Genomic DNA, 243,793 nt, shown 5'->3' on the forward strand with positions numbered 1-243,793 from the left:
GAATAGAGAGATAACCTTTCTGAGACTCAGTTCAGAGCTATAGTTATAAGACAGCTTACAGATATAACAGCAGGACTTAATCAAGATGGGGAAGGAATGAAGGCTAGTCCTGCTGAAATGAATGAAAACACATACAAAACAAGTGGTGAGGGAAGGAAAACCAGGGATCAAATCAACAAATTGGAACATAGGGAAGGAACAAACAGTTAACCAGTGCAGAAAGAGGAAACAAAAAGTGAGGAAAATGAGAGGCTCAGAAACCTATGGGACAGCTATAAGCGGGCCAACACCTGAATCACAGGGTTGCCAGCAGGTGAAGAAGAAGAACTGGAAATTGAAAAATTAGGTGAAAAAATAATGAAGCAGAACTTCCCTAACCTGGGGAAGGAAATAGACTTACAGGTCCAGGAAGCACAAAGAGTTCCAAATAAACTGGACCCAGGGAGAACCACACCAACACACATTATAATCAAAATGTCAAAAGTTAAAGATAAAGAGAGAGTCTTAAAAGCAGCAAGAGAGAAGAAGAGAATTAGGTACAAAGGGGTTCCAATTAGACTATCAGCTGATTTCTCAAAGGACACTCTGCAGGCAATAAGGGACTGGCAAGAAATATTGAAACTAATGGAAAGTAAAAACCTACAACCACGATTACTCTATCCAGCGAAGCTATCATTCAGAATAGAAGGGCAGACAAAGTGCTTCCAGGACAAAGTAAAACTGAAGGAGTTCATCAGGTCCAAACCACTGTTATATGAAATGTTAAAGGAACTTGTTTAGGAGAAAGAGGATCAAAACTATGAACATTAAAATGAAAACTGTATCACAAAACCAACAACAGAAGCTAGGGAATTGAAACAAAGTCAAACTAAGTAGGCAACAAGAGTGGAAAAAGAATTATAGGTATGAAGAACACTATGGGGGTAGGTCAGGAGAGAGGGGGAAGGGGGGGAAAGGGAAGGAGATGGTACAGGAATTAAGAAGCATACTAGGAGGGAGTGGAGTAGATAGGAAGATGTTGAGAAGAACTATATGCACAACCAATGGGCATGGACTAAGGTGGGGGGGACAACTGGAGGGAGGGGCGTCACTGGGTGGAGGGGAGCAGAGGGAAAAGAAATTGGGACAACTGTAACAGCATAATCAATAACACATATTAAAAAAGAAAAAGACTGAGCATTCTACTGCTCAATCCAGGGATGTATAAACAACTACCAGAAACTATCCAGGTGGAAATAGATTTCCTCATCCAGGGCACAGCTCAGATTATGTTGGCAGGAGAAAAAAAGAGGCTGCCCAGACAGCTCTGCTTCTGTCCAAACCAGGGGTCAATTTGCCCCTCAAAACATTTATTATAAGCTAGGCCCTGTTTTCTTGGGGTTCAGAGTCTCACAATTTAGATACTTCTGATTTTCATTGTAGCTGGGTCTGGCTTCAAATTCTATATCTGATGTTTTATAGTTCACCTGTAAAAGAAAGAGGATGAACCAGGCTATCATTTCCTGAACTTTTCTGGAGAGCATCAGAAAAAAGAAGTGTGTGGGCACATTAGTTAGGAAATGCTGGATGGAAAGTTAAAACTGATTTCTTTAGTACTGGTTTCTCGGGGACTTTATTTTGCTTATGTGCATTGTAGCCCTCCAAGAGAGAGATATACTATGCAGCTTTCTCCAAACTGTTCCATTTATTTAACAATTATTTATTGAGTGCCTATGTACCATCTGCCAGGCACTGTTCTAGCTGCTAAAGACACAACAGTGAATGAATGACCCAACCACAGAACCTTCCCCACCCCCACTACCCCAGAGTACCATACAATGCCAGTGTTTCATGACTCTACTGTGGGAAAGACCAGGCTGAATATTTTATAAGTCCTTTCCATTTCTAACATTCTGTGAACAATGACAAGAAGCCACTGTGGTCACTCCAAGCTTGGACAGAATGTCTTCACCTACAATTTCAGCCTTGCCAGTTTTTGAGCCTTGATTTAGGAGGTACCTATTTCTACAAAATTAAGCCCATTACCCCTTTAGTTTTTGGCCTCCACCCATATTTCTAGTCTCATTTCCTACCACTCCCCAGTGTGTTCCAGCCACATTACAGTACTTTGTTTTCTAATGACCCGTGCTTGTACCTCTGGGCCTTGACATATGATGTAAACTCTGTAGAATGTCTTCCTTCATCTTGTCCACCTAGAAAATCTCTTCATTTTTAAAAATTGAAGTAAAACTCACATAACATATAATTAACCATTTAAAAGTGTACAACTCAGTGACATTTAACATATTCACAATGTTGTATAACTATTACCTCTATATATTTCAAAACATTTTCATCACATCCAGAAGAAGCCTGATATATATTAAGCAATCCCTCTCTCTTTTCTCCTACTCTGAGCCTCTGGCAACCACTCATCTGCTTTCTGTCTCTATTCTGGTTATTTCACATAAATGGAATAATAAAATATGTGATATTTAAAAAAACATTTTATTTATTTATTTTTAGAGAGAGGGGAAGGGAGGGAGAAAGAGAGGGAGAGAAACATTGATGTGGTAAAGATACATTGATCAGTCGCCTCTCCCACGCCCCCAACCAGAAACCTGGCCTGAAACCCAGGCATGTGCCCTGACTGGGAATTGAACCGGCAACCTTTCGGTTCACAGGCCATCACTAAATCCACAGAGCTACACCGGCCAGGGAAAAATATGTGACATTTTTGAGACTAACTTCTTGCACTTAGCATAATTTTGAGTCACCCATGTTGTAGCCTGTATCTGTACTTAATTCTTTTTTATGGCTAAATATTTCATTGCTTGTATATACACATTTTGTCAGGCATTCATTAGTTTATAGACATTTATTTTGTTTTATAAATAATAGTGCTGTGTTTATTTGTACACAGGTTTTTATGTGGACATATACTTTCAATTCCCCAGTCATGAAATTTCTGGGTTATATGGAAATTTTGTTTAACTTTTTGAGGCACTGCCAAATCGTTTCCCACCAGCAGGGTATAAAGGAGCCAATTTCTCTCTATTCATTTTTTAAGATTCATTTCAAGCTTCATCTCAATTGTAAAACTCATTATAGCATCTATTGATTCCTTGCACTGATCACTCTGTATTTTTATCTTTGTCTCCCACACCAGAGATCTCCTTAAGTATAAGACAACTTCCTCCCCGTTATGTTCCCAGGACTAAGCATGAAATCTGGACTTCAATCAAAAGTTGTTAAAGAAATGACTGAATGAATTAGCAGATGACATCTGAAATTAATTTCAATGTTTCACCAGTTTTTTGTATGAGGTAATGCCTGGGTATCCTTTCTTGGGACCTGCTACCTCTCCCATATCCTTGCTTTTTTTCCAGTATGGAAACCCAGGTATTTTTCCCCCCATATTCCTAATTAATTCCCTAGTTTCCTCTTGAGAGGAAGTCTGCCTGAATTCCAGTTCCTTTGTCTGATTCCTGAAATCGTCCCACATTTATCTAGCCACCACCACCTGGAGAGTTAGCACTATCCCCATGCTTTCAGTCACTGTATAGGATCAGAGTTTGGTTTGGGATAAGGACATCCCATTGACATTGAAGTGTGAAGGGCCAGGAGAAATGGAAATGGGGTTAAATTGCACATCACTGCAGCCGGAGACCAAACTGGGATTGTCTGTAGACAGATAAGAACCTGTGAGGCGAGTCTGGTTAAAATCAGTGAGGTCAGCCGGTAACTATTCAGGCTCTCCCTAAAAAATTGAAGATCGTATAATTTTCTCCTCCTTAAATTCTTTCTTAGATCAACTCCACCCATATGTTATTCATATACATCCTCCCCTGCACAAAGAAAGAGGCAGGAATTTTTAATAATGATAGATTAAATGTCTGTAACTGACACATTATGATCTAAATACTAAATGTTAATCAAAGCTGTTAAGTAAACCATTAAAAATATATTTTTTTAACACAAACATCTCATCAGCAGTGACATGGACATGACTGATCTAGCCTCAAAGATGCTCAAAGGGGAGACTCACCTGCAGAGGTCATCTCCGAAATGTTCCAGAACAATTTTACACCATGCACGCCACAACGTGAAAGGATTTGGTCAGGTGGAAGTCAACAGTTCTCCTCTGAAGCATTGCTTGAAAATGACGTTATCCTGGAATTCTGAGAGAGGATTAATAATTGAGCTTTAACCTTCAGATAACACTTGGTTTCTACAGAAAGAGGATACAAGGAGGGAAACTGTGATTAACTCAAAGTACTGGAAACACTGAACTTTAGAAAAGGCAGGAGGGGTGATATTTAACTAAAATCACAGGTGTGTCCATTCATCATTGGGTGGATCATGATGATGTATTAGTACCGCTTCACCTACAGACAAAAGGGTGATCTCAGCTGCTGGGAGTAGCTCTGTTCTTTGGGTGTACCCCCAATGAAGCCCAGGTTGAAATAACCTCTTTGTATTATTAGGTACTAATTATTCCTAAGAGGAGTATTCCATTCTCCTTTGCTATGTGAGCTTTATAGTCTGATAGTCCCTGCTTACTGACATATAGATTTAATAATCTCTGACTGGTTAGGAGGCAGGATGCTGTGTTCAACTGAGAAAAAGAGTAATTCCTAATGCACAGAGTGAAGCCGGTGGCCAAGAGCCAGGATCCGACATCCAAGTACAATTATAATGGATATGTAGAGAGAACACCAATAAATAAATTTAATAGCTGTAAGAACAGAACACTTTTGTTAATACAGGTCTTCCAAGAATCAGATTTCAAATTGGGATTAAATGTGCAAGGATTTTATTAGGACAAAATACCCGTATGAGAGAAGATGAGGAAAAAGCCGGTTAAGGCTGGGAGAACCATTAGTCCACCTGTACATCTAACCCCACGTGAAGGAGAGAGGGAAAGACAGCAGGTAGATGTGTTCTTGACCGCTGTGCAATCAACAGAAGGCTCACCAAAGCCATTGGGTAGTCCAGCAGCCAAAGTCAGTGGAGAGGCATTCTGTTCCAGAACAGCCTGCCTTAGCATCTCTGCTTCCCTCAGTCACCACTGGGAGCAGCTCTTGAGGGCACTGCCTCAGCACACATATGTCAATAGATTTCAGAGCACAGCAGCTGAAGTTCTTGGTCAGTTACACTCCCCACAGTTGGAGTTCTATAAAGCATCATCTCACAGCTTCTACAAATCAAAATGCTACTAATACTGAGAAAAGTGTGGTATGTGGTAAGGATATAAGTAAATGTATTTGGCAGCTGATGAAACAAACAAAACAAAAACCAGAACCGTGCTTTAGGAGAAATAAAAAAATGAGCAGAGAAATGGTAGGATCAATTTCTTATCCCAACTATGAGCATAGTCCACTAACATGCTAACTTGACCCACAAAAAAAAAAAAAAAAAAAGAAAGAAACCTTGACACTAGCCATTTATTTTGCTATAGAAAAGTCAGAATTTATTAACTAATACTGACAATATTTATAGTTTGGACTCATCCTTAACAAGTAAAGAAGATTGGATTTTGGCAGAAGTAGGGTTTTAGACTATTTTCCCCAAAGAACGATTCATCTGTTGAATATATTGCTCTGGATAGAGTTTAAATAAATTTATGCCAGAGTCTTTGATATCTGCCCATTTGTTTTTTAAAATATCAGACTAATAAAATACAGACCAAAGCATCTCTCCACGACAGATCAGTAGAATCAAATAAAACACAGAGAAAAAGTCCCAAGTGTAAATGCAAGTTTACTACACGATAAAGGTAGCATTTCTAATTTGTAGGAAAAAGATTATTTGAGAAATAAGGTTGGGACAACTGGTAGCCATCTGGAAAAAAAGTAAATTTTGGATTCCTACCTCAAATGTTAAACCAGAATAAATTCAGGAAGGATCAAACATTTAAATGTTAAAAATAAAGTAGAAGTACTGATGGAAGTACTTTTAAATCCTCTTTAAGTAGGAAAGAACTTTCAAAATGTGAAACAATACCCAGATGCCAAGAAAGAATAGAAAAATAAATTGAACAAAGAAAAAGTAGTTTTTCCTTGGGGGGGGTGGATAAACTATAAAATATTTTTGAAATTCATATTAAAAAGGTCTGATTTCCCTCAAATATAAAAAGATCCTATAAGTTAACCCAATAGAAAAATGGGTAAAGGAGATGAAGAGATGTCTCATGAAAAAACAGAATACAAAAATGGGACTACTGGTCAAGATAGAGGTGTAGGTAAACAAGCCTCCCCTCCTCCCAAAACTATAGCAAAAAATACAACTGGAGTACAAAACAAATATCACCCAGAATTGTCAGAAAATCGAGCTATGTGGAAGTCTGATAACCAAGAATTTAAAGAAGCCACATTCATCCAGACGGCTAGGAGGGGAGGAGATGTGAAGATGCATGGAGAGACTTGGAAAGGCATGGAGAGGCACTAAGAGGTGAAGCGGCGTGGAGATGTGCAGAGATGGGGAGCAGCAAAGAGTGACATGGAGAGAGAAATGGCAGCCCCACATTCACGTGTAGTGGATAAAAGTCTGGAGGGACACCTTGGGAGTGAAGGATCCCAGCCCCAGACCAGACCACCCAGACCAGGGTTCCAGTGCCAGGAAGATAAGTCCCCATAAATTCTAGCTGTTTTTAACCAGTGGGGATTGGGGAGGCAGAAGAAATTTCAGGAATCTCAATAGAGTCCTCTTACAGGGGCTGCAATGAATGTAGGACTCATGCAGACTCACCCCCTCTAGGATTCAGCACCAGGGCAGCAGATGGAAGGGCAACAGTGGCATATGGGGAGAAAGTGACGTGACTGGCAACAGGGTGAGTGCGGGGAGATAGTTTCCTCCCTGGAAAAACCCCAGAGGCCAGGCAGCAGCATTGTCTCCACTCAACATCAGAATAGAGACACAGTTGCCCAGTCCTGGTGATTACCTAAGGTTCCACCCCATATAAGTTAACAGGTGTCCTTTTCTATGGTGGACCACACTACTAAGACAAGGAGTCAAAGCAGCTCTACCTAATACACAGAAGCAAACACTGGGAGGCTGCCAAAGTGAGGAAACAAAGAAATATGGCCCAAATGAAAGAACAGGTCAAAATTCCAGAAAAAGAATAGAATGAAGTGGAGATAAGCAACCTGTCAGATGCAGAGTTCAAAATACTAGTTATCAGGATGCTCAAGGAACTCATTGGGTACTTCCACAGTATAAAAAAGACCCAGGAAGAAATGAAGGTTGCATTAAGTGAAATATAGAAAAATCTACAGAGAACCGACAGTGGAGGGGATGAAGCCAAGAATCAAATCAACAATTTGGAACACAAGGAAAGAAAAAGCGTTCAATCAGAACAGCAAGAAGGAAAAAGTATCTTAAAAAATGAGGATAGTCTTAGGAACCTCTGGTACATCTTTAAACATCTTTAAGCATACCAACATCTGAATCATAGAAGTGCCAGAAGGAGAAGAGGAAGAACAAGAAATTGAAAGCTTATGTGAAAAAATAATGAAGGAAAACTTCCCAAATTTGGCGAAGGAAATAGACTTAGAAGTCCAGGAAGAACAGAGTCCCAAAGAAGATGGACCCAAAGAGGACCACACCAGGACACAGCCTAATAAAATGCCAAAGTTTAAAAATAAAGAGAGAATCTTAAAAGCAGCAAGAGAAAAGCAAAGAGTTACCTACAAAGAAGTTCCCATAAGATATCAACTGATTTCTCAAAAGAAACTTTGCAACCAAGAAAAAGCTGGCAACAAGTATTCAAAATGATGAAAAGCAAGGACCTACAACCTAGATTACTTTGTCCATTAAAGCTATAATTTAGAATGGAAGGCAGATAAAGTGCTTCCCAGACAAGGTAAAATTAAAGGAGTTCATCATCACTAAGCCATTATTATATGAAATACTAAAGGGAATTATATAAGAAAAACAAGAAGATCAAAATGATGAACAATTAAAATGGCAATAAAGTCACATCAATAATTGAACCCAAATAACAAACTAAGCAAACAAGCAGAACAGGAACAGAGTCAGAGATAGGGAGATCATTTTGAGCATTATCAGTTGGAAGGGGGAAGGGGGAGAATGTGGGAAAAAGTACAGGGATTAAGAAACATAATTGGTAGGGACAAAATAGACAGGGTGATATTAAGATAGTATAGGTAATGAAGTAGCTAAAGAATGTATATGCATGCCCCATGGACGTGAACTAAGGGGGAAGATTGCTAGAGGGAATGGGGGTACCAAGTGGTGGGAGGCAAAGGGGGAAAACTGGGACAACTGTAACAGTGTAATCAACAAAATATATTTTAAAAAAGAAAAAATATATAAATGGTTCCTAAATATATAAACATGCCCAACTTCACTCATAAGAAAAATTCAGGTTCTTCTGAGAAGCAGTCACCAAGATGGGCTTAGATATGCAAGAGATGATTTAAGGGCAAAGTCCTATGAAGAAACAAGGAGCAGGAAGATGGAGAAAGAGAAGAGAGGCTTAAGACCATGATGCTGATCTGACCCCTGGGAAAGAGCAAAGGAAGTAAGGAGGGTTGGGCAAGGGAGTCTTAGGCTAGCTACAGCACAGTTCTAAGAGAGTTTGCCCAGATTGTTGGAGAGTTGAATGGAAGTCACCTACAGAGGAATCCCACCTCTTGCAGGAATGGGCCTTCCTTAGCGTCCTTAGTGCAGTCAGTCACTGGCTGAGCAGCCAGTGGGAAGCCTGGCCTCAGTGCATTCACAGTGGTGGACTCAGAACACAGCAGTAACTATGTGTTCTGCAGCAAGAAGGCTGAGTGGTGCCACTTCAAGGCTATCACACATGCTTTGTTAGCAAAAGTAGGAGGAAAGAGGCATTCTCCTACATTGTTGATGAGAATGTAGCTTGGTATAACCTCTATGGAAGGCATTTGGGAGCACCTCCCAAAATCTCATCTGTATAAACCATTTGAACCAGCAATCCCACTTCTACAAATTTTTTCCTACAGACATGTGCACATTCAAGAGTATTCACTTTGGCCTTGTTCGTAACAGCAAAAGATTGGTAACAACCTAAATGTATATTCACTAAGGAACTAGTCAAATAATAAAATATTATGAAGCTATGAACAAAGAAGAAGCTCTTCATGGGCTAATATGAAACAATCTTTAAGATGCATTATTAAGTGACAAAGGTAAAGTGAAGAACAGTACAAATGATAAGCTAAAATTTAGGTTAAAACATTAAAGGGTTGAGGATAGATGTACAAATCTGTGTATATATGCAGAGAAGATCTGTGGAAGAGAACATAAGAAACAGGTGACATATCTTGTCTGAGGAGAGACTCTGGGCTATTGGGACAGAAATAGGAGGGACACTTTTCATTGTTTATCATTTTTACCTTTTGAGGTTTGAATCACATGAATTCAAAAAATACAAATTTAAAAGGGATGTAAGATTCTTTCTGATTTGATACATACTATTGCTATCCTAAATGAATGAGAAGTGGATTCTGTGTACCTAGGGGATATTTACTCAGCATAAATTACCTTGAGTCACCCTCCCAGCTACTGACACACCTCTTTTCACAAAATATAAATATTTCAAATTTAAAATATATAAAAACTTAAATAAAACATGTTTTATCCCTCAACCTTGACAAATATGCCTTCATAATGGTCTGCAATGTTCAAATTTAGGATTCTTGATTTCTCAGGATTTCACCCAAGGAGGTTATAATGGGGGAGGGCTGGCCTGTGGTCTTTTTTTTTTTTTCTGTTGCCTCCCACTCTGTCCTGAATCATGAGTGGCCTTCCACACCCATGTGGACCAACCTGCATGTTCAAACTCCATTTATGCCTCTGAAAACAGCCACCCCTTGGTCATGCCTCAGGGTGATGTGTGGCCCAAAGAAAGATGGAAAGAGATCCACGCAGGCTATCGAAGTAGTGTTGAAGCCATTTGGGAAATTCAGGGTATGAGATGCCTGATGGGCAGTCAAGAACAGGGGTGGTGGATTTTTAATGTATCAAGTTGGCTTGGCTGAATCCTATTGTCCAGAATTCCCTTTCCCATGTTTTTTGTCGGGGGCTTGGTGGGCAGGGAGGAAGCAGCAGCCTTTTTGTAAGTCACACGCATGGTTGCTAATCTGCTAACTCACGTGCTGTCCATGAGGTAGCAGCAACTGCTCCACCTCTCCCTGGGTCCTCCTTCAGGTCCTCTGACTTCTGGGCCAAGTGTGTGTTTATGTTTAGCTCTGTGACAAGGAACACCCACACCCGTAAGGTCAGAGTTAACAAGAACTGACATAGGTTTCTGTCTATCTTCATGGGACTTGACCTGATTTGGGCTTGCTCTTGATCTCACTTTATGTCCGTCTTCCCTTCCCCATTATCTTCCCTGTGGAGTCTAAGCTTTCAATATCAGACATCATGACAGTGGCTTAATCACTCCTACAATTGTATAAGGCCAAATTCTTCTGAAAAATTTCTCTCCCTCCCTCTCCTTATATGTATATGCATATACACAATATATATGTGTGTGTGTGCGTGTGTGTGTGTGTGTGTAATTATATACATCCCCTAGTGATTCTGCTTCTCAGATTGAACACTAATTCAAAGGTGTGGGCTCTCGATGAACACATCTTGGCTTTTGGGAAGGCCATGGCTGGAGCAGGGCTATCCTTTAGCCCAGCACCCAGGTCAGAGCCCAGGAATAAGGAGCACTAAACCCAGGGTAAGAGGACAGAGGAACCTGAAGAAAATAGCCATTTTAGGTGGTCAGGAATGGCATTTCCAAGGCGGCTCTTGAGCTGCATCATGAATGATACAAAGAACCTTCCAGACACAGGCTAGAATGAGAGTGATGAGTCAAGAAAGCATGGGTGTGTCCTGAAACAGCATGAAAGTCAGTGTGGCTGAGCTGAGGGTGCCCAGGGAAGTGGGTTCAGAGGCAAGACCAGATTGTGGGCAGTATCCAGGTGGTAATGGCCCCATGGGATCAGGTAAGGAGTTAAGATTTATCCCAGGTGTGAAGGAAAGCTACGGTGGGTTTTGAATACAGGAATGACACTATATAAGGAAAAATTTAAAAACACTACTGTGGCTGCTCTGTGGATATCAGACAGAGGAGAAGTGTGTATACATCTCTCCGTGTGCCCCCACGCCCACTCTCCATGCTTCCCCTCCCATTCTCTCAGCTGGGCTTGCTCCCCTCTGATATTAGCTGGTCAACCCGTGGGAGCGAGACACCCTGTAGGAGGGAGTATTTATGTACTAAAAGTCACTGCTCTCTAGGTGGCCTTCTCTTCACAACTGACAGGTGTGCTGATAGGAATGACTCCTTTTCCTCCCACTTCCCTGTGGCAAGATCTCCATTGCTTTTAACCCAGTTTAATGAATTGTCCCTGAAGATCCCCCCTCACCCTATAAAAGGTCCCCAAACTCTCCGCTAGTTATCCTAACTTAACGGCACCTTCTGTTTCATCTTTGGGACACCCTACTATACAGAATTAGAGTACAACCCACTCTATTCTATTCAGAATCCTCTCCATCTTTCAATGACTAAGGCTTCATGTCTGATTTCTTCTTTCCTCAGAATAAGTTCCATCCTAGGAGGTGCTTCAGCTCTACCTTCAAATTCACATCCCCCAGTGCAGTCCTGACAGGCATTCAGAAAACAGTCTGGATGTGCCTGCACCTCAGCAGTGGCCCAAATAAGGCTGGTAAGTCTATGTGAAGTCCTGCTGATGATGTGAAGTCGGTCATGAGAAAGCACCTTCCACTAGGGGCCTCCTCAGAGACAACGTGTCCCGAGACATGGGGAACTCTTGCGGTGACACACCATTCTGTATGAGATCCTCTTGTTACTGCATCAAACACAAAGAACCTCACTCCTGATTGATAGGGCTTATGCAATTTATTTTTACTTTTCTGCTAATGTACAGAATCTGAAAATTTAACTCATATTTTTTTGAAAAATTAACGAACACTGAACATATTCACACTACATTCATTTACATGGATAATAATTTTTATTATAAATTATTAAAGATATACTAAGTATGACTTTTTTCATTTCAGTTTATATTCAATATTATTTAGTATTAAGTTCAGGTGTACAGCATAGTGGTTAGCCAATCATATACTTTATAAATTGTTCCCCCTCATATTTCCGGTACCCACTTGTCACCATACATTTTTTAAATCTAAAAGTGCATTTTGGGATTAAGATAAATGAAACACTTTACATTATTTTAACTTTCTAATTTCTATATGATGGTTAGGCTTCTGTGTTTAATACCATCATTGTATATGATCACGAGTTGAGAAAGTTCATTGCAAAACTAAATTTTCTTTGTACTAGGTTTGTAAATGACCTATTTCAGGTTCATTATTATTTCCATTTGCAAAATGCCTCAATTTCTTTATTTTTTAAAATATGTTTTATTGATTATACTGTTACAGTTGTCCCAATTTCCCTCCCCTCGCTCCCCTCCACCTGGTGGCTCCCCTCCCTCTAGTTGTCCTCCACTTTTAGTCCATGTCCATTGGTTGTGCATATAGTTCTTCTCAACCTCTTTCTGTCTACTCCATTCCCTCCTACTATGCTTCTTAATTCCTGTACCATCTCCCTCCATCTCCACCTTCTCCCTCCCTGTTGACCTCCCTCAAGTATGTTCCCCATACCTATAGTTCTTTTTCCACTCTCGTTGCCTATTTAGTTTGCCTTTGTTTCTATTCCCTAGCTTCTGTTGTTGGTTGTTGTGATGCAGTTTTCATTTTAATGTTCATAGTTTTGATCCTCCTTTTTCTAAACCAGTCCCTTTACCATCTCATGTAATAGCGGTTTGGATCTAATGAACTCTTTCAGTTTTATTTTGTCCCAGAAGCACTTTCTCTGCTCTTCTATTCTGAATGACAATTTCACTGGATAGAGTATTTGTGTCTGTAGGTTTTAGATTTCCATTACTTTGAATATTTCTTGCCAGTCCCTTCTTGCCTGCAGGGTCTCCCTTGAGAAGTCAGCTGATAGTCTAATTGGAACCCCTTTGTACATGATTCTTTTCTTCTCTCTTGCTGCTTTTAAGATTCTCTCTTTATCTTTAATTTTTGACAATTTGATTATGATGTGTCTTGGAGTGTTTCTCCCTGGGTCCAGTTTTTCTGGAACTCTCTGTGCTTCCTGGACCTGTAAGTTTATTTCCTTCCCCAAGTTTGGGAAGTTCTGCTTCATTACTTTTTTACATAATTTTTCCATTTCTAGTTCTTCTTCTTCGCCCTCTGGCAATCCTATAAGCCGTATGTTCGATCTCTTATAGCTGTCCCAGAGGTTTCTGATCCTCTCCTCACTTTCCTTGTTTTCTGTTTCCTCTTTCTGCACTGGTTGACTGTTTGTTCCTTCTCTATGTTCTGGTTTGTTGATTTGATCTCTGGATTTTATTTCCTCACCACTTGTCCCATATGTATTTTAATTCTTTTCAGTATGAGTGGCTTTCAATCCTTTCTCACCTTGTTCCAAATCTTTTGTTAATTCTGTAAGCCACCTAATGACTATAGCCCTGAATTGAGCCTCTGAAAGGTTTCTTATTTGTTCATCTGTCAGATTCTTCATCTGCTGCCTGGTGAGCTGCGTCACCAGGATTTCTATAGTTGTCTGCCTCATTTTGACAGATTTGTGTTTTGCTTTGCTTCTTGGGAAGGCTATAGGGGGTGGAGCCCATGTACTCGTCACAACCTGGCGACCTGCGGCAATCTGCTATCTTTTTCACCGCACTGTGGTGCTTTGTGTGGGGGTGGGGGTCCAAGATGGATTCCTGCCGTTATTCTCCACTGGGAGACCAGGTCTGTTCTCCTGCCCTCTGGGCCTCGCCATCTGAGGCAATGTGAGGGCTGTCTTTCCCAGTGTTGGGGTCGCAAGCTGCCAGGGCTCGACTGCAGCCGGGATTGCTCTCCCTGCTGCTGTCCCTGGTGCTACCGCAAACAGCACCGCCCACTTTCGCTCTTCCTACCTGTCCAACGAGCACCGCTGGTTTATAACTTCATATGTTGTGCTTCTGTGTAATTTTATTTTCTGGAATTTCTTGTTATCTTTTGTTTTGAGGTAGCTTGTATTCCTTTTTAGTTGCAGAGGGAGATCGAGTGTGTCAGTCTAAGCCTCCATCTTGACCGGAAGTCTCAAAATGCCTCAATTTCTTTCATGAGAAGTGACCTGTTGGTAGTATTAGAGTCTTTAAAAATTTTTATTTGTATTTATTTTTATTATGAAAACACTGTTATAAAATATTTTAAATATTATAAATCAAGATAATATAATAAGCCTCAATATAACAATTACCTATATTAATAATTTAGCCCCTATAGCATAATGTTACACATATTTGATAATCTATTTAAAATAAATCCCAGACATTATATTTGCCTTTAACTACTCTAATATGTATCTTTTAAAAAATGACATTTACTTACATAACCAAAACACTATCACATCACAAAAGTAACATCTAACACTCAACCCATATTCAAATTTTTATGATTGGCCGTAAAATATGTGCTTATTGTCAGTTTGTTTAAATCAGGATCCAACACTCTACACACTGCATTTGGTTCAGTTTTGTATTATATTAAAAGCTCTTACAGGAAAATTTATTGTCACTCCTCTCTCTTCTTCAAATATATGAAGATATTTGACCTTTTATAATAATGATTTCATAGACTATGGAGGCAATAAATATGTATGTAGCTAAAGCCTTTTTAAGGTCAATAAGTGCTTGAACTTAGTTTAGCCCTTCTGGAGAAAGCATTCTCATAACCAACGAGGTTCTCGATGGCCTCACAAGTGTTGCCTTACCATCTATTTTTGGAAACACATCTGTCTGCTGCCACTACAGCACATTACTCCCTTCACAAATATGCAGGATTTTCTCGTTCAGAAGGGAACTGTCATTTTTAGAGCCGTATTTCTTCCACTTGTCTGGCAAAGTCTTTAGGGAATGCTTTCTAGAATTACAAAGCAATACCTGCAGGGCTCCCTGGAAAGTCGAGCCACAGAGCAGGGAAATAAACCATTTCACAGCCAGCACCTCACCTCATGTGGAAACCTGAACTCCTCCTAGCTCCATGAAGGGACTCTACCTGGAGAAAGATTTTGCAGGTTGTTGTTTTCCTTCCATCTTAAAGCTCTTTGGGAAAAAAGGACAATTGGTGGGGTTGAAACCTGTAGAAATGTTTAACAAGGCCCTAGGAGGTTAGGAAACAATTCAAAGGAGCTATCCTGAATCTCCTAGCGAAGCAAGAGGGTATTTTCACTTCCACAAGAGATAAATATTACTTAATTTCTAACAGCTGCCTTTAACTGACTCCCAACAAGATTAATTTGCAGTTTTCCCTGGAATTTTTACTACCACAGTCATTTGACTAAGAAAACTTTTAAAAAACAAATATATCAGTGCTTATTCAGACAAGAGTGCTGTCCTGATTGAAAATTCCAATGAGGACAGGGTGAGAGGTATGGCTGGGAACAGGGGACACTTGCATCTTAGGTAGTGTGAAGCAAAGACACTGGAATCTGGTGGATTTGAAGTTATAGGAACAGCCAACTGGAGCTTTTCTTCAACAGGGTTCTGCGAGAGGATTAAGTACTAATGCCTCAAGGCATCCACTGAGTGTACTGAATTAACCTCTTGGAGGCAGATCTAGAGCAGGCTAGTTATGTACCAACCCTAGAGAAATGAGAAAAGAATCACTGCAATCATTTTCTGTGTTCTGTCATTCAGAGAAGGAACATGGGTTGATGAAACCTTCCAAAGTATCACATTAGAAGGGGTGGGCAGAGTGCCAGGCAGAGGCCCTGAGTCACTGTCTGGAGCTGAGGCCAGATAAGATGCTTCAGCTCTCCAAGCCTGCAGCCCCACTCAAAGGGGGTTTTTAGTGAAAAACCTATGACCTGGCCAGGGGTGAACATTCTGAGAGCTGTTAGTGAAGGGGTGGAGCTGGTTTGGACACAGCCCTTCGAAGCCAGGTCACACATTCCAGTAATGACATCCCAGCGTGTTGGGGACTCTTCTCTTGAAATTGCCTTCACTCTCATGAGACAAGCAAGTCTAGTTTATTTTCACTCCTACCTCAATTTTGAACAAACCACTATTTTTCAGCCAACTCCCCCATTTTACCTCTGGACTTAACTATAAATGACTTTAAACTGTTTATGAAAATCAAGCCCATCTTCCTGGCTTTGTTACTGACCAGCTGTGTGGTCTTAGTCACATCACCTAATGTCACAGGTGCCAACTGATCTAAGGCAAAGCGATTGGATTAAATGATCTCTAAGGTACCTTCCAGTTTGAAAATCCCAGGACTAAGTGATGAATGAAGACCTACCATCGCTGAGAATGCTCACAAGAACGTCACAGCTCAGAAAGGAAAAAATTTAGAAACATCACAATAATCAGTGCATTTACTTCTATGCTGACTATTTTGAAAAGAACAGAGACCCAACTACTCAATTTATTCATTTAACCAAAGTCCCACTGAGAAGATGCTAGGTGTTAGGATCTGTGCCATGGGCTGGTGATATTCAGATAATCAAGGCAAGTTTCCTACCATTTTCAACAAGCGCAATAATAAAAATAATTACCTTTTACTGAGTTCCTTCAACGTGCCCCTCACTTTACAGACTAGTCCCTTAAGGAGCTCACAGTTCAGGAAGAGGACAATCAAACCAATGTACTATGATGCATTGTGATTATGATAATTAATGTTTACTGAATTTTTACTATGTGAAGGTATATGCCAGTCACTTTTTATGAATTATTTCATTTACGTTTGAAAATCACCTTTTGAAGTAGTTTTACTATTACTGACATTTTGTAGATGAGGAATCTGAGACATTGAGAAGTTGTATATTTTGCCCAAAGTCACATGGCTAGTAGGTATGTAAGGTTAAAATTTGTTGTCCCTGAGGAGTGGGATAGGAGGGAGAAAGTATGAACTGGTAATTTTATACATCTTTCTACACTATCTGATATTGGATTCATAAAAGGGTGTCATAGCATATACAGGCCACATGCCAAGAAACGAATAAGAGTTCCTACAGAAGGAAGGGGGTTAGGGCAGTGGGGTACCCAAAGTGGCCTGGGTAAAGCAAAGATGAGCAGAGCACCAAAGGCAGGCATCCCAACTCCAGACTTTTCCTTGGGCCCTTCATCTTCTTCTTCCATCTCCCTGAGTTAACGTGCTGGGAACTTCTACTTTTGGAACAGAACATTTTGTTTATGACCCATAGGTGACAAGGCAGCTTAAGGATCTCCATCCACCACTGCCATGTTTTCCAGACCACTTCTTTATGTGTCATGGACTATGCTTCTTCCACACTCCCATATACCCGCGCCCCTGTGGCCTCCTCCTCCAACAACCAACACTTGAACAGCCCAGACTTGTTCCGCCCCACACCTGTCCCAGGAGCTTCTCCTTCCTACTTGGCTGCTTCTTGTGGATGATCAGATGTGGTGAACATAGGGGCATAGGAACAGGAATATGACCGAATGATTTCACGCGTAAGGGTGATGCAGAGAGATAACCTATTTTTCTACCAAATGAAAGAAAATATACTTCTGGTGGAACTGCAGCAGCAGAGTAAGAATGGTGGGAATGAGGATGGAAACTACCAACCCCACCACACACAGCACCTGAAAACTTCAAGCTCTATCTACAACCTCCCTCCCTCCGCAGTATCTTTGACCTCCTAAACCCCCACACCATGACTTCCAGTCCTTCTCTTCCTCCTCCACTCTGCTGGCCACCCTCTCTTCCCTGCACACTCATCTCTTCTGTATTTTCTTCAGTCTGTTAACATTTTTAGTTCCTCAGTCTCTATCACTAACACACTCTCTCTCTCTCTCTCTCTCTCTCTCTCTAACTGAATCTGAAGTTACTTATAAGACAAGATATTGCTCGCTGTTCTGTACGGTTACCTGCTACTGGGAAGTAGAATGAGAAGGCCATACACAAAGGTGTTGAAGGTGGTTATTTTTCATTATGTGTACGAAGGTCATCTAGAGAGAGAGAAGAAGAAAATTAAACACTCAGAGAAAGAAGAAAGACCACAGGGCTAAAAGGAAACAAGGCAGTAATTTCTCTCTCATCTTTCCAGACTCTGGCTACTATCCTTCATGAGACTTACGGTACTTGCCTTTAGAAGAGGTGTGTTTTTCCTACTTACTTCACTTTTTTTGTAGCCAGTTTGAGTCTGTCTCTGTTTCTTGCAACTCAATCATTCCTGATAAAGATATTCTCATGAGCTGGTTGGCAAGTTACCCTTAAGCCATTAGGATCCAGCTCAGAAGTCCTCTCTACTGTGAGGCCTCCGTCAGGATGGAAATTGTGGCTTCCTCTGAAATTGGTTCACACAACCATGAGAATGTGCCCCACTTTAGATGACATCTAGCTGTTTCTTCCCTTGCCCAGAAACCCCTTCGGGAAAGAGGCAACATTTGTTCCCCAGCAATTCCCACAGTACCTCATGTGCCAGCTGCTTGATGAACATTTGATAAATGAATGGATTCATTGGGAGAAGGATCGGGGGTAGCTTTTCCACTTTCTATCAGTGATCTTCGTAAAATTAAAATGGAAGTTCTCTGGTTTCCCTTACACTTACCCACACAACTTCCCACCTGCAGTCTTCATAGCTGGGTTCATTCCTCAGGAAAGGCCTGTTCTCTTTTGGGCTTCTTCTCACCTTATTTTGGTTTGGTTTTGGCTAGTTCCAAATAATTCCATGAGCTTATATTCAAGAACCAAGGCTATACAACAGCCAAGGATAGTCCTTCTGCCCTCACATGTAAGCTGCAGCCAGTATGACTAGGAGGCCTTCCCATGCTACTCCTAAATGCCAGTCCAGGCATGGTCTATTCCAGAGTTCAGCCCAGGTCAGACCTCCTGAATCTGAGAAAAGACTCTGAAATCCCTGCTTCAGCAGAATGCAAAGAAGGGTCTCAACCAGGTTTGAGACCACCTGGCAGGGTGAGGGTCGGTTACGGGTCTGTGTATTGAGAGAGATATTAGACCCTATTCTGATCAGCCACTGGTCCTGCTCAGAAGACACAGCAAGAGGGCTCTACTGACCTGCAGGGTAGACAAAGACTTCCATCCAGGGATGTCCCTGCACCCTTCTCTTCTTCATCATTGTCTTTGCTCATCCTCCATTTCAGGTGCTCCTGAAATCTAGCTTGGATAATCCACTCCCAGATCATTTTCAGTGTCTGGTTTCTCCTGGGGCCAATCCTCCTAGTACACATTGCTCAATCAGCTTCCTAAAGCACAGCATTTCATTGTTTTCTGGCCTACATAATCCTGTTTTCATTGGATGCCCTATATAGACTGCTCTTCTACAAATATTCATATTAAAATTCTATCCTTTTTCAATAACAACAGTAATAGCAGTGACAATAACAACTACCATTTATTGATTGTCTCCAAGCCAGGCATTCTACATATATTATCTCATGTAATCCTCACAACAACCCTGCAAAACAGGTATTATTGTACCTACTCTACATATAAGGGACCTGAGGCTTGAATGTCCAAGGTAAACATAGCAAGAAAGTAACAGGCAGAAAACAAACCAGTCAGGCTGACACCAAAGTCTGCTTTTCCTATTATGCCAGTTTGAGCCCAATATTCTCTGCAAATACTGCTCCCCCTTTCCACCTGCATCCTAGATCACCGACATAAAAAGAAGTATTTTCTATTTGCCATAATATTTTGTGACTCTTTTGTGGAAGCTGCCTATTGTATTAAACTACATAATATGAAGAGCCTATTATTTATATTGCTTATCTTTTATGCCAGCAAAATATAGGTGTCTGGGTAAATCCATTCTCATCCTTTAAGAAAATCACTCACATGCATGTTCCAATTTGTATGTGTATTCAAATCCCAAGGCCACCTCATTCCAGGTGTGTGACCTTGAACAAGTAACCTAAATTTTCTCTCTCTTTATGTTTTTACTAATAAGTATAATAAAGGATAATAATAATAATGTGCTTGGTAAGGAATCAGTGTTAATAAATGTTTGATACTGTTAATTATTATAACTTATAAATGTTATTGTGGTAGATGGTTTGGAGCCCTTCTGTAAAGGAAAAAACTCACTGTGTTTTGTGTCTAGTGACTACTCACTGACTATTTCTGTATACCACATGTGAGCGGGTTTTCCCCCAGCAAGTAGTTCTCCAATTTGGGGGGACACCACGTATGTGTTGTACAACTTAACTCAATTCTGACACCCTCCACCTGGATGTCCTATAATTGGAGTCTGCATCAGATCCCATAGGTGAGGGGTTCAGTCCCACAAGGCTGCCCCACTTCAGACACCGATCACAAGTCTAGGTTGTCACCATGTGTTCCTATGACCCCCTCCTCTGTTCAATAATTTGCTAGAGCAGCTCACAGAACTCAGAAAAAGTTTACTTACTAGGTGACTAGTTGACTTCCAAAAGGATATGCACAGGGCAAGGTATGTAGAAGGGGTGTGGAGCGTCCATGCTCCTTCCAGGCACGCCACTCCCCCAGCACCTCCACGTATTCACTAACCTGGGAACTCTCTAAATCCAACCCTTAAAAAAAAATTTTTTTTTTTTTCATGAAGGTTTCACTGTGTAGGCATGACTGATTAAATCATTGGCTACTGGTGTTTGAATCAACCTCCAGCTTCTCTCCCCTCCCCTGAGGTAAGGGTGGTAGGTGGTGGGGCTGAAAATTCTAAGCCTCTGACCACATGGTTGGTTTCCTTGGCAACCAGCTCCCATCCTCTGGTTATCTAGGAGCTTTTTAACAATCACCTCATTTTACCATTAATGCTCTGGAGCTATTTCAGAAATGAAGGTAAAAAAACAAATATTGTAACAAAAGGTGCTCCTATGCTCTATTCACTTAGGTAATTATATGTTTCATGAGCTATGAGCTAGGAACCATAGGTGGACACTAAAATATATATTTCTTATTATATATATATAACAACATTACGTGCTCCTTGGGGGAGAATCACTTTTTCCTGCCCCATCGAGGCTAGGCTTGACCATGTGACTTACTTTGTCCAGTGAAACTTGAGAAGCAATATGTGCTATTTCTGAGACAAAGCTTGAAGAGCCATTGTGGGATCTGTCACCTTCTCTTTTACTTCTACCAAGAATCTGTTTCATCAGCCTGGGACTCGGAATAAAAATTATAGGGGCAGGACTATGACGGACAACCAGGCTGTTACAAACAAGTCATGTAAGGCATAAAGCCTTGTTTTTATAAGCCACTGAAATTCAATGGTTGTTGGTCACCATACTGAAACTTAGCTTAGGTTGACAGATACAGTTGTTCAAATAGATTTATAGAAAGTTTCCTATTTATTTGCCTGCTCCATCAATACTCATTGATCCTCTGTAGACTTAAGTCATTAAGCAGATTTTACAACAGCCTTGCACCACCTTTCCATTGAAATAGCTTTGGAACTTCGTCTTACAGAAATTGGATGGTTCCAGAGACCCTGGCATGTTTATCAGGTGTCTGCCAGTTTTTCAGAATCCATGGCATTTCCAGTTTCTAAAGTAAAGCCCTAGTTAAAAGCTCTTCCTAACAAAGAGCATATTTGTAAAGTGCTTAAGACTGGGCTGTCTAGCGACTAGTGTGCACAGCAGCTGTAGCTGGTTAAGCTGGTCTTTGGAGATTGTAAGATGGTTGAGAATGTCTGGGCCAGACTGTGCTGTCAGGGAGCCCCCTCCCCTAGCCTTTCCATAGCTCAAGTGAGCCTTTATTTCTACACAGCAGGCCCATGACCTCAACAAGTTGCCTTGCTGTACCCTGAGCTTCTCTCTCCTCTGAGTCTGGAGTGGGGCACTATCTCTCTAGCTCCCAGAGCCTCCCTTGTCGTCACTTGAGAAAAGCACTTGCATCCTTTTTTTCTAAAGCTGTTTTTGCTGCTTACTTCATTAAATAAAGAGTGGTGGGGGGGAGTATGGGTGAATTCAGAAAGTTCCAAATTCTTCTAAAGAAGCCCATCCAGTTAAGATCCCTAGTGTACAGTCCATGACTCCTTCTTAGATGGATAACCTTGGATTTCCCCTTCCCAAATGTCTGAGGTAAGGGTTCCCACAGCCTCCCATACAACCCTTTGGGAACTGCTTTCTAGGGAGGAGCTCTAGAAAGGCCCCCACCCCATCCTTTCCTAGCCCACTGGCCTGAAAAGCAAGTTGTGGCAGGACCACATAGTCCCTTTATGGCGTTGATTTGCGTAATCTGTACTTCTTAGGGACTCCAGCTGGGCTGATGGCATTGGGATATCGAGGGCTTTCCTTCTCGGGGATTGTTTTAAGGATGCTCTTCATTTCATAGTGTGAAATACCCCAGACATTTAAAGAATATGGTATGGTCATATCTACTGAATAATGTTGCGTAACCTATGCTCACTGAAGAAGTCCAGTACCAATAAATAACAGGGATAGTGATGATAATGATATCAACAATAATAATAATGCCTGATGCTTACTTTACTCTTGCCACTTGTCAGATCCTGGTCTAAGTGTGCCTGGCACATCAAGGTAAGTATCGTCATCAGCACCAGTTTAAAGATCAGGAAATGGAAGTCGAGATAGGATAATTGACTTGAACAATATTATGAAGCTGGCAAGTGGCAGAGATGGAGTTTTGAGACTGGGATTGCCTGACTCGAAGGTAGATGCACTGTGCTGCCATTCATTCTTCATTATGTTTATCATCTACATATCTAAATCTAAATATTCCCCCTTCTGAAGGGTCTTATGGATGCAGGGTGATGTCAGCAATATTTTGTGCAACTTATTGACATCACCCATGCTGACAAACATAATAGTTACTGTTCCTCGAGCATCTCCTTGTCTTCTCAGTCACACTGGCATTTTTCCCAGGTTAGTTCTATTGCCACTGTAGAATCTAGGATCAGGAATGCAGCACAGCCTTGATAGAGCCTGGAAGCAGAACCTGGAAGGTTTTCAGAAACCCTAACAGTTCTCTCTTCCTGAAGTGTCATGCACAACTGCTTAATGATTCTTCAGAACAGTCCTGGCCCTCCCTGTGACTAAGAGAAATACAGCTACTCCAGAGCCCTTTGGTTGTCTTCCTGGAGATGCCTGCCCCCATTCACAATGCTGTGATGAGAATTTCACAGGAATTAACTCATTTTATACTCAAAACAACCCTATAAAGTAGGTACTTTTACTATCATCAATCACCATTATCCTATTTTACAAATAAGGAAATTGTGGCCCAGGAGTTAATAGAGATTTTCTAGCTCAAAAGGGAAGGTTCAAGATTCAAACCAGACAGTTTGACTCCAATGGTCAGACCCTCAGGTTGTAACCCTTTGAATCCCAAGCCCAGATTTCCAGTGGGAAGAACATGATAGACTCAATATGTGGCAGGAATAGACCTTTGGTGTCCTATAAACTATACCAGGCAGCTGGGATTATGAGTAAAAACATGCAACTGAAGTCGGGGAGCCAGAGCTGGGTCTGGGGGAGAGGGAACAGCAGTTCTGAGCTTTGTATAATAGGCATTTACTCATAAAGCTGTTACTACAGCCTGTGTGGTAAGAGTTCAGATTCCACATTCACTCGTAAACTGATTGAAGATCAGGGAAGTTAAACTACTTGTTCCGGGCTATGAATAACTGAGACAAGATTCAAATACAGCCTATCTAATTCCTAAGCTTTACTTTATCATAATCCACTTTCAGAAGAGGATGGCCAAGACAGTTAAGAGAATGCATTATGTGGCAGACTGCATTTTCCAAAAAGAGCTACAACAAATATCTCCTACCCCATATGATCTTCCCAAAATATTAACTTTGACATTTCCCCCATTGAGATAAGAGGAACATAGTCATCCCTTGGATTTGGAAGGGCTTGTGTGGCTATGGCAGAAGTGACCCTCCAGGACTTGTAAGGTAAGGTTGTAAAAGATGATATTGCTTGCTCTGGTACTCCTGCAATGCTCCCTCTTGGAACCTAGCCACTGTGCTGTGAGGAAGCCCAAGTCTACCTGTGCAGAAAGACCATGTGGAGAAACCTTGAACCTACCTAGGGAAAGAGAAATGCCTGACCTGCTCAAGCTGTTCCAGCCTCCAACAGTTCCAGCTCCAGGTACCATCTGACTGCAACCTCATGATAGAACCAGAGCTGGAAATGCCCAGATAAGGCCTTCTCAAATTGGTTTAAGCTGCTAAGTTTTGGGAAAATGTGTTATACAACAGAACCAGAGAAGCATATACTGAGGTACAGATCTCTTCAGAAGGACATGAGAGCCATCTTTAAGTATCTGAAAGGCAGTCATGTCTAAGAGGAGTTTGACTTAGATACAGCACTATTATTAACATTTGGGGATACAGTACTCTGGAGAGGCAAATTTGATTTTTTTTTTAAAAGATTTTATTTATTTATTATTAGAGAGAAGGGAAGGAAGGGAGAGAGGGAGAGAGAGAGAGAGAGAGAGAGAGAGAGAGAGAGAGAGAGAAACATCAATGAGTGAGATGTACATTGATCAATTGCCTCCCACATGCCCCCAACTGCGGACCTAGCCTGCAACCCAGGCACATGCCCTGACTGGGAATTGAACCGGCGACCTTTGGGTTCGCAGGCCAGCACTCACACCAGCCAGGGTGAGACAAATTTGATTCTTAATGGAGGTCCTCTGTAACTGTATAACTTATATTTTTAAAAAAATTTTGAGAGAGAGAGAGAGAGAGAGAGAGGTATTGTTCCACGTATTTATGCCTTCATTGGTTGCTTCTTGCATGTGCCCTGACTGGAGATTGAACCTGCAACCTTAGTGTATTAGGATGACGCTCTAACCAACTGAACTACCCAGCCAGGGCTCTAACTATAGAACTTCAAAACAGAGTCATGCAACAATGAGCACTCTACTACCAGACACATACAAGCAGAGGAATGACCACTTTTGGTGATGTGGTAGAAGGGTCCAGAAGACTCCAAAGGCACGTCACAACTCTAAAAAGATGTAATTCCTAATGAGTTAAGGCTAAAACTATTTTGAAGAAGAAACATCTAGTAAACCCTTCTTAGATGAGGTAAGGACTAACCCGGGCTTTTTAAGTTGGAAGGGGTTAGTAAGTGTGAAAAGCAAGAAGAGGGACCACTCAACTAAGAACCAATGGAAACTATTTAGCCAGCAACATCAAATTAACTCTGCTCCTCTCACCTGAAGACCTATTCTTTCTCACCCATTTATGGTGTGTTATGGGCCATCATCCTTTCAGACCCTTTCTCAGTCACCTGAAACCCTTGAGGCTCCCTCAGTGTTCAATCCCATTGGTTGTTAAGTTATTCTACTCTTATTTCCACAGGAAGTCCTATATCTGTTTCTTGTATTCCATTTGCACTGTCATTGGCTTTGTTCAAGCCATCCTCATCTCTCATCTGGAAAACAAGAGGTTCCTTTGCATAATCTTTTATGAACTCATTCCTCAGAATGCTCTGGACATGTCAGTCCTTGTCTCTAAAACCAAAACCTTGAGTATCCACTGCCTTTAGAATAAAGTTGAAATTTCTTAGGTATTCAGGCTTTCATGATAGGGTAGAAAACAAGGGGCAGGAGAAGTGAAAAAAAAGATGTGTCAGTGGACAGAGACATTAATTCCTGCCTTAGTTTCTTAGGACTGCTGTAACAAATTACCAGAAACCATATGAGTTAGTATAACAGAAATTTATTTTCTCACAGTTTTGGAGGCTAGAAGTCCAAAATCAAGGTGCTGGAAGGGCTATGCTCCCCTGAAGGCTCCAGGGAAGAATCCTTCCTGGCCTCTTCTTGGCTTGTCAGAGCTCCTGGAAATCCTTGGTTTGTAGCTGCATCACTCTAATCTCTGCCTCCATCTTCACATGACCTTCCCTGTGTGGGTTCAAATCTCCCTCTCCTTACTCTTATAAAGACACCAGTCCCTGGACTTAAGTCCCATCCTAACCTGGTATTATCCTATTTTACCTTGGTTACACCTTCAAAGACCCTTCTTCCAAATAAGGTCACATTTCCATGTACTGGGGGTTAAGACTTTATGCTATCTCTTGGAGACACAGTTCAACCCTCTATAACTTACATTGATGGAAACTACAGAACAGTGGCTTAACATAGGGATGGAATGAATCTTGCTTGTGAAAAAGTTATGGATGAAAGGGAGAATTTCAGGAGCAGGGAAGGTAATATTAATAGGATAAACCAGATCACCAGGAAGGCTTTTTGAACAATGGGATAGCATGCATGACAAAACAATAAAATGTTACGCTCATGAAAAATCAATCTGGAAGCTGGGAAATTTGGTTAAGATGTCGCAGTAGCCCAAAGATGAGGAGACAGGCGCAGAATTAGATTGTTAGCCCCAAGAGGCTGTTAATTTTGCTTTGTTGCTCAGCAACACATCCCACATCATAAGTGCTCCGTACACGTTTGCTGACTAGATGAATGGGTGGACAAAGTAGGCTTCTGTAGCAGGAAAGGAGAGGAAGGAATGATACCACTGAACTTGCAGAAGTGGACTGAATTAGGTGGCCCTGGAACAAGACAGGGCTGGAGAAGTAGCATCAGTTGAACACTACGTAAAGAAAGTCAAGCCCATAACCAGCAGCTGTTCCAGACAGAACTGAACCACTCTCATACCACCTACACAGTCTGGCGTTATATCTGACTCCGAGCCATTCCTGCCACAGAGGGTGCATCTGGAGCACAGGAGGCATAACTCCATTCATGTTCGAGTGTGTCCTCCATAGTATGTTACACACAGTAGGCTCCCAGTATGATTTTCAATGAACTTATGAATACTTAAATTTCACATTTACACAAAATCGAAAGATTTTTCCAGATCTGAACTCTGCATTTTACACTTCTGTATGCTACAAAGTGCCTGCCTAGCACAGAGCGCCCAAAAGCCCTTGTTGAACTACACAGAATAAATAGGATTCACCCAGTTCCGCCCTGGCAGCGAGGTCTGCATTTGGCAGGACGACAGAATCCACCGCTATTAAGTTCTTATGTAAGAATTAATACCCAACCCACCCCCACCCCAAGCCAATTTGACATCCCTCCCACAACTAGAGAAGAGGAAGGGAAGGGAGAGGAAGCGAGAGCACTATTTGCACACACGAACTCTTTCGGTGGTACATGCACAGATTGATTTCTAACCTCAGTTCCCCACAACGATCCTAAAATACCGCTGCAGGCGCCGTGCCGGGCGGGCGGAGGGGCCGGCGACCCGGCGTTTCGGTTCAGACTCATTTATTTCCGTGGGTGAGGCCTGCCCAACCGGCACGCCCCAGGGCTGCGGGTCTGCGGGTGACAGCGGCCCAGAAGGTGACTCGAGTCCCCGGCGGTCCCCGTGGGTCCCCGCGGCCGCCGGTGCCGCCTTGGTCCGAGCCCCGCCCGGGGACAGCACGCGTCCCGCCCCGAATTCCGGCGGCCCCGAGCCGCGTTCCCGCCTGGGCCCCGCCGCGCGCCGGAGGACGTCGCACGCGGCCGAGTCGGACTTCCCGGAGCCCCGGGGTTTCGGTGGGCAGGCGGTGCCCCGAGGATGGCGGTGTGGCCGGGCCCCGGACGGCCGCGAGGAACCCCGGAGCTGCGCGCTCTGCTGGGCCCGCGCCGCTAGAGCGGCGCCTGGGCCCGCGCGCGGCCTCCTCCCCGCCCGCCGCGCCCCGCCCCGCGCCCGCCCCTCCCCGGGCCGCGGCCGTGCCCCGCGTCGCACTCCCCCGGGATGGCCCGCGCGCCTCGGCGCTGCCTCACGGAGCTCACGGTGGAGCGGCGGCGGCCGCGCTCGAGGGGCGCGCGGCGGCGGCGGCGGCGGCGCGGCGCGTGAGGGGCCGCCTCGGGCCGAGCGGGTGCCGCCAACATGTCGGATACCAAGGTAAAAGTTGCTGTCCGAGTCCGGCCCATGAACCGACGAGGTGAGGAGCTCTCCGCTTATTTCTATCCGGGGTCTGGCCGAGGGCGTGGGCAACTTTGGAAACTGCGGGGGCCGCGGGGTTGCGGGGCTGGGCGATGAGGGCGCAGCTGGGGCCGGAGAGCCGGACGGAGGCGGCGCCCGCACTGGCCGTGCAGACCCGGGCGCCGGGTGTCCGGCTCGGCCGCCTCGCGGGAGAGCCCGCGCCTGCGGGATGCTCGGCTTTGCAACGTTTGTGTTCCCTTTGCTTTCAGAACTGGAACTGAACACCAAGTGCGTGGTGGAGATGGAAGGAAATCAAACGGTCCTGCACCCTCCTCCTTCCAACACCAAACAGGGAGAAAGGTAACGCGGGGGCATGGAGGGCGGGAGGAGGATCCGACCCTGTAGTCTCCAAGTTTGAGCCAAGAAATGGGAGTGCTCTTTCCTATTGTTAGAAGGAACGGCTTCAAGTTTGTCCCACACTCCTGTCTGAAGCTGTTGCAAGTCCAAGTTCCTCTCCTCCCTGTTGCCCCCCCTCCCATCTAGAGCGGCATCAGGCAGAGCACCCTGACCTGCTGTGTCTCCAGCAGTCTCCGAGGCACCCAGACACAGAGGGGCCAGATGGGTGGGACCCTAGAGAAGATTAGCCCAATAGCCACATTTTACAGATAAGAAGACTGAGGCCTGAGTGGGCATATGACCACCCACAGCTTTGTTGTTTGCGGAATCCACCGTCCCCAGGTTCTTTCCACGGTTGTACTGTTTGCTTCATTTGGCAGACTTGTTTAGGGACTTGGTGTGTAAAATGAGAGAGGACTCCACAATAAAGCAAAAACAGTCTTGTAAGATGCAGGCTCAGGCTTGGACCATTTAAAATCTTTTTAAATTTTTTTGGTAGTGGTGGTTCTGGGTTGAGATAATTCCTGAATGTATAATAATACGCGAATTTTGATTTTCAAGGAAACAAAAGTAGTGACGGAGCTGTGTAGACACTGAGGGGATGTTTGAAAGGGGGCTGCATTTACTAGATGGCAACATATTTGCATTTGAAAAGTTGTAACTGTTGGATCCTTATTAATTCAGCTCTATTCCACCCAGCAGTATGGGAAAATGCCCTAAAATAATTTGAATATCTGGCATTTTTCTGGTAAGCCCCTGAGAAGAAAATGACTGGAATTCATTCAGTGTAGCAATGCACTGACTTATAAAAAATAGGAAAGAAAAAAAATAGATTTGACAAAATTAATTCTTCTGGGACATGACTATGAGGTTGCGTTTCTAGAAGTCACCTGTTGACTGATGCGCTACAATTTAGTGATTTTTGCTCTTCAAAGATTTTCACTGGAGACTCTGAAGCAGGGTTTGTTACTTTATTGCTAAAGGCAGCAACTGCCTCCATTCTATAATCATGTGGTGTTCAGGCACAGTTTTTCTAAATTTGGGAGAAGAAATTATCGGGATGTAAGGTTGTTGTTTTGTTTTTGTTTTTTGTACTGAGGCTAGCAATTTTGCAAACATTCTGCTACCTAGAGCAGATTGTTATGGTGGTAGTAAATACCTAAGTTATAGTTAAACTGTTGTGTTAAGTACTTTTCAGTAATGAATGTATCTGTGTCTTTAGGTAATATATTTACATACATTTTAAATAGTAGGTTTTTAGATACACGTATAGCAGTATAGTTGTATATTTCATGGTTAGTAAGTAAACTCATTGAGTACATTGAAATAGTTACAGGTTAAATTAGATTGCCAATGTATTTTTTTCCCTAGAACTAGATATTTTCATATTGTTTCAGAAAAAGTTCTAGTGGGTCAGATTCTTCAAAACAGTCCGAGAAATAGGTAGAATGTTCTAACTCCTGTTATGTAGCTGCTGCTTCTCTTTTTCTTGCTGGTTTGGCACCTGTTTCTTGTCAGTCTTAACCATAAGGAATGCTACTGTTTGCTACTATTTAATGATATGAAGCTTTGTTATGTGTGGGGAGAAACGTTTAATTTTGTGGAATTTGGATAGAAATTATAACTGTAGACAGTTGATTAGAAATGCTAAATAGTCAGTTGGTCATTTTTAGGCCTGCCACTGCCATTATTAATCAGGATTTTCTAAGTAAAAATTCATAGGATGCTTTTGGGATTTATCCATCTGCTTGCTTATTGGAATAGCCCCTTCTCTGAAGCTACAAGAATAGCATTGAAATATGGGTGTTCTCTTGTTATGTCCTTCTGGCATATCTGATTCTTTGAGTGGTGGATGGGCCCTTTCTGTGGGTTTCTGCCTGGGTACCAGTCATTTAGGTTACAGACCAACTGAGATGGGCAATGTAACAGTGTTGCTTGTAGGTTAGAATTACTCTATTGCAAGGATGGAGACACCAAATGCGTTTTGATTTTCATTAGGGATCTTGGTTTCATGTTTCTCCACCAGGTTTTCCCTTAAAGCAACAGTGCATTTAAAAATAGAAACAATTCCTCCCTTGGGCTCTGGATTGATTAATTGATACAGTGCTTGGTGCTGTGTTTACAATTTATGTCTGCCATTTGTTTTGGGATAGAGCTTAAGGAAAAGAAAGAACATTATTTTTCTTACCTAGAAGTCCAAGGTTTGAAGTGTAAGATGTCCTGAATTTATATTGGAAATTCTATATCAAATGAAGAAGTATTGTTTTCCTTAATAATTATAATAAATTATTTATATATTAACTGTGAACAGAAATTTTAAGTTACTGGGTGAAAGTTTTCAGTCCCATCAGTAAAACAAGTGAGAGTGCATTGATCTCCAGGAGAAGAAACAGACAGGCTTAGCTTTCATAATTTTCCCCCTTTATGAAATCCAAGTCATGACTATGTGGTGAGGACTAAAAGATCACAGGGCCTCTGAGGTTAAGGTTGTTTGTTTTGGTCCTGATATTTTAAGATTATAATATACTGCAGAGGTCCAGGTTATTGCTGTTCTGAAACATTAAGACATATATAAATTTGTTTCTTAAAATATGGTTGTATTACTATGCAGGAGACATTTCAAAGTTCAGATCATGTGGGAAACATACTTTGCATAGGAGATCCAAAGATAACTACAGGCCTAGTAGCTATGGGCCTGTATCAGAGGATCTCACCTTTGAGAGATATGGGAAGAAGGGGAAAAATCATTAAAATACAATGTGGTAAATTCTTTAGGCTGTACTTTTGCCACTGCATGTACTGTATTATTTGGAAATTATCTATTTCCTCTTCTGTCTCTTCTTCGAGGCTGTGAGCTCCCTGAAGGCAGGTATCTTATTCTACTTACATTTGTGTCCCATGCTTATGAGCAGCACCTGGTGCAAAGCAGGTGCTCAGCAAATGTTTGACCACTCAGATTCCCATTGGGATGGAGCACTGAGGAAGGGCTGTGGAAATGACACAGAGTTCCGGCATCCTGCAAAGACAGGTGGCATTTATGCTGGTCATATGGGTGCTAATCATGTAGATTCACTTTTGCAAGAACAAGAGGAAGTCTTTGTCAAAGAACGTGAAAGCATACCTGCCATAAATTACTTCTGGGTGATTGTGTGCATGTGTGTACATGCATGCATGTGTGTGCACGTGTACACACACACATTTTGGAATAGGATGCAGTATCAAGGTAGTTCAGGAGTGGGGAATAGAATAAGAACCCTTAATTTTCCAAAATAGGTAAGAGTTAAAAAAAAAAAGTATGAAGAGATATATGGTGAAAGTCTTCGTCCACCCCTGCTGTCACTCCTACTCTTCCCATCCCCTCACCTCTAAAAAAAAAGATAATCATAATTATTCCTTTCTTATACATATTTCACACACACACTTATATATTTCAACAAATATTTTTTCTATCTTTAAATACCAGTATATTAAGACTCATTTATTCTTTTTTTTATCCATATGGATGGTAGTGGTGGTTTTAAAATATATATATAGGTGGCTTATGAATCTGATCTTTATAAGTTTTTAGAAGTGAAGTTTTACCATAAAGAGAGTATAAATGAAAGTTGCTTTCCACTGAAGTTTTTGTTCTTGATTATTTTATGCAAGTGAATTGTAGGGTAAGCATCCAAAGCAGTGTATATATAACCTGGCTAAATTAAAAGGAAAAATTGGAGTAAATTTGGGGTCTTATTAAAAGAACATCAAAATTTAACTTCTTGCCCATATTTTGCACACTGCAAGGTGTGCCCCATACCTTGTAAAGTGTATGAGGGAGGGTCAGTAGAAGAAAGCCATGTCTTGATCAATTGCATGTATGTTTTTTAGTTTATGCATTGTATATTGCAAGTTTTTATTTGCACACTGGCTTCCTCTGCCACTCAAAAGTACTTCCAGGATACGTCCTTCTGCTCAACTGTGTCTATGGACCAGAAAGTCATGCAAAATTTAAAAGATCACCCAAGAAGCATAATATTTGATATTATAAAATTATTTGGATGACTTTTAATTCTGTTCTGTTTTCTGTGTTACTCTTTTCTCTGACTCAGATATTACAGAATGATAGTACCTATCTTTTTTTTTAGCAAAGAGTATTTGGATTTCACTAACATAGGAGTGAACATTGTTCATGCATGATATTGGTGAGATTTTAAAGAGCATTATAATGGAGTATTTTCATTAGCTGTCAACATTTTCATTTCTTTGTTTTAGAATAAAAGTAGATTGAGCCTTGGCTGGGTGGTTCTGTTGGTTGGAGTCTCTCATGTACACCAAAAGCCTGTGGGTTCGATCCCTGGTCAGGGCACATATGGTAGGCAACCGATTGATGTTTCTTTGTCACATTGTTATCTGTCTCTAAAATCAATAAAAATACATCCTCAGGTGAGGATTAAAAAATAATTAAAATAAAGAAAGATTGAAATCTCTTACCTTAAAAACAAGACTAAAAGTGATTTTAATTCAGTGTAGATTAATGATTTAAAAGTTATTTTGTTCATAGTCCACAGTTAAAAACACATTTTACATTATGAACTGTGTGTCTATTGGTATGAAGGTTCATAAAAAAACTTAGGAGTGCAATGTCTGTTATTTTTCCATCCCATTCTGTTCTAATTTATTTTAGAAATGATGGTTGTGATTTAATTAATTTCACAATCCACTGACAGGTCTCAAATTTATAATTTGAAAAATGCAAGTTTCATGGATAAAAGGTTGGATTCTATATAAGTAGATTTACAGTTGTGAGTATGCAAAACACAGAGTTTATTCTTGTGTCATTATTTATTAATTATAGTATTATTTTCCATATGAACAACTGTAAACCTACTTTTACCCCACCTTGTATATTTAAATCAGTGTACATAGTTTAAAGTGTAAAATAGTTCTATAATTTATAAAGGCTATGATAAAAAAATAAATTCTCCTCTTCTTTTTCCGGAAGGGACCATGAATAGCAGTTTTAGCTCATCCTTTTGGAATTTCCCTCCGTATTTCTGAGTAATATGCTGGTAGTGCTAGGTGTTTTTTTAAATCCTCACTCAAGGATATGTTTTATTGATTTTTTAGAGAGAAAGGAAGAGAGGGGCGGGGAAGAAATAGGGATGTGAGAAAGAAACATTAATTGGTTGTCCTGTATATACCCCAACCAGGGATTGAACCCTAGACTTAAGTATGTGCCCTGATCGAAAATTGAACCCACAGTCTTTTGGTAGAAGGGATGATGCTCCAACTAATTGAGCCATGAGTCAGGGCTCGTAGTGCTTGTTTTTGATTTGCTCTCTTTGTTCTTTCTATGGCCTATCCCCAGCCCACTTCAAATTCTTCCCATTCCCCATTTTTCCAGTATAGTTATATCGTAATTTTTGTCATATCAATATTTAGTGTTTACATTATTTATATGACGAAATAGAACATTGTTTATAGTTGAACTATACAGTATACTCTTCTGTACTCTCTTTTCCTGTCATACAGAACTTTTATTTTCCCTGGAGTTAACAATTATTTCTATTTTTTCCTTTTCTTTAATTTGCTGCTTTTTCTATGTACTTACTTTTAATTAAACATTTACATTATCCGTCCCTTCCCTAAGTCTCATTTCAAGACATTCAAACATATCAAGTACTCTATTGATTCCATTTTCTTACCAGAGGCATTTCTTCTTTACCCTTCTAATATGCTCCTTTATGAACTGGTGGCCTTATCTGGCTGGTTTAACCGCCATCCTGAGCTTTCTGTCATGTCATACTGAGGATTCATTTTACCTGTCTTCTCTTTGAAATGTCTTGTTTTTCTGTTTCCCTTTTCTATCTTGGTTTATTGCCTCAATTTTGTAGAGCACATCCTTTAGTACTTTCCTGAGAAAGGGTGCTTGGGAGGTAAAGTATTTTTGAAACCATGAAAATATCTTTGTTCTAACCACCCACTTCATTGATAGATAGTTTGGATGGGTATCAAATTAAAGATGTTGGTTGGCCTAATATCTTTTACCCTTCAGTGTTTGTATTGAAAAGTCCAAAGCTATTTGGATTGCTAATCCTTAGTATGTAATCTAGATTTTCCCTCTTTGGAATCTTGTGGAATATTCTCTCCTCCCCCATTTTTTTGGTGATAGAGTGGGTCTTATTAACCTGGAAACTCACATGCTTAACTCTAAAAAAAATTCTGAAATTAATTCATTAACAGATTCTCCTCTTTATTAATTCTGTTTGTTTTTCTTCCCCACTGGAACACTTATTTGGACGTGGAATTAGTTTTCTGTACTGGTCATCTAATTACTTATTTTTCCTTCTACTTTTCATCTCCTGTTTTCTGTTTACCCTTCTGGGAGTTTTCCTCCACTTTATATTTCAGTCCTTATGTTTAATTTTTCTTTTCTGCAACCATATTTTTAATTTTCAGAAGCTCATTTTTTGGTCCCTGTTCTTATGTTTTTTTAATAGCATCCTATTCTAGTTTCTTGGTTATGGCATTTTTGACCTCTTTCTGAGGACATTAATGATGCATTCCTCTATATAGTCTGCTTTCTCCACCCCACCCCCCACCCTGTCCTATAATGCATTGTTTTGCTTATGTTGGTCTGAATCTTTAATGTTAAGGACCTATCTCAGGGGTAGACTCTGGGGTTTCTCCGAGGTAAAGACTATATATGATTTATTTTTGTCTTCTCAATGCCTAGGTTCAAGAATGCCCAACACAGAGAAAGCATTTTGTAAATGCTCTTTGCTATTTCAGAAAAAAATTATTACTGTTAGAAACTTCTATCAAATCCCCTTTTTATTTAACTTCCCACAATAAAAATAATTGTTCTCTTAAGAGCATATATAAGTGCTAGAATTGAAGATGGTAGCTATCCCAGACAACTCTCAAATTACCCACATTCATGAAGGTAATTAGTTGTAGTCAGGACAGAAAGTCAGAAAATTTTGAAAAAATGCTGTTTCTGTACCACTATTGCACACATTGTAGTTCAGAAAATTTTAAAAGTCACCTTCAATTTAAAAATGTGTAAACATGTTTGGCTGGGAAAACTTTTCAAAATGATACCAAACTGGCCAGTTTATTATCTTTTCCCACTTAATTTGGTTTCTTCTGGCAAAATCTAGTTAGAGGTAAGTGTATAACTTGGATTGTTTCCAATTTTTAGTAAAATTGCACATGCCACACACTCATGTTTTTAAGAAGTTTACAGGAACAAGTTTCTCCCAAATAGCAGACTTTTTGAGGACATCAAGGTTTCTCAGAATTATTCAACCAGTTCCCTTTTCTTAAATCTTCCTGAGAGCTAGAGCAGAGATGGTGTTAATGCATTTATTCAATAGAATTTACATGTTTTTTTAATTTAATCTTTATTGTATTTTTTCTATTATCATTTAGTTCCTTTATAACCCCCTCCCTCCAGCAATCACCACACTGTTGTCCATGAGTCCTTTTTCCTTTTTGCTCAATTCCTCCCCCCAATACCTCCCCCACCACTAGCTGTCATCTGCTCTCCATTTATGAGTCTGTCTCTGTCTTGCTTGTTAGATTAGTTTTTTCATTAGATTCCATATATGAGTGAAATCATATGGAATTTGTCTTTCTCTGACTGGCTTATTTCACTCAGGTCCATCCATGCTGTCACAAAGGGTAGCACTTTCTTTTTTACAGCTGAGTTCTATTTCATTTGTAAATGTCTCATAGTTGTTTTATCCACTCATCTACTGATGGACACTTGGGCTGCTTCCATATCATGGCGATTGTAAATAATGCTGCAATGAACATAAGGTGCTTATATTCTTTTGAATTAGTGTTTTGTGTTCCTTCGGATATATTCCCAGAAATGGGATCACTGGGACAAAAGGCAGATCCATTTTTCACTTTTTGAAGTATCTCCATACTGCTTTCCACAGTGGCTGCATCAGTCTGCATTTCCACCAACAGTGCAAAAAGGGTTCCTCTTTCTCCTCATCCTTAACAGCACTTGTTATTTGTTGATTTATTGGTGATTGCCATTCTGACAGATGTGAGATGGTATCTCATTGTGGTTTTAATTTGCATTTCTCTGATGATTAATGACCTCGAGCATCTTTTCATATGTCTATTGGCCATCTGTATATTCAATAGGATTTAGATGAGTTTGGAGAACATTACCTAGGAAGGAAACAGATAGCAGAGACACCAAGACATACAGAAATACTCAGGAAGATGATTTGGTATGTTGACAATGGAAGAAATTAAATTTACTAACAACAGAGCTTTCAAGAAAGCAAGGAATGTTAAAATTTATATGAAAACGTATTAAAACAATCAAGAGTTGATTTAGGTGGGATCTTTTCAAAGAAGATCACTCTATGAAGTATTTCTGGGAATTTAGACTTGCAAATGTAGGAAGAAAATGTGAGAAACACATAGTTGTTGGATTTGTTTCACATTGTATCACCCAAACTTTGTGAAAACTAAATAAACATGTGAAAAATAAGTCAAATTTTAACATCTCTAAAATTTTATTTGACAAAATGCATAATTCTTATATTTGATTGTAGGATCCAAGTTTAAAAAAGAAGAAAGGAGAGACTCTTTTCAGTATTAGAAGGGCACCCACTCCAAGTCTCATCACTTGCTTAAATCCAGTCTTTTATTTCATGTTACTATGAGGTGAAAAATTCAGTGAATCATTAATAAAGTGGTAGAACTATTTTACCAAATGCTCTTGGAATGTACTTTTCACATCAAAACACAACTGTATTTTTAAAAAATTACTTCCTTTGATACTCTTAATACATTTTTGCATATGTAACTATAAGAAGCATGGCAGAAATAAAAGGAGGGGAAGGGGGATCATCGTTCAGCCAAATTTAACAAATCAGTTATTCTTATTTTCTTCTACCTTCATATTGTCTTTTTTACGTAATATAAATATTTGCAATACAATTTCATTTTGCTTTTCCCCATTTATATTTTGTCACCCAACATAGTTTTCACAACTACACAGGGGTGAACAAAATTAGGTTTACAGTTGTTTGTATGGAAAATAATACAATACTTAATAAACAATAATACAAGAAAAAACTTTTTTGTATTCACAACTATAAACCTATTTTTGCCTACTCCTCTAATAATAGAAAAAAGCTTAAAAAGAAATCCTCACCTGAGGATATATTTATTGATTTTAGAGAGAGAGGAAGGGAAGGGGAGAAAGAGAGATCTGTTGCCTCCTGTACATGCCCTGCCGGGGGATCGAACCCACAACCTAGGTATGTGCTCAGACAGCAAATTGAACTTGCAACCTTTTGGTGCATGGGATGATGCTCCAACCAACTGGGCCACCTGGCTAGGGCCTACCCCTGTAATTTTAATAATTGAATAGTGTGTTGAGTTTTATAATTTTTAACCATTTCTGTATTTTTGGACCTTAAGGTTGTTTTTCTTAATGATAATAAATAACACAGAGCATCCTTATGAAACTTTTAAATAATCATTTGCTAATTGAAAGGCATTTCTTCTTAAACAAGCTTGCTAATATAAAAATATATCTTTGAAATTTATGACAACATGTATTATTCTTTCATTATGATGGAGTTAAAAGTTGATAATTTCCAGATATAGGTATGAGATAGGTTATGGAAAAATCGTTCTGTATTGGCAGTAATAACAACAGTGGTTTTCTCACTTGAGTGTTCATAGAATCATCTAAAGAGCCCCACCACAGAAGATTCTATCTAGCAGGTCTGGTGTGTCACTTAAGAATTTGCATTTCTAACAAGTTCCCAGGTGTTGCTCTTAGATCAGGACCAAGCTTTGAGCACCACTGCTCTAGATCAGCACTGTCCAGGAGAATTTTCTCTGATGATGGAAATGTTCTATGTATTTACTATCCTATATGGTAACCACTGACCATATGTGAGTATCGAACACTTAAAATGTGGCTAGTGCAAAGAGCTGAATTTTACATTTTATTAATTTTCATTGATTTAAATAGCTACAAGTGGCAGCCGGCTACTGTATTGGACAGCATAGTCTTAGAAATGGTTCTGAACTATGGTTGCACATTAAAATTACGTGGGGTGCTTTAAAATAGATGCCTCAGTGCCAGCCCAGAGATCCTGGCTTAATTGGGCTGTAGTACAGCTTGGACACTGGGATTTTTTTTTTTAAGTATATTTTATTGATTATGTTGTTACAGTAGTTCCAATTTTTTTCCCCTTTGCTCCCCTCTGCCCAGTACCACCCTTCCCTCCAGCAATCCCAAACCCCTTAGTTCATGTCCATGGGTCGTGTATATAAGTTCTTTGGCTTCACCCTTTCCTATATTATTCTTAACATCCCTCTTTCTATATTGTAGCAACAGATTATGCTTCTTAGTCCCTGCACCATTTCCCCATTTCTCCCCCTCCACGCTCCCAGCTGGTAACCCTCCAAATGATTCCCATACCTATGATTCTGTTCCTATTCTGCTTTGCTTACTTGGATTTGTTTTTATTTCTTAGATTCAGTTGTTGATAGTTGTGAGTTTGTTGTGATTTTAGTGTTCATAGTTATGATCTTCTTTTTCTTAAGTAAGTCCCTTTGACATTTCATATAATAATGGCTTGGTGATAATGAACTCTTTTAGCTTCACCTTGTCTGGGAAGCACTTCATCTGCCCTTCCATTCCAAATGATAGCTTTACTGAATAGAGTAATCCTGGTTGTAGGTTGCTTTTCATCACATTGAATACTGCCTGCCAGTCCCTTCCTGCCTGCATAGTGTCCTCTGAGAAATCATCTGATGGTCCTATAGGCACCTCCCTGTAGGCAAATCTCCACCTCTCTCTTGCTGCCCCCAGAACTGTCTTTATCTTTAACCTTTGCCATCTCAGTCATGATGTGTCCTGAAGTGGTTCCTCCTGGGTTCAGCTCACCCGAGACCCTCCGTGCTTCCTGGACCTGTATGTCCATCTCCTTCACAAAATTTGGGAAGTTTTCCTCATTTTTTTCAATTCTTGCTTCCTCATTCTGCATTGGTTGTTTTTTTCTTCCTTATGTTCCAAATCATTGATTTGAATGCCATTTTCCTTCCCTTCACCATTGGTTTTGTGTGGATTTTCCTTTGTTTCACTTAGCATAGCCTTCACTTCTTCTCTTATGCGTTTGCCGTACTCAAGCATAGCTGTCAAGCCTGTGAGATTCTTTATCACCAGTGTTTTTAATTCTGTGTCTGTTAGGTTGTCTATTTCCTTATCTGTTAGGTTGGCTATCTCCTCGTCGCTTAGTTCTCCCACTGGAACCTTGATCCATTCCCCCTTTTGGGCCATACTTCTCTGCCTCCTCATTCGGACAGGTTCCTATGTTTGTTTGCCTCCGTGTCCCAGGTAGGGCTGTCGTTCCTGTTACATTGTAAGGGGCATAGCCTTAGGTATCCGTCAGTAACAGGCAACCTGTTTCACCAAGTTGTGGCGCTGTATGCAGGGGAGGGGTCCAAGAGGGAACAATGCCGCTTGCCCAGCACTCGCCCCTTTTCCAGGCACCTCTCCCACTTCCGCACCGGACTGGCGCCCCACTAGCTGCTGCCCTGGCTGTTGTTCCCAGAGTGGGTGGGTCTGCGGATGTTCTCAGACTGTGGGGGCCCTTTAAACAAGCAGACTCTGCTGAGACGGGCTGTTTCTGTCTCCACCCCAACCCCCACTGGTCTGCATAGTCAGAGGCAATGAGGCTTGATTTTCCTCAGTGCTGGGACTGTGAGCTATGAGGTCCAGTGAGGAGCTGGGAACACTCCCCAGGTGTCCCTCCCGACTTTTTAAAATGTGTGACAGTGCTTTCTGCCAACGTGCCTCTGCCACCACTACCACACCATGTCCTCTCCGCCCCTCCTACCTGTCTGGATGAGTATTTCTTCTTTATATCTTTGTTTGTTGGACTTACATGCAGTTTGAAACTTCTGGTTGTTTCTAGTTTTTTTTTTTTTTTTTTTTTAAGGATTACTTTATTTTATTTATTTGTTTTTAGAGAGAGGGGAAAGGAGAAAGAGAGGGAGAGAAACATCAATGTGCAGCTGTCTCTCAGTTTCCTCCAACTGGGGACCTGGCGTGTAACCTAGTCATGTGCCCTGACTGGGAATCGAACCAGCGACACTTGATTCGCAGGCTGACGTTCAATCCACTGAACCACAGCAGCCAGGCTCTTGTTGTTTCTAGTTTTGAGGTAGTTGTATTCCTTCTTAGTTGTGGAGGGAGACATAGCATGTCTGTCTACACCTCCATCTTGGCCGGAAGTCAACACTGGGATTTTCAAACACTTCCCAAGTGTTCCTGTTACTGTAGTTGCTTAACAAATAACCCCAAAACTTAGGGGTCTAAAATGACTACTTTCTTATGCCCATGGATTCTGTGGGTCAGGAATTTGAACAGAGCAAAGTGGGTATGATATGTCTTTTCTCTACAATGTCTGGGCCTCATCTGTTAAGACTAGAAGTCTGGGGATGTAGTCATCTGAAGGCTTGACTAGGTGAATGTCCAGGTGACTACTTTACATGGTCAGCACCTGATTCTCATGTGTAGCCAAGGTTGAAAACCATTGGTTTAGTGTAATAAGCCAGGGTTTAAAGCCTACCTTCACAAGTTGTCCTTTGGTTTGTTTTACCTTTTTGATTGTGATCATGTATGCAAATACTCAAAACCATTAACTTTCTCTCAAAATTAATGTCTGAAAGCCTCATAAAATCAGCCTAAATATTTACCTTATTAAGGCAATTTATGGAACTTTAACAGGGTCTTCCTGTGCCAAGGATGTGTATTATTGTGCAAGTAAAACCTCAGAAAGCTAAGTAAATTCTCTCCCATTTTTAGAAAAAACCTCCTACTCCTAGCCAGGTATATTTAATCATAATGCCTCTCCTTATTTATTTGTACAATACTCAAATTTCAGCAGAGGGGAAAGGAATGACCTAAGTTGTCTAGGTGCAGGTTACTTGCCTTTCCCTTCACCTATACTGACTTCTTGGGAAGTACAGGCTCTTCAACTTTCCAGTAGCCTGTGGACCACAATTTCCTGCTTCAGGCCCTTTAACTGTGTGGTGATACCAACCTCAATTCCTATTCCCCATATGTATAGAGGATCAGCGTAGCATGATAAACAGGTGGAAGAATGGGTGCCTCCTGATTCTGCCCCTAACTTGGTCTGTATCCTTGAGCTAGCCATATCCTTTTCCATCTGAGTTTCTTCATCAGTAAAATTGAGGGCTAGACTAGATAATCTTTTTTTTTAAGCTCTAAAGTTCAGACTTATCCCAACTCTACTTAAATGTACAGTTGAGTCAAATAGAATAAGTGGGTAAATTTATAGAGGCTGAAATGCGTTGCATTGTAATTTACTTCTTGTCAGAGTATTAGGAGAGCTGGGGGAGGACAGGGTCACTGTTCTTGGCAGGCTCAGTTTGCCTGCAGTAGCTGATGAGAGAATTGAAGGTGTCAGGTGAAATAAGACAGCCACCAGCTCCAGATTACTGAAGTCATTATCAGCTGGTTGAGGAGCCTGGGTCCTTCACAGACATTCTGCATGCTGTCCTCCTTCACTGGGACAGCAGCTCTTGCATGTTGCTGCAGGTCGTTGTGAATAATCTGATCTGGACTTTTTAATTAGTTTTCATCTTGTACAGTTGTGTTCTTTCAGGACCTAGTGATTTTTAAGCTGTTCTTGCAGGCATACAGCTGTTTTATGCAATAAGTGTGTATGTATGAGGGTGGAAAAATGACATTTCCAGAGCTGTTAGCTTAAAGCTTACTTGGGCAGCTTGTTTTGTTTCTGATGATTCTGTTACAACTCTACCAAACTGTGGTTAATCCACAATATTTTCTTTCTTCTGTGTGTGTGTGTGTGTGTGCGCGCGCACACATGTGCGCATGCTTGTGTCCCTCTGGTTTGTGCCTCTTACCCTTTATTTGAAAGCAGATTGGAGTTGTTGACTATGTGGGGTCCTTCAGAGTCTGGTCTGTAGGTGTGATGAGCTTTGCTGCTGTCAGAAGAGGCATGAGGCTGTCCTTGAGGAAAGAAGTTTGGAGCCTTGAGTTTGTGTTTTTTTGTTTTGTTTTATTTTTCTTCTTTCGGTTAAGACAAGAACAGGAAGGAAGCCTTTGAGTTAAGGGAAGCTTTCCTCTTTGCTCTTGGCTCTTTGTGTTGTCTGAGGAGACACTTCCTGGATTGTTCACCCACCATGAATGACCACAAATATCCACGCTATCTCCAGTGGGGAGCCTCAGAGGACACTCAGAAAGGGCAGATGATGGTGAATTGCACAGGCGTCTGTTGTGAGCACAGGGTAGATTTATCCCAGATTTTGGAAAGGCTGTATATGATAAACTCACATATAGTTTGTTGGTCAGATTAACAGGCCTTTAAATAAACTTAATGCTCTGTGGTTTAATAAAACAAACCCTCAGAATTGATGCTTAGTGTGTGCACATATCTCTTATCCCACCTAAGCAGAGAATGCGTTAAAGGTTTACAGCTGAATTTGGAGTTGTAACTGCCTTTCTTAAAATTGGATAACAGACTGTTATGGCGTTTTGTTTTGTTCTGCCCTTTTGTTTTCTACCCTTAACTACTTCTATTTATATAGTTAATTAAAGCTTAGTATTCACCATACAAATTGTAACAGGGAATGGTTACATTATTACATTGAGAAAGATCCTTAAAATTACTTGTTTTTTGGGGGATAATGTTTTAAGTAGGGAGGAGTTTGGTAGAGAAAGCTTATCAAGATAATGGTGTTAAATTTGAGCAGCCATATTGAGTTTTAAACATCTGCTTTTTTGATCTAGAGTTACAGTACAAATAGGTAACATTAGCATGGTAATGCCACTTTAAGTTTTTTTTGAAGCCTTGAAGTATTGCTGGCTTTGATGGTTTGAACTGTATTCCTCTCTTGAGCGTGGTAGCTTAGTCTTCATTTTTATGATGAATTATGTGTTGGAAATAATTTTCCAAAGTTGCTGGTATACTGTACTCTTCAGAGACTTTTTAAAAAGTTCTCTAGGCAAGGTATTAACTAGTTTGTTCCAAAAATGCCCATATATTGGTTCCTAGAGTTGAGAACCAAACTTTAAAAACCAGAAGAAATAAAAAATTGGATAAACAGAATGTCTAACTTCTTTTAAATGTGCTGAGAAGTACACTACAACAAAAAATACTACTATATCTTGATACTGCATTTAATAAAATAAAGGACTCAACAGAATAGAATGAAGGACATAATTAGAATTTAAACACTGGATACATTTAGTTTTGTAAAAATAAAACTCACCACACTGTTAATTTTCTTCTTTCTTGGGAACTTCTGGGAACACTTCTATAGGTGACCTCTGGACTGTGACATACTGTTGGTGTCCCTGTTGCCCGTGATGTCTAATGGGAGGGACCGCAACAATTACTAAAGTTTCTGAGCTTCTTGGACTACTTTGGTCCTTAAGGCCAAAGCATATACTATAAATTGTTAAAGAATTTTTTCTTTTAAAAATTGAATAGAGCCCTGGCTGGTGGCTCAGTCGGTTGGGAGTCATCCTGCAAACTGAAAGATCGCCTATTTGCTTCCCTGGTCAGGGTTGCAGGCCAGGTCCCCAGTTGGGGCTGTGCGTGTTTCTCTCACACATTAAGGTTTCTCTTCCTCTCTCTCTCCCTTACCCTCTCTCTAAAAATAAATAAACAAAATCTTTAAAAAAATGGAGTTCTCCTTATTTGTGTGTATAATTGAATTTGTTAAATGGCAGAGTGCATCTTTGCTTTTGTAGCTTGATATATTTGAAGTAACCTCACCAATCTATTTGAAAGTTAACTAAACAAAGTGTAAACGTTTATAATTATTGTAAATTACTTTGTTGCTGAGCCAGAGCTTTTACTCTAAGTGAAGGAAAATCTTTTACTTGCCTTTTGCATTATTTCTGTGGCCATCAGTTGGGTGTGAATAACTAGTGTTGTAAAACACTATCAAGTATTGTGACAGAATGGTGTAGTAGCCAAGAGGCACTGAGTGGACTTCGGAGGCAAACTTCTCTTATTTGAAATTGACCGTGTAACTTATTAGCTGTGGAATGTTGGGCCTTTTTTTTTTTTTTTAATTTAAATGCCTAAAAAGAGTGATTAAAGAAGGAAGTTTCAAATCCTTACTCTTTAAGTGCTAAGAATTTTTTCGATTACTTTTGGTTTAGATGTGGACACTTTTAAGACTACCTTTACAATGTCAAATCAAGTACTTCACCGTCTCAGCTGACAGGCATGGGAGTATGGCTTTGCTGAGAGCGATGCAATAAGTTTTGTTGAGAAGGAAATTCCTTCTATGATAGGTGTTCACGAATTCCTGGTCATTTGGCAGTAATTTTTTAGGTGAGGAATTTTTGTCAAGAAATTATACATGAATACCTATAAGAAGTCAATGTTCCTGATAAAACTTTGCCATGTTTTTAAAAGTGTGTATGCAAAGCATGGGGACTGGTGATAGGAGGGTGCAGCAGAGCAATAGGGCAATATCTGAGGGGGAGAATCTCAGTGCAAATACCTGGTGTGGAGTTTCACCCATTGTCAAACTATTGTACCTAACAGGAGGACCTTTTTATGGGTTGTAAGGATGGGGCTGTAGCTCCAGTTCTGGAACTTCATTTAACTTTGTGTTCTAGTTACTGGGCACTGGTCTCCTTGGTTACCTTAGACAGTACATTCTCAATAAATGTTTGTAGTACGTTCTCAATAAATGTACTTCATTCTATTTCTAATAATATGGTTATGAGGCTTTAGTTAGTATAGGGGATTCGTAGGAGGACAGTACTACCTAGTCAAAAACTGACTTCTGAGAAAATGACTGTCTGAAGTTACTGAAACATTTTTTTCAGTAATATTGAGCTTCTCTTCTTTTTTTCTTCCTGAGGCAACTGACTTTATTATCTCAGTTCCCAGGTTGGTGACTCTTGTTCTGTTTATCATACTGGAAACATGAACTCAGGGCCTCTCCATTAAAAATTCAAAATAGAGAAATCTTTTTACTTGTATATTTGGTTCTCTGGCACCCTTAAGTGAATAGGTTTTATCCCTGAACTCTCTTTAATTTACATATTTATTTTTGGTAAACTTTTGTTTTTGGCATTCTTTTTCTGTCACACTAAGATCTGGAAAATTAGGCTATTTCATAGAAACTTAAATGCATGCCTATTTGTGGTATTATTTTTAAATAAAGGAGAGATATATGTCCTCTCAGAAATTTTGATCAGTTTATCCGTCTTTGTATGTGTGTACAGAAATACACTAAAACTAAAGAGGAAGATAGAACATTTTCATATGCTAAATACTTTGTAAATTTACATGAATGAGCATGAAATGTATACTGTGCACTTCTCCTTTTTTCTGACTGCACATGAAACATCTCCGCCAACATTCACAGCCTGTGGCCTTGTAAGTGGGGAAAGCAAAGGTGTGCGTTTCTCTTATAGCCTCTCCCTGCTCTCAGCTGTGCTCTCAACTGTGCTCTCAGAGTTTGCTGTGTCGCCCCTTGTTCCAACCTTGGAAGCAAAGAAAAGGATGGGACAGTGGGCAAGGGGAGGAACTACTGGAAGGGAATAGGCCTGGGTCCTGAGCACCAGTGTCCTGACTGCCTTGACTTTGCAGCCTCTCCCCAAAGCAGCCTTAGAGTCAGCAGTAAGCCTAGATGGGGGTGGGGTGGGGGTGGGGTAGGTGAATGTTTTACAGTATCCAAGGTATATATTGGATATCTTCAAAAGATAAAGCTTTTTCTTCCGGCTGAGATGGAGGCGTAGATAGACACACTGCATCTCCCTTCACAACTAAGAAAGAATACAACTACCTCAAAACTAGAAACAACCAGAAGTTTCAGAAAATCAAAGTGCATGGAAGTCCAGCAAACAAGGATATAAAGAAGAAATACTAATCCAGACAGGTAGGAGGGGCGGAGCCCGGGCAGAGAGAACACAGCGTGGTGGTGGCAGCAGTGGCAACAGCAGCAGGCCGGTGGAAAGTGCAGCTACACGTTTTAAAAAGTCGGGAGGGACACCTGGGGAGCATTCCCAGCTCCTCACCAGAGCAGCTCACTGTCCCAGCTCCGGGGAAAATCAAGCCTCATTGCTCCTGACTGTGTAGACCAGTGGCGGTTGAGACAGGCAGAAACTGCTGGTCTCAGCAGAGTCTGCTTGTTTAAAGGGCCCCCACAGACCTTGAACATCCGCATACCCACCCACTCTGGGAACGATGGCCTGAGCAGCAGCTAGAGGGACGCCAGTCTGGTGCGGAAGTGGGAGAAGTGCCTGGAAAAGGGGCGTGTGCTAGGCAGGCGGCATTGTTCCTTCTCGGACCCCTCCCCGACATACAGAGTCACAATGTGGTGAAACAGGTCGCCCTGTACTGATGAATCCCTAAGGCTCCTCCCCTTACAAGGTAGCAGGAGCGACAGCTCTCTCTGGGACTCAAAAGCAAACAAACACAGGAGACTTCTGGTCAAGACTGACATGCTCCATCTCCCTCCACAACTAACAAGGAATACAACTACCGCAAAACCAGAAATAACCAGAAGTTCCAGAAAATAAATGGAAGTCCAACATATGAAGTTATAAAGAAATGGTGCTCATCCGGATGGGTAGGAGGAGTGAAGCCGGAGAGGAGAGGTCAAGCTGTGCTGTCCGTGGCAGCAGCAGTGACGGCGGCAGGACAGCGGTAAGCACAGACACCTGTATTTAAGGGGAGGCGAGAAGCACCTGGGGAGCACCCCCAGCTGCAGACCAGACCTGTCAGCTTACAGTTCAAAAGCCGGGGAAGGCAGACCCCCATTGCCTTGGACTGTGAGGCCCAGTGGGGGTGGGGACGGAGGAGGAGGCTCCCAGTCTCTCAGTGGAGATTGAACGGCAGGAATTCATCTTGGACCCCTACCCCTGCAGAAAACGCCCGGTTGTGACGAGTGCACAGAGCTCCCCCCCTATAGCATAAGAGGAGTGACAGTCCCACCCAGGAAGCAAAGGTAAACACAGAACGGTCAGGATGGCACAGATTATGATAGAGATCCCAGTGATGCAGCTGACCAGACAGCAAATTTCTGGTCTAACGAAGCAGCAGATAGAAAACCTTTCTGAGGCACAGTTCAGAGCTTTGCTTACAAAAGCGCTTACAGACCTAACAGCACATCTTAAGACAGGGAAGGAATGAAGGCTAGTCCTGCTGAAATGAACAAAAACACATACGAAACTAGTGGTGAGAGCAAGAAAACCAGGGATCAAGTCAACAAATAGGAACACAGGGAAGGAACAGTCAACCAGTGCAGAAAGAAGAAATGAGAAGTGAGAAAAATGAGGAGAGGCTCAGAAACTTATTGGGCAGCTAAAAGCGGGTCAACATCCGAATCACAGGGTTGCCAGAAGGTGAAGAAGAAGAACTAGAAATGGAAAAATTATGTGAAAAATAATGAAGCAGAACTTCCCAAACCTGGGGAAAGAAATGGACTTACAGGTCCGGGAAGCACAGAGAGTTCCAAAACAAATAGACCCAGGGAGAACCACATCAAGACATGTTATAATCAAAATGGCAAAAATTAAGGCTAAAGAGAGAATCCTAAAAGCAGCAAGAGAGAAGAAGAGAATTATGTACAAAGGTGTCCTAATAAGACTGTCAGCTGATTTCTCAAAAGAAACTGCAGGCAAGAAGGGACTGGCAAGAAATAAAGGAATGAAAAGCAGAAACCTCCAAGCACGAATACTCTATCCAGCAAAGCTGTCATTCAGAATAGAAGGGCAGAGAAAGTGCTTCCAGGACAGAGTAAAACTGAAGGAGTTCATCAGATCCAAACTACTGTTATATGAGATGTTAAAGGAACTTATTTAGGAGAAAGGATCAAAACCATGAACATTAAAATGAAAGCTGTATCACAACAACCAACAACAGAAGCTAGGGAATTGAAACAAAGGCAAACTAAGTAGGCAACGAGAGTGTGAAAAGATTTATAGGTATGGGGAACATTATGGGGGGAGGTCAGCAGGGAGGGGGAAGGGGGCAAATGGAGGGTGATGGTGCAGGAATTAGGAAGCATAGTAGGAGGGAGTGGACTAGATAGGAAGATGTTGAGAAGAACTATATGCACAACCAATGGGCATGGACTAAGGGGGGGTCGTTTGGAGGGAGGAGGGCCACTGGGTGGAGGGGAACAAAAGGAAAAGAAATTGGGACAACTGTAACAGCATAATCAATAAAGCAGGTTTAAAAAAAAAGAAAAAAAGAAGATAAAGCCTTTTACTTGATTAGTCAGCCTTCATGATTAGACAGATATTACTCAGCATGTATCAGATCCCATCAGTGTCATTCCAGGTATGACACTTGAGTGCAGAGGAACATTTTTATTTTAGAATTCTGAGAGAGGGGATCTAAGGACGACTTGAAAGTAACTAGATTTCAGATAAGTTATATGCTCACGGCTATTTGCCTGCTTCAATTACTAGGTAGTTTTTTTTAAAAATCAATTTTAATGCAGTCTTTTTTAAAATCCTCACCTGAGGACATTTTTTTCATTGCTTTTGAGAAAGCAAGAGAGAGAAAGAGAGAGAAACTTCGATTGGTTGTCTCCGTATGTGCCCCAACTTGGGATCACACCACAACCTTGCCAGTGCCCTGACAGGGGATTGAACCCGCAACACTTTGGATTATGAGACGATACTCCAACCAACTGACCACACTGACCAGGGCTTTAATGTAGTCTTTGACATAAATATCTGAATCCTGGATAGCCCTGGCTATGGGTATTAGTGACAAGGAACTTCTCCCTAAGCCTCTTATTTTAGTGAGTTCTTTCTAGGGATTTCAGTGATAGGCTCTGATTGTGGTGTGGAGCAGAAATAGATATAGCCATTTAAAGGTCGAGAATCCTTTTACCTTATTCTGGTGCCCTTCTCCTAGTTGTGTGACCAACCTGTTGCCCTGAATAAAGACAAACAAACATGCTGAGGAGGCCATCTTGTTCACGTGTGTGTGCCTAAGATGGGGGGCTGTGAAAATGAAGCAAATTGATTCTTGATCTGCTTTAGAGTTGCACAAGTAGGAGTAATGTGGTATTTGGGGAGGACTGAAAACTCTTGCTAGAATTTGAACATTTGGAAACTTAAACCAAAGCTACCTCTTCCAAAAGCACCACCTCCTTTATTTCACCAAGCCTTTGGGTAGAATGAGGCGGTATTAGAGTGCGTTTGTTTCTTGTAGTGTTTGCAGTGCAAAGTGCTTGCAAGCCTGAGCCTTGTAGTCCTGTGCATGAAAGTTCCCCCCTCAATGCTGTTCCAGAGGTGTTCCCTGTCATTAGGATGTCCCAGGCTGCTCTTTGGCAGGTGGGGTGGAGTTGAGAGAGGCGGTAGTTTAGGAACTGATGTGCCTTCTGGGGCCTAAAAACTGGGGGAAAATAATAATACTCCTATTTCCAGTTTTCTGAAAAGCTGTTTCTTGTGAAAGCTCTTCAGTTTATTGTGGCTTCTTGTCTGCATAATGTATTTCTTTATTAAAGACTTCTCATATCGTAGCAGGGTATTACATCAGAGCATGCAGCCACATAGCAGTAATCATGATTGTGAATGTCTCTGTGTGACCGTTGCTAGTGGGGGCTGAAGCCCTAGCCAGTGTCTGGTGCTGCCTGCTCTGGGTGCTGTTTGTGGAGGCCAGTGCTCAAGTGGAAACTGCCTGACATTTCACACGCTCTGACTTGGGTGACAGATAGATGCTAACAGAGCTCTGTGCTGCTTTGCACCAGCTCAGTGAATGTTGTTTGGAGTATGTCATCTTCAGAATGTAAAGCACTTGTTTCTCATTTTGGCTGGACTGCAGCCTTGATATTGGACTGAACTTCTGGGAAGGAGCTTGACATTTTATTTAATCAACTATCCAGTCTTCTTTGCTTCCATTGGCAATTGAGGAGCTCTTTGGATAGTGAAGAGGAGAGAGCACATATAGAGATTATGTGGTACCCTTCATCTGAGTACATCTCTCACTTGCTACCTCCACACCAAAGGTCAGCTGATCCCCTTGGGAGAGCAGGCATAGCTGGGCAGCTGTGCTGTGAAGAGGCTATTTGGAGGATTCTGGCCACAGGCCTCGGGTACTGTGGGTATGTGAAGGGATGTTTCAGGCTTCTGGTCATCCACTAGTTTCTAGAGTGTTTTTACAGGTTAGAGGCACAGCTGACTGTGGACATTATGTTAATGTGAGCCTGCTTGTTTGTTTAGCTTATTTACAAGCTGAATGATACTCATAAAATGCCTTCGCATTTATTCACTGACAGTTCACTATAGCTCTTTGAGTTCAGTCATAAAGTAATGAGTAAATACTTCCAAATATTTGAGTGGACAGCAATGACCAACTCCATGTCCTGAAAAATTTGTGCAAATGGTTTACCTTTTCTAGAGTATAAATTTGAGAGCAGAGCCCTTTATTTATCTTCTATTTCTTCCCTACTTCTTTCCTTCAGCAGCTGGCACATGTCTGTACCTAGTAGGTGCCCTCAGGTGTTTCTGATTGGATACAGTGAAAGATATGGATATGCTGTGCCTTGGTATGTGAGTCTGTGGGTGGAGTGTTATTATGTGATCCTCCGGCTGTATCCTTCACATAACTGTGGTTCTACTGCCTTTAATTTCTGCATTAGATTATTACATAATGACATGCTGTGCATTGTCATATGGCTTTTTTGCATAAGGCAGTACAAATGTAGTTCTGGCCCCTTACAACTTCGACTACCACTGCCTAAGGCTGATAAGCAAAGGCCATCTCTGTTAGCATTCTTAGAGGTTGATCCAGCTGAGGGGTCACCAGACTTTGACAAAGTTTACACTTTTAATGTTTGCTATACAATCTATATAGCAGCCTCAGCTGCAAGTTCTATACAGGTCACTAGTGGAAGAGAACCCTGTCATAGGCAAAGTCATGACCTTAGGTATGTTTCACTTTCAGTAGTGCCACAGCTATTGTCTGCCTCAGAGGTAATGTGTGTTCCCAGACTTGGGTGTACCCTACACCAACCAGACATTGATGTGAGTCAATTTATGAGTAGTTTTTCTTTCATTTGCCATGGATGGAGAGGAGTGGAGAGACAGAGTTCAGGAAAAGAGGAGACACTGGAGTGTGGTGCTTGCTAATCTGGGACAGCTCTGTGAGTGGCAGGGGCTATTGGCCTGCTTACTCTTCTTTCTCTTGCTGGGTTAGAGCACCTCTCATTTTCTGGTTTCTAAATGGCAGCTGAGTTGATGCTGCAACTTCTGCTTGCCCTTGTGGCACAGTGTTAATTTTTTTAAAACTGAAACACAGAGGTCACAAGATACTCTTGAGTTTGTCAATTCCCCAGGAGTACTAAGGGTGGCATGAAACTCATAGTATGCTGTCCAGGAAAGCACATTGAGAGTCACATGAGAATGGCATTCTATAAGGATAGGTTTGAGTCTGTTTTTACTTATGTTTTTAAGTAAACTATTGCATACTTTATTGTCTTTATTAAGACTATAATTCTTTATTAAATAAGCCAGTACAAATTTTATTTAATAAGCACCTTATTGACAAGTTACTTTTGATACAGTTCCCAACAATTACCAAACTTTAAGGAGTCATAGTACCATGGCTGAGGCTCGTTGGTTCAGAAATCGTACAGGAAGGTAGAAGACTCAGGGCTAAGAGCAGGAGAAAACCCATGCTGCAGATCTTACCAGCAGGGAGGGAAAGATGGGCAGCAGCTGATAGCAGTCTGTTAGTCTTTCATGACTCTGGAAATAACCTGGCAACTTGGCTCCTGGAACCTACAGCACTTCCGGAAAGGCTTTGGATAATTTTCTCTGCCTTGGACGAGTTTAGTTAGCCAGTTTTGGGCAGTTGAGTGTAAGAGGGCTCTTGGTATCTTTCCTTCTTCGCAGCATTTTAAAAATAATAAAATAACAAAATCATTCTACTTTTGTTATTGTTTTAACCCAAGTGTCTATGTGACTGACTTTTTAGGAACTTGCAGCTAACTTTTGCAGGGCTTGAGATTTCTTTATGTAGATGAAGTGAGAGGCATACGTCCTTCCTTCTCCTTTTGAAATCTCGAATAATTTTTTAACAGTTTTTCTTAATTATAAAATTGATGCCTATTTATTGTTAAACAACTTAGAAAATGTAGGATATGAGAAGTAAAATAGAGACACGCTGCATCTCTCTCAACAACTAAGAAGGAATACAACTACCTCAAAACTAGAAACAACCAGAAGTTCCAGAAAATCAAACTGCATGGAAGTCCAGCAAACAAAGATATAAAGAAGAAATACTCATCCAGACAGGTAGGAGGGGCGGAGCCGGGGCAGAGAGGATGAGGTGTGGTGGCGGCAGCAGTGGTGGCAGCATCAGCGGTGGCAGCGGCAGGTTGGCACAAAACGCAGCCACGCATTTTAAAAAGTCGGGAGGGACACCTGGGGAGCGTTCCCAACTCCTCACTGGACCTCGCAGCTCACTGTCCCAGCACCGGGGAAAATCAAGCCTTATTGCTTCTGACTGTGCAGACCAGTGGGGGTTGGGGTGGAGGCAGAAACTGGCAGTCTCAGCAGAGTCTGCTTGTTTAAAGGGCCCCCACGGTCCTAGAACGTCTGCAGACCCACCCAATCTGGGAACGATGGCCAGGGCAGCAGCTAGAGGGGTGCCAGTCTAGTGCGGAAGTGGGAGAGGTATCTGGAAAAGGGGCGAGTGCTGGGCAGGTGGCATTGTTCTCTCCCGGACCCCTCCCCCACATACAGCGCCACAACGTGGTGAAAAACAGGTTGCCCTGTACTGACGAATCCCTAAGGCTCTGCCCCTTACAACATAACAGGAGTGACAGTTCTACCTGGGACACGGAGGCAAACAAACATAGAAGCCTGTCCGAATGAGGAGGCAGAGAAGTATGGCCCAAAAGGGGGAATGGATCAAGGTTCCAGTGGGAGAACTAAGCGACGAGGAGATAGCCAACCTAACAGATGAGGAGATAGACTACCTAACAGATGCGGAATTCAAAACACTGGGGATAAAGATGCTCATAGGCTTGACAGATATGCTTGAATACGGCAAACGCATAAGAGAAGAAGTGAAGGCTATGCTAAGTAAAACGAAGGAAAATCCATGCAAAACCAAGGGTGAAGGAAAGGAAACTGGGGTTCCAATCAATGATTTGGAACATAAAGAAGAAAAAAACAGTCAACCATTGCAGAATGAGGAAGCAAGAATTGAAGAAAATGAGGAAAACTTCCCAAATTTTGTGAAGGAGATGGACATACAGGTCCGGGAAGCATGGAGGGTCCCTGGTGAGCTGGACCAAGAGGGGACCACACCAGGACGCATCATGATTGAGATGCCAAAGGTGAAAAATAAGGACAGAGTCCTGGGGGAGCAAGACAGAGGTGGAGAGTTGCCTACAGGGGGTTGCCTATAAGACTATCAGCTGATTTCTCAGAGGACACTTTGCAGGCAGGAAAAAACTGGGAAGCAGTATTCAATGTGATGAAAGGCAATCTGCAACCAGGATTATTCTATCCAGCAAAGCTATCATTTGGAATGAAAGGGCAGATGAAGTGCTTCCCAGACAAGGTAAAGCTAAAGAGTTCATCATCACTAAGCCATTATTATATGAAATGTCAACGGGACTTACTTAAGAAAAAGAAGATCATAACTATGAACACTAAAATGACAACAAACTCACAACTATCACCAACTGAATCTAAAAAATAAAAACGAAATCCAACTAAGCAAACCAGAATAGAAACAGAATCATAGGTATGGGGATCATTTGGAGGATTATCAGCTGGGAGAGGGGAGGGGGAGAAATGGGGAAATGGTGCAGGGACTAAGAAGCATAATCGGTTGCTACAAAATAGACAAGGAGGTGTTAAGAATAATATAGGAAAGGGTGAAGCCAAAGAACTTATATGCATGACCCATGGACATGAACTAAGAGGTCTGGGATTGCTGGAGGGAAGCGGGGTACTGGGCAGAGGAGAGCAAAGTGGAAAAGAATTGGAACTACTGTAACAACATAATCAATAAAATATACTTTAAAAATAAGGTAAAATAAAATTTGCTTATCATCATTTAACATTTTGATGCATTTCCCTTTTTATGTGCATGATATTTATACTGCTGAGATGAACTTTTAAAAAAATTTATTGATTTTTTTTTTAGAAAGAGGAAGGGAGATTAGATAGATAGATAGATAGATAGATAGATAGATAGATAGATAGAGATGTCAACATGTTGTTCCACCCATCTATGCAGTCATTGTTGATTCTTGTACCTGCCCTGACTGGAGTTGAACCCGCAACCTTGGCACATCAGGATGGTGCTCTAACCAACTAAGCTCCAACCAACTAAGGGCAAGAACTTATTTCTTAAAGTTGTGAAAAAACAGCAGTTGCATTCTGCCTCTAGGCTGTAACACTATCTAAAAAATTAGAATACTAAGGTCAGTAAAACATTTGTCCAAGTCAGAGTTCTCTCTCATTGACTTCTTTTGTTTTGTATTGCTTTACTTTCAATCTTTTCCTTCATCAAAGTTTTCTTCTCCACAGTTTCCCTTGAGAAAGTATGCTCAGTACTAAAAAGGAATAGAATGTTTACTAGTCATGATAGAGCCCACTGGCATATTTAGAATTTTCCTTCCCTATTGTTGAGGCAGCATGAGGAGCACGAGTTCTGGAATCTACATTCCCTGGGTGTGAATGTTTGAACCTGCATGTACTCATTGGGTGGTGATAAGCCAGCTGCTTAATTTCACTGTACCTTAATTTCCAGCTTTGTAAAATTAATAGAGCACTTAGACTAATTTCTTGCACATGGTAAATAAAGTGTTAGCTGTTTTTATTAGTACATTATTATTACTATTAATGCTGTAGTAAGTACTGTAGACAGAGGGATGATGCTGAGGTAGTATGATACACAATGATAAGAACAATACTGATACTGTCTGAAAATTATCAGGAAGGTGCAGTCAGGTGAATCTGTACCTGATCTGTGTTGCAACAAGCATTGTGTCATATTTGGATTGGACCCAGCAGACACTTGTTATTCATACCCTCCTTTTTTGTCAATGCTCAAATTGTCACATCTTGATCAGTGAGAATTTTAGTTGTGATCTTTCACCTACTCTTCAGAACTTCTGAAAGTGTGCTTGCTCACTGGCAAAGGTGCTCCAGAATAACGAATACTTACTGTTTCAGTATGTAGCTTTGTTTTGTGGTGGGTGGGTGGATGGGGGAAGGACATTAGAGACAAATTCTAATGAGTGCACCAGGTCATTACTCATGAGTGCTAAAGTTTCTATGTTAGGTCACTTCAGAAATGGGATTATATACATACAATTTTTGTGAGTTGACGTTCATAATTTTCATTTTAGCCTTACCTTTTTCCTACCACCTACCTATTTGAAAGTTTTAATCCTAAAATTATACTTCTTTTTTTCTTTTCTTTTTTATCAGTTTTTCAATTACAGTTGTCCTATTTTTTCCCGCATTGCTCCCCACCACCAGCCCACCCCTTCTCCCACAGTCATTCCCCACCACATTGTTCATGTACATGTGTCATTTATACATTTTCCTTGACTAGACCCTTCCCCTACTTATCCCCCTTCTCTCCCTCCCTCCGCTCCCCTGATAACTTATTCTGTTCCTTGTTCAATTTTGTTCATTTGTTTGTGTTGTTCATTAGTCTCCTGTATTAGGTGATATCATATGGTATTTTTCTTTCATTGCCTGGCTTATTTCACTAAACATAATTCTCTCTAGTTCCATCCATGTTGTCGCAAATGGTAGAAATTCCTTCTTTTTTTCTGCTGCATAGTATTCCATTGTGTAAGTGCACCAGTTTTTTAATTCATTCATCTACAGATGGGCACTTAGGCTATTTCCAGCACTTAGCTATTGTAAACAGTGCTGCTATGAATATAGGGGTGCATAAGTTCTTTTGAATTGGGGTTTCAAGATTCTTCAGGTATAATCCTAGCAGTAGAATCGCTGGTTCAAAAGGCAGTTCCATTTTTAGTTTTTTGAGGTAATTTCATATTGTTTCCCATAGTGGCTACACCATTATGCATTCCCATCAACAGTGCACTAGGGTTCCCTTTTCTCCACATTCTTGCCAGCACTTTTGTTCGTTGATTTGTTGATGATGGCCATTCTGACAGGTGTAAAGTGGTATCTCATTGTGGCTTTAATTTGCATCTCTCTGATGGCTAATGATGTTGAGCATTTTTTCATGTGTCTGAGGACCCTCTGTGTATCCACCTTGGAGAAGTGTTTGTTCAGGTCCTTTGCCCATTTTTTAATTGGGTTGTCTGTCTTCTTGGTGTTGAGATGTGCAAGTTCTTTATGTATTTTGGAGATCGATCCCTTGTCTGAGGTATCATTGGCAAATATGTTTTCTCATATGGTTGGTTTCCTTTTAATCTTGCTAATGTTTTCTTTTGCTGAGCAAAAACTCTTTGTTTTGATGTAGTCCTATTTGTTTATTCTTTCCTTTATTTCCCTTGCCTTAGGAGATGTATAGGTGAAAATATTGCTACATGCGATATCTGAAATTTTCCTGCCTATGTTTTCCTCTAGGACTTTTATGGTGTCACGTCTTACATTTAAGTCTTTGATCCATCTTGAGTTCATTCTAGTGTGTGGTGTAAGTTGGTGGTCTAGTTTCATTTTTTTGCATGTCCCTGTCCAGTTGTCCCAGCACCATTTGTTGAAGAGGCTCTTCTCACTCCATTTTATGCTCCTTCCCCCTTTGTCAAATATTAGTTGACCATATAGACCTGAGTTTATTTCTGTGCTCTCTATTCTGTTCCATTGATTTATATGTCTGTTCTTATGCCAGTACCAGACTGTTTTGATTACAGTGGCTTTGTAGTGTAGCTTGATGTCAGGTATTGTGATTCCTCCTGCTGTGTTCTTCTTTCTCAAGATTGCTTTGGCTATTTGGGGTCTTTTTGGTCCCATATAAATTTTTGAAGTATTTGTTCTAGGTTTGTGAAATATGTCATTGGTATTTTAATAGGGATTGCATTGAATCTGTAAATTGCTTTGGATAGTATGGACATTTTGATGATGTTGATTCTTCCCATTCATGAACATGGTATGTGCTTCCCTTTATTTGTATCTTCCTTAATTTCTTTCTTCAGTGTTATGTAGTTTTCAGAGTACAGGTCTTTTATCTCTTTGGTTAAGTTTATTCCTAGGTACTTTATTTTTTTTGTTGCTATAGTAAATGGGATTTTTTTTTAGTTTCTATCTCTGCTATTTTATTGTTGGTGTACAGAAATGCCTTATGTTTCTGTATATTTATTTTGTACCCTGCTATTTTGCCAAATTCGCTTATTATGTCGAGTAGTGTTTTAGTGGAGTCTATAGGGTTTTTTATGTATACTATCATGTCATCTGCAAATAATGACAGTTTTACTTCCTCTTTCCCAATTTGGATGCCCTTTATTTCTTTTTCTTGTCTGATTGCTGTGGCCAGAACTACCAACACTATGTTGAATAGGAGTGGAGAGAGTGGACATCCTTGTCTTGTTCCTGACCTCAGGGGAAATACTTTCAGTTTTTGCCCATTGAGTATGATGTTGGCTTCAGGTTTCTCGTATATAGCCTTAATTATGTTGAGGTATGCTCTCTATTCCCAATTTGCTGAGTGTTTTCATCATAAATGGGTGTTGTGCTTTATCAAATGCTTTTTCTGCATCTATTGATATGATCATGTGATTTTTGTCTTTCATTTTGTTTATGTGTTGTATTACATTTATTGATTTGTGAATATTAAACCATCCTTGCATCCCTAGGATGAATCCCACTTGATCGTGGTGTATGATCTTTTTAATGTGTTGCTGGATCCTGTTTGCCAATATTTTGTTGCGGAATTTAGCATCTATGTTCATTAGTTATATTGGCCTGTAGTTTTCTTTCTTTGTTGTGTCTTGACCTGGTTTTGGAATTAGGGTAATACTGGCTTCATAGAAAGAGTTTGGGAGTTTTCCCTCTTCTTGGATTTTTTGGAATAGTTTGAGAATGGTAGGAGTTATTTCTTCCCTAAATGTTTTGAAAAATTCGCCCGTGAAGTCATCTGGTCCAGGGCTTTTGTGTGCCAGGATGTTTTTTATTACTGTTTCAATTTCACTCTTTGTTATTGGTCTATTCAGGCTTTCTACTTCTTGACTCAGTTTTGAAATATTATATGTTTCTAGAAATTTGTCCATTTCATCTAGGTTGTCAAGTTTCTTGCCATACAGTTGTTTGTATTAATTTCTTACAACCCTTTGTATTTCTGTGATATCAGTCGTGATTTCTCCTCTTTCATTTCTGATTTTGTTTATTTGGATCTTCTCTTTTTTTCTTGATGAGCCTGACTAAAGGCTTTTCAATTTTATTTATTTTTTCAAAGAACCAGCTCCTACTTTTGTTGATCTTTTGAATTGTTTGTTTAGTCTCTATGTCATTTAATTGTGATCTGATCTTGATGATTTCCTTCCTTCTGCTCGCCCTGGGCTTTGTTGTTTTGTTCTAGTTTTTGTAGCTGTAGCGTTAGATTTTTTATTTGAGATTCTTCTGTGCTTTTCAGGTAGGCCTTTATTGCTATGAACTTTCCTCTCAGGACTGCTTTTGCTGTGTCCTATAGGTTTTGGGTTGTTATGTGTTCATTATCATTAGTTTCCAGAAACTTCTTGATTTCTTCCTCGATGTCATTGTTAACCCATTCATTATTTAATAGCATGTTATTCATTCTCCCTGAGTTTGGATGTCTTTGATTTTTTTCCTTGAGGTTGATTTCTAGTTTCAAGGCACTGTGGTCTGAGAAGATGCTTGATATAATTTCAATTTTCTTGAATTTGTTGAAGCTTGTTTTGTGTTCTATCATGTGGTCTATCTTTGAAAATGTCCCATGTGCATTTGAAAAGAATGTATATTTTCCTCATTTGGGGTGAAAAGTTCTGTATATATCAGTTAAGTCCATTTGATCTAGTGTGTTATTCAATGCCTCAATATCCTTTATGTTTCTTTGCTTCGAAGATCTGTCTGTTGTTGATAATGGGGTGTTAAAGTCCCCTACTATGAGTGTGTTGCTGTTGATATCCTTCTTGTAGTCTTATAGTATTTTCCTTATATATTTGGGTGCTCCTATGTAGGGTGCATATATGTTTACCAGGGTTATATCTTCTTGATGGATTGTTCCCTTAAGTATTATGAAATATCTTTCTTTGTCTCTTTTTTATGGCCTTTGCTGTGAAATTCGTTTTGTCTGATATAAATATTGCTACCCCAGCTATTTTTTCATGTTCGTTTGCTTGGAATAGTTTTTTCCATCCCTTCACTTTCAGTCTGTGTAAATCTTTTGTTTTGAGGTGTGTTTCTTGTAGACAGCATGTATGTGGGTCATGTTTTCGTATCCATTCCGCAACCCTATGTCTTTCGATTGGAGCATTTAACCCATTTACATTTAAGGTTATTATTGACAGGTATTTATTTATTTCCATTTGTACCTGTGTTCCTCTCCCTCTCTTTTTTTCTTCTTTTTCTTAAAGCATTCCATTTAGCATCTCTTGCAATGCTGGTTTGGTGGAGTTGTATTCTTTTAGTCTTCCTTTGTCTGGGAAACTCCTTATTCCACCTTCCATTTTGAAAGAGCCTTGCCGGGTAGAGTATTCTTGGTTGTAGGCCTTTGTTTTTCATTGCTTGAAATATTTTTTGCCATTCCCTTCTGGCTTGTAATGTTTCTGTTGAGAAATTGGTTGACAGCCTTCTCGGAGCTCCCTTGTATGTTATTAGCCATTTCTCTCTTGCTCCTTTTAGGATTCTCGCTTTGTCTTTGAACGTTGCCATTTTAATTATGATGTGCATTGGCGTAGGCGTTTTTGGGTTCATCTCCATTGGGACCCTCTGTGCTTTCTGGACTTGCATGAGTTTTTTTCTGATCAAGTTAGGAAAATTTTCTGTCACTACTCTTTCAATCAGGTTTTCTATCCCTTGCTCCTCTTCTTCTCCTTCTTGTATCCCTATGATTCTAATGTTGTTTAGTCTCATGTTGTCCTCCATTTCTCTTAAACTCTCTTCTTTCTTTTCTAATCTTTTTTCATTTTGTTGTATTGTGTGGGAATTTTTTTGTACATTGTCCTCTAACTCACTGATCTGATCCTCTTTTTAGTCTGCTTTTGATCGATTCTACTGTGTTCTTCAGTTCAGAAATTGTATTCTTCATTTCTTCCTGGTTCTTATTGATAGTTTCTATGTCCTTTTTTATGCTGGTGTAGTTCTCTGTCAGTTCCTTGTAGCTTCCCTGCGATTTTTGTAGTTTCCCTGGAGTTGCTTGTAATTCCCCTGGAGTTCATTGTAGTTTTCTTTCAGGTTGTCAAGTTCATTGAACTTCCTTATAATCATTTCTTTGAATTCTCTGTCTGATAGTTGTCTTATGTCTATTCCATCTATCTCTCATTCTGGGGATTCCTCTTTTCCTTTCATTGGGAGGTTGTTTCTGTGTCTCCCCATGTTGGATTCTTCTTGTTTGTTTTTGTTTATTAGATTGTCTGCTTTGATTTCTCGCCTTTGTGGTATCAGATTCTGTATAGGAGACCTGGGAGATTCAGTGGTGCAGTCTCTTTGATCTCCTAAGCCTGATGCTCTTGGGATGCCCTTTATACCATTTATTTAAGCTGCCTGGTTGTATTTCAGTTACTCTTTGGTGGATCCTTCTCTCTGGCTAGTTGATTGAGAGTCGCTCTGCCCACCTAGTCTTGAGTTCTTTTGTGGAGATGCTATTAAAACATAAACACACAACCCAGGCAAGAAACCCACACCCTCCAAAATATCCCCCACCCACAGTCCCACTATTAGCAGCAAATGAGCCAGTATTAATATAAATGTAGAGCGGTTAAGATTATTATACTATAGGAGAAACAGATAAGAGTTGTTTTAAATGAAAGAAAGATGATTTTTGAGAGGGAGGATGATAGAATAATAATAGTAGCAAGTAAGGTCAAGGCTATGCAAGAAAGTAATATTTACATTGTATGTTGAAAAAGGGAGGGAAGAATGCAGAATGAAGTGAGAAAGTGGAAGTGTATAGTATTAGGTTTATATAGCAGTTAAATGCTATATGTTTAGTGAGAGAGGGAAGCTAAACAAAACAGACAAACAAAAATTGAAGAATAGGAGGGAAAGAAGGTAGGAAACAGATTAAAGAAAGAGTTTTTACCCAGTACAACCTTTGGGCACCGTCTTCTTTTTCTGGACCCGCCCCTGGTCAAAATTCCATGGGTTTCAAGTCTTTTCTGGCTGGCTGGCTGTGAGGAGATCCATCTTGATTCTGGGGTTGCTATTCTCTCACTCGTGGGCCTGCCACCACTCTGCTGTGAGCTGCACTTAGTTGAGTCTCCTCCCCCCTAGTCCTGCGGCGCCCTCAGCCCTCCTCAGGCTTGTCTAGCATTGCTGTTCTGCTGGTGGGCCAGCGCGTGCATGCCAATAGTCCCTGCCCGGCCTCAAGTCCTGTCTCTGTTACTCCAAGAAAGTCTCTGTGTTGCCTCCAAACTGCAGGTCCCTGCCTGTACGCCTGTGCATGCCACCTGCCCGCCTGGGGTACTTACCAAGTCTGCAGTTCTGCTACAGCTTTCCCATATGGGCCCCTCTCCCTGGCTCAGTTCTGCCCCTTGTTTGGTGGAGCCCTGGCATGAGTGCCCAGAGCGCAGAGTTGTCAGCCCAGGGTTGGAGTCCCCACCTAGACTCAGTTCATACAGTTTCTCACAGTCCAGACTGTCCACTGTCTTCCCATGACTCCGAATGTTTCAACCAAACCTTCTCGCTGATTCCCTCCAGGACTTTGCTGGTCGGTGTACCCTTGGCAGGGGGAAGCCTCCAAGTAGATCCCTGCAAATGAGCTGGTCAGCAGCTGCCCCTTTCGGGTGCGGTGCGGCTGAGACCCCGGTTCGGGAGGCCCAGCGACTCAGCCTGGAGAGCACGGCCGAACTTTCCGCCCTCCTTCACACTGCTCCCACACTCCCTTCCCTGTTTGCACTGTCTGAAATCTGCACTCACTCCTCTCTGTGTTTGCACTCCAAGTCCTGCGATGGGAGCAAGCAGACAACACTGCTACCTACTCCATGACCACCTTTCCTAAATTACAGTAGTCTCTTGCTATGTCGCGGTTCACTTATCACGGCCTCACTGTATCGCGGGATTTTAAAAAATATTATATTTAATTATTTATCGCTGATTTTTCATTATATCACAGGATTTTGTGATACTGTATACATATGTTGTTAAAGTTACATAGGTTTATGAGTGTAGAATAAATGTAAGGTTCCTACTTTGCAGAGCAGGGGGTTCTGGAACATAATACCCGCAATAAGTGAGGGAATACTGCATACTTCTTTTTGATTTGATGAGCCTGTGGTTATTCCTTAATCTAAAATTATGACTAAAGTTAATGTGTTATCTATTACCACAAAGATAAATCTAAAGTAAAACAACAAAGTCGATATCAACCCTCATTATAGAGCTACTGGATAAGTAATAAGATTTGACATCACTGATGTCTTTAGTGGCTATGCTCTGAAAACATATCACTAATGAAGCACAGTTGCATTACTTTGTTTTGAGTCACTTGGAATACTTTTTTCCCTTCTTGCTTCTAAAAAGAGAATGGAACTTCTGACTCAGTAAAAGTTATCTGAAATTTTGTAAGGACCAGAAAACCAGTTCCTGTGTCTAAACTCTTGAGTTTCTCTCAATACTTATTGAAAATATTGGCCAATAAAATGGTCTCTAGGAGATTTAAATCAAATAGAACAAAAGCCTTTTCTTCCCCACCTGTGATTTTTTAATATTTGAACACTGTACTCAGATGGTCAAGTTTTGGATGGTTTGTATGGCTTTTATGGCTTTATTTGGGATTAAAATCCAGCCAACCTTGTAGCCCCACAGATGGCAATAACCCAAGTCCATGAAATATTTGACAGGCTAGTATCATTTTTGTCCAGTTTTACATATTATGAACAAAAACCCCGTCTGGGTGTCTCTTCAGGAGGGCAGCATCAGTGTATAATTTGATAGCATTCCACTTATATTTTCCTTCTTAGTATAGTACTGAAATTTCCTACTGTTTTTATATGAATTTGATTCTCTAGTGCTTTACCCATTGATTGGGTTCAGTGCTTTTTAATTTTCTTTGCTTTTTCTACAGTTGAAGTCAATAGGGAATGAGGTACAGGTTTCTGATGTCAACTTTTCAGAACCAAAAACAAAGTTTATTAACACATTGCGTATGGGTGGCAAGAATTCTCGTCATTCCTAAAAGGCATTTAAATTCCCTGGTATGCAATGCGTTAATATCCTCTAGCTCTAAAAAAGTAGGAAAAAATGGCATTATTGAATATCATTTGCATTATGTCTCCCATTCGTCAGATGTGTTTTGTGAGAATTAGTGAGGTGGCTACAATATGAACAGTTGAGAATAGAAGGAATAGAGTTAGCGGAGTAAATTTACCGTAAACTAAACAGTTGGTTCCTGGGTAATATTCTTTAAAATCGACTTTATGGAGGTATAATTTACATACAAAAAAAAAATGAACCCATTTAAAGCATATACCTTCTTGAGTTTTTATGATTGTATACACCTATGTATCCGCCACCATTACAATATAGAACATTTCTGTCACCCAAGTAGTCCTCCTGGGCTCTTTTGCAGTCATTGGTAATATATATTTTTCATGTTTTAAAACCTTTCACTCCCCATGTTATTCCACATGACATTCTTACTCCCTTCTCTACCCCATTTCTATTGGTCACAATGTTGAAAGGGAAGCAAAAGCCTTTGATGTCTAGACTCAGTGATTATGTATTGATAATTGTACTATATGGCCCCCCTGGCTGGTTTGGCTCAGTGGATTGAGCGTCGGCCTGCGAGCTAAGTGTCGCTGGTTCGATCTTCCAGTCAGGGCACATCAGAGAAGGAAAACTCTGACTCCAAAAAACCTCCGCTGCCTTGCGGCATACCTCTTCAGGGGAAAGGCTAGGGGAGTAAACCCCGACAGAAAATCCGGAGCCGGAGTCCCTAAGGCGGTTTGACGTTGTAGTCATCACCGGCAACTCCTGCGGCGCACCTGAAGCCAAGCTGTATTGACTCCGTCTTTCCCTTGGACCCTTCAGCTGCGAAGAGAGGGGGTGTCTGCTGCATGGGCAACAGCAGACCCTCCATATCACCCCGCCCAGGCTCTGTAGCTTCAGCTTCACTGGAGAGGACACTCCAGCGTCATCGCAAGATGTCGATTCAACACGGGAGGAGACAGATACCGTGTCACTCCCGAGTCAGACTGCACAGCCATTCTCGGCGATGCAGATAGACTCTTAAGAAGCTACACCATCGTCTCTCGAGACGGACGGCTGCCGACGACGACTATATGGCATAAATGATTGTCCTTGTGAACTATATATCTTGAATATGCATTTATGAGTGTGATCAGGCTGGTCAGCATGTCAGTGACTGTTTTAGAGTCATAATCTTCAACACTGTTACATGAATGTATAGTCTTCTATCAGCTATAGTTGAGGAGAGGTTACAGGGCACTCCCCCACTTCCTCTCCACAGGGACTATAGGAGAATATCATCTGGAGAGATGTGAGATTTTTAAGTTGATCCAAAGGGGCCATGGTTTTAAATGTTTGAGAACACTTATGTCATTCCTCTGGAGAGGAACGGTATTCCCAGAAGAGTGAGGATAAGTGCCTGACCATTGTGACTCAGCGGGTTGGGCGTTGCACCTTAAAGCCAAAGGTCGCTGGGTTGATTCCTGGTCAGGGTATGTGCCTGGGTTGCGGGTTCAGTCCTTGGTTAGGGCGTGTGTGAGAGGCAACCAATTGATGTTACTTTCTCTTTTTTTCTTTCTTCCTCCCCTCCTTTGTCTCTAAAAATAAATAAATTTAAAAAAAAGAATAAAGATAAGTAAAGAATTGTGATGGAATTGTGGTGTCCATCATACTGTAGTGCATGAGAAACCGCAAAGCAAAAGCAAACGGAGCTAGGAAGAAACTTCTGTGCACCTCTCCACTAAGAAGCGAATTCAGAGTATTACACACCATCAATTCCTTCATTACACTTTTCAGTGTCCATCTGCTCTTCAGTGCCTGTCTTCTCACTGGACTCCTTTGAAGCTTCAAAGTAAAAGAAACTAAGCCCTTTCAAGAAGCTTATCATACAATTATTTTTAAAATTTCTCAAGTTCATGACAACATGGTCAAAATTATCTAAGTAATTTTAAGGAGGTTTGAAGTTAAGATAAGTGTCAGAGAAAGATACTTAAGAGGAGGATACATTTTTTAAAAAAATTGATTTTAGAGAGAGGTGGCAGTGGGGAGAGATTGATTGATTTGCTGTTCCATGTATTTATGCATTCATTGGTTGCTTCTTGCATTGGTTGATCCCTGACTGGAGATCAAACCAGCAGCCTTGGCAAATCAGGACCATGCTCTAATAACAGCTACCCAGCCAGGGCCGAAGAGGATGCATTTTGAATTATCTAAAAGGAACTAAAAGTTTGTGGAGAGGAAGCTAAAAGAGAGGAAGCGCTTCATACTGGAGACACTAAGGCAGTGAGGACTTGGGTGGCAAGAAGGTGAACTTGGCTGGAGAGAGGTGTGAGAGGCTAATAAGGAGCTAGGATTATAAAGGTGGGAGGCAGCAATGATGTGGAGCTAATAAAGCAAGTTATTAAGATATTAGCAAAACCAAGTTCCAGCAAACAAGCCAGGGACCTGAAACCACCATGCAATTGGCCCAACAAGCACCAACTATATTTTAAGCCTTTTATATCAGGGTCCCCAACGCCCAGGCCATGGACCAGTAGAGGTCTGTGGCTTGTTAAGAACCAGGCTGCACAGCAGGAGGTGAGCCGTGGAAGAATAATCAAAGCTTCATCTGTATTTACAGCCACTCCCCATCGCTCACATTACTGCCTGAGGTCTGCTTCCTGTCACGTTAGCGGCAGCATTAGATTCACATAGGAACACAAACCCGACTGTGAACTGCACATGCAAGGAACCTAGGTTGTGCGCTCCTATGAGAATCTAATGCCTGATCATCTGAGGTGGAGCCGAGGCGGTGATGCTGGCTCTGGGGAGCGGCTGCAAATACAGATTATCGTTAGCAGAGAGGTTTGACTGCACAGAGACCATAATAAATCAACTGCTTGCAGACTCATATCAAAACCCTATCAGTGAGTGGCAAGTGACAATTAAGCTGCATCTGGTGGGGGGGATTTAAGCTTGAATCCAACACTTACCTTAGTCCGAGCACGGCCCGCGCATTATTTTACCTACCACTCCTGTCCATGCCTCTTCCCTGCACTGCATGCGCTCTTGTCTCAGTCACAGTGTTGGTAAGCCCACGTGCTAAGTCTCGCCAAAAAGTGAAAAACAAACATCACGGGAGAGCTTCTTTGAAAAGGGGGAAAGACCCAATGATGAGATAGCAGAAGATTCTAAGACTGCCAACAGCAAAAAAAACCCAACAACTTCATTTAAAAGAAAATACCAAGAGTCCTACTTCAATTATGGGTTTATCGCAACAGGTGTTTCACATTCTCCAAGCCCGCTTCGTTAATATATGGTGACCAGTTAAGCCATGAAACCTTCAAAACTGCTTTGCCGCGTGGGGACCAAGAACCTGCATTAAAGACAAGCCTTTGGAGTTTTTCAAAAGGAAAATCGTGAACATGAAGTACAGAAGCAATTATTGAAAGCCACCACTTCATCAAACGTGTGTGCAGTGAGAGCAGCATTCTTAGTGGCTAACTGCTTTGCTAGACTTTGATGGCATCCTCATGTGAGAACATGCTGGTTGGTGGGAACTGCAAGCCTTTAACTGCATGACCAAATCTACTGTTAGATGTCCCTGATTTTCATACTGATTTTTGGGATAATGTGGAGGTTTAATAAATATAATTGAAAATGCTCTGTCTTTTCTGAAGAGGAAAAATGCTTTATTTTTCCTGAAGAGGAATACTCCCCACTTCAGGCAGGTTAGATCTCTACTTGTTGGGGAGAAAGCTACTGATACCAAAGGTGTTGAGATCATCTTGTTTTAGGATTATTTACAGTGACTGCCTGTTTCTAGCCAGTTTTTTTTTCCCCTAAGAATAGCACATTCTTTCCTCTTCTGCTGTCCAACTCTTAATTCGGATGTGTTTCATACAGAGAAACATCTGGTATTCCAAGAATTTTATTTTTAGTGGCAGCTGACTATTTTATAAAGTTCCTTTTACATTGCAGCTTCCAGACATGGTGTAGCTCAATTAAAAATGCAAATATACATAAAATGTGTGGTTTTAGATGGGTATGGCTGAGTTTTCCATGCAGGCTCTATAAACATAAATAAGACTGTCTCTAGAATCTCCCACAGAGCTTCAGGCATCCTGTTAGTTTTGTTTCTTACTGTATACCTAGCAGGAAGCCTCACAGTAAACATGGAATGAGTGTTCAAATGTATGTAACTCTTTATTTTTTTATTCTATTTTTTAGCATATTTTATTGATTATGTTGTTACAGTAGTCCCAATTGCCCCCGCCCCTTGTTCCCCTCTGCCCAGTACCCCCCCTTCCTTCAGCAAGCCCACCCCCTTTAGTTTATGTCTTTGGCTTCACCCTTTCCTATATTATTCTTAACTTCCCCCTGTCTATTTTGTACCAACCAATTATGCTTCTTAGTTCCTGCACCATTTCCCCATTTCTCTCCCTCTCCCCTCCCAGTTGATAACCCTCCAGATGATCCTCATACCTTTGATTCTGTTCCTATTCTGGTTTGCTTAGTTGGATTTTGTTTGCACTTGTTAGATTTAGTTGTTGATGGTTGTGAGTTTGTTGTCATTTTAGTGTTCATAGTTTTGATCTTCTTTTTTCTTAAGTAAGTCCCTTTAACATTTCATACAATAATGGCGTGGTGATAAATCTTTTAGCTTTACCTTGTCTGGGAAGCACATCATCTGCCCTTCCATTTTAAAGGATAGCTTTGCTGGATAGAGTAATCTTGGTTGTAAGTCCTTGCTTTTCATCCCATTGAATACTTCTTGCCAGTCCCTTCTTGCCTGCAAAGTTTCATTTGAGAAATCAGCTGATAGTCTTATAGGCACCCCTTTCTAGGTAACTCTCTGCTTTCCTCTTGCTACTTATAGGATTCTCTCTTTATCTTTAACCTTTGGCATTTTAATTATGATGAGTCTTGGTGTGGTCCTCTTTGGGTCTAGCTTGTTTAGGACTCTTTGTGCTTCCTGAGCTTGTATGTCTATTTCCTTTGCCAAATTTGGGAAGTTTTCCTTCATTGTCTTTTCACATAAGCTTTCACTTTCTTGCTCTTCCTCTTCTCCTTCTGGCACCCCTATGATTCGGATTTTGGCACATTTAAAGTTGTCCCAGAGGTTCCTAAGCCTCTCCCCATTTTTTTCAATTCTTGTTTCCTCATTCTGTAATGGTTGACTGTTTTTTTCTTCCTTATGTTCCAAATCATTGATTTGAACCCCAGTTTTCTTCCCTTCACCATTGGTTTTGTGTGGATTTTCTTTCATTTCACTTAGCATAGCCTTCACTTCTTCCCTTATGCATTTGTTGTACTCAAGCATATCTGTCAAGCCTGTGAGCATCTTTATCACCAGTGTTTTGAGTTCTGCATCTGTTAAGTTGGCTATTTCCTCGTCACTTAGTTCTCCCACTGGAACCTTGATTCGTTCCCCCTTTTGGGCCATACTTCTCAGTCTCCTCATCTTGACAGGCTCCTGTGTTTGTTTGCTTCTGTGTCATAGGTAGAGCTGTCGCCCCTGTTATGTTGTAAGATGCGGAGCCTTAGGTATTCTTCAGTATGGGTGACTCATTTCACCACATTGTGAAGCTGTGTGTGTGTGTGTGGGGGGGTGTCAGAGAGGGAAGAAAGCCACTTGCTTAGCACTTGCCCCATTCCCAGGCACTTTTCCCACTTCTGTATGGGACTGGCGTGCCTCTAGCTGTTGCCCTCGCTGGTGTTCCCAGAATGGGTGGGTCTGAGGATGTTCTAGGACCGTGGGGACCCTTTAAACAAGCAGACTCTGCTGAGAGACTGGTAGTTTCTTCTTTTGCCCCAACTCCCACTGGTTTGCACAGTCAGAAGCAATGAAGCTTTATTTTCCCTGGCACTGGGACTTAAGCTGGGTGGTCTATCCAGGAACTGGGAATGCTCCCCAGGTGTCTGTCCCTCCCCACTTTTTAGACCGTATGACTGCGCTTTCCTACAGCCTGCTGCTGCTGCGGCTGTCAGTGCCGCTACCACAATGCATCCTCTCTGCCCTGGCTCCATCCCTCCTACCTGTCTGGATGAGTATTTCTTCTTTATATCTTTGTTGGACTTTATGCAGCTTGATTTTCTGGAACTTCTGGTTGTTTCTAGTTTTGAGGTAGTTGTATTCCTTCTTAGTTGTGGAGGGAGACTCACTATGTCTGTCCAGGTCTCTGTCTTGGCCGGAAGTCCCCTGTAACTCTTTAAATGGTGACCTGTATGTAGCTTACCAACATAATAGTTTTTATTTAGGAATAAATGACACAAAAATGTTAGAATTGTCCAAATAATTTTTAACTGGGTTTTTATACATTTAAGAAAATAGTGAGTGAAAATCAAGTTAGTATTTGTATGACTAACACAATAACTGTGGAGTAGATGGAGTAAATGAAATTAAAGTATAAGTCATATATCAGGAATTAACTGAAAAGATCACAGTATATATTCAAGATGAAGATGAAGGAATTGAACAGGATTTTCCAATTTGAAGCATAAAGATAGTTGGTGGGGAAAAGTAAACTGCTGCTAGAACACCCAATTGTCATAGACTTTTCCTATCAAAATTCAAATAACAGCTGCACTACAGTTTAGAGAATAGTCTTACTATTTATAGCTTGAGAACCAATGTTATGAGCCACAAACTATGCATTGGGATATTTGTAGACATGTTACTTACCATCATTTCAGATACCAAGAAGTCCACTGTATCTAGTTTTCACCAGATACAGAGTTAGATGTGTGTTATACAGAACATCCTATGCACACACTTATTTTTAAAGAAAAATTGCAAAAAAAAAAATAACAAACGAAAAAACCCCCACCATTTATGTCAGAAGAATGAAGGGTCAGAGATAATATTTTCCAGAGAAGAGTTTATGCAAGCCACTTCATTATCTTTTGAGAAATTTAGATTGATCATCTGTAGTTAGTAGATAAAATGAATGTCACTGAAGACAAATTAGAATTGATTGGAATGGAGGGGTAAAGCTTCAGTCCTACTGGTTGAAATAGGATTCCAGGAACTTTATAAGGGCTGGCTCCGAGGGCATAAACAGTGCAGGCAGGCAGTTTAGTGCAGTTTGCGTGAGAGGTCCCTATGTGGAAATGGCTACTAGGCTCCGTTTTTTTAAACTTGAGTCAGCCACTTGGAGCCCTTTTTAGTAGGTATCTTCTTTCTCAGGACCTACATCATTCACAGCCAATAGTATTGTTTTCTTTTAAGAAAATTTTTAAAGAAATTTAAAATTAAGAAAAAATTTTGAAGTCCCTTAGTAGAGGTTTTTCTAGGTGGGTGATTAAAGGATATTTTTACTATTTAAGTATTTTTTTAATGCTTCCTTAGGAACTTCTTAGGTATGATTAAGTGTCTTTGAGGATTATTAGATGAATTCCTTATATTGAGAGATTGTTATTGCTTTGTAATTTTGTAAGATGCTCAACTGTTGAATAAATAATGCTTTTGTTAAAATTCGAAGGGGCGTTCATCCAGAAAATAGGGTATAAGAAAGGATTGTGTTTGTGTACATATGTTCTACTACTACCTTTTGTTCCTTTTTACCTTGGTTTAAAAAGGTAAATATGACCAATGAGTTCCATAATTACAGCACTTTATTTTGTAATCCATTAATAAACCATTTTATAACATCAGGCATATTTGAGTTATTATGTTTTTATTCTTCTGTTTCTCTAAGCAAAAATGAAGTTTGCACTCATTTGTTCAGATCCCCTCTGGATTGTTAGACTTGAAAGGGATTGCTCTCAGCTCTTCTTTTCCTTATTTGTCAGGAAGTAGAGATGTGTAATTCTGTATTTACATTGATCAACAGAAAAGATTAGTTATCCCACACTATGAGAATCTGCCAGATGTAATTTACATTTGAACAAGGATTTACAAAAGAACAAGGATTAAGGTAAACAATTAGAGCAGTATGCTATAGACTATAGCCTAGGAAACTATTTGGGTCAATAATTTTTGTCTTCAACAGACGCTTGCTTTGTGAATGCCCAGTAAATTGGTTGTAATTAGTAATTGTCTTAGAGCAAGTCTTTTTTTGGAAGAAGGGAGCTGCATCTTGTAGGAGTATAACATGTTAGTTAATCAGTTAATTTTATTAATATAAAAATCATTATAATTATTACTTCTAAAGTCCACCAGTAACATATTTGTCATCTCTTAACTGTGTGTAGTTTTGGCCTCACCTTAATTTGTCTTTCTTTGGGCATAATAGCTTGAGTTGGCACTTTTTATTTTTTAAAAACTTGTATGTAGTATTATGACTACCATGTAGGACAGGGTATTTTAAACTGGGTCAGTGAACCTCTGAAATTAAATTAAAAAATGGTGCATTTATGGATGTATATGCAATTTCCAAGGGTGAGAAATCATATCTTTAATCAGAATTTCAAAAGGTTTCACAGCTCTAGAAAATGAAGAACACTGGTGTCAGGTATATTTCATTGTTGTGTTTAGAAGCATGTTTTTCTTCTTCTATCCTGTTTTCCCCTCCTTATGAGAGCTGCACTAACAGCAAGATACATTTAGAGACCCCTTTTATAGCCAAGGTCTCCAGATTGTCACAGTTGTTTATACTAAAGTGGTGAAATATATCAGCAGCTGCCTGTTATTTCTCTAATTGCTCAGTTGCCAGAATTAAAATGTTGTGGGTGGCTTTAATTCATAGCAGGAAGGCCTTTGTGGTTACTCTAATAAATGTTAAGCAGAGCCTTCCCCAAAGCCATTGGTCACATGCTTTGCCTCACTAGTAATTAACTTATCAATGAGCTATGGTACACTCTAGTGACTTTTCCCTGAAAGATTTATACTTATGGCAAACCAGGGCACAATAAATTTTTTTTTATGCAAAGTACTTTTTTGACCCGAGGAGGCTAATGTAAATTTCTAATGAGCTATGATGTATAGTGGTGGGTGAGTTTTCAACATCTCCTTTGAGATGGCATACACTGCATCTCATCTGGTTTTATTTTTCCTGAGGTCATGTTGTGTATTGTTCATTTGACTTATGTGTTCTTATTGAACATAATATTGTAAAGCAAGAGGCTATTTATCTTTAGTTGGAAAGAATCTCTCTATTAGAGTGTGGATTTTGCTTTCAAAGAGCTTGTATTCTCCCTCTATTGCACAGCCCTGCTATATTGTAAAAGATGTCTTGTTATAGAATGTGTGTTAGGTTTTGGAACAAAAATATTTACTTCAATGCTTATGCAGCATAATTTATTTTACTTTTGAAAATCTATAGTGTGGAAAGACAGTTGATTTCTGTCATTGTTTTTGGAAGTTGGGAGACATTATACTCTTTTTAAGCAGAAGTACGTGAATCTATAGCGACTGCTTCCAAAGTGTCACTGCTTTTGAAACCATATGAAACCATTTGGCTATTTGATGAAAATTAATTGTAGCCCAGGACACTTAAACAATGAAGTCAAGCCTGCTCAGGTGCTTCAGTCTGGTCATTCTAGCACCTTTGGTTTGTGACAGTGGGAGAGATCAGGTGACTCAGTCATGTGATTCATTTCCATCAAAATGGCTAGATTAAGATAGAGGCATTAAAGTGTGTTCTCAATATAACATGATATTCCCTATGCTGAATTTTTATTGGACAGCAGTTTTAATTTTTTTTCAAACTTTGAAAACATTTCAATTTTAAGCATAGCAAACTTCCACATTTTAAACCTTTGCTGCCTTTGCTTTATCATTATCTCTTTATGAATATATATGTGTACAGATAATGTACTTTTGAAATTGAGGGTAGGTTGTATACATCATAGTCCTTTAACCCTTAATAGTTAATGGTATGTTTTCTATGAATTTAACCAAATTTAGGATATTTAACAGTCAGTTTTGAAATTTTTAAGGAGGAAACCGAAAGTAAAACAAAGTAGCTAGTCTTAATTAGTTTTTGTTAAAATAAATTTATATTTTCTCTTTATCTCTCCAAAATAGAACTATTTTAATTTCCTTTACAGTAGCCCCTCTCTATATCATGGTTCACTTATCATGGCCTCACTGTATTGCGGGATTTTAAAAAATATTATATTTAATTATTTATCGTGGATTTTTTGCTATATCGTGGAATTTTGCAGTACTGTATATGTATGTTGTTAAAGTTACATAGGTTTAAGAGTGTAGAATATGTTTAAGAACATAAGTAGTGTTTATAAAAGTGTGGGAAAGGTTAATAAAGGAATGGGAAAGGTTAATAAGGGACTGGCAATGGTTTATAAGTGTGTGGGAAGAGTTTATAAAGCCTTAAAATATATATAAATACTAAAGTAAATGTAAGGTTCCTACTTCGCGGATTTTCACCTATCTTGGGGGTGGTCTAGAATGTAATACCTGCGATAAGTGAGGGAATACAGTATTTAAAAAAAATTGAAACATTGCATATATAATAAAGGAGGATATTATTTATGTATTTGGTTTTAACAGTTAAAAGTAAGTACTTTATATCACTATCCAGTTTGTACTTTTGAAGCCCCTTGTATGACTTTCTCAATTCAATTCCTTTCCCTTGGCTCTGAAAGGAAATGACTATTCTGAATTTTGTTTACTTCTTTCACTTAATTTTCTTTATAATTTAAATACATTTAATTTTATGTTTTCCTGGTTTTGATCTTTTTGTAAATCGAATAATACTCTTTACCCCCCCCCCCACTTTACTTGCTCAATTTTGGGGGGATAGCTTTATTGATCAACAATTTACACATAATAATAAGTACCCATTTAAGTGTACAGTTTGGTGAGCTTTGATAAATCTTCACAGTTGTGCAACCACTTCCACAATCAACTATTTTTGTGATTCATCCGTGTTGATGTATGTAGCTGCACTTTATTCACTTCTGCTGCTGTGTGATATTCCATTGTATGAATGTACTATAGTTTATCCTTTCATTGTTGATGGACATTTGGTTGGTTTCCAGGTTTGGGCTTCTATAAACAATGCTCCTGTGCACATTGCAGTTACTAGGACATGTGCATGTTGAACTTACTATATGTGTATATATATACATATGTGTGTGTACCTGGAAAAAGTACAGCCATTGTTAATATAATGAGAATGGTTTGTGTGGCATCGATGTAACCTGCAGCCAAGGAGACTGAACTAGAATGCACATGCATGAACAATGAGGACGTCACTGTACTAGTAGAAGGGGGTGGTAGACGTGCTTGAGTGAGCATGTGTACTATGTGGCCATTGCATTCAAAATGACTGAATGAGTAGAGGAACAAATCTGCATCAAATTTTGTGTGAAGCTTGAACATACTTGCATGGAAACTATTCGGATGATTCAAGAGGCTACAGCTATAGGCAACTGGTGATTGGCAGCTTTGTCATGATAATGTTCTCACTTATGCATCACATCTCATGCAGAGTGTTTTGGTGAAACAAGTCACCCAGGTGACTCAACCCCTGTACAACCCAGGTTTGATGCTCTGTGATTTCTAGCTTTTCCCTAAACTAAAATCTCCTTTGAAAGGGAAGAAATTTCAGACCATCAATGAGATTCAGGAAAATACAATGGGGCAGCTGATGGCAATTTGGAGAACTGTATGAGGTCCCAAGGTGCCTACTTTGAAGGGTACTGAGGGGTCATTGTCCCATGTACAATGTTTCTTGTATCTGGTATCTTCTTCAATAAGTGTCTCTCTTTTTCATATTACATGGCTGGATATGTTGGGGACAGACCTCATGTATATGGTATATATAGTATATGATAATGGTGCTACTTATAGTGATAATACTTAATATTATGAGACTTTAAAATTTTTATCTTTTGGAGCATGTGTAATGCTCTCATTGTGGTTTAATTTGCATTTATCTCATAACTGATAAGATTGAAAATCTTTTCATATATTGATATTTGTTGGCAATTACTTTGCTTTCTTTTGTAAGGTGCCTGTTCATTTTTTTTTTGCCCATTTTGTTCATTTTTTTTGCCTTTCTCTAATTGATTTGTAGGAGTTATTCACATACTATACATGTTACTCTTTAGTCACATGCAAATATCTTTTCTCAACTTGTAGTGTATCTTTTTAGTTGTTTTTAATTTCGCTTGATTATCAAAAGTATAATTTAAAAAAAAAAAAAAATGTCCTGGCTGGTTTGGCTCAGTGGATTGAGCGTCGGCCTGCGAGCTAAGTGTCGCTGGTTCGATCTTCCAGTCAGGGCACATCAGAGAAGGAAAACTCTGACTCCAAAAAACCTCCGCTGCCTTGCGGCATACCTCTTCAGGGGAAAGGCTAAGGGAGTAAACCCTGACAGAAAATCCGGAGCCGGAGTCCCTAAGGCGGTTTGACGTTGTAGTCAACACCGGCAACTCCTGCGGCGCACCTGAAGCCAAGCTGTATTGACTCCGTCTTTCCCTTGGACCCTTCAGCTGCGAAGAGAGGGGGGGTCTGCTGCATGGGCAACAGCAGACCCTCCATATCACCCTGCCCAGGCTCTGTAGCTTCAGCTTCACTGGAGAGGACACTCCAGCGTCATCGCAAGATGTCAATTCAACGCGGGAGGAGACAGATACCGTGTCACTCCCGAGTCGGACTGCACAGCCATTCTCGGCGGTGCAGATACTCTTAAGAAGCTACACCATCGTCTCTCGAGACGGACGGCTGCCGACGAATTTTTAAAAATATTCAAATCTACCCTTTATATAAGGTATTAATGTCTTATGTTTTTTTTAAAAAGTCATTTACTACCCGAAGGTCATAAAAATACTATCTTGTATTTTATTCCACAAACTTTAATGTTTTGCATTTCACATTTAAATCCTTGAAATAGATTTTTAAAAATATGGTATGAGATAGATTCATTTTCCCTCCATATAGATAACCAATTGCCCCAGCATTGTTTATTGAATAGTCAGTCCAGCCTTTCACCACTTATCTACGATCCTAGTTCTGTTATATAAAGTTTCCAGATAACTGAGGATCGTTTTCTCAGCTCTCAATTCTGTTTGTGTTCTGTTTCTCTGTCCCTGAGGCATACCACATCCTCTGCTTTACTGATAACTTCAGGGCCAGTTTGTTCTGCTTCAAGGGTACTTTGGTCCTTCTTGTAGATTTTCATTAAGAAACTATGTTGTGATTTCACTGGATGTATCCCTCAATGTGGGAAGAACATCTTTACAGTACTGAATTTTCTAAGCTGAGAATATGGTATCGCTCCTTAAAATGTATCTTTTCTTAGATGTGTAGCTAGACCTAAGTACTTTCTTTCTTTCCTTATTATATTTTTATTTTTATTTTTGCTATTTTAAGTAGTATATTTTTAAAAACTTTTTATTGACATAATGTGATGCATCCATTTTTCTGTAGGTATAAATGTGTAGCAGGCTGAATTATAAAACTAAACACCAGCACCCAGATAAAAAACTAAAACATTAGCAGTCCCCTCGTAGCCACCCTCTGCTTTGTCCTGTTCCTTCCCCATTACTACCACGTACTAAGGGCTGCCACGGATCAGACTTTCAAAAGCATGGGTCAGTTTGGCCTGTTTTTGTATGTTATGTAAATGAGTCATAGTGTTTGTTTTTCTGTATCTGGCTTCTTTTGCTCTGTGTCATTTTTGTGATCACTTAGTTGTAGTTTGTCATTCTTACTGCGGTTCGGTATTCAGTTGTGTGAATATGTCACAAGTGGTCATTTTAAATTGCATTTTGGAGCTTTTTTAAAAAAATGTTTTATAGATTATGTTGTTACAGTTGTCCCAATTTCTTTTCCCTTTGTTCCCCTCCACCCAGTGATTCCCCCTCCCTCCAGTTGTCCCCTCCTTAGTCCATGCCCATTGGTTGTGCATATAGTTCTTCTCAACATCTTCCTGTCTACTCCACTCCCTCCTACTATGCTTCTTAATTCCTGTACCATCTCCCTCCCTTTCCCCACTTCCCCCTCCCTGCTGACCTCCCCCCATAATGTTCCCCATACCTATATTTCTTTTCCCACTCTTGTTGCCTTCTTAGTTTGACTTTGTTTTGATTCCCTAGCTTCTGTTGTTGGCTGTTGTGATAACAGTTTTCATTTTAATGTTCATAGTTTTGATCCTCCTTTCCCTAAACAAGTCCCTTTAACATCTCATATAACAGTGGTTTGGATCTAATGAACTCCTTCAGTTTTACTTTGTCCTAGAAGCACTTTCTCTGCCCTTCTATTCTGAATGACAGCTTTGCTGGATAGAGTAATTGTGGTTGTAGGTTTTTGCTTTTCATTACTTTGAATATTTCTTGTCAGTCCCTTCTTGCCTGCAGTCTCCTTTGAGGAGTCATCTGATAGTCTAATTAGTACTCCTTTGTACCTAATTCTCTTATTCTCTCTGGTTGCTTTTAAGATTCTTTCTTTATCCTTAATTTTTGCCATTTTGATTATAATGTGTCTTGGTGTGATTCTCCCTGGGTTCAGTTTATTTGGAACTCTCTGTGCTTCCTAGACCTGTGATTCTGTTTCCTTCCCCAACTTAGGGAAGTTCTGCTTCATTACTTTTTCACATAACTTTTCCATTTCTAGTTCTTCTTCTTCACCTTCTGGCAACCCTATGATTCGGAGGTTGGCCCGCTTATAGCTGTCCCATAGGTTTCTGAGCCCCTCCTCATCTTCGTCACTTTTTGTTTCCTCTTTCCGCACTGGCTGACTGTTTGTTCCTTTCTTATGTTCTGATTTGTTGATTTGATCCCTGGTTTTCCTTCCCTCACCACTTGTTTCGTATGTGTTTTCATTCATTTCAGCAGGACTAGCCTTCGCTCCTTCCCTGTCTTGATTAAGATCCGCTGTTAATTCTGTAAGCTGTCTTATAACTATAGCTCTGAACTGAGTGAGCCTCAGAGAGATTACCTTATCTGCTGGTCCGATAAATCATGTATTTGCTGTCTGATCAGCTGTGTCACTGGGATCTCTATCATGATCCCTGCCGTCCTGACAGTTTTTGTTTACCTTTCCTTCTTGGGCGGGGCTGTCACACCTCCTACGCTATCAGGGGCAGAGCCCTGTGCACTCATCACTACCAGGCGACCCTTCTCACCACACTGTGGTGCTTTGTGTGGGGCCAGGGGCCCAGGATGGATTCCTGCCATTCACTCTCCGTTGAGAGACTGGGAACCTCCTCCTCCGTCCCCACGCCCTCTGGGCCTCACAGTCTGAGGCAATGGGGGTCTGCCTTCTTCGGCGTTGGAATCACGAGCTGATGGGTTTGGTCTGCAGCTAGGGGTGCTCCCAGGCGCTTCTTGTCACCCCTTAAATATGGGCATCTGTGCTCACCACAGTCCCGCCGGGCCCGTCACTGGAGCCGCCGCCGCCAGCACAGCTTGATGTCTCCTCCTCAGCTTCGCCCCTCCTACCTGTCCGGACGAGCACCACGTCTTTATAACTTTATATGTTGGACTTCCATGTAGCTTTATTTTCTGGAACTTCTGGTTATTTCTGGTTTTGCGTAAGTTGTATTCCTTCTTAGTTGTGGCGGGAGATGAAGCGTGTCAGTCTAGGCCTCCATCTTGGCCGGAAGGCTCATATTTCTGAGCTTTTTATGTAGCTTGGAATAATACTGTTAACTATAGTATTAAATATATACTGCTTTTTAGAGGCAGTGACATTGCTAAATTCTCATTAATTTTTGTATCTCTTTGCAGATTATTCTGGATTTTTTTTTTTATGGACAGTCATATTATTTGCTAATAATGATAGTTTCCTTTTCTCCCTGGCTCTTACTTATATCTTTCATTTCTTTTGGTTGAGAAGAAAAACAAGTCAGATGCAAAAATCATGGGATATATATATTTTATGAAAAATTAGGTTTTCTTTAGATTTTGGAAGTGAAATTGAGCTGGGATTTCTACTGTATTTGTTTTTTTACAGCTTTGGGGTTCTGTTGTCTTCCAGTGCCTGTGTGGTTTGGGAGGAGTAGGACCACAGGTGTGGCTTCTTTGACCTTGGCCTCCGGTTTGTGTGTGTGTGCAACTGGAGATGAATCTCTTTCGTGGGGTCTTCACAAGCTGTCACAATTGGTTACTCTCTCCTTGGTTTATCAGTGCAGCTGGATATCGAAAAGATGTAGGGGGTGGTAATTTGTGTTCTAGCATATATGTTTGTTATTTGATTGCATGAAAATAGATTTGGGCATACTGATGCCAGAAAGGCACAAATAAGTTCCACTGTCCTGGGTCAGCGTCTGAAGCACTCCAGTGTATATGGTTCAACTGAAATTCCTCCTAGAAAATGGGGTGAAGTTTTAAAAGAAAGTTCAAGTTACAGAAGTCTTGAATCCCAAATTGCCATGTGATTTCTTAGAAGACGACAGTGATAAAGGCAGTAAGGCTCACCTGTGAACTCAACAGGGTTTTTGTTTTTTTTCACATACAAGTTAAAGCTAGATCGATCACCTTATATCACTTTATAAGTGTACTAATATAATTATAGCCTGTGATGCTGAGTAGTGAGGAAAGTATTAAATATTTGACGATTAGAAAAACATGTATTTGTAGCTTGTGATTCTTTTCTCATGTTGACAGTGGGTGAAGGAAAGTGATAAACATCAGCCTATTGCCCTGGAAGTTTTCTTAACTAATCTCCATTTACCCAGTTTATGCATTAACTGGTGCTCTCTATTCTTTCTGTAACATGTTAACTGATCCCCATGGTCAGTCAAACGTCCATTGACAATTGGAGGTTGTTGGGGTTAATTCAACACCAACAGGAATTCCCCAATTTGGGCTGCTGTGAAGAAGGAAAGGTTATTAAGTGCAAACAGCTCAATTGTGATACAGCACCACATGGCCATTTGGAGGCCCTGGGGCCAGGCAGCCCTTCTTAGTAGCTATCTTCTTTCTCAGGGTCTACACCATGGACATCCCAGTTGAATCCCCAAGTACTTCCACCCCTCCCAGTGGTTGTAAGCTATCAAGCATCAGTAATATTTTTCCCCAAATGATGGAATTCAATTAAATATCATGTAAATTGATGAAACATGAATGTAGAAAGATGTACTTTCTCTAAAAGGTAGGATCAGTGAGGGTGAGTTCTCAATGTGCGATTCCTATGTCATCAGCAGCAGCATCTTCTGGGAACCTGTAAAACATGCTGATTCTTAGGCTCTACCCAAGGCCTGCTGTATGAGCAACTCTGGAAGTAAGGCCCAGAAATCTGTGTTACCAGATCCTCCGGGTGATTCTGAAGCACGTTAACATTGGAGAATCACTGTACTAAAAAATACTGCAATGGAATTTAGTACAGGAAGATGGGAAATTATAAAAATATAGGAGATTCCTGCACTCAGATTGTTTTTTAAAGATCTTTTAGTTCTTGATCTCCTTTAAAAAAACAGAAACTGAAAACTGATAATGCATTGTGCTATAGTTTACATAGAAAAGACAACCAGAACCCCATTCAGCACACCATTCTCAAATAAATAACCTTTGCCTCACATCTAAAAATTGGTGAATGAATGAACTTTTATATCATATAAATTAACCTAAAAATGTTTAAAAGTGCAAGCATCAGTTTTTATAATTCCCTGCTTTAGTATACTATTCAGCTTCCAAAGCCAGTACAGAGGAAGGTTTTGACTGTTTTTGATAAATCTAATACTCAAGGCACATAGGCATCCAGTATGTGCTGGAACAGCTCCTCAGCCAATGTCTGGTCTGCAATATATTATCTCATTTAATCCTTACCACAACTTTATGAGGTAGGAACCCATTTTAGAGAGAGGGCGGGGCTCAAAGTTGGAGTTGAACAGCTAATTAAATGACAGCACCCAAATTTAAACCTAGTGGACTGCAGATTGTTCTGCCAGTGACATTATTGAGTGTAAAGAGACAGATAATTTGGTATCTCTGGCAAGGCCTTCTAATTCTCACCATGGAGTTCCCCATGTGCCAAGCTTTCCAATAATGTTTATAATGAATAGTATGTACAACACTCTTTTTCCGAATCACGTATAGTGAGCTTCTACTGTATTTCACTTTGAATTGAGAATGAAAGCAAAAAAGCAAGTGTATTAATTTGCTAGGGCTGCTGTAATAACATACTATACACCAGGTGCTTAAATAAAGGAACTTTTCTTTCTTACATTCCTGGAAGTTATACGTCTGGAAATAAGGTGTTGGTTTCTTCTGAGGACTCTCCTTGGCTTGTAGATATCCGTATTCTCCCTGTATCTTCACATGATCATTCCTTTGTGAGTGTCTGTGCCCGAAGTTCCTTTCTTATGAGGACACCAGTTCCATGGGATTAGGTACCCCCTAATGACTTTATTTTAACTGTATTACTTCTTTAAAGGCCCCATCTCCAAATCTAGCCATGTTTTGAAGTACTTGGAGTTCGGACTTCAATACACGAATTGGGGTGGGGGTGATACAGACAATTGTGCCCATGACAACTAAGCTGTGCTTAGTTAACTAGGGTTTCCCCAGAAGGTAAAGATCTTTGAGTTTTGAATGTCCTTGACTTCTCTTTCTTTAATATAATTTGAGCAGAGTTCATAGAACCAAGCTATTTGAAAGTCAGGTGAGAGGAAAGCAGCTTAATAGGTTTTAGGAGAATAATACAGTATTTGGGTAGCAGAATGGATTCCATTCTTCAAAGACCAACTAAAGCTTCTTCAATGATTTAGAGTCACATATATTAATCCTAATCAAGTAAAGTTTGTCATAAAAAACTGCTGACTGCAGGAATTCTTATTATAGGGAAAGAAAACTTGTAGGACTTGGAATGCAGATAATCCTGTTTTACATCAAATAATTCTGCATCCATTACTCCCTGCCTTTAGCTTTCTAACATATAAGCTCCTCCTGTGAGACCTGCTCCTGAAAGCCACTTAGCTGTGTCTGGTACAGGGAGAGGGGGTCCTCGATGAACTCTGTTGGTGCATTTTGAGAAGAGAAACAATGATGATTTTTGAGCCCTAGTGAGGTTGAATCTGTAGGTTCACTAACAGTCTTCCCTCCTGTATGTAAAGTCAGTTAAACAGTAGTGCTTTCTCTGCCACAAATAATTCTTGTTAGTGTGGTTTGTGGACCACCAGAGTTAGCATACCTTGGGAGTTGGTTAGACTCTCAGTCGCCACCCCATATTTAGTGAATTAAAATCTGTATTTTAATAATATTCCCAGGTAACCTGTATACATAGTCAAGTTTTAGAAGCTTCCCTCTAGATGGTGGTAGTAGCTGAACTTTAATTGAATATTTTATATTAAAAAATCCTACAATACCTTTTGTCTATATTTTTCATTCTAGTGGTACATAAAATTGCTCTAAAAAGAATACCAGAGGACTTAATGGCTCATTACTTGCCAATAGCTTGACCTTCTCTTCCTCTTACTTTCCTCAAGTATAAATGAGAATAAGACCTTAGTGTTGAAAGATTAAAGGAGTTAATATTTTAGAGTTCTTAGAACAGTACTGGGTGCACAGTAAGTTCAGTCATGTTGACTTTTGTTGTTATTACACTTATTAATTTTTATCCCCACTGTCACTGCTGCTTCTACCACAAGCAAACCAAACAGCAGTTAGTCTAGGAAAATGCCTACTATAGAAATGAATAATAAATGTCATAATTACTTTATTAACAGCAATTCTTACCATGAATACAGATAACATACTAACCCACCAGATAATCCACCCCAATTTTTTTTTTTTTTTTTAATTCTCACCCGAGGACATTTTTAAATCGCTTTTAGAAAGAGAGCAAGGTGGGGAGAGAGAAAAATATCAAGAAACATCAGTTGGTTGCTTTGTTGTAAGCTCCCCCACCAGGGATCGAACCTGTAACCCAGGCATGCGCCCTGACCAAGAATCAAACCGACAACCTTTTGGTGTATGGGACAATATTGCAACCAAGTCAGCCATACCTGCTGGGGCGAATTCACCCAAACTTTTAAACCTCTCTTTGAAACAAACACAAAACTAACAAAACGTTTAAAAGCTTAGTGGAGACAAAGTGTCTATGAATCACCCATTTTTTTTTTCTTGCCTATCCACCATGGAGAGGAAACTCAAGGTCTGTGTTTAACTCAGGACCTCTTCATTTAATAGAAATCATTGTTTCCTCACCAGGAAAGCTGCAGCTGCAGAAGTCATTGTGTATATGTGTTCATTACAACTGGCAATCCAGAAACCTGGGCTCTGGTCCTGTCTGCCCTGGATTAGTCATGCTGACTTGGGGAAGTTACATCTCTGTGAAATGAGATTGGACTTGATAATTGCTAGTATTCTCTGGTCCTGTGAGTGTATGTAGCATTCCAGTACAGCCTTCATGAGACTTCATTTCTTTTTCAAGTGGTTAGACTCTCAGACTCTGAAGAAGATTGTGTTTAGTGACAGCAAGACAGTTGAATAATAAGTTTGAGCTATCATGGCCTTGAGGAGCTATTATAAATAAGAACAAATCAAGTATAACGTATTTCTTTGTTATGTTACAGTAAAGAACATCATTACTGCTTTGCTGAATATTGGGTTTCAGATGTACTAAAACATCTGGTACTAAGATACACACCAGAATGTCTGTGTCTTCCTTGCAGGAAATGTTGTTTATAGATGTCTTCTGTTGTTTTAGTGTTGTTAATATGTAGCAGATGCATTGGGAGAGGGGCAGAGGAGAGGATGGGGAAAGCATCCTAGAGCACCTTAGAGTTTTTCCAAGATTTGAATTTGTTTCTCTTTGAATTTTTGTTCTTTTGGAATAGATAATAGAGATGTTAAAGAAGGAACTGGTGCCAGCTTGCTTGCATAGCAATTGCATGTGTATTAAACAGCTCTGGTCCTTATCATCATGGGGTTTTGACATGCAAGACTATAAAATTTCATGAGATTGTTGACTAAATTGAACTAGTTTTACAGAATGAGTAAATTAAAATTAACTGAGTATATCTCACATATAAAAACAGTACCTTTTCTTTGCTGGATAAAGATATCTCCTCCAAAGGAGTTAAATTCTAAAGACTTTCAGTTCCAAGATAATGATTCAAGGACAATCTACTTGGGGTGAAAGATGAAAAAAGACATGTTTTTTTTAAGTACCATATTGAATCCATTACAACTTAGAAAACTGAGATACTAGTTTCTGACATTTCAGTGAGATTTAGTTGCCAAATTTCCAGAGGGAAAGGATATTTATAAGCTAACGCATATTTTTTTTGCATGAAGTTTGTTTTAGATCAAGTCGTAAGCATATGTTTCAAGGCTACTAATATAATATATGCTATGCTTCTTTAGGTGAAAAGGGTAGACTGTTAAATTCCCTTATCTTTGAGGACCACATAAAATCTGTCTTCATGAAGACCTTCATGACTTCTGCTGGGAGCAATTTCTCCACATTCCAGACTCCAAGAGCACTTCATACCTTTCTTATTGCATTGATCACATTTTATGTTAATTTATCATTTTTGTATGCTTGTTTTATTACCCTTTCTTCACTCATTCAACAGGTCTTTGCTGAGCATCTATGTGTTAGGCACTGTGCTTCCTAATTAGAATGTAATCAGTTTAAAAGCAGTATAGATTCTTGTCCATTCTTATATTGCACAACTAATAGTCAGATGAAAGCATTGCTTGAGGTGCTGATGCCCATGTCTAGAATTTTATAATTTCACTTGTCAGAAGTCTGAATAAATCACCCCAGTTCTCCATTTAAAACACACCTTTGCTTCCCATAACTGTATGAACAGATCTCTTATCACTTTTTCCAAAACAACACAGTTAGAAATAACTTTGTCTTCAGGACTACAGAATAAGCTCCTGCAAGCTATAGTGAGTGGTTACAAGAAGAAATGTCTACAGGGGATAAAGGAGTAAAACAATTAGAGGTCACTGCTAAGGCCACTGCTGCCTCAGATTATAATTCATATTGAAAGTGTGTTTTTCCTTGGATTTAGGACCAGCCAGCAATAATAACCCTGAATTACCAGACACTTCCAGTTGCTATTCTCCAGTTTGGATTGTTGGTGGCCAATATGGAATCCAGACTCCCTTTCCCTTTTCCTCTAACAAACTTTCTAGTTGTCGCTACCCGTTTTTTTTTTTTTTCCCTGAAGGAATGCAAACAGATTTAAATGTAACACATAGGTCTATTTCATAGGAATCACATAATACTTTTGGAGTTTGATGTGTTGGTATAACTCATTAATTTTACTTATGAATACAGACCATTGAGATTATTGTATTGCTGACTTTCAGGATGTTTGTTAACTTTCCTGAGCCTTATCTATGAACTAGGGTAACAGTAGCCTCACTACATGATTACTGTGATTAAACGAAACAGTACAGGGTGGGGAACTTTACAGTTGTGAGTACACGAAACATGTTTATTCTTGTATTATTATTTATTAATTATTGTATTATATTCCATACAAACAACTATAATTGTGCTTTTGCCCAACCTGTATGTGTAAAACACTTGACCCTAAGCTTTGCACATAGTACCTGCAATACCCTCTACCTCTTTTTTCTTCTTGCAACATTGCCTGGGAATGTGAAGCATGGAACGGTGCATACATTTAAGCCTCTCAAAGATACGAGACTTATGGGGAGGTGAGGGGTGGCCTTGGGAAGAAAGAGAGAGAGAGACACTTTACTGCCTTGCTGAAAGTTTAGGGAAATGTGTAATAACAAGAAATACACATAAACACACATTGCTCTCAGCCCCTGGACCCCAGTTCCTGATACAGAGCTTCTGAGAGCTTTGTAATTTCCTGAGAGGTAGTAATGTCTGACACAGAGCTCCTAAATATCTTGGAACTCGCTCAGTCATGGGGACATCTTTTGTTCTAGTGAAGGGACTCTTAGTGGGCTCTGGGAAGGGGGCTGGTCACCAGAAAGACCAAACTGGTTAGAAACTTGGAACTTTCAGACCCAGTCTCCATTCTCCTAAAAGGGGAGAGGGATTGGAAGTGGTCTGAATAATCAATCATGCCTACGACAAAGTCTCCATTAAAAATAAAAAGGACAGGGTTCAGAGAACTTACGGATTGGTGAACAAACTCATCCATGTGCTGGAAGGGTGGCACACCGCAACTTCATGAGGGCAGAAGCTCCTGCATAGGGACTCTTCTGGACCTTGCCCTATGTACCTTTTCATCTGGCTGTTCACCCGTACCCTTTATCATATTCTTTATTATACATTAAGCTGGTAAGTGTAAATGTTTCTCTGAGTTCTGTTAGCTGTTCCAGCAAATGATTGAACCCAAGGAGGAAATTGGGGACCTTCTGCCTTATAGCTGGTTGTTCAGAAGCACAGTGATAACCTGGACTTGCAACTCATGTCTGAGGTGGAGAGGGCAGCCTTGTGAGACTGAGCGCTTAACCTCTGGGGTCTGATGCTAACTCTGGGCAGTTAGTGTCAGAATTGCTTGATGGAGAAAACCCACAGGTCAGGTGTCAGGATTGTGTGTGTGAGAGAGTAAAGGGGACATAGAATTTTTTCTGGACAGGCGATGAAGACGTGGCTCAACTCTCTGTCCCCTGACAGCTGATGAACTGTTCTAATGCTGTCAGTTTAACTGATTTTTTTATGTAACTGATGTGAAATCACTGTTACTCATTTGTATGTGCTTGATTTGGTTGTTTGGTGTCTTCTGTGTTATTTTCACTGGTGAAATTTCTGTTTTCATTAAAATACTCTTATGTAGTCAGTGTAAGATGACAGGAGGTGAGGTTTAAAGAGTAGGAAATGCTGTGGTTTTATAGTTTTTCTTTAAAACCAAGAAGCCTTCAGATTTTATCTTAACTCAAGAATTGGGTTGGAAATGAGTAATTTATCTCTTTAAAAAGCCTCATTTATACTAATCAGTATAGTACAAATCAGCTTTTGAATTTTGAAGTTAACCCGGTTTTTGTTATATACATGTATAAATCTAAGAAGATAAAAATTTTTGTTTACAAGGTAGTCTTATAAAACTGTCTAGAAGAGTCTTCTGCCTCTCCTCCCGTTTCCCCCATCCCACTTTCATATAGATTAGGGGGAGAGCCTTGAATTTTGAGAGAATTGAAATTCCCTCCATTTGGGGGATGGTGCTCAGACGTTCGTGGACCTGCTGGAGTAGTAATTCTCAAACCAGCTACATGTCAAACTCACTCCGGTGCTTTAAAAAACAAATGCCCTGCAGAAGCCCAAATCCAGAGCTTCTGATGACTTGGTGAGGACAGACGAATACAGATGCGTTGCTTTTCTCAGGCTGCAGAATTGTATGCTTGGGTTCCCTGCAGCCCGGTCCCCCAGCAGAGTTGGAGCTGAGCCAGGGGTCAGTGGTGCTGAATTTCCCTCACTGAGGACTCTGGGTTTGTCTGCTTCCTACGGCCTTGGGCTTCAAACTGACTATCCTTAGCAGGAATTGTCTGCCAAGGACAGGAGGTGGTTAAGCAGGAACCTTTTTTTCTGAAGAGAATAAAAGTTTTTTTAGAATTTGATGGTGACATTAATTCAGGAGAGTGACCAATTTAGAAGAAAAGACGACTAAGGCATCGAAATGTTCATTACAGAAAATTTGAGAACTATAGGAAAGCACAGATAAGAACATAAAAATATCTGTGGTCCAATCTCCAGGGGAGAGAACTGCCCTTAACATTTTGACCTTTTTATGCCCTTCCATTGCCCTCAGGTAAATGAAGGAAATAATAAAAATAGCCAAAAATAAAATATCATTTATTGAATATTTATTTTGTGCCAACAAGTCAAGTTTTTGTTGATCTTAGAGTGCTAAGAAGCCTGAAGTTCAGGGTGTGAAGGAACTCGCTTCAGGTGTTGCAGTCCAGAATCTACCTGATTGCAACATGAGGAATTCTAATCCCTGTGAGACAGATATATCTGTGTATTGCTTAAAAACAGAACAGAACTGGGTCACATTCTACATTGGACAGTGGCCATGTTTATGACACTCAGCGCAAGAGTATTATTTTTAGATGTTGTCTTTTTATGATGACATTATTGGGGACTCTGTGTTTATGACATTAGAATGCTACTTGCCAGAATACTTTGACTTCCTAGCTGCAGAAGCATGTAGTGAGTGCAGGGAGAGTTCCGAGTTCCTAAATTAGGAATGGGCCTGTGTTCAGCCTTCCTTGTCTCTGGTAAGCAGCTGGCTCTGATTTCTCCCATGAACACTTACAAGTGAGTGAGTGCTGCAAGCCTGAGCCGCTGCTCTGACCCCACCAGGGTCACTTGGGGATTTAAAGAAGGCCAGAGCCTTGTGGCCATTAGGCAGTAGTGACAGAAATGTGGACTTCTTTATAATTACAAAGAAAATACACCCTGGATTATAATGAATGATTTTCTTCTTTTAATCCTTTTCTACTTAAATGCTTGTTTCTTGCAACCTTTAAAAAAATAGTGACCCTAAATGACACAATTTACATGAAATTGAGTTATAAAAAGCAGCAGGGAAAAATATAACTTTAAATCCTGTGTTTCCATAGTTACATTGCATTGTCATAGATAAAAGTCAGACTAAAGGTTAGATATGAAAGGCACTCCAGGAGTTGACTGAGATAAATGTGGTTTTAAAGCTGCTGTGCCAGGCTTTTAGTCAGGAACTAGGCAGGCAGGTTGAATGGGTTGGGTTTCTCATTGGAAGAAAGGTATTTTTTTCTGTGTTTAAGGTAAAAATGAATCAAGGAAAGTTGGACTGTTGCTTCTGTGTTGGGGAGTATATATTTCACCAATACGTAGACATATAATTTGCAAAAGTTATTCCTTTTGGACATGTACACGGTATTTTACCCCATGTAGGAAATCAATAAACTTTAAAATCTAAGTTGCTGATTTGATCATTCTGATTTCTGTCTCTTTATAGCTTCCATTTATTTCATTATTTTCTTTATTCCAAGAATCCTGGAGACTTTAAGCTGAGTGTGTATTTTACTTGGTCCAAACTTTTTATTTTTTCTTTTGCTTATTTAAACTGTATTAATTTTTAAAAATGAACATTGGTTATTTCATATGCTTTTGTGATTGTATTATTTGATGAGCACTAGAGTGGGGAAAGGGTGAGAAAATGGTACATGGTGAAAAAAATTCCAGCAATGATATTTTCTATTGGAAGAGCTTGTTGTTTTCAATAATAAAACAAGACAGTGTAAAGCTGTCCAATTCCCCCCCCCCCTAAATTTAATATGAACTAAAAAGGGTAGAATCAAGATTTAGTATAAAAAATTCAAGTAGTCATTAGTACTCTCCACTGCCACTGACAGGACATCAACCTTTAATATACTCCTCTTTGGACTAGTGTAAATCTACCATTCTTAGAGTTGGTAATTGATGCTTGTTTGCCTGCCTCAAAATAAATTTTATAGATTAGTTTATGGTGCTTTCTGGAGGTTGACCAAATCAGAAAGTTTCATAGAATCTCTCCCCATTTGGTTGTATCACAGTTCATCCAGCTGTGTTCTTATATGTGATATATGAGAATATGAACAACACTGAAGATGTTTTTGGAATTTGAAGCAGAATTTTAGGCAGACCATTGGTGAGGTTTTACCGTTCATGAAGTTATTGAGCTAATTGATCATCATTTCCTTTAGAATTTGCTTTGTAGGAGAATAGTGTATCTAATTCATAGGAAAACTGAAGGTATTTTCTGTTCTAGTTTTTTTTTAAACACCCACTTTCTACCAACTAGAGGAAGAATACCATTTATTATCCATGCCATCAAGTTAAAAGGGCATATTAATAAAAGATCTAAGGGTGAAAAATGAGGTTGGAAAAACCTGATTAAATTACTCTCTTAGGAAGAAAAGTATAAGATTTCTTCTATTCCTTTTTGTTTTCTGTGACTAATTCTAGGAAGAATTTGCTCTGAGTCAAAACCAGAACTCTTCACCTTTTTCACATAAAATGTAGTATAAACATAGTTTTATTTTCAGAGCAAGGGTCTAAATATTAGAGTTCCAGTTTTTCTTTTAATTTTCTGTCATCCTTTTAAAGCAGGTCTCCCTGTGGCCAATCCTCATCAGTTTTCCCTGAGTTGTATAGGACGTCAGTCTATGCAGGAAAAACACTATAAAAGATAAGGTTTTATTTTAGCATCAAATGAAATGGCTTTCCATGAATGAAACTCTTAACTGTGCCACATCACTATATGGTAAGAAGAACAGCCAAATTATGGATGGGGAAAACATTCATGAGGAAAGGTATATTCTGTATTAATGTCTTCGTTACTTGTTATGGGACATGATGACTTCATTAATTTTGGTCCCAGCATATGGTTTCTGATATTAGTAAATTGCTATTGTTATTAATACAAGTGAAATAGTTACTGCCTACGGAAGCAAAGCTTACAATTAAAGCAAAGCAAAACAAGAAAAACTTTAAGACAGAAGAAAGCTATTTTTATAGTCCAAAGACAAAAAATGTTTCAGTACACAGTTTTGTTTTCAAGGAGGTAGGCTCTGAGCACAGTTGTGAATTCTGTGGTTTGGCCTGGTTCTGATCAGTACCTCTGTCTACCGTTTGGGTCCTCCTTCTTTCCCTAAGTAGGCTGCTGTCACCCTCCTGGTGCCTAGTGCTCTCTCTACACACACAGTCCACTTCCTGCCTCAAAATAGAAAATGGTTGGATGATTTAATTAACTATTTGTCCTCCTTAAGATTCATTGTGCTTTAAGTGGAGCTTGTATTTGAGGTGTTACCTCCCTTTTAAGACTTAACCATTATTATTAACATTTATTGATCACTTGTTATGTGGCTGTTCTTGTGCCAGGTTTATAACAATCTTGTAGAGTAGGTGGAAGTGTATCATTTTATGAGAGGAGAGCCATAAACCTCAGTTTAAGTAATTTGTTAGAAGCCACATAGCTCTGAAGTAGAGGGGCTGAGATTTGAACCCAGATCTTGTTCTAACCCATAGACTTGAAGCTTTCCTCTGATCTACTTTGCCTTTGATAATCTAGTTTTGAATTGAATGTTGTCCCTTGAAAGATATTGTGTAGTAAGCTACATTTAAGATTTAGACTAGCATGCCTACTTAACTGACTCCATCCATGGTCTGCCCTTTTGGTGGCCCTAGGTCATCTAGGTACATATTTCCATTTTAATGATGTTTCCAGACTATAGCTACCTTCTACCCTCTACTTCTTGAGTAGGACATCCAATATTACTAATAATATTATTGATAATAGTAATAGTTCAGAGAAGGAAAACTCTGACTCCAAAAAACCTCCGCTGCCTTGCGGCATACCTCTTCAGGGGAAAGGCTAAGGGAGTAAACCCCGACAGAAAATACGGAGCCGGAGTCCCTAAGGCGGTTTGACGTTATAGTCAACACCGGCAACTCCTGCGGCGCACCTGAAGCCAAGCTGTATTGACTCCGTCTTTCCCTTGGATCCTTCAGCTGCGAAGAGAGGGGGGGTCTGCTGCATGGGCAACAGCAGACCCTCCATATTACCCTGCCCAGGCTCTGTAGCTTCAGCGTCATCGCAAGATGTCGATTCAACACGGGAGGAGACAGATACTACCATGTCACTCCCGAGTCGGACTGCACAGCCATTCTCGGCGGTGCAGATGGACTCTTAAGAAGCTACACCATCGTCTCTCGAGACGGACGGCTGCCGACGAATAGTAATAGTTAAAACATATACATATGAATTTATGTGCTTTATATCATTAAATCCCCACAAAACCCCATTAATCTTATTTTTTAATTGAGGAAACTGAGGTTTAGTGGAATGAAGCTATTTGCCCAAGTCATCTGGCTGGTAAGTGATGAAACTGGCATTTGATCCTGGGCATTCTGGCTCCAGTCTGCATGTTAATTGTTTCTCCATGAGTCCTTTTCATCCTGTGCCTGCTATACCATATCCAGCTCCACTTGGGATGTTTCTAAGAAAGAATGCAATTGGAATGAATTCTTCTTTGTTGCTGAGATGAGAGATTGCTATCCAATAAATTCTTTACAGATGCTGTAAAATTTTATTATACTTGCACTTTCTTGGGTTTTCTTTGTTTCCATCACTTGACAACTCTTTAAGTTTGTATTCTCTAGCCATGTCACTTTTATAGAAAAGGAAACCGAGGCCCTGAAAAGTTCAGCAAGGTGCCCAAGGTCACAAAAATCTGTTGTATAAAGTAACAATGACATATTTTAGATGTTCTTATCTTACCTTTTTTTTTTTAATAAGCTTTTTGGATAACCTGAAGCAAATAAAAAGTTTGACTTTTTCCTCTGGGATTTCCCTGGAGCTGGCAAATATTTTTGAAAGCTATGTATTCCAGACCTCAAGAAATAATTCAGCAACATTAAGCAAAATCTCCACGGGATGTTGGTCCTGCTTACTCCAGTTTTCTTCCCTTCCGTTCCACAAACTTCCTCCTTGCTTCAACCCTCACTCTGTTATATGAGTCAAGGCCCTTGGCCTATGTACAGGCTTGTAGAGCTTGCATTGCTTTTCTGGAGTATGTGCAGTCATGGTCTGTGGCAAGGGGTTAGGGGGGAAGTGGGGCGGAGGTGACACAAGCCAGAGTTGTCTGGGTGACTGTCCTAGTGTGTGCAGATTGGTGGGTCCAGGAACCGTATGCTGGGGCTGGAATGTTGGAAAGCCAAAGCAAGTTTCTAAGTAACCCCAAAATAGATTCACAGGCAGGATAGAGAAGTTAATACAGATGTTTCTTATTTTTTTTAAAAAAGATGTAAGAACCTTATGTAACTACTCAGATTTAAATGGATTTCATTAGGTCCTCACATTGCTAAATGACTTGTTTATTTAGCCATCAATGATTTAGTCTGGCTGACTCTTGTGTTTAATTGCATTTGTTATATGAACCATTTTGTGATATCCTTCACCCATGCAAAAGACATTCATGCATATAATAAGAGTATTTATGCAATATTTTGGTAATTTTCAGAGTAATAAGCTTTGGTGCCAAATATGGATTTTAAATTTTAAACACTATACCATGGCCCCATTTTGTAGGTGGGGGAGGAGGTTATATATGTGTATATGTTTATAGCATATGTGACTGCTTCTCAAACTTTGGCACACATCATCTGAAATCATCTGGAAGATTTGTTAAAATACAGATTGCTGGGTCCCATTCAAAGAGTTTCTTATTCAGTAGGCTTGGGCCCTGAGAATTTGCTTTTCTAACAAGTTTAAAGATACTGATGCTATTAGTCTGGGAACCACATTTCAAGAACCACTGTGGTTCTCAAAGAGAAGCATAGAAAAAGTCTACCAAGGTAATTTACCATAATGTTAACAGTAGTTTTTTCTGGGTAATGGGATTACAGGGTTCCTTATTTTTTTCTTTATACTTTCTGGTAGTTTTTTTCCCCAATCACTATTGCTGCTATCATCAGAAGAAACAGCATTAACATTTTTTTGAGGTTCTAGTACTGCTATTCTCATGAGCACATATAGTTTCTGTTGTCCTCTGTTATCTAGTCTTACACCATTGCCATTTTAAAAACAAAGTTTCAAGAATTCAGTGTTTTGAGTCCCTTTTTATATTTTGTCTTCTCAAGATGTGACCTTTCAGAAGGGCATACTTGTCACAGAGTTCTTATTTCAGTCTTGGTGCTTAACACATGCTGAGTGTCCAGCATGTTGTCAGTAACTCAGAATATCAGATTCTTTTATGTCACATTACTTCTCTTCAGACCCCAAGGGATCCTGTTTCATGAATACAACTTATATTTGATATCCCTTTGGAAGAGGAAGCTGTCCTCATAATCTGAAAGAAGAGTCGAGATTTTGTTCAAGGTAACAAAATAAGTCAAGACCAAAATGATGACCCAGCTCTCTTGACCTGGGAATAAACCAATCAACCACCAACCAAAAACAAAAACTATCACTTTATCATGTAAAAGGCTCCTCATAGTTTGCCCCTAATAGTTTTAGGAATAGTATATGCATGACACCAAACATGAAAAACAAAGCCTCAGGAATTCATGTTTTCCCCTGAAAGCATAGCAAGGGAACTGTGTGTGTTTCATTTGTTCTTTTAGGAAGGCCTTTTCTTAATTGAAAGTAAATTTAGATGTTGGTTAGTTGAGAAAACACAAAACTTGAATCCAGATAACTAGTTTTTAGGCCTGATCCTATCAAATTTTAGGGAATTTACTTAGCCCCTTGGATTAAACCCTAGTGTGTAAATGGGACTGATTGGCCCTGTGAACACCTCGGAGGGAGTGTCACAGTGCAAGTGAGCCAACACTCAGAAAGCTGGTTAGAAACATATTAAAGCTCTAAGGCAGTTGTGTAGTCTGCACAAGGAGATCACCATTGCCTCTTTTCTTTTCCCCAGCCCTGGGGGCTGCTGTGGAAATTTATATAATTTCTGGTCTCACTGCTTTAGAGAATGTTATGGTGACGTTTGGTAGATCCAGGTCCTCCTTGTCTGCCTTGCATCCCACCCAGCCAAATTGGCAGTAACACTTACTAGCCTTTGCATGAACTCTGAAGTCAGACAACTTTAGGAAAAGCAAGATAGTTTCTGAACAGTGTTTTTCCCCGATAAGGCTGTAAGTTCCTTTTCAATTACAGTGTCTCCAGGAAGTTAAAGTAGTTACAGTCTCTATGGAAATCCATGGATCTGTTATATAAAAAAATGATCTCTCACCTGAGGAATTTATCACTTTATTGTTCACTGCCTCTATTAGGAAGCTAAGGGATTAGGCCTCTGTGAGTTCTCTCTTCTAAGTCTTTAGGGGACTTTGGAGTTCCAGCCAAAATGACAACTGCTCTGCTTTTCAGTAAACACTCTGTAATGGTTTGATGTAGATGGATGTAAGTTTCAGGATAAATTGGGCCTTTTTCCAGAAAAGGGGTAATTTTGCTCTGGTTTTTAGTTCCCATAGCACCTGGCCAAATTTTGGTCACCTGTGAATTCATTTTATCCTGCAAAGAACAAAAGGATAGTACACTTCACAAATGGTATCTTTTTAAGTAGTGCAGGCAGACTGTAACCCAATTTTTTAGTTCCTTTTCTTTGACCGGAGGTTTAGGGAGTCTCATGTAACTCTGTCATCTGTCCTTCAGCTGTGGACTGTTGACTGTTGTCTGTGGCTTTGGGATTAGTGCCGTCATGAAGGCTGGCTAAGGTTCACACATGTAGTCCTAGAGTAGGACGTCAAAAGGTCAAACCAGGTGGCTAGAACACAGTTTTTAACTTAAAATGTACTTTAATATTTACAAAGCAGTTAACTTAAAAATTAATTTTAAGGGTTTTGTATCTTTTTCTTGAAGGGCTGCTTTGTTTGTTAGAGGAATTCTTTTCTTTTGAGTTACTGCTTGTGACATAAGCTTGTACGCACTGGAATGCTTACATGGTCCAACTGTTTGTAACCTTGTGTTTAGCTTTTATGTTATTTATGGTGTCTGTGATCTTACATTACATTCTTCCTCAATATTTCTGTTGTAGACTGGTCTTTCTAAGTTCACCTATTCAGATTATTCTGAACTTGAAGATTAGGACTTGATGTGACCTTGATTAAGTGTTTTTGTAAATGTCTTTAAACATTGTAACTTTTGGATGGTTATGATATTTAATAATATGGGGGAGGAAAATAATGTTCCCTCTATCCTTTTGAGTTTTTGGCTGAGACCTCTGTTTAACAAGGATAAAACAAACAAATTTATTAATATGTGTACCTCATGTATACATAGGAAATACTCACTGAAAATTTAGTAACTCCCTGAATAAAAGTGTCTTGCAATTGCGAGTCATCCTTTTCTTCTTGGTACAATGAAGGGAATATCCTTACAAATGGAGATTTCCTTAATAAATGCAAATATCCCTTAAAAAGGGTAACTTCTCTGTTTTCCAAGCTTCTCCTACATCTGCTGTTCCTCAAAATAATCCTGACGTCAAAGACGCATATTTTGGGTGGCATAATCTATACCCTTCAACACACATGGCCTTACTCTGACCAGAGAAATATAGTTTCTTACTTTGTACTGTTCTAATGTTAAGATGTCTTGGACAGCATGATACAGAGCAGCAAGGAAAAGGAATTTATAGAGAGACTTTTCACTGCTTTGTAGTTTACATGTAGCATAAGATATATAGCAGAATAAAATGAACTCTGAATTTTCTCTTACTCCCTAAGTACCACTCTGGTCAGTGAAATAGAACAAATTGTGGCTTCTGTCCCAAAGTGTACTTGGCTGGTGGCCTCTGATGTAGCCATGAAGCTTGGAGTACCAGGTTCTAGTTGGTTCGCTTCACCGAATCCCCAGGTTTTGAGCTTCCTGAAATCTACTGTCACCACCACCCCAGGCCTCCGAGGAGTGGCCTGATCTCTCCTGTTATTTATTATGACTACTATGGAAAGATGTCTTTAAACTTCATCTGAGACTGATTTGGAGTACTTCATACATTTTGGAGGGTAAGAAACTCCAAGAATATGTTCACATAAAACACCTGAGCTATAAAGCAGCCTATACATACATGAGTGTTGTTTATTTTAGTTCAGCTTATTAGCTCACTGACCGTGGTTTATTTTTCTGTGCTTAAGCTAGCCTGGGAAATAAAAACCTAAACTTGTATAGGAGAGTTATAGCTTTCATAGATTGCATTTTCTCGCAGCCTGTACTTTTGCATTAGACCTGATACGATGGTTCTAAACTGCCTTTCTCTTTAAAGTCTGTCTTTCACAGATCTCCTGGCTGATGATTATGAGAGTCAAAATGTTGTCACTGCTTGCCAGCATCTGCCTCTGGGGTGTTTGGGGTTGGGGCTCTGGTGCTACAGGGGCTCTCACTGCTTGTTGACGTCAGGAGCCGTCTTGCCTGAGCCAGCCTGCCCTGCATCCTCCCAGATTCTCCTCTGGGAGAAATCTTGCTCCCCTGTCTGTCTCAGTACCCAGTGATTATGAAAGTAGGGAATTACCTGTACTCTGATTAGATTGTTTATTGTGGTAGAAATATATGCAGCATAAAATTGACCACTTTAACTATTACTAAGTGGATAATTTAGTGATATTAAGAACATTCACAACATTGTGCAGCCATCATCATTTTCAGAATTTTTTCATCATCCCAAACAGAAGTTCTTTACCCATTAAGCAATAACTCCCAATTACTCTCCCTCTCCTAGGTCCTGGTAACTTCTATTCTCCTTTCTTTTGGTATGAACTTGAATATTCTAGGTACCTCATATAAGTGGAATCATACAATATTTGTCTTTTGTGTCTGATTAATTTCCCTTAGCATTAATATCTTCATGGTTCATCCATGCTGTAGCATGTGTCAGAATTTCCTCTTTAAAGATATTCCATTGTGTATAAACACCTAATTTTGTTCATTTATTGTCAGTAATGCTGTTATACATACAGATGTACAAATAACTGTTTGAACCTTTTAATTCTTTTGGGTATATACCCAGAAGTAGAATTACTGGGTTCTGATTATATTTTAAAATACCACCTTCAGATCTGATTATATGGTGTTCTTCATCTGAATGTCCTAGTGCATTCTCCAGTTATTACACACTGAAATTATAAATTTACATCAAAGGAAGTTTCAGTCTCCTTTTTATTAGACCTCTGCTTTACTAGTCAATGTGTAATTGAGGATGCCCTTCAGCAAAGACACAGCTAAATGTGTTCTAAGAAATATAGTAGTATCCCCCTATCTGGGGTTTCTCTTTCTGTGACTTCAATTACCTGTGGACAACCACAGTCCAAAAATATTAAATGGAAAATTCCAGATATCGAGAGAGAGAGAGAGAGAGAGAGAGAGAGAGACCAAATTCATAAAACTTTTCTTACAGCATATTGTTATAATTGTTCTAAATTCTTATTAGTTATTGTTAATCTCTTACTGACTAGTTTATAAATTAAACTTTTATCATAGGTATGTATGTATAGAAAAAAACGTAGACATAGTACATATAGAGTTTGGTGTTATTTGTGACTTCAGACATCCACTGGGGGTCTTGGAACATATTCCCCATGGGTAAGGGGGACTACTATACACCAGGTGATAAATTTAGGAACTCAGACTTTTTAAAAAAATATATTTTATTGATTACATTACAGTAGTTCCAATTTTTTTCCCCTTTGCTCCCCTCTGCCCTGTACCTGCTTTCCTCCAGCAATCCCACCCCCCTTAGTTCATGCCCATGGGTTGTGCATATAATTCTTTGGCTTCACCCTTTCCTATATTATTCTTAACATCCCCCTGTCTATTTTGTACCAACCAGTTATGCTTCTTAGTCCCTGCACCATTTCCCCATTTCTCCCCTTCCCCCCTCCCAGCTGATAACCCTCCAAATGATCCCCATACCTATGATTCTGTTCCTGTTCTGGTTTGCTTAGTTGGATTTTGTTTTTATTTTTTAGATTCAGTTGTTGATAGTTGTGAGTTTGTTGTCATTTTAGTGTTCATAGTTTTGATCTTCTTTTTCTTAAGTAAGTCCCTTTGACATATCATATAATAATGGCTTGGTGATGATGAACTCCTTTAGCTTTACCTTGTCTGGGAAGCACATCATCTGCCCTTCCATTCTAAATGATAGCTTTGCTGGATAGAGTAATCTTGGTTGTAAGTCCTTGCTTTTCATCCCATTGAATACTTCTTGCCAGCCCCTTCTTGCCTACAAAGTGTCTTTTGAGAACTCAGCTGACAGTCTTATAGGAACCCCTTTGTAGGCAGCTTTTCGCTTCTCTCTTGCTGCTTTTAGGATTCTCTCTTTATCTTTCACCTTTGGCATTTTAATTAGGATGTGTCTTGGTGTGGTCCCCTCTGGGTCCAGCTCGCCCAAGACTCTCCGTGCTTCGTGGACTTGGATGTCTATTTCCTTTGCAAAATTTGGAAAGTTTTCCTCCATTATTTTTTCACATAAGTTATCAATTTCTTGCTCTTTCTCTTCTCCTTCTGGCACCCCTATGATTCGGAAGTTGGCACATTTAAAGTTGTCCCAGAGGCTCCCAAGCCTCTCCTCATATTTTTCAATTCTTGCTTCCTCATTCTGCACTGGTTGACTTTTTTCTTCCTTATGTTCCAAATCATTGATTTGAACCCCAGTTTTCTTCCCTTCACCATTGGTTTTGTGTAGATTTTCCTTCATTTCACTTAGCATAGCCTTCACGTCTTCTCTTGTGCGTTTGCCATACTCAAGCATATCTGTCAAGTCTGTGAGCATCTTTATCACCAGTGCTTTGAATTCTGCATCTGTTAGATTGTCTGTCTCCTCATCTGTTAGGCTGGCTATCTCCTCGTCACTTAGTGCTCCCACTGGAACCTTGATCTGTTCTTTCTTTTGGACCATACTTCTCTGTCTCCTCATCTTGACAGGTTCCTGTGTCTGTTTGCCTCTGTGTCTTAGGTAGAGCTATTGCTCCTGTTATGTTGTAAGGGGCGGAGCCTTAGGGATTTGTCAGTACAGGGCGACCTGTTTCACCACGTTGTGGTGCTGTGTGTGGGGGAGGGGTCTGAGAGGGATCAATGCCGCCTGCCCAGCACTCGCCCTTTTCCAGGCACTTCTCCCACTTCCATATGGGACTGGTGCCTCTTAGCTATTGCCTTGGCTATTGTCATTCCCAGGGTGGGTGGATCTGCGGATGTTCTAGGACCGTGGGGGCCCTTTAAACAAGCGGACTCTGCTGAGAGATCAGCAGTTTCTGCCTCTGCCCCAACCCCCACTGGTCTGCACAGTCAAAAGCAATGAGGCTTGGTTTTCCCCGGTGCTGGGGCCATGAGCTGCGCAGTCTGGTGAGGGGCTGGGAACGCTCCCCAGGTGTCCCTCCTGACTTTTTAAAACATGTGACTGTGCTTTCCACTGGCCTGCCACTGCCGCCGCCGCCACCACCACACAGCATCCTCTCCACCCTGGCTCCACCCCTCCTACCTATATGGATGAGTATTTCTTCTTTATATCTTTGTTTGTTGGACTTACATGCAGTTTGATTTTCTGGAACTTCTGGTTGTCTCTAGTTTTGAGGTAGTTGTATTCCTTCTTAGTAGTGGAGGGAGACGAAGCATGTCTGTCTGCGCCTCCATCTTGCCCTGAAGTCCAGACTTTACAAGAACTGAATTTTTTGGCAGCCTTATTAGTTGAACAAAAGATCAACAATGTATTTCTATTCTGAATTAATAGGTAGTTGTTCATAATGACCACATCAATTACATGTTTGATTCTGACATATTCATTATAAGATAAGCAGTTCACACAAGGATGTCATAAATATGGCTGCCTTTTCTTGGGCTGTCGACACGGTAGCTTCTCTTAAGAGTTGGGTTGGGCAGGGTGGAAATTCCTGACATCTTTAGTAAATGTTGCTATTTGTACTGCTAAATAGATTTTCCCTCTGATTTGCCTCTCTCCTAGCTGAGTATCCTCTTCATTGGTAAGTAATTTCCAAAGCAAACTTACATCTAAGTATCCCTTTACGAAGTGCCTCATAATCCTTCTAAGAGATAACACGATTTGCCTTTGTCATTACGCTGGTAGTTTCCCTATTCTCACTGAATGATTGCAGTTAATCAAACATATTTTTTAATTAAATGTTGAAGAGATGAAGTTTGTTTAAATGCAGTGTATATACATACACACATTATCGATTATCTGCTCCTGCCCACAGGCATTTGTTGGTTATGCTATCTCCTAAGTAAAGTGCATAGGAAATCTTTTACTTCTTCTTGTGAAACTCCCACTGGACTAGCTCCTTAAAATGATGGAGGAACCATGTCTATTTACTTCATGTTGGTTAGTAGACAGGTCTGCTCTATACAAGATAGAATATAATCTCATCCAGGTACATAGTTTTAAATAGCATCTTACTTCTGACTTCTGTGTATCTAGACTGCCTATTTGCCTTCACTACTTACATCTCTGATTGTCTAATTGGCATCTCAAAGTTAGTATGTTTAAAACCAATTTCTGACTTCCCCCTCCAGACTAGCTCTTCCCACAGACTTCCCATTTCAGTAAAAGGCAACCCCAGTTTTCCTCTTGCTCAGGAGTAAAACACTAGTTTTCTCACTGATTTCTCTTATCCAAATACCTCACATCAATTCATTAGCTCTGATTTCAAAATATGTCCTGAATAAGACTGCTTCTTAACATCTCTGTACTGGAACATGCCCTTGCCTCAGTATTTTTGCACTTGTCAGTACCTCCACCCTGAATATTCTTCTCCCATATAGCGGGTGGGTGGATTTGAAGCATTTGTTGATTTTGTTTTCCTTTGGAAAAGCATGTTTGAAGGGAGAAGTAAATTTAATTTAATTCTAATACAGAATTTGTGTGTAAAGGTAAATTTTCTTAAGAGTATATCCATTTCCTGTTTTCTTACATAATGCACATGATAAGGCATAGAGGAATTCCGTTAACCCGGGTTTTGTAGGAATTTGTTTCTGTCACTTCTGAACCAGCTAAGTGTTCATTTCATACCTATCTGCAGCCAATGATAAGAGAAAAAACTGCATGGAATATAATAATTATGCTAAGTATATTTCTATCTACATATAGGAGACTTTGCTGCTTAACATCTATTTTTTTCTTTTTTTTCTGTCTTGCCCTTTCTGGTCTACCTCCTCTCAGATCATAATGCTGTCCTCCCTAGAACTCTTTGCCCTTGGTCTGTTGTGTTTGTGAGGGAGATAATTTATATAAGAAGTGCTGCCCTCAGTAAAATTTTTTATTACTTATAGACTTTTCATTTTACTTGCCAAGTCCTATTACTTGAGTGACTAAAAAATCTGCAGTTTTTTAGTGGAAGTACTGTACTTTTATTGATTAATCCACGGAGAAACTTAAACTGTTAAATCAAATAAAAGGAGAGCACAGCACAAATATAGAACTTTAAAATAACAGCCTGAGAGCATCATACAGACTCATAGCACAACATATTTCAAGTCCAAGACTACAGGTTGTGCAGAAAATCCCAAAAATGTCTATTGTAAACAGCTCTAATAAGTATTGCAATTAATGGCAGGAAAACATTCCAAATCAAGTATGAGTCGTGCTAGAACCTCTATATGTGACTTATCTAACCATATTAATAAATAGTATCTCAAATATCATGTAATTAGAAATATATCTGCTCATGATGGTATCCTTCAATGTTAACCAACATTTACTCAATGATCCTAAGTTTTTCAAAAGTTTTAAGTACAAATAATTTTAAAATTCTAGAACCATATTTTAAATTAAAGGATTTTTGAGTACTTTCATGTATTAGATATTGAGGAAGGTCCAGGAGATATTGTGGGATTGAGACATGGCTGAGCTGGAAGCGCTTGCTGTGTAAATAATGGTTGTTATCCTCCTGGGACTCCTCAGCTAGATGTATCTTAGGGAAGGATTTTTGAGAGTTTTGCCTTCATTGACATCTGAGTCAGAAATGAGGACTGCTAGCTTATTCACAGCTGAGACATTGGTAAAAGGTGACTAGAGAATTGAAAGAAGTTGGGAAAGGGTTAAAGAACTTTGATGTGATTCTTCCGGTGTAATTTGTGGAGAATTTTGGTCTGCTGCCTTTTTGGCCTGCCTTTTCATTTGTCTAAGTGGTTCATTTGAAAATTCGTGTTCTTTAATGCAGCAGTTGTGAATAGGGTTATCCCTGATCACCATATGTTGTCTTTCCACAAACATGAAAAAATTTAGACTGCCAACCACCAAAAAACAAAACAAAACAAAACAAAACAAAACAGGGACTTGTCAGGCAGCCTCCAGGTCTCTGGAACAGGGAATATGTAATGGGATTTCCGGTTTTAATTGCAAAGACTTAAAGACTTATTGAATTCGAGGGGCATTCTCAACCTTCCTAACTGAAGTCTCCTGACTCATCTGCTCTGTTTTTCAAATTTTGTTTTATTAAAGATTTGATGAGAATCACTGGTTATTTTTTTAAATTGTGAACTATATCATATGTACAAAAATGAATAAAACATATATGTGCATTTAAAGATTAATAAAAATGAATACACCATAACCTTCTTCCCGCTGAGGAAACATTACCTACTTTAGGAGAGTGGATAAAAAGAGTACAGCACTTGCAATATCCTCACTTTCTGTGTTCATTATTTCTCAGCTTAAAAAATAACTTTACATTTAGCTATATATCCCCAAACAATAGACATGGTGAGCAACAGAAGGTTTACAGTTATAACACAAATAAATAATACAATAATAAATAATAATACAACATTAAACTCTGTGTTTCACATACTCAACTATTGTAAACCTACTTTTTTCCCACCACTGTCTTGTTTAGTCTTGCCCTTTTGGGAGGAACTTTTTGTAAATGGAATCATACTGAATATGGTATTCAGTGACTTACTTTTTTCAACATTATGTGTTTGCGAGTCATCACATTGTTGTGTATAACTGTGGCTCATGTTCTTGCACTGCTTTAAAGTGTTGGATTTTATGGATTGCCACAGTTTATTTTTCCATTCCCCAGGTTTGTTTCTTCACTGGTATTTGGAAAACAATATGGACTTCAAATTCAGCAAGTTAACTTGTTATTTAAAGCTTTAAGGATTGATTCCTTTCTGGCCAAATCCCCTGAGTCCAGGTTGGGAATTTCCAGGTGGTTTGCTGTCATTAGTGGGAATACCGGATCTCCTCATTTCTTGAGACTACCTGGGAAATGAACTTGCTTTGACTTCTTCAGAGATTGTTCCTCTTGAGTCTCCTAGGTCTGGAATCAAGCCCTGTTTCTGCAGGATCTTATGGATGAGTCTTCCCTGGGATCACCACACTCGTTTTAGGGCTAGGCATTTTTTTTTTTTTTTACTCTCTAGATAGATCGGGGCCAACTAGAAACCTAAATGCTTTAACTAGAACCAGGCTAGTCTTTAGAGCACAGTAAGACACTGAATTTTTCTTCCTGCACGCACTTGCCAAGGGCATTTTCCTCGCTTCCCCACCCTATTTCTCAGCAGTTATTGTACTGTTTGTTGCATTGTGCCTTCTACTGAGAGAGCCAGTTAAGGGGCACTCACACTGTTTAGTTTTAAAGTACCCCTGTGGAAATGACCACATCTTTAATAAAATTTCAGCTGTTTGCATTTATTTTCAAATTTGGAAAATTTTCTGGTAAGATTGTTTCTAAGGGGTTACTGGCATCATTATTGTCCTGTGACACTTCAGAAAGTAGGTCTCTGAGTGAGTATGTTTTTCCTCTTTCATTACATGGAGAGTGTGCATTTTTTTATATTAGCTGCTTATTGATAACTTGAGATTTGTTCAGCTTTCCTTAAAATGTGCCCCTTCAAACTGATGTTTATGGTTGCCAATATAGGGAAAAATGTTCTGCAGTAAAAGTTAAGTCTGCTCCAACAACCCCCCCCCCTTTTTTTTTTTTTTGCTGCAGGGCTTCTCTGAGCCTCTGCTACCTGCTGTTGGGCTTTGTGAACATTAAATGGGGAGCTAGTAGAGGCAGGAGTTCCAAAACATGTTTGATTGTAGTATTTCTGGCAGTGATTCCTCTGAATGCTCTTGGAAAGGCATCATTAACATACTTTCCATTGTTTACATTGTTTCTGTCTACCTAGATCTCAGGATTGCAGTGGAATTTTCTGGTACCTTAAGATATGTCTCTCTTTATCTGGAGGGAGGATGTGAATCTTTAAATTTAGACTGTTTAGGCCGAAGAGGCGCACGTGTGTGTGTGTGTGTGTGTGTGTGTGTGTGTAAGGTGAAGAAATAGTTTTATAAATTGATGAGAAGAATAAGGTGTCAGCTTTTAAAAGGTATTCAGGGCCCTTGGAAATATATTCCACAGAAATAGGAGAGTTAACAACAGGACCCAGACCAAAATTAGTTTTTTGTGACTGTCTCCAGGCAGAAAAAAATTTTGTGCACAAAAACACTAATGAAAATTATTGTTCTTCCCAATTTCTGTTCTTCCCTCCTACTGTTCCTTCCTCCCTTTCTTTCTGCTAAGCAGGGCAATGTGAAGATGAAGATGCCAGGGACACTGATATTTCTTTCTTTCTTTCTTTTTTTAAAGACATGTTTTAATAGGTACCAGGCTTGCTGATTTGGGTGTATTAAATCTCATTTTGTGCCTTGTTGGGAGTATGTTTTCTTCTGTTAGTTACTGTTCTATTATTCTCTTGGCCCTGAACATGTAACATGTAAACAAGACCAAGACTGAAATGAAAACTAGATTTAATTACATGTTTTCAACCGAAATACTAAAACAAAAACCAGAGAAACTCAGTTCTGAACAATTAAAAATGGTCTAGAATCTTTATCTAAAATAATTCCTATTACAACAAAAGTGTTTTTTTTTTTTTAACTCTACCTGCTACCTGTTTCCCCACCCATGAGTATTTTAATATAACTTTATTTTCCAGATAACTGGAGCATATTTTTTCAAATACCAGTCCTCAGCCATTATGCCCTATTTCCGCCTCTGTCTTAAGCTCTGAGAGGCCAGAGGCTGCTGGACATGATCATGATTCATTATTTTCTGTGTGGTGAAAAGAGTTTGGGTTTTTCTCAGCTTCCTGTCTTTGGTCACAGTGTTGGGCTGTCAGGAGACCCCGTCCTGCAGTGGCCTCCCTTCACAGCCTTGCATATTGGCTGTCCTATCTACTATGTGCTGGGAAACGAGATGATAGAGCAAGTCAAACTGGAGCGAATAAAGCAGCCACGAAATGAATGCATTAGGAGTGGAGACATGGCAGACCCCTTGCGGCTGTTGAATATCTGTTTTTCATGTCCTCAGGTTTTCTTCTGGATACAGGAGGGTTGAGGTCCCTGGAAAGGGAGTAATCACTATTCTCATACCATGTAAAACCTAGATGAGCCATTTGGAAGTTTAAAATAAGCTAGTTTGTTTTCTAAAACTGAATATGAATCCTCCTTGATTTGGATTCTCTAATAGCCCCATCTCAGGAGTATTAAGTATACTCTACTTGCACAAGACTGGCCATGTATTGATAATTGTTGAAGAAGGGTTTGTTGTGTTATGTTGCTATACAGTGGGAAGTGGTCTAATCTTATGTGATGTATTATGCTAGTCTCTCTCCACTTGTATGTATTTGAAATTTTCCCTAATAAAACATTTTTAAAAATATAATACTGCATTTCTATTTAATTGGTCTTTAGACAAACCTGGAAAGCTAGAGTTGGTGAGGGGAACATACCCATTGTCTCAAATGTTACTGGTGACCTTTTGATGTGAGCCAAGGACGTCTTATATTCATTTATTCATTTAACAGATTTTGTTTTATGCCTGACAGTTTCTAGGCACTGGGAAGCAACTGGGAACAAGATAGACAAAGGCTTGATTTCCATGGCTCTAATAATAATTAGAGCCAGAGAAGAAGATCTGTAGATAAGAAAATAAATGAACAGAGTGGTTTAAAATGGTACAAGGTGCTGAGAGGAAAATAGAGGAATATGAGATAGAGTGAGTACGTATGGGTGGTGCAGGCTGCAGCAACACTAATAATAGACCTGTGGGCACCACATCCGCCCAGCCTCCGCCCCTTGAGAGGAGGAGCGCAGGGAGGGCATTCCAGGCAGCGGGTGCTTCTTGTGCGGACACCCTGGGACATGAAAGCTTTCATATCTGAATGATGCTGTCACCTTGAGGAAGGCAGCCCTAGAGAGTGTACAGTCCAGTTCCTTCACCTGACACACATGCCCCCTGAGGCCCAGAACTGGGAATTAGCTTCCCTACTCAATACCTGTGCTGTTAGTGCCATTGAGTAACCCAATAAACAAGCCAGTACATACATCCTTATTAAAAGGACTTCCAAATTAGTGGTTAACCAAATCAAAACAATAACTTTTATGCAGTAGTAAAATAAATATATCCAGATATTTACATAAAAATAGGCTACCCTTCATGTATGCCTGTCATAAATGTCGTTATGGGACGTCTGCATTCTTTCAGTACATAGTTCTGATGTATTTTTTTTTTTTTGCATGCATTTGTTTCTTTAGTAAACATTTATTCTCTCCTGCACGTCAAGCACTATGCAGACCAGCAGGAAAGAACCAGGACAAGTCTGACCAGCCTCTGCCTGGGGGCACTGAGAGGGGGGAAAAAACAGGTGTCTGTGATCAGGCCAAGGACTCACACATGCCAATCACAGGGTAGATGGTAGTGAGCAAAGAAGAGCTGGCGTAGCCCTGGTGTAGCTTACCTTAAAGTGGACATGACAGACAATAAGCCACAATACTAATGAGGTGTGAGAGGTGTCATGAGGAGAATTGATAGTAAATAACAGGGAAGGCCTCTCTGGGGAGGTGGCATTTATGGCGAGTGTGAGAGAGAACTAGCAGACAGGTGGATGCATTACTGGTGGAGAGCAGCATGCATGATGAGTTCCATGAATTCATTGGGGGTAGAAAGGAAAAGGTGAATGTGGGAAAGGTGACCACAGGTTATATCCCATAGATGACATTAAGAATTTTGATATTTATTCCAGGTGTAATTGGAAGCCCTTGCAGGACGCTAAACCAGGAGGATGATAGGAAATTTGTTTTTGAAAGATCATTCTCATTGCAAGGTTAGATGTGGGGTTAAAGGAATATACTAAAAAGACCCTGAACCCAGTCCTTTTTTAAAAAAAAATTGTTATTGTATTTTTTTCCATTACCATTTGTCGCCTATACCCCTTTCCCCCCAGCAGTCACCACACCGTTGTCCATGCCCATGAGTCCTTTTTCCTTTTTGCTCAGTCCCTCCACCCCCTAACCTCTGCACCCTGCCTCCCCATTTTTCTTGTTAGTTCAGTTTGTTCATTGATTCCACATATGAATGAAATCATATTGGTATTTGTCTTTCTCTGACTGCCTTATTTCACTTAGCATAATTTTCTCCAGGTCTGTTATTACTGTTGCAAAGGGTAAAACTTTCTTATTTTTTATGGCCAAGTAGTAGTACATTGTGTAAATGTCTCATAGCTGTTATATCCACTCATTTACTGATGGACACTTAGGCTACTTCCATATCTTGGCGATTACAAATAATGCTGCAGTGAACATAAGGGTGTTTATGTTTTTTTGTATTAGTATTTTGTGTTCCTTTGAAGTGGGATCGCTGGGTTAAAAGGCAGATTCATTTTTAATTTTTTGAGATATCTTCATACTGCTTTCCACAGTGGCTGCACCAATCTGTATTCCCACCAATAGTGCAAAAGGGTTCCCCTTCCCCGACATCCTTAACAACACTTCTTGATTTTTTGATGATAGCTATTCTGACAGGTATGAGATGATATCTCATTGTGGTTTTAATTTGCATTTCTCTGATGATTAGAAATGTTGAGCATCTTTTCATATGTCTATTGGCAGGGTAAGTGGCTGCAAATGAAATTTTGTATGTTGGCCCTTTTGAGGCCCTCTATGTCTCCATCCATCTTTTCCTGGCAGAGAGAAATCCTGCTGCTTTCCACAGCTGGATGTTATCTGGGTTCCTTTTCCAGCTCTCGTGCTGTAGGCTGAGGAGCCATGCTTGGGGTTTAGAGCCCACACTTCTCAGGGGGAATCCCCTGGCCACTGAAATATCCCTCCAGAATTTCAACTGCCACCCAAGGGAGCCCAGCCAGCCCTCGCGCCTCCTCTACACTCCCTACCAGTCACATGGTAAAGTGGTTTCTTCTGTCTGTCCATGATTATAAGGCTTCTCTCCAGCTTGTGTTCAGTTGGTTATTCAGGATGATTTCACTGCAATTTAGTTGTAATTCCATGTTGGTTCTGGAAGGAGGTTAGTGTAGCTTCCACTTAACTCCTCTGCCATCTTGGATCTGAACTTGGCCTTAATCCTCACTTTGCCATTTACTTAGGCTGGTGGGCAGTTTACTCATCTGAGAAAGGAGGCTAATAAGTTCCATCTCACATTGTGACAATTGAGATAATAATATAATGTGTCCAGAACTGTGTGTAATAGACAAATATGCTCAGTAACATTGGTTCCCTCCTTCCCATAGAGTAGAATTCATGAATAAAGTGTTCTGGAATCTGTCTTGGGTGGCCTCAGAGGCGGCATCAGTGAGCCCAGTAGCAGCTCCACGAGGTGATGGGTGCAGTGTCCAGCCATGGAACATTTTGTTTTTCTGTTTGAGGTTGATCTGGCTCATTCCAGTATTGGATTAGCAATGGTGGCTTTATAACAACTTGTTCCAATTGAGTTTGGATTTAGTTTAATGAACTTATTTTTCCCTTTTTCTTAATGCTTTTTAAAGGAGAGAACTAAGTTTCTAAGGCAATGGTACTGTTGCTCTTTTATTGATAATAGTTATACAGATAATCCTCAATTTATAATGGGGTTGTATCCCAATAAACCTACCATAAGTTGGAAATATGATAAGTTGGAAATGCATTTAATACATCCAACCTTACCAAATGTTATAGTTTAGCCTAGCCTACCTTAAATGTGATCAGAACACTTACATTAACATAGAGTTGGGCAATTATCTTGTTTCATCTCAAGAGTCATTGTCTTTCTCTTCTTGTCACCAGAACCAATAGACACAGATGTGTGTGTTATAGATGTGAAAACAAAAAATATTCAAAAAGCACTGGCAACACAGAACACTGTAGAGTATCAGTTGTTGACCCTCATGATCGTGTGGCTGACAGAGAGCAGAGCTCGTGACTGGTGTCCAGCATCACAGGACAGTATTGTACCACACATTACTAGCCAGGGAAAAGATCACAATTCAAAATTCAAAGAGTAGTTTCTACTGACTCTGTGTCACTTTTGCCCTAGCATAAAGTAAAAAAATATGTTAAGTCAAACCATCATAAGTCGGAGAGTGTGTATCACAAAAACCTGCTAAACTTGCCTCTTTCTCATACCTCGGACTCTCCTTTAGACTAAAGACATTTCTTTACCTGTGAACTTACTTGGACTTTCTTGTTGTTTTGAATCTCAGAATATGTTCCACAAATAATGAGTTTCCTATACAAGTTTGAGGAAAATACTTAATTCTCAAGAATTCCATGATAATAGTTTTAATTGGATCCATGTTGTAAGTTTGCATAGTAAGGAAAAGATTTGTTCATTTATTTTTTTTTAACCACGTAAATAGCACCCGCAAAGAAAATGCTGCTAAGTGGTTTGGGGGTAATAAAAATGATCCAGATATGACAACTGTCCTCAAGGAGTTTGTAGCACGAATTTAACTTCGTTTTAGCAATTCTAAACCTTCATGAATCAGTGCCACACTTACCTGTAGTCAATTCTGCTATGGGATGATGGTAGGCATTGTAGGAAGATTGCACATGCAGTATGGTTAGATGAGTTTTTTGTTTGTTTTGGGTTTTTGTTTTTGCTTAGGTAAAAACATTATTTTAATCAAAACTGGTTTTTAAGAGCCATTTTTGGTTCACAGCAAAACTGAGTAGAAGGTAGAGATTTCCCATATACCCCCTGCCTCCATGCATGGTTTCCCCCATTATCAACATCCTGTGCTAGAGTGGTACCTTGTTACAGTTGAACCTAAGTGACTCATCCTCATTAAAGTCCATAGTTTACATTAGGTAGGGTTCTGTCTTGGTGGTGTACATTCCACAGGTTTGGACAAATGTATCGTGGCATCTATCCATCATTATATCATACAGAATATTTTCGCTGCCCTGAATATCCTCTGTGCTGTCTATTCATTCGCCCCTCCCACCCACACTTGCCAGCAACACCTGGCCATCACCGATTTTTTTACTTTCACCATAGTTTGCCTTTTCTAGAATATCATACAGTTGAAATCATACAGTATAGTAGCCTTTTCAGTTCGGCTTCTTTCAATTAGTACTCTGCATTCACGTTTCCTCCCTGTCTTTTCTTGGCTTGAAAGCTCATTTCTTTTCAGTGCTGTGAATTTAAAATTCACCCATGGATTTGCTAACAATTTTAGATATATTTGGGTGCTAGAATCAAACTGTTCCTGGTTTGCTGTCCACAAGGCAGGTTTTTCCTTTCATGCTTCCTCATACAGAGGATAATGCAGCCATAAATGCTCACCACTGGTATGGATCTCGTCACAAACACATTGTGGGCAGGGACTCATATGCATCTCCCATGTCTGTCTTGGGGATGGGGATGAGAAATGCCATCCTACCTAGTTAGCATGCTTCCTAAAATCTTTTTCATATCAAAAATGGGATTGATTGAAATTATAATTTTCTTGCCTTCATGGTTTGACTCAATGTGACTTTGAAATTAAATGGTCCTATACAGGTATCTTACAGCATGTGTGGGCTGCTCAGTCAGGGTGACTGGTCCTTCAGTTTTCAAGGTGGTGGGTCTGGCAGGCTCTTAGAGTTCATAAGCACCTGGCGTTAGCAATAGCACCTGTTTCTATGGCAAATGGAAAGAAAGAGATTATAGGTAAAATAAATGGCTGCAAGTGGGTGATTTTTTAATCACCTGGGTTACTCTGATACTTTTTAAAGGCTTTATATTTGTTTAATCCTCACAGCAACCCTGTTTGACAGGTGAGGAAGCCAAGGTCCTGAGAGGTTGAATATCACATCCAAGGTCACATCACTAGAAAGCGGTGGAGGCAAGAGTAGGACCCCAGCAGAACAGCTTACTTTGCCTCTTTGCTTCTAACCACCATGCTGGACTGGCTCTCACAAAAGGCCCTTGTCCATATCTGCTAGGATTATTCAGCCAATACCCCTGCTTTTGCCTGACTCCCTAATGTAGAAAATTTAAATGCTGTTTATGCAATCATAAGCATGCTGTCAGAAGTATATGCTATCAAGATACAAACTCATTTAAATGGAAAATTAATCTTGGAAATAAGAATAAAAGAAGATGTTTAAGTATATGGTTCTTCCAAACCATGTATTGGGTAAAGTCTAGTAGTAGCAGATAGAATGGGAGTTTGCCTGAGAATGGCCTCCCAGAGGCACTTAATTCTTGATCTTACTTCTTGATTTTAAATCAAGAATTGGTGCTTTGTGCTGCTTTTTTCCAAAAGCTCCACTGCATGATACCTTTGAAGACACAGCAAGAAAATTGCACAAGAGTGCTGCTTTCTCCGCTCAGTTGTTTTGGTTAACCTGGTATAGCTCTTGCCAGGCTCACCCACTGGGAATTGCAGCCATGGCAATTAGGGACAGGAGCTTGTGCAGTGGCCTGGAGACCACGCCACAGAGACGACCCTGCCCACGGGCTTTCTGGAGGCCTGAGGCCCACAGCTGTAGATGGCTCTGTTTCGTTAGGAGGAACTGTACAGGTGTTACTTTCCTTGACAATATTAGAAAACAGGCAGGAGAGTTGTTATTGAGGAATAGTGATTGTACAAAATAATGTCATAGAACTTGTAAGACTTTCCATTTACTTGTGTACCCATTTTAATTTTGGAAAAAAATATATATATATACCAGGTGAATGTCATTATGTTGGATTAATAGTTACTGTGGATATACTCATGGATTCACCTCGAGTTTTGCATTTTATTATAATCTTTTTATTAGAAATGAAGACTGCCTTTGAAAAGAAGTTTGGCTTCTGAGAAGCAATACTAAAACTTTCAGAAGGACTATTTCTTTTTCCTTTTTAACTTCAATCCATCAGGGATGGTTACTTTTGTGAATGTCGGAGGAGGGTGGCGTGGTGGTATTTTACCTCTAAAGGAAGGCCAGAGTGGTCGTACTTGGAGAGATTCTCATCTCCTCTAAGACCAGTAACAGTTAATGGACTGCCACCAGCCCTCAGACTACACTGTGAGGAGCATGGCACCTGGGCATTCTTCCAGATTTTGTTCAGATAGTAACCACCACAAAGGGAAAAAGCTCCATGTTTCTCTACTCACAGCACTTCTGGCCATCAAATGTGCAGAGGTTTTGTCACATCAACCATTCTGCAATGCTCTGTAGCACCCATTGAGTGTTCAAGTCCTGCAGTTCAGTTCCATTCTGACATTGTGTACCTGGAGTCAGCATCAGATCCCACAGGTTAGGGACTCAATCCTACAAGCCTGTCCCTCCACCCCACTTCCAGCGCCATTCACAAGTCCAGACAGTCACCTGGTCTCTTGGCCTACTGGCTGTACTTGGAAGGTTACCATGAGCCCCTCCTCAGGCTTGATAATTTGCTATCACAGCTCATAGAACGCAGGAAAACAGTTTATCTAACAGATTACAGTTGTACAGTTTAGGAGCAGCCAGGTGGAAGAGAGCATATGGCAGGCATGGGAAAGGGGCTCAGAGCTCCCTTGCCCTCTGGGCGCTCTACCTTCCCAGTCCCTCTACCTGTTTAGCAACCTGGAAGCTCTCTGAACCCATCTGTGAGGATTTTTATGAAAGCTTCACTATGTAGGCATGATTGATTAAATCACTGGCCATTGGTGATTGGTTCAACCTTGAGCGACTCTTCCCTCCTCCAAGATTGGGGTATTTAGATGTTAGGCTCAACCTGAATGATATTCAATTTTTATTAAATTAAAAAATATCTTTAGCCAAGAATATTTTTATTAGAAGTGTATTTACAGTTACTAGTGTTACAGGTAGATGAATCTGATATTAGGAGAGGTTGGTAGCTCACAGATTAGTTGATTTAACCGAGTTTATGTAATTATTTGTGTAACATGAGGGCTGTTGTCCATTGCATGTGAAGGGTCACCGCTCTGTGTCTTCCTGTCTAGTCAGTGGAGATGGTGAGGCCCATAACATTAAACCTGAGTCTTGCTGGGTAGCACAGAGATTGTACGCAACTGAGCAGAAAGGAAGCGATGATTTCAAAAACAAATTGTATTACATTATATTTAGAAACTCTTGCAGCCCCAAAAGATTTTGGGGGCCATTAGTTTTAAAATAAAATTAATATATAAAACTTGAACTTATTAGAAACCCTCCAGTGGGAATCGTAGGACTTTGCTGTTTTTATTTATTTCAAAAGTTTATTGCTTCTATTATAAAGTTGATATATTTTTATTGCAAAAAATGTTTTGGACAAAGGCTAACAGAATAGCATTAAAAAAAAGTCACTTTGTTTCACTATTCATTCAAGTGGACTACACTAGTGAAACTGTCAAACTATAAATGTCCATCCTGGTCTGTTGGACACATCTTACATTGATAATGTGTTTATGCTCTGTGGTACTCAAGTTGAAAATCTAGGTGTCACGTTGGGAAAAGGAACCAAAACTGTTAGCTCCCTTAGGTTCTGTTTTTCATGGTGACCCTGACCTGTTACTGCTGGCATTTCAGGTCCTTACACAGTGCTTCTGGGTTCTTCAGCTGGTGATAGACTACTTTATAGACTGAGAAAATAAATGACAAAATTTTAAATATTAGGCTCTTTTTGAATAGTTTATCTTTATAATTTAAATCATTCCTGTGCCACTTTGTCAGCTGTAATAGAAATTTTTTTAATGTGTTTTATTGATTATAATATTACATTTGTGCCAATTTCCCTTCCTTCTGCTCCCCTCCACCTGGTGGCCCCCCTCCCTCCAGTTGTCTCCCCCTTTTAGATCATGTCCATTAGTTGTGCATACAGTTCTTCTCAACCTCTCTCTGTCTATTCCATTCCCTCCTACCATGATCCTTAATTCCTATATCATCTCCCTCCCTCTCCCCATTCCCCCTCCCTGTTGACCTCCCCCCAATATGTTCCCCGTACCTATAGTTCTTTTTCCACTTTCGTTGCCTGTTTAGTTTGCCTTTGTTTCAATTCCCTAGCTTCTGTTGTTTCTTGTGATGCAGTTTTAATTTTAGATTTCATTGTCTTGATCCTCCTTTTTCTAAACCAGTCCCTTTAACATCTCATATAACAGTGGTTTGGATCTAATGAACTCTTTCAGTTTTATTTTGTCCTGGAAACACTTTCTCTGTCCTTCTATTCTGAATGACAATTTCGCTGGATAGAGTATTCGTGGTTGTAGGTTTTGGATTTTCATTACTTTGAATATTTCTTGCCAGTCCCTTCTTGCCTGCAGGGTCTCCCTTGAGAAGTCAGCTGATAGTCTAATTGGGACCCCTTTGTACATGATTCTTTTCTTCTCTCTTGCTGCTTTTAAGATTCTCTCTTTATCTTTAATTTTTGACATTTTGATTATAATGTGTCTTGGAGTGGTTCTCCCTGGGTCCAGTTTTTTTGGAACTCTCTGTGCTTCCTGGACCTGTAAGTCTATTTCCTTCCCCAAGTCTGGGAAGTTCTCCTTTATTATATTTTCACTCAATTTTTCAAGTTCTAGTTCATCTTCCTCGCTCTCTGGCAAACCAATGATTCTTATGTTGGGCCTTTTATAGCTGTCCCAGAGGTTTCTGATCCTCTTATCATTGCTTCCCATTTCCTCTCTCTGCATTGGTTGACTGCTTGTTCCTTCTCCATATTCCAGTTTGTTGAAATGAACTCTGGATTTTTTTTCCTCACCATCTGTCTCGTATGTGGTTTTGTTCCTTTCGTTATGAGTGTTTTTCGCTTCTTTCTCATCTTTTTCCAGATCTTTTGTGAATTCTGTAAGCCACCTGATAACAATGGCCCTGAACTGAGCCTCTGACAGGTTTCTTATCTGTTCATCTGTCAGGTTCTCCATCTGTTGCCTGGTGAGCTGCGCCACCGGGATTTCTATAGTTGTCTGCCTCATTTTGACAGATGCGTTTTGTTTTCTTGGGCCGGCTGTCCGGGGCAGTGCCTGTGTACGCGTCACAACCCAGCGACCGGCGCCTGCCTGTCCGCGACCTATTTCGCAGCCCTGTGGTGCTTTCTTTGGGGGCGGGGGTCCAAGATGGATTCACACAGTTATTCAGCTAGGAGACCGGGATCCGTCCTCCCGCCCCCCTGGGCCTCACTGTTCAAGGCGATGTGGTGGCTGCTTTCCCCAGCGTTGGGGTCGCGAGCTGCCGGGGGTTCGACTGCAGCCGGGGTTGTTCTCCCCGCCGCTGTCCCAGGTGCGACCGCAAACAGCTCCGCCCCCTTTCGCTTTTACCTGCCCAAAGGACACCGCTGGTTTATAACTTCATATGTTGGGCTTCCGTGTAGTTTTATTTTCTGGAATTTCTAGTTATCCTTTGTTTTGAAGTAGTTGTATTCCTCTCTAGTTGTAGAGGGAGACCTAGCGCGTCCGTCTAAGCCTCCATCTTGGCCGGAAGTCCGAAATTTTATTATATCCATGTAGTAGTAAATGGACCAAGTGTCAGGTGTGATCAGCTCTATGAATTATGCTCAAGTGTTTGCAGTTATGTACCTGCTCTTGGCTTTTTGCTAAAATCAGTAATATCACAGTTATTAAAATGTGTCAAACTTTATACATGTTTATCTAATTATTTCCAAGTTTCTCTGTTCTTGCCCTTTATTGTACATGTCTTAAAAACTTTTTTTTTTTTAAGGGAAAAACCCTTGTTTTAGAAGTGCTGTCATGGCCCAAAACCGCTGTGTCATTGACAACACAGTGAGCATTTTTCCCTAAAAAATTTAATATTATATATCCCTTTCAGCGATGCCATCACTGAGGTACATTGAATGACACCTTTCAGGGCTGGGGTGACCTCCCAGTCCTGAGTGCTGCCGGAGAGTCCTCACTGCCTCTGATCCTCCCAGTCATTCTTCCCAGCAAGGACACTTGAGACTCAAGACATTGTGCATTCACGTCTTTGTCAGAGTATTTTTTTTTCTCTAAAAGTAATTTCTGAACATTGAAAACGTTTTGAACATCTTAAACTTTTTTTTAGAGTATAATAACCATCCATGTATCTATTAGTGTGCTCCCACAATTGTGAACATCTGCTGTCCTTGTTTGAAGAGCATATTTTAAACATCATGTGCCCTTCATTGTTGGGAAAATAAATTTTCTCTGTTGCCAAAAATGTGCTTTTATTCTTTAACTTCAAGTAACTTTTTCCTGGATGAGATTTAGTTTAGCTATGTTGACATTTTGCATGTATTATCCTGGAGGGCTATTGATTGTAACAACAATAGCATCTGACATTTATTGAGCAATAATTGTGTGCTACTGGTGTGTGGTGTTACCCTTCCCATCACATGTAATCCTTCAGTGGTCTTGAAGGAGTGCTCTTCTGTCCCAATTTTATAGACAGAACTGAAGCTCAGAGGGGTTAAATAAAATTGCCCAAGATCAACATAGTTAAATGGTGGCAAGCTAGAATGGTTTGGCTCCAAATCCTGAGCTCTTCGTCACTATCTTATATTACTTATTATAGAAATTGTAGCCAAATCTAGTTATGCCAGAAGGATGTAGTCCAAATATACAAAAAAATCAAACCACAAGACTTTCCACAAGTACAAAAGTAGTTTCGTTTTTCTTTTGACTTTTATTGAAAATAAGAGCAAGTTAAGAGGAATGATAGTTTTTTAAAAGCAGTTTTATTTAAATGAATTTTGAGACTACTGGTGTTTTATTGTAAATGCATTTGAAGTTAAAATTTTAAACTCAACAACGTATTAAATACTAAGATAAAATTGAAGCTATTTTTCCCTTCACTCATTTCATTTCAAGGTCTGTGATGGAAGTACCATATAATGTCATTCCACAACCCTCCAGCTGTGTTTCTATCCTTACAGACATAGTGGGGAGGCCAGGTGGTGGCTCATTTGTCAAAAAGTCTTACAGATTCTACCTTCAAATCATCTTTTTGTTCTCTTCTTTCCATCCTACTTTTTCTCTTGCCTTTGCAGTGGTGCCAGCTTATACAACATGAAGGCTGTGGTGGGTGCCAAGTAGAGGGTCATAGGACATCTCTCACTGCTCACTATGTAGGTGGTGTGGCCTCCATCACATCCTCCCTAAAACGGATCTGGCCATGTTATTCTCACTGTATAGCCTTCCATGGCAATTACTTCTAGAAAAAGTCAAAGTCAGCATGGCACTCAATGCTATCTGCACTGTGGTTGCTATCTATTATTTCTGCCTTATTTTCTCAATTACCTCTGTTTGCCTCCTGCTCCATGAACATATCTTCTGCTCTCCACCTTTGTTTTACCCGTTCCCTGCCTAAGATTTACTCCCAAAACATCTACATGCACATTTTGTGGCTTTATTCAGAGCTTTCTCCAGTGGTGATCAATTTCCATGGGAGTTTGCATCCTCTGCTGTTTACACACTGCTGTCACATCCCTTTCTTTCCTGTAAAAGGTATTCCTCCTTTGAGATTCTCTTACACATTCATGAAGGGCCTTCACACAGAGAGGATTAGTTGATGCCATTAACCACAGGGATGACCCATGTGCACTTGGATGATCCACATCATTGAGCATCCACATGGATTGCTATCCAGTATCCTAGCCCGGGCTCAAAGAACTTTCACTAAGCTCTTGTAGACTCAAGAGAAGCAGTACACTGTACTGTTCAGAATGGGGGCATACTATAGCCAGACTGCCTGGGCTTGGATTGTGATGCTGCTGCCAATTAACTCTGTGACTTTAAGCAAGTCATACAATCTCTGTACCTTGTTTCTCTGTATTTTTCACCTGAAAAATGATAGTAAAGAGAGCCTTGTAGTGTTATCAAATATTTTAAATGCATTATATCAGGAAGAATTAAAAGAAACATACCTGGAATGTGGTTAGAACTCCATAAGTGTTCATTATTAATCATCATTTATTTTATTTTGCAGACATAATACTGTGACCAGGTTTGAGTTTACTGCCTGTAAAGTTCTAGTTCTGAAATATTACATCTCGTTCATCAACTATAATCAGCATCTTTGCTTTTTTTGGGGGGTGGGATTTATTGATTTACTTTTAGAGAGAGAGGAAGAGAGGGAGAAAGAGAGGGAGAGAAACATCGATGTGGGAGAGATACATCAGTGGGTTGCCTCTAGCATGCCCCCTCTAGCATATGCCCTGACTAGGAACCGAACCAATGATTCTTTGGTTTGCAGGCCGGCGCTCAATCCACTGAGCCACACCAGCAAGGGCAGCATCTTTGCTTTTTAACTTGATCTAGACCACAAAATTCTTACATTGCTGTTTTCCCCGAGTCTGTCATCATCCCCTTTACTTTGCTTCTTTCTGTTCCCAACTCATGCCCTATCAGGTCTTCCCATTGACTTGTAGCAGCCTCTTGCCAGCCACAGGGCCTGTGTTCTTGAAAAGCACCATGGTTAGCACAGTTTAGAGGTGGCAAGATTGGAGTCTTATAAGAAATCAGGGATTAGGAGAAACACTATTTTAAAATGACATTAAACATATATTTAAAACCTAGTAGAGTCTAGAAGACATATTCTTCCAAAGCAAATCAGATATATTGGTGTTAAATGTGCTCAGAATGGTAACACTTCCCTTGAATGAATTGGCTTCTTCACATGTTGAAAAAATTTTGCTGTAGCCTTGCATAAGCATTTAATATTTTGGACATTAAGGTTCTTCTTGTGATAGGTTTCAAAGGCTTTTCAATGCATATATGATTCCTTCTATTTAGTTTAATTCATAGAAGTGCTTGTTGTATTTTTTAAATATATTGATATGTTAACTTGTTGGTACACAAGAATATAAACTCATCTTCAAACTACAGTTTATTAATGCTGATTGAAGCTGGAATTTTTTACCCACCTATCTGACAAAACTCCAACCCCTATCATCCTATATACCACTGTCTCTGTTTCTAGGAGCCTGGTGACAGAACAGTTCTATATGACTCTCTGGTCCTAAGTGGGCTGTGTACATCAGTGCTTTTGGCACACACAGGTCCCACTTCTGGGATCCCTTTCTTTGCCTTTTCAGCTTGGTGACTATTCAACCTAGATTCTACTCAGGGGGTTTCTACTCAGAGAGAAAATACTTACCCTCTCTCCCACTTGATCTTGCCCTCTTTTGGGGTTGCTGCTGTGTATATCACATTGTATTGTAATATGTGTATACAAGTTCAGTTTATTGTTGTCTGAAAGGCAACACATTTAATTTGTATTTGTAGCTCAACAAAGTAGCACACTGTGGGAGTTAAATGTTTGTTGACATAATATAGCTCTTTGTCGTTATCTGTGCTGTTACACTTATCATTGTCTATTCATGTGTGTGCCTTTTTCTCTCACAAGGTGTTAAGCTACTTGAGATCAGCAAGTAAGCCCATATCTCGAAAATATTCCTCAAAGCACCTAGAATCTGCAGTGTGGGAATCAGTACTCAGTAAATAGTTGCTGGTTAACACAGTTCTTGGACAATATAGTGACCCAGGATTTAGTTCTCCAAGTTAGAAGTGATCACCAAGGGTTAAATAAAGGTCATGTCCATAGATAATATTGAGGAGGCATATGTCAGTTAGCTATATATCTTTAAGATATAGGTTATGGTATTTTCCAACAATCATTAATAAGATAGTTGCTACATGGAAACATAATCTGTGTTTAGAAGAAAACACTGATCATTCATGTCTCTTGAAGCAGACTGCTATTAGGGCTGTGTACATTGAGGTCTTGGGTCATCTGAATTCTAAATGGCTAACTATATTCAATAGGCTGTAAATAATGAACAAAAGACTCCTTGACCTAGACCTCTTCAGTGTAAGATGTGGAAGAACTCTAGGTATTGGAGTTATTGTAATATACTGTTTATACTGCTTTCTTTATTTCATGCTCCTGTTAAACTTTCCAGGTCTATACTACCTACTAAATGAAGTACCAACTCTCATTTTAAGACCTAGCCCAATATAGGTTCAACTTATCATTTACAGTCTTATTTGTGTGTGTGTGTGTGTGTGTGTGTGTGTGCATTCTCTAGCCTCACAAAATTAAATATACATTCCTGAACTTAGTGGACTTCAGAAGCTTTTGACAGTTTGACCCTTGTTAGCATCCCATTGAACTTATCTGTATGAAATGCTGGGCTAGAGAAATAATTATTTTTAAGTAACTCATTGGAAATAGTCTACAATTTTTAACAGTTTCTACTGCTATTAAGTGTAAGCAACCTTGCCCCAACATTGTGGGATTGTGGGTTGAGGTGGTGTTCGAAGTAAATCCTCACATCTGGATTATTTTTAACTCACTAATGTAAAAAAATTACTTTTCATGTCTTTTTAATGTTTTCAGTCCTACATGAATGTGTGGGATTGGGACCAGAGATTGTGAAATTAGCATGTGGGATGGCCTCTGCTTTCAAGGGATTTAAATCTTAAGGATACATGAGATTCTAATATAATACAGATAAAATTACTGATGTACAGACAAAAGTTACTGTCTTTGTGTGGCAGTGAGTGCTAAGCTGTTTTGTTGACTGTAGGAATACTGAAGTATCATAGGGGTGAAGGCCAGAGTGGTTTCTAACAACTGGTGAGGAACTGAGAAAACTGAGCCTTGAGCTGAGTCTTGAAGAAGATTTGACCATGCAGAGCACAGAGACAAAAGTGGGAGAAAAGCATGGAAATTACATGAGGTGGTGGTGAATGCACATGGTGTGGGTGACCTGAAGAGATCCACTGACTTCCTTGTCCTTGGGGAGAAGGGAAGAAGCTTCAGTGTTTTGCAAAGAGGTACTGTACTATTAGTGTAGAACTGTACCTCCTATTTTTTCCTTCAGATCCTGGGACCTAGAAACATTATTACCTTGCTATATTCTAAAATATCAGATTGTGTTCCGTTTATTTCTTTGGAATACACACAACACAAAACTCTCCTAATGAACTTATAGAGGTTCGCATAATTAAAAACAAGGACTTTTTTTGAGGATGAATGAGAAGGAGAAGAGTGGAGAGTAAACAGGCCTTTAGCCAAGAGTCAGTGGAATTCTCTGTTTTCTAAAAAGCCAGCAGCCCTGCTCATGTCTGAGGTCAGTTCAGTTTTTTTGAAGGGATGTTCTTTGTAGTTCACGGGATGTTTGCTTAGTCAGGGGTAGTACCTCTTTCTGTAATTGAGCCATATAGGTATCTCAGCAATGAGCTGGACCTGACTGAGAGTAGGATGAAACTCTTCATTGATAAGACTTTTTTGATATAATCAACAAAAGGCCATACTTAAATGTATATGTATATTTGATATTGATTATGCTTCTGATGTTTATATTATGCATCATTTTTCATATATGTGTGAAACTTTTATCTTTACATTGTAATATCACTTTCTTTTTTAAAGATAGCATACTATATTTGGTTATAGTATCAATATTACTCATATTGGAAAAATTTTTCTTCACAACTGCCAAAGAATGCTATATAACCTCTGGAGACTGGAGCACTAAACTATGGTCCTGAATTAGGATGACTTGTTTGCTTATGACTCATAAGCAACCTAACTCATAACGGTTTAGCAACTAACGAGGTAGTGTGGTGAAGACTTTTTTTGCCTTCTATAGTAAGGATCTTTGTTCTAAACTAAATAACTGTTAATTGGGTAGCAGCAGATGAAGTTAGTGGCTTCCCCTTTTCCCCTGCTGCCCAGTGTCCATTTGTTCTTAAACAGAACTACAAAAGATGATAGTAGAATTATATTGGCATTTCCATATGTTTATAAGTGAAGGGAATACACTTTTTAAGTACTTTAAATGCTGAAGTAGGATTGGTTCCCTAAGAAGAATGAAGGAAACCATATTGGAATGTCAATGAAGAAGGGATAGCTTTATTATTGGACAGCTAAGGAGGTAAATGTACTACTAGCTACAAACCAGCACTTGTTTGTTGATGCTGGTGATGCTTATCGTCCAGTTGTGACATAAAGGAAGCACAGGAGAACTCTGGAGAGATCCTTTGGGTTCCTGTTAGCATGTACCACCCCTGTAGGTTACTGTATTCATTGTATCCTAAGATATCTATAAGTGTGGTCCGTGCTGTTTCATGAGTGTCTTACTGTAATCCAAGTGACTTTCCTTTCCTTTGTTAAAGTAGTGATTTAAACGGCTTTTAAAAAATAAATAAGAAAATTAGAGAAGGCTTAGTTAAATATTCTACTACCCTCTCAGAACAGATGCCTTCCAGAACAGCGTTCCACTTAAGGAAATTTTCTTGGCAGAAACCTCAAGCTTTATGCTCAGAATGGAGATCCACTGCTTTCTTAGAATTAAAAACACTTGTTCATTTTTATTATAACAACTATAAATGTTTATCTTGTTTTAAAGGGTAGACACAGAATGTTGAGACTTGCTTGGAAGCAGCCAGAGATACCAGTTTCTCTAGACAGAGTTTCCCTCTGAAACCTAAAGACAGAAATCACATTATTATGCCTAACTGTCCAAGGTAATGACATAAGGGCTCATTTCTGTTCACTAATTCATAGAATGTCAAGAAGATGATTTTTTAGTTTCATCACTAGAGGAATGTCATAGTTTTCTTTCCTTAGATTTAAAAGTTTAGAGTTGTCTACCTGACTGTGGAATCTGTGGGCAGTTTTTCCTTGCTGCTGACTCTGGGTTTTACTGGGGGCCTCAGAGCTCTGCGGGACTCAGTTGAAGAAAATTCAGGGCACTGTGCTGTTTGTGCCTGTACCCTTGGATTCTCATGCCCTCCACCCTGGGAAATCCATCTTCTTTCCTCATGATTCTCGTTCCCTGTGAAGAAGGATTAAAGCCACAGGAGATAATTTCCCCTGTTGGTCTAACAATAACTTTATAGTTTATGAATTGATGATATTGAAGGTTCATTGAGAATAATAACCACATCAGGAAGGCCAAGAAGTGTCATAGGATCACATACTATAAATTTATAGTTCAGCACCTTTATTTTGTACATGAGGAAAACATTTACAAAGCAAATCAGCATAATGATTTTTTACTTTCAAAATTATTTCCTTCTCACAGTTTTCTTCAGATGCAATTTTAGTCCTTTTGGAGTTATGAACACACAAAACTGGATGTTAAAAAATTGCATGTGTAGTAGGTGATGGGGGAAAGATATAACTTGCTTTTAAATTTCTATTCAGAGTTGAAATATGGTTTTTACATGGGAAAAATACCATATAAATTAGAGTACTTACCAGAGAAAATATACGAGTGGGTACCAAAAAAACCCCAGAATTTATAACAAATTATGTATTTACTCTTACATGTGTAAACTTCAGTCACCTTCAAAGTATTCTCCATTGGATGCACTATACCTATTGAGACATGTTTTTCCATTGCTCAAAACAGTTTTTGAACTCGTCGATTTTGATGCCTTTTAGTACTTCTGCCATTTTTTGCTTTACCTCTTCCACAGCAAAGTGTTTCCCTTTGAGGACTTTTTTCATCTGGGGAAACAAAAAATAGTTGCTCTGGGTGACATTGGGTGAATAGAGAGGGTGGGGCATGGGGGTTCTGTTGTCTTTGGTCAAAAGCTGCTGAACACTTAGCACAGTGTAGGCAGGTGCACTCTTAAATCACTCATCATTAAGTGGTCAAACGCATTGAAAGAGTCTTCAAAAAAAAATTCACTGAGGCCAAACACAGCCTCTCACAATAACACCAGCTGGTACACTGATACAGATGGCTTCCTAGAGCACTCACCTAGTGGGGAATGCTGTACTACAAAGGGCCTGCCCTCCAGAAGATAATTCTGGTTTTATTGGGGGGTCCCCGCTTGTACATACATCTTAAAACCAATTTAAGAAAAATTTAAATATGAATATTGATTTAAAAGTATTTGACCACATGCAGTGTGATGGCAGTATCTTTCTTTATCTCGATGCTCTTCTGTTGGTATCTTTTAGAATCATTAAAAATATCTCTGAATGACTGGATCTGTTCTGTTAAAGAAGGAAAGAAATTTATTATGCCTGAACTATATTTTTGAGCAAACATAAAAGTTTAGCACTTCAAGCAGTGAAGTGAATATGGCCTCTGATTTTTTTAAAGTTAAAGTATCTTTTAGATCATGTTATCAGGATGCTGAGTTTCTCTTATGTTTTTTCTCTTTCATTACTTCCTTCTGACGTGGCTGCTGTGTGACAACCCCCTCTACTTCTGTCACTGAAATTTTTGTTTTCATCATTAAGGAAACCTCCCAAGGTAAGCACTGTTACGGAATTTGGCATGTATACTGGCTAAGTGTGTAAAAATCCAGGATTTTATCCATTATAATTACCCATGTGGAGCACCTTTTCCCTTGAGAAGAAAAATTGACTTTCTAATTTAAAACTTAAATTGTGAACAATTAATGTTGGTAATGATATAAAATTAGTCTGCTTCTCTACATTTACAAAGCAGTTTCATACATTTTATTCTTGGTATTAATGCTCTGGTCCTATCAGGTTCCTGTTCCTATTTTATTATTGATGAAATGAGGTTCAGAGAGATGAAATAGCATGTCCTAATTCACAGATTGAGTAAATGGAGGAGCTTGGACTATACAATGTATCACCACCTAGAAAATGGAAGGATGAAATAGTAGCATCATAGATGATAGTGTGTAACTGATTACTAACTGGACCAACTATCTTTTCTGTATCCTCCTTAGAATAGTTGATATCAGAAAAGTCTTGCAAACTTTTACATAAAGTTTCAATTATCCACCAACTCTATGTGCTCCTTTGGAATTTCTAGCCAATCACAAAATCCACTAATTGAAATCATCAGCCTTGCTCTGGCCAGCCTTTGATGGCATGTTTACCAGTGAGGAGCCCAAAAGTTAAGAGAATAGGTAGAGAAAAAGAATATGAGAAGCAGGGGATCTGAATGACCAACTCCTGAATAATTGAAGGCTGATTTTGTTACCAGTGAGCATTTTATTGGGTATCAAAGGGAAACTTAGTGCCAAAAGGAAGGAGAAATTTGACTAGCCCCAGACCAATGATGCTGGTTATAGCTTTTGTTTCTAAGATGCAATCAAGACAGGCTACACCCTCGTACACTGTATGGTCAGAATCTAAGATCTGTTGGATGAGGGTAAGGAATCCAGAATAGATTAGGCTTATTTGACTCTGAGGGAAAATATCATTTCACTTTTGGAGTATGGAAACCTACTAAAATGCTAAGTGCTATCCTTTATGCTTATAGAAGGCAATATAGGAATTGTCCTTGTCAGTAAGAGTTTCAACTCCAGCAAAGAAGGCAGACATCAAACAAATACTATGAGATCTGTTAAGAAGGAGGAAATATATGCTGTTAAAGAGGTATAAACACTGGCATCCTGGCAAATTTGGGAGATTAGGGAGATTAGGAAGTTCTCTTTGAGGAATTCTTGATGTGGATATAGTCCCTAAAATTTGCAACCGATAAGGTGTCTCTGCTACTCAGAATGATGTGAGTTCCCCTTAGTAGTTCTTCTTTTCCTAGAGGTTTCTGAACAGACAGTTAGCTTTGTGATATATTTGATTCTTTCCCCACAGAAAAAGGCAATGAAATACTAAGCAATTCCATATGTGGTTACTTAGTGAAGGAGAAACACTGAAATGAAAAGAGACACAAAAACAAGTTTTTTAAAAAATCACTAATTCTTTATACATAGAAGTGTTCTGGTTCCTTTCTATCCAATATATATAGCTTAGTGGTTTCACTGGGTGCCCTGTTGGTAGTTTCTAAGAAGTGTCATGAAATTTTCAAAATAAAATGAATGTTAACTTGTAACATTGATACATTGTTTGTGTGTGTGTGTGTGTGTATGTGTGTGTGTGTGCCATAAAGAACACTTGGAAATTAAAAAAATCATCTTGAAATCAAATAATTGACACAATAGTTAAACTATTTAAGAAGACACTAAAATAGGTAAGGTGTTCTCTTGCAGAAGCTGTAAATCTTGAAAGCAAATGGAAGAGGGAAAGTTACTTTTAATGATTATTTAATGACAAAATTTTATTGATTTAAAACAATGAAATTTTGGCATGAATAATTAGCAAAAGTATCAGAAAAGACTGTTGGATCAATTTAACAAATAATTATTCTGGGTAGGGGACAAGGGCTGCATGAATCAAACCTGATCTCAGCACTGTAATGAAGGTGGGCTAGAGAATATATACACCGTATAATATAAAATTAGTTGTGTTAAAGGCTGCAGGAGGTGTAATTCATAGGATGCAGGGTCCTGTTCTGACTTCTGCATACCTGAGGACAGCTAATATTTCACAAAATATTAAAAGCCTATACTTGAAGACACTGAAGAAATACCACATTAGCGAGGCATTACCAGATCAAGATCCAAGAGAATGTAGAAACTTAGAGAGGTTAACTTGGTGTTTGGGTGCATGCCTTTCAGATAAAAACAGCTAACGGGCAAAGCAGAGTTTCTGACGACAGCCTTGCAGGGTCTAGGAGACCTACAGGGACAAAAGTGTTGGAGTTCAGGGTCTGCCAGAGGTGCAGCTCTTGGTGAACTCGTAGTGTGGGCTGGCAAAGTGGATTGAGACCCAGCCTTGGGTGGGGCATGAAGGCGAAAGAGAAGCAAACCAGTCCTTACATGTGTTGCTGTGTGGTTCAGGATCTTTGTGTGATCTAGGAAATCTCAAGCATTAAAATTGGATCAAAGTGATCCTAGGACGCAGGTCCCCATAGGCACTTGGCAGAAGCAAGTGTATTCCTAAGTCTCTAATGATTCCACAAATGGTTTTAAATATACAATGTCCAGCATACAGTCAGAGATAAAGAGGTGCATGACAAGGTAAGGCAATATGCAAAAAAAACAGGAGAAATATTTAGTAGAAATAGACCCACTGATGTTTAAATTGTTAAGCATGAACTTTAACATAAGCATGCTTATTATATTCAAAGAGGTAAAATATAAGACTTTAAAATGTTGGAGAGAACTGGAGATTATAAAAAGTGACAAACAGATTTGGAAAGTAACCCAATAGAAATTCTCACCCTGACAAACCCCAAACCAACATAAAAAACTTAGTGTCAGGGTTTAGCAGCAGAATAGATCCTGCTGAAGAGTCTCGAATTAAATAACTATAGAAGATAGGTTACCAGAAACTATTAAAATGAAGTACAGAAGAGACAAATGGTCCTAGAACAACTGGACATTGTCTGTACAGAAGTGAATCTATACTGACCTTATACCCTTCACAAAAATTAATTGAAAGTGGATCATAGACCTAAATATAAAACACAAAACTATAAACTAGAAGATAGGAGAAATCTAGGAGATCTGAGGGTTGGTGATCACTTTTAGATACAATACCAAAACCATGATCCATAAAATTAAAATTGATTAATGGGATTTTATGAAAATTAAAAACTTTTCCTCTACAAAGGCATTGTTAAGGGAATGAAAAGAAAGCCACAGACTTGGAGAAAATGTTTGTAAAACACATATGATAAAGGAGTGTTACCCAAAACATACAAAGAGCTCTTAAAACTCAGCAGTAAGAAAATGAACTATCCAATTAAAAAATGGGCAAAGACCTAAATAGCAACCTCACCAAAGAAGATATACAAATGGCAAATGCACACATGAAAGTGCTCAACATTACATGTTAATTAGGGAATTGGACATTATAGTGAGCTATCACTCTGCACCTATTAGAATGACTAAAATCCAAAAATATGATAACACCAAAGTTGGTGAGGGTGTGAAGTACAGGAATTCTCATTTGTTGCTGGCGTTATTGAAAAGTGGGGTAGCCAGTTTGGAGCATATCTTTGACATTTCTTACAATGATAAACATACTCTTATCATATGACTGAGCAATCATGCTTCTAGATATTTACTCAAATAAGTTGAAAATTCTGTCCACACAAAAACCTGCACATGTGAGTTTACAGCAGCTTCACTTGTAATTGCTTCAAACTGGAAGCAACCAAGATTTTCTTCACTCAGGAAATAGAGAAACAGACTGGCATACCCCTACATCGGAATATTGTATGAGCTGTCAAGCTGTGAAAGACATGATATCAGGGTTGGACTGTGATACCTTTAATTTCTCAAATGCCTATTTTGAACAAAGCAGTTTCGTAGTTGAGGCTCCCTTTTAGAAGGTTAATCTGAGGACACAGCACAGAATAAAATTGATTTGGTCAGTGGGGAGGCTGGAGATGATGTTCAATAAAATGTGCCAAATTGGGACAACTGTAATTGAACAACAGTAAAATAAAAATAAAAAATAAAATGTGCCAGGAAAGTGGTAACAAGGGCCTGCACTGGAGCGATGCCATGGGAAGAATTATCAAAATGTCACAGAAATAAAGTGTCTAGGACTTGTATGCTGACAGCATATGGAAGAAGATAATATAGCACAAGGAGTAAGAGATGACTCTGAAATTGGAAACTAAGTGACTGGAAATTCAGCAGGAACTAAAGAAGAAAGAGCCTGTTTGGGGCAGGGAGAAGCTGATGGGTTCAATTTTGGAGTGAGTTGAATCGGAAATGCTGGCAAAGCATTTGGTACAGATTCCCAACAAGGTTTGCAGTCTAGAAAGGTCAGGTAAATTCTTGTTTATGAATTGTCTTTTACTATATATTTGGATTTTTCTTTTTGGTTAAGTGTTACTTTTTGTAAATTTGGACTCCTAAGCGGAGAAATATTTATTTCAGCCTAGGTCAACTGCATGCCTTTTAATTCTTCTATAGTAGCATATTATGCGACATTATAGAGTGTGTTCTATTTCTCTTAAAAAAAAAAAAGTAGCTTTTAGAGAAACATGGAGACACCTGCTTTGTGCCTCCTTAGTTTAAAAACAAAGCAAAACAGAGTCTTTGTCTCATAATTTTCAGAGTTGAGGTAGGTGTGTTTTTCCTTATCAGCGTGCCTATAGTTTTAAGTCCAAGGTTATTGCCTTAGAGGTATTGCAAGTAGAAGTAAGAGGGGGAAATTGCTTGTTAGTTTAACTGCCTTCTCATAACTTTTGGATTTTGGCAGGAGATAGTACAGAGGAAAAAGATGTGTGGAGAATCACTGTCTAATTATGCCATTGTGTGCATTCTATGGGAGAGAACAGGAAAACGTCCTTGGTCATAGTAGTTTTGCCTTCATAAACCCAGTTCCAGATCTCTCAGATGGTGGCCAGAACATTATAGGACACTTCACTTTTCATGTTTTGACATATCTGGCAAAAGTTTCTTACCTTCCTGAGGAGCTATGTTCAATACATGTAGAGGAAAAAAACCAAATTCTTCTTCCTTTTTCTGTTTCCTTCTTCCCTTCCTCGGTGTTTACTGAGCACCTTCTGTGTGTGAAGTGAACACTACAGAGCTGGAAATTTCTCAACTCAGACCATTCTAATCCTGTAATTTAAGACCAAGAAGATTGAGGCTTAAGGAATGAATTGACAAAGACCATTCAGTAGGAGAGCTTGGCTCCAGCCCTAGGTTTTCTGAGTGCCACACGAATACTTTCTGTTATACCACATAGTTGTAAAGTCATTTTTCTGCTTGGTGGGTTTTGTGGGGCAAAGATGGGGGAAAGAGTAAGAAGGAAGAGTTGACAGAAAATGTAAGTACCTGCAAGATCACTTTGTTAGGATTATATCCTTTTTTATTCAGTTGCCCATTTATTCTCATCATTAAGTTTAATATTTTATAAGTCAATGTATGATTTATTTTAACAATTTGATGTTAGTAATTCAATTCACTTTTAATTTTTAAAATTTTATTTACAAGTGAGGCTACGCACTACCAAACATTAAGGTGTTTAATCCTTCAAAATCATAGACAGAAGAAAATGACATTACAGAAAAATGAAGTTATTACTTTTTGAAGGCAGTATCATTTTTAAACTTTCATTAAATTTATTGGGGTGACTTTGGTTAATAAAACTATGTAGGTTTCAAGTATACAATTCTGTAACACTTCATCTGTATATTGCATAATATGCTCACCACCCAAAGTCATGTCTTCTCCCATCTTCGTATATTTAACCGCCCTTATCCTTTTCTACTCCCCCACCCCCTTCCCTTTGGTAACCGCTGTACTGTTGTCTGTGTCTGTTTGTCTTGTTTGTTACTTTCCATTTTATAGTCCACAAATGAGTGAAATGCGGTTCTTGACTTTTTACATCTGCTTAGCATGATGTTTTCAGGGTCCATCCATGTTTTTGCAAATGGCAGTATTTCATTTTTTTCTTGTGGCTGAGTAGCATCCCATTGTATATATGAGTATGTGTACCACATCTTCTTTATCCAATCATCTATCAAAATACACTTGGGTTGTTACCATTTCTTAGCCACTGTGCATAATGCTGCAGTGAACATAGTGGTACATATCTCTTTACGAATAAATGTTTTCAAACTTCTCAGGTTGGTACCTAGAAGAGGGATAGCTGGGTCATATGGTAACTCTATTAGTGTTTTGAGGAGCGTTCATAATATTTTCCACAGTGACTATACCAATTTACATTCCTAATATCAGTGTATGAGGATTCCTTTTCTCCACAACCTCTCAAACACTTATTACTTGTCTTGTTGATGACAACCATACTAATAGGTGTGAGGTGGTATCTCATTGTGGTTTTGATTTGCATTTCCCTAAATAGCTAATGAAGTTGAGCATCTTTTTATGTATTGGTTTGCTGTTTATATGTCTTGGTGGTAGAAGTGTCTGTTCAAGTCCTCTACCCATTTTTAATTAGATTTTGTTCTTGTTTAATTGTATGTGTTCTTTATATATTTTGGAACTTGACCCATTATTGGAGTTGTTTGTGAATATTGTCTCCCATTTGGTTGGTTGACTTTCTGTTTTGTTGATGGTTCCTTTTGCTGTGCAGAAACTTTAGGTTGATATAGTCCCATTTATTAATTTTTCTTTTGCTTCTCTTGCTTTTGAGATGAGATTCATAAAATCCTCTAGGACCAAGGTCCATAAGTTTGGTACCTATGTTTTCTTCTATGTTCTATGTATTTTATTATTTTAAGTCTTATGTTTAGGTCTTTTATTCATTTTTGAGTTAATTTGTATGTATACTGACATATAGCTGTCTAGTTTTATTCTTTTACATGTGGTTTTCAAACTTTCCCAGCACCATTTATTGAAGAGGGTTTCTTTTCTGCATTTTATGTTTTTGTCTCCTTTGTTGAAAATTTTTTGCCCGTGGGTTTATTTCTAGGCTCTCAATTCTGTTCCATTGGTTTCTGTGTCTGTTTGTTTCTTCTTCTTTTTTTAAGGCAATGTCCTTTAAAAAGGCATAACAATACAATATACCCTCACTTATCATGGGTATTACGTTTTAGACCACCTCCCCACACCCCACGCCCAAGATAGGTTGAAAATCCGTGAAGTAGGAACCTTACATTTATTTTAGTATTTATATATATTTTAAGGCTTTATAAACCCTCCCCCACACTTATAAACTGTTCCCAGTCCCTTATTAACCTTTTCCACTCCCTTATTAACCTTTTCCATACTTTTATAAACCCTACTTATGTTCTTAAACATATTCTACACTCTTAAACCTACGTAACTTTAACAACATACGTATACAGTACTGCAAAATCCCATGATATAGTGAAAAATTCACGATAAATAATTAAATATAATATTTTTTAAAATCCTGCGATACAGTGAGGCCACGATAAGTGAACCACAATATAGAAAGGGACTACTATATACCAGAAACCTGGCTTTATAAAAATGACTCAGAAAAAAAGGAGGGGGAAATCTTATTATGTACAGCTTATGCCCCTTCTGAAGTGCAGTTTCATTCAGATTTGTTTTACAAGCTGTGTCTGCCATCATTTCCTATGGCCTCTACCACTTTGCTTTGTGAATTTCTGAAAACTAAGTGTTGGCCTCAAAAGTGATGAGTTTTAGACCTGCGCTGTTCAGGACAGCAGCCATCCAGCCACAGGCAGCTTTTGAGCATGCAACATGTGGCTGGTCAGAAGTGAGATGTGTTGTAAGTGTCAAGTACACACCAGACATCAAACATAAATATTTTGGCTATATTGTGTTAAATAAAATATATTACTAAAATTATTTTTATCTTTCTATTTTTAAATGCGTTTACAAAAACATTTTAAGTAACTTAGTTGATATTGTATGTCTGTTGGACGGCACTGTTTCAGACCAAACACATGGCTGAGTATGGAACGTTTTTCAGCATTTATCCCAGGGCTTTTGCTTGTATCCTTACTCAGTAAATGCACCTGCTCTACTGTTGCCTTGACATTTCTGCCTTTGTATCGGGGTCCATGCATGTTGCAGCTGTATGGACAAAATGGCACCATAGACTTCCTGGCTGTTCATTTATCCTAGAACTAGTTTTTACTATCCATCCAAATATCATTAATTAGATAAATATTAATTGAGAACATTTGTGAAAAGTATTATATGAGGAATTTGTGGGGTTCAAGCAGTTCCTGCTCTCTAGAATTCGTAATGTGTCAGAAAGATTAAATATACATAATATTGTATCATAAGTAATGGGAAATACAATCCAGAGAGAAGCACTACAGACATCAGTCACACAAGAGCTCCCATCTGCGGAGAATGAGATGATCCATGAACTGCCACCCAGCTCACACATCTCAGGGGAACTTACCTGGTCTTCATGAGGAAACAGACAAGATTGGATTCATAGCTATCTGCAACAAGAGATAATCAGAAATAAAGATGATGTAGACTGTTTTCAGTTCACCTCTATATTCCAGGTTTTCAACCATTCATCAAGTTCTCCTGTGGTGAGAAATACTCTATACATAAGAATGACAGTGTTTCGACTTTTGGTCAAAATGGAGGCATGGGTAGACATGCTTCTCCTCCTCACGCAGTCATAGAAAGAATTACAACCAGATCTCAAGAACAAATAACCAGAATTGCCAGAAAACCAAGCTATATGAAAGTCTGACAACCAAGGATTTAAAGAAGCCACATTCATCCAGATGCACAGGAGGGGCGGAGCTGTAGAGATGGGGTGAGGAGGTGGTGTGGCTCATACAAGTGGCAGCGGCGATGGAACAGACAGTCCCACATTCATGTGTGGTGGATAAAAATCAGGAGGGATACCATGGAGGCCAGTCCCAGGCCAGACAGCACAGCCCAGGGTTCCAGCACCAGCAAGATGAACCCCTATTACCTCTGGCTGTAAAAATCAATGGGGGTTGGGCCCATATGGAGCAGTGGAAGAAACTGCCAGATTTTCATCACTTAAAGGATCCACGTTGTCTTAAAACATATGCAGACCCCAGGGAAGCAACTGGAATGGTGACAATATCATATGAGAAGTGGGTGAAGTGAATGAAAATGGGATGAGGAATGGACAAATTGCGAGAAACCAGGCAGTGGCATTGTCCCCTCTCTGAGCCCCCAACCACAAACAGAGCCACAAAGTATTGAAACGGGTGACCCTGCCCTGGTAATTACCTAAGGCTCTGCCCCACACAATTTACAGGTGCCTTTGCTACACAGGCCATGCTACTAAGACAGGGAGTAAAAGCAGCTCTACCTAATACACAGAAACAAACACAGGGAGGCTGCCATATTGAGGAGGTAAAGATATATGACCCAAATGAAAGAACAGACAAAACTCCAGAAAAAGAACTAAGCAAAACAGAGACAGCCAACCTATCAAATACAGAGTTCAAAACACTGGTGATAAGGTTGCTCAGGGAATTGATAAGAGTATGGCAGAAATTAAAGGAAGAAATGAAGGGTACACAAAGTGAAATAAAGAAAAATCCACAGCAAATCAACAGTGAAGGGATGGAAGCCAGGATTCAAATCAATGATTTGGAACAAAAGGAAGAAATAAACATTCATCCAGAATAGAAAGAAGGAACAAGAATGCAAAAAAATGAGGAGAGGCTTAGGAACCTCTGACACTTTAAATGTACCAACATCCAAATCATAGGGGTGCCAGAAGAAGAGGAAGAGCAAGATATTGAAAATGTATTAAAAAAACAATGAAAGAACACTTTCCTAATTTGGTGAAGGAAATAGACATACAAGTCCATGAGGCACAGAGAGTCCTAAACGAGGTGGACCTCAAGAGGACCACACTAAGATACATCATAATTACAATGCCAAAGGTTAAAGATAAGGAGAGAACATTAAAAGCAGCAAGTGACAAGAAGAGAGGTACCTACAAAGGGGTTCCTGTAAGACTACCGGCTGATTTCTCAAAAGAACCTTTGCAAGCAAGAAGGGACTGGCAAAAAGTATTCAAAGTGATGAAAAGCAAGGACCTACTACCTAGATTACTCTATCCAGCAAAGCTATCATTTAAAATGGAAGGGCAGATAAAGTGCTTCCCAGACAAGGTAAAGCTAAAGGAGTTCATCTTCACCAAGCCATTATTATATGAAATGTTGAAGGGACTTATTTAAGAAAAACAAGAAGATCAAAACGATGAACATTAAAATGACAACAAACTCACAACTATCAACAACTATATCTAAAAAACAAAAACAAGCTAAGCAAACAACGAAAACAGGAACTGAATTATAGATATGAAGGTTCTTTGGAGGGTTATCAGCTGGGAGTGGGGAGGGGGAGAATGGGGGAAAACGTTCAGGGATTAAGAAGCATAATTGGTAGGTATAAAATAGACAGGGGGGTGTTAAGAACAGTATAGGAAATAGAGAAGCCAAAGAACTTAAATACACAACCTGTGGATATGAACAAATGGGGGGGGGGGTTGCTGGAGGGAGGAGGGTTCCAGGGGCAGGGGTCACAGGGGGAAAAATTGGGACAGCTGTAATAGCATAATCAATAAAATATACTTAATAAATAGGGAGATGCTAAGAATAATGTAGGAAAGGGAGAAGCCAAAGACCTTACACGCACGGCCCATGGACATGAACTGAAGTGGGATTGCCGTAGGGAAGTGCAGTACAAGGTGTAGGAGGGTAAAGGGAGAATATTTGGGACAACTGTGACAGCATAATCAATAAAATATACTTAAATACATATATATAACACTGTAAATAATGGAAAATATATTATGATAAACATCATTGTTCGTTGTTTCAGTTTTTTTGTGACTTCAGAGGAAGAAAGGCTTTATAGCTAAAAGTGGGGCTTGAGGAGGGACTTCAAGTATGTGTAGGGTTTTAAAAGGAAGAAATATGGGATGGGAATCAAGATGTATGTGAGGAACAGAAATGGAGTAACTGATGTTAAAGGGAAACTGTTCCTTTATTCAGAACAATTTTAACACCAAATGTTTGGGTTTTTCACACCAAGCCATTCTCCTGTTCTTTTTGGATACCAACTGGGTGTCCTACAAGTCAGTTCAATTCTGACAGTACCCAGAGCTAGCACAGGATTGCCCTCACTTTAGACATTATATGTGGTGGGTCCCGAGGTTACCCGCACTTCCATCTGACTTTGTTCAGAGCAAGATTTCCCCAGACCCCTCCAATGGCTTACAAAACTCAGAGAAACATGTACTTAGGTTTATTGGTTTATTATAAAATGTACATGTGAACAGCCAGGTAAGGGTAAGGTAAGGTCTGAAAGGATCCTGAGCACAGGAATTTCTGTCTCTCTGGAGCTGCAGTGTGTTACCTTCCTAACACATTGTCATTTGAGGGCTTTTATGACAGTTTCATCATGTAGGCATGATTGATTATTAGCACAATCTCCAGCCCCTCTCTCTTTCCAGAAGAATAGATGGAATGTGGCTGAAAGTTCTAGGCTAATCAAGTCCTGGTCTTTCTGGCATCCAGCCCCAATCCTGAAGGTATCGAGGGTCTCACCATAAGTCGCCTTGTTAGAATGAGAGAGATTTTTTGTCATCCATGATATTCCAAGAGATTTAAGAGCTCTAGGTCAAGTAAAAAAAGGCACTCTTATTACTCAGGAACCAGGGATGAAAAACAACAATATATTTGTAACTTTATTACAGAGATTTTTAGAAGTACAAACTCCAGTTAGACTGTAGAGTCTCTGAAAGGAAGTTGTGTTTTAAAAAAACTAGGAAAAGTAGGTATCTTATAGAGGGTTGGGAATCTGGCATTCATCTGGTAGGCTATGAAGAATCATTTTGAATTTTTGTGTAGAAAAGCTACGTGATCAAAACTGTACATACATGCCATTAATCTGGCTTCAGGGTATATGATAGATTGTGATTGCAGAATACAGGATAGGTAGCAATCTAGGTTTACTTTATAATAACCCCTGTGTGTGTTAGCCAGCTTATGCTACGTGATGCAGCAGTAACAACCTTAGAAGTTCAGTTGCTTGTTTTCTTCTCTGTTGTTCCATGTCTGCAGAGAGCAGCTGTGGCTCTGTGTTGTGGGCCTTCAGTTTGAGCTCCAATCCGGAGGATTTACCCCTATCTGGGACTTGCTGTTATTGTGGCAGGCAAGGAGAAGAAAGAAAACTGTTAAAGCTGCTGCTCTAAACTGGCATATATCTCTTTGTCCACATTTAATTGGCCAAAGCATGTCATATGGCCAAACCTGATGTCGATTGGGTCAGGAATTAAATTCCTCCCACCAGAGGCATGACAGTCACATAGGCAAGGATGTGTAATATGCTTACAGGGAGGGCAGTGACTATTTGGAACAGTCATACAATCCAATACACTTTGTCATTCTAAATCACATTTGTAAAAAATGCCCAGGAAACAAAAAATCCTTTGAAACATAGTGATGTATGTTTCTACTTGAAAGTTCTACAGACTTTATCCCTCTCCCCTCTCCTCCCTGGCTTTGTTCACAGCCAGGTGTTCCCACTGTAATTGTGTATATCTACATGAAGATGTAATTGACAGGGGACCAGGTTTCATGGGTTATAGGCCCTAGATAAAAAAGGGATCCATCTCCCTTGCCTCTTGGCATCGATCCATCTCCAAATCCACAACAGTGAAATCCTACTAGGCCAGTCAAAGTGTCATGAATGCCCCTTACACCCTTCACCCCCTCACCCCAGGCTTGGCTTATCCCCAGCAGAGTGACTCCATCTGACTGTACAATAAATGTTTGCAACCCCTGAGCCCCCTGCGGTCCTTCTGGCTGGTCACCCGCAGCCTTGAAGTAAACCCAGCCTCCTCTCTGTGCTGGACCACCAGGCCTAGAGTGATAGGTAGATGAGGTAAGGAGGTATTTATTGGTCTGGAGGTTCTGAAACAGACCCAGGAATTGCTCATGGTAGTTTATGTCAAGGTGACTCAAATTCAGTCTGGGTTTTGTTTTTTTGCTTTTTAATGAAAAACAGTGATCAATTGTTAGAGACAACAGATAGTATCCTATGGTACATGCTTAGACATTTGCATCTTGTCTTTTGGGCTGTTGTTGAATAAAAAATCATCTGTTTGAGAACATCTATCTTACCCTTTGAATGTGCTGTTGGAGGAGTTATCTGGGTGGCTAGTTTTTTTGAGGAGAAGCAAATAGAGCTTGAAAGAAGCAGAAATATCACAGATTGTGCATTTGTGACACCCCCAACCCTCTTTCCTCAGTAAGCAGGAAGCAGATTTTAAAACTGAATGATAAAGGATCAAACATGAAAGGAATGGAGTATTTGAAAGAGTTGGAGTTGAGTCAGTGCTAAATAGATGCTCTGTGCTCCCTCATACTATAGGTCTTGGATTTGGTAGAACTATTTCCTATTTAAAAATTTGTGAAGCTCTGGCTGGTTTTTAGGAAAATTCTCCTTTTTATTGCCTTTTTCCACAGGACTGTTAATATTCAAAACTTTTTTTCAGTCCTATACAAAGGATGATCAAGCCTGGCTATTTCTTCCTTTAGCATCTCTTATATTTATTTCTTCCTGTAGTAGTTGGAAGTCTTTCAGCTAAAATGTTGGGAACTCAAACCATAAGATAATTGACTCTGGAATGTTTTAAAGAACTCAGACAGGAAGTGGCTGGGGTTCAATTACAACCACTTCTCCTCATCTACCCATCTTCTGTCTCTATCCTAATGTGTGTCCCTGTCATTTCTCTCTTACTGCAGACCAGCTTCGTCTGCTTCTCTAGTCCATGTGCTAAGAAAAATGGCCTCAACATGTCCCAGATTTTATAGTATCAGTTGTTAAGAGAAAGGCTTATTTGACTTCCTTGAGGCCTAATCCAAAAATTCCATCAGATACTTGGGACCAATTAACTGTGGTCAAGAGAGTACAGACTGTGAGTGGTCCAACTTGAGCCCCTGTGTCCATCTTTCCTGCCCTGTCCCCTGAACAGTCATTTATATAATATATGGAGTCTGTCCAGAAAAAGTCCAGCTATTGTTAATATAATGAGAGCAGTTTGTGTGACATCAGTGTAACCTGGCAGCCAAAGAGAGTGGACTGGAATGTGCATGTGTGAACAATGATGACTTCACTGTACTAGTCAGTGGGGGCAGTAGACACCCTTGAGTGAGCGTGTGTACTGTGTAGCTATCGCATTCACAATTACTGAGTGATTAGAGCAATGAATCTGCATCAAATTTTATGTAAAGGTTGAACATTCCTCCGTGGAAGCTACTTGGATGATTCAGAAGGCTTTCAGGGATGATGCAATGAGTGCAGCACAAATAGAAGTTTGGCACTAACACTTTAAAGATGGTCAAGAATTTGTCAAAAGTGACCTACATTCTGGAAGGCCTGCAAAAAGCAGAATACCTGAGAATGATGAACGTGTACAGGCAGTAATCAACAAAGATTGGTGACTGACAGTGGGAGAACTAGAAGCTGATCTGGGGATTACAAAACTACTGTTTCCGAGATTTTGACGCAGGATTTTGGCATGAGACTTTTCATGGCAAAATTTGTTTTGTGGCTTCTGCTACCAGAGCAGAAGGAACATTGTGCTGCAGTTGCTAGCGACTTGATTCAAACTGCTACCAGTGAACCAGATTTCCTCAAGAAGGTCATAGCTGGAGATAAATCATGGGTCTACCGTTGTCCCAATGGAAGTTGCCTGGTTCTCTGTGCCTGAAGAAGGTGCAGCAAACTTGCAGCAAGATAAAGATCTTGTTTATTGTGTTTTTTGATTGGGAAGGTGTTGTCCATCATGGGTATACCCTCCAGGCCAAACAGTTAGTAAGAAGCACTACCTTAATGTTCTTCGTTGGTTGAGAGATGCAATACGATGAAAACGGCCGTAGCTATGGGCAACTGTTGATCGGCAGCTTCATCACAAAAACATGCTTGTTCATGCCTCACATCTTGTACAGAGTTTTTTGGTGAAACATCAAATCACCCAGGTGACTCAGCCCTTCTACAGCCCAGATTTGGTGCCCTTTGACTTCTGGTTTTTCCCAAAATTAAAATCACCTTTGAAAGGGAAGAAATTTCAGACCATCAATGAAATTCAGGAAAATACAACAGGGCAGTTGATGGTGATTCCAACAAAGGATTTCGGAGTGTTTTGAATAGTGGGAGAGATGCCAGGAGAACTGTATGAGGTCCCAAGGTGCCTACTTTGAAGGAGATTGAAGTGTTATTGTCCTGTGTACAATGTTTCTTGTATCTTCTTCAGTAAATGTCTTTTTTTCATATTACATGGATGGATACTTTCTAAACAGGCCTCATATGATATTATGTGCCATATTAAAACATGCAGAGAAGGAAAACTCTGACTCCAAAAAACCTCCGCTGCCTTGCGGCATACCTCTTCAGGGGAAAGGCTAAGGGAGTAAACCCCGACAGAAAATCCGGAGCCGGAGTCCCTAAGGCGGTTTGACGTTGTAGTCAACACCGGCAACTCCTGCGGCGCACCTGAAGCCAAGCTGTATTGACTCCGTCTTTCCCTTGGACCCTTCAGCTGCGAAGAGAGGGGGGGTCTGCTGCATGGGCAACAGCAGACCCTCCATATCACCCTGCCCAGGCTCTGTAGCTTCAGCTTCACTGGAGAGGACACTCCAGCGTCATCACAAGATGTCGATTCAACACGGGAGGAGACAGATACCATGTCACTCCGGAGTTGGACTGCACAACCATTCTCGGCGGTGCAGATAGACTCTTAAGAAGCTACACCATCGTCTCTCGAGATGGACGGCTGCCGACGACGATTAAAACATGGCAGCAAGCCATGGGAACAAAATAGCTGAAGTGGAGGTTAGTATAGTTCTTCAAAGAAAAGGTGCTATTTCTAGAATAAATGGGGTATAGGATTTTAGGCAAAAAAAAAAATGTATTCACTACAGCTCCTCTCTATCCCCACTGAGGTTAGAAATGAGAAACTCTTACCTCCATCATAATTATTTTCTAATTAGCTTTTTTCTCTTGTCTTATCCTTGTTCCATTTTTCTTACACATTGCTGCCACAATGGTCATTCCAAAGAATATGATCTTGTCATTTGCCCACAAGCTGACTCCCAGGCTTCTTAATAAGACACATAAAGTCTCACATGGTCTTGCCTCAGCCTACCCCTCACCCCCAAGGTTTCCCTCTTTCTGCCCCTGCTCACTGCTCTTTGCACGCTACTCCAATCACATCCAGCTCCTCCTTATCTCAGTTGCTTGCTAGCTTCACCCTTTACCTGGAATGCCTTTCTTAATTGTCTTCTCAACAATTATATTTCAAAATTCATCCCAAGGTTTGCCTCTCCTAGAAACCTTCCTGAGCCTCGCTCCACACCACCCTAACCATTGCCCTGCAGTGTAATTATTCTTTCTTTGTTTCTGCTGCCTTTTATATATGCACTCTTTCCTTTATTTGGTTACTTTCCTCTAATAGTGTGAGATCCTTATAACTGGAGACTCTTATTTCTGTCCTAACTAGCTCATAATAGCTATTCAGTAAATGCCTTTCATTTCACAATATATGTAAGTGAAGTCATCATGATGTACACCTTGGACTTATAGAGTGCTGTATGTAAATTATATCTCAATAAATCTGCGGGAAAAAATAAAAATGAATGCAAAGATGAGTTAGTTGTTTGAAGAGATACTTCTCCATGTGCCCTTAGAAATTCAAACTGCTATTCAGAGTAGTACTTTCCACAGCACAGTTGTTTCCTGCAACAGATTGTGAATTCCCTAAGATCAGGATCAATGCCTTATTGCTTGTAGATGTGCAACAGATGCCCTTTGCTTGCTTTAAGTCTTTAAAATGCTTTGATATCTTCACAGTCAGGCAATATTAACTGTAATTCAAGACATTGCTTGGTATGCATACATGTAGAGGCATATATAAAGGAAATGATTAATTACATTGTAAAAAGACAGCAGTTACTTGACAGCTTTTTAAATGGGAAGGTGGTGTCTGTCAGTAGAACTCACTACTAATAAGGGTGATCATTCCAGCACTCCTGCAGTGCCCAGGAGCAGAAACACGCATATGCAGGCTGGAGTAGGGCTGGTGGAGCTGCCCTCACTCTGGCACGTAGCAGTGGTGCAGAGTCCTGGTGATCAGACAGGCTGTCGGTGCTGGGTTCTCCTTTCAGTTTCAGTCTAGCTTCTCCAAGATGAATGAAGTTGAACTCTTCTTTTTTAGGACTCTTCACATCTTTGATGATAGGAGAAAGCGATGAAAGAGAGAAAAGTGTTGAAACTTAGCATTAAAAGGAAAATTTTAACATATATGAAATAGAGTACTTTAATTTTTTTTTTTTTTTTTTTTAGTTTGACTCAATTCTCACAACACAGTATGGTGAGATGTGAACAAATTTGGCACATGTCTTTTATATAACTTGTACTCTCAAATGTCTGAAAAGTAGCCACAAAACAGGACATTAGCAAGCCAATATTCATAAAATTGGAGAAATGGAGATTTGTGCAAACATCTTGGGCTCAGTTTTCAAAGTAGAGAGTAGCCAGAATAGGCTGTTAATAGCAGCTGGGTCTGCAGATGTGAACAGTAGATTAATTGTGCAGAGAGTGGGATGACAGTGTAGAGTGAGAGGAGAGAGACACACTCCTTTATACAAACAAAGCAAGTTCTCATAGCATGGGTTTCCACCAAGCCCCCCCGCCCCCCCACTCTTTGATTCTGGATTTGGGAGCTAGGAAGTTGTGTGTTTCACATTGATGCTTTTGACACAGAACTCATCTAACTGTAGCAACTCTTCTACTCATGGCCATGTGGACCCTTTTGCCTTTTCTCATTTCTCTGTTTGATTCAGCAAATACTGAGCACCTATTGACTATGTCTATAGCTGTAGGGAACAAAGAAATAAATTATCATAGTCCCTGGCTCAGGAAACCTCCTAGCTTGCTGAGAATATAAAGCACTTTAGAATGGTGTCTGGTACATGGTAATAAATACTCAGGTGGTAGCTATACTATTAATTGGGAAGAGGAGCCCATGAGTAGATACTGTTAAACTGATAACAGTGGCTGCTGTATACTGAGTTACTACTATGCACCAGGCATTGTGTTAGTAGACATTTTGTTTAAATTTCCACAGTCCTAATTTAATGTAAAATGTGCAGTGATTTAGGTAGAGTATGTATTAAAGAGACAGAGCTATCAAGTAAAATAGCACAGAATGGAGGAAACACTGGAGAAGGTGACATTTAGGCAGGTCTTAAAGAATGATTTGTAGCTCCCTGAGCAGGGAAGTGAAGAGAGAGAGGGGATTGCAGGAAGAAGGGGTTCCCTTTAATGTCTATGCTTCCTTTTGTTTTTCCCCCCTCTGGACTTCCCACCATGCTTAATACACCCAGAGGATTTCTTGGTCATTGGTGGAAGCTCTCAGAGCCGAAGAGATGGCTGACTCTTAACATAATATATAGACAGATATGGGAGCTTTCTTCTCTCTTTTCAGGAAAAGAGTGGGAATTCAATGAACACAAAAAATGTCTGAAGGATGACACAGTCTTGTCACTTCCACAGATGAAGTGGAAAGGGAGACATTGACAAAGTACTGTTGTGTTACCTACTCTGTTGCAGTGCTGCAGAAGATTCTAAGCAGCCATCATATCACTTAATTAAAAGGTGGTTCACCAAGAAGTTGCTTTCAAAATACACTCTCAGAGTATTTTTATATGGTGGAATTATGGACAATAAAAACATTAAGAAAACTAAGGTCTTAAGAATTAATAGTGAAGCAGGACAAAGAGAACCTCCCCCCCCACCTCCCTCCCTCTGGCTCTCCCCCTCTCTCTTTCTGTCATCCCGTGTCACACACACGCACACAATGTAGTTAGACAAATATGAAATTCAGAGTAATAAGTAGTGTCCTTAAGAATGATTTCCTAAGGGAGTGACATTTGAAATGAAATTGAAAGATTTGAATAAGGAGACATTGAAAGGGAGTAGGCTTTGATTCACTTTGAAAAAAATCTAATGTATATGTTTGGAAACATTTCTTTGCATATAATTAAATTATTTAGAGAGTAGTATTGGGTTAATCACTTTCTTCCTAGAGAAGGATAGTGAGAGGTATTAAAATGATTTTGAAAGACATGTACCTTTTTAGTTTCAATAATAATTGTGTTATGTTTTGTCTTTTCTTTTTTTAAAGTATATTTTACAGTTGTCTCAATTTTTCCCCCATTACCCCCCTCTGCTTGTTACCCCCCCCTTCCCTCCAGCAACCCCCCCCCCCCCACTTACTTCATGTCCTTGGGTCATGCATATAAGTTCTTTGGCTTCTCCATTTCCCATAGTATTTTTAACATCTCCCTGTCTATTTTGTACCTACCAATTATGCTTCTTAATCCCTGTATCTTTTCCTCTGTTCTTCTCCTTCCCCCTTGATAACCCTCCACATGATCTCCATACCTACCATTCTGTTCCTGTTCTAGTTGTCTGCTTAGTTTGTTTTGTTTGTTTGTTTTTTAGATTCAGTTGTTGGTAGTTGTGAGTTTGTTGTCATTTTAATGTTCATAGTTTTGATCATCTTGTTTTTCTTAAATAAGTCCCTTTAACATTTCATGTAATAAGGACTTGGTGATGATTTACCTTGTCTGAGAAGCACTTTATCTGCCCTTCCATTCTAAATTATAGCTTCGCTGGATAGAGTAATCTAGGTAGTAGGTCCTTGCTTTTCATCACTTTGAATACTTCTTGCCAGTTCCTTCTTGCCTCCAAAGTTTCTTCTGAGAAATCAGCTGATTGTCTTATGGGGAACTCTTATAGGTAGCTCTCTGCTATTCTCTTGCTGCTTTTAAGATTCTCTCTTTATCTTTAACTTTTGGCATTGTAATTATGATGTATCTTGGTGTGGTCCTCTTTAGGTCCATCTTGTTTGGGACTCTCTGCGTCCTAGACTTGTATGTCTATTTCCTTCACCAAATTAGGGAAGTTTTCTTTCATTATTTTTAAAAAATGTTTTCAATATCTTGCTCTCTTGCTTCTCCTTCTGGTGTCTCTATGATTTGGATGTTGGCATTTTTAGAGATGTCCCAGAGTCTTCTTATTCTCCCTTTTTTTGAATTTTTGTTTCTTCATTCTGTTCTTGTCAAATGTTTATTTCTTCCTTTTGTTCCAAATCATTGACCTGAACCCCTGCTTCCTTCCCTTCACTGTTGGTTCCCTGTGGATTTTTCTTTATTTCACTTTGTGTAACCTTCATTTCTTCCCTTATGTATTTGCCATACTCAATAAGTTCTCTGAGCATCCTTAACACCAGTATTTTGATCTGATAGGTTGGCTGTCTCTGTTTTGTTTAGTTCTTTTTCTGGGGATTTGTTCTGTTCTTTCATTTGGACCATACTTCTTTGATTCCTCAGTTTGGCAGCCTTCTTGTGTTAGTTTCTGTGTGTTAGATAGAGCTGCTTTGACTTCCTGTCTTAGCGCACCTGTTAAGTTGTGTGGGGTGGCACCTTAGGTGTTCACCAGGGCGGGACAACCTGCTTCATTCACCACTTTGTGTCTCTGTATGTGTGTGTGTTTGGGGAGGGGGGCAGGGAGTGTTGGAGAGGTGACAGTGCTGCTGCCTGGCTGCTTGAGGTTTGCTTGGTGCTTGCCCCATTTCCAGTCACTTTACCCTTTTCCCATATTACAATTAGCATCCTTCTAGCTGATGCCCTGATGGTGGTTCCCAGAGTGACTGAGTTTGCATACATTCTAGGACTGTGCAAGCTCTTTAAATGAGCTCTCCTGAGATACTGGTAATTCCCTCTGTTGCCCCAACCCCCACTGGTTTTTACAGCCAGAAGTTAGGAGGCTTTATTTTCCTGGCAGTAGAACCCTGGGCTGTGGGATCTGGCCTGAGACTGGGATTGCTTGCTCCCAAAGTATCCCTCCCAATTTTTTATCCACCACACCTGAATGTGGGACCTCCCATTCTTCTGGCTGCCACCATCACTGCTTCCTACTACCATACCCCGTCCTCTCCACCTTGCTCACCATCTTCGCCCCTTCTACCTATCTGAATATGGCTTCTTTAAATTTTTGGTTGTTGGACTTCCATACAGTTCGATTTTCTGGCAGTTCTGGGTGTTGTTTGTTTTGAGGTTAGTTGTGACCCTTCTTATGGTTGCACAAAGAGGTGAATTGTGTCTGCCTATGCCTCCATCCTTACCAGAAGTCCTCTATGCTTTGTCTTTTCAACTAGACCTTAAGCATCTAGACAACAAAAAAACATGCCTAATACATATTTGAATTTCTTAAGATACCTAAAACCTAGAAAAGTGGAAAATAGGTATTTGTTGATTACTTTCTGGATTAAATATTTTACAATTAGAGAACATAGAAGAGAAAGCATGCAAGTAGAAAGACGGAAGAAAGGATACATAAGTAACGTGGTTGTAAGTACCATTACATTTCATTTTTATGGGTCAGGAAAATGACTACCAGATCACATTTCTTAGAAAACTGATGCCTTCTGGTTCTTCAAGGAACATAGAAAATTCTTTCTTTCTTCCTTTTTTTAAATTGTAAATTGAATTTTGCTGAAATGCCATCAGAGATTGAACTTTTAGAGAAGAGTGCAGTTTGACTATGCTGCATCCTGTTCCTAAGTGCTAGAACTCCTTTGCCTCAGAATGTATCACTCAACACATTTGCCTTATTAAAAACAACCTGTAGTAACTTTACTAGCTGTTCAGTGGTTCGCAAAGATGCAAAGCTAACATATTTTTAGGAGAATGGTGAAGGTAGGGCTGATGTGGACCACAAGATGCAGAGAATTAAATGCCGGTATGAATTTTACAAGTTACAAATGAAGAGGAAGGAGTGGGATTCTGAGAAGGTGAAGTCACATTTTAATGAAGACAATGCCTTTCAGATTTTAAAAACAACTGGAGAACATCTGTACTTTTGACTCTTTTTCTAGTTGAAAGCCCTTGGAATGTATGGATGCCTTTACAAATAAGGTTCTCACAGTGTCAATTGGCATTGATGAAATGGGACATTTACACAGTTCCCAAATTTTATTTCTCTACTCAGTTGTATGCATTAAGAAATTCCCTCCTCTCCTACATTCCAGTGAAGATACTAGTGACTCCATAATGACTAGATGAAATAAACATTTAGGAATTCTTATGAAATGAGGTAGAAGTCTTATTTAACATATTTCTCTAACATGATGTGCTGGCTTTGAAAAAAAATTAAGTTCTTTTTATTTGAGGTGGTCAGTTTCCAAGGAATAACTCTCAAGAAAATAGTTTTGTTAGCTCTTTTGAAATATCAATGGATTTTGTATCAGAAAACCAAAATTTCTGTAAAACCTAAGAAAATCATATTCCCTTTTGTTATAAACCTTTTGTGATTAAATTATAAGTAAATGTTTGGCCATGAAAAGAAAGATAATATTTTGTGAGTAGTTTATAGTACTAACAATATTGCAAGGAAAAAGATTAGACAAAATGATAAGACAAATTATTTTAAACTTCTTTGAAACTCTTAGTAACAGTCATAACTAAAATTATTCTAGCAATAGTCAAACAAATAATTGTTTTGCTTTCTGGGCAAACCACACATTGTACATGATTTGGCCATACTTGTTTATCCACATGAACCATTGAGTGATGGTGCTGAAGAGGACCCCAGTGCCCATCTTGCGACCAAATCTGTATTTAATTATTGATGAACTAAGTTGCCCCAAAACATGCATCTGAAAGTAATAAAACATCTGAAAATATATCCTTGCAGTTTGAACCTCTGCTTATTTATAATAGTTCTCATGCCCATTCTGTGTCCTTGTCTGCATTCCAACTCCTTCTCCTGGTATTATGTTTACTTTTTGAAGAAGTAGTACATATAGCAGTTGCTCTGTAAGAGGTACTGACCCAGGTACCATGAGGTGCATGTACTGAAGTCCCTGTCCCAAGTGTTTTTACCTTTAGAGTGGAGGTGAGACCCACACTGAACAACATGTGAACTAGTGCCCCGGGAGCTGCCGAGTGCTGCAGATTTTTATATTTTTTCTACTCCCTTGCTTTGAGTTTTTTAAGGAAACCCCTCACATTTCTGGACTTCAGCTTTCTTACTGGTAAATGTTTAGTAAAATAATAACCATGACTGATTTGAGGGATGAGCATTTTAAAATGCCTGCAATCAAAGGGTTTGAAATTTAAGACGTAATTCAGTTCAGGGAGAGGTTGGTATTTGACAGTTGTATCGAATATCTATCAGTATTGTCAGGGCCCCTTTCTCTCTGCAGGGTTTTAACATTTGTCTGAATTTTTGGAAACGAACACTTAAAATACTGTATTTTTCACACTATAAGACACACCTGACCATAAGATGCACCTAGATGTAGAGAAGGAAAACAAGAAAAAAAATATTCTGAACCAATTAAATACTAAAATATTTAATAAAATGTAACAGAATAATATTTCAACCATGTAAAGTGGACAGCAGGCAATAGGAGTATTAAGAACTATCATCACTGTCATTAACAAATGAGGAGAGACTTTAAGGTTCAAGTACTCTTTTAGTTCAAGAACTCATCATTGCTAGTGTCAGAATTTATGATGCTCAGTTGCTCACAATCAATGATATCACTTTCTTCATTCACTATCTTCATTCATACTGACCAGACGCCCTGAGATTCAACAGTAAAGTGGGACATTTAAGCATCCCTAGGGGTTTTGCTTGGGCACACCGCTTCCTCTTCTAACAGCTGTCACCATTGCTGACAGGTCAGGTAATACACATCACAGTCTGTGGTGCAATATTTGCTCCATAAGATGCACAGACATCCATCTGCCCTCACTTTTAGGGAAAAAAAGTGCATCTTGTGGAGCAAGAAATAGAGTAATTTTTTTTCTCTGTGAGCAGAAACAGCCTTAAGCTATTAATTATTTGTTTTTTAGAAATGGAAGTTTGCACATAATTCTGGAATGATTATCACTGAGAGTTAGACCCTGAATTTGGGGTGGATTTAATTTTGTTTTAAGTAGCATTACTGTGAATGTAAATCTCTAGCTTTCTAACCTTGTATGCAAAATAGCAAACTGTAAAATAACTTTTAGCTAGGTTTGAAAATTAACATGTAGGAAATAAATGAGTATTTCATTTATAGAGCAACTACTAGGAGGTATTCATTGAGACTCTCGAGAGAAACAATAATGATGCATAAAAATTGGAAAATAGCCTCTTTTGGCCATTTAAAGGAAGGAGAGTTGACTTAGGTTAAAAGGAAAGGAAAATGTCCTGGGGATGAACATTAAATATAATAAGATGCCATTAAAAGGAGGTTGTGGAATCTCCTTTTCTGGAAATGTTTAAAAACAAGACAAATCTTCATCTCTCAGGAGAAGTGTTGAAGTTCAGTTCTGCGTAGAGGCAAGATGATTAACTGGATTATGCCTGTGTGGTCTCTCAAGTCATTGGAACAGCCCTCTGAATGCAGTAAATATTCCACACACTGTTGGCTGAAACTGTTATTTCATAGCTGTTCAGTTTAGCCTTGTTTATTGTAAGGCCAGAGTTAATGTTTGTATAAGTAACAGATTTGAATTTGGACTTGAGATTGATGATGTAAGATGTATGCATACTTGAATCAGTTTTAAAAGCATTGAAGTATATGTAGTGCTGAAACTATTGAGAGCATAACAATCTTGATGATGAAGAAAGTACCTGCTTTCATGTAAGGTCTCAGTGCCATTAATCATTCGATAAGTAATTATAAAGCAATTACTATGAATACTGAAGGATACACAACAAGTCAGGTATGGTTCCTGCTTTCAAGGAATTTAGTTTACAAATGAAGATAAAACATATGCATAAATGATATACATTATTAGTGAAAAGTAAAATAATTGGGATAGGTGTCACACACACACACACACACACACACACACACTCACACACTCACAATTAAACAGTGCTATGAGAATTTAGAGAGGATAAAGCTAATTCCTTTGGATTGAACCAAGGAATGCTTCCCAGAAGAAAAATATATTGAATTGGGCCTTAAGGAGTATGAAGCATTTTGAAGGGTAGAAGTGAACACCAACAGAGGTGGAATTGCGACTCCAAGGTGCTGACGAGTTCAGCTGAAGCATAAAGAAGTTGGGGGACATAAGCTGGAAAGGCCTCATTGTGGCCAGTCTCAAATGCTGGGTCAGAGAACTTGGGTTCTGTTTGCTCAGTGCCTAGGATCCCTTGGAAATGATTAAGCATTTAAAGTTCCTTGTCCATTGAAGGTTCGTAGTTTGCTATTTGGACTACAAGGTGGGAAAGACTGTAAAAAGGAGCCCAGGAAAGTGGCTGCTGAGTCATCTGGGCCAGAGTTAGCTAAGAGGTAGGTATGTTGAGAAACAATTATTTCAAGGCATGTTAACTGGTGTTAAGAAAGGGTCTCCTCACCAAAATTAATTGGAGAATTGAAAAGTTAATTGAATTAATTTATTTGCTGAAGGACTTCTTAGAACCTTAAATATTGAGAATCTCAACCAGGGCAAAATGTACACCATTTCTAATATGATTTAGTCTCTTTTTTATGGACTGTCTCATGAAACTACTGTTTCCTAGAGCACACTTTAGGGAATGCGAATGCTGCCCTATGCATTTGATAATGATGGCTGGAACATGAGTGGTGGACATATGCATGGAAAACATACTAGATGAGCGTCCCTAGGGAAGTAGCATCAGCCATTCCTCATAACAGTAGGCATTCACTACCAATACAGAAAATTAATGCATGCAAGAGTGAATTATTGATTTGTTAACAACTCTGAGTCCAAGACTGCATGCTGAAATAGAAGAGGAAATGGTGTCCAAGATGACAATGTGGGGAGTTTTGATCTTTGGCTGTGCTAGAAATGGTAGTGTCATGGAAAGTTAAAAGGATTTGGTTTAAATGAAAGTTGATTGCTTTAGTGTTTCTTGAGAAGCTGTGCGAGATTCAGCCAGCGGGTTACAGCAGAACTCTCGACTTGGAAGAGTCATCATTGTTTCTTCTCACAAAATGTGTAATTAAAAAAAAAATTAGTTAAGATGTTTGCTTGTTTGAATTCTGGATAAGTAGTAATTTTCATATATAACTTAGTCTAATACAAGAAGATAATCATCAGTTTAGTCTAAAAGAAACTTCAGGGTAAACAAAACATCAAAGCTATGGAGGTTTTTAAAAAATCAGACAGCAGCAGACATCCTCACCTTCATCAGTGAATTCTTCTTTTATTTTTTTTGCAGTCTGATTTACTCATAGAAGTCAATTAATTTTTAAGTTTAATATTTTGTTCTTTTATTTAGGTATTTGCCTTTGATTATTGCTTTTGGTCCATGGATGAATCTAACGCTGCAAAATATGCTGGTAAGTTGGTGCTCTTGCTGCAGTTGATGGTTGGGCCTCTAGCTGCTTCTTCCATTACATCTATTTTCTTTAATTATTCTGGCATTCTGTTTTCCCCATAAAATTCACATTCATTCTTTCCAATCTAGTGCATGGGCTTAGAAGTCAGTAAGAATTGATTTTAGTATTTGGCTCAGCCACCAGCTGCTGAGAAGTCATGGACAAGTGTCGTGGCCACTGCCCCCCCCCCCCACGCTGGCCCCCACCTCATTAAGTTTTAGGTTGTTCTTCTGTAAAGGGGATATTAGTATCTCCAGACGTGCTCCAAGGATTAGAGATAATGGGGAACCATCTCAAGTTATAAGTGGTAGCTATTGTGATTGTCACATAAGAAGAGATTTAACGTACCATGGCTTCCCATGTCATTAACTTTCAGGGAATGCATGGCTCCATTCATATAAGCAAAGTGCAGGTGCTTTTGATTTCCAAAACCCACTACATCCTGAGTATTCTAAAGCAGTCAGCGGTGATATAACTAGAACATACTTTCCTCAGGGAAACATTGCCTCCTTGCCCCACATTTTGCTAGTGCTTTTTTCTTAAGGCATTTTGTCCCCTATTCTGTCAGACACAAATAACTGCTAACTTTATCATTTGTGATCAAAGGTGAATCTTAGCTTTTCCTAGGAGTTAATCACAATTTACTTCAGCTTAAGAGCTAAGCATTTGTTTTAGTGGAGGGAATCTTTGATTCCTTCCCTTCTGACTGTGTCCCCCTTTTCTTGGATATAGAGTCTTAATGAGTGTTTTATCCTTATTTCTACTTACAAGATTATCAGCAGAATGTTTTTCCCATTTACTTTAAAAAAGAAAAGAAAAGAAAAACAGTGAGGAAATGATGGAGAGGATTTAGGTCTTAAAAGATTAGAAAGCAAAAGAAAGTTACTTGCTTGTAGGGAATTTTATGACAGCCTTTTCCTTGCCAGGTAAAGCAAATTTGTTGAGAAATTATTTGATATATATATTTTTCAAAACTTAGCAATCTTGAACTAGGAAAATTCCTTCAGTTGGCCACATTGGGTAAATTGGTCTTTCTTTCCAAGCATTAGTTTTGTAACCTCAGCAGTGTATTTTATTAATGTGAATAAATAGTTATTAATGTTTTGTTTTTTTATTGGTCCTTTGAGACTTTAGATAAATTCTACAGAGTCTGTATCCCTGAAATCTATATAATTTTATTAACCAATGTCACCCCAATAAATTCAATAAAATTAATTAATTGATAATAAATAAATTCTACAGAGTCTGCAGTAGTCTGCCTTGACTGTTAGCACTGTGTGTATTTTGGCTGGGTGTGTCCTTTTGGATTTAAATAAACAACAGAAGTATAACATTTCCTACTGTAACAGAAGCAAATTAGGACAAATGCATTAGCTACGCAAAGCCCAGTCTCTTGCCCTGTTCAATTGATGTGATTCAGGATGTAGCCAGATAATGTCTTTTGGAATTAGAACTCTTCTCATTCAGTTCTCAAATACTTTCAAGGGCTGCTCATCATTTATAGATATGATCTATACTTCTTAGATGACATTTAACATCCTTTATTATATAGCCTTAGTCTACCCTCCCCACCCTCTGCTTCATGACTCCCCTGTGCCCCAATCCAGTGTTATTGTTTGTTCTTCTTATATAATCCAGGAAGCCAGAATAGTTTTTTAAGTATACATGAACCCTCTACTGTGTGTGTAGCCTAGGAAGCCTTTGAGAAATTAAAAACTAAGTTGGAAAGCAAAAGAATACATAACAATAGTAAACATTTGAGATAATATTTAGTTAAACTCTAAATTTTACAGGCTATAAATACTATGGAAAAACCCTAGAAAAACAAAATCTGGAAAGACTGCAGTTTCCTGGGAAGGCATCATAGAGGAGATGGGACTGAAACTGGACACAGAGGTCTAGTATAGGTTTAACCAAAGGGCAGTATAGAGGGCGTCCAGATAACAGGAGGCAGCATGTTATCAAGGAAAGCATATGGGCTCAGAAGGGAAACCTGGGTTTAAATCTCAGGATACCTGCTTTGGTTCTCTTGGACAATTTAATTTCTCTGAGATACAGTTTCTTTTCTGTAAAATGGGAAACATGGAAACGATAGTACCTATCTCAGATGCTGTTACAGGGGTTATATAGGTAGGAGGTGTCTTATGGATAAGACAAACAATACATTTGTCTTATCCATAAATGAAGATGCAGAAGTGGGAGAGAGCATGGTGTATAGACTAGTCAGAGCAGAAGCTGCATCTTGGGGGAAGCAGTGGGAGATCCAATTGTACATATTGAGTGAAGCCACATAATAGAAAATTTAAAAAGCTAGACTAAGAAATTTAGACTGATGTGGTAGGAAAAAAAAGGGGGGGGTCTGTTGGAGTGATGCGGTTAAAATAATGCATAAGGAAGATTTTCTTTTCCATATCTTCTAGAATCACACCCTCCATTATTGCACATAGAGACATTTTTAACCTTTTGCAATGTATCACTCATGTCCTTGAATGTAGAACAAACTAATTATTTTTTACTAAAAATAACTTTATTAAATACAGATGATAAAATTCAAGTGTGAAATTCAAGATTTCTGTACCTCTTCATTACAAACAGTACATTCAGAAATATTGAAAAAGAAAGCTGATTTTTAAATATATTGATAGCCTAAAATTTACTAAATTTTATTTTGAATGATTACATAAAATACCATGTTCCATTTAGCCCTGACATAGGATTCTCTTGCCTACTAGAGCAATGTCTGCTTACAGAATGTCTTACTTGTTCTTTAGACATCTTCATTATTATACAAATACTGTGACTGCCTTAGCAAAAAGTAAAATCTTGTTTGCTATTCTCTCAGATTTGTTTGCATTCTTTGTAAATACTCTGCCTAGTAAATATATTATTAGTAGACCCATTGATAGGTAATTTGATTCTTTTCTCTTTATTAAAAAAGGCAGTTCCTTCTTAATTTTGAATAGAAACATTAAAATAGAAACATTCATTCTTTGATAGGAAATAGAGGAAATGGAGAAGGGGAAGCACATATTTTTTGAAGTCAACCTATTTTTCAGGCTCAGTGAATAATGGCATCATTGATACTGAATCAGAGCTCTTAAGGAAGCTCTCAAAACTTGGGGGATGGGGGTTGAAAGATCAGGGGAGAGAGAGAGAGAAGTGCTTGGATTGAAGGAGCAAAGAGAAAAAGGAACTCTAAGTTTCATGTGGTGTGTAAAATGTTAAACTTGCAATTAGTTTCAGGCTTTCTGATTTAGAAATACATAGTTGTATAGTATGTGTAATAGCAGTACAGTGAGTTGGTTGGAGTAGCGGAAGGCTGTGGACTCTTAAGTCAGACTGCCTGGGTTTGAATTCTGACATCACCTCCTTCTATCTGTGTAAGGTTGGGTGAGTTACTAATCTCACTTTGCTTTGTTTTCCTCATATGTTAAATAAAGATAATAGTTCTGGCCCTGACCAGTGTGGCTTAATGAGTTGGACATCATTCTGCAAAGTGAAAGGTCGCTGGTTCAATTCCCAGCCAGGGCACATGCCTGGGTTGTGGGCCAGGTCCCTGGTTGGGAGCGTGCAAAAAGCAACCGATCAATGTTTCTCTCACATATTGATGTTTCTCTCCCTTTCTTTCCCCCTCTCTGCCCCTCTTTCTAAAAATAAATAAAATCTTTTTAAAATAAAGATAATAATAGTTCTGATTCAAGAACTAAATGACCTGTTTATGTGAAGTCCTTAAGCCAATACTTTGCACATAGAAAAAGCTCACATAATATTTAAAATCTTTATCATTGTCACATTGTAGCAGGAGTAAGGGTAGTAGCATCAGTTCTTTGGGAAAAAAATGTATTATACTAATACTTTTGAGATCTGGTTTTGTCATAGGCTGTAAACTTTGGGGATCTCTGTTTCCTCATCTATGAAAGTAGGAGATATGGTTTAGATCAGCTATTTTCAACCTTTTTCTTCTTATAGCACACAAACTAATTACTAAAATTCTTTGGCGCACCAAAAATATATATTTTTTGCTGATCTGACCAAAAAAAGTAGGTATAACTTTGATTCATTTACACCCAGTAGCTATTTTGTTGGCTGTTGTCATTTTTAAATTTGACAATCTAAGGAAAAAGAGGTCAGCGCCCTTGACTACATAGTCAGGTATTGCATGTTTTAAAAATTCTTGTGGCACACCAGTTGAAAATCGCTGGCCTAGACTGATTTCATGTCTCTTCCAGCTCTCTGATAAAACATGAATTAGACATTTTATGCTGGCCACACAGCTGGTGAAGTGGACTTTTCAGAGGCAAATCAAAGGCTTGTTTGTTAAGCCATTTGAGTTGCATTGAATCATCCTTTGAGACATTTTACATTTTAACTATATTTCCTCTTCTTATTTTACCTTTTGGTTAGGTAGTTATAATAATGCTTGTCTGGCACATAATTATGAGACTTTAAAGCAAAAATTCTTATGTCAGGGCTAAGAAAAAACAGAAGTATCCTGTAGAGTTAGGCACCCAAAGCGTGGCATTTCTACATAAACCCACATCTTCCCCTGCAGCCCCACATATACACAGAGCCACATTTAGGATTATAGTTATTATTCTTTAGTGAATACTGATAAACCTGAGAGCATCATAACAGATAATACGTCTTTGTAAATGTTTAAATCACTACTGACTGGAATGAAGGCCTCTCAACAATAAGTCAATTATTTCTCACTGCTTAAAATCTGTTGTGTTGCTAAATAGCAGTGATTTCCAGTAACCTTGCTTTTAATTTTCCTTTCTTGTAGGGGAATGTTTTTCATAAACATATTTTCTATAAACCTTCATACCAAAAATAGAAATCAGTCTTGTGGTAGGTGGCATATTTGGGGATCAGTGCAGGCATGGACATTTCCTGGCCTGAGAGATTCTAAACTATTGACTTAGAAATTATGTAACAATTCTCACCATGTGGCATAGTGCTTAAATTTGCTGAAGCCATGTGTTTTCAGTCATAGTTAATACCCTGCAATTCAGGAGAAAGGTTGCACTTCTGTTAGCATTACTATATACTGTGAGGGGACAGCCGAGTGCCTCCCAGCCTGGGCTTTCAGCCACAGTTGAATCCGTCCCCAGGACGGCAGATTTTATGTGCTCAGAGATAGAAATGAATTCTGTGTCACATTGTTTAATTTTGCATCAAAGTTTACATTCTAAAAGCTGACTGTAGCAAAAATAAAACTGATATTTTCAGCAGAGTTCCAAATAGTTGTTTTAGTGCATTATATTGATTATTTTATAATACTGTTCAAGTATATAGGAAGCACCCAGCAAGTGCTATGCAGAGTGAATACGTAGTAATCATTAGCTGTTAGGTGTATCAAAATTGTAGTTATGATAATCTGTAGTGGCTGACCATATGAAATTTTTTACAGATTCATTATAAATGGTGCATGCCATCTTAAAAGACATTTATGAAACAATCTGACTGCAAAATCCTTCTATATTTTTCTTTTATATAGTCTTTTACAAGTTGTCTCACTCATACCTAATTTGACAATTCTTTTGGTGACTTACCTTTATTAAGTTGTTTCTAAGCATTCAACTTAGTTTTCGTAGAGCAACCCTCTTTTTGCATTTGTTAGTTAAGTTATATAATTACAGAGAAGTACAACCAACGTAAACCAGCTTAGAGGCAAATACAAGTGACCCTTGGTAAGAATATAACTCAGCTGGTGGAGTCCAGAGAGCAGTCTTGCAGCTGGTGATATCGCACGCTATGGGTATGCATCACTATATTTTACAGATGGAAGAGAGAATGTTGGTTAATTCAGAGAACTGAAGAAGTGTAGGTCAGTTACAAAAAATTTCTCTGGCCCTGACTGGTGTGGCGTGGTTGGGCATTGTTTCACAGAGCAGAAGGTCGCTGGTTCAATTCCCAGTCAGGGCACATGCCTGGGTTGTAGGATCAGTCCCCAAGTTGGGGCCTGTACAAAGAGCAACTGATTGATGTTTGTTTCTCATGTCGATGTTTCTCTCCTTCTCTTTCTCTCTCCCTTCCCCTCTTTCTAATAAATAAATAAGTAAATATTTAAAGAAAAAAGAAAAATGTCTCTGAAATAAATGAACTAAGTTAATATGTTAAAATTTTTAAAAGTGCATGTGAGTATGCTACTGTTTTTTTAATCCCACCTGTTGCCATAAGAAATACCCAGATATGTAGAGAATTTTTATGAGTTTATTTGAGCCAATTTCTGGAAAACAGGGTCTCAATGGATTCAGACAATGCTCCCAAGAATGGCAGTTTTGCAGTTTATTTTATACATTAGAATCAGAAGGAGACAAAAGGGAGGTTATATGAAGTCCATTGATGGTAGATTAGGGAGGCTGCAACAAGCAAAATGGGGAAATCTCTGGAATTGGATAAAACACAAAATGGAGAGCGCTGGCCTGCGAACCAAAGGGCCAGTGGTCTGATTCCCAGTCAAGGCACATGCCTGGGTTGCAGGCCAGGTCCCCTGTTGGGGGCGTTCAAGAGGCAACCATGCATTGATGTTTCTCTTCCTCTCTTTCTCCTTCTCTTCCCTTCTCTCAAAAAAAAATAAAATAAAATAAATCCTTAAAAGAAAAAGGCAAAGTGGACAAACACATACTTCTTTTACATCAGTCAGTACCGGATAGTTAATAATTAATGTTTACAGCACAGGGAGATGGTATGCAGGGAATAAGATGACAGTGAGTGGCTCTGTGGTCTCCTGGTCTTGATACCAGGTTGTACCATGAAGGGTCCAGAAAAAGGGAATTACTCTGACATTTCAAAGGTATGTTACCTTAGAGGCAAAAAAGACAATAGTCAGGCTCAGTTAAGGGAAAGACTGACCTTTGTCAAGGAAGCTACAGGCCTAGGATGTGACTACCTGTCATGACTCGCTTTTAGTGAGGAATTTTTATGATCAGACTTATCCTATGTGGAGTTTGTAGGGCCCATCATACAGGCTTCCCCTTGAGCTTGTCAGGTTTACTATGTGGCCCCCATTTCATCCACACAACCAAGCCCACCTTCTTCCACATTTCCTTTTCTTTGTCCACATCTTTTCCTTACAATATTTATTGGCACCCAGAGACATCATTTAACTTAATTATATTTAGAGGGGTGGATAATCACGAAAACAGGATATATAGTTCTGAGCTCTAGGCTTCCAGCACTGTGGGCATACTTTTACCTTCAGCAGGTCATTTTATTGTCAAAACACCTAATTGTATAGAAATTTTATTGTCCTCATTTTATAGATGAGGAAACTGAGGTTCAGAGCCTCTGCTATCTGTGAGTGAGCTGAAAGGTCACCTGTGAGAGACCAAATGTAGATTTTGATCAGTGACAATGATGTGTGAAAACTAGTCTGCAATCCCAGGCTCACCTCTCTTCTCTCTCAACCCAGGAGAGGCTGTATTCAGGAAATCAGATTGGAGTGCTCTGACTTGGAACCTAGCCAGGAATAATACTAATTGAATTCTCCCTCTTGTCAGAAGTTCTGGAAGAGTCCTGGGTGCCTATATTTGGTTTGGGCTTTGTTTTAACTTCCCCTCAAATGCTGTAAATATTGTGCACCCCACAGTCCAGAGGAGATGTTGAGTCAAGCCTGCTTCTATATCAGACCATATAACACACTATTGAGCAGGTAGAAATGAAGAACATTTCCCCAGTTGTTTTATGTGAACATACCCTCCTGAATAACTCCAAAATCTTTCTATTAGACAATTCTCACAGATAAGGCAGCTTATTTTTTCTTTCATCCTGGCCACCAAAGCCTGACCCCTCCTCAGTGAGTCAGCCACTTTATCTGGCAACAGAAAAGGAGCCAAACTTCACTGCCAGCTCATGACTAGTCCTAGCACTGTCACTGGGGTGGAAACATCCGTCTGGGTGAGTCACCCACGCCATGCCGCAGGACTCCCAAGGACTGCAACGCCAGTCGCTCTTGGATGCCACCATGGAACTTTTACCCTCATGGCCCAGTTTCTCAAGATCCTTTTACCAGGTCCCCTTAATGGCAAACTGCTATAGTTGATTAAAGCTTAAATCTCATGTCACCAAGTTAAGCCTTAGTTCCTTTATCTGAACTCTAGTTGTTGGTCATTTAACTTGTGACAATTTCTGAGAGTTATACTATTTGAGAGAGGGATTTACTGAAACCTCGTCCAAGTTAGGCACATTCCTAACCCTGTGGGTATGTGCGCAGTACCTGTCTGCGCCTGCACTGTCCAGGTGCTCTGATTTGCAGCTGGGTCACCTGCCAAGTTCAGACTCATCAAAATTGCTACGGCTGTCAGCCCTGTTTAGAAATGGAAAAACACCCTCACAAATGAGCGGGCCTCAGAATTCCAAATCACAAATAATGAGCTTAACCATTTTTTCCCCACACTAACTCCAGTGAGAACCGACAGTGTTTAAACTGATAAAATTATGGATCATATTAAAACCGTGAGTGTTCTTTCATGTAGCTACTTTAGGAAAATGAGAGATATTCTGTGTATACATTGTGTCCATCCTTGTATTGCCATACCTGGTGTTTTATTCGACCATGGCCTATATGAGGCTGCCTTATTTAATGCACATTGCAAATAAGAGAGGGTATGCCTTTCCATTTTCCTCCCCCATTTCCTAGAACACAGCCCACTGTGATGTTTCACCCTTTTGCCTCTTCGGTAGGCAGTTGTTAGGCATATGAATGATAGGTGCATTTTCCTTCCTGTCCCTCGTTTCTGTGCTTGACTGTCAGGGCCCTGCTATAGAGAGAATATTACCTAGGTTACTGGGCTCCCAAAGCATGTGCTTAGTAGCTTTGAGTCCGCTGCTGCCATACCCAGTAGGGACTGATGATACACAAGTGTGGAGACTCAGTGTTAGCTTTTCAAAGATCTGTATCATATGTGACTCAGGGCTGGGTGGATCCGTCTATAACTTTGCTTGCAGAAATTCTGTACTGGAACCCTCTACTGTTCTGACGTGGTTTTATGTGTTGCTTTGGGCATGCCTGTGTTTTCAGACTTGTCCACACCATTATAGAAGTCTAATCATAAACCTCACAGAGGAAATTGGCATCTTGGTTATGGTTATTAACAAGCAAGGTCAGGTTTGCCCTGTGGACTCCCTGCATCAAGGCATGTGGAGCTGATACCTACCTAGTAGCCACCTTCTCTCTGGCATTAATCCTACTGAAAAGCCACAAGGTTCTTGCATTTACCAGTGTTGTGGCTTTACTCGGCTTCTCTGGGATAGAAACAAAAGCTCCTAGATCCTCTTGCTTTCCACAGGACTTCTTAACTTTCCCTTATGGGCTGCTGCACATTCCCCTAGACAGACAGCACTTCATTCTATGGAAGTGTGAGCTGTAGATGGGAAACATTTAGGATGGGAATAGCACTTCTTTTATGGATTCCTTGATTCCCACCATCCAGCATAAATAGCTCCTTTTGTGTGTGTGTGAATTTAGCTCTTAAAGCAGTTCACAGGTTCTTTCCTATGATGAAAAAGAGGACTGCTGTGTTTAAAAAATAGAAATGAACAAAGCAAAAAACCTGAGTCTTTCGGATGAACCAGACTCTCCTTAATAGACTCTATAAGGGTCAAAGAAAGCTGGTCAACAGGAGGCTGTATAGCATCTACAGTGGCCCTGCTAGGTGGCTCAGTTGGTTGGCATGTCATTCCCATACACCAGAGGATTGTAAGTTCGATCCCCAGTTGGGGCACGTGCAGGAGACAACTGATGGATGTTTCTCTCTCACATCGCTGTTTCTCTCTCTCTCTCTGTCTCCCCCCGCCCCACCTTCTTTTTCTAAAATCAATAGACATATCCTCAAGTGAGGATTTAAAAAAGAAAAAAAGAGTCTACAGTGCATTTTCAGGCTTTGGTTGACAGCTTGGTGTTTTTTATAATTGTCTCTCATTGTGCCAGGGGTGCCCTAAAAGTATCTCCCCCCCATAAAATGAAGTATAACCCCAGCCAGGGATTCATACAGCTAAAAAGTCACCAGAATAGAAAATTAAGGGAAACTTTATTAGTATGTTTCTATTTACAATTTTATTAGTATGATTTTATGTTGTTTTCCCCCCTATACCTTGCTGTGATATCTTCATGTTATAAAAGAATGTTAAATACTTTTCCTGTACTGGACAACATGGGTGGTTCCTTCTTCCTCTCCTCATTATGACCCAAAACACACATACCCTTAACTCATACATAACCCTCATATATATACCCAATACACACACACCTTCCATCACACACACTCTGCCACATACACATACCTTTCTCAGTGGGATTTTAAAAGTGGAATCTCCAGGGGATCTAGAGGAATAGTAATAAATGATAATGATTCCTTTAATTATTTTTTTTCTAAGAACAGATGTCTTTTATCTTTGAAATTGGATTACCTCAGAATTGTTGCAAAGCTGGAGGGACTTTTTTTAAGGAAAATGAGATGATCACCTCCTTTTCAACACCAAGATGAATTATAGTAGATTAAAGATTTAAAGGGCAATATTAATAATAGATATTAACTAAAATATATTCCAGACTACAATGGTCAGGCACTATGGGAGGGGCTTTACTTGTATTGCCTTATTACAGCAACTAATAGGCAGTAGCTCTTATTCCTGCTTTACTAATGAAGAAACCAAAAACTTGCCCAGGGTTGCTTGAAAATAAAGCTGTAAAAAACAAAAACAACAAAACTGGAAGAAAACATGGGTGAATACCTAGATAATTTGGGATAATAATAATCCAAAAGGATTTTGGAAGCATAACATATACCATAGGTGAAAATTATAAAGGAAAAGATGAAAGATTTGAATATGAAAGACCAAAAGGTTTTATATGACAAAGAACAGCATAAAACCAAAAGGTAAATGACAGACTGGGGAAAATATTTACAGCATATGTTAAACCAAAAGTTAATATTCCTTAATATATGATGATCATTTTACAATTAATAAGTTTAAAAAATGAAGGATGAAATGAGTTTATTTATAAAAATAAACATAGGACCCAGATAGGAGATTTATTAAAAAATAAATACCAATGGGCAATAAACTATGAAAAGGAAAATTTTATTCTAACAAAACAGGAGGTTTTCTTTTTCCCACTGACATAGCCAAACCAAAAAAGAATGACAATGAGCTAGTGGTGCTGAAGGTGTAGAAAAAAGGACTCACATTGCTTAGAGGACTCAGAACTTTTTTTTTGGAGTTGTGCCTAGTAAAGACAATAGAAAAGTGCACAAAGGTAAATATGTAAGGATGTTCCAGAAAAAGGACATAATCTAAATGTCCATATTAGAGAACTGATTGTATCAGCTAAGAATACCGTGGAAAGCAAAGCAGCTATAAAACAATATTAATGTCAATGTATCTTTGCAGAGGTGGGAAAGTATTCATTATTTCTTGTCTTAAAAAGAGAATAAATTTCCCTTGAGACATGAAGCCATATAAAATGTATTCCAGTCTCTGTAGAACTCATCTTCCTCAGATTTGTAAAAATACATGAACTTTACAATAGTTCTTTGAACTTGTTCTTTTATAAATTGTGCTTTAAGATAGTTATTTAAAGATGGAAAGGAATACAAAATAATTGTTGTCTATTTTTTCATAGTCATTTGTTTCCCAGAATTTTTCTTTCCTATTCTAACTAAACTTTTATTAAATATGATAAAATGAATTATATTCTGTTTATCAAATGTAATTATAAATATCTAACTCAAAGAACTTGACTTTTTGGAAAGCATATGTATATATTTAGTGGAAGTCAGAGAGGCTAGTTAATTTATTTTAGTCACATATTTTGTTTCAAGATTCAGGAGGTTACTCTGAATGTCAGTAAAAGTGTAATCTGTGATTTTGATCAAAAGTAGCCAATTAGTAGGTACATATCATATTGACATGTTTATTCACACCCCAGTACCTTATTTTTAACAAAGGCCATTGTAGTCTTTAGAGGGTCATTAAAATTTCAAAAACAGCCATACTTTGACCAAAGTGTAACCTCCAGTATAACTAAATATTTCTTTTTAAGTTCAACATAAAATATCTTGATGCCTCAGTCATGACTAATGAGAAAAGGGGCTCCCAATCAAGTACATGTTAGTCTTTATGGCAATGTCAACCTAGGAATAATTCAGTAAGAGTGCCTACTGTGTGCCAGGCACTCTGCTAAGATGTAACAACTCCTGTTTTTGAAGACGCTCACAATGCATGGCAGAGAAAAAATATAGTGCAGAGTGAAGAGTTCTGGGAGATTCACCATGGAGACCAGAGGATGGAGCAGCTTATTTCCAGTACTTCACAACATAAGTCACCCATTGTGGATGGGCATCAGCCTTAACTCTCGGGAGCCAATACAGACAGACCCAGGCTCTGCCACTCACATAGCTGGTGTGGTCTTGGGCAAGTGGCTTACTCTTTCAGAGCCCCTGTCTTCTTGTTAATCACAATCCATAGCAACGGTACCTGGGTATTGTAATGATTTAATGATATAAAATGTGTAAGGTGCATTACAACCAGGGCAATTGATAAAAATTAATTCTCTTCTTCCTTCTTGGTATAATAAAAATATTATACAAATTCAATAGGTTAATTCACATCCTATTTAGTATTTACAATAATTTGGACATAGGCTAAACTGAAGTTTATTCTTCTATTTTTATATCCTGGAGAAATCTTTGATCATTTGGTTTATTCTTCATGCAGTTTTAGCATATACATCCTGAGTTGGTTTTTATTTTCACTTGACATATCACAAACCTATTTCATGTAGTTCTGTAGCATTCTTTTTTTTTTCCCAATAATAATCTTTAGTTTAAAAAGCCATTTCTACCAAGGAAAAAAGAAACATTGTGATTTTCCCTTGAAAGAACATTGAGAAAATAATTCCTCATAATTCTAGCCTCTCAGCATTAGAAACCTGAAGTATTGTGGTTCACTACCTGATAAATCAATTCTTGATTGGAGGATGACTGAAGGCTCTCTACAGCCGTGGCATCTGCTCTTTGGCCACAGTTCTTCTCTGCAGTTGAGTCCTTTCATCAACTCTTGCTTTTTTTCAAGTTACTAAATATGAATTGAAATCATGAATTATGGTCAGGATATTTGACCTAGCCAAGTCTTAAAGTGTCTTGTCCCCACCCTGCCCTGCTGCCTTCCTGGGGGCTAGTTAACCAGTGTGTATGATCAGACAGGATTGCTCCATTCATCTGTGTTGTGCCAAGAAAGCAGTGCTTTCAGCATGCCTTCAAATGGCACTTGGGTCTGGCTGAGGACCACAATCAGTTATCACAAGCCTGAGCACAGGCTGTGTTTAATTCCTGATCTTCTATACTCCAGGGCTCAGCTCCAGACCTAAGGCTGCCTCTTGGCATGGACCTTGGAAATACCTATGGGATAAGGAAGGTGCTTTGAGAAAATGAATGAGAAAAAAATATTGATGTGTGTGAAGGATCAGCAACAGAGTGCGTGAAATATTTTCTTCATAAGCACAAGACTGTAACATAAAAGCAGTTTTGAAAGTGTCTTTAATTGATAATTTGATAATACCTTATTCTCCTCAGAGTATACAGGGTGAGACAAGAATAGGTTTACCATTGTTCATTGGAAAATAATGCAATAATTAATAACATAATAAACTCTGTGTTTTGTGTACTCACAACTGTAAACCTACTTTTGTGTGTGTGTGCGTGCATGTGCATGCATGGGCATGCGCACACACCACATCTTGAGTCTTCTCAGCAAAACTGTGTGTTTAGGAAAGCTTCTTACTGTTGTGCCTTAAAAAAAAATCTACATGTTCCACCAACATGTTCTGAATATCTCTTCAGTACCAGTCTCTGTGCTAGATGTTAGAAGTCAGAAATGGAGAAATAAGGTTATATAAATTTGGTAGATTTTCTCCCAATCCATGTTTTTATTTTAGCATCCATAAATTGATCTCTCTCTTTCTCTGTCTCAAACACACATGCACAATTTGACATAAATTTTTACATTATATGTATAGCCTGAACATGACCCTTTTAAATCAACAATGTTTTTTAGTTTTAGCATTATTTACACACAGATTTGTTTTACGTGACTTGTAATATTACATCATATAAAGTAATCACATTTTACTTATCTACTCCTTTAGAAGAGGGCACTTAACTTGATTCCAGCTTATGGTATTATAAATAATGCTGCCATGAGCATCCTTTTACAGGGGTGGAATCCCTTGTGTCTCCAGTGTAGATGCCCTAGACAATGTGGGCAGATTCCCTTTTATAGGTGTGGTGACGTTTTCCTTTAGAATGGCTGCATTTGTTTATTCTTCCAGCATCTAAGAAAATATTTATTTACTCAATCCAGCTATGTTTTATGTTGTCAAAATTTTATTTTTATCAGTCGAATGGTTGAAAATATTATGTCTAGATTTACACATTTTTAAAAGTCCCATTCTTCAGCCATGATATGTCATAGTATAATAAGGGACTGCTAAAATGAGATCCCATTTTGCATAAAAGAACGTATATCCAAAATATTTTATTATGTTATATTACTTCCAAAAGTAAAAAGGAATTGTCATGTAGGGTAAAAAGCTTAAATGGACTCATTCTTTCAATAAATATTTATTGAGTATTTTGTACTAGGCCCCAGGATTATAAAGATAAACAGATTATAGTCTCTGACATCAATCAGCGGGTTCTCATTGCATTTGAGTAAAAGAGGTACTTAAGCCAGTAGTTGCTGCAAATACTGTAATAGTGAATGTTCTGAGACCATAAGTGCACAGCAGAGAGACAATATCATTTTAATTCTCTTAATGACGGGGAATGGATGTCAGAAAGTCACCAATTTCAAAGATTAGTAAATGCAACCTTAAGTGTTTAAAAAGATTTTCAGACTTTAACTCTTCAGCTAGATCCTACGGATGCTACCATAGTATTTATACTAAATGGCAGAACTCCCCCAAGAGCTGCAGTAAGCTGTAGACAGGCTCAACGAGGAGATCTTGTCCCTGAACCCCCTGTGAGAACACAGATGAGAGGTGTCTGTGCCCCACACATCCCCTCCACCAGCAATAAACAGCTTCCCAACACCTGGCAGATATTTAGCACCACGCTCGGTCCAGAGGTGCATGCATATACTAAAACGTGTATGACATGGTTCCTCATCAGACACTCAGAATCCAGATGGGGAAATAAGACAATTCATGTTTAATGACATTTTATAGTAAGTCATGAGAAGAAACTAAACCAAATTTAAACCTTGCTTCCATATGGCCTACTGACAATGGAAAGGAAACTTGAAAGCCTAGAGAAAAGTCTTAGAAGGAAGCAGTAAGTAGAATCATAAATTGATTCAGGTACTGAGCTATCGTACCTAATCTTTTAATACTTTTAATACTTAGTCCTACATGTAGTAGGCACATAATACACTTTTAACATTTTTTTGGAGTTAGAGAATGCTGGTAACTGAGATTCATTTATAACATCATTTTTTTCCCATTTATTTATTTATTTATTTTAGGTCAAGAGGTAGTTTTCAAGTGCCTTGGGGAAGGAATTCTTGAAAAAGCTTTCCAGGGGTATAATGCTTGTATATTTGCATATGGACAGACAGGTAAGTCACTGCTTTTATTTATAGTCAATGATATTAAATGCACATTAAAATATAGAAATGAAAACACTTTGGAAGCAACAGAAAAATGCTTCTGCCTTTGTGTATTTGACTGAATGAGGTGATCAGAAGAACCCACCTTTTGATGATTCAACAATTTTGGTAATTAATTTCAGTGTAAATGAGCAAACTAGTTTCAAACTATTAAATATCATTTTTCTAAATTATAGTTTTAACCTATAGTTGAACTAGAAAAAAATAATTGCTAGTTTCTCAGTGTAAATGTTATAGTAAAAACTAAAATAAAAGTATCATTTTATAAAGGAGACCTTCACTAGGATACAAAACTGATGATAGATTACTAAACCTAGGCTTGGGGCATAGTTGGTTGAAACAAGCAAAACAAAAACATACTAGTGCCTCAGTCATTTACTCTCTGAACCACCATTATTTCAACTATAAAGTTAGAATAAATCAATAAATCATAACAATACTACTAATGGTCACATTGCAAGACAACTAGGAGACTCAGATGAGAGAATATATATCAAAGCACTTTCACAAATTATTTTTGGGTAAATACTGTTAATGTTACTTTGTAACGTATAGTGGATATTTACTATATTTACTCTTTTGAGTGGTTATATTTGTGTGCATCCACCTGTAAATGAGGTCCCCTCTTGGGTCTCACAATGAGTGTGATACTAGAGGCCGTGAGTGTAATAGAAAAAATAGTAACCTTGGTGTATTAGGGCCAGGTTTGGGAGCCAAGTTTGTCACTTCCATTGTGTGACCTTAACTGGTATATGTAGAAAACTTGTGTGGTTGAAGCATTACATGTTGCTTTCTCTTTTATCCTCCTTTCTTCCTTCTTGCTCTTCCCCAGGCTCAGGAAAATCCTTCTCCATGATGGGCAATGCTGAGCAGCTGGGCCTTATTCCAAGGCTCTGCTGTGCTTTATTTAAAAGGATCTCTCTGGAGCAAAATGAGTCACAGACCTTTAAAGTCGAAGTATCCTATATGGAAATTTATAATGAGAAAGTTCGGGATCTTTTAGACCCCAAAGGGTAAGTTGGTGGTTGAAATTAAGCTTATACTAGAGGTAATAATTTTAAACAATCCTAAAGTTAAAACTGCAAGTGAATATATTTATTTGGGCCCTTTGTCACTACTCTGGTTTCAGTTCATTGACTGAGAAATCATCAGCTTTCAAAAGCATGTTGTTATACTCAGCATACATAGTTTATTCTGTATTCATGTATAAAGTTGCTTATATATGCCATTTTAAGAAGGGTATTATTTTGGCTATCATGTTTTATTCATAAAAATTGAGTTAAAGTGACACATTGGTTCTTCCATTTATGTTGGGAAGCAGTACTTCTAAATTGGAGATAAAAAGGTTGAAGTGTTGAAACTACCCAGCCTAGGCAAGTCATTCTCTTACCAGACCATGCGTGCATTGGGATCACATGGAGTGCTTTTTATGGATACACTGACCTAAGCCCCACCCACAGAGACTAGGATGCAGTAGATGCAGGGCAAAGCCTAAGCATCTGTGAAACTAGGTGATAAAATCCAAATAAATTTGATTCATAGAAGAAGGAGAGGACCATTTACTTGTTTTATTAAAATTTTTTTACTGAATTCTCGGACTTGCGGCCAAGATGGAGGCTTAGACTGACACGCTCGGTCTCCCTCTACAACTAAGAAGGAATACAACTACCTCAAAACAAAAGATAGCTAGAAATTCCAGAAAATAAAACTACACAGAAGCCCAACGTACAAAGTTATAAACCAGCAGAACTTCCTGAACTTGGGGAAGGAAATAGACTTACAGGCCCAGGAAGCACAGAGAGTTCCAGAAAACCTGGACCCAGGGAGAACCACACCAAGACACATTATAATCAAAAGGTCAAAAATTAAAGATAAAGAGAGAATCTTAAAAGCAGCAAGAGAGAAGAAAAGAATCATGTACAAAGGGGTCCCAATTAGACTATCAGCAGATTTCTCAAAAGAGACCCTGCAGGCAAGAAGGGACTGGCAAGAAATATTTAAAGTAATGAAAATCAAAAACCTACAGCCACTAATACTCTATCCAGCGAAACTGTCATTCAGAATAGAAGGGCAGAGAAAGTGTTTCCAGGACAAAATAAAACTGAAAGAGTTCATTAGATCCAAACCACTGTTATATGAGGTGTTAAAGGGACTGGTTTAGAAGAAGGAGGATCAAAACTATGAACATTAAAATGAAAACTGCATCACAACAACCAACAGCAGAAGCTAGGGAACTGAAACAAAGGCAAACTAAGTAGGCAACGAGAGTGGAAAAAGAACTATAGGTATGGGGAACATTATGGGCAGAGGTCAGCAGGGAGGGGGAAGTGGGGCAAGTGAGGGAGATGGTACAGGAATTAAGAAGCATAGTAGGAGGGAGTGGAGTAGACAGGAAGAGGTTGAGAGGAACTATATGCACAACCAATGGACATGGACTAAAAGGGGGGGACAACTGGAGGGAGGGGGGGCCACTGGGTGGAGGGGAACAAAGGGAAAAGAAATTGGGACAACTGTAACAGCATAATCAATAAAACATATTTAAAATTTTTTTACTGATTTAAATAATATATATTTATATAAGATTTAGAAAATAGGCAAAAAGTAAGAAAAAATAAAAATGACCTATAATCCCACCACTCAGAAATAACCACTGTTAATACTTGGTGCATTTTGATCCTGTATTTCAAATTTATGGTGCATGTGTGTGTGTTGAGGCCATTCTCTAAATACAATTCAGTATCCTGAATTTTCTGTGTAACATAATGAACACTTTTCTCTTGTCATTAAAAAATATTTTAAAAAGCTTTTAGCAGCTGTACAACCAAGGGTATAATTAAACATATAAAGTCAAAATTATGGGTGGGAAGGAAGTAACCCAATCATAGAAAATCTTTACATCTACTTTAAAGTTATGAACTACTTAATGCCTATGAAAGAAATTTATAATACGTGTAAGGTACAAAGAATAATAAAAGCAAAGACTGCTCTACTCACCATGTTTCTTAATAAATGGGACATGACCAGTATTTTTGAAGCCTCCTGTATGTCACTTTTGGATTCCATTCTATTTTCTACCCCTCCCCAAAGTAATTACTATTATGAATTTTATGTTTTTCATTATCTTCTTCCTCTTCAGAGTTAACACATAATTTTGCATAGTTTTTAACTTTGTGGGTGACATCATAGTTATATGTGTCCTTTGCCGACTTGCTCTTTTCCCCCCAGTGATTCTTTCATTATGATATATGAAGTAATAATGCATTAATTTTTACTGCTCTTTAGTATTCCATTGTATGATTATACTATAGTTTATTCATTCCACTTTTTATCACTATATAGTGCTGCTCTGAGCATTCTTGTACAGTTCTGATGAACAAATGCAGAGTTTCTAGGGAATACATCTAGGGATGGAATTGTAGGTCAAAAGATACTGACTCTTTACTTGGTACTGTCAGACTGTTTTCCAAAATGGTTGTACCAATCTATACTTCCAGCAGTAGTGTACAAGAATGCCAGATGTTAGACACCTTTACAAGCACTTGATACTGTGCTAACTACTGTTTTCTTGCTCATGAATAGCGTTAAAGAGTCTGGTCGTGCAAGCAGAGTGAGCCGAGTTCTGGATTTGTGTGCATCAAAGTAGCTCCTGTAAAGACATGCATTTGGTCTGCCTCTGTTTAGAATTGCTAATTGAGACATTGAATTTTTCATCCTTAAAGTTAGTGCAACTTCTTTTGTAGGGTTGTAAGAATGAGTAAGATAATTGAAAGGTTCTTAGGGAGCAATGCCAAGACTTTGGGAAGCACTTTTGGTTCCTGGTTCCTTTTTTTCCACACTTGAGTGATGCTGAGCATTGACTCTTGATTTGAAAGGTGATTAATATCTGATGCCATGAAAAAGATGACATATACAATATAGTCATAATCTGTATAGCTTTGCTTTTAGTCTCAATTATCTGTTGATACGCTATTCAAATGGGTACCAAACAGGTATCCTATTTAAAAATTCAAAAGAGCCCTAAAATCTTCACCAGCAGAGCCAGTTCTAAATGTAGGGTAAATATCAGTAACTACAAGCAACTGCTATACTGTTATATCACTTCCTGTATAAAATTGTCAGCACAGAAGCAGCATAAATCAGTACAGACTTGGAAAATAAATTAAAAAATGAAATAAAGCTCTTCAATATTGTTTACTACTTGGTCAAAACTTTAAGATATTATTTCCTGAGAATGTGCTTATTTATAGACTAGCCTTGAGGTTTAATTCAATTCTGGCATGTTCTTTGCTTCGTTTTCTTTTTTCTTTTTTTCCTCCTACGTTAACACAAGTTCATCTGCTGAAGCAAGTTGGCTCAACCTAGTATTCTGTGTGCTGGCTCTTTAGTTTGGAAGTGGAGATAGAATTTTTAAATAATAAGTTACTTTACATAGAAATCCAAGTATAAAAGACATTTGTCATAATGAATGCTGTCTTGGTAATCTAAGTAAAGTAGCTTTTAGGATATTTTTTGATCATTAAAAAAATTCTTTTGAAACTGCCATTTTGGTTTATGAGTACTTAAAAAGAATGGAAAGCCTCAGAATTTTGTCTGATTCATTCATTCCTTTTTCCTTCCTCCCAAAGGAGTAGACAGTCTCTTAAAGTTCGAGAGCATAAAGTTTTGGGACCATATGTAGATGGCTTATCCCAACTGGCTGTCACTAGTTTTGAGGTAAGTGTTTTTTTTTTTTTTAAGTCATTAAATAAGTAAGTTGAAGTATATTAGGGATCTTGAATATATTTCTATGTGAATGCTTTATAGCAAGCTTATTGGTACCATTCATGCTCTCCAAAACCCAGTATCAGCACACCCCAAACAGAAAAAAAGGGCCTTTAATCACACTCCTCAACATGCTTTGTTTTGAAGGTTTTACAATGCAGCTGAGAGGCCCAACGTTTTGGGCTTGCTGACTGTTTTCACTAATACTGCTCTGTTGAAACTGTTCTACTTAAGGTTGCCAGCGGTGTCCATCTGGACAAATGTAAACAGTATTTGGCAGTTAATTCAACCCCTTCTCTGATAGGGTCTCCTGTCTTGAGTTTCACTATTTTTCATTCCTCTGTTTCTTTTATTTTTTTAGAATCAATTCTCTCTCTACATTGATTGACCTGTTTTATTTTACTATTTCTTGATTTTTATGCCTCATGTCCTGACTTGATGTTTTGCCCTTGTTTTTATCGTCATTGCTTTGGTAATGTCATAACACAAACTGCCATCTGTTGCTCATAAAGGCCAATGGATGAAAGGGCAAATACACCTCTATACTTAGTTGTGCTATTTCTGTGTTGTGGCTGTCCTGTCATCGTTCAGTACGACTAAAATTAATCCGTGAGGTAACTCTCTAGCCATTTAAACATTTTTCAGATGGGTACTAGACTTGTTGGAGTGTTCACTTTGTAAGTTATAGAAATGTCTAATCACTTTGTTATACACTTGAAACTAACACTGTATTACATGTCAATTGTCATTGAACATTTAAAAAAATTAAAAAGTAAGTGAAAATATTTTTAGTATTGTTTAAATCAGAAATGCAATGTAGTCATTACTTTAAAAACAGTTAGGTTCTGAAACGAAGGGAGACCTCTCTGGCGTAGAGGTGCTAAATCAGCACTGATCACAGTTCGGTGTTCATCTCATCACTGATTAAGAGCCGGGAAACTTGCGGTTTGTGCCCCAGCTCTGTCTCCTATTGGATGTGGTAAAAGTTATTTGACTTCCATGACGGTTAGTGTCCTTGTGTGTAAAATCATGAGAATACTTTCTTTATAAGGTTCATTCATCAAACATTGTAAGAATACATAGGTTCCAAATGTTGTAAGGCAGGTGTGCAAAGGTGAGTAAGAAAGATTCCCTGGAGAGCCAGCCGCAGTGTTGGAGGACAGAGGCAGATAAGTGGGCAGCGGAGTCTCACAGAGCTGTTCAGTCCAGAGAGTTAGAATAAAATAAGGTAGTTAATATTACTGAGTATCTGGAGTACTCAATAAATTTATTATTTGCTCTTTTCTCCCCTAAGAACTTACAAAAGAAAAAAATAGGTAGTTAACAGAGAAAGAAGACAATTGCAGGTGGGAAAGAATGGAGGAATCATTTCCTGCACTAGAGAGCACCAAGGGAGGTAGAAGCTGAACCAGGCTTGATGAAGGAGAGGCAGGGATGTTTTTATGGAAGGGCGGTGGCGAATGCATCAGAGATCGTAATTAATACATACACCTGTGGGCAGGACTATTCATATGTTTTTGCTTATAATATTTTCCTTATACTTTCCCTCTAGGACATTGAGTCATTGATGTCTGAGGGAAATAAGTCTCGGACGGTAGCTGCAACCAACATGAATGAAGAAAGTAGCCGCTCCCATGCTGTGTTCAACATCATAATCACACAGACACTTTATGACTTGCAGTCTGGGGTGAGGAACGGGGCAGACGCAGTAAAAGAACTAGAAATATCTGCATGGGTGTTGTGTTTCATGGTTGGATTTAGCTGCTGAGAATTTTGTGCTGGCTCTTTTACCAACTAGAGGAGCTAATTTTCTCAAATCATTAACTTTCTTATATTCTTCTTTTAATATAAAACTTCATTTTTTAGAAGTTGCATTTCTTGTCTGAAATCCCTAAAGAGTATAATGATGTCACCAGACAGTTTTAATATGTATACTTTCATACTGAAATTCACCTAAAAACAACTGAGTCTACTTCCTTGTCATTAAGAGATATTAAAGAGGGAACCACAACATTTAGCCTGAAGAACACTTTCTCAAAAGAGGAGGAATTTGACCTGAATTCATAGGAATCCTCATGTCCTGGTATTTCCTCATAGGCACATAAAATCTGCAGCTTCCTGACTGTATTCTGAAAAGCCAAGTGTGCTTGCTTTCCCAGCTGCCAAATACAATGCTCCATTACCACACCAATGTAAATTTTGGCTATGAAATTGCTAGTCCAAATAGCTCTTCTTACCATTTAAAATCTCCTTGAGAAGTTGGCTTCATTGTAGTGGCTGGCTACACAGGCTGCTCTCAGAGTGCTGATGTTTATGTAGAAATCTGTGTGGTTTTTGCATTTATGTGTGTTGTTTCTGTCTTGTTTCCTACAACTAGAACTCTGGAGAGAAAGTCAGTAAGGTCAGCTTGGTAGACCTGGCTGGTAGCGAAAGAGTGTCCAAAACAGGAGCCGCGGGAGAGCGACTGAAAGAAGGCAGCAACATTAACAAGTAAGGTGCTGGTGCTCACCTGGAGTATCACATCCGGTGTACTGTGTGCCTGGGGGGACTGGGGACATGAAGGGTCAGATGGCTCTGAGCACAGGTGGCTCGGGGTCTCTGCTGCTTCAGTAAACTGTCGAGGAAAAACAACAGCTGGCCTCTGTTCAGATGCATGAAGTTATTCAAGGTACGTGGGTAGCCCTGCTCAAATATTCTACAAATATTTAGTGGATCAATGTATGGAATGTAGTCTTAGGTAACTGCAAACTACAATTTCATAAATAAAATCATATAGTAAATTAATTTGAGGAGCTTACTCTGAAGAGAAGAATCTACTTTGAATCCCTTTGTAGCTACTACTGTTTAAACATCAATACTTAAAAAGAAAGAAAGAAAGAAAGAAAGAAAGAAAGAAAGAAAGAAAGAAAGAAAGAAAGCTTAACAGTTACTGAATAACTGTGATACTGAAATCTCACTCTTTGCCTTGAGTGCCTGCAGTGTGTCCAGTGCTGCAGGGAAGGCTGGAAGCAGTGGTGCAGGGTGTTAGGGTTTGCCAGGTAGACAAAGGAGAGAAAGGCATTTTACACGGCACATGCACCTGCAGCAGAGGCATGAGGAAGTGAAGCACTTATTTTTTCAGGAGTGCTGTATCCCATATGGCTGCTGGTGTGCAAGAGGAAGTCTTTCTTTCCAGCATGAAAGGGAGCAGAATTTGCATTTAAGAGGGTGTACTCAAGCCAGAATGCCTGAGTTTAATCCTGCCTCTACCACTAACTAGATATATATGTATCATAGGCAAGTGATTTCACCTCTCTGTTCTTCATTTTTCCCATCTGTAAAATGAGGATAATAACAGTACCTCCTTCATAGAATTGTTTGGAATTAAATGCCCATAATGTGCTTAGAACAATGCCTGGCATGTAGCATGCACTGAATAAAATTAATTGTTGTAGCTATTGTTTTTATAATCCATGTAAACAGCATAATCATTATCTTTATTCCAAGTTCAGCAGAAAGCAATTTAGTTTGTACGTGTAATATTTTTCTGTTGCGACATACTACTTGGGGTTTTGTTTAGGACAGAAGGTAACAAGAGATAGTATATTCAGGAACATGTCTGTATAGCTTGCAGTTTAAAATGATGTTAGCACATTAGAATTTTAGTATACACAATTTTAAAATTAGAAGTAAACTATTGCCCCCTCTATCCAATGGCCACCGCCACACTCACTGCAAAGACTGTTGCTTTAGGGAGTTAATCTTCCAGTCATCCTGTCTCCTGCTCAGATAACAAAGGATTTGGTTATATTTGATGACAAGGCGTTGTAGGAGCTGAGGCTGGCACTACAGCTCTGCATTTCAAAATGAGCTCAGGAGCCAGGATGGCAAGGCAGAAATGGGCGTGTCAGGGAGCAGGTACCAAAGAAAAGACTGTCACCCGTCCTAGAGACTTGTGTACTGGTGTTGAGCCATGCCAGCCCTTTGCCTGCTGGCTGGGACTGTGGGGAAACATTCAAGATTCTGTACTGTGAATCTGTGGGGATTCAGAGTAGGGCCTTGATGTGTGATGATTACTAACTCTTACTGACTTCTTACAGTGTGCTAAGCGTTATTCTGAATGCTCTATGTCGAAACTCCTCTGATCCTCACATCAGCATTGTGAAAGGAGTCTGTTACCCCATTTTGCAGATGAGGAAGCCAAGTCAGAGAGCAGTTACATAATGTGTCCAGGGTCACAAAACTCCAAGTGTGGGTCTTGGATCTCGGTACAGGCAGAATGGCTCACCACTGTGCTATATTTGGGATGACCATGTGTTCTGTTTGCCTGAAAAAGTTCTGGCTGATACATCTGTTCCACAGTAAATATAATAATTGCCTCCTTAAATTTGGACACTAAATTATGTAGTGTCCCAAACTGGACTATCTCAAGGCCACACGTTAACATGATTTTGATCCTGCAGCAACTGGCGTGTTTTCCATAATGACTTACTGAGTAGAATGGAATTCTCTTAGCATCCCACTCTCTTTTCTTATTATTTACTGGCTCTTTCAAAAATGGTTGTGTGTATCCCCCCACTCCTAGTCTGTGGACTATTATCTTTGTGTTTAGGGTTCTTTATAGTTTTCAGACCACTTTCATATTATTTTGGGTAAGGCTTATACTAGGTTTTTTGTTGTTGTTGTTGTTGTTTAAATCTCTGTTTAAAAGTCAGGAAACTAGTGGTTGGAGATATTGAAGTAATACAAATAAAGCTAAGCAGATATTTTAAGCCTCTGCTATATGCCTGGCATTGCAGTAGATGCTGGGGATGCAAAAGGAATTTAGAAAGTATTGGAAACAGAATACTGCCTCGCTACCTCTCCCAAATATGTCAGGTCCTAATTTCCAAAAACTTGCCCATAAGTTACTTTACAAGATAAAGGGATTTTGCAGATGTGGTTAAATTATTAAGATTTGGAGATCGGGAGATTATCCAGTTGGGCCTGATATAATCATAAAGCTCCTAACAAATGAAAGAGGGAGACAGGAGAATCAGAGTCAGAGTCAGACAGATGCAGGGTGAGGGCCATTGCTTGCTTGAAGGTGGGGAAGGAGCCATGAGCCAAGGAGTACAGGCAGCCTGTAGAAACTGGAAAAGGCAAGGAAACAGATTCTCCCCTAGAGCCTCCAGAAGGAGTGTAGCCTGCTGACACCTTGATTTTAGCCCAGTAAGGGCATCCTGGACTTCTGGTCAACAGAACTATAGGTAATAAACTTGTATTGTTTTAAGTCTCTACGTTTATGATTATTTGTCACAGCATGATTGCTACCCTTGGGGAACACATAGTTTAGGACAATAGTAAGACACTTGAAAAAGTGAAAGGAAGGAATTTTTCTTTTTTTTACAAGATAATGTTGAGAAATGCTACATAACCCAGCATTTAAGCATGGAGCTATTTTTTTATGACACCTTTATCAGCCTGTGGATGTCTGCCAAGTTGGTCTTAGGCTTCTCCCAAAATAACTGGCTGGAAGGGAATGGAACACTCCCTCTGAACCCTTTCCCCTGAGCCTTAATCCAGGGCTACTTTCTTTACTCACACATCTCCCCAATCTCCCTGAGTTGGTGCATATGTGCCAAGAGCACACTGTGGATCCAGGTCTCCACCAGGTGTCCTCCAAGTTCTTGGCATGGTCATTCGTATGTAGTAACTGAATGAATGGGACAATTTTTCACAGTGAGGCAGTGCCATAATATCTGCAAAGCCCTCTTAGAGACCTTCATAGAAATAGCAACTCACGATCCCTTACCTGTGATTCCAAAATCCAAAAAGTTCCAAAAACCAAGTGCTTTTTCTTTTTTTCATAGCACACTCTCTGGTAAACCTTCACCTAAATTCTCATGAGGCTATCTCTAGTCTTTATCTATATTTACAGTCTTTATTTACTCACTTAATGTGGCCATTTATAAGTTTAACTGTTAGAATTATTCATGTATTCAATATTTTACTATGGAGTGCTGTCTCAGATCCCAATGGTGGTCATGTGTAGTGTATGCCCTGAACTTCCTAAAATCTAAACTATTCTGAATTTTACGATACATGTAACCCCAAGGATTACAGATAAGAGATTTAGAGCTGCACTGATTTGATCCATTTTGCAAATATGTGTTGAACACTGGTCATAACACAAGGGTGAATGAGTAAGATGGAACCATGGCCTGACGAAGTTCAAGGTCCAGTGGGGAGGAGAGCCCTTTGAAGGGTAGCATTAGTACATTAAGGGTGCAGTGTGAACACAGGTGACAATTCAACTGGAAGGTTTAGAGGGGCTGCTGGAAGAGCTACTGGAATTTCTTAGTTATAGAAACTAGCCTTATGACTTTTCTGTGCCTCAGTTTCCTCATCTGAAAAATGTGGATGAGGAACAACCCTAAGAGTAGAGCTATTATCAAGATTAAATTAGTCACTCATTGTAAAGTGCTTATGACAGTGCCTAACACACAGCAAGCTCTACATAAATGTGTACTGATGAAATAATACAATAATTTGAAACTGCTGCCTGATAGTTCCAGCCTTAAAATCAGTACCCAGTTGAGTGCTGAAATTAAAGAAATCTCTGATATTTCCTAAGCTTTCTCTCAGCCTCCTATCTGGGCTTCTTTTGATGGAACATTAACAATCCTTTTAAGCAGACCTGTCAGGGATATCACACAGACATTAGCTTAATGGGCTGTGGATTTAGGAGCTTCATCTATCCTTTAAACTCTTAAGAGCTTTAAAACACACGTTATTCCTTCATTTTTAGAGCAAAGATGCTATGTGGCTGCACCACCATGACCTTTTCAGGGCTTAATAGTTATAGGTGGTCTGTAGACCATCTTCACGGAGGAATTCATCTGAAAAATCAGTCTGCTGCTCCACCTGTCTGTTGAGATGTGGAATGAGGAAATCTTTCCTTTCTAGTGGAGTCTGGCTGGTTCAGCTCCCTTGAGAACTCATTTAAATCATGAAACACTGTCTCTAATGCCCCAAGGAATGTCTTTGAAAATCGTTCCATTTTAATCTCAGCAATGGCCAGTCCTCAAATGCAAACAATGTTCATCTAACGAATATCTTTCACAATCTCACTTCCATTTCAATTACTGTGGTTAATAATATAGTACATCTCCAAAAATGAGTTCTAGAGATAGTAATGTATGATACTCCTAGGAGTCTGTTATATAATTTGTAGTAATATGTTACTTTATAAGCTTAATGTTTCATGTGATTCAGTTCTCCTTTTCTTCTTCCTGAGTACTTTCCATGACTCGTGTTCATTTCCTCTTGGAAACCTCACTTAGATGGGTAGTACCCGAATGAACTTGTATCTAGGGAGAATAAAAATGGCTTACCTCTCTGTTCATTATTCAAAGGTGGTCTGGGATCCTTGTTAATTTACCACTTATACATTGCTGGGTCAAAGTAGGTGGGGAAAAATCTGAATAAACGTCTTTACATTTAGCATGAAAGACCTATAAAGGATAGAGCAAAAGTCTGCTCTTTGGGGTGCAGTAGCCACATATTTTGGGGCATGTGCCATTTTTACTTCAATGTTTCTCAAAGGATTTTTGTGACGTACTAGTTTTCCTCAAGTGGCTTTGGGAAGAAAAGGATCCCTGGACAAACAATTTTGAGAAAGGCTACTTGTAAATTGTAAAACCTTCTTTTGGACATTCGCGGTGCTAAAAGCTCTGAGAAGTCCTGCAGTAATAAATCCCATAGAACTTTAACTTATTCCTTGAACTTATTTGATGACAGAAGTCTAGGTATGATGTATATTAAAATCTCCAGAACAAATTTTCAAGAGAGCTTGCTTTTGGAAATGTGAGTGTATACTTTATATTACACCACAGCAATTAAGATGGAAATGATATTGGGCATAATAGTCATTAGATGAACATTATTTGAGTTTAATAATTTTCATTAGCCACCAGAAAAAGGTGGTGAATGGAAATGAGGCCTTTACTGTAAGGGTTTTGTTCCCTGTCAGGTGATGGCACTGTCTTTTTCCCTCCATATTTTGCCATTTCTTTTTTACTCTTAAGAGTATGGACTTACTGCGGAAGAGTACTAAACTCAAATTCACTAACTTCGTCATCTTTCAACTAATTCTTTAAAAGCCAGGAATTGTATTCTGCTGTAAGCAACAGAAACCAGCTATAGTGACAACCAAATGGTGTATTCATTTTTCTCACTTTAATAGGAAATTCAGAAGCTGAAACAGCACCTTAGAAATGCTGTCAGGCACACAGCTCTGCTAACCTTAGTGTATGTTCACATTGTCCTCATAACCTTAAGATGGCTCTCCCATTCCGTGCACTGTATCTATATCTGTGTTGCAAGCAAGAAGGGGGAAGGAGGAGAGGTGAAGGACCACCAGCTTCTGCCATCTGAATAATGTACCTTCTCTATCAGGAGTAGATAGCTTCCCTGGAAGCCCCACCCAGTAATGTCTTCCTACATTTCATTGGTCAGAACTGGGTTTCATGGCTTCCACAAGCTGCAAAGGCTCCGGAAAGTGAAGTTTGTAGCCTGGCACATACTTCCCAACAAAATTAGGGTTCTATTAGGAAGAGGAGGAGGAAAGGGATATTGGATCAGCACCCACAAGCATACCTTTTTAGAAAGAGGTCCAGGTATGTTCTTCAGTGTATTATAGACTCAGTTTTATTCCACAAGTATTGAGTGCTTTCTGTAAGCCAAGAACAGTAATTGATGAAGGAATATCTATGGCAAGAGAATGATTACTGTCCTCAAGGCGATCACAATCTTAAGTAGAAAGAGATAAAGCAATAGGTATAGGTATACCTCGTTTTACTACATTTCACAGATGTTGTATTTTTTATAAATTGAAGGTAAGACCACCCAGAAGCAAAAATATTACAGTTTATTCCCTTTGCTTTATTGTGGTGGTCTGGAACTAAACTTGCCATATATAACAGAGTTTAATAAATACTGCAGTTATGATCTTAGAAAAAAATAATTACTCCTAAGGGCAGGAATCTGGTGGTTAGAAAGCATGAGAAGACAGTACTAGAAGGATCCATAATTAATGATTCTGTTATGTTTTTAAGCTCCCTGGAATAAAATATGTAAGCCTATTGTTCACCTTTCACACACTGAACTTTCGAACAACTTTTAGGATTCCAGGCTCATTGCTTTGGGTGGGACCTATTTGGGCAGAATGTGTGGACCCCTTGTCACACTGAGTGACCTGCTCTCTCTCAGGCATACTGGAGTCCCAGTCACCCTGTAATTCGTTTCTGTTTGTTTCAAGGAGGCTGTCGTAGGTTTAGGTAAAGTTCTTGTTTTGAATGTGTACACACTATTATGTAAAAGTCTGTGGCTTCTACTAATGATAAGCTTCTCCAACTAGGTCAAGTTGTAGAGCAAAGTGTATGCAGTAACTGGAGTTGCATAATTTCCGTCCAGCTCCACCCCCTGCTCCTGACGCTTACATGCCACCCTGGGCTCAAAGAGTGCACATCATACCATGGAACCGATGACACTCTGCCACCCTTTCCCTTTTTACTCCCTACATGGTTAGATTAGGAAATACAAGTAGTTGCCACAAGATGAAGTAAAAGTCAGTCTCAATGAGTAAATATTCATGACAACCCCAAAGCACATTTTCATATCAAGAGCCATTGTGAACCTTAAGGTTTCTAATACTGACCTTTCAGTATTTCTGCTGCATTGGGATATTAAAAATCTGGGATAGTTCAGAGAATTGTTTTCAACTATAAAGTATTATTTCAATAGTTGCAAAATGTGAAAAATGCCCTATATTCTGTATTGAAGCAGAAATGTATTTTTGCCTTATGTTGAACTCTTACTTTCCTCTGTTTCTTATATATCACATGCAGTTTTCTTTCTTAAAGTTGTTAGCTTTGAGAGGATGACTGTACTTGCTGAATTTTTCTATACTTAAAAAAATTTTTTAAACTACATTGAAAAATATTTCATGTACCACATAGTTTGCCATTTTAAAGTGTTCAATTCAATAGCTTTATTATATTCAAATTTGTGCACCCATCACCACAACTAATTTTAAAATGTCTTCATTACTTTTAAAACAAACCTCACCTCCAAGTCATTACCCTGTGGCCCCATCCTTAGCCGGAAGCAACCACTACCTCTGTCTCTATAGATTTGCTATTCTGCATATTTCATATAACTGGAATTGATTCGTATGCGGCTGTATTATTTTCTTAGTGTTTTTAGAATAGATTACCACAAATTGGGTTGCAAAGTTTATTTTTGGATGTTCTGGAGGCCAGATATCCAAAATCAAGGGTTCATTCATTCTGGGGGCTCAGAGGGAAAATGTATTTTGTGCCTTTCTCCTAGCTTCTATTGGTCACTGACATTTCTTGGCTTGTAGATAAATCACTATAATCTGTCTTGTGTCTTCACATGCTATTCTCCATGTGCGTCTTCACATGGCTTCTTTTTTTCTTAAATCCTCACCCGAGGACATGCTTATTGATTTTAGAGGGAGGGGAATGGAAGGAGAGAAACATTGATTGGCTGCCTGTCACACATGCCCCACCAGGGACTGAACCTGCAACCAAGGCATGTGCCCTGAGGAATTGAACCTGTGACCCTTTGGTTTGCAGGATGACACCCAAACAACTGAGCCATACTGGCCTGGGCTTCACATGGCCTTCTTATAAGGACACCAATCATTGGTTTAGAAACCTCTCTGATTATTTTCATCACATGGACTCTATTTCCAAATAAGGTCACATTCTGAGATTCTAATGGGGGCATGAATTTGGGAGGGAAGGGACTATTCATCCCAGGACAGCGGCCTTTTGTGTTTGGCTTCTTTAACTTATCAGAATTTTTTAAGGTTCATTCATGTTGTAACATGTATCAGAACTTCATTCCTCTTTTGTAGCCAATTGTATAAACATACCATATTTTATTTATCCCTTCTTCATTTGATGGATATTTGGGTTTCTACATTTTGGTTATTATGAATATGCTACTATGAAAATTTCATGTACAAGTTTTTGTGTGGACATAGGTTTTCATTTCTCTTGGATTGGACTTGTTTAACTTTTAAATCTGTCAATCGTGATGTATATATATTTATGTCACTTTGTGGTAGTGGCTATTAGTCATTAAAATTCTGCTCATTATCTGCCTCTTGAATTTTCTTTGCATTTCAGTGACTCTTCAGTAAGCTACCCTTCGGGGAATTATGTTTTGTGAGAAATAGGCTTTCTTTCCTTTCAACTCAATTTCAGTCCTGTTGTTGACATTCGAAACAAAGCTATCTAGTTTCTCACTTGCTAACCTCTGGTCACTTTCTGATTTCTGCCCTGCCTTGTTTTTATAAATAAGTACTAACATTTGGTTTTTAAGACTCTTGAAAGCATTTTCTCTTTGTGATATCATGTAATCTTCCTTCCAATTCTGCAAGATCTGAGGCTGCTCTTTTCTGGGCTGACGTGGGATTCAGTTGAATTCCTTTTAGCAGAGCAATCGGAACATAACTGTGACACAAAGAGGATGTCCCTCATCCCTCAGAACTACACACCTGTTGTTTCTAGGTGCTCTTTTCTCTGCCAGGGAGAGCCCAGCAGCCTGAACCAGTGGTCCTCAGACTCTAGCCTACACCAGAATCATTTGGAGGGCTTGTTGAAAAGCAGATTGACTGTGTCCCACTATACGTTACTGATTCAGTAGGTCTGGGGAGGGGCCTGAAAAATGCATTTCTAACAACGTCCCCAATGATGCTGATGCTGATGCTGCTGGTCCCCGCATCACATTTTGAGAATCATAGGCCTAGATAACTAACTGTATTTATCATTTTGGGTGACCTTCAATCAGGCCTTCTTAAAATTTAACGTGCATGTGTATCACCTGGAGACACCTTTAACTGGTCCTGATTCAGTAGGCTCGGGAGGCTTCAGACTGTGTTTCTAACCAGCTCTCAGGTGATGCCAGTGCTGCTGCTTTGAGTAGCAGGGGTTGGAAGAACAGTCATATGCTGTCCTCTGCTTGGGTAGTTCTTTGTTTTTGTAAACTGTAATAACTCTGCATGAAATAAACTTGCCAGCTTTCAGCAGATAAACAGTATATACCTTATAATGGGTAGTGGAAGGGGACTCTGCAAGTCACATGCTTATTCTGGGAAACAAAACCAGAGCCCATCAGGGCCCAAATTAGATCCGAAGAGTAAATGGTTGAGACTTGAAGCATAATATTTAGAGTAAATTAAAGTTTTCCAGTGTGATCTCTTAAATGTTTGTTTCCAGGTTCTGAAATGAATGTTTCATACATCTTGTGATAAAACAGAATAGATTCTTCTTAAAATATATATCTCTATATATTTAAATGGTTGACACTATTACAAATGTCCACCATTCTTTCATTCCCCCTCCATTTTCCCCCTAGAGTAGATTCTTATAGGAATTCTAAATTTATTCTTTTAAATTACTTTTTTTTTTCTTTTTATCAACTTCTCAGCAAATTAATGTAGACTTCATTGTATTAACTTTAGGGCTTTATTCTGCATATTTTATACTTATTACCAAGAAAGCTTATTGAAAGCAAAAGAAACATTGCACAAAACTAATTTTTGAATTATTCTCTTGGCAGATCACTGACAACCTTGGGGTTGGTTATATCATCGCTGGCTGACCAGGCAGCTGGCAAGGGTAAAAACAAGTTTGTGCCTTATCGAGATTCAGTCCTCACTTGGCTTCTTAAGGTAATTCAGCATTCCAGTGTTCTTTTCCAACTAAAAACTGACTGTGTCAGAAGTGACAGCTGAAAGGTGTGTACACAGCTAAGTATAGACTGAACACCTGACAATATTGTACTATTATCCCAATTCCTAAGAACACAGAATGAAAATTCATTTGTTGCCTTTTATTTTATTATAATGCTGTTTGATGGACATTCTTTATTGTTGTGATATAGAGAGACCACATTTCATCATCATAAAATTATTTGTGAAACACAAACCCATTTCCACATAGCGTTTTCTTCACAGAGAATGTCACACGTGTATGTTTACTGCTTTCATCATACATGTTGTCCATGCAATGGGCCTCATTTCCTAAGATGCTGGTGGAAATATTTTGCAGGACAATTTGGGAGGCAATAGCCAGACCTCTATGATAGCCACTATTAGCCCAGCAGCAGACAACTATGAAGAGACCCTCTCCACATTACGATATGCAGATCGAGCCAAAAGGATTGTTAACCATGCTGTTGTGAACGAGGATCCCAACGCAAAAGTCATCCGGGAACTGCGGGAGGAAGTTGAGAAACTGAGAGAGCAACTCTCACAGGCTGAGGTAATATACAGGTTAAGGAATATTGTCAATAATATCATAATAACAATGTATAGTGACTGGTAGGTACTAGTCTTACTGCAGTGATCTCTGCGTAAGGTATATAAATGTCTGATCACTATGTTGTACACCTGAAACTAGTATAATATTGTAAGTCAACTATAATTATAAAATGAATTTAAAAATAAAAATTCAGCCTGGTACTCCCTTTATTTGAAGCTTCCTGATTTGAGATATCTGAGTGGTAAGGACATGCTTGCTTGCAGTCCTAGGCCATCTCTGCGTGGTTCAGCATTTCAGTGTTGATTGGTGTCTGCTATGTGCTAAGCATTGTGACAACAACATGAGTAATATAAGGTTTCTGTCCTAGGATACAGTCGAGGAAGCAGACAATTAAGAGAGTTGCTGCTACTGCCTCATTGTTTGCTGCATTAAATCAGTTGCTCCTTAAAAGCATAGATCTCTTCCATGTGAAAGCCTAAGAACCAACTGTGATGTTTTTATTAACATTGTAGACTGTATTCCCAAAGGGCTCTGCAGTTTTCAGAGAAGTTAGTTGTGTGTCATCACCTCCTTAAATCATAGAAGATAGCACGATCAAGAATAATTACATGTTAGGAATAATTTAGAAATATTTTATTACTTTTATTTGTATCAGTTCCTGGTAGGAAACAAAATCAATAATTTTGTATTGTTGGCATCTTTCCTTGGCTTTACCTAGACTTTAATAAACACTGACACTGGCAGGCACTTAGCGCAATGCCTTGCACCTCCTAAGTGCTCAATAAATGTTGCTCTTTTTATTATCATGGTTATAATCATCAGTCAGTGCATCAAGCATAAATTTTTTTATTGATGTCAAGAAGGGTAGCAAACATCTGAAAAAGAAAAATGCTGATAACCTTTGAAGAGAGTCCTGATCCTGGGAGGAAAGTGTAATGCTCTGAAATTTGTTTAAAGGTAGATGATCTACTTCTTTCCTCTTGTCTCTGAATCTCCATTTTCACTGTTACCATATAATCTAGGCCAGGTGGATAGAATAATACCTGGGCACAGGAGCGAGGAGCCTCAGCAGGTTCACCTAGAATGTTCACATGTGTCCCCAGTATTGAATTTCATTCTCAGGCTCTATTAATAGATCATAACCACTTCAGATTCTTGTCCAAGCTCTACCATCTTTCTTGTTCATAGGGTTATGCCATGTTATCATAGGGTGTCAAAGCATATTACTGCAAATTGAAGGGTTCCTGAAATTACACGCTGCATATTATCTGTTTTTAGACCCCTTAGTTATTCTCACTGAACAAACTCAAAGGGAAATTACTCCTTTTTTAACCAGATGTCCTGCTTCCAAGTGAATAATAAATACACTACGTTTATTCCATCATAAGAAAAGTAGTTCAGAGGGCCCCAGTTTAAATTTTAAAATAAGCAAGAAGAATCTTCACCTTTCATGGTAGGTTAATATAACTGGAATGCCTTTATTTGTAAAGTGCCTTGATCTCTTGTCTTATTGAGAAAGAAATCTTTATTCTTACTTTCTATTTTGAAGATGAACTTTAGCATCTTTTAAGTCTTTAAATGTGAAATTTAAGTATGATGGGTAAAATTACTTTGTAATGATTTGTATCAATTTATTCAGGGCACTAGTATTTCTTTTCCTCCTTTAAATAGTAGCAGTCATTTGCCTCTTACTTTTCATTTGATTAATAAAGGTCTAAACCCCATCCTGTCAGTGTGTGAATTAATTGCTTCCAATAGACTGCTGATAACTGCTTAAGAAGGACAATAAGTGATTGTCTTGTTATGTGGAAGAAAAAATTAGAAAATCAGATAGCTCTGGTTTCATTTTAAAGGCTATGAAGGCCCCTGAACTGAAAGAGAAGCTTGAAGAGTCTGAAAAGCTGATAAAAGAACTAACAGTGACTTGGGAAGAGAAGCTGAGGAAAACAGAAGAAATTGCACAGGTAGCTTGATAATGTAGGCCTAAAATATTGTGATTATTTTTCTTTTTTTTTTTTTTTCAGATTTAATGTGTTTTATTGATTAAAATAGTACATTTGTGCCAATTTCCCTTCCCTCTGCTCCCCTCCACCCGGTGGCCCCCCTCCCTCCAGTTGTCCCCCCCTTTTAGATTATGTCCATTAGTTGTGCATACAGTTCCTCCCAACCTCTCTCCGTCTATTCCATTCCCTCCTACCTTGATCCCCAATTCCTATATCATCTCCCTCCCTTTCCCCACTCCCCCTCCCTGTTGACCTCCCCCCAATATGCTTCCCGTACCCACAGTTCCTTTTCCACTCTCGTTGCCTATTTAGTTTGCCTTTGTTTCATCTCCCTAGCTTCTGTTTTTTTAAACCAGTCCCTTTAACATCTCATATAACAGTGGTTTGGATCTAATGAACTCTTTCAGTTTTATTTTGTCCTGGAAACACTTTCTCTGCCCTTCTATTCTGAATGACAATTTCGCTGGGTAGAGTATTCGTGGTTGTAGGTTTTGGATTTTCATTACTTTGAATATTTCTTGCCAGTCTCTTCTTGCCTGTAGGGTTTCCCTTGAGAAGTCAGCTGATAGTCTAATTGGGACCCCTTTGTACATAATTCTTTTCTTCTCTCTTGCTGCTTTTAAGATTCTCTCTTTATCTTTAATTTTTGACATTTTGATTATAATGTGTCTTGGAGTGGTTCTCCCTGGGTCCAGTCTCTTGGGAACTCTCCTTGCTTCCTGGACCTGCAAGTCTATTCCCTTCCCCAAGTCTGGAAAGTTCTCCTTTATTATATTTTCACTCAATTTTTCAAGTTCTAGTTCATCTTCCTCATTCTCTGGCAAACCAATGATTCTTATGTTGGGCCTTTTATAGCTGTCCCAGAGGTTTCTGATCCTCTCATCGTTGCTTCCCATTTCCTCTCGCTGCATTGGTTGACTGCTTGTTCCTTCTCCATATTCCAGTTTGTTGAAATGAACTCTGGATTTTTTTTTTCTCACCATCTATCTCGGATGCGGTTTTGTTCCTTTCGTTATGAAAGTTTTTTGCTTCTTTCTTATCTTTTTCCTGCTCTTTTGTGAATTCTGTAAGCCACCTGATAACAATGGCCCAGAACTGAGCCTCTGACAGGTTTCTTATCTGTTCATCTGTCAGGTTCTCTATCTGCTGCCTGGTGAGTTGTGTCACCGGGATTTCTATAGTTGCCTGCCTCATTTTGACAGATGCGTTTTGTTTTCTTGGGCCGGCTGTCGGGGGCAGTGCCTGTGTACGCGTCACAAATCAGCGACCGGCGCCTGCCTGTCTGCGACCTATTTCGCAGCCCTGTGGTGCTTTCTTTGGGGGCGGGGGTCCAAGATGGATTCACACAGTTATTCAGCTAGGAGACCGGGATCCGTCCTCCCGCCCCCCTGGGCCTCACTGTTCAAGGCGATGCGGCGGCCGCTCTCCCCAGCGCCGGAGTCGCGCACCGCCAGGGGCTTGACCGCAGCCGGGATTCCTCGCCGCCCCGCCGCTGTCCAGGTGCGACCGCAAGACCGCAAACAGCACTGCCCTCTTTAACTCTTACCTGCCCAAATGGCACCGCTGGTTTATAACTTCATATGTTGGACTTCCGTGTAGTTTTATTTTCTGGAATTTCTAGTTATCCTTTGTTTTGAAGTAGTTGTATTCCTCTCTAGTTGTAGAGGGAGACCTAGCGTGTCCGTCTAAGCCTCCATCTTGGCTGGAAGTCGATCTGATTATTTTTCATTTGCTGTTCTTTCTGTATTGTCAGTCACTTGTTATCCTCAGAAAGTCTTTTGAGAACTTTCTTCTGCTGTACTAGACTGCAAAGATCAGTTTAGACACTGGTTTTGTGCCTTTATCAACTACAGTTTGGTCTACATATTTGCTAGAAGTGTTGGACAGCATTGAATTTTAACAGGTATAAGAAATATCTCTAATATTTCCTGCTTATCACATTTAAACAAAAATCTGTTGTGATTTTAGATCACTTGGCATAGCATGTGGCGACCTGATTGACAGATAATTTGTAACATACAGAACATCACAGCTTTTCCAATGTATTTGATACTTTGGGCTTGTTAGAAAATGCTACCTGAACTTTACTTGAGATAAACTATAAAGCAAGGACTAATTCTGCACAAGTGTGTGATTATATGTCTTATGAATCTCTACATTATGTACTTCATAAACATTTTCAGTTCACTGACCACTTGGAAATATTAGATTACCCCCATCAAGTAGCTTGAAAGCAATAACTGAGACCTAGTTCAGTTGTTCGCTGGACACGCACACCCCTAACTTCCTATCCCTCTTAGATTGCTTTGTTTTTCCATAGCACTTAACCCTATTGGAAATCACATATATTTACTCATCTCTTTTCTAATGGTCCCTCTCCTTCCACTAGAATATAAGTTTTCATGAAAGAGGGGGCTTTGTTTTGTTCCCTGTCTTATTCTCAGCCCTAGATCAGTACCTAGTACATAAATGTCTTGAATGAATCAATGAATTCAAGGCCCTCGGTAATAGGGACCCAGTCTGCTTTCCAGCCCCATCTCCCAGTACTTTCCCACATTTAGTAGGAGTTCTTGGCACCTGAAATCCTCCTGTATGCCCAGAGTCTTTACTCAGCTTTCCCGTGCCCTTCCCACAGAATATTCTGCCCTTATCTTGCTTCTCCCCCATTTCTTCCCATTGAAATTCTTCTTATGCAGGAACCACCTCAAGTGTGAGCTCTTCCTGAAGCCTTTCTGGTTGACCCCACCTCCGGTGAGGCCCACAGCACATTGTTCCTCGCCAGTGGCACAGAGCTCCCCTCTTTTGACTCCAGTTATGTGGTCTTCCCCCTCTACTAGATACTAAGCTCCTTACAGGCAAGAATGGTGTCTGATTCACTCTTGGTGCCCCCAGACCACTGATGCAAGATGTCACACATTTTAGGCTGTGTTGAGCTGAGTGGAATGTGTAATTTCATTGGCATTGTCCCCAGGAACAGTGACTTACACCTTCCACGGATACATCTGGTAAATAGAACAACAAATAGAGTTCCCTGCTTTTGTCTGCTTTGTGCACAGGAGAGACAACGACAACTTGAAAGTATGGGGATTTCCCTGGAGACGTCTGGTATCAAAGTGGGGGATGACAAGTGCTACTTAGTCAACCTGAATGCAGACCCTGCTCTCAACGAACTTCTGGTTTATTATTTAAAGGTAAGAGGGTATATAAATACATAGTTGCAATCCTGATTCATTCATGTACAATTTGCAATTGAATCTGGGTTTCTGTCCCCCTAATTTTGCTTTTTGTATCCAGCTTAATCCTCCTTAAAAGTAAGAGGATTCATAGTACAGTCAGGTCACTACTGAAAATGAAAACCAACTATTTTGTATTATCCTGAGGCTGTGCAGTTGGGGCTGATTTCCTGTGACCATGAGCATCAGAGGGGCGCAAGTGGGCAAGTGAGGGTGTCAAGTTGATCCCTGGCTATGGTGATAGAGTCTCAGCTATGCTCCTGAGTAATTGTAAGGCAGTCTCCAATCAACATAAGGCTAAAGCAAACTCTTCTGATAGATGAGACAGCTAGGGCTCTTCCATATCTATCTCTTCTAGACATGCATCCTCAGAATATAACTTTTGGTCCCATAATCACCCATTTAGTGTGGAGATGGGATGCAACCTTTTGAATTTGGCACTTTGGCCTCAGGGTATGCCACTAACCATGTTGGATAGCTTATTGTATCTGTTCTCCAACTTTCACAACCCATTTGCACTCTTTAAAGATGTATTGAGGATGTTAAAGAATTCTGTGTATCTTGAGTTATATCTTTATTTACTGAGTTAGGTACTAAAGCTGAGACCATTTAAAAATACAAACTTGTGCAAGTGTACAGTCCATTAATCTTCAGAGCCATGACATTACACATCATTTAGCATCTGGAAAACAAGGTGTACTTGTGACAAAATGAGAGTGCAAAGGCAAATAACATTTTAGTATTTTTATTAGAGGAGTTTTGACTTCATGAGGCTCTTGGATGGTTCTCAGAGACCCTCATAGGTTCTCACACCATGCTATTAGAAATGCTGGCATGTTTTGTTAAGGGAGAAATAAGACATCTGTTTGAAATAGGGCACCCCAACTGACATAGGGCTCTCAGCTGACCCTGAGGCCATTTTTCATCACACACAAACAATTTCTGAGTTATGGTAGTATATAAATATATGTTATATGTATTCAGTATTTAAGTAACTGTCAAGAGTTGGGGAGCTAGGGACTTGAAGGCAGCTTGTATATATGGTCCACACACATAAATCTCTAAATAAAGAGATATTACCCCCTTGTGAAAGGTTAGATAGGTACCTTGTTAAGGATTCTGATCTACCTACTGAGCAAATATACAAAATGCAATGGAGAATAAGCTAAAATTGAAGCAAGGAGCTCTGCCTTCTATCATCTTTTTTATTCTACTTTTTCCAGAGACATTATATGTATAACACAAATAGCACCTGATTTGTTGACAGTCCACTAACACTTAAGATCTATTCATTCAGGAAATGATTAAGGGGAAATGAATTGTGTCTGTAATCTCATTTTGAAAGACCAGGCCTTATCCTTTCTCGGTAGAATAGAAAGTATTGTTATTATAATGGTTAAATGATTTTTAGAGTGAAAGAAAAAGCAAAGGGGATGAGAAGTGGATTGAATCACTAGGGGTCACAGTGTGTATATGTGTGAGGCTTGAGGTTGCTAACATCATGCTAATCTGAACATCATGTAACTGAGAGGCTTCACTTCTCTATATAATACTAGTATTAGATACTCAACTATTTTTAACATTTTACAAATTATTTATTTTAAAGTATAACTTTCCATGAAACTAATTTTAGTGGTTTTTGAATTTATATAATAGTTTTCAAGGCACTTTCACTGTTAACTCAGGTAGACCTTAAAAGAATCCTGTTAAATAAATCAAATTGATATTATCGTCCTGGTTTTGCAAAAAGAAAAAAAGAACCTGAGGCTCAGTGAGTGAAATGGCTTGCCTATGGTCACATAAATAATAAATTGTCAAGTTAAAGTTGTAACTCAAGGCATTCTGTCAAGTCTGACTTCCTTATATTTTAAAGCAATATCTAATCATTATTGATCAGTTACCTGTCCCCATACTGTTTCAACATTGTAAAAAATTTTCATGTACTAAGGTCAGCTTTGGACTTTCCTTAATGTTCCACACATCTTGCATCTCCTGTCTGATTCATTTAATATTGTTATGCATTTGTTGTTGAGTTATTGAAATTGATTGTGATAATTTTTTGTTAAGTTACTTGTAAGTAAGGATTTTTACTTTCTTTAATACTCTCTCCTAGGACCATACGAGGGTGGGTGCAGATACCTCTCAGGACATCCAGCTCTTTGGTATAGGAATTCAGCCTGAGCACTGTGAAATTGATATTGCATCTGATGGCGATGTCACTCTTACTCCGAAAGAAAATGCAAGGTAAGAAGAGTAAATGGCTACTTACCATATCTTGTGTGCTGCATTTTCAGAAGGAGAAGATTGCCCTTTCTATCTTTTTGCTTCAGTTATATCAAAGTTAAGCCTACAGTGGGTCTGCAAGGATTGCTTTCCTGTTTTAGAGAGCTGGATAGCAACATTTCAAACACCTGCTTTGGGCTAGGCTGGTTCTGCCTTGACTGGCACTTTGTTTATCTAAACTTCAATTTCCACCTGTGGTAAGTGAGGCTAATGGTAGACAAAACATGTATGTCACTTGGTTCAGTGCCTGACACATAATAAATATTTAATAAAATTAGTTGTTACTCAATGTAGTGCATTGTGTAAAAAGCAGTTAATCAGATAGCTCCATTGTTTTTGAAAAATTACTAAACCAGACTGTGATATGTAAAAATCTGAGAATTGACAAAATAATATTATTAAAATATTTAATGATGAAATGATAATGTTTCTTAATTTTTACTTATTTCAAGTTTAAATAGTCCTTAGCCTTATACTGTATCCTCCTCTGTTAAAAGCTCTGGGTTTTTTATACTCTTTTTTTCTTTTTTGGCTTTATTGAAATGTAATTAACAAATAAATTTATAATATATTTACATCATGCAACATAATGGTTTGATCATTTTCTCATCTAACACTATATCTAAAAATTATTTTAATCAGCAATTTTTTTCATACCCTATTTTAATTCCAGTTCCATGTCTTTTTATGCTACTCTTTTTCCTCACCCTGCCCAGTCTCTTCCTTTCCTGGAACCCCAGGGTAGCAGTTCATTCATTCAGTATACTTGCTGGAGGCTCTGTGCTAGGAATGCCTGGTGGAGGAGAATGTATATACAGGAAAATAAGTGCTTTTTTTCAAGTGATCTTCATAACCTGCAAATCTGATCACTGAGGAGGTGTGGGGTATTTGTAGGACTGGAAGTGGGAATATTAGTTAGGATATTTATAATATTGTTATGGGAACAGAGCAAGTGGCAGAAGAGGTGAAGAACCAAATGTATTTGAGAATTATTTAAAAGTCAAATTGAAGTGATCTGCTTGGGAACAGAATTGGACTCAATTAGTGAAGAAAAAGGGGAAGTCAGCAATGATTATAGGTTGTTATCTTGGGAGACTAGATAGACAGCAGTGCTACTAAAACAAAATAAGGCATATAAGAAGAGGAACCAGTTTGGAGGGTGATAGGTCTGAGTGGTAATGAGTTCCGTTTGGGATACTTTGAAGTGTCCTTGGGCTGTAAAGCTACACTAAAGATAGAGAAGTGGGCATTAACAGTGTTGCTTCTCTTGAAAGTGAATTCAGAGTGTGTAGTGTGAGAATTATACAATGTTTTTGGGGTGGTCTGAGACTAGTCCATGAAGGAGGCTGAGACAAGGGAGCCAGGGAGTCAGTAGAGGTAACAGGAGGATATAATCATGGAAGCTAAGGGAAGAGAAAATTTTAAGTAAGGAGAGGTCAGAATAGAAGTTAAAAAAGATTCTTTTGCATGTAGCAATTAGGAAGATACCAGCAACCTTGGGGTGTTTAGGTACCTTGTAGTTCTGGGCATGGAAGGAAAAATGCAAAGGAGGGAGAATGGTAGGTGAGGAAGTGGGTCAAGAGTCTTGGTTGTGAAGATGGAAATGAGATTGAGGACATAGTAAGAGAGGGATAGGGGGTTAAGGACTATCATTTCTTCATATCTGTCCTCAGGCCGCTGATTTTCTCTATAGTAATGCCTTAGCTATTCTATTGAGTTCTGAATTTTAGTGTCTCTATTTTTCATTTGTTCAAGTTTAGGAGGTCCAATTTTGGATATGTTTTCTATTAACAGTCTTGTTTTTACTCCATTGTATATCATTAATAATTTTATTTTGCATATTTTATTGTCTTTATTTGAGAATTCTGTTCCTTGAAGTTGTCGGGGCCTCGGTCTGTTTGTTGTATCTGCTGAGAAGTTTGCTTCCTAAAGCAGTTTGTGATTTCTTAGATGCACTCATCTTTAGCAGTTTATCTGTAGGTGTCTCATGCCCTGGGTGAGGGCACACAAATTCCTGCAAAGAGGTTTTATATCTGCTTTTTCCAAGCACCCCAAGCATGTATCCAACTAGAAATTACTTTTTATGCAGATTTCTTGGCTTAGGTACACTACTAAATCAGGCAGTTTCCTTTTTCTTTTTTATTGAGAGACTACTATAAATGGCAAAGTGATATGTTCATATGTATGTTGAGGGGTGTGCACATGTGTGTGCATGCTTGTGTTTGTGTGCCTGCCTAGACAGGGTCCTCTAAGATAGAAATTATCATATAAGTTAGCAATAAGTAAGAGAGGCAGGCCTGTTGTATTTCTCTCTCATTTACTCTGGAACTGCTCTTAGTTTTATTTGAGAATAACACTGCCCAGGAGAACATTCTGAGAAAATGCAAAGGTTCTGTAAATGCTAAGACCACTTTGGTGGCCACTAGTGAGACAGAACTCTTGAGCATTGAAATATGGCTAGGGAGAATGAAGAACTGAATTTTTGAAATTATAATTCTGTGTCATAGAGTGACACATTTCCATTGTTCATACTGCTATTTCTAGAATTTCTAAAGGGCCTTTTGGATGCCTCAGTAAACAATGGGCAGATATTTTCCTTAGAAAGTGACTAATGAATGTTGTTGTTTTTTTTGGTAGAAATGTATTTTATAAAACTTAAAAAAAAAAAACCCTTTTCATCATCCTTTGGCAAAAATGTGTACATGTATATGTATACATATGTATATATGTATAGACATACATATATATTCTGATCTTATTTTCCAGTTTCCAGATGACTGAATTAGTCCATAATGCCAAGCAGATGGGACACAATCTTTTGAAGCTTGAATTACAGTGATGAGAGTCATTTTGATTGGCAAGAATAAAGGGAACATATTAGTGTAAAAATACACACATCAAAGTTTTAGCATGTTTACGTATGACAGATTACAAAGATTTAAGACAGTATTTCCAGAGTACTTTTATAAATAAAAACTTAGCTACTTGATTTGAAATGTTTCTACAAAGGAGTGATTATTTCCATATGTGAGTTCTACTTATTCTATAACTCTACTTTAGAGGCCAATAAATACTAGGAGCCAGAAAATGATATTATATGAGAAAAGCAACTTACTGAAAAATGAAAACTCAAAATAATATTTATTATTTTTCTCCATCAAACTTCACCTGATAGTTTGCTAGTAAATTAAATTTTAATTAATTAAGTATCCCTCTTATTTTTGTTTTGTTTTACTATACCAACAGAATCTCTTTTTTAAGTAAAGAAAACATTTATGAAAAGATCAAAATTTTCAGCGCTAAAAATTCCAGAGGACTTTTTCTTTCCCCTTAAAAAATGTCAGTGACTATGCTTTAACCGTGTCAAAGGATCAGTTGATGAGATCTAATCTGAAAGCTTTTACAGTGGGTTATTCAGGCTACTGACTTCATGGCCCCTTGATAGCTAGTAAGCTGTAGTAGTTTCAGTGTAAGAAATGCTGCACCGTGGAAAGATCACCTACAAATGTCCACTGGGCCGAGTTGCTTCTTCAAGGTTTGTTTCAGACAAGTCAGAGATGCATAGGCCAACCCAAACCCAGAGCCACAGTGCACATTTTCGTAGTGCAGTAACGAAGACTGTCAAAATTGTCTCTCTCACCCCAGCTGTTAGTTTTGCTTTACAATATGTTTGGTTGCTGTTTGGGATTTAAGCATGGTATTCTTTATATGATTTCCTTGTTTTTAATATGGAAAAAGATATGAAAGTGGAAAGAATGCTATAATGAACCCCCATATATTTATAATCCAGCTGCAACATGAGCACCTCATAGACGATTATGTTTTATTTACATGCCCTCCATATCTCCTCCTCACTCTTCTCTGGGTTATTTTAAAACAAATTCCAGACATTATAACTTTGCATCCATAAATATCTCAGCTTGCATCTTTTAAAAGACAAATATTCTTAAACATAACTTTAATACTATCACACCTAAAATAACTAACAATAATTTCTTACTAATCATTATATATTCAGTGTTCAGATTTCCGTGGTTACTTCATAAATGTAGTTTTTCAGTTGTTTTTTGAAATCAAGATCCAAATAAGAGTCAACCTTTGTCATTGGTTATTGTCTCTTAAATCTCTTTTAGCCTATGCGTTCCTCCACCCTCTGCCCCCAATCCTTTTTTCTTGCATTTATTTGTTGTAGATGCCTAGTTGTTGGTCATAGTGGTTTGCTCATTGCATCCTATGACATCATTTAGCATCTCCCTCTGTCCTCTCTATTTCCTAAATTGGTATTTACATATAGAAGATTAGATTCAGCTCAAATTTTTACAGGTGTATTCCATATAGGTGGTGCTGTCTGTCTTCTACAGACTGCAGACCACATCAGCTTCTCTCTCCTCGGGGGATGTTGGCAGCCCTTGATTATCATTGCTTAGAGCAGCTGCCCCAACCTTTTTGGCACCAGGGACTGGTTTTGTGGAAAACAGTTTTTCCAAGAACAGGGTGTGGAGGGATGGTTTTGGGATGATTCAAGTAGATTACATTCAGGCTCACCTCCTCCTGTGCAGCCTGGTTCCTAACAGGCCATGGATCATTATCAATCCATGGCCGGGAGATTGGGGACCCCGGGTTTAGATCATATGTTTTAATAGTGGTTATAATTCTCCTATTCCTTCTTCAGGTATTAATAGAATACATCTAGTAAGAGAAAGTCCCTTCCACCCCAGTTATCTCTTTAGCTACTGGGTCTGGGTTTTGTGCTCCTTACTGTTCAGCTGACCTTCTCCTTGATGTTCCTGCAGATCCTGTGTAAATGGCACCCTTGTGTGCAGCACCACCCAGCTGTGGCACGGTGATAGAATCCTGTGGGGAAATAACCACTTTTTTAGGTAACATCTTTGTGTTCACTAATAATTTCAGACACATTTTTTTATCTGAGTACAAAACAAGTTGATTTTCTCTGATGGTGAAAAATCCCACAGAATTAATTTACCTAAGAGGAAACGGCGAGATTGGTTGAAAGACTTTGAAAAAGAAACGGGCCCTCCAGAGCAGGACCTGGACGCAGCCAGTGAAGCTTCTTCGGAACCAGACTATAACTATGAATTTGCACAGATGGAGGTTATCATGAAAACACTGAATAGTAATGGTAAGGCGCTCACTTCAGATTTCTTTGTCTTGGTCAGTTCCTGATCTCACTGCATTCAATGAGGGATAAGTATATATAACGTTATTGTGCCACTCTGAAAATTTAGACACATCAAATTGCTAATTCCTTTAAAAGTCCCTAAGTGAGAGGATAATGAAAGTACCCAGAACCTGGTCGGCTCTCTCAGGTATAACTAGGAAGTGCGTGGAAGCTTTTGGAGATGCTTCATTCTAAGGCCAGTTGCAGTAACATTGCCATGATCCTGAGTACTGAGGGACTGTGATGGAACTCCTCCCCAAACTTCCCCTTGTAGAGTCGTCATTTCTGAGTCCTTAGGAGCATGAAAAGCACCAGGAGGGTATTAATCCAGGAATTGCAGATAAAATCTGATGGAAAGAGAAAAGTCACAACATTTTACTATAAACTCAGCTGGAAATTATACCCCCAAAGAGATGGGCTTAAAATGATAGCTAAAATAAAAGGCTTTGTAGGCTCTTTGCTTGACCTATACTCCAGCCTGTCTCAGATCTTTCAGGAAGAGGTTCTCCTTAAAGTATTATTTCTAGAGCCCTCTTTCCAGAAGGTTTTTACAATTGTATTAAAGTTCTTCATATCTATGTATGAAAGGAAGTCCTTTACCTACTTTCTTACGTGAGTTCAATAAAATACACACCAAATTTTTTTCTTGCTTGCTATTTTATAAAACTGCTCCTTCTTTTTCCCATCTCCCACTCTTCTAACCCCACACTTTGTACCTGGGATCTAGATGCAGGACAGGAAAGTTCTCCCATACCAGGCCCAAGACTGCATTTCTAAGACTAGAACTGTTTTACAGGGATATAGTTGAGGGCTACATTCAGGAGCACATGACCAAGTTGATTCTGGATGTTGTCCAGCCCTACTTCCCCATGCATCTGTTCTTTGGATACCCAAGGATCCGTAACTTGAGCGAGAGAGGGTTTTGAGGAACCCTGAGAGCCTCTACCTGGCATGGGGCTTGAAGAGTATTTTGGTTTTCACAGTTGAGCTCTTCCCTTAAATGTTTACTTTCTCACTGTACTCTTTAAATAAACCTATCTGGGGAGATTTGAGCATGGCTAGTGAGTTGTTAGTCAGATCTCTGGCATATCAAATTGGGGATTTTGTTGCATGAATAAAGATTTGATCTGTTTATCTCTATTTGTGGATTTTTAGCCTCAAGGACCCCTCTTTTTAATTCTAAAGATGAGGTTTGACGGAAAGGTCAGATTGAGAAAGAAGTGTAACATAACAACCAAAAAGGAAGAAACAAGTAGCTTCATGAAAAAAATTTGGGCATTTCTCGTTAAAAACATTGATAAGATTGCAGATTAAATTAGCTGTTGGAGCTTATGACACTGCAGTGCAAGGTGGACCACAGCTAGAAATCAAGCTTCAGTCCACTCGCTCACCAGGGTGGCAGAATCCCAAAGGACGTTTCAAATTGATCTTCAGGCATCAGGATCACGTTAACACATCTTTTAACAACGTGCCTGAGCAACACGCCTCCCGTGAGTGATTTTTGGAAGCCCAGAGGGACACAGGGTGTTACAGGAGGGTACAGGCTCCAAACTCCATTTGAAGAGAGCTTATTTCTTTCAGCGAGGTTACAGAATTCTAGAGGTATCTATCCCCTAATTCTGCAGAGTATCCTAGTATCAATTGAGTCATGTGTCATCCCATATCACAGATTTCTAATTTAATCCTCATCATGTACATATTAAACCCCTGAATAACCAATGAGAATTTAGTAAACATTTGTTAATTCCTTTAGTCCTCTTAGCCAAACCTGTTAATCATCAGCCTGGCTCATGATATTAACATGAGTTACTCATTTGTATTCCAGATCTGGCCTTGTTCTCCAGTGTTGTTTAATCTATTTTAAAGTAATGTTTTCCCCTCCCCACCCCATCGCTTACCCAATTTCATTGGTAAATGGAGCTTCCTTGTGGGGCACATAGACATGTTCTGATACAAGTATTGAAATGCTGGCGCTGGACACTGTTCTTATGATTCCTCTGCTACTAGGTGGCTTCCCAGTAATAAGCCTGTCTGCCTGGTGGTCATCCCCTTGGTGGTCCTATTTGAAGATTCTCTTCCCTCTCCTGTGGTTTCAGACAAAGCTCCTCCACAAACAGTGGGATAAAGGTTTTCACTGATTGGCATTAGCATGAGGGAGCTTGACTGGGTTTTAGCAGTGCTGCTGACTGATGCTTGTGCTCCATGCTTTGGCAAAATCTAACGTGATTGGGAAGAAGCTGACTTTCTGCCAGTGGTGCTCTGTATTCTTGATTGAGGAATGTTCCCTTTTTAATTAAGACCCCTGCTTCCCCATGTCCCATCTCCACTACCTTCCCCATAGTTAAAATCTGGTAGCTATTCTTCTCCCTCTGCATCCAACAGCACAAAAGTGTTACCGGCATCATTGCAGCTGTTGCTAATGGCTTCATTACAAAGGCTCAGCAGTCAGAACATCTTACTTCTTTCTGTACAGTATATGCATTTACCTGTGTTATCCCAGTAACAGACTAGAATAATGTGTTTTTGAGTCTCTAGTGGAAATAATGATCGAAAACTCAATTCATTTGAATTAAGAGTAAAAGCAAACCACCTAGTATATGTAGACAATAATGCCTTCTTCCTGAGGGTTCAGAATTAGGAATCAGACTCTCATCTATTTCACAGAGTCAATGGTAGCTCTAAAGTAAAGAGCAATCATACAGCCTGCCTGTTCCATCTGGGATTAAAAGGTTCTTTTTTCCCCAAAGGGATCTACTTCCCTCCAATTTGATGCCTTGGGCCTCTTGATATGAATGAATTCTAATTCTCTTTATCATATAAATGCCCTCTGACCACCACCACCATCACCACCACTCTCTCTGTTTCCATTCTTGAGACAGACAAGTAAATATGAGCTCATTTCATAGTTCCGTACCAGGTAAACAATAAACTAATGAAGAAGAGATGTATTCTGTCCAAAGTAAATGTGGTCCCTTTTTCTCTTCCTAAAATACCAGCCTCTTGGTATCTTGGCCTTAGGCGCCAGACTCACTGAGTTTTAATACAGCTCATTCAAAAGGAGGAAAGTGATAGGGGGAAATTAAAACTGTGGACAATGTCTTGATAGTTGATTGGTCACTTGAGAATAAGCCAAATAATCTCTGGCTTCTATCCTAGGCCTTATTATAGAGTCAGATGGACTTGCTGATTAGAGTGGTCTATTTTTTAAAATATGGGTAACGATAAAGGCTTGAAACTGGTTAATTTGAAAAGAAGATGTTATCAAATATGTATAAGAGAAAGGTATTTCCAGACTTGTGTTAGAATTAGAAGTTTTAAAAAAATATTCTCGGCCCCTGTACCTCTACCAGGGCAGTTTCCCCGGGCAGGCTCACCAGGCTGTAGTGGGGCAGGCGCAGGGGACAGAGGCTTTGGGTGTCTCTGTCTTCCATGGCTGCACGTTGACGTGAGGCCACTGACAAAGCCTGGGGAGTAGGAGGGGTGTCAGTCTTGGCAGCTGCTGGAGCAGATTAGGTGGCCGTGGGCACATCACCTCTGCATGGCGTGGAGCCCGGGGTGAAGTCCCCTCTACTTCCGAGACTTAGGAGACTGTGGGTTTCTACACACCACTGACTAACTGACAAGGAGAAATAAGGGTTAAATATCTTATTCAGTGTATTTTGGCAAACGGTATATTTTCCAGTTTTCTCTCTCTAGAAGAGAGTCATAAACACTGAGTTAAGGCTCTTGAAAATGAGGCTCTGTATAAATGTAAATGGATGATGAGGACCTTGTTTTTTTTGTTTTTTTTTTTTTTTACTTTTTATACCTAAAGTCTGAACAGAGCAAAAATATAAACTGTTTGAAAAATATATTTTTAAAAATTTCTGAGGGAATGTACCTTCTCTATCCCTTACATTTAAAATTCCTTGAGACTCCCACCAAAAAATTCACCGTGTTACTCATTTTTTTTCTGAAGTTTCGGGGCTCTGTCAGAAGTTCTAGTACTTTGGGGTACATAGATTCTTACTCTATAGCAAACGTCTTGTCCACTCATGGTCTGCCTTTGTGTAGGTTTTTTCGTTTTTGTTTTTTGATGAGGGTGAGATGAGGCGGCTGATGGTGGTGGTTAATTTTCCATCACTTTTTCAAGGAACATATTTTAAGGACTCTACCAAGAAAACCATTCTGCTTTGAAAAAAATGCAGAATTTGAGCATCTTATATCAGCAAGTAACAGTATTTTTAAAAAAATACAGAGTGGGTAAAAGTAGGTTTACACTTGTGAGTATGAGAAACACAGAGTTTATTCTTGTATTATTACTTATTAATTATTGTGTTATTTTCCATGTGAACAACTATAAACCTACTTTTGCCCCATCCTGTATTCTTTAACAGAGTATGAATTCTGGGCAAGCATTGGAGGCTAGAATACTACATTAATTTATTACTGAGTTTATGTCTACCCCAGCCAGTTAGCTCTGATCTAAGGTCAGATGTGATCTTAGGTCTGCGATTTCACCTTTCTGAGCCCCTCTCCCTCAGCTCTAAAACAGGAATGGTGCTCCCCCTTCGGTTTGACGATGCATGCAAAGGGTATAGCTTCTCTACTTGAGATATAGCCAGTAGCTACTAGAATTATTATTATCATTGTGGTTTTTATTTTTATTAAAACAACTCACCTATACTGTGCATATCGTGATGTTTTAATTGCTTTCTACTTTATGTTTTGTATGATTTAACCTTAGTTTTTTAAAGCTGATCTACTCTTTTTCTTTTACTGCTCATATAGAGAATTGGTACAACTTACACACTTACTTCACAATAAAGTTTGTCAGTAGCTATCATCAGGTATTATACAAAAATCTCAATTTCCCTCTCTTATCCTGCAAATTAAACTTACAGTCAATATGTGTAAATAGAACACAGATAGCACTGAGTAACAGGCAAGAGTGTCCATAACCAAGGAGGAAATTAAGTCCCAGGCTAGTGTGAGAATATGAGCACATCTCATCTAGGTCCCCTCTCCCTCAAGGAGTTATTTATGTGGTGGTGATTTTCCAGGTAGTCTAACATACTGTGTTTCTACAGTCTGCTCACTTAGAGGTGTCAGTGACATTCTTCCTTGCACATGTGGCTGCTGCCTTAATTTTTCTCATGGCTTTGAGTTCATTGATCATTACCAGGCGAATGTGCTCCCTCAGCCAGCTACCTCTTCAGGATCAAGTCTTACCTACATCACAGCCACCTCTCGTCAGAGTATGACCCTTCTGAGCATGACTTATTAGTATCTCTATGCCTGTTCACCCACATGCGTGCCGGTGATCTCTGGATCTGCAACAGCAAAAAAAAATCACAAAAATAGCCATCTGTTTTTGCAAGTGAAATATACCCTCTTAGTTTTTAGCACCTGAGGAATTGCCAGACCCTATCCTCACTATTTTCAACTATATACTATGATCTGTAAGTTCTGTTCCCCTCAGATTAGAAAAATTCAGGAGTAGTATGATTTGTGGTTAAAATCAGAAATATGAATCCTTTGTCATATACCAAAACTGAATCCTAAATGGGCATAGAAATTCACTACCATAAAAACCAAATCTTGTGTGGCTGTTTCTTTGACATTATCCTAGATTTCATGACATTTTTCTTCTCAGTGCATAGGATCCCATCCCCTTCTCCTCTGTACTCTGCTTATTGTAGATTTATCATTAGGATGAGCTCATCAAATTGAAGAAAGTAACATGTTTACAAAATGTTAGTGAAAGGAAAATTGAGAGGGTTTTATCCGACAGGACCCCTCAGGCCTCTGCTAGAAAGTGCATTGAAAGGCCAGGTTCTGTGGGAGGTGGGAGGTGGCTCTTGCTGAAGCAGCGCAGGCTGCCTTAGCCACCGCTGAAGACACTGTGCCTTGTCTCTTGGCTCACCAGACCCAGTTCAAAATGTGGTTCAGGTCCTGGAGAAACAATACCTGGAGGAAAAGCGGAGTGCACTTGAGGAGCAACGGCTCATGTATGAGCGGGAGCTGGAGCAGCTCCGCCAGCAACTATCTCCTGAGAGGCAGCCTCGGAGCAGCGGCCCCGACCGCCTGGCCTGCAGCAGCCAGACCGCCCAACAGAAGGTGACGCAGTGGGCAGAGGAGAGGTAAGAATGGGCCCGCTCTACCCACAGGCAAGGCTCTAGGGCTCTGGGGCTCTGGCGGGGAGTGGGTTGTGAGACATGTCAAGGGGGATAACCCTAGCACAGAAGGAAATCTGAGTTCCGTCCCTGGATTGTTAGTAACTGGCTTTTCTTTTCAAGGATGTTGTCCAGCCTTGTATGTTTACAGTTAGTTGTTAAAGACACACATCCCTCCCTTACCCTTCAGTAAAAATAGTACCAAATTAGAAGGCTTAGACCATTAAATATTAAAATGGAGATAGTCTGAATAATCCTTTAGTATAAAATCCTTCCTCTTTACTTTTTATTTCTTACTTTAGAGTCTATTTAAATACAGCTTCAGTGTTAAGAAATCTCATATATGCAAGATTTTAAAAATTATGACTTTAAAACATTTCTATCAGAACTGAGATAGTGGTAGAAGAAATGGTAGTGATAATAATAACAATAAGGACAATAATTTATTACTAACTTCTGCTGCATTCTTACCACATCTAGGCATGGTGCTAATTTTATTTAACACTCCCAATAGCTCTATGCCATAGGAACTATTATCTCTGTCTTGTAGATAGGGAAATCAGCTTAAATATTCTAACTCAATCACCCATTTAGTAAATGAAAAGCCCAGAATTTTCCATAGACCCATTAATAACTCCTGTGTTATAATAATAATTGATATAACTACAAGCCGCATTTGACATTTATAGAGCATTTACCATGCACCAGTCACTGAGTGCTTTACATATATTCATCTGATCTTCACATCTGCTACTATATTTTGCCATTTTCACCCTCCATTTCACACATGAGGAAACTGAGGCTGAGAGATTAAATGACTTGCCCAGTTGTTTAGCTAGTAAGTTGGGCCAGTGGGATCAAAGCCACAGCAGTTTCACTTCAGAGGTCCTCCTCTAACCCTTGCAACCACACTGCATCTCTCTAGCAGTGAAGCACTTAACGTGAGCCAAATCCGGGGAAGATGACCCCTGAGAGGAGAAAAGGGGCCCTTGCCCTGCATTAAAAGGCTTGCCATAGTAATGCACTTGATTGTCCTAAATCAAGAGGAAAGTCAATTACACTTTCCTGAGGAGCTGCTGGCTCACCTGTCTGAATACTGAGCATGAATACTTATACTTGTATTATTTTTTTATATTTATTGTGCCTGTGTAAAAAAGACAAAGGTTATCAGATGATGCTTTTTCTGGAGAGCTGCCTTTTCCATATTTACTAAGAACTGGTAGCTTTAAGCAATAGCTAGCTAAAGGTAATCCTTACTACTTATCCTCCCTATTTACTTTGCTATGTATATAAGATTGTAAAAAACAAAAACAAATGTGTGTAATAGAAATGGTGGGTTGCTTTTAAATATGCCATATAACATTTTTTAGTTAAATGTCAAAAATTTTTTCCACTTCCCATAATTCCAGATCGATTCTCTTTGAGGCTCAAATTCTTAAAAAGAAACAGAGTAGAAAGGATGACATTTTGAAAAATGATTACAGAATTGATTTCACTAGGTTTCACTGGATAAAATTAAGATGTCATTAATGATGGGTCATTAAGAAGCTGGGACTCTTATCTAAGTAGATATTGATAGCTTGCAAAATATTGAAGGACTCACCTAAATAAATGTTAATGGTTTGAGAGTCAAGTATATTTAAGAGCCAGTGAGAATTACACAGAGAGCTAAAGATGTAGTTCATTCTTTGCACTTATAATTTAGAGTAAAATGTAAATATGTGAAACTAAAGCCATAACAGTAATTTTTTTAAAAGTTTCATTCAACAATAGGAATCTTTTTATTTATTTGTCATTGTATCTCCTCCACTGAAGAACAAGTTTCATTCATTGAAGTGTCCCCATTGCCTAGAATGGTGTTGTCATATGGTGGGTGCTTGGTATTGATGGTGTGAAATTATTGAACGATAAGCAAGACTGCGATGGCCAGTTGGGCAGAGTGCACAGTAAGTGCCATGGTTGTTTAGTGGAGGATGAGAGCCCATCAAGCTCAGTCTTCTGAAGAGGTTTCCTGGACAAGGAAGGATTTCAAGTGAGTTTGTAGGGTGGAGTTTAGGATAGTCAGAAGGTTGGGTGGCATTTTGGGTAGGTGAGTTGTCATAAACAAATGTGAAGCAATGGAGAAGACTAAGATGTATTTAGGGCATTACATGAGAAATTTTGTTGAGTCTGGAAGGTGATTTACAAAGGAGTAGGGAGAATTAAGTCCAAAACTCTCAGATAGGGTACACAGGAGGCCTACAGACTTGCACGTTTCGGATTTATCCCGTAGAAGAGGAGAAGGTTTTGAGCCGAGGAGGCGGCTGTGAAAGGCAGGGCTTTATAAGGACTATCTTGTAGTGGAGGAGGAGGAGCCTGGGTACCTTAAGGATTTGGGGCAAGCATGAGGAACATGAATTGAGGAGATGAACAAAACAGAGAGATTTAGGAGATGTTCCAAAGGAAGAATCAACAAGGCTTTTGTCTGCATATTATGAGCTGGCTGAAAGTAGTCAAGCCTAAATAACTGCGGGGGGCGGGGGGGGGGATAATATAATTTAGAAAGGGCAGGAAAACAGTATCAATGTGTGATACATTTTAGGTCATTTTATAGTGACATCTTTGTACTGGGCCTCCTGTTGTCACTTCTAAGGTTAGAAGGAAAGAGTGTAGATTTGGATGTCCCAGGCTTATCATTTCTCTATGAAGTAAGGGCAGGAGGTGTGTAAATGGTAGCAAAGAAAAGCTATATAAGGCGTAGAGCAGTTTGCTAAACTGGGTTGCCTTTGAGCCCAGATTCAAAAGTAGAATCCAGATGTCCTCTTTCTTTCTTTCAATGGGTATTTTTTTAATACCCTACAAGGGGCCATGTACTTGACCAGGAATTAAGTGTAATGACAAGCAGAAAAGACGGGGTCCCTACCCTAGGGGCACTTACAGTCTCTTAGAGGAGACAGATTTTAGTCAAATCATTGTACAAATAAGTGAAAAATCATAACTAAAAGTGCTACTGGAGCAAAAACAAATGTGGGGCTGGGAGAACATATAATAGGGTTTTGACCCAATCATGTTGTCAAGAGTAGCTTTTATCAGAAGTGCTACTGTGTGGAGTTGAAAAAAGCATTCCTGCTGCCACGGAGTACCCACTTCTTGCCTTTTATCAGCTGAAGAAATCATGTAAAAACTTCCTTCTTCCTGACTCCAGGTTTTTTCCACCTTCCCACCTCCCTTCGCTGACCCTAAAGCACACAAAAGTCATAATGTCTTTTTTCTAAAGGGTCCTTTATTGGGTTTAGTTTAGTTTAGTTTTGTTTTGTTTTTTGCATCACCATATCAAAATCTAGTAGTTTTCAATGTTATATAATTTTTAAAAGGGATTTTACTTACATCAGTTCATATATTTGCTCCTCATCAGTGGTTAGCAGCAGATAGCTCACAGAGCCCTGGTGGGAAGAGGGAGGGATAAGAGGGGGTTTGGTGCAAAAGAACAATTGAAAAGTGTTTCTACCACTTTTTAATAATATGACTCACTTAGAAACAGGATTGCAGTCTCCTTTTCTTTTCCATGTTCTCATTTCCTTTTCTGCGGCTCCACAGAGATGAACTCTTCCGTCAGAGCCTGGCAAAACTGCGCGAGCAGCTAGTTAAAGCTAATACCTTGGTGAGGGAGGCAAACTTCTTAGCTGAGGAAATGCACAAACTCACTGACTACCAGGTGACTCTGCAGATCCCTGCTGCAAACCTCAGTGCTAATAGAAAGGTGAGAATGACAGCAAAGTATGCATTGGTGATGACTGTAAGACGGACTGTAAACCTGACATCCAAGGTAACAACATCCCCAAGAAGATCCTGAAGTGAGCCAGAGTGCTCATTCTTTTCAAAACTTCCTTTAAAGGCCTTTTCATGTATATAATCCATTGGCTATGTTATGGTCAGAATATGAGAATTTGGATGGCTTGAAGGATTTAAATGCTTTCTTTAAAAGTAGACATATATGTAAGTATATGCTTTTCTCTTTCATATAAATGCCCCCTCTGAAATGGGGGATAGGTGTGTGTTTTGTTATAGTATCATTTTAAGAGTGAATTCTACAGGAAAGGAAGACAAGAAGACTGGTAGGGTAGCTGTCTTTACATACACAGAAGATACTCTGCAAACATTTGCATGTTTCCCATCATTTCTTTTTTAATTTGGACATTTCCCATCATTTTTTCTTAAAGAAATTTTTTCTTTAAAGAGAAACTTTGAAAAACAATAGTTTTTCTTCCATTCATTTTTCCTTCCAACAAGATGAGTAAGGGAGTGTATCTCATCAGTCTTGTTGGGTTTTAGCCATTTGACCTTTGAGAAATGTATTCTAAGTCCATAATCACACAAGTGAACTTAAAGCTTTTTTGTATAAGGATGGATGCTTTTCAGTTTCCTTGATAAAATTTGAAAAATTTTTGAAAAATATCATGATATTGAATAGTAGAATAATTGGTCAAATAAACAGTCCATATAAGGATTGCTGTTTTACCTATAAAAATCATGTTTATGAAGCACAGTGAACACAAGAAGATAATCATAATATAAAAACTGTAGAGAGAGAATTGGGTTAGGAAATGTATATTTTGTTTGGTTTTATGTGTGTTAAAAATTAAGTGTGTGCCTAGGTATACATAAAAGGTGGAAAATAACCCAAAATATTCTGTAGGTGGTAGAATTTCATTTTCTTTTGTATGGATTGTTTTTTTAACTTGTTACTTTACAGTAATGTATATTGCTTTAACAATCCAAAGAGATGTAACAAGGTTTGTTTTGTTTTTGTTTTTATTTTTCTCTGTTCTGCAGAGAGGAGCAATAGTGAGTGAGCCAGCTATTCAAGTGAGGAGGAAAGGAAAGGGCACCCAAGTTTGGACAATTGAGAAGCTGGAGAATAAGTTAATTGATATGAGAGACCTTTATCAAGAATGGAAGGAAAAAGTTCCAGAGGTAAAAGAGATAAAATGTAAAGACATGGCTATTTTGAAAGCAGAGAGAATAAATGATTTAATTGTCAGAAAACACACACACACACACACACACACACACACACACAGTAAATATCTGTAGTAGTGCTTTGGACATTTAGATTAAAAAAGTAAAGTAAAAATGATCTTGAACGGAGTGCTAAATTAGATCAGTAACATAACATGTGATCTCTACCCAGATTGGAACTAAAGGAAGAGAACACAATGTATTCTTCTTTGGCTGCATTTTTACTGCACTTCAAGTGAAATGAAGTGGAACAAAGTTTGTGCGGTTGTATCAGTGTTGTGAAAGTCAGCTGGATGGAGTCAGCATGGATTTTATATTCATTATATGTATTCGTACTCCCTTCATGGCTGGGTGGATTAATATGAATGATTTTAGAGAGAATAATTCATTTTTAAACTTTAGAAGATTCCATGAAGGAAATGAGACAAAGCACAGGGAATAAAACAAAATAGGCTGCAGGTGGGTTGTGATAGGGAAGATGAAGCAGTAACTAAAGAAGGGTCCTCTACACAGGTGTCACTTAGTTTCCCAAATAACAAGCCCCTCTCATGCGCTACTTTTGTTCTATTTATGTGATGTGATTCTAAGTTTACTTTTTTAATTTGTTTGAATAAGTGCTTTTTAAAAATTGTTAATGCTAGTTTTAAATCATATTATTTCAACTGATGTTTTATTTCCTTCTCTCCTATCCACCCACCTCTCCTACCACTCAGGCAAAGAGTCTCTATGGGAAACGAGGTGACCCTTTCTACGAAGCCCAAGAGAATCACAACCTCATCGGTGTGGCTAATGTGTTCTTGGAGTGTCTCTTCTGTGATGTGAAACTTCAGTATGCAGTGCCCATCATCAGCCAGCAGGGGGAGGTAAGGACATGCCTGCCTCAGATTAAATGATGGTGGTTCAAGTTTTGGGGATTATTTTCAATTTAAATTGTTGAGGTTGATCAAGAAACTAGGCAAAAGAATAACAATCCTCATTATTTTTTCTCTACTAATATCAATAGAAACTACCAAACTTAAGTCATGGTTTTAAAAGATTATTATAACACATTTTACATTTGTGGTGCACAAGTTTTTTTCTTTGTTTTAATCAAATTAGAAATCTTTGGAAACGAGATTCAGCTCTGTGCCCCATATTCATTTCTTTTCATCTCTTACCTTTGTGATACACTCTAGCTTCCTCCTGGCCTCTAAGTAGTCTTTACAAGATACAACTTGAGAGGATTATTTTGAAACCCAAAGTAGTCAAAGAAAACAAGCTTTATTATTCTATTGTAACCCCCCCTTTTTAAAAAAAAACTCTCATATTTCAGTTATTTAAATATACTGGCCTTATATAGGCCTAAAACATTTCAGAAAGTGTTCAAGTTCAAACTTATTTTATCCATTTCATGAACTGATGTCTTAATTTAAGTTTAATAACACCTTTATTTCCTAGCTTGTCCTTCAATAACACGCAAGGTTATTTTTCATGATTTTTAGAGCAGACTTAGAATAGGATGTCATTCTGCCTAAAGCAAACCCTAGATTCCCAGTTGTGGTGTGTAAGTATACAGCCTACCTATACCTGTCGTAGCCTCCTCCCCTCACACCCCAGTGACCATTCTGCTCTAGAAGACCAGTGGGCTAGAGTTGCTTTTTCCCATGTTAAAAATGGACACAACTCCTGTGGTAAAGGGATCCAGTGGCTGAGTCAGGGTTCTTAAGCTAGGGTCCATGGAAGGCTCTAGAGTTCTGTGAATCCCCCTGAAATTATATTAAAAATGTATTAGAGTTTCAAAAATCATTGAAAAAAGCTTAAGAGCCACTATCTTCTGATTTCTCTTATTCTCTTCCCCTCCCTGCCTTACTACTTCCTCATGTTTGTCTGCCTTCTCAAGTACCATCAACCAATATCTCTCAGGTTCTTGGCACCAATGCAAATTGCTGTGTGGAAGCTGGATCTGAGCTACCTCTGAAAACAAGCTCACTATTTAAGGTGACAGTGTCACCTGCATAACTGCAGTTATTACAGCCTTAACCTGTTTTATGAAAGATCACTTGGTCAATTACAGCACTCTGGGAATGCAAATTTCAACAATTTTAATTTGGTTCCTCGCAACAACTTTAAGAGAGATATGGCTAAACTAGCACCTATTCTGAGAACCACCAGGGTAGTGAGGAAATTTTAAGCCTTTAAAAAAAAAGCAATTTTAACTTTCTAGCTTTGTATATGCTGTTTCTCTTGGAGTAGGTCTCACCTCCTCATGGAGTCCTCTCCACCCTGCTCCCAGCCCCAGTGTGCATGACACACCCATTCTCTGCTCCCAAGAGAGCAGAAGCTCCATGAGCCAGTGACCATGTCTGTTTGGTTTACTGTTGTCAATACAGCACTTAGCACAGCTCCTGGCACAGTGTCAGTTCTTGGTAAATATTTGTTGAGTGGATACGGTTATTCCGTAGCAACGGGTACATAATCTCTGTCATAGCAACTAGTCTACATTGTTGTTACTAGGTTTTTACTTCTCTGTCTTTCCCCACGGGACTGTGAGTGCCCTGACAGCAGAGTCCACGTCTTTGTCTTGGTATTCCTGTAAGGCCAGGTGTTCGATCAAATGAGTAAGCGAATGAATAGTTACATACATGGAAAAAAGGTGACTCCATGTAGAATATGATAGTAGCCTTTCAGCTCTTCGTGGGCTATCCTGTAAAGGAAAGATGAGAATGAAGATGACTCCAGAAGGCAAGTTACAGGGAGGTAAATTTGGGTCCAAGTCAGGCAGGATGATTAGAGGAGCAAGTGGTGGAATGGACTGGCTCTGGGAGTGTTGAATTTCTCCTTGGTGGAGACAGCCAAGCAGTAGCTGCGGAGCTGCTCATCAGGAATATTGTAGAGTACTTTCTGTCTCAGGTCTGTGTTGTCTACAGGATGCCTTTTAACCCCAGCATCCTCTGCTTCCTCGTCCCAGGTTGCAGGGCGTCTCCATGTGGAAGTGATGCGTGTTACAGGAGCTGTCCCAGAGCGTGTGGTAGAAGATGACTCCTCAGAGAACTCCAGTGAAAGTGGGAGTCTTGAAGTCATAGACAGCAGTGGGGAAATCATTCACCGAGTCAAAAAACTGACATGCAGGGTGAGAAGACAGTAATGGGAAGGCTCAGATAAATGACTTTTTAATTCAAAACAATTTTATAGAAAAATTTTACGAGTTTTTGGTAGAGCATAATAAAAGTTGAACTTTCTGGCAATAAATACAATGGTGAACAGTACTTTTTCCAGAAGTATTGCACACTTTCTGATGACAGGCGTGGTATTTCAAAAGTCTGTGTGTTTGGCATGCAAAGAGTATATGTTGCTTGGGGAATCATACTTTTCTAGTAAAGGTTGCATCTATATCAGAAACTCAGTAGGAAAATTTTAGAGGGGTGTATGTATTTGTTGCCAAGTTTATATGCTGTAGCTATAGAACTATGGTACAGATTTCATTACAGATAGAATGCCTAATGAAATGTGCCAAATATTTTCACATGTCAGATGGATGACTGATTTATTTCACTGCTTAGTCTTAAATTTGTAGTAGTTATGAATGCATAGCATAATGTTTTCTTTATGGAAGTTATAGTTGCATTTTTAAAAATCTCTCTCTTCAGGTAAAAATTAAAGAAGCAACTGGACTGCCCTTAAACCTCTCGAATTTTGTCTTCTGTCTATACACATTCTGGGACCAGTGTGAGTCTACAGTGGCTGCCCCGGTAGTGGACCCAGAAGTGCCTTCCCCACAGTCCAAGGATGCCCAGTATAGCGTGACCTTCTCTCACTGTAAGGTACAGGTGCCATTATGAAATGAATTATGTGGGAGGCAACATTTCTGGGTGTAGTTCAAATGTCTACTTGTACTTTAGGAGTTTTCCCCATAAGAATGTTTTATAAAAGTAACATACTTATTGGGCTTTTTAACTTCAAAATGTACTTCAGTATAATTTCAAAAGTCAGTATAATTTCAAAAAATTAAAAGTGTTTAAAGTAAAGTCTGAAAACCCTCTTCTCGAAATCGTATTCCTAGAAGTGTGATGACAAACGACAGTTTGCTACATATTTTGATAAACTGTTTTCTCTGTTCCACAACTTTTATATGTGTGCGGTAAACATATATTCATACATATAAATGGGCATAAATACACACTCTTAATACCATGTACACAAAACTTGTAATACTTTTTTACAAAAATGTGATTATACATATTGCAGAATTTCATTTTGTTATTTTGATGTATGTGGACATCTTAACATGCAAGTTGCTGTAGATATTGTCATTCTTTTGAATATAGTATAGCATTATCAGCATAGCATTCTAAAGTACCATATGAGTTTTGAAAGAAAATATAAAATGGGAAAGTGAATTTTTGATGAATATTGTATGGACCTACTTTGGAGCATTAGCTACCCTTCCTGGCTTTCACATTGGACTGCCAACAAGTCCTTTCTGAAAAACGGACTCTGTCTTCTGTGCAACTTTTTTCTTTTTTTGCAAACTATGTGTATTCCTTCTAGTTCCACATTAAAAAAAAAATCCATATCACCACCTATAAAATTTCACACATGTGAAGACTATTGAGTCTTACCTTTTTTGAAAATAAATAGCCCACATTTTTTACCTGTATTCATCAATCTGTTTCGCAAAATTTCTATCCATCATTTTTTTGTTTTGGGTAGTCCCCATGTTTCTTTGGATCTAAAAAGCTGTTTATTTAGCAGGATGGAATCTGAATTTTAAGTGAATTCTAGTTAATAACTGATTTAATAAATACTGGTCTCAGAGCCCCCAGATTCATTAGGTGACCTTTGAGTTTATTTCATGTTAAAACTATGTAGATTGTACTAATTGGTCATTATGTTTATTTTCCTTCTAAAATTCTTGCTCTGTCTCCAGATGAAATAAATAAGTAAATGATATAAGGTTAAATCAGTATAACACAGCTCTTGCCAAAAATGAGTCAGAGTTGTCTTCACCTGAGGTTCCACCAAGATGCTAATGGCAAGAAAATTGGCTTTGTTCCTTGCTTCCTGCTTTGTTTTGGATGATTTGCCACACTACTCAGTCAATTCGGTATTCACTCATCTGTTTGCATTTTAGAATGAGAAATTGAGGTGGGAGAGTCTAAGAGCAAGAGATCAGAATCACAAACATAATCATATTAGTCTCCTAAGCTATAGCAAGGAGCAATCAAAAGTTCATTTTTTGCCCTGACTGGTGTCGGTCAGTGGGTTGGGTGTTGTCTCACAAAGCAAAAGGTCAGTGGTTTGATTCCTGGTCAGGGCACAGGCCTGGGTTGCAGGTTCAGTCGCCCGTCCAGCAACTGATTGATGTTTCTCTCCCTCTCTTTCTCCCTCACTTCCCCTCTTGCTAAAAATAAATAATACCTTTTAAAAAAAAGTCATTTTTTGATGTGCTGAGTAGTCTATGCCAGATGAAAGTCAGAGTGGTGCTGTGGAACTGAGAGTGATGAACCAGGAGTAAGGGAGCATAGGGTCAGCTCTGCAGCTAACATGACGTGGGACAGGTAGTATTCTTCAGTGTCTTCATTTATAAAAGAAAGGGGTCGTGTTGAACTACCTTATAATATCACTTTCAGTTTTAATATTCTGTGGTTCTTTATGGTTTTCTATAAAACAGTAGAGATGGTTTTTAAGGTTGGAATAAGGCCAATATACTCCAGAGGTAACCTGTATGCAGTTAAAAGGTAAAAAGGAAAATTTCACAGATTTCTTTATGCATAATTCTTGTTGCTCTTTCTTTCCTCCCACTCACCCCAGGACTTCATGGTGAATGTAACAGAGGAATTCCTGGAGTTCATTTCAGACGGAGCGCTAGCAATCGAAGTATGGGGCCACCGGTGTTCTGGGAATGGTAACTCCATCTGGGAAGTTGATTCTCTTCATGCTAAGACAAGAACACTGCATGACAGGTTCGTACTTTCCTGTGAGCTTTAAACACAGGACCAAGACTAGCACTTAGACAGTAGTTAAGAAAATGGATTCTCTGAGCCTGTTTCCTCATTTGTGAACTGAGAATGATAAAAGAAGCTATTGGGCATCTTAGATATTCAATGGGGAAAGGAAGTCTTTCCAACAAGCAGGACTGAAAAGTTGCATGTCAATATGGAAAGAAACAACTCCGATCTTTATGGTACACCATACATAAAACTACATCACCTTAAATGTAAAAGCTAAAACTATAAAGCTTATAGAAGAAAACAGGAGAATATCTTCTTGTAACCCAGCAATTTCTGTGACCCAGAAATTTGCCTCTTCTGTGACCCAGCAATTCTACTCCTAGGTATTTATCCAAAAAAATGAGACTATAAGTCCACAAGCAGACTTGTACACAAATGTTCTTGGCAATTCCATAATAATCCTAAAACTGCGAACAATCCAAATGTCCTTCAATGTGAGGCTGGATAAACAAATAATAGTATTATTCATATAATACAGTATTACTTGGAAATAAAAAAAGATTATTGATATCCATTGGGATTGATCTCAAAAACATGCAGAATCAAATAGGCCAGACCTAGAAGAGTACGTACTACTACATGATTCCATTTATATGAAGTTCTAGAAAAAGCAAAACTAATCTGTGAGCTTATGTGGCTGCTGCGGGGAGGAGTTGGGGTGGAATGAATGGGAGGGGCATGAGCAACCTTTCTGAAGTAACGGTGGGGTAAGTTACACGGGGGTATGCATTTGTCAAAACTCATCATACTCTGTGCTTGAGATGTGGACATTTCACTGAATGTAAGTTATACCTCAATAAAATAAATAAAAAGAACCCATACCAAAAGGTTGTTCTGAGAGTTAAATGGAAAATAATCTATGCAACATCTATAGCACAGTGCCTAGCTCATAGTAAGTGCTCAATGAATGGTGGCTTATTTCTAATAATGTTCCTGCACAATGACATTGTTTGTGTTGGAATGTGTTTTACAGGTGGAATGAAGTAACTCGCAGAATCGAAATGTGGATCTCCATATTAGAACTGAATGAGTTAGGGGAGTATGCTGCAGTGGAACTTCATCAGGCAAAAGATGTCAACACAGGAGGCATCTTTCAACTCAGACAGGTATTAAGTTTGTTTCTGTTTGTTTCATGGCTTCTCTCTCCCACTCTTATACACAGTTTGTGGAATTTTCTCATTATTGGCCTCTTTGTTCCCTAATTTGTTTCCCTTCCTTTATCCTTTTTCCCCATCTCTCCCCACTCCCACCCCTGGCCCCCATTTCCACTTTCTCCCTCATCACACCGTCACCTCTATAGGGTCATTCTCGGAGAGTGCAAGTCACAGTGAAACCTGTACAGCATTCAGGCACACTGCCACTTATGGTCGAAGCCATCCTGTCAGTATCCATTGGCTGTGTGACTGCCAGGTCCACCAAGCTGCAAAGAGGGCTGGACAGTTACCAGGTAAGAAAACAGATTTGAAATAGTATTTAATGAAGATTGGTTAATGCAGAATTAAGGAAGTCAATGATCTGTGATGGAGATCTCTTTGAGAATATAAGAGAATTTCTTGCTTTAACCCTCTGTCCACCCATTCATATTTCCACACATTGCCCTTTTTCTAGATTTAAAGTACTATATTGGCTTAGTGTTGATTAATAATAATTTTATTTAGAAACACATTTTAATGCTATAGTACTCATTTACTTTCGGCAGGGTTTATTTTATATCTGGTCCAAATGATGTTGGATATCTTGGCCTTGCAGCCTGGCCTGATCTACTTTTATTAATATAAAATTGCCCCTGTACACTGGCATAAATAATCAGCTCTTTGAAAGTTTTACTTTCTTTTTTTTTTAAGGTGGGATTTTCCTTAGTTCATATTATTTTTATTTATTTTTAATGATTTTATTTATTTACTTTTAGAGAGAGTGGAAGGGAGGGGTAAAGGGAGGGAGAAAAACATCATCAGTGTGTGATAGGTTGCCTCTCATGTGTCTCCACCTGGGGATGTGGCCCTCAACCCAGGCATGTACCCTGATTGGGAATTGAACTGGTGACCTGTTGATTCACAGGCTGGTGCTCAATCCACTGAGCCACACCAGCCAGGGCTGAAATCTTTACTTTTTTTAAATTAAAAGTTGTCCTCCTGATCATTTTTGTCCATTGGCTCTCCATTTACTAAACCTTCTGTTCTCATTTTTTAAAATTAAAACATGAAAACCTCTAGGAATTGACCTTCATATTACCAGAGTACTCCTTAAAATTAAACTTTAAGATTAGGAAATTATCCCCATTGACCTGAAGAAATGCATGTGCTTCTCTACGTCCCCAGTTTACTCTCAAATATGAATTAGAGACTGTGGATTGCAGGCATTAGCCCCAGTCTTCTATTTCAGTTTTGTTGTTGTTGCTTTTTGTTTTGGGGGAGGTGCTTCATGGCATTCAGACAAAGACTTTCTGAAAGCTAAAAAGAACACTGGTTTGGACTCTTGGGCCTTAAGGAATCAATAGCTTTCTCAGGCACTGCCTTCCCTGTCTCAGGCCAAAATTCCCAAAGCCCCAGGGAGAGTGTGAGTGAAAGAGTGGAGACAGAGTCTGCAGTTTGGGGGAGGCTTTTCCATGAGACTTTTCCGTGTGTGTGGAGTAGGAAATTGGCTTGTCTATATTTTCATCCCAGTTCAGTCCCTCACTTGGCTGTCAGCGTTGGGGTAGCCTTGGGGCCTGGTAGAAGCCATTAGACTTGGAGTGGGAAGACCTCGGTTCTTAAGTCTAGTTTGACCTCCCTGTGTGGTTACCTTGACTGGGTAATTTAAATGCTGAGCTCCCATTTTCTCTTCTCTAAAATGAGGATATAGACTTAATAATTCTCTGAGGTCCCTTTCTACAGTACAATTTTGTGGCTTACTAAGTCTCTGATCTTAGATAAAACTTTGAATCTGTGTGTCCTAAACTGTGACCTACAAAATATAGAACATCAACTAACTAAATGTTCCCATTTGAGGAACATTTTAGATATTGCTTATTTGCACTTTTCAAAACAACATACCTCTTGAGTTAAAACTGATTTTTGTCAAAATTTGAACTCTCAAATATCAGCCTTTCCCCAGTGCCAAATGTTCTTTAAAGACCATAGTGCCAGTCATGCAAATTTAAACTGGCTCTTTTAAAGTATTTATTTATTTGTTTGTTTGTTTATTTATTTATTGCCATGTTTAAGGTCATGTCCAGTAACTTTTTTCTTGTTGCTGTTGATGTAGGACATTGGAATTATTCTGATTCAGTAGCTCAGGCCAATTCAGAATATGCTTATGTGACACCAGTTATCCATTGTAAAAGCTCAGGCTAGTTTTCAGTCAATAAAGTATCTCCTTTGTCTAAAGAAATAATGATAAATTATTTATTAATATGGGGAATTAATTCAAGAAAATATATTTCAGTATTAGGCTTGCATTTAATGAATTACTTAATACAAATGATAATTGTGGTTACCAAACTAAAACAAAGTGTATTTTTAAGTCTATACAGAGAATAATTTTAACTGTATTTTTAAAGCACTTCTAAATAGCAATATATTTTGAGATATATTTAGATATGAGCATAATGTAAGTATATTTTTAAATCATTAAAAAAAAAAAACACTTTGTCTCTTTCGTGTATGATTTGACCACTTTACTTCCTGTTTGAATATTAACCTTCCAATACTCATAGAGAAATGAAAGAAGGTTGTTACATGACCCAGTGTTCATTTTGAGTAGAACCTGCCTCCACATGGATGAATATTCTCTACAAATGGGAATTTCTTTATTCTTAGTTTTAAGGAAAATTATCTCAACTAAAACCCTTTTATTTTCAACATTATGATTTTGTTTTGCCAGATGTTTTTGCCATAATTATTATTTGATATTATTATTATAAAATGTTGCTATGGATTTAACACAGTTTTGATTTTTCTCAACTGGTATGGATGCCGATACATGCAACAGAGTATAGTGTGGCGGTAGTCTAGTACAGAACCCTGTATGTAGATAGCCTCAGGTTCCCGGTGGCCTTCACTGTGACGATTTCATCAGTGAAAGTGATGTGGTGAAGTGGGACACTGGAGGCCTGCCCCTGCCATTATGTGTGTGATCCTTGGATTAAATTATTTCATACTCCAGAGGTCAAGCAATGGAGTCTCTAAAGTCCTTTCTCTGACATTCTGTCTTCCTAAGCCCACTTTAAATCTCAGCCTACAAATATAGGGCAACTATTTGCATAACAGTGCACTAAGGCCTGCAGTCCCATCTGAGGGAGTTCTTGTTTTTAAATGACTCCTTTATCTTTTTAAACTTAAATTCCTTAAGTAATTATAGACAAGTGAATGAAATCCACTAAACCTTTTCAAGGTTCAATTAAATGTTTTATTATGCTGGTGTTATTGTGTGCTGTCTGTTGTAATGTGTGTGTTTAGTTAAGCATAAAGAATGATTTCCCTTATGTGCTGTTTGAGAAACAAAATGCATGTTTTTTGTGTTTATTTTTTCCTACCAGAGAGATGATGAGGATGGTGATGATATGGATAGTTATCAGGTATCGCTGCTGTCAATCCTGTGGCATGGGGCACAGCTGCTGCTAACTGCCAGCATCCGCAAAGCAGAGGGCAGGGAGGAGGAAGGAGGAGCGTAGAGCAAGAATATGCAGCTTTTCACTTGTTTTTTATTTGCTTCAAATATCATCAGGGATATAATACTTTCTCTATAAATTTCCCTTCACTTCAAAATGTATAAGCAAACACTGCAATTTTGCTATGCCATCTCAAATTAGGAGCTTATAAAGCCTTTCTAAGCAAGAGCATTATCATTGTATTAAATTGGTGATCTTAAAATTTGTGCAGTTATCCATGCATGTTCTCTAAGTAGATTCTTGTCTTTCCTATGAGGAACTGCACTTAGCTCCTTACATCCAAGAAAGTGGTATTGTTCTAAAATGCCATTTTATTTTAATAGACTTTTGTTGTACAAGAAGACTGGAGATATTTTATGCACACAGTTTTGTTTTGTTTAGCCAGTTTTCTTCTCTTATTAGGGCCAAGCTTAGTTATCTATAAGCTAGAGAATTTAAATCTTGCTTTTTATTTTTTATTTTATTTTTTAATAATCTTTATTTATATTTACATATTATCCCTCAGTGAGACCATTTTCTTATTTATTTAATTCTCACCTGAGTACTTATTTTTTATTTTTTATTTTTTCATTGCTTTAGAGAGAGGAAGGGATGATGCTCCAACCAACTGAGCCACACCGACCAGGGCAAATCTCAACTTTTTAATATGTGCAAATGTGAAATTTTACCTAGTCATTACTCAGTGGCCTGCTATCATGGAATGTATAGTAATAGCAATGGTCAAGGCAGCAAACCAAGATGAACAATTTTGGGTTTGGTTCCCAGTCTGTGTACTGATTCTCCACATAAATTGTAAAAGCATGTTTTCCCTGTGTGCCTTCCTGTACCTAAAATGTAGATGCATTGTAGGCAGAGCCTCGGAAGTCCACAGGTATCTGCTGTTAATGTAATGTCTTAAGGATTAGACTAAAATGAAGTAAGTCAGGGCATTTTGAATAGAATTGTGGATTTCTTTCCCTCCTCATAACTTTAATAAGAAAGAATTTTCCCTCCTCATAATTTTACTAAGTAAGAAAAAAAAAAAAAACCGTTAAGAGAAAGATCCCCTCGGATCTCAGCAACACCATTAACTAACTCCTGCAGGTGTCTGTGCGCTTCCCGCCATGCGCCCACTTGAAGTCCGGTGGCTGCTGCTGGGAGTGTGGAAAGCATGGCAGGCTGCATGTGGGGTCTTTGCATGGGAGATTTTTGGTTAGCCTCATGGCAGGGGCTGGAAGTAGAAATGTTGCGGCAAATTCGAACGGTTCTCTGCTGATCTATTCTTTGCGTTTCAGAAAATGCCTCTCGTTTCCCATTCCATTTTCTATGACATGGTTTGGGCTCTGTTCATGGTGTCCTTCAGCTTGAAATTGCAAATCCTTCAGATGAATAGCTACAATTTAAATAAAGACATGCACACACACACACACACTGTGTAGGAATCATCCAACAGCTGGTGTAGTTTGAGGCTCTCTTGCTTTTAGGTATAATTATCCTTTTGGAAATACGGGTGCTCTGATTTCTGAGCAATGGGATTCTCAATCAGCATGCAGTTCTTCTGAGGCCTCTTCGCTTTCTTGCATATTAATCACACAGCAATGTTCAATGGCCTTTCCTAATGAAAATTTTTCTGATCAGTGAGACATCTTTTTAAAAAAATAGTTGTCTATACACTCTACAGAAAAATACTTTCCTTCCCTCATGTCAGGAAGAAGACTTAAACTGTGTGAGAGAGAGGTGGTCTGATGCACTCATTAAACGGCGAGAATACTTAGATGAACAGATTAAAAAAATCAGCAATAAAAAAGGTATGTGAGATTATACTCTTTCTTGGGAGTAGCTTTTTCACTTCTAGACAATGGTGGTGGGTTATTTTCTTCATTGGATAATTGTATCTTAATTTTTAACCTTATAACAGTTATAGATATTTGTGTATCATATTGTACAGTGTTAGCTTAAGAAGGCTCTGAATTCGTCATTAATGTTTCATAAAACTCTGAGTTAACTGTCATATTAAACATTAAACTAAAATTTTGTTATGAGGAATACTAATATGATCAATACTACATCTCAATAATGAGGTATTTCTAGCTCAGAACAATGGAACCGACAGCAGCTAAAGGGTCAGTTTGGAAAGCCAAGCATTTGGCAGGTCAGACCCAGCTACTGTTGGGTGATAGCCACGCACTCAGCTAAAGCTGGCCGGCAGCTCCATTCTCTGCAGCCAAGCTCCGAGGATGCCTCTTGGGCTTTAGAGTAGAAATATGCTCTTAAAACTCTTAGTCTCTTATCCTGACTCTATGATCCACTCATTGTGGTTGATTCTGCACCAAAGGATGCATCACAGATGTTAACCCATTTCATGAAGAAGTTAGCAAAAATTCTCCCTCAAAAGAAATCTTGGTTCAGTGTCCTTGGTGTCAGTTCGTGTATGTGCTCATCCTGCTAATGAAAACTCACTTTAACTATGCCCTGGTAGCTCCAGAGTTAGATTATTAAGAGGATTTCAAAATATATCAGATATAATCTCTTCATAATGAGCATGGAGGAGAATAGTTTTGCAGAGCGTGCTATATAGTGTTCTTTCATCCTCTGTCTTTATAAAATGGTGTATAGTTTTTATAAAGCAGTGTCACATCTATCATTTCACTCGACCATTCCAACAAGTGCATGAAGTACAATAGGTATGACTTGATTATTCCTTTTTGTCAAGTTAGGAAACTGGACTCATCTGTTGAATAACTTCCCTAAATAACAGAACCGATAAATTAACCAAAGTCTTCTTATACCTGTTCCACTGCTCTTTCTACTCTTCCTAGTTTCTGTTTCACTGAGCTGGTATCGTAGCCTCTCCAACCCCATCTGTGTGCTCAGGCTTGAACTTCTAAGCCTCGGATTCTTTGTAATGTAGCAGATGTTTTAGCCATATGTGGATATTAACAAGTAATAACCTATTTTAAATGTAGAAGATGTACTTCCTCCCTCTTTGGTACTCATCCCCTCATCTTGTCCCGCAGAGAGAACTGAGGATGATGTGGAACGGGAAGCCCGGCTGGTGGAGCAGTGGGTGGGGCTGACTGAGGAAAGGAACGCTGTACTGGTGCCAGCCCCGGGCAGTGGGATCCCTGGGGCGCCCGCTGACTGGTAAGCCCCCTCTTCGTTCTGTGCAGGATGGCTCAGGTGGCCTGTGGCAAGAATCATGCAAGTGACTTTCCAGGATTATCACAGAAAATGCTAAGGAACATGAGCTGCCCAGGGAAGGGGCTCCCATCTCTGGTGCTGCCTTCCCGTTTCCCTCCCACCGCAGCTAGCTTCTTCTCACAGGCAGCCAGAGAGCATTTAGTGCCTGGCCAGGAGTCAGGTACCACACTCCTCAGTTCCTGTGTGTGTGTAACTTGGACGTGGTTTCCTGGTCCCCAGAAATTCTTTTTTTGGCTCAAAAGGAGGATATTTCCAGGGAGTAGTTGAAGAGGGCAGAAAATACAGGGTGGGGCAAAAGTAGGGTAATAGTTGTGAGTAAACAAAGCAGAGTTTATTCTTATGTTATCATTTATTAATTATTATATTATTTTCCATGTGAACAACTGTGACCTACTTTTGCTCATCCCTGTATATCTAAACTGTGGTCAGTCAGTTGATTGATGGCACTCATGATGCTCATAAGAAACAGCGTGATATGCTACTCTGGAGTGAAATAGAGCTGGATAAAGTTTCCAGCTGTAGCTCTTTTTTTTTCTTTTCAAGAGCATATTTATTTATTTTTTAGAGAGACGGGAAGAGAGGAAGAAAGAAAGGGAGAGAAACAGTGATGTGAGGGAGATACATTGATCGGTTGCCTCTCACATGCCCCCAACTGGGGACCTGGCCCGTAACCCTGGCATGTGCCTTGCCTGGGAATTGAACAAGCAACTTTTTGCTTTGCAGGCCAGCACTCAATCCACTGAGCCACACCAGCCAGGGCCCAGCTGTAGCTCTTAAGTGTTGTTTACTTAACTTCTCTGAGGCTTTTTTCCTAGTCGTTAATGGAGCTACCTTGTTGGTACTGTTGTAAAGATCAGCTATATTTTTAAAAATACCATGTTCATAGTGCCCATTCATTAAATGGTAACTTCTGCTGCTGTTTATTCTCAATCTTATTGTAAGACTATGTCCTAGGCATTTAAGAGAAATTAGATTTCTTTTGAACACAAAATGTACATGCCCAGATAATGTCTTTTGGATAGGCGTAGAAACATTAGTGATGTGTCTAAAATGATGAATGGAAGTGTAATTGATTCCAAGGTATTATGTAACTAGAAAATCTGAATTCGCAGGCACATAATTTGTAACCTGGTGTTTCTTCCTGCTTATTTTCCTGTCGTGCCGGAACCCTGCCGTCACAGGCCGTGTATCAGCCAGCCACTTAGGAATGAATAGTCAGCTCAGTCTCAGTTGTGTTCTGCTTTCTGAAGCCCTCTTTAAACTTTTTTTACCTCAGTCACTCTCATTTGAGGCATTTCCAAACTTCAGAGCACCTTGAGCCACCTGTAAAATGTAGAGTCCTGGGTCCCCTTCCTAATTATTCTGATTTGGAAGAAAAAGGATGTGCCCAGGACTTCCATTTTAAAAGGCCCTTAAGCTGACCCCGATGCCGACGAGCAAGTTTCCGATAAAACACTGCTTTGGACTTTCCTGTACACAACCCCGCCTCCCTTCATACATCTTTCGTTTTCTCTTGGGGCTTTTAAATATTGTTTCTTTTGTTTACTTCCTCTAGTTTTTGATCCTCTCCCCTATTCCCACTCTAACAACATCCCTCTCTTTTTCCCGTCACTAGAATTATTTTTAGAAAGGTTTCAAATAATCTTTGTCTCAATTAATTACATGTAATTCATATAACTGGTAGTTCTTTATATAAATTACATAATTCCCATGGTTTGTGTTAATAGGAACATCAAGAAATGTGAAAATATTTCATTAATAGAACCTGTATTTCCACAATAGTTCTCTTCTGGGTCCATGCCTCTGTGGTATCTGATTATCTGTCAAGATGTAAAACACATATTTGGTTATGATTAAATTTTGTTATTAAATTTAGGATCCCACCACCTGGAATGGAAACCCATATACCAGTTCTCTTTCTTGATTTGAATGGTAAGTAGACCCCAAATGTTCCAGGGTTATCACATTTAACTAAGGTTAGTAATCTATTCAGATCCACACAATTTTGATCACTTTTCTAATTACTTATATGCCATATCTAGGTGGCGTTTTTAGTCCAACCAAATATATATGGCTACGACATGCAGATCACTAGAAGAGATGTGTGGATATTTAATCTTAAAAAGAGAGCAGTTGGAAGATTGAGAACTTCATATAGAAACATAAAAGCAATTATTGCTCTGCAACATTAACGGACATAGAAATTACCTGAGAAAGTAATCACCCTCAGGGATTCTGAATCTTTAGGCTTTGCAAGGGCCCAGGCACCTGCGTTTCTACCTAGTGCACTTTGCTTCCCACCACAGTAAAGTTGATGCCAGAACATGATCATACACTCACCCTGCATTAAGGGCCGTACTTTAGCAATATATCAAACCTGGGTGAATCTAGAACAATGGTTTTCATATGTTTTACCAGTAAAATACATTTTCTTTTTTTACATTTTTTTAAAAGATTTTACTTATTTTTAAGGAGAGGGGAAGGGAGGGAGAAAGAGAAGGAGAGAAACATCAATGTGTGAGATACGTTGATTGGTTGCCTCTCACATGCCTCCAACTGGGGACCTGGCGGGCAACCTAGGCATGTGCTCTGACTGGGAATCGAACCAGTGAACTTTCGGTTCGCAGGCCGGCACCCAATCCACTGAACCACACCAGCCAGGGTATAAAATACATTTTCAAAATGATATGTTAAATGGAACTCTGTGTGTAGAATACAAAAGCAGAGTTGCTGAGTTTGGGGATAGGCAGGCTCTGGCAGGCCCTTCTGCAGGGCCCTAACGGTCCTCAAAACACAGCCTCAAAACCTCTCTTGTGGAGGCAAGGCCAATAATGGATGGATGAAAGACATGGGGAGACTGAAGAATTAAAAAAATAACTTTCTTAAGCCTAGAAGTGGACTGTGCCTCAGGAAGTGGTGAGTTCCTTATTATTGGAAGTACATAAAAACTGGATAACCACTTGACAGAGATTTGTGAAAGATGAATCCCACTTTTGTACAGCAGTAGAAGATGATCAGATTTCTCCCAGGTGCTCAGAATTTTCATTTTAAATTGATCACTGAACTTCTCAATTCTCTAATTTAGGTCAAGTTATGTAGTAGGACAACAAACCTAACACTAGGTTACAGGAGGAATTGATAGCAGAAGAATTTTGGCCCTGGCAGGGTAGATCAGTCAGTCAGAGCATTGTACCGATACGCCAAGGTTGTGGTTTCAATCTCCAGTCATGGCCCATACAAGAATCAACCAATGAAGACACGGATGGGTGAAGCAGCACATCAATGATTCTCTCTCGCTCTCGCTCCCCCTCAAATTAATAAATTAAAAAAAGAAAAGAAAAAGAAAAACTTTAAGGTGTATGTAATTAAAATATTTGCTCCTAAAACTACATATAGGATATATTCTGTCTGTTTTATAGGAGACTCACAAAGGCACCTTTTTGGCTCCATAGTTATCTCTGTAAAGGATAGAAGCTATTGTGAATGAGTATTGAAGTCTCTATATCAACTGCAGGATAAGGAATGAAAGAAAAAAAATTTAAATGTGTTACATGTAAACTTCATCTGTTAAAAACTGACTTTTCTCCCACTTTTGTTTCTGTGCCCTGGACTTGGTTAGCGGATGACCTCAGTGCCAATGAGCAGCTGGTGGGCCCCCACGCATCGGGTGTGAACTCCATCCTGCCCAAGGAGCACGGCAGCCAGTTCTTCTACCTGCCCATCATAAAGCACAGCGACGAGGAGGTAATTGACTGATAAACTTCTCTTTAAGGACTTCAGATTATTGTATGTGCCTGTGGGGCTTGTCTTCCCATTGAAGTACGATGGTCTGCTTTGGGAAAGAGGACTGGGAACTTTCAAAAAGAGAACTTGTGGGTCGTCATTCAAAAAAGGGAGGAAAAATATTATTCAGTTGACTTGCATTTATTTTCTTTCTCTAGTGGGTGATATAAAACTGCAATGCCTGACTTATGTCTTGTTTCCATCTCCCTATCCTCCTGCTATTTTTAGGTTTCAGCCACAGCCTCTTGGGACTCCTCGGTGCATGATTCTGTTCACTTGAATAGGGTCACTCCCCAGAATGAAAGGATTTACCTGATAGTGAAGACCACAGTCCAGCTCAGCCACCCGGCTGCTATGGAGTTAGTGTTACGAAAACGGATTGCAGCCAATATTTACAACAAGCAGGTAGTAATAGGGCCTGATTCTGCAGCTGCATATATGAGCTCAAAGTTTTTCCTTCTGTCACAAAGTGCAGTGTTTTGTAATGTTAACACAGTGGATGTGCAGATTGTTACCATACTGGCCAAGTTACAGTCTGGTTCCCATTTATCCAAAATAATGGGGTTTGAGGACAGCAGAATTAATGTCATTCACAGGACTTTTCCACCTTCACCAATTTAAGACCCCATAATCTTAGAAGTCAGTGGAGTTATGAGATTTCACTGTTTCAAAAGGGTTAAATGCCAGCTCCAAGAGGATTAGAGACAAAACCAGGACAAAAAATGCAGGCTCCAATAAATCCCTGTCCCAGCGCCTCCCCACATCTCATCTCAGAGGTACTCTCGGTACAACTGATCCTCTCCAGTTTTCTTCTGACTGCCAGGGTAGACTGATTAAACCCTGCCATGCTCAGAAGAAAGGTAGCAAATGGGAGAGAGAAGCAGCTGCACCCGTGCAGACAGGGACACACACTCACACACACATACCACCCCCCAACCCACCCTCCACCCCCTAGATAGGCAAAAGTTCTATAATCTGCCCAAATGACAACTGGACATCATTGTCCCTTGGGGGTGGACAGAAGGATTTTTTTCTGAACTTATATTTTCACATCACTTATTTCAGCTTTCCTTTTCTACCAGAGTTTCACCCAGAGTTTGAAGAGGAGAATGTCATTGAAAAATATATTTTATTCCTGCGGTGTAACCTATGAAATAGTATCCAATATACCAAAGGTAAAATATATATTACTTCTTTAAATGATTGCAACATAAGTAATGAAGAATGTTAATTCTCAAAACTTTTAAATCATTTTCTCACCACAGTTTTGATTTAAAAATGCTGTTCATATAAAATTATAATAAGTGTCTTCTTGTCAATTTAGGCAACAGAGGAGATTGAGGACCGGGAGACACTGGCTCTCATGGCAGCGAGGAGCGAAAATGAAGGCACGTCAGATGGGGAAACGTACATTGAGAAGTACACGCGCGGTGTGCTGCAGGTGGAGAACATTCTGAGCCTTGAACGGCTTCGGCAGGCAAGTAATAGTCCAGAGGATCCATCACCAGCCTTCACCCCAAATGGACAAAGATGAATTTACTTACCAAACACACCTTCTCTCGCAATCATTCTGAGAAGGGAAACTTGAGTGGAGATCTCATTAGACAAAACAGTTACTTTGACAAAACAACACAGATTCAAATAATGTCTATTCATGAAAAATGTCTTTTGATGGATTAAGCAAAAAAATTAGTGGGTACAAAAAAAGTTTCCAGGTTTGTAAATATGGGGGAGCAGGTGGCATTAGGATCAAAATCATCTTTATTTCTGTATTTTCTAAGTCGTCCACAATAAATATATATTACTTTTGTTAGGAGAAACATTAATGTTATTTTCAAATTTCCAGGCAGTCACAGTCAAAGAAGCACTTTCCACCAGAGCTCGGCACCTGCGGCGGAGCCTCAGCACACCAAATGTGCACAATGTGAGCGCGCCCCGGCAGGGGCTGGGGCTTGCACAACGTGTCTCGGGTTGGGCTGCGAAACATGAAGGGACCTGAGGTCAGGGTTGATAGGTGCAAAGGGAACATTCGGCACTGGTGTGGGCGTGCCAGGGTGCCACACCTGCTGCTCTGTTCTAGGGAAGCACACCAGAGAACACAGCTGTGTAACGTGACTGGGCCTTTAGTAGAATCTTACAGCTACTAGAAAGTAGAGAGGATGAAAGAGTGAGAGCTGCTATTAGGAAATTTGTAGCTCTCAAATCTAAAAGAAGAGTGAAAAATAATGAGGAAAACATCTGTCTTACAGAGGGAAGAAAAACCATCTATGAAGTATTCTACTCTTCCCCCCTCCACACCCACTCAAATTGAACCTAAATCTGATCAAGACTGTAGATCTAACTACTAATATTTACAATAGTTAGAGGAAAATGTTAAATGACACCACAGGGTTTCAGTCAGTAAAATCCTGACTGGGAAACTTTATAGAAAGAATGACCTAAAGAAAAGGGAAAATTCATAAATTAAAAGACAAAATATATCCAATTGCAATGTATGAACTATTTTAATTTGGCTTCAAAATTAATTGTGAAAATGTTGATGAGATATTTGAACACCAGATATCTGATACTATTTAGGAATCACTTAACTTCTTAAATGTAATAATGGTGTGTGGTTATGGTTTTTAAAAGGGGAGGAGGAATTACTTATTTTTAAGAGATTCATAGAGAAATATTTTGGATAAAAATTTTCCAAGTTAGAAAAAATCAGAATATTTTTTAAAAGAATGATAATAAATATTGAAGCAGAGTTATAAATTCAATAAAAATCAGACAGAAGTGTATCAAATAGAAAAGAAACAAAACTGAAAGACAGGTTTTTTTAAAAAGACTGATCAGATAGATTGACTTACAGTTACATTGATTGGGGCAGAAAAGAAAATATGAAAGAAGATACAAATAGTGGAAATACAAAGGGCCTTATCACAACAGAGAGAACAGAGATTTAGACATCATAAGAGCAAACCATGAATATTATGTCATTAAATGTAAAAGCTTAAACAAAATGGAAATTTCCTACAAAAAAAATGGAATCCAGAAGAAATAGGAAATCTGAATCCAGTTATCACTATAAAAAAGGCCTCAACTCATGGAGAGACTATGTTCATTAATGGGAATGCACAATATCAAAATATTGGCACATCTCCATGAACTGATCTATAAATTCCCCACATAATTTATTTTAGGATTTGATAAGATGACCCTGAAATCTCTGTGGAAGAACAGAGCTGAAGGTGCACATACCTTATCTAAAGCTGAAGATTCCATGCCTTAACACGTGTGTACTGGGGAATTTAAATGCCTTTTAGAAATGACGAGAATTCTCGCCACCCGTACGCAATGTGTTAATATATGCTCAGAGATTCCCACAGATTCATGGGATACATTTAGAACTGAAGGATGCAGGAACTAATACACAAGTCAATACTGGTAGCATGCAGAAAGAGTAGTACTTAGGGGCAGCAGCAACAACATTTATTTCATCATAGTTTATAATAAAAACAAACTAGAAGCAACCTGGATGTCCATCTAGAATATAACAAAGTATTAGATTATTGAAGAAGACCATGTGTAGTAAGATACAACTTATATGAATTATAAAAATATGCAAAACAGTGCTATATATTATTTATAGGTTTATACTTATGAAATTGTATAAAACCTGTTTGGGAATAATAAACTCCAAATTTAGGGTAGTCATTTCTTGTGGGGAAGGAATAAAAAAAGAAGAGACATGGTCATCCAGGCTTCACCTGTATATGTGACATCATATTTCTTTATATATGTATATATAAAATTTACATTAAATGTATAAACCACATTGGTAAAACCATTTATCTCTTACAGGTGTCCTCCAGTCGACCAGACCTTTCTGGCTTTGATGAAGATGATAAGGTATGCACCTGTGGGCAAGGCTAGGTTATTAGCAGTCTCTAAGTCTGGAAAGTTAGAATATCTTGGTGGTTTTACTATTTCTGGACTTTCCATCTTAATCTTATGCAGATCATTGTCTCTGCATGTTTACTTCCAAGTTCAAATACTTGATGTGAAGTTACTCTGCACTCGAGTGTCACGTTGTTACTTAGCATGATACTGCTTTCATACCAGGGCAATACCCCACATAATTAAATATCTGTGTTTATGGGTCTAACTATTAATGACTTTAGAAGGTATTGTATCTGCCATGGCAAAATCACAATTATTTCAAGTGATTAAAATTAAAGACTTAAAATCAAAAGCATTTGCAAAATCATCTTATTCGGGAAATATTTCTTAACCATGTATCATATGTTAAGTTACCAAGCTAGGGACTGCAGCTGATTCAGAGTATAAACACAGCTTTTGTTCTCGGGAAGTTTAAAAGTTAGTCCTTAGAGGCAACAAACTCCTGAGAAGCTGAAGTAAATTAAATAAGCTTATATGATATACAAGAGGAGTTTCCTTCCTCAGAGATATCAATACTTATGCCAATTTGATACTTTTAAATCTCAGATATACGTAGAGTAACCATATCACCTAGTTTACCTGGGGCAGTCCCAGCTTATACCTGCTACCCAGAAAAACTTATCAGTGGAACCAGTTCCCTCTGAAAAGTGTTTCAGTTTGGGCTTTAAATTATTCAGTCTCCTTAGATACACACCAAATTCATAAAAGTGGCTGCTTCTGGGGAGGGAGGAAGATTAATGGAACATGTAGGTTGCTCTATTTGTAATGATTTTACTTAGTCTTAAACAATACAATAAAAACATTTCTTTGTTCTAGGTATACTTTGGGTATGACGGTATTTGCCATATTTAGGACTTTTCTACATGTTTAACATATTTCATAATAAAAATAGAATATATACTGTGATCTTATTAAAAAATAGAAAAAAACCCTCAAATCTGGGCATCATTTATCATTTTAGAGGGACTTCATTACAGTTTAACCCATAATTTTACCTTGTAGGGTTGGTCAGAGAACCAGTTAGACATGTCTGACTACAGCTCCAGTTACCAAGATGTAGCATGCTATGGAACTTTACCCAGGGATTCACCCCGAAGAAGTAAGGAAAGCAGTGGTAAGATTGTTTTTCTGTGTTATTTCTTTATAATTCCTTAGGAAAAGCATTGAGTAAAATTCTTTTATAGATGGCAAATAATAAGAGAGGAAGTTGAAATTCTAGTTTGCTAGTCCTAAACTCTCTGCTTAAATGGAACATACCGGGTTCGCTTATTTGATTTCTTTTTGCTTTGTATCCAATATATCATTTCAATAATAATCATAGGCCTTTTATGTAACACTTTAGAATTTTCAAGTCACTTTTCATACATCATTTGCTAGTTGGAAGTCAGTTTTGAGACACACACAAATCTCCTTACATTATGGTTAGACTTCATTCTTCACCAAAAGAATATCCACCTCTGTCATGTTTTTGTGCTCAAAGGATTTTTTAGGAGAACATATCTCTGATTCCTAAATTTTTAAAAAGATACCAGAAATAAATTTGATTAGTGACAACATTATTATCTAAATATAATCTCTCAGTGCCATGAAGGGAACACATTTTATGGGTAAGTAAATCAGTTCTATTATTTTACACCTTACATTTTACCTAAGTGCCATTGTATCAGTGACTTGGGGAGAAAATATAGGAGAAGAGGCCCAAAGAAATGAGCAAAGGCGAGAAAGAAGATTGTCTTTCCTTAGTCACATGGAGCAGGCTGGCTTGAGGGAAAATGGGGCTTGCAAGAATTTATGCAACATTCAGTCATCATTTATTGAGCCTCTGCTTGCTATATGAAATGAAAGACACAAAAAGGTACCACTCATAGATCTTAAAATCTAACTGTGGAAATGAGATACACAGAAAGTTAGTTATTAAATGATAAAGTACCAAATTGCATGTGCATATATTAAGGGCTCTGAGAATTCAGGGCAACAGAATCAGCATGAGTCAAAATTGGTCTGGTAAGTGGCACTTAAGCTGGATCTTGAAAAGAGGGTAGAAAATTTGTTTTCTCATGTCTTTGATGACTCTTTGTGACTTTGTAGATATATCTCCATTTTTGTCTACCTCTGTTTTAATGCTTAGCCAAATATTAGCATATTAATTTCTTTGTTATACCAAATATTCCTGTGACTAGTTTATACCTTTCTTTCTGTGTGTTGGTTAAAGCGCTCTGTGCCTGTAAAACTACCTTTTTATCTTCCCCAGGTTGTACATTGGAGAATCCTCATGCCTTATCAGTCAGCCCCTTTAAAGCATTCTCTCCTCAGCCACCAAAGTTTTTCAAGCCCCTAATGCCTGTAAAGGAGGAGCATAAGAAAAAGATAGCTCTTGAAGCAAGACCTCTTCTAAGCCAGGAGGTAAATGCTTGACTTGTCTGAACCATGTAAAATAGAAAGGAATCGTGTTGCCTGTGAAGTAACAGTTTGTGTTAACAAGTGTGATGCTGCATGTAGACATACGTGTATGGGTTATCACTTCTTGGATCCTGTTCTGGAATACCTCTTTTTCAAGCACACAGGGTCGTGATAGAATTGTTTATTTGTTATAATTGCTGTTGTATTCTTTGTGTCTATGGATTTACAAAGTCATTTTTGTCTTTCAAGTGAGAAACAGATGTTGTCTAGGCATTTTGAAAATATTAAAGTCTTCCATTTTTTAAATTTGATAACACAGTTATGCTATTTGCCAGAGAATCTGTGTTGTCTTGTCAGATTTCATGAGTACTTTAACTGTAGCCTGCAAAATTGTTTGCTGCACCACTCACATGTAATAAAAGTGTTTGCATTGCTTTTCTAACTTGCACATACTTAATGTGTATCTCGGCTGTCATTGTCGTCTGTGTGATGCATCTGTGTGTCTTAACCTTTGCAGAGCATGCCTCCATCTCAGGCACATAACCCTGGCTGCATTGTACCCTCAGGAAGCAATGGCAGCAGCATGCCAGTAGAACACAATAGCAAACGTGAGAAGAAGATTGTAAGTTCTGGAACCATTTTCGTCATATTGCCTGGCGGTGGGTTTAAGGCCCTTTCACAGACAATCATCCAGATGTGTATTGGGTCTTTGGTTTTTCTAAAAAAAGAAAGGAAAATGTGACCATTGGTGATGAAATTTTGCATGAAAGTGACCATGACTTGTGTGTGTGGTTTTTTCCCCCCTAAGTGTTCATTCTACTTTCTTTATTTTTTTGCTTAGTATAAATTTGCTTAGAAAAAGGGGGAAAGGCACTTTTCATGATTCTAGACTTTATAAAAAGTGGAACAAAGGCATCACTTTAACTAATATTGACTTTTTCTGATGTGCCTGTATGTATTGGCCAGATTCTGAAGTTAATCTACCTAGAGGAATTGCACTTACTTGGAGTAAGTAAACATGCATTTATCTGTGGGCATGCTTGCAAGCTTCTTTCATGTTGCTTGGTGCTGTTGCCAAGATGGTTCTGTAGTTTGCAGCCACACTCCATTCCATCGCCGTCCGTCAGCATTATCTCTACATGCCAAATAGCCTTTTTAAATGTGCTCGCTAAACATAACCCGCATCCCTTGGTGTAAGTCTCACTTTCAGGACGGCTTATCTGTATTTTATCACAGGTGGGTTGAAACTCTACCTGTAAAACCTTATTACTTAGCATTTGGTTTTCAAATTACAAATTTGAAAAATCTTTTTTAAAACACTGCACACCAGGCACTTGGGATTATAAATGATACCTCAATTAAAAAACAAAACAAAACAAATCAGAAACTGCTGTATTCTTAGACCTAGAAAGAATTATCTCGTTCTGTGTCTGGGCTTTCACTCTCGTGCGGCTTTTCCTAGGCTTTGAAATAGTAAAGCAGCCGGAGCTAGAGAGGGCTGCTCGATGTTGATGTTTGCGTGTGGGCTGCTCTGTTGGCAGCGTGTGGTAAGTTTCCTTTCCCAGCTGTGCCACGGCGGATCCGTTCCAGAGGCTCATTAGTGTGAGGTCCTTTAACGGTTCTAGAATATGCTGCTTATGCACACCGTGTGAGACTAACTAGTTCAGATACGTAGTTGGCCACTCTGCTGCATGCTTGCAGTGCTAGCGGGTCTTAGGAAATGAGCGTCTCATTCCTCCTGTGCACTGAGGGAAGGAAAAAAGGCACCATTTCCCCCTCGCCTCTCTGTCCCTCTCTGCTGCCTGTGCCTCTGTGTTCTCCCTGTCCCTCTAGCTCTAAATCTCCATCCTGATTCCTGCTGGAGAAGAGAGTGCAGAACAGCTGCTCCTCTGACTCTTAATGAGCTGCTCAGCCACTTAGTTGACCTGCTTAATTAATAAGGGCTGCAGCATGGGCTGGAAAGGCCAGGTGGCTAGTTTGTCACCCTCAAATTCCCTGGCTCTGTGGCTGATTACATCTGTTTGCTGGCCTGGCCTTTACCACTGTAGTGCACAAGCACTAAATTTAAACTCACTGTAACAATACATATTAGTAGAACACCATTAAAAGATAGCTGGATGGCCCTTCTGGGCTGCCCAGAAAGAAGGTAGTTTCATTGTTCTCCGAATTTGCCTAATAGTTATTTTCTATACTTTCAATATTTTTAAGTGAAACCTATCTCAAGACTTCCACCTAGCAGAAGGTAGGATGGAATCAGATTCTCTGGACCCAGGAAGTCTCAAGCAGCAGTTAGGCTCTGTGATGGAACACACTGTGGAGCCCACTAAGCAGGGCTTGATGGTACCATCTTTCTTGCTGGGGGCTTGCTTGAGAGATCAGCTTCTATCCTCCTTAGAAATCTGGCTCTCTGAGCTCTCTTCATCTCTGAAGCTATTGAACTGTTTGATTTATTTCAGATAGCAGTTTTTCTAGGATGTTTTGGTAGATTTTAAGGGTATTACTTGCTTGACCTGAGGTTCTCATTTCTCTTTAGGAAGCTTTAATTTTATTCCTCCCCTTATAAATGGATATAACCTGCTTTATTCCTTTGTTCCTAATTCACTTTCTTTTTATACTTGTGAAAAACCAGAGAGTGAATCAGTGGTTCAGTGTGACCAAGGGGGTTTGAAATCATTTTGGAAAAGCAATATTGGGACATTGTTCTTTTTATTTTTTTAGCCCATCTGATTACCAAAGTAACCTGTAATTTTACATAAAACATAATAAGTATAGCTATGCTTGGTCCTTTAAATCAGTATTTTGTTATCAGATCTTAGTCATTCAAGTCATGAAGCACATAAGATAAGATAAAGGCAGTGATACGCCCTGGAGTCTTATCTAAGTCATGAAGCAGAGAGACAAGTAGAGAGAAAATGGTTTCTCCCTCTCTTAGGTTTTGCATACACAGCATATTATTTATTTCTCTCATTTTACATAATAAGAAACAAAAAACTTGTTGAGTGACTTGTTGAAGGTCTCATAGTTAATGAGAGTGTAAGAACAAAGGTTCCATCCCTCAGCAGAATTGACCTGACCCCAGTGACCCCAGAGATGATGCAGTTTTTTCAGTCACCTTTCTGCTGCTGTTTCTAAAAGAGGCTGCATACCCCTTAGCACCATGGAAAGAAGTACTGGGGGCCCTTGGATGATCATCTCTCTGAAAAGAGACCATCTCTCTGGTGCACAATACAGATCCACTTATAGTGGGAGTGAAAATGACTTCCATCAAGTGAAACTCCTTACAGTCACTGTTCTATGTGGTTTTTGATTCCTTCTTAAAATCAAAGTGTTTTGTCTATAGGTAAATATCAGCTGCATAAAATAAGTTACAAAAATCAAATCGTGAAGACTGTAGCTATAGAGAAGCTTGAGAACTTGGCTCTATGATCCAGTTTTAAGTAGACTTTTCAGCTTTTTGTGCTAAAGACATAGTAGGAAGGTGCTTGGTTTAGTCTACTTTAGGATGCAAAGATAAATAATATTTCTGGAATAAATTGTCTATGTAGCCAAATTCCCGTAACAGACGGTTTAAGACAATGACGTCTTCTTTTCTTTTTGAAGACAATAACTTGATAAACTGTTGGTCTCCTTTTACATGTTAGAAAATATTTCATCTATACTCAATTTTCTTTTCTTTCTGGAATTAGTTGTCCCCACTGCTCTAGCCCTTCTCTCCTCCCATCTCATCCCCACCCCAAGTATGTACATAACTATGTACTGATCCCTATTTGAACTTAAAGTCTTGGAGTTTTTGTAGACTCAGCACTTTAATTAAGGTAAATCTAATCCTTTAGGGATAATTTTTTATCTTTGCAAATTTGATAAATGTGCACCTTTCTCTACACATTAGATTCATGATTGAATACAGTATTTTATTTGTTGTATTTTAGGATGACAGGCCTCTCCTCAGTCTTTAGAAGAAATAATTTCAGGCATTAAAAGAGCCCCACAGTTCTAATTCTCATCTTCACATTTGGTTTTCCTTGCAATGACTAACTTTTTAGTAATGCACTGCCTCAGGGGCTTTTGGGCCTGGGGAATTATGTTTCTTTGCTAGCTTAAGTCAAAAGGAAATGTAAGAGATACAAACACCTATAATTCAATTTTGAATCTAAACAAGTGAAGTGGAGAATCTAGAAAATATCAACAAAGGCTACTGATTTAGACAGTTCTTTTCAATCTTTGCTCCTTTACAAACATTCCCCCAACTCTGAAGAAAGAACACTTTAGCCATCCATTTTTTAGACACCTCACTTAATTTAGAATGCAGGTAAATATAAGAGGGCAAGAGATTAGTGTTGCCAAAAAAATTTGTTTTTCTAATTTCTGGAACTTTACCACTGATATTTGGTATTTACCTTTAATTAATAGCCAGGGAATTAAAACTACTGATGTTTTAAAATAACTTATATTCAACTTATTTTTAAAACTAAGAAGCACTGAAGAGTATTAAACTATTTTTTAGGTATTTAGCCTCTGATGAGATGCAAAAGAAAATATTACAATAAAATTCACTAGATGAAATTTATGTTGATTTGTGAACTACCATCTGCCATATAGGTGAGGTGTAGTCTTCCTCCCCTTCCCCATCCTCTCTCTCTGCTCCTCTCCCTGCTCCTTCTTCCCCTCCATATGTCTCTCTGATGAGTTAGGTTGATGCTTTGGTTCCAGGGAATTTCTGTCTACCTTTTTATTGATTGATTTGAGAGAGAGAGAGAGAGGAAAGAGGGCGGGAGGGAGAGAAGGAGAGAGAGAGAGAAACATCTATTTGTTGTTTCACTTATTTATGCACTCACTGGTTGATTCTTGTATGTGCCCTGACTGGGGATTGAACCTGCAGCCTTGGTGTGTCAGACCAATGTTCTAACCAACTGAGCTACCCAGTCAGAACAACAGGATTGTCCTGAGAACAAGGACCCAAAGTCATAACTACCTAAGGGCAAGTATCATGCCAATTTTTGTTCAAATTGTTATTCGCAGTTCTTAGGACAATGGCTGGCACATAGTGGATGCTAGATGAATATTTGTTGAATAGAAGTCACACTTTAAAAGATAAAAGGAATATTTGCAAGGTCATCAAATGTTTATGAGGTTAATTAGAAATGACTAGATAGTAATATCATTTATTTTTATTTAAATGTAAAATACCTATATATATTTTACATTGTTTTCCACAAAATATAAAGAATCATTCACTGGAGAGAGAGATTGGGGAGTTGATAACACCCAACTTTTGCATATTTACCAATCTTTATAAAGAATTCTAAAGCAATTAGACAAAGGAGATTTCCATTTAAATCTTCCTCACTTTCCATCCAAATCCTCTATCTGTGCTTCTCAAAACCCCTGCAATTGTCAGATTGATTGTTAGTACTGTACAGCCTTCCAATATTTAGTATAATACTGAGAATGGGTATTGAGATTGTGTTCTTAGCCCTCTTGCTGCCGGGGCCTTATTTTACTGCCCTCTCTCCATGAAGTAGCTCAGAAACATTGCACAAATCACCTTACCTATCTGCACTGTCTCCCCAAGGTGAAGATTGTAAGAACAAGTGAAGGAGCAACTCCTCTCTGGCTGCCCCTCTACTCATTTAATTAGAGAAGGTACAACATCCCAACTGAAAACCAATCATGAGTAACTAATTCAAGTCCACTGCACTATGTTCCATCCTTTTTCTTAAACCAGGCGAGGAAAAGTTCCTAATTAGCACTGAGTGAGCACAGAAGAAGTAAATCTTCATATTAGGAGGTAATGGGTTTGTGTTTGCAAATCTCTGAGAATAATATACCCGTGTCCATAGTAGGTGACAAGATTTAACCAAACTCAGAAAGAAAGAAAAAACACTAAACGTGAATGCCTTTAATAGTAAAGTATTTAAAACTTGCCTCCACAATACAATTGCTATAAGGAGCTAGTGACTGGCTTTTGCTTCATTTCTGTAGGACTCTGAGGAAGAGGAAAATGATCTGGAAGCTCTGAACAGGAAGCTGATAGGTTCACAACCTTATGTACCTGTGGAGTTTGCTGACTTCAGTGTTTACAACGCCAGCTTGGAGAACAGAGAGTGGTTTTCTTCTAAAGTAGATCTGACGAACTCAAGGGTCTTGGAGAAAGAAGTGTCCCGTAGCCCTACCACCAGCAGTATTACCAGTGGCTACTTTTCCCACAGTACCTCCAATGCCACTCTGTCTGACATGGCAGTCCCCTCTAGTGACAGCACAGATCAGCTAGCCATTCAGACGAAAGAGGCAGACTCCAGTGAGCATTCTGGACTCTCACGTGTGTATGATTTCAGACCATCCTCAAACAAAGAGTTAACAGAGCTAGAAGGAGGCTTGGTAAAGGATAAGATAATTGTGGTGCCACTCAAGGAAAACAGTGCCTTAGCCAAAGGGAGCCCATCATCCCAAAGCATCCCTGAGAAAAACTCCAAAACATCCTGCAGGACTGGCTCATGTTCAGAGCAAGATGCCTGCCCCAGCAAAAACGGCCAGGCTGCCAGAGTATTCTGCCCCAAGGAGGTGACCATAGAGCACACCACAAACGTCCTGGAGGACCATTCTTTCACAGAGTTTATGGGTGTGTCAGACGGGAAAGATTTTGATGGTTTGGCAGATTCTGCTGAAGAGATTTCAAGTAGGAAGAATCTACCAAATAAAAGGGACAGTAAGAGTGTCTCAGATGAACCACAGGACCTTGGCCAGCTTCATTCCTTGGCAGAGAATGACCAGGTAATCAATTCCAGAGGCATTCCTTGTGTTATCAGGGAGCATTCCTAATTGTGCACCAACCCCCAGCGCCCCTTCACCTCAGTGACTTAGTAGGAGACGGTCATTCAGATGTTGCCGACAAGGAAGATGTGCCCGCCTGGGGAGCAGGCTCATGTGCTGCCCAGTGCTCGATGCGTGGGTGAGCAAGTCTGCCTGCATAGTTTCTGAGTGGAGCTATGAAATCTACAGGAGCAGTGGCTTTTTCAACTGGCATGTGGGTTTTGTTGAATTAAGTATTCACATGGATAAGGATCAGTCATCCTTACAGTCATTCCCTGAGATGTTTAATTACTGGCCATCCCAAGGTATTCTGGCAGTGTCTACCATATTGCAACAAAACAGTGATTCCTTGGCTTATTAGATACACTGTTATTTTATGTATCGTTAAGAAAAAATACTTCCAATTGAACTACCTTATATCAGCAATTATAAGAAACAGTCCAATGTCAGAGATGTTAAAACGTGGGGAAAGATAACATGCATCATAGAACTGACAAAATGCAGTCATGAGGTTAAAAGGTGCTCTGGAGAAGTAAAGGGAAATTCGTTGAGCAACTGAAGGCTGGGCTTTGGCAGTTACTCAGGTTGGTTTGTTGTGTTAATTCTTATATTGGAACAAAATGGATTCTTGCTAATATTCCTAAGGAAAATAGCAAATTATATAAATAAGAGATTACTTGCTGCTGCACACTCTGCTCCTGAGTGTCATTAAGGGTCACTGTTTTGGTCCCACATGCCAAGCACAGCTGTGTAAGGGGTTAGGTAGTGCCAGCGCTTAGCAGAACAAAGAGCTGACCAAACTAGAAAGCAGCTTGGTGAAGGATAAGATACTCCTGGTGCCATTCAGTCTCTCTGTTTTGCTGAGGAAGTTGCCATTTCAGATTGGTGGATTTTTCCCACCCAAGTTTTCCATACTGGCCCTTAAATTTTTAGTGCGTATTTATTTATATAGCATACTCATAAACTGCAAAAACATAAACAGTGATCTCTTACAACAAAAAAGACTTCTTTCCCCAATTTAAGAATAACAAAGTTGTTCATGACTATTCTTGCAAACCAAGCACTTATTTGCTTAAAAGTCTTCACCTTCCTCTATAGTGATCTTTAAGCAGAATCTGCACTGCTGGCCTACATCAGCTTTTCAGTCTCTCTTCCAAGAAGTCCAAGAAGGACTTGGACAAGAAGTCCAGAGATAATTCTTCACCCTAGAACAGTGCTTCTCAAACTAAATGTGCAACAAATTCCTTGGGTGTGTTGGGAGAGGGTGGCTCTTTAGAATTCAGATTTCCAGGAGCCACTGCCCTCCACACCTAAGATTTTACTTCCATTGGGATGGATCCTGGGGATAAGATTTCCACAAAGCCATCTGCCGAAGTCGTGCGAGTCAGAGTGTCCGAGGGCTGCACTGTGAGACACGCAGCCCGTGGAAGAGGGAAGAGGGACAGCTGCTCATTTCACTGCCTGTGGTATTTGGAACCCAACAAACAGGGAGAATGCCTGGCTTTTGCTTTTCAAAGTCTTCTGAACTGTGTGTCCCTGCCAAAGATCGTGGTTTAAAGGTGGAATTTACAAAAGTATTTGTTGTGCTAGGGCAATGTGGGACTATGGTAATATTTTTTCTTTTTATTGCTTTCATGTTTTTGTTTTTTTAGTTTTAGTAAGTTATTTTAATACTGTAACAGTTTGAGAACTTTATTAAGTACTGAAGTTTGACTTTTGTTCTTGCCCTGATAGTACTTACCGTGTGGGCCCAGAAGTAACAATTTTTTAATGGGTCTTACTGTCCATTACTTTTCCTAGAAGCTTCACCTTGGGGCTAGATTTCTCCTTTGTATACTGTAAATTTTAGAACTGGATGCCATCCTAAACTGAATCCTGTGCGTCCCTTTAGGAAGAGCCCCTTGTGTGGGGTGGGCACAGTTTGGCTGAGGGTGGCTCCCTGTGGGTGGGGAAGGGAGGTGGGGACCGGGGCTTGAACTCACCATAGCCTCTGAATTGCAGGGAAACACCACCTCAACTGCTCGGTGAAAGGCAGCAAGCACTTCCTCCACAGGCCCAGTGTCTTTGTCTCGGGTCTCCTTTCCAAAGCACCAGCCTCATCTTTAAAACATGCTGCGGCCCAGCAGGACCTCAGACTAGCGTGCAGGAGCCATGTACTCCCTGGGCCACCACCTCCCCTCCTGTGCGAGAAGAAACAGCGGTGCTTTGTCACCTAGGTGAACCGACAACTTCTGCTTTTTCCGGAAAGCCAGAGAACTGAAAATCCTGGATTAATTAAGTGGCAGTATTTCTTTTTGCACTTACTACACACCCTACTGTGTGGAAACCGCAGATTCAAACAAGCTTATTCTTGTACAGTTTTAATCAGTTCTTACTGTAGAATCTGGAGTCAATACTCTAATGTGTTTTTTATAAGTAATATATATTATGTATATGAAATGTGTATCTATAATATGTCTGTTTCGAGACAGATAAGACTGCATACTGAAATGCAGATAAAAGTGGTTTGTAAAAAAGTCAGAAGGTACTGGACTTTGTTACAAAGCATCTTGGGTGATCTTATATACATGAGCAGATGAAACATTTTATTGCCTAAATGAGGTTACAAATTCCTCTTTGCAGAAAAGGTTCCAGAATGCCGTTCTTTATAACCAAAGAACTTACATATGACTGATCGATTTTGCTGTCCACTCTTGTTTTCCGTGTACATATGTGTTTGACTGCACGCTTGGTGCCACTGCCCTTGGCCACCAGGCCATGCACTGACCTTCTGTCCTGTTTCATAAGCACACTGAAAGCTCTCACAGCCAGATTTCTTTGGTCTTCCGCCTGGCCCGCCACCTGCTGACTTGACAATGCATTATAACCATTGACAATGACCGGGGCTCTTCGTTCAGCCCCGCACGGCAGGCAGAGTGCGGAAAGCAGTATTACTGTAAAAACAAGGGCATACCAAGAGTTGGATTGGGATGGGGGAGGAATGTTGATTTTTGTCTTTTTGTGGTTTTGTTTCAAATTGGTAGGTTTCATTGTGGTGTCATTTTTACTGTTGCTATTGTACTTAATTCTGGAAAATGCTGAAGAGATGGAATGAGCTATAAAGTTCACAGGTGCCCACTTCGCCTTGTTTGCAGGAGATGATTGAATACAGGTGACCCTGCTGCCCATGTCTTCATTTGTCAGTTCTCCTGCTAATGGAGACATTGGGGGGATTATGTGTGCCGAAGTTTTTACAAAGGTACTTAATGTACCTGTTCTGTAGATGCCTGTACAGTTAGTCTGGAGGTACAGCAATAAGTGTGTATGAGAGTAAGAGAAGGTGCACAGCCCGCTGTACCTTTCTTCTCTAAGTTCCTACCACCAGTAAAGGGGTAAGATATTGGAGACTTTAACGAAAAGCTGCTGTTCATGATTTTTGTGTATAGTGAGCTGACTGTAGTATTTTACTATTGTCTGTTTTAAAAAAGGAAATTGTAATTTATATCCCCTTTCAACTTAATTGTATTTAATTGGTACAGATTGTGTGTGTCTTTTAGAATACAGACGGTCTAATTCAGATTTTAAAGCAGCGGTTGTTTGTCTTTAATAATACTGCCATTATCCAATCTGATTTTCCACATTTGTATGTCTCATGTCCCTGGAGCTTAAACAACAGTAGTAGCAGCCAACATTCACTGAGG

The 243,793-nt window shown here is 39.3% G+C and overlaps 1 protein-coding gene and 1 long non-coding RNA gene across 2 annotated transcripts in view; one reads left to right on the forward strand and one right to left on the reverse strand.

Moving 5' to 3' along the window:
• The window catches only part of LOC150015367 (uncharacterized), a 12,693-nt gene extending 11,233 nt beyond the window's left edge, over positions 1 to 1,460 (reverse strand). The window contains exon 1 of the long non-coding RNA XR_016509991.1: positions 1,394 to 1,460. This is a non-coding gene — a long non-coding RNA (uncharacterized LOC150015367). The remainder of the gene's footprint in view (positions 1 to 1,393) is intronic.
• Positions 1,461 to 27,829: 26,369 nt separating this feature from the next.
• KIF13A (kinesin family member 13A) lies at positions 27,830 to 243,286 on the forward strand. Its single transcript, XM_090269780.1, has 42 exons — positions 27,830 to 27,923; positions 28,174 to 28,264; positions 125,316 to 125,328; positions 151,655 to 151,715; positions 167,283 to 167,375; positions 168,259 to 168,439; positions 172,052 to 172,139; positions 173,740 to 173,874; positions 174,565 to 174,677; positions 184,803 to 184,914; positions 185,294 to 185,506; positions 187,360 to 187,470; positions 190,566 to 190,700; positions 192,856 to 192,986; positions 197,819 to 197,905; positions 197,999 to 198,165; positions 200,212 to 200,331; positions 204,113 to 204,326; positions 207,936 to 208,098; positions 209,172 to 209,312; positions 210,071 to 210,220; positions 212,305 to 212,466; positions 212,984 to 213,157; positions 215,148 to 215,299; positions 216,321 to 216,453; positions 216,648 to 216,794; positions 219,864 to 219,902; positions 221,683 to 221,782; positions 222,992 to 223,118; positions 225,052 to 225,107; positions 226,795 to 226,919; positions 227,187 to 227,363; positions 228,041 to 228,133; positions 228,283 to 228,439; positions 228,809 to 228,882; positions 230,805 to 230,852; positions 231,906 to 232,017; positions 233,155 to 233,306; positions 233,821 to 233,925; positions 234,270 to 234,311; positions 239,286 to 240,074; positions 242,115 to 243,286. The coding sequence occupies exons 1-42, from the start codon at positions 27,869 to 27,871 to the stop codon at positions 242,139 to 242,141; spliced, it is 5,565 nt and encodes a 1,854-aa protein (XP_090125906.1). The 5' UTR covers positions 27,830 to 27,868; the 3' UTR covers positions 242,142 to 243,286.
• Positions 243,287 to 243,793: the final 507 nt, after the last annotated feature.

The sequence above is a fragment of the Furipterus horrens genome, unplaced genomic scaffold, assembly GCF_987537825.1.
Source record: "Furipterus horrens unplaced genomic scaffold, mFurHor1.1.pri manual_scaffold_3, whole genome shotgun sequence".
Lineage (NCBI taxonomy): Eukaryota > Metazoa > Chordata > Mammalia > Chiroptera > Furipteridae > Furipterus > Furipterus horrens.

What these genes read in the sequence shown, in the direction of transcription:
- KIF13A (XM_090269780.1), top strand. Translation starts at nt 27,869, where the DNA reads ATGTCGGATACCAAGGTAAAAGTTGCTGTCCGAGTCCGGCCCATGAAC. An exon ending in GGAAATAACCACTTTTTTAG is followed by an intron (nt 197,906 to 197,998) that starts GTAACATCTTTG and finishes AAAATCCCACAG; the next exon opens with AATTAATTTACCTAAGAGGA. An exon ending in ACGCAGTGGGCAGAGGAGAG is followed by an intron (nt 204,327 to 207,935) that starts GTAAGAATGGGC and finishes GCGGCTCCACAG; the next exon opens with AGATGAACTCTTCCGTCAGA.